The 264997-nt window shown below is 40.7% G+C and overlaps 2 protein-coding genes across 3 annotated transcripts; one reads left to right on the forward strand and one right to left on the reverse strand.

Annotated features, from left to right (window-relative positions):
• Positions 1-105160: 105160 nt before the first annotated feature.
• LOC140200718 (protein POLR1D) lies at positions 105161-122767 on the reverse strand. Its single transcript, XM_072264298.1, has 3 exons — positions 122482-122767; positions 119372-119446; positions 105161-106415 (listed from the first exon to the last, which is right to left on the reverse strand). Exons 1-3 carry the CDS (start codon positions 122505-122507, stop codon positions 106130-106132), a joined length of 387 nt encoding a protein of 128 aa, XP_072120399.1. The 5' UTR covers positions 122508-122767; the 3' UTR covers positions 105161-106129.
• Positions 122768-123057: 290 nt separating this feature from the next.
• On the forward strand, positions 123058-228206 carry lnx2a (ligand of numb-protein X 2a). Of its 2 annotated transcripts, XM_072262978.1 has the most exons (10): positions 123058-123175; positions 145749-146262; positions 181152-181402; positions 202738-202937; positions 207787-208155; positions 208246-208398; positions 209796-209973; positions 212315-212546; positions 217157-217315; positions 226443-228206. In XM_072262978.1, the coding sequence occupies exons 2-10, from the start codon at positions 145862-145864 to the stop codon at positions 226576-226578; spliced, it is 2079 nt and encodes a 692-aa protein (XP_072119079.1). In that variant the 5' UTR covers positions 123058-123175; positions 145749-145861; the 3' UTR covers positions 226579-228206. The 2 variants fall into 2 exon arrangements, with proteins under 2 accessions (XP_072119079.1, XP_072119080.1); XM_072262979.1 differs by lacking the exon at positions 212315-212546 and having other exon boundaries at positions 226443-226526.
• The last annotated feature ends 36791 nt before the right edge of the window (positions 228207-264997 follow it).

Raw genomic sequence — 264997 nt, forward strand, 5'->3', positions numbered from 1 at the left:
ACAAAAGAGATCCACTAATTTCACAAAGCCACTGTGACATACTGTGACATTCAGGTGGACTGAAGAATGTGCTGTATTACTCTATAACTGAAATTTTCTGTAATGTTGATTCTGTGTTTGTCTTCATGGATTTAGAAGCTTCTTAACCAAACTCAGTTTCAAAATTGATGGACATTCAAAGTTTTCCCTGATGCAATATCATACTTTGAAGATCTTGGAACAACATCAGCCTAAAAGACTACAACTAGCCAGCTATAATTTTCATGGAACAGTGTTTAACAATAATCTGTGCCCATTAACCTTGTCAGAACGTAAGAGTTATTCACACAAAATGCTGGAGGAACTCAGCAGGTCAAGCAGCATCTAGGGCTGAAGAGTCAATTCTTTATTTCATTCCATAGCTGCTTGACCTGCTGAGTTTCTCCAGCGTTTTGTGCGTGTTACCCTAGATTTCCAGCATCTGTTGAATCTCTTGTGTTTGCAAGTTATTCCCACTTTGCTTTCCTCTGCTCTTCCACAAGAAATTTCCAGGTTCAGTTTTACATATAGTAGCTGACTTCACTTTGCTCCAGAACTGTAATCTTACCACCTAGGATGTGATGAATCTGCACAGTTATAACATGATCATCCTCACCATAAAACAGGAAAATAAAACAGTAGTTTTATTAACAACTGTTAATAAAGCAATTGGGTCCTGATGAAGGGTCTCGGCCTGAAACGTTGACTGTTTACTCTTTTCCATAGATGCTGGCTGACCTTTTGTCAGCATTTTGTGTGTGTTGCTTAGATTTCCAGCATCAGCAGATTTTCTCATTAGTAATCGCTTTTTATGTTGCAATGCACTAAAATCCTAACCTTGTCTCATAACCTTTCAGGTGAGAAAATGTTTAAGTAGTGACTTTTGAAAAGGATCAAAATATCAGTCAAGGCAAATTAATCCTGAGGCCACTACAATCTTTTGATGCAACAACCCTCAGCTATGGCCATGGTGTTAACCCTTAAAGGCACCAAGCTTAACTGCTCCACATTTAACCGTTGAACCTGAGATCTGAAGATCATTGATGTAGTTTCATAGTCCATTGTTAAGAGGATATTTACATGCTGCAGATTGCAGTGATAGTGCAAAAGGAGTATATTTAAGAGGAAAATTTATACGATTTCCTGCAGCCCATAGAGAGTCACTGACATACACTGGTGCCATCTTGAATTACAGAGGGATGAGCGAGGAACTGGTCGAAGTTGATTGGAAGGTGACACCAGCAGGGATGACCGCAGAGCAGCAATGGCTGGAGTTTCTGGGAGCAATTCAGAAGGCACAGGATAGATACATCCCAAAGAAGAAGCATTCTAATGGTAGGATGACATAACCATGGCTGACAAGGGAATTCAAGCCAACATAAAAGCAAAAGAAAGGGCATATAATTAAGCAAAAATTAGTGGGAAGATAGAGGATTGGGAAGCTCTTAAAGACCAACAGACAGCAACTAAAAATCTATAAGCAGAGATAAGATGAAATATGAAGGTAAGCTGGTCAATTATATCAAAGAGGATACCAAATGTTTTTCAGATATACAAAGAGTATAAGAGAGCTGAGAGTTGATATTGGACCACTGGAAAATGAAACTGGAGAAGCTAGTAATGAGTGACGAAGAAATTGTAGATGAGCTTAATGAGTATTTTGCATCAGTATTCACTGTGGAAGACACTAGCAGTACGATGGAAATTCCAGAATGTCAAGGGTCAGAAGTGTGTAAAGTTGCCATTACTAGGGAGAAGGGTCTTGAGAAACTGAAAGCTCTGAAGGTAGATAAGTCACCTGGACCAGATGGACTACACCCTAGGGTTCTGAAGAGTTATCTGAAGAGATTGTGGAGGCATTAGTAATGATCTTTCAGGAATCACTAGATACTGGAATGATTCTGGAGGACTAGAAAACTAAAAATGTCACCCCACTATCTAAAAAGGGAGGGCAGCAAAAGAAAGGAAATTATAGGCCAGTTAGCCTGACTTCAGTGTTTGGGAATTTGTTGGAGTACATTATTAAGGGTGAGGTTTTGGGTTTTTGGAGACACAAGATAACGTAGGCCAAAGTCAGCATGGTTTACTTAATGGGAAATTTTGTCTGGTGGTTTGAGGTGTTTCTATTTTAATACAGGGAATATCATAAACAAGGTGGATAAAATTAGAGCATGGATCAATACGTGGGACTATGACGTTGTGGCCATTGCAGAGATGTGGAAGTCTCGGAGACAGGAATGGCTGCTGAGTGTGCCAGGCTTTAGATGTTTCAAAAAGGACAGGGAGGGAGGCAAAAGAGGTGGTGGCATGGCATTGCTAATCAGGGATAGTATCACGGCTGCAGAAAAGGGAAAAGTCATGGAGAGATTATCTACTGAGACCATGTGGGTGGAAGTCAGAAACAAGAAGGGGGCAATAACTCTACTGGGGAATTTTTATAGACCCCCAATAGAAAGAGAGATATTGAGGAGCAGATAGGGAGGCAGATGCTGGAATGGTACAATAATAATAGGGTTGTTGTGCTGGGTGATTTTAACTTTCCTAATATATAGGCGGGAGGAGAAGATGGCAGCGCAATGCAGCGCGCGCAGCTCTCCGGTGAAATGATATTGTATCTGTTAAATAGGGGCCGTGGACAATTCTGATTTGATGGAGACAGACGTGAAAGCACAGAGGAGAAATTTCTGAAATGCTGGTTCGCTGCCGCTGTTACTGGGCGATCGAGCATCTTCCGGAGGGAAGGCACCAAAATCCCTGGCTTTGCCTGCTGCTGGCGACTAAGGCTGAGGTCGAAGCGTTCGGATAGAGATGATGCTCGGTACTCAGTGTCAGAGGGCTGATCGGAGGCTCGAAGTTTTCGGACGACTCAGATTCGGACCGTGGTCAGGCATGGCAGGGAGAGTTTTCTTCCTTCTCCCGTCTGCGTGAGATGTGGGACATTCGAGAGACTTTGAACTTTTTTACTGTGCCATGGCCTGTTCTACACCAAGTTATGGTATTGTTGCACTGTTGTAACTATATGTTATAATTATGTGGTTTTTGTTAGTTTGTTTCCAGTCTTGGTTTGTCCTGTATTTCCGTGATATCACACTGGAGGAATATTGTATCATTTCTTAATGCATTCATTACTAAATGACAATAAAAGAGGACTGCGTGTCCTCATAATCTAATCTAATCTAATCTAATCTAATTTATTTGTATCTCCTTAGACCCAGGGGTTTAGATGGGGTGGGGTTTGTTAGATATGCTCAGGAAGGTTTCCTGACTCAATATGTAGATAAATCAATTAGAGGAGAGGCTGTACTTGATCTGATATTGGGAAATAAACCTGGTTAGGTGTCAGATCTCTCAGTGGGAGAGCATTTTGGAGGTCATGATCACTACTCTATCTTCTTTACCTTAGCACTGGTGAAGGATAGGAGTAGACAATTTGGGAAAACATTTAATTGGAGTAGGGGGAAATATGGTGCTATTAGGCAGAAACTTGGGAGCATTAATTGGGAGCAGATGTTCTCAGGGAAATGCATGGCAAATCAGGAAACATTTGCATGACGTTCTGTTTAGGTATGTTCCATTGAGGCAGGGAAAGGATGGTAAGGTAAAAGAACAATGATATACAAAGGATGTCATTAAGAAGAAAAGCTTATGAAAGGTTTAAGAAACTAGGTACTGTTAGAGCTCTGGAAAATTACAAGGCTGCCAGAAAAGAGCTTAAGAATGAAATTAGGAGAGCTAGAAAGGGCTATGAGAAGGCCTTGGTGAGCAAGTTTAAGGAAAACCCCAAGGCATTCTACAAGTATGTGAAGAGCAAGAGGATGAGCCATGGGAGAAGAGGACCAATCAGGCACGATAGTGGAAACGTGTGCATGGAGTCGGAGGAGAGCGGAGGTACATAATGAGTACATTGCTTCAGTATTCACCAGGGAAAAGGACCTTACAGAAAGTAATGAGCCATGGGATCCTATGAGCCCTTGCTTTGTGGATCCAGAATTGGCTTGCCCACAGAAGGCAAAGGGTGGTTGTACAGGGTTTGCATTCTGCATGGAGGTTGGTGACCAGTGGTGTTCCGCAGGGATCTATTCTGGGGCTCCTCCTCTTTGTGATTTTTATAAATGACCTGGATGAGGAAGTAGAAGGGTGGGTTAGTAAGTCTGCTGATGACACAAAAGTTGGGGGTGTTGTGGATAGTCTGGAGGGTTGTCAGAGGTTACAGCGGGACATCGCTCAGATGCAGAACCATGCTAAGAAGTGGCAGATGGAGTTCAACCCAGATGTGTGAAGCGTTTCATTTTGGTAGGTCCAATTTGAAGACAGGATAGAATATTAATGGTAAGACTCTGGGCAGTGTGGAGGATCAGAGAGATCTTGAGGTCCATGTCCATTGGACACTCAAAGCTGCTGTGCAGGTTGACAGTGTTGTTAAGAAGGCGTATGGTGTGTTGGCCTTCATCAACTATGGGACTGAGTTCAGGAGCCGTGAAGTAGTGTTACAGCTATACAAGACCCTGGTCAGACCCCACTTGGAGTACTGTGCTCAGTTCTGGTCACCTCACTACAGGAAGGACGTGGATACTATAGAGAGAGTGCAGAGGAGATCTACAAGGATGTTGCCTGGATTGAAGAGCATACCTTATGAGAATAGGTTGAATGAACTTGGCCTTTTCTCCTTGGAGTGACGGAGGATGGGAGGTGACCTGATAGAGTTGTATAAGATGATGAGAGGCATTGTCCCTGTGATTGCCAAAGGCTTTTTCCCAGGGCTGAAATGGCTGACATGTGGGTCATAGTTTTAAGGTGCTTGGAAGTAGGTACAGGAGACATGTCAGAAGTAAGTTTTTCACACAGAGTGTGGTGAGTGCGTGGAATGCACTGCCGGCGATGGTGGTAGAGGCGGATACAATAGGGTCTTTTAAGAGACTCTTAAATAGGTACATGGAGATTAGAAAAATAGTAGGCTATGCAGTAGGGTAATTCTAGGCAGCTTCTGGAGTAGGTTACATGGTCGGCACAAATTTGTGGGCCAAAGGGCCTGTAATATGCTGTAGATTTCTATGTTCTATGTTGCTCTGTGTAATTGTGTTGGAACTCTTTGAGGAAATATCAGGCAGGGTAAACAAAAAAGAGTCAGTGAATGTTGTTCTCATGGATTTTCAGGAGGCCTCTGACATGGTGGCAAACATGAGGTTGCTTAACAAGATAAGAGCCTATGGTATTACAGGAAAGATACTAACATGGATAGAAGATTGGCTGACTGACAGGAGGCAAAGAATAAAGGGGGTCTTTTCTAGTTGGCTGCTGGTGACTGTGGTGTTCTACAGGGGTCAGTGTCGGGACCGCTTCTTTTCATGTTATATGTCGATGATTTGGATGATGGAATTGATGGCTCTATGGCCAAGTTTGTGGATGATATAAAGATAGGTGGAGGGGCAGCTAACATTGAGAAAGTAGGGAGTCTGGAGAAGGACTCTTAAGGAATCCCCTTCCAGTCAACTTTGGCCAGCTCCTCTCTCATGCCACTGTAATTCCCTTTACTCCACTGTAATACTGATACATCTGACTTTATCTTCTCCCTCTCAAATTGCAGGGTGAATTCTATCATATTATGATCACTTTCTCCTAGGAGTCCTTTACCTTAAGTTCACCAAACAAATCCTGTTCATTACACAACATGCACTCCAGAATAGCTGATCCCCTAATAGTCTCAACCACAAACTCATCTAAAAAGCCATTTTGTAGGCATTCTATCTCTTTGAGATCCAAAGTCAGCATCAACCTGATTTTCCCAATCTACCTACACATTGAAATCCCCCATGACTATCATACCATTGCCCTTTTGACATGCATTTTCTATTTCCCATTGTAATTTGTAGCACACATCCTGGCTACTGTTCAGAGGCTTGTATATAACTCTCATCACCGTCTTTTTACCTTTGCAGTTTCTTATCTCTACCAACAACAATTCTACATCTTCTAATCGTATGCCACCTCTTTCTAAGGATTTGATTTCATTTTTTACCAACAGAGCCATACCATCCCCTCTGCCTACCTGTCTGCCCTTTGATAAAATGTTTATCGTTGGATGTTAAGTTCCCAACTATAATTGTCTTTCAGCCATGACTCAGTGATGGCCACAATGTCATACTTGCCAATCTCTAACTACAAAGTCACCTAGTTTATTTAATTTACTGCATGCGTTCATCTGCCAAGTCATCCTATTCTTACCCTCATCGGCACGTGGAACTGACAGCAATCCAGAGATTACTATCCGCGAGGCCCTGCTTTTCACTTTCCTACCTAGCTCCCTAAATTCTCTCTTCAGGACCTTCTCCTTTTCCTAATCTGCGTCATTTGTGCCAATGAGCACCAAGACCTCTAGCTGCTCACCCTCCTCCTTTAGAATGCTGTTGACCTGATCCAAGACGTCCTGACCCTGGCAAATGGGAGGCAACGTGTCATCCGGTGTCTTTCACGTTCCCAGAATCTCATGTCTACTCCTCTGTCTATGGAATCCCCTGCCACTACTGCACTCCTCTTCTCACTCCTTCCCTCCGGAGCCACAGCACCAGAGACAGTGCCTAATCGCTGTACCTTTCCCCTAGTAGGTCGCTCCCCCAACAGTATCTAAAGTGGGGTACTTATTATTGAGGGGTTCAGCCACAGGAAACTCTGCACTGGCTGCCATCACCCTTCCATCCCCTGGCAGTCACACAAGTACCTGCCTCCTGTAACTTTAGGATGACCACCTCTCTGTAGCTCCTGTCTATCACTTTCTCAGTTTCCCAAATGAGCCAAAGATCATTGAGCTGCAAGCCCAGTTCCTTAACACATTCTCTGAGGAGCTGCAGCTCGGTGTACCTGGTGCGGATGTGAATATCCAGGAGCATGGAGGTCTCCCAGAATTCCCACATCCCACACAAGGCTTGTACCTGCCTTATTTTTATTTGCCCTTGTCAATGAATCGTGATTTGATTGGGCCACCAGAAAACATCAAAAGCCCATGAATGCTTCTTTTGAAATGTCACTCACAGACCTGTGACTAGCCTCCTCTCTCATTCCCAAATTGACTGAGCCACTGGAAAAACACCAAAAGCCTGTGACTGCTTCTTTTTTAATCTCACTCACGGACCGGTGAGTAGCTTGATCTCCTGCTCCCAGTTCGATTGGGCCACCGGAAACACACTGAAACTCCATGAACACTTCCTTTCAAATCTCACTCACTGACCTATGAGTAGCCTCCTCTCTCATTCCTGATTCGACTAGGCCACCAGAAGAACACAGTCAGATTAACAAAATCTCCATGGAATAAAAGTGACAGGTGGACCTTGAAAGGCGAGGTCACAAGTATGTGGATGTAGGGATAATTTATACTTTATACTTTATACTTTATTGTCGCCAAACAATTGATACTAGAACATACAATCATCACAGTGATATTTGATTCTGTGCTTTCTGATCCCTGGATTACAAATATTAAATATCAGAAATAGTAAATATCAGTAAATATTAAAAATTTAAATTATAAATCATAAATAGAAAATAGAAAAATGGAAAGTAAGGTTAGTGCAAAAAACCGAGAGGCAGGTCCGGATATTTGGAGGGTACGGCCCAGATCTGAGTCAGGATCCATTCAGCAGTCTTATCACAGTTGGAAAGAAACTGTTGACAAATCTGGCCGTATGAGTCTTCAAGCTCCTGAGCCTTCTCCCGGAGGGAAGAGGGACGAAAAGTGTGTTGGCTGGGTGGGTCGTGTCCTTGATTATCCTGGCAGCACTGCTCCGACAGCGTGCAGTGTAAAGTGAGTCCAAGGACAGAAGATTGTTTTGTGTGATGTGCTGCACTGCGCTCACGATCTTCTGCAGCTTCTTTCGGTCTTGGACAGGGCAACCTCCATACCAGGTTGTGATGCACCCTAGAAGAATACTTTCTACGGTGCATCTATAAAAATTAGTGAGGGTTTTAGGGGACAGGCCCAATCTCTTTAGTTTTCTCAGGAAGTAAAGGCGCTGGTGGGCCTTCTTGGCAGTGAACTCTACTTGGCTGGACCAAGTCAGGTCGTTTGTGATATTGACCCTGAGGAACTTAAAGCTTTTGACCTGTTCCACTTGCGCACCCTCGATGTAAATTGGGTTGTGCAGTCCGCTACTCCTTCTGAAGTCAACAACCAATTCCTTCGTCTTGCCGACGTTGAGGGATAGGTTATTGTCTTCACACCATGCCACCAGGTTCTTAATTTCCTCTCTGTACACAAACTCGTCATTACCCAAGATACGGCCTACAATTGTTGTGTCATCAGCAAACTTATATATTGAGTTTGATCGAAACTTGGCTACACAGTCACAGCAGAAGGCTGAGTACACAGCCTTGTGGGGCACCAGTGCTCAGAGTGATTGTAGAGGAGAGCTTGTCCCCTATTTTTACAGCCTGGGTCCTGTCTGTGAGGAAGGTGAAGATCCAGCTGCAGATCTGAGTGCTAAGGCCCAGGTTCCAGAGTTTAGGAATCAGTTTATTTGGAATAAATAGTAGATCCACCATCATTACATCCACATCAGCCCCTCCCCTCCACAGACTCTCAGCACCTTTCATTCCTCCACTTTACTTGTACATTGTGTTTTATAGGATCGGTTTTATACCTACAGTGTATTTATTGTGCTTCTGTATGCTGCATCACATCTGGAGTAGCAATCATTTTGCTCTCCTTTACACTCGTGTTCTGGAGAATAAGAAAATAACAATCTTGAATCTTGAACTTTTACCAAAATCTCAGAGCAGCATCTACCTCGAAAAGAATCTGAGACTAAATCTCTCAGCTATGTAGAAATACAGTGATGCATATAGCATGAGACCTACAATATAAAATACCTCTTTATGTGAAAAATATTTAATGTGTTTCTAACCAATGCCCTGCAGCATTGCCTGTAATGCTGTGCAGATAAGTTTTCATTGCACCTGTTCATACATGTACTTGTGCATGTGGCAATAAAAGTTGTCTTTAACTTTAATAGTGTGATTAACAAAGCAAGAGAGTCAAAGTGAAAAACAACAGAAGCTGTTTTGAATTTGAAGCAAAACCAGAAATGTTGGAAGAACTCATCTGGTCAAGTAGTATCTGTGGAAAGAGAAACATTTAACATTCTGATTTAGGGGCATTCGCTGGTTTGGAGAATAGTTCTGGTCCTAGTTTTGAGGGTTCCTGACCCAAAACATTGGCTGGTTTCTTCTTCCACAAATGCTGTTTGATTGGCTGAGTTCTTTCAGAATTTCTGGCTTTACTTTTAGAACAATCATATTGTTACAGCGGGACTAGTATCTAGAGGAAATGTCATGAAATATTTTAGGAGTAACTTTTTAATGGATATTAACAGTAGAATGTCATTTGATCAGATGTGTATATAGAAATTTCCTCATTTTCCTTTCCAATCAAATCACATTTGAAATCCAAGAAATATTGAGCAGCAGATTGAAAATGATCCTTACAACATTTTAATAATGGTGATTTTGTTGCTTTGATGATAAGTTTGAATCATTATTTGTTAAGGAAAAAGAAATGATTTGGCATTGTTACCCATCAATTAGCTTGTGTGTTACGAAGGTTTAAAAGTGAAGATTTTTTCATTAACATACTTAGTTCAGAATCTACTCAGATTCCTTCCTCAGTTTGCATTTCAAATCATCGTCAAAATAAATTGTTGTTTTCAAGGCAATAATTTGATATTTCCATTGAAAAGTAAAAAAATATTTTGCTTAGATTTTGAATGTAGAAAGTGACACGTTGGAAATGTATAATCAGTTATTCTGATATAATTGAAGTTCTATTTCTCTTTTTTATCTTAATTGGTTAAGCACTTACAAATCTATCTTGCGGGAGGGAGGGGAGCTGAGGGGTGGGCTTTGAGGTTCTTACATTTAACTGTCATCCATTATTTGGGGGCACTCCTCTGTTCTTCATGGATGGTTGCAAAGAAAAAGCATATGAATATTGTATACATTTCTCTGACATTAAATGTACCTTTGAAACCTTAAATGAAGACTATCTGATTAAACTTCTACCAAAGTAAAGCCTTCTAGAAATTTTGATTTTTCATCAATTTACTGTAAAATGTGCCCAATTATACTACAGAGCTAAAGGAAAAGGAAGGGGGCGTGAGGCAGATTGGGCAGCTCATCAATGAGCTGGCACAGATACTATGGGCTGAATAGTCTTCTTTGTATTAATTCTGTAATTAAGACTCTTTTTGGGCTTACCAAATTTTAGTTAGACCAAAAAACAGCAATTATTTGAATGGTGGATTTTCTTCACTGGTCATTTAGCATTGATTGTTTTCATAAAACCCAAACAGTTTCTCATTGATTTGCAGACACTCTCTTACTTTTAATCTGTAGCATTCTAGTTTTCCAGTGTTGACAATTCTGTTGACCTTTGAAGAATGTAAGGAAATGTGTAATAGTAAATTTGCAGTATCACAGAAATTGTAAATAGTAACACTGACTGGCACAAATCTATCCTGGCTTCTTTCTAAATACATTACATATCAAGCAGCCAAGGATACTGAAAACCAAACATGTTACACTTAAATGGAATAAAATATATAATTTAAAGCGATTGTGAAGAGATCAATATATAAAGCCAATTTCACTGTAGTTTGATTACTTAGCGATTTTCATTGAGTGTTGAAATTAAAGATAATAAAACAGAACCAATATTTCAGCCATTCAGTGTATTTTGGAAAAAAAATGCAATATGGTTTTCTTGTTAATAGCCTCATTTTTTAGCACATAAAAGAATCTCTACTGACTTGAAAAGCAAGCTGTTATATTTAATCACATTTCCCACTGGCACAAAGGTTCTTTTGTCAGTTTGGGGTATTATTTGTGTAACTACCTTTTCAAAGCCTAATTATTCATGGATTTTATAATGGGGTGTCAGGTCATTTCTTGAAAAACTGAGTTTTTCCCTTTTACAAGTATAAATATGAATATAAACATCTTTATTTCCCTCCATTATAGGAAAAGGGCAAAGTTCATAAATTAAGATTCCCTCCATTAAACAAAGTCAATGGGAATTCTGAGGGAATTCCAGTCTAGACTGTGTTTGTGAACGAAATGTAAGGAAAAGACACATTTCCTGACTAGGCCTCAAAACAAAGGGACCTGCTGATAGTGGATCACGTGATGCAGGAAAATGCAAGCAATAAAGACCAGGTTCCATACATCTGACTTTAAGTAGGCAGTGATGGATGAGCCTGAGTAATGAAGGCCGAGCAATGATAAATGAGGCCAACACGCTGGGCCTGCTTGCTCTGGTCCTATATGAACAGCAGTTTTACAACCCACTGTAAAACATTGGGGCTTTCTTGATGGACAGATTTCATGTTGAGCAGAAAGGAAGTGACAGTTGTCTGTGATGTGGCAAACTCTGGAAAGACACAACTTATTCATTATTCTTCTCCCACTGCCCAAACATTACCAGCTTTTCCCTTGCCACAGTGACTTCATTGGCGCTCCAAATCCTTGCTGCTTTCTAATTACGTTCAGCATTATACAAGGGAGTTTTAGTTCCCCAACTATAAAACTTAACAACAAAGTAACTTATGAAGCATTTTACAACAGAAGCCCTAACAGCTAAAAGGGAAGAGAATCTGCTTATATCTCAAGACATCAAAAAATTGGATAGTGTGGATGGGTCTTTTCCTGATAGCCAATATTTGTACATTCTTAGATGAATTTAACATGCTCGTGTGATAACATTGGAAAAGTAGCCATTAGATTGGTAGAAAATAAGGCAAAATAGATTAACTTATTACCTAAAATCATGAAATAAATAAATGGTAAAGAAACAAGTCATTTGTTACAGCTAGTCAGCATTGGCATTTAAGCTCCATTCCATCAATCCTCATTCTTCCTATCAATCCCCATTTGTTTAGTGGTTTCTTTCGCTGGCTTATTTTAATGCATCCACTCTAATTTCCTACAGTATTCTTCTACATTCACACTGATCTCTGGGTTAAGGGACTTCTTCTGAATTGCAAGAGAAAAGAGATCTATCCAGTTCATCTTCTTCTGACAATAACTATTGTATTTCTACTATCATCCATGTAAATCTCTAATCACCACCACCCCCCAGTATCACAGTTCTACTGTGGCAAACAGAGTTGGATTTCCATTCAACACACACAAAATGCAGGTGGAATGCAGCAGGCCAGACAGTATCCATAGGAAAAAGCACAGTCGACGTTTCAGGCCAAGATTTCTATTTGCAGTCCAACCAGATGATAATACAATTATCAATATTCTCTATATAACCCACTTATTTCATTGACTATAGTAAATAAATAAATGTCCTAACACAAATTATGTGGTCATTAATTAGTCTAACAAAATGCTAACAATACATATCTTGCAAGCAGAAGGCGTTTTTTAAAATTTGCTTTAAAAAAGCAAAAGAATATAATCAGGTTAAGGAATAATTGAGCGACAACTATGAGCTGAAATCAAGAGTTTATATGTGAGTCTTATAGACATAAACAAAATTATGATTTTATTAACCAATCAAAAAGTATTGACACACACATGCAAGGACGCTATTACATGTGATAAGCTTTTCTCCCTGAAATATTGCACTGAAAGAGCCCTTAATTTACTGGTTCCTATGTCTAGATGAATAATTACTAGTAATTTTGTTAAATACTCCATCAACAAATTAACTGCACTGAGAAAAAGTAAAGCACATAATTGCTCGACTGATCATTCAGTACAGGTCTATGTTGGTGGGGTCGGGGAAGGATAATCATTTTAATTTGAAGCTTACAGTTACCTTTCCCTTAACAAATGTAATTGAGTGACCAAAGAACTCATCAACAGATTTCCAGTGAACTGTTGTTTTTATTTTGTGAGTAAAAAAACAAAAGAAAACAAACAATTGGGAAATGGTGGCTTTTTCCTGCAAACTCCACAGAGTTTATTTACAATTGCCAATTCCTATATTTTAAAGTAGTACATAAGCAAATGAGTCTTTAATTTGTTTTGGCTATTCTGCATATCTGATTTCTAATTCAAAATCTATATAAAAATCTTACATTACCATGTATTTGCGAAATTGACTTATTACAGCATGGCTTTACATTCATTACCTGTGGTGCAATGACATATACCTCTTACAAAGTATGGTTTTCACTTAGAAATGGGTCCAGATTTTGCAAATGTGTAAGCAGTAGACATATTTTCTCACTGGTTATTTCACTGGTGTATTTGCATTTGTAAGTACGCTCTAAGTTTAATATTCCTTATACCTATTACCATTCTGGGAGAAAATGCAACCCTCAGGCAAAAACAATTCTTGCTTAAACTGTGCCACATGTCATTTCTTCTTCATCTTCCCTCCATTCAAAGAATTGCAGTGGCTTCCCTTGGCTTCTCCTGCAATCTATTACATACAGGAACACAAGTATTGACCTTTAAATTGAGTGAAACCTCACAAGGTGGAAGGTCCCAATGGAGTACCTGGTAAGGCTCTGAAAACCTGTACCAACCAACTAGTGGGAGTATTCAAGGACATTTTCAACCCCTCACTGCTACGGGCAGAAGTTCTCACTTCCTTCAAAAAAGCAACAATTATACCAGTGCCTAAGAAGAAAAATGTGGGCGGCCTAACTGACTATTGCCTGGTAGCACTCACTTCGAAAGTGATTAAATGCTTTGAGAGGTTGGTCATGACTAGACTGAACTCCCGCCTCAGCAAGGACCTGGACCCATTGCAGTTTGCCTATCGCCGCAATAGGTCAATGGCAGACACAATCTCAATAGCTTTGCACATGGCTTTAGACCACCTGGACAACACAAACACCGATGTCAGGATGCTGTTCATCGACTATAGCTCAGCATTTAATACCATCGTTCCCATAATCCTGATTGAGAAGTTGCAGAACCTGGGCCTCTGTACCTCCCTCTGAAATTGGATCCTCGACTTCCTAACCGGAAGACCACAATCTGTGCGGATTGCTGATAACATATCCTCTTCGCTGACGATCAACACTGGCGCACCTCAGGGGTGTGTGCTTAGCCCACTGCTCTACTCTCTATATACATATGACTGTGTGGCTAGGCATAACTCAAATACCATCTATAAATTTGCTGATGATACAACCATTAATGGTAGAATCTCAGGTGGTGATGAGAGGGCGTACAGGAGTGAGATATACCAGCTAGTGGAGTGGTGCCGCAGCAACAACCTGGCACTCAACATCAGTAAGACAAAAGAGCTGATTGTGGACTTCAGGAAGGGTAAGACGAAGGAACACGTACCAATCCTCATAGAAGGATCAGAAGTGGAGAGAGTGAGCAGTTTCAAGTTCCTGGGTGTCCAGATCTCTGAGGATCTAACCTGGTCCCAACATATCGATGTAGTTATAAAGAAGGCAAGACAGCGGCTATACTTCTTTAGGAGTTTGAAGAGATTTGGCATGTCAACAAATATACTCAAAAACTTCTATAGTTGTACCGTGGAGAGCATTCTGACAGGCTGCATCACTGTCTGGTATGGACGGGCTACTGCACAGGATCGAAAGAAGCTGCAAAAGGTTGTAAATCTATTCAGCTCCATCTTGGATACTAGCCTACAAAGTACAAGGGACATCTTTAGCGAGCAGTGTCTCAGAAAGGCAACGTCCGTTATTAAGGACCTCCAGCACCCAGGGCATGCCCTTTTCTCACTGTTATCATCACATAGGAGGTACAGAAGCCTGAAGGCACACACTCAACGATTCAAGTACAGCTTCTTCCCCTCTGCCATCCGATTCCTAAATGGACATTGAAACTTTGGACACTACCTCACTTTTTTTAATATACATTATTTCTGTTTCTGAACATTTTTAAAAATCTATTCAATATATGTAAGTGATTTACTTGTTTATTTACTATTATTTTAATTTTTAATTTTATTTATTATTATTATTTTCTCTGCTAAATTATGTATTGCATTGAACTGCTGATGCTGTTGACAAACTTCACGTCACAAGCAGGTGATAATAAATCTGATTCTGATGAATAAATATAGAGTGTAACGGGAGAGGCAGTAAATGCTGGCTTAGCTGGCAAAGTCCACATCTTGTAAATGAATAATTTGAAAATAAATAAATAAATACCTGTCAGCGAAACTGATACAGTTCTCTTAGAATATGTCAATAGCATCCAAAAGCCCATTATATTGTTTTGGAAATCTGAAGTAACTACAGCAATGCTGAAGGTTCTCAGCAGGCCAGGCAGCATCTATGGGAGAGAATCAGATTTCAGGCCAGGTTGATAGCTTTTCTAAAAGAGTTAGAAAACAAGTCTGTTTAAAATTGCAGAGAAAAGAAAAATATGCAGAGCAAGGAAATATCTATGGAGGGGATTACAAGAAAGCAGGTGACACAAGTACTGATGGTGTCATCTGAGGCAGGGTGGGGAAGGGTTATTGATCATAGTTGATCCATCAGGAGAACATATACTCAGAGGAAAATGAATGAAGACTGAGGAAAGAAGAAAAGCAATACAATTACTGTGCAATTCAGAACTGAGAATGATTTCTTTGCAATGCTGAACAGGGTAGATATTGATCTAAAATCTTCATTCTTTGTTTTTCTTTTTTCGCATATGCGCCTTTACTGGATGAGTTCTTCCAGTATTCCTGTTTTTGCTGGGGGAAGGTACATCTGCTGGTGGAATGCTGTTGATAACGACAATAAATGCATGGCTAAATAATCTATGAAAGGTAAGGATAAAGGTGACTCCATCATTGTTCAGGGTGGGTGGAGAGGAATGAGAGCGGAATTGTGGGAAGTTATGCTAACATGACCGAGAGTCCTGTCAGCTGTGGTAAAGGAGAATATATTGATAAGAGGAAATGATGACATGTAAGAAGCATTGGTGTAGAAAGATTTATCATCAGAAGAGATATAATGGAACTAAAGACACTGACAATAGAATTGAGCCTTTGTTGGAAATGATCTGGAATGAAATACAGTCAACTGAAAGTCATGCTTGTGTATTGATGAACTAATGCCTTTCATCACTTATTAATCCTCAAGTGCCCCATGTGTTATTACGATAATTCAGTTTTTATTTCATTTTGTTAAAATGAGATTATGATCATTTTACTTCAACTGAATTAGCTAGATGATTTAGCAATTCCTCACAAATCGTTGCACAAAATGTAACTCCTGCCTTCAATCTTGCATAAAGTTTTTACAAAACAGATTGAATAAGGAAGTTAAGTTATAAACATCTCTGTTATAGCAGTTAATTTTAAAAGGCTTTTACTTAAATAGCATGATATTTGTACACATGGAGTTTCAGAACTAGTTACAGATAGATTTCCAACTATGCTAGCTCTTGAGCAATCCACTTGATGCAGATATCTAGTAAAGATACAATCAGGGAATATTGTATTAACAAGGATCTGGGAAGAAGATACATGATCTGTTGATTTGTTTTAAGAAAGTGAAAAAAATAAATAGAGACAAAATAGATAAGATGATTGAATATGGACTCCGGCAATTAATGAATGTCAAGGTTTCCTGTTTTATATTCACTTTTTGTCAAACTTTAATTTGACTGATTTTACTCCAATGTTGAGAACAATAACATTTTATAACACTAAATTCAATATTAACTGCTAATTTGCGTTAAGTTACAAGCTTTCATCATTTTTAACATGTAAGCAAAAGAAGAGTTTATGTTCCTATTTTCTATCTATCCTTCAAAATAATATTCCTGATTTTAAAAAAAGTATTTTAAATTTATTTTTTAAAAAGCAGCTGTAGACTTAAAAAAATATTTTTGGCATGTCAAGCTAACATTTGCCCTCTTACTGAAGTACTGAAAAGCATCTGTTCTGGCTGACAGTCTGCTGGTGATATTAAAGCAGATTCTGATTCTGAACCTACGGCACCTGATTCAACATCCCAGAAGTGCTTCCAATGTTGTTAGGTAAGTGAAGCCTAAGGTGGATGATTGCACCCAAAATGTTTCCCTTACTGTTTGGATTTTGAGCTTTATTTCACTTGGCTAAGCTCCAAAATACAGACACATTGCATATTCAACAAGTCAGATAAAAACAAGTTAACGGTGGAGGTCCCGGGGTCACTGATGACGTGTAAGTGACTGCCAGGTAGGATTCAATTTCAAACCTGTTGTTGACTTTCATCAGAGAGCACCTTCTTCTATGACTAATGTCATTATTTGTCCTCATAACTGTTCCTGAATCCCTCATTCCTGTTTGTAAGTTCAAAGTGAAATTTATTATCAGAGTACATACATGTCACCACATGCAACCCTGAGATTATTTATCTGTTGGAATACTTATCAAATCTAAAGAAGTGACTGTAAATTGTAAACAACAGGAACTATAAACTGTAAACAAACTGTGCAAATGCAGATATAATAAACAGCAACAAATAATGAGCACGAAATAATAATATAACAGAGTCCTCAAATGAGTTCAGCTATCCCCTTTTGTTCAAGAGCCTGATGGTTGAGGAGTAGCAACTGTTCTTGAACCTGGTGGTGTGAGTTCTGAGGCACCTGTACCTTCTACATGATGGCAGCAGTGAGAAAAGAGCATGGCCTGGGTGGTGAGGATCTTTGGTAATGGATGCTGCTTTTCTACGGCAACGTTTCATGTAGATATGCTCAATGGCAGGGAGGCTTTTACTGATGATGTGCTGGGCTGAATCCACTACCTTTTGTAGGATTTTCCATTCAAAGGCATTGTTCCCATATCAGGCCATAATGCAGCCAGTCAGCACACTTTCCATCACACATCAATAGAAGTTTGCCAAGGTTTTCGATGAGGACTTTGCAGACTCCTGAGGAAGTAGAGGCGCTGTCAAGTCAAGTTAAGTTGCTTTTTATTGTCATTTCGACCATAAGCTGCTGGTACAGTACACAGTAAAAACGACACAACGTTCCTCCAGGGCCTTGGTGCTACACGAAACAACACAAAACTACACTAGACTACAGACCTACACAGGACTACATAAAGTGCACAAAACAGTGCAGGGCAGTACAATAATTAATAAACAAGACAATAGGCACAGTAGAGGAAAAATTATAATATAATAATAAATGATGTAGATATCAGTCTAGACTCTGGGTATTAAGGGATGGCTTGGGGAAAGAAACTGTTGCACAGTCTGGTCTTGAGAGTCCAAATGTTTCGGTACCTTTTCCCAGATGGCAGGAGGGAGAAGAGGTTGTATGAGGGGTGTGTGGGGTCCTTCACAATACTGTCGGCTTTACGGGTGCAGCATGTGGTGTAAGTGTCTGTAATGGCGGGAAGAGAGACCCCAGTGATCTTCTCAGCTGACTTCACTATCCACTGCAGGGTCTTGCGATCTGAGACGGTGCAATTCCTGAACCAGGCAGTGATGCAGCTGCATCCTCTGTAGAATGTGTTGAGGATGGGGGCGGGGGCGGAGTGGGAGATGAACTTTTCTCAGCCTTCGCAGAAAGTAGAGATGCTGCTGGGCTTTCTTGGCTATTATATTTATATGATGGGTCCAGGACAAGCCCTCTGAGATAGTGACTCCCAGGAATTTAAAGTTACCGACCCTCTCCACTTCTGATCCTCTGATGATAACTGGCTTTTCGACAACACACACAAAATGCAGTAGGCCAAGCAGCATCTATGGAAAAGAGTACAGTCGACATTTTGGGCCAAGACTAGTCTTGCTGAAGGGTCTCGGCCCGAAATGTCAACTGCACTCTTTTCCATAGATGCTGCCTAGCCTGTTGAGTTCCTCCAACATTTTGTGTGTGTTGCTTGGATTTCCAGCATCTGCAGATTTTCTTTTGTTTGTGATTTGCTTTTGGACCTCTGGTTCACCTCTCCTGATGTCTACAATCAGTTCCTTGGCTTTATTGACATTGAGGGAAAGGTTGTTGTTATTACACCACTCAGCCAATATCTCTCCTGTATGCTGATTCATCACCCCCTTTGATACAGCCCACAACAGTGGTGTCATCAGCAAACTTGAATATGGTGTTGGAGCTGTACTTAGCCACACAGTCACAGGTGTAAAGTGAGTAGAGCAGGGGGCTAAGCGCACATCCCTGTGGTGCTCCTGTGCTGATGGAGATTGTGAAGGAGATGCTTTTGCCAATCCGAACTGACTGGGGTCTACAAGTGAGGAAATCCAGGATCCAATTGCACAAAGGACTATTGAGGCCCAAGTTTGGAGTTTACTGATTAGTTTTGAGGGAATGATGTTGTTAAATGCCAAGCTGTAATTGATGAAGAAAATCCTAATGTATGCATCTTTGCCGTCAAGATGAATTTTTGTAATTCTAGATTTTGTTCCAAAGCAATCCTAGTTACACACTTATATCCTTAACTTCTGCTAGTTTCAGTCAAGGCAACTATCATATCCTTCATGAGGTCCTGGTTATTTCTTACTTATCTCAGGTAACACTTCAAACTTCAAATCTGGAATCTTATATTTAAAAGCCTTCATGACCATTAGCTTCTTCATCCTCCAGAACATACAACACACCAGAAATATCTACTCCTCAGCTTCTGGCGTCTTCTGCATTATTTTTCCCCATTCTCTAGCACTGATGTCTATGCCAAATTCTGGAGTTCCCTTCTTGTTAACCATAGATTTTATTTCCTTGGCTGTATAACCATGCTTTATTTATCTAAAAACATGCTTGCTAATATTAGAATGTGGAGTAGAGTTGTCAAATCTCCTTACTTTCTGGAAATCTCTCACAGTGGGGAATGAGTTTCTTGAGTACTAGCCTTGGAGAAGCTTGTTGTTAAGTTTATGCCTCTGCAATGAACTTCAACTCACTACTGCAGCCTTCAGTCTCTTACAAATGATCATAAAAAGGAGAGAGCCAGGGTGGGAGCTCTGTGCTGCAGGCTAGATGAGTAGAGGTGGAGTAAGTGATTAAGGATGTGGATAGGAGAACGGGTTATGTTGAGAGGTAAGTGAAGAATGGGAGAAGAAACTGGGAACTTGAGGCAAAGATAGAAATAATTATTTACCACCTTCCCTCCGTCTGCCACAAAAGGGATTTCCTGGTGATCACCCATTTCAACTTGACTTCTAATTTCCATTCTGGCATGTCAGTCCATGATCTTCTTTACTGCTATGATGAGGCTACACTCAGGGTGGAAGAGCAACACTTCATATTCCCTCGGGCAGGCTCCAAACTGATAACAAGAACATCGATTTCTCTAACTTCTGGTAATTCCTCCCCCTTTTCACTTCCCTATTTTCCTATTCCCTGTTCTGGTTTTCTTCTTACCCCTTCTCTTCTCCTCACCTGCCCATTACTTCCCTCTAATGCCACTCCTCCTTCCCTTCCTTCCATGGTCCACTGCCGTCTCCTGTTAAGTTCCATCTTTTCAGCCGTTTATCTCCACCACCTATCATCTCCCAGCTTCTTGCTTCATCCCCCCCTCCACCCACCCACCTTCCCCTCCCCCCACTTCTTATTCTGAAGTCTATGCCCACTTCCTTTTCAGTTCTGATGAAGGGTCTCGGCCCAAAACATTGACTGTTCATTCCCCTCCATAGATAATGCCTAATCTGTTGCGCTCCTCCAGCACTTTGTGTGTTTTGCTCAAGATTTCCAGCATCTGCAGAATTCCATGTCTTTATACGTAACCAGTGTTTTGAGTAGTCCTGAGGACAACAGCACAGAGATTGAGCATGCTAAGTGATCCAGTTATTGAAGAGGAGTGAGAGAGATGAGAAGCTTGCAATGTTTAAACAGTGAAAGTCACTTCTGGTGGAAATGAGAATCAAGATCTCTCACTCAAGTAATTGAGGGGAATAAGAAGACAAAGCTTGTTTCAAGTCAAGTCAAGTCACTTTTTATTGTCATTTCAACAATAACTGCTGGTACAGTACACAATAAAAACAAGACAGTGTTTTTCAGGACCATGGTGCTACATGAAGCAATATAAAAAACTATACTGAACTACGTAAAACACATAAACTACACTAGAGTACAAACCTACCCAGGACTGCATAAAGTGCACAAAACAGTACAGGCATTACAATAAATAATAAACAAGACAATAGGCACAGTAGAGGGTACAGTAGTTTCAGTCCAGGCTCTGGGTATTGAGGATTCTGATGGCTTGGGGGAAGAACCTGTTACATAGTCTGGTCGTGAGAGCTCGAATGCTTCGGTGCCTTTTGCCAGATGGCAGGAGGGAGAAGAGTTTGTATGAGGGGTGCCTGGGGTCCTTCGTAATGCTGTTTGCTTTGCGGATACAGCGTGTGGTGTAAATGTCTATAATGGCGGGAAGAGACACCCCGATGATCTTCTCAGCTGACCTCACTATCCACTGCAGGGTCTTGCAATTCGAGATGGTGCAATTTCTGAACCAGGCAGTGAGGCAGCTGCTCAGGATGCTCTCAATACAACCTCTGCAGAATGTGGTGAGGATGGGGGGTGGGAGATGGACTTTTCTCAGCCTTCGCAGAAAGTAGAGACGCTGCTGGGCTTTCTTTGCTATGGAGCTGGTGTTGAGGGACCAGGTGAGATTCTCCGCCAGGTGAACACCAAGAAATTTGGTGCTTTTAACGATTTCTACGGAGGCGTCGTCAATGTTCAGCAGAGAGTGGTTGCTCCATGTCCTCCTGAAGTCATTGAACATCAATAGAACAAATTAGATTGTAGAATATAATTTAAGTCACTGGGTAAAAGAGGAATAGTTGGGGCAGCAGTGTAGCATAGTGGTTAGCATAACACTATTTCAGCACCAGCAACTTGGGTTCAATTCCCGTCTCTCCCTGTGATCACATAGGCTTCCTCCAGGTGCTCAGGTTTCCTCCTACGTCCTGAAGATGTACAGGTAAATAGATTAATTGGTCACATGCCACGAGGGCCGGAAGAGCTTGTTACCCTGCTGTATCTCTAAATTAAAGTAAAACATGGGATAATGGGGTATAGTTGAAAAGGGTCCATTCCATGCACCAGCTGCAGCGTTAGCACCAGCATCCCAGGGTCCTCCTGAAATATAATATTTACACTCTGCCTACAAAAAATCTACTTTATTGAGTTGATACAAGGTGAGCATTTAAAATCTCAGCTTAGATTAGGGTGCCACTCTTGCTTCATATAGAATCCATACTGGCTAAATGTAACTTGGAAGTTATTGTGTTTCAGACTAAGTCTTCAGCTCATGGACATTACCAGCACAGAAAACATGAGTGCACACTCCAAACTGAAAGAGAAAGATCAGAGAGGCACATTTGTAGAGCTTGGTGTGGGGTGGAAAGGCTAACGAACTGTACATCCAGTTCAAAGTTCAAAGTTCCATCACCACCTACAAAGCAAAACCAAGCAACATACATGACAATAAGGTTTCTCTCTCAGATGGACTCAATGACTTTTATGCTCGCAGTGATGGACAATACATGGAGGCACCTTCACAAACTCCCACAGTCCCCGGTGACCCTGTGACTTCAGTCTCTGAGGCCAATGTGAGAGCAAGGAGGGGGATCCCATGGGAAGCATCTGGCTCAGCCAAGTTCTGAAGACCTGCACTGATGAATTGGCTGGAGTGTTCGCTGATATATTTAACCTCTTGCTTCGGCAGTCTGAGCTACCCATTTGCTTCAAGCAGGTTTTATTTATATCAGTGCCCAAGAAAAGCTGCCTCAACGATATCATCCAGTAGCACTAACATCCACTGTGACGAAGTGCTTTGAGAGGGTGGTAAAGAAATATATTAACTCCTGCCTGAGGAGTGACTTGGATCTGCTCCAAATTGCCTCTCGACACAATAGGCCCGCAGCAGATGCCATTTCATTGGCTCTTCATCAACCCTGGAATATCTGGAGAGCAAAGATTCAGACATCATTGACTGCAGCTCAGAATTCAATACTATCAACCCCTTAAAACTAATCGATAAATTTCAAGACCTAGGCCTCAATACATCCTTGTGCAAATGGATCCTTTATTTACTCACCTGCAAATCCCAGTCAATTTGGTTTCACCATCTCCTCCACAATCACATCAGCACACGTGCACCTCAAGGCCGTGTGCTTAGTCCTCCACTCTTCTTGCTTTTCCCTTATGACTGTGTGGCTAAGCACGGCTCCAATGTCATAATTAAGTTGACTGTTGTTGGCTGAGTCAAAGGTGGTGACAAATCAGCATGTAGGAGGGAGTTTGAAAATCTCACTGAGTGGTGCCACTATAAAAATTTTTAATCAATGACGGCAAAACCAAGGAGCTGGCTACAGGGGTAGGGAACTGGAGGTCCATCAGCCAGTCTGCAACAGGGGTTCAGAGGTGAAGAGAGTCAGGAGCTTTAAATTCCTGCATGTTATCACTTCAGAGGATCTGATCTGGGTCCAGCACATAAAGGCTATTACAAAGTAGGCACGGCAGCACCTCTACTTTCTTAGAAGTTTGCAAATATTCGTCTTGTCACCTAAAACTTTGACAAAGTTCTATAGATGCACAGTGGAAAGTATACTGACTGATTGCATTACACCCCGGTATGGAAACACCAATGCCCTTGAACAGAAAAGCTTACAAAAACATCGCACAAACTGCTGGAGGAACTCAGCAGATCAGGAAGCATCTCCTGATGAAGGGTGTCAGTCCAAAACATCAACCGTTTATTCATTTCCATAGATGCTGCTTAACCTGCAGGGTTTCTCCAGCATTTTGTGTGTGTTGCTCTGAATTTCTAGCATCTGCGGAATTTCTTGTGTTTAAAAAGTAGTGCATATACAGCCGAGTCCATCACGTGCAAAGCCTTCCCCACCACGGAGCACACCTAGAAAAAGTAACACTGTAGGAAAGTAGCATCCATCAGCAAGAACTCCCACCAACCATGCCATACTCTTCTCTCACTGCTGCTATCAGGAAGGAGTTACAGGAGCCTTGGGTCATCCTGCACCACCAGGTTCGGGAACAGTTATTACCCCTCAACCGTCAGTGTCTTGAACCAGAGGGGATAACTTCACTCAACTTCACTCACCCCATCACTGAACTGTTCCCACGACCTATGGATGCATTTTAAAGGACCCTTCTGATCATGCTCTCAATATTTATTGCTTATTTATTAATTATTATTTATTTGCTTGGTTTTGTTTTCTTTATTGTCTTTTGCACATTGGTTGTCTGTCTTGTGTGCAGTTTTCACTGATTCCATCCTATTTCTTTGAATGTATTACTTATTATTTAGACAGCACAGAATAGGCCCTTCCAGGCCTTCGCACCACGCCACCCAGAAATCCCCTGATCTAATCTGAGCCTAATCACAGGACAATTTTACAATGACCAATTAAACTACCAACCTACTAACCTACTAATCTTGGGAATCTGCCTGTGTCCACGTGACAGTGAGTATAGGAATAGAGTGAGATGGAGGATAAATGCATGGCTGAGGGATTGGAGCAGAGGGCAGGGATTCAGGTTTCTGGATCATTGGGACCTCTTTTGGGCCAAGAGTGACCTGTACAAAAAGGATGGTTGCATTTAAATCCCAAGAGGACCAGTATCCTGGCTGAAAGGTTTGCTAAGGCTACTGGGGAGAGTTTAAACTAGGATAGCTGGGGGGTAGGAACCAAACTGAAGAGACGGAGGAAGAGGCGGTTGGCTCACAAATAGAGAAAGCTTGGAGACGGTGTGTGAGGGAGGATAGACAGGTGATAGAGAAGGGCCGCGCTCAGACTGATGGTTTGAGATGTGTCTATTTTAATGCAAAGAGTATCATGAACAAAGTGGATGAGCTGAGAGCGTGGATCAGTACTTGGAGCTATGATGTGGCCATTACAGAGACTTGGATGGCTCAGGGGCAGGAATGGTTACTGCAAGTGCCAGGTTTTAGTTCTTTCAGAAAGAATAGGGAGGGAGGCAAAAGAGGTGAGCACGTAGCACTGCTGATCAGAGATAGTGCCACGGCTGAAGAAAAGGAGGAAGACATGAAGGGATTGTCCACTGAGTCTCTGTGGGTGGAAGTTAGAAACAGGAAGGGGTCAATAACTCTACTGGGTGTTTTTTATAGACCACCCAGTAGTAACAGTGATATCGAGGAGCAGATAGGGAGACAGATTCTGAAAAGGTGTAATAATAACAGGGTTGTCATGGTGGGAGATTTTAATTTTCCAAATATTGATCCGCATGTCCCTAGAGCGAGGGGTTTAGATGGGGTGAAGTTTGTTAGGTGTGTTCAGGAAGGTTTCCTGATACAATATGTAGATAAGCCTACAAGAGTAGAGACTGTACTTTGTCTGGTATTGAGAAATGAACCTGGTCAGGTGTCAGGTCTCCCAGTGGGAGAGCATTTTGGAGATAGTGATCACAATTCTATCTCCTTTGCCGTAGCATTGGAGAGAGATAGGAACAGACAAGTAAGGAAAGGTTTAATTGGAGTAAGGGAAAATATGAGGCTATCAGGTAGGAAGTTGGAAGCATAAATTGGGAACAGATGTTCTCAGGGAAATGTATCGAAGAAATGTGGCAAATGTTCAGGGGTTATTTGTCTGGCGTTCTGCATAGGTACATTCCAATGAGACAGGGAAAGGATGGTAGAGTACAGGAACCATGGTGTACAAAGTCTGTTGTAAATCTAGTGAGGAGCTTACGAAAGGTTCAAAAAGCTAGGTAATGATAGAGATCTGGAAGATTATACGGCTAGCAGGAAGGAGCTTAAGAAAGAAATTAGGAGAGCCAGAAGGGGCCATGAGAAGTTCTTGGTGCATACGATTAAGGAAAACCCCAAGGCATTCAACAAGTATGTGAAGAGCAAAAGGATAAGATGTGAGAGAATAGGACCAATCAAGTATGACACTGGAAAAGTGTGTATGGAACCAGAGGAGATAGCAGAGGTACCTAATGAGTACCTTGCTTCAGTATTCACTACGGAAAAGGAACTTGGCAATTATAGGGATGATTTACAGCGCACTGAAAAGCTTGAGCATGTAGATATTAAGAAAGAGGATGTGCTGGAGCTTTTGGAAGCCATCAAGTTGGATAAGTCACCGGGACTGGACGAGATAGTCAGCATGGCTTTGTGAAAGGCAGGTCACACCTTATGAGCCTGATTGCAGTTTTTGGGAATGTGACTAAACACATTGATGAAGGTAGAGCAGTAGATGTAGTGTATATGGATTTCAGCAAGGCATTTGATAAGGTACCCCATGCAAAGCTGATTGAGAAAGTAAGGAGGCATGGGATCCAAGGGGACATTGCTTTGTGGATCCAGAACTTGGCTTGCCCACAGAAGGCAAGGAATGGTTGTGGATGGGTCATATTGTGCATGTAGGTCGGTGACCAGTGCTTTGCCTCAGGGATCTGTTCTGGGACCCCTACTCTTCATGGTTTTTATAAATGACCTGGATGAGGAAGTGGAGGGATGGGTTAGTAAATTTGCTGATGATACAAAGGTTGGGGGTGTTGTGGATAGTGTGGAGGGTTATCAGAGGTTACAGCAGGATTGATAGGATGCAAAATTGGGAAGAAGTGGCAGATGGAGTTCAACCCAGATAATTGTGAGTTGGTTTGTTTTGGTAGGTCAAATATGATGGCAGAATATTTTATTAATGGTAAGACTCTTGACAGTGTGGAGGATCTTGGGGTCCCGGTCCATACGACACTCAAAGCTGCTGCGCAGGTTGACTCTGTGGTTGAGAAAGCGTACCGTGCTTTGGCCTTCATCAATCGTGGGACTGAGTTTAGGACCTGAGAGGTAATGTTGCAGCTATATAGGACCCTGGTCAGACCCCACTTGCAGTACTGTGCTCAATTCTGTTCACCTCACTACAGGAACAATGTGGAAACCATAGAAAGGGTGCGGAGGAGGTTTACAAGAGTGTTGCCTGGATTGGGGAGCATACCTTATGAGTATAGATTGAGCGGACTCGGCCTTTATTCCTTGGAGCAACAGAGTATGAGAGGTGACATGATAGGGGTGTATAAGATGATGAGAGGCATTGATCGTGTGGATAGTCAGAGGCTTTTTCCCAGGGCTATTGGGGTAGTGGAGGTATAATTTGTCCATCTGTGCTGATCACCCCATCCTTGACTAAGCTATTCCACAGTGAACACAATCTGTTATGAGGCAACATGATGCTTTCATATCAGGTCATGCATTGCACATACCTCCGCCGCACCGCTCAGGTGTGTTTCTAGAGTACAGGGACTAGCGACCCTTGTGCCTGTTATTTTTTTGTGTTCTATCACTAAGCAGCAGTGACCCATCTGACTGGCCTATCAGAGTTCTCTTTGAGAACTAGTTGACTTGATCAGCATTTCTGATCTGGCTATTGTTCACAATTGCACTTAATAAAAAAAAATGGCTAGCATGAGAGGACACAGTTTTCAGGTGCTTGGAAGTAGGAACAGAGGAGATATCAGGGGTAATTTTTTTTACGCAGAGAGTGGTGAATGCGTGGAATGGGCTGCCGGCGACGGTGGTGGAGGCGGATATCATAGGGTCTTTTAAGAGACTCCTGGACAGGTGCTTGGAGCTCAGAAAAATAGAAGGGCTATGGGTAACCCTAGGTAATTTCTAAGGTAAGGACATGTTCGGCACAGTTTGGTGAGCCGAAGGGCCTGTATTGTGCTGTAGGTTTTCTATGTTTCTATAACCAGTACATCTTTGAACTGTGGGAGGAAACCAGAGCACCCAGAAGACACCCATGCAGTCACGTGGAGAACGTACAAACTCCTTGTAGGCATGGGTCGATGGTACTGTAAAGCATTGTGCTAACCACTACACTACTGCATTGCCCATTTACGGTGAATGCCTGCAAGAAAATGCATGTCAGGGTAGGATATTGGTGGCATATACGTACTTTGATAATAAAGTTACCTTGAACTTCAAAGATCAAAGTGAATTTATTATCAAAGTACATACACGCTGCCAGACTACCTTGAGGTTCATTTTCTTGCAGGCATTTACGGGGAATAAAAGAAATCTAAAAGAATTTTATGAAAAACTATACATAAACAAGTCTGAAAAACAACCAATGTGCAAAAGAAGACAAATTCTGTAAATAAAATAATTAATACTTAGCGTATGAGCTGTAAAGAGTCCTTGAAAGTGAGCCTGTCGGTTGTAAAATCAGTACAGAGTAGTGATGATCGTGGTGATCATGCCAGTTCAGAAATCTGGTGGTCATAGGGTGTGGGGTAATAACTGTTCCTGAACTTGGTGGTGTGAGACTTGAGGCTTCTGGCTGACAGTAGTAGCAAGAAGGCGTATAATGCATAGTGGGGGTCTTTGATGATGAATGCAACTTCCTTGCGGCAGTGCCCCATGTAAATGTGCTCAGTGATGGGGAGGGCTTTGCCTGTGATGGACTGGGACACAACAGTGTCCTCTGTTACTGTAGACTTTTCCATTCCTGGGCATTGGTGTTTCCATACAAGAACGTGATGCAACCACTTAGAATACTCTCCACTGTGCATCTATAGAATTTTGTCATAGTTTTTGGTGACATGCAGAATCTACTTAAGCTTCTAAGAAATTAGAGGCACTGTCATGTCTTCTTTGTGATGACACTCGCGTGCTTGTCCCAGGAACGATCCTTTGATATGATGACACCAAGGAACTGACCCTCTCCACCTCCGTTGCCCTAATAAGGACTGGCTCATGGGCCTCCAGCTTCTTCCTCCTGTCATCGACAATCACCTCTTTGGTTTTGACGATGTTGAATGAGAGGTTGTCGTCGTGGCACCACTAAACCAGCTTTTCAGTCTCTGTGCGTGTGCCAGCTCATCACCACCTTTAAATAGTGGTGTGATCAGCAAACACTAATTTGGCATTGGTGCTGTATTAATTTGTAACTATGCAATCAAAAAATTCTGCATTCTAATACCTTCAAGCAGAAGTGGAAAAATGATCACGAAATTAAGATGGAATAGTAACACTGTGCTTAATCAGCAAGGAGGAAAGAGCAAAGGTAGCCTCAGTGTTTCTATGTTCTGTGACATAGGCTGTAACTGAGTAGCAGCTTTCCAAGCTATTTATAAAATGGTTTCATGCTTTATGATGTCATCTGAATTCATCTTTGCTCTGCGTTTATTGAGCCACTTTATTTCCTGGTGTCTAGTATTCAAAGACAAACTGCAAAAAATTGTTGGAAATAATGAGCTGTAGACATTTCTGCTATATAATTTTAGAGCATACTGTGTGTGCAGAGGATCCTGAAACACAGTGTTTATAAGAAGCAGCAGGACACACTAACAGTGACAAAAGCTTTACTTTCACGTAGACTTACAGCAAGCAAGGTATCCAAGTAAAATCTGATTGTGAATTTAGCTAGTTTTGGATAAAGACGCCATTCAACGTCAATAAACATCATGAATGTGGCCACGGTGGAGTTACAACTTAATGAGATTGAGGGGAAGTGCACAGGGTCAGGCCTTCGCTCTGAGCTTCTGTTATGGTAATCAGCTCGACACCCTGCAGCTGAAAAACTGCTGGAATTTTTATTTCCATTTGATTTACTTGGAAGGAAATTGACCCAGATGGTCGACAAAGGCAATAGAAGGCTGTCGAGCAGTCTAGTGGCACACACGTTGGAATGGCCTGGCCTTGTTCGCCCATCCCTCTCTGAAACAAAAAAAATAAAGGATTAAAAGAGCGTAAGGGAATTGATTTCATGATTTTTAGATAATTTCCCCAAGATTTCAGAATGAGCTAAAAAAACTAATTTAATAATCCAAGACTTCAATAGTAATTATGATAAAGAAAGGCTGATATAAGGTAAGAGGTGGCGGGTTTTTTTTGCTTGTTGAGCTATCGCTGGTGGGAACCTGCCTTAATTGGAAACAAGTGTAAGAACTAAATGATGTAAATGGAGACAGGCATGAAAATATATTAGGTATGGAACGGCTTCTCAGTTGTTCTAAAATGATTGATTGCAGAAGCACACATTTCATAACTATTAATGATATTATTCCTTCCATCAGGCAGAAGGCTCAACAGTTATTCACAGGGCTTGGGAATCCTGCACACTCAGTACAGAGGTGTGTTTGAAATGCCATAAATCTGCATTATTACTGATTTATGTATTTGATTTAACATAGAATATTCTAAGAAAGGTAATTTTCATAAATCAAAAATTTAATATTCCAGCTACAGAAAATCAATAAGAATATCATTTGTGTTTTTTCACCATTAGCTTAGAACATCAGTTTTTGTTCTTTTTACTTTTATTTATTTATTGAGATACAGCACAGAGTAGGCCTTTCCAGCCTTTGAGCCGCACTGCCCAGCAATCCGAGTCTAATGACGGGACAAGTTACAACAACCAATTAACCAGCCAACCGGTATGTCTTTGGACTCTGGGAGGAAACCGGAGCACCCAGAGGAAACCCACGTGGTCGCACGGAAAATGTGCAACCACATTACAGGCACCAGCAGGAGTTGAACCCAGGTCGCCTGTACTGTAAAGTGTTGTGCTGACCACTACACTACAGTTCTAGTCAGTGATTCGGATAACCACACTTTGTATTACCATTACCTAAGCATTGTGGCTGTTGGTAAACAGGAGAGGTTACACAGAACCAAAATACCATTCTGAAAGATGCCTACTAGCAATTCAGATGGAAGCTGATAGAATTCCTTAAAGCCAAGGCAATTGAACGAGTGATTGACAATTCTGAGATGCTCCATGCACCTTGCTGGTTGGCACTTATCATTTATTCTGAGAATCCGCTGGTGGTGTTATATTTCAAACACGTGTGTAGTACAATGAACATTCCTTTCCTTTCTTTCCAAATCCGAGATTTTTATTTATCTGCCCACTGATAACTACATTTTGACGACTACATGCAATCCAAAACGGCAAAAGCTGAGCCTGTACCATTCTGCTCACATACAGGAGAGGACCCGTTGGAAGCGTGTCAGAGCATTCAATCAAGATGCCATTTGTCACACTGATGCTTTAGAGCTCAATTCATTTTGCACAATATTGTCCTTTGCACCACTGGCAAGGCCAGCACGAATGCCCATCCCTAATTACACTTGAGAAGGTGGTAGTGAATTACTGTGAGTTTCTTAAGAAATTCTTTCCCACAGAACTGTTGGGGGGGGATCCAGGATTTAGACTCAGTGGTGATGAAGAAAGGATCCGTGACTTGCTGAGGGACATGCAGGTGGTCACGTCCTAACACCTGGTTCCCTCGTCTTGGTGGTAACGATCATAGATTAGTGAGTTGATATCACGGCAAAAATATAGTTATTTTCAAGTTGTTCTTTTTAGGTTCAGAGGGATGGCTCTTGGTTCCATGGATGTGAGTCAGGGGCATGGATGTGGAGGAATTAGAGGTCAGGCCGGAGCTTAAGTCTCCGCTCCGTGGTTTAAGACCAGCAATGCGGAGATGGGGCATCCATGGGCCGTTGCAAAATGTTGGCAGACAGTGTTGTGTAGACAAGGGCTGCTTACCCCTTCCCAGAGTCCGCAATTTGTCAGTGGGTTCCATACAGGCAAGAGGAACAAAGTCTGATGACCGCATGGGTTCGCAAATCAGTGAGACTGGAGTTTGAGGTCCCGTAATCATTGAATCTGGTGTTCACGGCCTCGTCTTCGGTGATTGGCATGTCCTGGTGTTGATGCCAAAGACCAAGGTCCCAGGGTCAAATTGGAAGCCTGGAAATCAAGCCCCAATGCTGAAGCCCAGGGGCTTTGAATCTCTGTGAGTCTGCTGGGGAAGTCGAGGCGCAATATCTGCACTGGAGGCTGGAGGCTGGAGGCTGAAGAAGTCACCTTCTCCTGGGGTTAGAGGATTGTGTGTGTGCATGGGTGGGTGGGAGAAACAGTGCTTGCCTTTGTTACTTGTTGTGTTCTGTTTTTTGTGTTTGTTTTGTTCTGCTGAGCATCGTAGGCGTGCTATGTTAGTGCCAGAATGTGTGGAGATACTTGCGAGTCACCCCCAGCACATCCTCAGATGTGTTGATGATTAATGCAAATGACACAGTTCACTGCATGTGTCAATGTACACATGATAAATAAACTTGGAACTTGAATCTTGAATCTTCAGTTCTGTTAAGGTAGCCTAGTTGAGTAATTGCAGTGCATTTTGTAGATGGCTCCCACTACAGCCACACAGCCACTGTGCAGTGTATGTGAGTAGAATATTTAGGCTGGTTCAGCAAAGAGAACAAGAAGACATCAAACTGCAGTCTCCTTCAAGGTCATAACTCAGACTTAATTGTTTTTTAGGTCCATAGGGATGGTTTTGGGGGCAGAGAGGAGAGATAGGTATGTGGTAGTGTTAGTGGCTAGGCTGAAGTCTAGGCCTCCGCTCCACGTTCCACATTCGTAGGCCAACGATGCGGATGTGTGATGAAGGACATCCAATGATGCAGATGTGTGATGAAGGTCGACAGATCAGTGAGGATGAGGGCTAATGGCCCTCTCCCACCCCTTCGGTTAGCAAGTTGACAATGAGTTCTGAGATTGTAGTCCCATCTTTGGCGAGTCTGGAGTTTGTTTCACGGATGCTTTCACTCTGTGCTTTGATAAATGTGTGATAAAAAATATGAACTTTATTTGTTCTGGATGAGTATTGTTGGGGTTGTGTTCATTCAGACAACGGGAGAGTATTCCATTGCACCATTGACTCTTGCCTTGTAGATGATGAAGAGATTTAGCAATGACGTGGTGAGTCACTCGCCATTGGGTGCTTAGTCTCTGATCTCCTCTTGTCAGCTACAGGAGTCAAATGCATAAGTACATGAGATATAGGGCCCACTCCAACATTCAATGGAAACTTCTGGACCTTTTTTTATTTGACCGCCACTTTGCAGCATTTTGTACTCAAATTGTTTTCCAATGAAAGACAACATGCCACCTGCCTTAATAATTGCTTGCAGTACCTGCCCACTAATTTTCAGCAGTTGATGTGTAAGGACACTGAGGTCCCATCGAACTCCAACATTCTTCAACTTTTCATCATTTAAAACTGCAGTACTTTGACTAAATATTTTCCCACATCATATTCTAAATGCTTTACAGAACGTTCTTTTCAGTCCATAATGGTGACCTTGAGTTTTCAGTTTCCTGTTTTATTTTCCATTCCACTCCCCTCTAGGCCTCTTTATCTCAGCTACATGAATCTTTTCACCAAAGCATAGAGTTAATAAAAAGCCCCTCATCCCCAGCCAGGCACACTATAGTCATCCAGACTCAATATCGAATTCAAACTTTTCAAATAACCAAACATTCCAGCCTGACATAGGAGTGGTGATTGATAAGTTTGTGGCCTAAGGTAGAAGGAGTCAATTTTAGAAAACCTAGCACATTTATTTTTCAACATAGTCCCCTCCTACATTTACACACTTAGTCCAGCAGTCGTGGAGCATACGGATCCCTTTGTAGAAGTGGTCCACAGCAGGGGTGATTGATAAGTTTGTGGCCTAAGGTAGAAGGAGATGAGTTATTAACTTCAAACTTTCTGCATTTTCACTTAAAGGGTTGAACTGCATGTGCTTGTAATGAGAGCGTCTTGGACCTCCAGGTGGTCCACAGCAGGGGTGATTGATAAGTTTGTGGCCTAAGGGAGAGGGCGATATGTTAAATAGCTCTCATTACATGCATGTGCAGTTCAATTCTTTGAGTGAAAATGCAGAAAGTTTGAAGTTTCTCCTCATCTCCTTCTACCTTAGGCCATGAACTTATCAATCATCCCTGCTGTGGACCACTTCCTGGAGGTCCAAGATGCTGACTTCTACAAAGAAGGAATCCGTATGCTCCATGACCACTGGAGTAAGTGTGTAAATGTAGGAAAATTAAATGTGCCAAGTTTCCTAAAATTGACTCCTTCTACCTTAGGCCACGAACTTATCAATCACCCCTTGTACTTCATTTCCAGCATTCAGTTTTTTTAATCTTATTCTAATACATTCAGATTTCATTCACATCCTCCTACTCATAGAGCCCCAAGTATTTATTTTGTTATTCAATTTCTTTTACCTCCTTCTTTTTCCTCTTTTAGTGCTCATGTGCCTTAAAGCAATATATTTTTTAAAATATTCTAGAGATTGCCTGTACACTGTCAAATTTTAGAATATAATTTCCCAATTCACAACAGCAAACCAGTTCATTAGACCTTCATAGTTTGTTTAAATTAAAATTCTTGAACTTAATATAGACTTTAATGCATTAAGATTGCTCTTTCTTAATGGCTCCTTTACAAGATTATTAGTTAATTCTTTCTCATTGGACAGTACAATATATAAAACAGTAATTTCTGCAGTTAATTCCTCAAAATACTGCTTTGGAAATCCCTCATGTTTAAGTTCCAGGAATGTTTAAATTCATCATCTATGTTGTTAATCTACATAGATATGAGGGTTAAAGCCCCCAGTTTACCCCAACAACAAACAATGCGACCAAGGACAACATCCTCCAGTTGGTTCATGAAACTACTTCTTTCATTTCTTTTGTCTCTTCTTTTTCTTTCAAATGTGGTTTTGCTACTGTTGGAGCCTGTGATCTACATTTTGGTTTTGTGTTTTCGGGCCGATTGAGCGATCTGGCGATTTGTTGTCTCCAAGACAGTCCCATCAGGCTTCGAGCAGCCTCGAGGCCAAGAAGCCTGGAGATGGGGCGCAAGTCCATGATAATCGACTCCGTTTCTCACTGATCTCACCAATTACAGCACCGAGAAAGAGTGAAATCATCACGAGCGCAGAAGACAATCAGGTGTTCAATGCCATCTAACAGCCTCTTACACACTGCTGCCTGTGGAAGGTGTCTGTGTGTGTGACAGTCTCTCTCTTGTTGCTCCCAAAGGAAGGTCCCCATGTCTGAATGATCTCTTTCTCCCTCAGTGCTGTTGGGTCAGAGGATGGTGCCGGAGTTGTGGGTCTTGGGCAAGGTTTAATTGACACTGTTTGTGGTTTGGACTCTGTAGTTCATGTTATGACATGTTTCTGGTTCCTGGTCTCTACTTTTTTTTTTGTTGCTATTTTGGGTGACTTTGATCAGGGTGGCCTGCAGATAACGAACTGAGGTGAAACTGAGTATGGACTCTTCCGATTTTGTCTTTTTATCCTGTGTTTTTCACTCATATTTTTGTTACCATTTGTGAGGGTTTTTTTGTATGTGGAAGGGTTTTGATCATTTTCTTTAAACAGGTTCCATGGTTTTCTTTGTTTCATGGCTGTCTGTGGGGGAGACAAATCTCAGAGTTGTATACTATATACATGCTTTGATAACAGATGTACTTCGAATGTACTCCTTCTCCCAGCCGCTTCTTAGCTTCGCCTAACCAGTTTCTGCTTTTATTCCACAATGCCTTTCCTAATGGCTGCACTTGTGCCTTCCTTTATTAAAGTTGAACCCTACTTCTTTCTTTTCTTTTTTGCATGTCCATCCTAAAGATTGAATACTCTGGCATATTAGTTTCCCGCTTTGGTCACTGTGCAGCCATGTCTCAGGAATGGCAATTAGATCATGATTATTTTTGTCATTAATTTATCCATCTTGAGGGCAGGGAAAGGGCTAAGGGTAAGGGAGGGATAGATGTGGAGGGATGAGTGGATTAGGGAATCACAGACGCATTGGTCACCACAGAAGGCAGAAAGGGTGGGGTGGGTAAGATGTGGTTGGTGGTGGGATCTCTTTGCAGCTGGTGGAAATGATGAAGGATGGTGTGCTTGATGTGGAGGATCATGCACTGCCTGTAAGTGTGGCCTTTATAACATTTTCAACTCTCTGGCTCCATTTGCTTCTGCCTATTTATTATGATTTCTCCACCTTTAAGTTGTACCTCCAGCCCATCTCCACGACCCCACACTCCACCAACCCTGATTCTCCAGAGTCTAAGTCACTACAAGTGTCCACGATGTCCCACATGAGACAGTAGGGACACAGAAAACTGCAGATACAGGAGTCTGGAGCAACAAACTATCTCCTGGAGGAACTTAGAGGGTTGAGCAGCATTAGCGGGAGGAAATAAAAATTGTCAGTGATTTGGGTTGAAATCCAGCATCTGAACTGAGAGTGGGGAGGTGAGATGACTAGCACAGAGAGGAGAAGGGGAATGGTAAAGTCCTCCACATCAAGCACACCATCCCTCATCATTTCCACCAGCTACAAAGAGATCCCACCACCAACCACATCTTACCCACCCCACACTTTCTGCCTTCTGTGGTGACCAATGCATCTGTGATTCCCTAATCCACTCATCCCTCCAAATCTATCCTTCCCTTACCCTTAGCCCTTTCCCTGCCCTCAAAGTAGATATAACACTTGCTCTTACACCTCCTCCCCCACAGTGTTCCAGGGACCTAAACAGCCCTTCCAGGTGAAAGCAAAGATGCATATGCATCTCCTCCAACCTGTCCACTTCATTTGGTTCTCCTGATGTGGCCTCCTCTACATTAGCAATACCAAGCAAAGACTCAGCGATCATTTTGCAGAACACCTACACTCAGCCCACAATGTCCATCCCAAACTCCCAGATGAAAGCCATTTCAATTCTCCTTCCCATTCCCACACTGTCCAGTTGCTCCTTGGCCTTCTGTACTACCAGAGTGAAGCCCAACACAAACTAAAGGGACAACACCTTATGTTCTGCCAAATGGCATGAATATTCGTTTTCCAATTTTAGAAAAGCCAACAAAAAGTGATGGTACAGCTCTGTCCGTCACAGACAAGGCCTCCTCACTATTGGGTACATTTGTGTGGAGCACTGTCACATGATTTCTAAGATTGGAAAACTCAATATTCATGCCACTCGGGTTGAAAACAGCGTCCAACCCAACCATCCAAGCAATGCCCTCATCTCGCTACTACAGTTGGGGCAAAAGGTATTGAAACCTCATGTTGCACACCACCAGTTTTAGAAACAGTTCTTACCCTACAAAAAAATCAGGCTCCTGAACTGGCGTGCATAACTTCATTCACCACTATGACCTATACACTCACTTTCAAAGACTCTTTTCCACTCCTGTTCTCAGCATTTTTTTTATGTCTTCTTTTGGATATTGGGTTGTTTTCCCATTTTCGTTTATCTATAATTTTTGTGAAAGTCTGTTGCATTTGTATTTTCCTTGTAAATGTCTGCAAGAAAATGGATCTCAAGCTAGCATATGGTAACATATGCATACTTTGATAATAAATTTACTTTGAACTTCGAACTTATTTCCTCCCACGAATGCTACTCGACCTGCTGAATTCATCCAGCAGATTGTTTGTTGTGCCACAGGAAAACAATCACAGGATGCACACGCCCTTGGCTGACTTGAATGGCCAAGTCTACAATAGGTGTTGAGACAGATGTTGAGGACTTCAGGAAAGATAATGTTTCATTGGCAGGGATTCCTTTTGTGGTGGAGCATGACTTGCAGAATGAGCTTGGGGAACAAGGAATAGGCACACACAAGAGATTTCAGATGCTAGAATCAAGAATAGCAAATAGTCTTCTGGATGAATTCATGGGTTGAGAAGCATCTGAGAGAGCAAAAGAATTGTTGCCATTATGGGTTAAAACCTTGCAAGGAATAAGAAAAAGGTGTATAAGATAATGAGGGGCATAAGTTGATCGTGTGGATAGCCAGAGGATTTTTCCCGGGGCTGAAATGGCTAACATGAGGGGGACGTATTTTTAAAGTGCTTAGAAATAGGTACCGAGGGGATGTCAGGGGTAAGTTTTTCACACAGAGAGTGGTGGGTGCATGGAATGCACTGCCGGTGGCGGTGGTGGAAGCTGATACAATAGGGTCTTTTAAGAGCCTCTTGGATAGGTACATGGAGCTTAGAAAAATAGAGCGCCATGTGGTAGGGAAATTCTAGTCAGCTTCTAGAGTAGTTTACACGGTTGACACAACATTGTGGGTGGAAGAGCCTATGATGTGCTGTAGATTTTCTAAGTTTCTATGTTCTATGTTCTAAAAAGAGAAAAGGAAAGGAACTACTTCTCTTTACAGAAATCCATCTCCATTCATGGTGTTCAGGGATTAATTTCCTTTCCAGAACTAAGGTGAAGAACAATGTGGGAGCTACCTACAGTTCACCAAAGGACCCAGGCATGTGGACAAGCACAATACAGGATGAGGATTGCATTGCTAATGAAGTTCTATGAACATTCAAGTACCTAACTTCATTTTGGACCAAGACTCTTCATCAGGACCTGTCAGCTCTTTATTCATCTCTGTAGATGTTATCTGACCTGCTAAGTTCCTCTAGTATTTTATGAATATTGGTCTGGATTCCCAGCATTTGCAGGATCTCTTGTGTTTCCACCTTCATGAACAGTACGCAAGATAACATTTTCACTGTATGCCAGTACATGTGACAACAATAAACCAATTTCATCTCCAATATCTAACACCTTCTTGTCCACTTCATGCAAGAGTGCCCACTTAATTCCTTTAGGAAACCAATAACAATGAATTTTTCTTTGCCTGCAACAACAGCATAGACAGTTCATTTCTAAGACTGCAAGTCTAAGATTGCATGTTTCTCCATAGTGCAGGGTGCTATTGTCTGCATATTTTGCACCTTGCTTGGCTAGTGCCAGGAACGGTCCTCCCTGTAGACTCCTATATGTACAGCCAGTCACAATCTCCCAGATGCTATCCCTGCGACAGCCGGTAAGCAGATAATATCATCTTGCATTTCCTTCTGTACTTTTACAAATGAGGTTCGGAAAAGGATGCCTTTTTTGTCAAGATTTCAAGCTGAACACAGTAAAACAGGACTCCGTTTCCAGAGAAAAATAACTGCTGCTCAAAGATCATCAGTCTGGTGAAAGATACAGCTTAGTCAGCTCGAAACTAGCAGTCCTTCCAGTGTAAGAGGTGTCCACAACTGAATGTCGCCAGTTAGCACACTGCAAAGGACAGAACTGCAGGGACACATTGAAGATCAGTGCAGAGATGCTCCAGGGCAAATGCCACAGTTTAGGGTCCTCCTGCCATTGGGCACTCAGGGGTTGAGTCTTGTGTGACAACTTGTCAAGCTTATTGCTGATGGAATGTTTAGGAAGGAAAAGCTAACGTAACATGGCAATTATGTAAGTGTTGCAAATGGTATGCTTGGAATAGTGAGCAACATTAATATCTTGTATTCAATAATTGTATATTTTATGCACAAAGTATAGTTTTGAAAAACAAACTGTAAAACTTGTGTGTGAGTCATAGGTTTTATAACTGAATCAGTGCCAGAACTGAATTACATCACTGCATTGAATATAGAACAGTACAGTTCAGGAACAATTCTTTCAGCCCATGCTATCTACTCTGATGATGAGGCCAGTCTGAATAATCCCACTTGCCTGCATACGTTCCATATCCCTCTAATCTGAGCCCGTTTTCATGCCTGTCTAATAGCCTCCTAAACATTACAATAAAATCAAGAGATTCTGCAGATGCTGTAAATGAAACTGACGAAGGGTCACAGCCCAAAATGTCAACTGTTTATTCCTCTCCACAGATGCTGAGTGACCTGCTGAGTTTCTCCAGCATTTTACGTTTGTTGCTCTAAACATTACCACTGCATCTGCTTCTTCGACCTCCTCTGGCAGTCTTGTAACTTCAAAACATTAAACTAATTGGAAGAAAAGCAAGGATCCAAGAAATGTGAGTCTAACTTTGTGTTTACTCTAAGCGAGGCATGCACATATCACATGGTGGTGCCATGACGTATGCAATTCACTTATTTTTACACATAACCCATAACATACATAGAAACATACATAGAAAATAGGTGCAGGAGTAGGCCATTCGGCCCTTCGAGCCTGCACCGCCATTTATTATGATCATGGCTGATCATCCAACTCAGAACCCCGCCCCAGCCTTCCCTCCATACCCCCTGACCCCCGTAGCCACAAGGGCCATATCTAACTCCCTCTTAAATATAGCCAATGAACTGGCCTCAACTGTTTCCTGTGGCAGAGAATTCCACAGATTCACCACTCTCTGTGTGAAGAAGTTTTTCCTAATCTCGGTCCTAAAAGGCTTCCCCTCTATCCTCAAACTGTGGCCCCTCGTTCTGGACTTCCCCAACATCGGGAACAATCTTCCTGTATCTAGCCTGTCCAATCCCTTTAGGATCTTATACGTTTCAATCAGATCCCCCCTCAATCTTCTAAATTCCAACGAGTACAAGCCCAGTTCATCCAGTCTTTCTTCATATGAAAGTCCTGCCATCCCAGGAATCAATCTGGTGAACCTTCTTTGTACTCCCTCTATGGCAAGGATGTCTTTCCTCAGATTAGGGGACCAAAACTGCACACAATACTCCAGGTGTGGTCTCACCAAGGCCTTGTACAACAGCAGTAGTACCTCCCTGCTCCTGTACTCGAATCCTCTCGCTATAAATGCCAGCATACCATTTGCCTTTTTCACCGCCTGCTGTACCTGCATGCCCACTTTCAATGAGTGGTGTATAATGACACCCAGGTCTCGTTGCACCTCCCCTTTTCCTAATTGGCCACCATTCAGATAATAATCTGTTTTCCTATTTTTGCCACCAAAGTGGATAACTTCACATTTATCCACATTAAATTGCATCTGCCATGAATTTGACCACTCACCCAACCTATCCAAGTCACCCTGCATCCTCTTAGCATCCTCCTCACAGCTAACACTGCCACCCAGCTTCGTGTCATCCGCAAACTTGGAGATGCTGCATTTAATTCCCTCATCCAAGTTATTAATATATATTGTAAACAACTGAGGTCCCAGCACTGAGCCTTGCGGTACCCCACTAGTCACCGCCTGCCATTCTGAAAAGGTCCCATTTATTCCCACTCTTTGCTTCCTGTCTGCTAACCAACTCTCCACCCACACCAATACCATACCCGCAATACCATGTGCTTTAAGTTTGCACACTAATCTCCTGTGTGGGACCTTGTCAAAAGCCTTCTGAAAATCCAAATATACCACATCCACTGGTTCTCCCCTATCCACTCTACTAGTTACATCCTCAAAAAATTCTATGAGATTCGTCAGACATGATTTTCCTTTCACAAATCCATGCTGACTTTGTCCGATCATTTCACCGCTTTCCAAATGTGCTGTTATCACATCCTTGATAACTGACTCCAGCAGTTTCCCCACCACCGACGTTAGGCTAACTGGTCTATAATTCCCCGGTTTCTCTCTCCTTCCTTTTTTAAAAAGTGGAGTTACATTAGCCACCCTCCAATCCTCAGGAACTAGTCCAGAATCTAACGAGTTTTGAAAAATTATCACTAATGCATCCACTATTTCTTGGGCTACTTCCTTAAGCACCCTGGGATGCAGACCATCTGGCCCTGGGGATTTATCTGCCTTCAATCCCTTCAATTTACCTAACACCACTTCCCTACTAACATGTATTTCGCTCAGTTCCTCCATCTCACTGGACCCTCTGTCCCCTACTATTTCTGGAAGATTATTTATGTCCTCCTTAGTGAAGACAGAACCAAAGTAATTATTCAATTGGTCTGCCATGTCCTTGCTCCCCATAATCAATTCACCTGTTTCTGTCTACAGGGGACCTACATTTGTCTTTACCAGTCTTTTCCTTTTCACATATGTATAAAAGCTTTTACAGTCCGTTTTTATGTTCCCTGCCAGTTTTCTCTCATAATCTTTTTTCCCCTTCCTAATTAAGCCCTTTGTCCTCCTCTGCTGAACTCTGAATTTCTCCCAGTCCTCAGGTGATCCACTTTCTCTGGCTAATTTGTATGCTTCTTCTTTGGAATTGATACTATCCCTAATTTCTCCTGTCAGCCACGGGTGCACTACCTTCCTTGATTTATTCTTTTGCCAAACTGGGATGAACAATTGTTGTAGTTCATCCATGCAACCTTTAAATGCTTGCCATTGCATATCCACCGTCAATCCTTTAAGTGTCATTTGCCAGTCTATCTTAGCTAATTCACGTCTCATACCTTCAAAGTTACCCCTCTTTAAGTTCAGAACCTTTGTTTCTGAATTAACTATGTCACTCTCCATCTTAATGAAGAATTCCACCATATTATGGTCACTCTTACCCAAGGGGCCTCTCACGACAAGATCGCTAATTAACCCTTCCTCATTGCTCAAAACCCAGTCCAGAATAGCCTGCTCTCTAGTCGGTTCCTCGACATGTTGGTTCAAAAAACCATCCCGCATACATTCCAAGAAATCCTCTTCCTCAGCACCTTTACCAATTTGGTTCACCTAATCTACATGTAGATTGAAGTCACCCATTATAACTGCTGTTCCTTTATTGCACACATTTCTAATTTCCTGTTTAATACCATCTCCGACCTCACTACTACTGTTAGGTGGCCTGTACACAACTCCCACCAGCGTCTTCTGCCCCTTAGTGTTACGCAGCTCTACCCATATCGATTCCACATCTTCCCGGCTTATGTCCTTCCTTTCTATTGCGTTAATCTCTTCTTTAACCAGCAACACCACCCCACCTCCCCTTCCTTCATGTCTATCCCTCCTGAATATTGAATATCCCTGAACGTTGAGCTCCCATCCCTGGTCACCCTGGAGCCATGTCTCTGTGATCCCAACTATATCATAATCATTAATAACAATCTGCACTTTCAATTCATCCACCTTATTACGAATGCTCCTTGCATTGACACACAAAGCCTTCAGGCGCTCTTTTACAACTCTCTTAGTCCTTTTACAATTATGCTGAAAAGTGGCCCTCTTTAATGCTTGCCCTGGATTTGTCGGCCTGCCACTTTTACTTTTCTCCATAGTACTTTTTGTTTCTACCCTCACTTTACACCCCTCTGTCTCTCTGCACTGGTTCCCATCCCCCTGTAGTGAACTAACCTCCTCACGCCTAGCCTCTTTAATTTGATTCCCACCCCCCAACCACTCTAGTTTAAAGTCACTTCAGTAGCCCCCGCTAATCTCCCTGCCAGGATATTGGTCCCCCTAGAATTCAGGTGCAACCCGTCCTTTTTGTACAGGTCACGCCTGCGCCAAAAGAGGTCCCAATGATCCAAAAACTTGAATCCCTGCCCCCTGCTCCAATCCCTCAGCCACGCATTTATCCTCCACCTCATCGCATTCCTACTCTCACTGTCGCGTGGCACAGGCAGTAATCCCGAGATTACTACCTTTGCGGTCCTTTTTCTCAACTCCCTTCCTAGCTCCCTATATTCTCCTTTCAGGACCTCATCCTTTTTCCTACCTATGTCATTGGTACCTATATGTACCACGACCTCTGGCTCCTCACCCTCCCACTTCAGGATATCTTGGACACGATCAGAAATATCCCGGACCCTGGCACCAGGGAGGCAAACTACCATCCAGGTCTCTGGACTGCGTCCACAGAATCGCCTATCTGACCCCCTTACTATCGAGTCCCCTATCACAACTGCCCTCTTCTTCCTTGCCCTACCCTTCTGAGCTACAGGGCCGGACTCTGTGCCGGAGGCACGGCCACTGTCGCTTCCCCCGGGTAAGCCGTCCCCCGCAACAGTACTCAAACAGGAGTACCTGTTGTTAAGGGGCACAGCCACATAACGAATTATGGGAGGCAGGGTTTGAGGGTCGGCACAACATTGTGGACCGAAGGGCCTGTACTGTGCTGTACTATTCTATGTAAATAGAGAATACTTAATCAACAACATATTTACAAGATTACTCAAATATTACTGAAATATTAAATATACAACAGCAATGTGTTCCAGGAGCCTCTCTCTGTAAAAAAATCTTCCCCCTTATCTTCTTTGAACTTTTCCACTCCCACGTGAATTCCGTGCTCCCTAGCATTTGACATATCCACCATGAAGAAAAAAAGGCTCCAACCATCTACCCTGTCTTTTCCTCTCATAATTCTATATACATCTATCATCACCATCAGCTTCCTGTGTTCCAGAGAAAACAATCTAAGTTTGTCCAGCCTCTCCTTAAAGCCAATACACCTCTTCTGCACCTTTTCCAAAGCCTCCACATCCTCTCCTTAGTGCGGTGACCAGAACTGAATACAACACTCCAAATGTGGCCAAACCAAAGCTTTATACAGTTGCAACATGACTAAGCAACTTTTATAATCAATGGGCCAACCTTTAAAGGCACTCAGTGAGCTATAGACATGTAGTCCAAGATCCCTCTGCACATCAATGTTCCGAAGGATTCTGCCATTTACTATGTTGTTACCTGTTGCATTTGACTCCCAAAATATATCACCTCACACTTGTCCCAATTAAACTCCATCTGCCAATTTTTCACTTAAATTTCCAATTGATCTCTATGCTGCTGTATCATTTGACAATTGCCTCACTGTCCACAACTCCACCAATTTTCAATGCAAACTTACTAATCAGACATTTATCAAACCTACATTTTCCTCCATATCATTTATATATATTACAAACAGCAGCGGTCCCAGCACTGATCTTTGTGGAACATCACAGATCACAGACTTCATACCAGAAAAACACACCACCTGCATTACCTTACGACTTTTATAACCAAGCCAGCTTTGTATCCAGCATGATCTCGCCATAGATCCTGTGTGCCTTAATCTTCTGGACAGCCAGACAGAAAGAACTTTGTCATCAAGTTTATATACACAGCATTGTCTGCCCTCCCTTTATCATCAGTAATCTTCATCACCTCAACTCAATCAAATTTGAGAGACAGGCCCTCCTTGGCACAGAGCATATTGACTGTCTCTAATGAGTCCACGCTTTTCCAAATGCAAATGTATACTGTCCCTAAGAATCTTCTCCAATAATTTCTCTTCCACTGCTGTAAGGCTCACTGACCTAAAATTTTCTTGGCTATCCCTATTGCCCTTCTGAAACAAAGGAACAACATTGGCTAGTTTGAGGTCTTGTGGAACCTTTCTGTGGCTAAAGAGAATGTAAATATCTCTGTCAAGTCCGGCAATAGCCTCCCTCGCCTCTCTCAGAATTCAAGGACAGATTCCGTCAAGCCCTGGGTACTTATCCATCTTAATATTTTTCAAGACTCTGAAAACCCACCCCATCCTTAATATCAACATGCCCTAGAAAACCAATAAATGTCTTTCTGATCTCATTGATCATCCTTGTCCTTCTTTTTGGTGAATACCAAGGAAAAGTCTCATTAAAGACCTTGCCCACTTCCTCTGCTTTAAGCATGAATTCCTTCCTCTGTCCTTGAACTGACTTAGCCTTTTCCAAACACCTCTCATATCCCTTTTGCCAATCACCTGTCCAGCTCTTGGCTCCATCCCTCCCCCTCCTGTCTTCTCCTATCATTTCAGATCTCCCCCTCCCCGTCCCACTTCCAAATCTCTTACTAGCTCTTCCTTGAGTTAGTCCTGACGAAGGGTCTTGGCCCAAAACGTCGATTGTACCTCTTCTTAGAGATGCTGCCTGGCCTACTGCGTTCACCAGCAACTTTGATCTGTGTTGATAGCCTTTTCCAAGCCATCCTCTTGCTCATTATACAGTAGATTTTGTCTAATTGGGCTATCGGTTAATGAGGGCAGCCACTTATTTGGGACAACTCTTGAAGAACAGAAACGTTGAGAAAATGCCTGGATTCCCTTTGCTTATTTGGGACACCAGGCCAATTAATTGGGGCAAGAGACTGTTGCCAAACAGTTTTTACCTAGCGTCGATCGCATGTGCTTGTGTGGCCATTAGGCATGACACTGGGCTTTAAGTGAACAGATTTTAAATCATGTCAGTAGCGTGTGGCTGTGTTCAAAGAGCAGCAAGTTTTGCCACTGATAGTTTGCGAAAAATAAGCAGTAAGAGAATTCAGAACTGTTTTGCTCACTGTGGTTTCAAGAATTCAGGTTTGGAGATGCCAGTAATGGCCAAGAGTGAAAATGAAACAATTTCACTACTTCAGCAAGTTGGGAACGATGAAGAGTTTGAAGGTTTCAACAATCATCTTAAATGTTACAATGAAAATAAAGACTTGAAGGATGAACCAATGGCTTCTGAGACTTGCCATCCATATCTTCAACCTCACAGTAACATGCTGGACCTAAACTCCCACCAGCTGGTCTGTAAAATATGGCAGATGTGTTTTTATCCCATGTGCATTGCTCATAATCAGCTCTCCTCAGTTCTTGCCTATTACTGTCATCAGCTTTCCTCAAATTTAGAACTTTCGACTGAGGATCAGTCCACTGTAAAATGCATGGAATTCTGATCAATGTCCTTAAAATGCTCTTGCTGGCCAGGCTTATTCCCCAAGGCAGACTATTCTGACCATTCCCTAACTGGACTATCACACATATTGTTTCAGAGAACCTTTGTGGTTGCACAAATTCTGAACCATCTAATTGGGAATCAGTAATTGGTAATTGTCACAAGGACCATGAAAGGATGGACTGACAGATCAAGAGTTCATCTTTATCTTACAAGAGGTTCGAGAGCCTTAAAGGAGCTGTTCTTCAGCCTGGTCATCAGTTAAAATTGCTTACTACAACAATCCCATTGTTTTTACATCAGCTCCTGATCATGTCTCTTCCTCTATCTCATGCTGACCTTGGTGGCCTACAGCATGATGCAATCATTCCTGAAACAATCAAAAGGGCCCGTAGGATCATTGGGGACCCACGCCATCCCAGCCACAATCTATTCCAGCTGCTACCATCCGGGAAGCGGTACTGCAGCATAAAAGCCAGGACCAACAGGCTTCAGGACAGGTTCTTCCACCAGGCCATCAGACTGATTAACTCACGCTGACTTGAGTGTACTCTATGTTACATTGACTGTTCTATTTATTATAAATTATTATAAATTACTATGATTGTACATTGCACATTTAGATGGAGACATAACATAACGATTTTTACTCCTCATGTACAAACGTACGTGAAGGATGTAAGAAATAAAGTCAATTCAAAATTCAAATTCAAATTCAAACTCAGCTTTACTAAAATGGAAATAAATTTGCTCTATACAAGTGATTGAATGTTGCAGAGGATATCAGCCACCATCATTATTGAATAAACAGATCACATTTTATTCCATGTAGCAGCACAAAAGCCTGAGGTCCTGTACCACAAAGATCTATCAGCTTCTCTGTAGCAATAAATAATAGTGCAGTAGTCCCTAAAGGTATAGCAAGAGAAATATTTTCTGAATTTTGTCAATATTTAAACATTGTTATGAATTGTGGTATTCTTTGAGTTCAAGAGATTGTTTTCTATTTGGATATGCTCCTACAGCAAATAAGAACTACAGCCTGGCACATTTGTATTCATTCAACACTTGAGCCTCTGCTAATTAATCACAAAATGGAGCTGACTGCATAAATAGCTGACACTAAAACATTATGTCCACTAACAAAAGATACTATTTTGCATAATTAATTGGTATCTCACATATTTTGTATGTTTAAGTTGGATTTTAAAGGCTTTTATGAAATTTTTAAATTATTGTTCACTTGGGATTTTAATGGTTTCAGAGAGAGCTGCAGTGCAACTGAGTGATTGATTGCAGAATAGTAATCATGCTGAGCGGCTTAAAATAATTGTAGATGTTTTTAACAAAATAATTAAATTTAAAAAATAGTCCAGATATTTATAGCAAAGATTTAGTGAAATCAGGGTACAGAGACGAGACCTATTTTTTATGAGGCGCATCTTTGCCCTGATGCAAATGTCAATGCTGAAAGCTAACCAGGAATTCCAACAAGAATCCTTAGTTCCTAGCACTAGTATTTAGATAAACACTTAAATGGGCAAGCAGAGAAACTATGGGTTTACATGTTGGCATGTCAGCAGTGGCCCTCACCAAATTTTACAGATGTATCATAGGAAGCATCCTATCTAGATGCACCACAACTTGGTAGGCAACTGCTTTGCCCAACGCCACAAGAAATTGCAAAGATTTGTGAAAGCAGCTCAGTCTATCACAATAACCAGTCTCCCACCCCTTGACATGATTTACTCTTCCTGCTGTCTCAGGAAGGCAGTCAGTGTAATCAAGATTACTCACAAGATACAAAGGCTTGAGGACAAGCTTTGTGCCACAAAGTTCTATCAGCTTCTATAAAACTCTGGAACGGACCTCTTGTGTAATAAGGATGTGCTCTTGAACTTTCAGTCTCCTCGACATGGTCCTAGCACCTTGTTGTCTACCTGCATGGCGCTTTTCTCGTTTCTGTAACACTGTTCTGCATTTTGTTATTTTTTTTTCCTTTTGTACTGCCTCAGTGTAACTCTATATGGAATGATCTGTCTGAATGTCACACAAAGTTTTTCATTTATGACAATAATAAATCAATAACCAGTCTCTAATTAGTGTAGATAGCATGGATATTGTGAGCTAAAGGGTCTAACTCTCCAAATCTAACTATGATTAATCCAATAAAGTAGTAGTATCTTCAGGACAACCTCTGCTAGATGTGGTTTCCCCTGCGTCATGGGTTCTTTTTTACAGGATATTTCTGTTTTCAAAAATAGCCTTCACTCATAATATATACAGTAAATACAATTAGTACACATAGTCCCTATATACATTGTACAATCAATTAATCTATTCCCTTACAATGCATAAACGTCATGTTTCCCACTTAAATATTGCAGCCTTAAAACAATTGAGAGGCTGATAATAGGTCCCAGCTCTCCTGTTATCAGTGGTAACAAAATCTAAATCTATGTTCCTTCTCCTCAAAGTTAATGCAAGGGGGTATAACTTTAAGGAGATTAGAGGAGATCTCAAAAGTAGTTTTTTACACAGAGAGGGGCAGGTGCATGGAACAGGCAGCCAGGAGTGGTGTTTAAGAGACTCATGGATGAATGAAAAAATGGAGGCTACGAGGGAGGGAAGGCTTTGATTAATCTTGGAGTAGTTTAAAGGGTCAGCACAACATCATGGGCCGAAGGGCCTGTATTGTCCTATACCATTCTAGGTTCTATCTTCTACAGTAGCTGCACTGAGCTTCAATGCATCAGTTCATAGAACCTGACACACTAGTGCAATCTTCTGAAGGTCTCCGAGTTCTTAGTCTATGAAATCTCCCTGTTGAGCACACAGCAATTTAAGCACAGTGGAAAATGTCAGCTCCCAGAATAATGCTAACCAAACATACAAAATGCTGGAGGAATTCCGCAGGCCAGACAGCATCTATGGAAAAACTACAGCCAACGTTTTGGGCCAAAACCCCAGATTTCCACCATCTGTAGATTTTCTCTCGTTTGTAGAACAATGCTAATTATGTTTTTATTATTTATTTAAGTAACAGTAATTTTTTTTATTGTGTTAAATGCACATCTTTTTTCTAAATGAATTAAGAGGTTTTTACAATTTCTTACAAATATTTTTATTTTTCTTCATGTCTCAAGTACCTATGAGTGCTTTTGGAAGCCAAAGTGGTTCACAAACATCGATTGACCGCAAACAATTTTTACAAACCATGAGATTGATGTGGGGATGGATAAAGATCAAGACCTCTCTGGGGATGATGGTGGGAAACGGGTGATGGTGGGAAATGGGTGGTGGTGGGAAATGAGTGGTGGTGGAAAATGGGTGGTGGTGGGAGCTGGATGAAGGTGGGAAATGGGTGGTGGTGAGAAATGGGCGGTGGTGGGAGCTGGGTGGTGGTGGGAGTTGGGCGATAGTGGGAGATGGGTGATGGTGGGAAATGGATGATGGTGGGAAATGGGTGGTGGTCGGAAATGGATGATGGTGGGAAATGAGTGGTGGTGGGAAATGGGTGATGGTGGGAAATGGATGATGGTGGGAAATGGGTGGTGGTGGGAAATGGGTGATGGTGGGAAATGGATGATGGTGGGAAATGGGTGGTGGTGGGAAATGGATGGTGGTGGGAAATGGATGATGGTGGGCAATGGGTGATGGTGGGAGCTGGGTGATGGTGGGAGATGGGTGCTGGTGGGAGATGGGTGATGGTGGGAAATGGATGATGGTGGGAAATGGGTGGTGGTGAGGAATGGGTGATGGTGGGAGCTGAGTGATGGTGGGAGATGGGTGGTGGTGGGGAATGGGTGATGGTGGGAGATGGGTGGTGGTGGGAAATGGGTGATGGTGGGAGTTGGGTGATGGTGGGAAATGGGTGATGGTGGGAAATGGATGATGGTGGGAAATGGGTGGTGGTGGGGAATGGGTGATGGTGGGAGTTGGGTGATGGTGGGAAATGGGTGATGGTGGGAAATGGATGATGGTGGGAAATGGGTGATGGTGGGAGCTGGGTGATGGTGGGAGATGGGTGATGGTGGGGAATGGGTGATGATGGGAAATGGGTGGTGGTGGGAAATGGATAATGGTGGGAAATGGGTGATGATGGCAACTGGGTGATGATGGGAAATGGGTGATGGTGGGAAATGGGTGATGGTGGGAACTGGGTGGTGGTGGGAAACGGGTCGGTGGAAAATGGGTGGTGGTGGGAAATGGGTGATGGTGGGGAATGGGTGATGGTGGGAGCTGGGTGATGGTGGGAGATGGGTGCTGGTGGGAGATGGGTGATGGTGAGAAATGGGTGATTGTGGGAAATGGGTGATGGTGGGAAATGGGTGATGGTGGGAAATGGATGATGGTGGGAAATGGGTGGTGGTGAGGAATGGGTGATGGTGGGAGATGGGTGGTGGTGGGAAATGGGTGGTGGTGGGAGTTGGGCGATAGTGGGAAATGGGTGGTGTTCGGAAATGGATGATGGTGGGAAATGAGTGGTGGTGGGAAATGGGTGATGGTGGGAAATGGATGATGGTGGGAAATGGGTGGTGGTGGGAAATGGGTGATGGTGGGAAATGGATGATGGTGGGAAATGGGTGGTGGTGAGGAATGGGTGATGGTGGGAGCTGAGTGATGGTGGGAGATGGGTGGTGGTGGGGAATGGGTGATGGTGGGAGATGGGTGGTGGTGGGAAATGGGTGATGGTGGGAGTTGGGTGATGGTGGGAAATGGATGATGGTGGGAAATGGGTGGTGGTGGGGAATGGGTGATGGTGGGAGTTGGGTGATGGTGGGAAATGGGTGATGGTGGGAAATGGATGATGGTGGGAAATGGGTGATGGTGGGAGCTGGGTGATGGTGGGAGATGGGTGGTGGAGGGGAATGGGTGATGATGGGAAATGGGTGGTGGTGGGAAATGGATAATGGTGGGAAATGGGTGATGATGGCAACTGGGTGGTGGTGGGAGTTGGGTGATGGTGGGAAATGGGTGATGGTGGGAAATGGGTGATGGTGGGAAATGGGTGGTGGTGGGAAATGGGTGATGGTGGGGAATGGGTGATGGTGGGAGCTGGGTGATGGTGGGAGATGGGTGCTGGTGGGAGATGGCTGATGGTGAGAAATGGGTGATGGTGGGAAATGGGTGGTGGTGGGAAATGGGTGGTGGTGGGAAATGGATGATGGTGGGAAATGGGTGATGATGGGAAATGGGTGATGGTGGGAAATGGGTGATGGTGGGAACTGGGTGGTGGTGGGAGTTTGGTGATGGTTGGAAATGGGTGGTGGTGGGAAATGGATAATGGTGGGAAATGGGTGATGGTGGGAAATGGGTGGTGGTGGGAAATGGGTGATGGTGGGGAATGGGTGATGGTGGGAGCTGGGTGATGGTGGGAGATGGGTGCTGGTGGGAGATGGCTGATGGTGAGAAATGGGTGATGGTGGGAAATGGGTGGTGGTGGGAAATGGGTGGTGGTGGGAAATGGAAGATGGTGGGAAATGGGTGATGATGGGAAATGGGTGATGGTGGGAAATGGGTGATGGTGGGAACTGGGTGGTGGTGGGAAACGGGTGATGGTGGGGAATGGGTGATGGTGGGAGCTGGGTGATGGTGGGAGATGGGTGATGGTGGGAGATGGGTGCTGGTGGGAGATGGGTGATGGTGAGAAATGGGTGATTGTGGGAAATGGGTGATGGTGGGAAATGGGTGATGGTGGGAAATGGATGATGGTGGGAAATGGGTGGTGGTGAGGAATGGGTGATGGTGGGAGATGGGTGGTGGTGGGAAATGGGTGGTGGTGGGAGTTGGGCGATAGTGGGAAATGGGTGGTGTTCGGAAATGGATGATGGTGGGAAATGGGTGGTGGTGGGGAATGGGTGATGGTGGGAGTTGGGTGATGGTGGGAAATGGGTGATGGTGGGAAATGGATGATGGTGGGAAATGGGTGATGGTGGGAGCTGGGTGATGGTGGGAGATGGGTGGTGGAGGGGAATGGGTGATGATGGGAAATGGGTGGTGGTGGGAAATGGATAATGGTGGGAAATGGGTGATGATGGCAACTGGGTGGTGGTGGGAGTTGGGTGATGGTGGGAAATGGGTGATGGTGGGAAATGGGTGATGGTGGGAAATGGGTGGTGGTGGGAAATGGGTGATGGTGGGGAATGGGTGATGGTGGGAGCTGGGTGATGGTGGGAGATGGGTGCTGGTGGGAGATGGCTGATGGTGAGAAATGGGTGATGGTGGGAAATGGGTGGTGGTGGGAAATGGGTGGTGGTGGGAAATGGATGATGGTGGGAAATGGGTGATGATGGGAAATGGGTGATGGTGGGAAATGGGTGATGGTGGGAACTGGGTGGTGGTGGGAAACGGGTCGGTGGAAAATGGGTGGTGGTGGGAAATGGGTGATGGTGGGGAATGGGTGATGGTGGGAGCTGGGTGATGGTGGGAGATGGGTGCTGGTGGGAGATGGGTGATGGTGAGAAATGGGTGATTGTGGGAAATGGGTGATGGTGGGAAATGGGTGATGGTGGGAAATGGATGATGGTGGGAAATGGGTGGTGGTGAGGAATGGGTGATGGTGGGAGATGGGTGGTGGTGGGAGTTGGGCGATAGTGGGAAATGGGTGGTGTTCGGAAATGGATGATTGTGGGAAATGGGTGGTGGTGGGAAATGGGTGATGGTGGGAAATGGATGATGGTGGGAAATGGGTGGTGGTGAGGAATGGGTGATGGTGGGAGCTGGGTGATGGTGGGAGATGGGTGGTGGTGGGGAATGGGTGATGGTGGGAGATGGGTGGTGGTGGGAAATGGGTGATGGTGGGAGTTGGGTGATGGTGGGAGATGGGTGGTGGAGGGGAATGGGTGATGATGGGAAATGGGTGGTGGTGGGAAATGGATAATGGTGGGAAATGGGTGATGATGGCAACTGGGTGGTGGTGGGAGTTGGGTGATGGTGGGAAATGGGTGATGGTGGGAAATGGGTGATGGTGGGAAATGGGTGGTGGTGGGAAATGGGTGATGGTGGGGAATGGGTGATGGTGGGAGCTGGGTGATGGTGGGAGATGGGTGCTGGTGGGAGATGGGTGCTGGTGGGAGATGGCTGATGGTGAGAAATGGGTGATGGTGGGAAATGGGTGGTGGTGGGAAATGGGTGGTGGTGGGAAATGGGTGATGGTGGGAAATGGGTGATGGTGGGAACTGGGTGATGGTGGGAAATGGGTGATGGTGGGAACTGGGTGGTGGTGGGAGTTTGGTGATGGTGGGAAACGAGTGATGGTGGAAAATGGGTGGTGGTGGGAAACGGGTCGGTGGAAAATGGGTGGTGGTGGGAAATGGGCGATGGTGGGAAATGGATGATGGTGGGAAATGGGTGGTGGTGGGGAATGGGTGATGGTGGGAGTTGGGTGATGGTGGGAAATGGGTGATGGTGGGAAATGGATGATGGTGGGAAATGGGTGATGGTGGGAGCTGGGTGATGGTGGGAGATGGGTGCTGGTGGGAGATGGGTGATGGTGGGAAATGGATGATGGTGGTAAATAGGTGGTGGTAAGGAATGGGTGATGGTGGGAGCTGAGTGATGGTGGGAGATGGGTGGTGGTGGGAACTGGGTGGTGGTGGGAAATGGGTGATGGTGGGAAATGGGTGATGGTGGGAACTGGGTGGTGGTGGGAGTTTGGTGATGGTGGGAAACGAGTGATGGTGGAAAATGGGTGGTGGTGGGAAACGGGTCGGTGGAAAATGGGTGGTGGTGAGAAATGGGTGGTGGTGGGAGCTGGGTGGTGGTGGGAGTTGGGCGATAGTGGGAAATGGGTGGTGGTGGGAAATGGGTGATGATGGGAAATCGGTGGTGGTGGGAAATGGGTGATGGTGGGGAATGGGTGATGGTGGGAGCTGGGTGATGGTGGGAGATGGGTGGTGGTGGGGAATGGGTGATGATGGGAAATGGGTGGTGGTGGGAAATGGATAATGGTGGGAAATGGGTGATGATGGCAACTGGGTGGTGGTGGGAGTTGGGTGATGGTGGGAAATGGGTGATGGTGGGAAATGAGTGATGGTGGGAAATGGGTGGTGGTGGGAAATGGGTGATGGTGGGGAATGGGTGATGGTGGGAGCTGGGTGATGGTGGGAGATGGGTGCTGGTGGGAGATGGCTGATGGTGAGAAATGGGTGATGGTGGGAAATGGGTGATGGTGGGAAATGGGTGGTGGTGGGAAATGGGTGGTGGTGGGAAATGGATGATGGTGGGAAATGGGTGATGATGGGAAATGGGTGATGGTGGGAAATGGGTGATGGTGGGAACTGGGTGGTGGTGGGAAACGGGTCAGTGGAAAATGGGTGGTGGTGGGAAATGGGTGATGGTGGGGAATGGGTGATGGTGGGAGCTGGGTGATGGTGGGAGATGGGTGCTGGTGGGAGATGGGTGATGGTGAGAAATGGGTGATTGTGGGAAATGGGTGATGGTGGGAAATGGGTGATGGTGGGAAATGGATGATGGTGGGAAATGGGTGGTGGTGAGGAATGGGTGATGGTGGGAGATGGGTGGTGGTGGGAAATGGGTGGTGGTGGGAGTTGGGCGATAGTGGGAAATGGGTGGTGTTCGGAAATGGATGATGGTGGGAAATGAGTGGTGGTGGGAAATGGGTGATGGTGGGAAATGGATGATGGTGGGAAATGGGTGGTGGTGGGAAATGGGTGATGGTGGGAAATGGATGATGGTGCGGAATGGGTGATGGTGGGAGCTGGGTGATGGTGGGAGCTGGGTGATGGTGGGAGATGGGTGCTGGTGGGAGATGGGTGATGGTGGGAAATGGATGATTGTGGGAAATGGGTGGTGGTGAGGAATGGGTGATGGTGGGAGCTGAGTGATGGTGGGAGATGGGTGGTGGTGGGAGATGGGTGGTGGTGGGGAATGGGTGATGGTGGGAGTTGGGTGATGGTGGGAAATGGGTGATGGTGGGAAATGGATGATGGTGGGAAATGGGTGATGGTGGGAAATGGGTGGTGGTGGGGAATGGGTGATGGTGGGAGATGGGTGGTGGTGGGGAATGGGTGATGGTGGGAGATGGGTGGTGGTGGGGAATGGGTGATGGTGGGAGATGGGTGGTGGTGGGAAATGGGTGATGGTGGGAGTTGGGTGATCGTGGGAAATGGGTGATGGTGGGAAATGGATGATGGTGGGAAATGGGTGGTGGTGGGGAATGGGTGATGGTGGGAGTTGGGTGATGGTGGGAAATGGGTGATGGTGGGAAATGGATGATGGTGGGAAATGGGTGATGGTGGGAGCTGGGTGATGGTGGGAGATGGGTGGTGGTGGGGAATGGGTGATGATGGGAAATGGGTGGTGGTGGGAAATGGATAATGGTGGGAAATGGGTGATGATGGCAACTGGGTGGTGGTGGGAGTTGGGTGATGGTGGGAAATGGGTGATGGTGAGAAATGGGTGATGGTGGGAAATGGGTGGTGGTGGGAAATGGGTGGTGGTGGGAAATGGGTGGTGGTGGGAAATGGATGATGGTGGGAAATGGGTGATGATGGGAAATGGGTGATGGTGGGAACTGGGTGGTGGTCGGAAATGGGTGATGGTGGGAAATGGGTGATGGTGGGAACTGGGTGGTGGTGGGAGTTTGGTGATGGTGGGAAACGAGTGATGGTGGAAAATGGGTGGTGGTGGGAAACGGGTCGGTGGAAAATGGGTGGTGGTGGGAAATGGGTGGTGGTGGGAGCTGGGTGGTGGTGGGAGTTGGGTGATAGTGGGAAATGGGTGGTGGTGGGAAATGGGTGATGATGGGAAATGGGTGGTGGTGGGAAATGGGTGATGGTGGGGAATGGGTGATGGTGGGAGCTGGGTGATGGTGGGAGATGGGTGATGGTGAGAAATGGGTGATTGTGGGAAATGGGTGATGGTGGGAAATGGGTGATGGTGGGAAATGGATGATGGTGGGAAATGGGTGGTGGTGAGGAATGGGTGATGGTGGGAGATGGGTGGTGGTGGGAAATGGGTGGTGGTGGGAAATGGATGATGGTGGGAAATGGGTGATGATGGGAACTGTGTGGTGGTGGGAGTTGGGTGATGCTGGGAAACGGATGATGATGGGAGCTGGGTGATGGTGGGAGATGGGTGATGGTGGGAGATGGGTGGTGGTGGGGAATGGGTGATGATGGGAAATGGGTGGTGGTGGGAAATGGATAATGGTGGAAAATGGGTGATGATGGCAACTGGGTGATGGTGGGAGTTGGGTGATGGTGGGAAATGGGTGATGGTGGGAAATGGGTGATGGTGGGAAATGGGTGGTGGTGGGAAATGGGTGATGGTGGGGAATGGGTGATGGTGGGAGCTGGGTGATGGTGGGAGATGGGTGCTGGTGGGAGATGGCTGATGGTGGGAGATGGGTGCTGGTGGGAGATGGCTGATGGTGAGAAATGGGTGATGGTGGGAAATGGGTGGTGGTGGGAAATAGGTGGTGGTGGGAAACGGGTGATGGTGGAAAATGGGTGGTGGTGGGAAATGGGTGGTGATGGGAAATGGGTGGTGGTGTGGAATGGGTGATGGTGGGAGATGGGTGGTGGTGGGAAATGGGTGGTGGTGAGAAATGGGTGGTGGTGGGAAATGGGTGATGGTGGGAGATGGGTGATGGTGGGAGATGGGTGATGGTGGGAAATGGGTGATGGTGGGAAATGGGCGGTGGTGGGGAATGGGTGATGGTGGGAGCTGGGAGATGGTAGGAAATGGGTTGTGATGGGGAATGGGTGAGGTGAGAAATGGGTGATGGTGGGAGCTGGGTGATGGTGAGATCTGTATGATGGTGGGAGCTGGATGAGGCAAGACTCATTACCTGTAAAAGTTGATTGATGAGTCCAATTGGAGACAGTTTGCCACATTGGCCATGCTGCAGTACTGAGAACCAGCTTTCATGTGGAAGCCACAACAAATTGTGGCCATGTTGGAACAGCACAAGGAAGGGAGCCCTCAGTTCTGGCCCAAATGTTGATATGCTACAGTAGCCTAGTAGTTAAATTACTGGACTAATATCCAGAGGCCTGGGCTGTTGATCTGGAGAACTGGGTTCAAATCTCACCTTAGTAAATTTTGTATTTCAATTCAAATAATTAAACAAATTTGGAATTTAGATGCTCAGTTGTCAATAAACTACTGAATTGTCATAAAAGTCTCTGATTCACTAATGTCATTTTGGGAAGGAAATTTGCTATCTCCATTTGGATTGTGACTCCAGACACCAGTGATGTATTTGATTTTATCAGCCCTTAGGTTTTCAAGCCACTCCTTTTGGGGTGAGAGGTGGACAATTAGGGTTGGACATTACAACCCTATCCACCACAGGAAAAGCCCTCCCCACCAGTGAGTACATCTACAAAGTGTGCTATCGTCACCAACTACCCCACCTTCCAGGCCACACACTGTCCTCACTGCTGCCATCATGAAGGAGGCAGAGGAGCCTTAGATCCCACAGCATCAACTTCAGGAACATTTATTACCCTTCAGCCATCAGGCTCCAGAATCAAAGGGATAACTTCACTCACCTTAACACTGAACTGCTTCCACAACCTGTACTCTCACTTTCAAGGACCCTACAAATCATGTTCTCGATATTATCTATCTATCTATCCATTCATCCATCCATTTATTTATTTGTTTGTTTGGTTGTTTATTTATCTATCTATCTATCTATTTATTTGTTTATAACATTTACTCTGTTTGTCTTCTATTGCATATTGGTTGTGTGTCCGTCCTTTTTTGTGTGTAATTGTTCATTGGTTCTATTGTGTTTCTTCGTATCTTGATGAATCTCAGGATTGTATATGGTGATACACATGTACCTTGACATTAAATTTATTTTAAACTTTGAAATTAAATTCTGACGCTTGCTGTTAAATGCTGACCCTTGCTGGAAACATCCACTTTCTGCTGATGATCGGCAAAAACAGAGATTGAGGATCCTTCTGTCCTACTTCAGAGAAAAGGTGAACGGTACAGGCAGAGCAAAGCAAAGGTAAACAGTACAGGCAGAGCAGATCAAAGGTGAACGGTACAGGCAGAGCAAAGCAAAGGTAAACAGTACAGGCAGAGCAGATCAAAGGTGAACGGTACAGGCAGAGCAAAGCAAAGGTAAACAGTACAGGCAGAGCAGATCAAAGGTGAACGGTACAGGCAGAGCAAAGCAAAGGTAAACAGTACAGGCAGAGCAGATCAAAGGTGAACGGTACAGGCAGAGCAAAGCAAAGGTAAACAGTACAGGCAGAGCAAATCAAAGGTGAACGGTACAGGCAGAGAAAATCAAAGGGTTGTGGAGCAATAGAAACATGAAACATTGCATAAAGGAAACCAGGAACCTTGCTGACATCTTTGCAGCTTACCAGTGATGTGAATGGTAAATGGAAGTTCAAAGTAAATTGATTATCAAAGTACATTCTGTGTGTGTCACTGTACACCACTCTGACATTCATTTTCTTGTGGGCATTCACTGTAAATTTAAAGAAACACAGTAGAATCAATGAAAATCCACACACAACAAAGATGGACAAACAACCAATGTGCAAAATACAATAAACTGTGCAAATACAATAAATAAATAAATAGTGCGTGGAACTGGCAGCCAGCGACGGTGGTGGAGGAGGATACGATAGGGTCTTTTAAGAGACTCCTGGACAGGTACATGGAGCTCGGAAAAATAGAGGGCTATGGGTAACCTGAGGTAATTTCTAAGGTAAGGACATGTTCTGCACAGCATTGTGGGCCGAAGGGCCTGTGTTGCGCTGTAGGTTTTCTATGTTTCTATGTTTTCTAAATAAGTAAATAGATAGATAGATAGATAGATAAATAGATAAATAAACGATAGGTATTGAGAACATGAGTTGTAGAGTCCTTGAAAGTGAGTCCATAAGTTGTGGAATCAGTTCAGTGTTGGGGTGATTGAAATGATCCCCTCTGGTTCAAGAACCTGATGGCTGGGGGGAAATATCTGTTCCTGAACCTGATGGTGTGGGATCTGAGGCTACAGGACTTTCTTCCTGATGGCAGCGGCAAGAAGAGAGCACATTCTGGGTGATGGGGGGTCCTTGATGATGGATGCTGCTTTCCTGTGACAGTGTTTCATGTAGATGTACTTAATGTTGCAGAGGACCTTACTTGTCATGGACTGGGCCATATCCATTAATTTTTGAGGGCTCTTTTGTTCAAAGGCATTGATGTTTCCATACCAGGCCATGATGCAACCAATCAGTATACTCTCCACTGCACATCTATAGAAGTTTGTCAAAGTTTTAGGTGACATACTGAATTCTCACAAACTCCTAAGTTAGTAGAAGTGGAGCTGTGCTTTCTACACAATTGCACTTATGAGCTGAGCTAAGGACAAGTCCTCTGAAATGATAACACTGAGGAATTTAAAGTTGTTGACCCTCTCCACCTATGATCCCCTGATGAGGACTGGCTCATAGACCTCTGGTTTCCTCCTCCTGTAGTCAATAATCAGCTTTTTGGTCTTGCTGACAATTAGTAAGAGATTGTTCTTGTGGTATCACTCAGCCAGAATTTTAATCTCCCTCTTATATGCTGAAACCTTTGTTTCAGCCAACAACAGTGGTGTCGTCAGCAAACTTAAAATATGGCTTTGGAGCTGTGCTTAGCCTAGAGAATGAGAATATAGAATGAGAAGAGCAAGGGCTAAGCACACAACGTTGTGGTGCACCTGTGCTGATGGCGATTGTGGAGATGTTGCTGCCAATCCAAACTAACTGGGGTCTGCAAGAGAGGAAATCGAGGATCCAGTTGCACAAGGAAGTATTGAGGCCTAGATCTTGGAGCTTATTAATTAGTTTTGAGGGGATGATAGTGTTGTATGCAGAGTTATAGTCAATGTAGAGCATCCTGATGTGTGCATCTTCACTGTCCAGATGTTCCAGGGTTGAGTGAAGAGTCAATGAAATGGCTTCTGCTGTTGACTTGTTGTGACAGGAGGCAAATTGGAGTGGATTCAAGTCACTCCTCAGGGAGGAGTTGATCCATTTCATCACCAGCCTCTCAAAGCACTTCGTCACAGTGGATGTAAATGCTACTGAACGAGAGTCATTGAGGCAGGTTACCACGTCCTTCTAGGACACAGGTATAGTTGAAGCCTGCTTGAAGCAGGTGGGTACCACAAACTGCCAAAGTAAGAAGTTAACAATGAAAACTCCAGCTAGTTGACCAACACAGGTCTTTGTACTTAGTCAGGTACCCCTTCTGGGTCAGGTGATTTCCATGGGTTCACCCTCCTGAAGGATGCTCTCACATCGGCCTCAGAGATTGAAATCACAGGGTCATCCAGGTGCTGTAGCAGTTAGTAAACATGCCTCCATGTTCTGTCAGTCAAAGTGAGCATAAAGGACATTGAGCTGATCCGGGAGTGAGACCTTGTCACTTATATCGCTTGGTGTTACTTTATAGGAGGTGATAGCATTCAAGCCCTGCTACAGATGTTGAGCATCCTTTAGTGATTCAAATTTGGTCCAGATTTACCATTTTGCATGTGAGATGGCTTCCTGAATGTTGTATCTGGACACCTTGTGTTTTACTTGGTCACCTGACCTGAACACCACTGATCTGGTCCTCGGCCAATTTGGGATTTCTTGGTTCATTCAGAGCTTCTAGTTGGGGAAGACGTTGAGTGATTTTCATATTCATCCATGACTGACTTTATTAAGTCCCTGACAACTGTGGCGTATTCATTCTGATACTTTGATGAGTCCTTGAACATGGTTCTGTCCACCGACTGGAAGCAATCCTATAGCTGCTCCCCTGCCTCCTGCGACCAGCTCTTTGAAACCCTTACCTCTGGTGCCATGCCCTTTAGCCTCTGCCTGGAAAAGGACAGCCCAATGATCAGATTTTCCAAAGTGTGGTATAGGGATGGAATGGTAGGCGTTTCTTATGGTAGTGTAGCAGAGGTCAACCGTGTTGTGACCCCTGGTGCTGCAGATGATATGTTAATAATTGGGCAGAGATTTTTTCATGCAATCCTGACTGAAGCCTTCTGCAATGATTTTGTTTTTCATTCAATCAATCCTCTGGATAGATAAAACAAATTATTCTATGCAAAAGAATTTGACTGGTTATTAAAGAGCAAAGTATAATGAACTTGTATATCCCTCTTATCATTAATACATCAGTTTGTACTTTAGTTCCCAAAACCAAAACTGTTTCTTAGGGCAAAATGACAAGTACTTTGAGGCCTGAAATTTTGTATCTTTCAAATTGTTCTGATTTTAGCTTTAATATTAAATAAGTTGGAAAGGACTCTGCTGTAATCAAAACAGCAGAGGATAATGATTGACTTCAGTTCATTAAAATGTATACTTCCTTTGGTTAACTCATTCTCACAACTTAACTCATCATTAAATTGAAACTATGTCAGTGGAATGTAAATTTTGTTATCTAATGAAATGATCAGGGTAATTCCCCATAAACAAGAGTAGTTTAATGCACGGAATGTTTAAATTATGTAGTTATTTCGTTGAAAATAATCTCCTGGTATAATTCTGTACAACCTCAAACCTGGGCCCCATGTATACTGATGTATCAAGGTCCTTGGATATGAAGCACAATAACAAGACTTGAAGACCATTATCATTATGATACCTCCCGCTTGGCGCTTTAAATGGTAGGAGTAAAGGGAACAAATGAAATAAGTGGAAGAATAGCTTCTGTAAAACTAATTGAATTGTGGTAATTATAGTTTCTAAAACGCATCTGCCTAGTTGACTGACACCTTTTATGAATGATTCATGGATTCACATTGAGTGTTTTGATTGGTCAATATGATTCAGACTTGTTTTATGTTATCTTTCATCTAAATTAGGAGAGATTAGAAGATTTGGGACACTTGGAGGATGTTAGAAGCCTTAACAATGTCTTTGAAATTTCCAAGTGAACGTAAAATATCTGTATTCAAATAGTTAAATAATTTCATTTTTAGTTGTTGAAAATGTGCAGCCACCAGGATCAGAATCAGAATCAAGTTTATTATCACTTGCATGTGTTGTAAAATTTATTAACTTAGCAGCAGCAGTACAATGAAATACATGATAATACACAAAGATAAAAAATAAATAAGTAAATCAATTACTGTAAGTATATACGTATATTAAATAGTTAGATTTAAAATAGTGTAAAACTGAAATTATATATATATATATTTTAAAAAGTGAGGTGGTGTACATGGGTTCAATATCCATTTAGAAATCGGATGGCAGAGGGGAAGAAGCTGTTCCCGAGTCGCTGAGTGTGTGCCTTCATGTTCCTGAGGCTTAATGAATAAAAACAAAACCAATTTTAAGAAAAAAGATAGGAGGGAAAAGAAGACAGCAATCTAGGAATCTGGCTTGTAGCAATGGTGTATCCAAAGCCTAATAAAAAGGAAGAAAAATTTACCATGCGCACAACAAATGTGTTCTCTGCTCACACCTTGCTTGAAAAATGTATTCAACAAAACTAAATTAATTCTGAATTCTGACAGTGAGTTAGATGCTGTCATTAAATTATTATCTCAGTTTTTACTGACCACAGATGGTTGTAATTCTGTTGAAGTATAGTTTTTAAAATAAGCAATAGTGGCAATTCAATGTTTGAAGTTCCCAGAAAATAAAAGATGAATTCCACATCACTCAGTGTTATTACTGAGACCCTGATTTGGTCAACAAGCTTGCTTCCCTGCCGAGATTATAAGAAAAGGTACATATGATTTTTGTCCCCTCTGTACTCACATCATTCTACAAATGCACAGTAGGGAACATCTAACAAGCTGCATTACTGTATGGCATGGACCTGCACTGAGGCAGACAGGAATGCTCTACAATGGGTAGTCAAAACTGCCCAACACATCTCTGGCACCTGCCTATCCACCATCAAGGACATATATACAATATGGAAAGGTGCCGGAAAAGGGCCAGTAACCTGAGCAGGGTGGGTGGGAGCCTTGAAGGATTGTTTGTCCCACTCCCTTCAGGGAGGGGTCTATGGAGCATCTGCACCAGGCCAGGATCACCAGACTCAAAAACAGTTACTTCCCCCAAGCAGCAAGTCTGATCAATGCCTCCACGTACTAACCTACCCCTCCACACCCCTAAACACCACTACTTCCTATCATTTTCTGTAAGTCAACTTATGTCCAGACACTCGTCTGCCTAGAGTCACTTTGTGGATATACAATCAATGCATGTATATAAGCTATCTTACGTATTCATATTTATTGTGTTTTTACAATTATTATTTTACTTTATCTTATTGTGATTCTTTTTTGTGCTGCATCAGATCTGGAGTAACAATTATTTTGTTCTCCTTTACACTTGTGTACTGGAAATGACATTAAACATTCTTGGAATGAATTGAATTCACTTTGATTCTATTCTGGAATCCTGAGCGTTTCCCTGAGCATGTACCGTGTGCCAACTAGTGGCTGAAGATAGCATCCAATATCATTTGTATCTGCTCACATGTCTTGGAGCAAAGATTTGTTAGGGAGGAATTATCTGATGAGATGTGACTTGATCCACAAGTATAGCAATGTAACTTTTGACTAAGCACATCTGTTCTGTTCCTGGACAAGTGGTCCCAAGGAGATTGTCCCTAGTTGGGAGTTGAATAATTTCAAAAGTATAAAGAAAAATTTGGAGACGAATAGTAAATATCCTCTTTTACTTAACAGCATGTTAGTTAAAATGGGAGGAAAATTCATGTACAATGTACAGAAGTTAAATGCTCAGGTTACAGTTGTACAAAACATTGGTCAGACATTGAAGTATTGAGTTCATTCTGGTTACTGCACTACGGAGAGGATGTGATAACAATAGAGAGGGAGTGCTGAGATATTCACCTGGATATTAGAGTCATAGAGAAATACAGCACCAAAACAGGCCCTTTGGCCCATCTAGTCCATACCAAAACCATTTAAGCTGCCTACTGCCATTGACCTGCACCAGGACCAGAGTCCACCATATCCCTACTATCCATGAACCTATCCAAATTTCTCTTAAATGTTGAAATCAATCTCGCACGGACCACTTATGCTGACAGTTCATACCACACTCCCATGATGCTCTGAGTGAAGAAGTTTCCCCTCATGTTCCCCTTAAGCTTCTCACCTTTCACCCTTAAGCCAGGACTTCTGGTTGTAGTCCCACCCAACCTCAGTGGAAAAAGCCTGCTTGCATTTACCTTATCTATACTCCTCATAATTTTGTATACCTCTCACAGACCTCTGATCAATCTTCTACATTCTAAAGAATACAGACCTAACCTATTCAATCTTTCCTTATAACTCAGGTCCTCCAGACCCGGCAACATCCCTGTAAATTTTGTCTGCATTCTTTCAACCTTGTTTACATCTTTTCTTCAGGTACACAGTACTCCAAATTAGGCCTCACCAATATCTTGTACAACTTCAACATAACATCCCATCTCCTGTACTCAGTACTTTGAATTATGAAGGCCAATGAGCCAAAAACTTTTATTACATCTCTATCTACCTGTGACATCACTTTCAATGAATTATGAACCTGTATTCCCAGATCTCTTCTACCACACTCCTCTGTTCTCTACCATTCACTGTGTAAGACCTACCCTGGTTACTCCTACCAAAGTGCAAATCCTGCATTTGTCTGCATCAAATTCCATCTGCCATTTTTCAACCCATTTAGCCAGCTGGTACAAATCCCTCTGCAAGCCATGATAGTCCTCCTCACTGTCCATTACATCCCTAATCTTGATGTCATCTGCAAATTTGCTGATCCAGTTGACCATATTATCATCCAGATCATTGATACAGATGACAAACAACAAAGGACCCAACACCGATCCCTGTGGTACACCACTAGTCACAGGCCTCCAGTCAGAGAGTCAACCCTCTACTACCACTCTCTGGTTTCTCCCACAAAGTTAATGTCTAATCCAATTTACTACCTCCTCCTGAGAGCCGAGTTACTGAACCTTGTTGACCAGCCTTCCACGCAGGACCTTGTCAAATGCCTTACTAAAGACCATGTAGACAACATCCACTGCCTTGCCTTCATCCACTTTCCTGCTAATTTCCTCAAAAAGCTCTGTAAGATTGGTTAGATTTGACCTACCTCACATGAAACCATATTGAATATCCTTAATCAGTCCATGTCTATCCAAATACTTATAGATCCAATCCCTTAAAATACCTTCCAATAACTTTCCCACAGCTGATGTCAGACTCACTGGCTTATAATTTCCTGATTTATGTTTAAAGCCTTTTTTAAACAGCTGGACAACATTGGCTATCCTCCAATCCTCCAATCCTCTGGTACCTCTCCCGTTGCTAAGGACGATTTATATTTCTCTGCTAGGGCTCCAGCAATTTCTGCACTTGCTTCCCATACGGTCCAAGGAAACATTTTGTCAGGCCCTGGGGATTTATCCATCCTGATTTGCCCCAGGTCAGCAAACACCTCCTCCTCTGTAATCTGTACAGGGTCCATGAAGTTGATGCTGCTTTGCCTCACTTCTATAGACTCCGTATCTATCTCCCAAGTAAATACAGATGCAAAGAATGCATTTAAGATCTCCCCCTTCTGTTTTGGCTCCACACATGAATTACCATCCTGGTCTTCCAGAGGTCTAAGTTTGTCCCTTGCAATCCTTTTGCTCTTAGCGTACCTGTAGAGGCCTTTAGGATTCTCCTTTACCTTGTTTGCTAGAGCAACTTCATGCCTTCTTTTAGCCTTCCCGATTTTTTCTCAAGTGTTCTGGTTTATTGCTGTTGTGTCGCGATACGAGGGCTGCAAACAGAAAGAGGAATTGGGGAGGCTGGGTTTATATTCACTGCAGTGTAAGAGGCTGAAGTGTACTCTTTTAGAGGTATATAAAATTATGGGGGCAGAGATAGGACAGATAGTCAGACATTTTGTTCCAGCCCAGGGCAGTTCAGGGCCAGAGGGCCAACAGTTTGCTGGAAGAACTCAGCAGGCTGAGCAGCATCTGTGGGAGGAAAGTAATTGTTGAGTCCCGACACAGGGATTTTACTGGAAACATCGGCAATTCCTTTCATCCCACAGACGCTGCTGGGCTTCTCCAGAGGCCAGTGTCTTTAGCCCTGCTGTATCTCCATAGAAGTAGAGGGCACAGGTTTAACTGAGAGGTAAGAATTTTAATGGTGATCGGGGCAAGGGGTAGATTTTTCACAGAGGATGCTAAAGAAGCTGTCAGAGAAGGTGGTGGAGGTAGATATGATTGCAGTGATTAAAAGACAGCTAAATTCAATAGGAGAGGTAGAGGGGCGAGATGCCTAATGGAGGCAAACAGGATCAGTATAGAAAGGCATCACAATTGGACAGGATAAGGTGGGCAAAAATGACTTGTTTCTGTGCTGTACGATTTTATTATTTTATACTGCACACGTTGGAACTTTTCTATGTTACGTACCCCGTAACTGGGTTGCCAAACCAGCAGAAATGGAACGCTCGTTGGAGTCTGGATTACTAGGAATTAATGAAGTTTTATTAAAGAAATAAGTAATACAGTACACTAATCGTAAGGATATAAATGTAACAGGTTAGCAATGATAATACACACATACACACAGACCTAGGGTAATAGGAATCAACCAAGCTCTATCGCAGTTTAGGGGTAAAATGATCAGTCTTAAGTGAAGCAGAGTTCAGTTCAGTTTAGTGCAGTTCGCAGTAATCGTTGTTGTACTGTTGGAGAGAGAGAGAGGGAGAGAGATGCAATTTGGTTTCAGGCAGACCTTTTGATGTCTTCGCAGTTGGTTTTGGGCAAACCTTTTGATGCCTTCTAATCCCACTGTGGTCACTGACTGTGACTCCTCCGTTCCGGATACAATCGTTCTTCCGCGGTGAACCCAGCATCCAGGCAAGGGCGGACACACACACCAGGTTCCCACCGATCGTAACTTTTCACCCTGTGAGCCTCTGGTCGGTTCCCACGAACCAGTCCTCCAAACTCCCACCAACTTGTGGGGGCATACTGCTCTTTCCAGGGTCTCTTGTTGCGTCTCGTGCCTTAGCAAACCTGCTCCTTTTATCCCCCTGCTGGGGTATCACCTGTCCATCAACCTTCAAACAGTCAGGTTCAAAGCAACCGGTCTGTCAATATCTGAATTGTGCTTCTTTCCCGTTAATCCCTCTCTTCTCTCTTATTAGCATTTTGAATGTTTCTCCATTGTCTTTCTTATCTCTCTCATTAGCATCATCTATCCGGTACCTCTGCTTGGCGTCACACATGACATCTCAATTCAGCATTTTATGTAATACACAGTGACCACTTTATTAGCAACAACTGTAAACCTGCTCACTAATGCAAGTTTCTAATCACTCAATCATGTGGCTGCAACTCATTGCATAAAAGCATGCCAATGTGTCCAGTTGTTGTTCAGACCAAACATCAGAATGGGGAAGAAATGTGATCTACGTGACTTTGACCACGGAATGAATGTTGGTGCCAGACAGGGTGGTTTGAGTATGACGGAAGCTGCCGATCTCCTGGGATTTTCAGGCACAACAGTCCCTAGAGTTTACAGAGACTTATTTACTTGCTAACAACAGGAATTCTGCAGATGCTGGAAATTCAAGTAACACACATCAAAGTTGCTGGTGAACGCAGCAGGCCAGGCAGCATCTGTAGGAAGAGGTGCAGTCGACGTTTCAGGCTGAGACCCTTCGTCAGGACTAACTGAAGGAAGAGTCAGTAAGGGATTTGAAAGTTGGAGGGGGAGGGGGAGATCCAAAATGATAGGAGAAGACAGGAGGGGGAGGGATGGAGCCAAGAGCTGGACAGGTGATAGGCAAAAGGGGATACGAGAGGATCATGGGACAGGAGGTCTGGGAAGAAAGACAAGGGGGGGGGGACCCAGAGGATGGGCAAGAGGTATATTCAGAGGGACAGAGGGAGAAAAAGGAGAGTGAGAGAAAGAATGTGTGCATAAAAGTAAGTAACAGATGGGGTACGAGGGGGAGGTGGGGCCTTAGCGGAAGTTAGAGAAGTCGATGCTCATGCCATCAGGTTGGAGGCTACCCAGACGGAATATAAGGTGTTGTTCCTCCAACCTGAGTGTGGCTTCATCTTTACAGTAGAGGAGGCCGTGGATAGACATGTCAGAATGGGAATGGGATGTGGAATTAAAATGTGTGGCCACTGGGAGATCCTGCTTTCTCTGGCGGACAGAGCGTAGATGTTCAGCAAAGCGGTCTCCCAGTCTGCGTCGGGTCTCGCCAATATATAAAAGGCCACATCAGGAGCACCGGACGCAGTATATCACCCCAGTCGACTCACAGGTGAAGTGTTGCCTCACCTGGAAGGACTGTTTGGGGCCCTGAATGGTGGTAAGGGAGGAAGTGTAAGGGCATGTGTAGCACTTGTTCCGCTTACACAGATAAGTGCCAGGAGGAAGATCAGTGGGGAGGGACGGGGGGGACAAATGGACAAGGGAGTTGCGTAGGGAGCAATCCCTGCAGAATGCAGAGAGAGCGGGGGAGGGAAAGATGTGCTTAGTGGTGGGATCCCATTGGAGGTGGCGGAAGTTACGGAGAATAATATGTTGGACCCGGAGGCTGGTGGGGTGGTAGGTGAGGATCAGGGGAACCCTATTCCTAGTGGGGTGGCGGGAGGATGGAGTGAGAGCAGATGTACCTGAACTGGGGGAGATGCGTTTAAGAGCAGAGTTGATAGTGGAGGAAGGGAAGCCCCTTTCTTTAAAAAAGGAAGACACCTCCCTCGTCCTAGAATGAAAAGCCTCATCCTGAGAGCAGATGTGGCGGAGACAGAGGAATTGCAAGAAGGGGATGGCGTTTTTGCAAGAGACAGGGTGAGAAGAGGAATAGTCCAGATAGCTGTGAGAGTCAGTAGGCTTATAGTAGACATCAGTGGATAGGCTGTCTCCAGAGACAGAGACAGAAAGATCTAGAAAGGGGAGGGAGGTGTCGGAAATGGACCAGGTAAACTTGAGGGCAGGGTGAAAGTTGGAGGCAAAGTTAATAAAATCAACGAGTTCCTCCCACTTCCTCCAAACTAAAGGTGTAGCTATGGGCACCCATATGGGTCCTAGCTATGCCTGCCTTTTTGTTGGGTTTGTGGAACAATCTATGTTCCGTGCCTATTCTGGTATCTGTCCCCCACTTTTCCTTCGCTACATCGACGATTGCATTGGCGCTACTTCCTGCACACATGCTGAGCTCGTTGACTTTATTAACTTTGCCTCCAACTTTCACCCTGCCCTCAAGTTTACCTGGTCCATTTCCGACACCTCCCTCTCCTTTCTAGATCTTTCTGTCTCTGTCTCTGGAGACAGCTTATCCACTGATGTCTGCTATAAGCCTACTGACTCTCACAGCTATCTGGACTATTCCTCTTCTCACCCTGTCTCTTGCAAAAACGCCATCTCCTTCTCGCAATTCCTCCGTCTCCGCCACATCTGCTCTCAGGATGAGGCTTTTCATTCTAGGACGAGGGAGATGTCTTCCTTTTTTAAAGAAAGGGGCTTCCCTTCCTCCACTATCAACTCTGCTCTTAAACGCATCTCCCCCATTTCAGGTACATCTGCTCTCACTCTATCCTCCCGCCACCCCACTAGGAATAGGGTTCTCCTGGTCCTCACCTACCACCCCACCAGCCTCCGGGTCCAACATATTATTGTCCGTAACTTCCGCCACCTCCAACGAGATCCCACCACTAAGCACATCTTTCCCTCCCCCCCTCTCTCTGCATTCCTCAGGGATCGCTCCCTACACAACTCCCTTGTCCATTTGTCCCCCCCATCCCTCCCCACTGATCTCCCTCCTGGCACTTATCCGTGTAAGCGGAACAAGTGCTACACATGCCCTTACACTTCCTCCCTCACCACCATTCAGGGCCCCAAACAGTCCTTCCAGGTAACACTTCACCTGTGAGTCGACTGGGGTGATATACTGCGTCCGGTGCTCCCGATGTGGCCTTTTATATATTGGCGAGACCCGACGCAGACTGGGAGACCGTTTTGCTGAACATCTATGCTCTGTCCGCCAGGGAAAGCAGGATCTCCCAGTGGCCACACATTTTAATTCCACATCCCATTCCCATTCTGACATGTCTATCCACGGCCTCCTCTACTGTAAAGATGAAGCCACACTCAGGTTGGAGGAACAACATCTTATATTCCGTCTGGGTAGCCTCCAACCTGATGGCATGAACATCGACTTCTCTAACTTCCGCTAAGGCCCCACCTCCCCCTCGTACCCCATCTGTTACTTATTTTTATGCACACATTCTTTCTCTCACTCTCCTTTTTCTCCCTCTGTCCCTCTGAATATACCTCTTGCCCATCCTCTGGGTCCCCCCCCCCTTGTCTTTCTTCCCAGACCTCCTGTCCCATGATCCTCTCGTATCCCCTTTTGCCTATCACCTGTCCAGCTCTTGGCTCCATCCCTCCCCCTCCTGTCTTCTCCTATCATTTTGGATCTCCCCCTCCCCCTCTAACTTTCAAATCCCTTACTGACTCTTCCTTCAGTTAGTCCTGACGAAGGGTCTCGGCCTGAAACGTCGACTGCACCTCTTCCTACAGATGCTGCCTGGCCTGCTGCGTTCACCAGCAACTTTGATGTGTGTTGCTTATTTACTTGCTGCCCATTACCCTTCTGATGCTTAGAGCAGCAATGAAACTCCTCTATGTCTGCCTGTCCTTGGCCACTCACATGTTGAAGGATTCTTCATTGCTGTTTCCGTAACAATTTTTTTTACCAGTCAGGGTTGTTCACCCTGAGCTGAATCCCTGAACATGGAGGACTAGTGTACCACTCTTGGTCTGTCCTCTACCCTTTGACCTATTTGGCATGGGTGACCTTACCAGGAGTCAAAGCATAAAGCCCTATCTCCAGCCAGCATAGTTCTCTGGGTCACTGAGGCATGGAAGCCTCCAACCATGACAAGGCTGTTGTCCTTCTAGAGGAGCTTACAGAGAATGGTGCAAAAAAAAACACAAAACAATAAAAAGCATCCAGTGAGTGGCAGTTCTGTGGGCAAAAACGGCTTATTAATGGAAGAGGTCAAAGGAAAATGGCCAGAGTGGTTCAAGCTGACAGGAAGGCGACAGTAACTCAAATAGCCATGCATTACAACGGTGGTGTGCAGATCAGCATCTCTGAATGCACAACATGTCAAACTTTGAATTGGATGGGCTACAGAGGTTAAAAGACCATGAACATACACTCAGTGACCATTTTATCAGATACAGGAGGTGTAAGTGGCATTTAGCATTCAAATTCTCCACAGCAGTAAGTAATTCAAAGATTTAATAGAATATAATAGTATCTAAGATCTGTTTCTATAACATACTATACAAAATGGATATATATAATAGTATATACAATGATTTTATTGGCAACTGTGTTCCCAAAAAGTATTAAACACTCAACTTAGTGAAATGTCTCTCACTGCATCAGCAATTCCTTTGCACCCTGTTTATTTATTCTATTCTTGAATGAACGCACAGTAAAGATAAAGCACAGTCACTGGCCTTTCCAGTCCAACGGGCCCGCACCACCTACTGACAGCAATGTGACCAACTAACTACTGGCCCATACATCTTTGGAATGTGGGAGGAAACAGGACCATGGGGAAGAAACCCACATGGTCGTGGGGAGTAGGTGCAAACCCTTACAGCCAACGGTAGAACTGAACCAGGTTGAAAGGCATTGAACTGCTACTGCAACATTCTGTCATTTTTATTAATCAATATATTTTGGTGTATTTATATTTCTCATTTGCCAAATGATACACTTTGCATCTTTACAATTTTACAATATGAGTTGCATAATATTGTTTAGCTTTGCCCCATATTATTAAGGTTATATTGTTTAATCTGTGTGCTATTTAGATAAATAAACAGTGTTGTGTAGTCTCATAGCCATTGTTAAAATCAATAGTACTCACTAGCATATGTACCTCTGCCAAAAATAATAATTTATTTTAGGGTTTGTGATATTACATATGATTTGTGAATTAAGTAGTCATACTGAATTTTCATGCTATTTGTAATGCATTAATAGTTGCATTATACATGAGGGAATTAAAACAACTTGTTTTCATTAAAAAATAACACATTTAATATTTGTGGTCTTCATGTGACCTTTCTGAGTGGGATGATGACAAAATACAGTTTTAATTACAAAGCATTTAATAGGTATGTTTAACTTGGCAACAGAGTGTACATAATAAAATGCTTTCTTAATTATAGTGACTTTAACAAAATTAATTGTGAAGTTTTCAGTATCTCAGTGAAAGGAAAAAAGCCACAGCCTGTTTCTGTGCACGTAAATACTGGCAAACTTACAGATTAATAAATATTTACATACGGTGTTTACTGCTGCTCTCTCAAGGCGTTGTGGAACTTGAAGTTTTCTCTGAAGTATTTCCTGCATCAAATGAAACACAGGATATATTTATACAAAGATTTACCCTGATAAGTACCTAACCTTTAACCTCAGAAGAGCATCCCCTACTGCACGAGCAAGATTTTCCATGTTCCAAAATGATTTTTATGGCCCCCTCTGAGTGAGATTCTGAAATAGACACAAATATTGTTGAATCTAAAGGAAGTTTCAAGCTGTGGACCCGTGTCCAAAGAGACAACCCTAAACACTGCAATCCTGAACAGCCATCAAAGAGAGGAATTCTTCAGTCTGCCTATCCAGGATGGGTTCAAACTCAGGTCCCAGAGGTGAAAGGACAATGTTCTGAGTGAATCAGGTTTAAACTGAACTGATCGAAATTAAATTGATGTGAATTGGTATTGTTGAGCCTGCTGCTATAAACAAGAAAGAGAAAGAAATATATCCTTCATCTCTATTAAACAGAATGTTCACCCCTTGATCTTCTTAAGCTCTTTTTGGTCAGAAGAAGGATTACATATGCTATTATCTGTCTTTGTGCGTCTGTCTTGTGCTACAGTTCCTTTAAGCATTGTGAGTAACCGAATAACATTCTAACAAAATGCAGGTTTCTGAAAAATCCACATTAAAACAATTTGAAACTAACTGTATAGATATAGTGTTTAAATTTATAGTATTTTAGAACTTAATCTATGTTTTACTCTGAAAGATTTTAATGTAATGAAGTAAATTGAACCTCTACAAGTATGCTGGACATACTCTTTACCAGTAATAGATAAGTGGACAATAGGGAATTAGAGAGCAATTTTAATTCTTGCCTAATGTTCTTCTCCATTCACTTCATTAGAAAAGGAAATCAAGAGAGGGCGAAAAAAAACAGCTGTTGATTCGGTGCCACCTACTCTTCAGCAAGCCATAAAAGTTAAGGTAATTGCCATTGATTTTGGATATGCATATACCAATTTCCAACAAGTTGTAATTCCCAGTATCTTTTAATGATTATTCTGATTGCTTGTTATAAGGTGCTTGTTATAAATGAAATTCAGCTGTTCTTTATTTAAGATGTGAGCCTAGGGCAAAAAAAAATCAATTGTAATAAGCCTATTGTTATTTATATCAACCATATATCCACACACAAATCTCAGTTCTGAGTAGAAAATTAAGGAACACCTGCTATAACTTTGAATGACTACATCGAGCAGTGGAAATGATTTGAATGAATGAAATTTATTTCGGTCAGTACAAACATAACAAAAAGCATCACTTTCAACGATAATTTCATCGGACAAAATTACAACAAAAAACATAGATATTCTTTAAAACAGACCGAAAGGGTGTAGGTTGAAGCTACAGCTTATTATGCCTACCCCTCTTACTTATACAACAACATATTTATCGTCAATCATCACATTAAAACAAAAAATTTCATTATCTTTTAACACAAAATCCAATTCCAAGTATCATTTATTTACATTACTCCCATTCATTTTAAATCATGTATTTTATATTTGTTCATTAAATTATTTTTAAATAATTTTTTAAACTTGTTAAGTGTGGTGCATGTTTTTAAATTCTCACTACAACTGTTCCATAGATTCACCCCCTGACTGAAATACAATGATTTTTTACATTTGTTCTTATCCTTCGTTTTTGAAATATACTTGTTCCTCTCAAATCATGTTGACTTTCTCTTATTTTAAACAACCTTTGGATGCTTTGTGGTAGCTGTCCATTTTTTACTTTATACATAATTTGTATTATTTTTAAATCTACGAAATCTCTGAATTTTAAAGTGTTTAGCTCAAAATTCAAAGTTTGTTTAAATATTTGCCGAATAATTAATCGAAACAGAGCAAAATTATGCATTTTATACAATTGTGAAGTAAATATATAGGATTCATATTGACCCAGACTGTTTTCCTCAGTACTGGGATTACACACGTTCTCCCATTAACATGCTCTTTGTGGAAATACATAGTTATTTCCCTTTGGAAATCCAGTTGGTAAAATTATTTCAACAGTTTCAACACTGTTCATATGGAAATGAAGGAAAAAGCTTCATTCTGGCACACTTCTGAACTTACTCAAAGTCTAGCAGAACTTCTGAGCTCATTCAAGGCTTAGCAGAACTGCCATTTTGATTCAGGAAATGTCAGTGAAGGAAATGGAAAATACATTCTCAGCCCTGAAGGGTATAACTAACCATTGTAAATTTTACCGTTGTATCTACTCAATTAGTTTTGGGTACACCAGAAGGAATCATTTATTTTAACTCCTCCCCTAGTTTCCATTTCAAATGGAAAAGAACATCAGCAAGATGTGAACCAGTTGCTAATTCCCTGTTGTCCACTTATTGATTTTTCAAGCACCAATATCTTTACATTTAAAAAGCATAAATATTAAGAATATTTTTTCTTCTTAGCTGAAAGGTAAACATGTTTGGTGATTTGGCTCAGAGGGTGATTTGACTCAGGGGTTTACTGGGCAGCAGGACTCGGAAGGTTGGAAGGGCCCATTCCATGCTGTATCTCAATAAATAAGTAAAAGAAAAGAAAATATTTTAGTGAAAGATGGCTGAAGGATGGAGATGTGTTTCAGGTTTAACAACTTGAAATGATAAACTCCACAACAACCAATTGCACTACTACCAGATGTATCACTTTTCAGAAATTTCTTGTAGAAAGGGATATAAGTTACTACCTAACTACACATAAAGCAATTATATTTCCCAATAAAATACTAGGATTTGCAAATACCATAAGCCAACATCAGCACTGATGTAGTTAGCGCTCTCAGCTCTAAGGTAGGAAGTAAGAGCAAAATTTCAGGTGGTAATCCCAGAAAGTTGACTGAAAGCATTGCGATTTGGATGAAAAGGAAGAAGATACTCATTCCATCACTCTTTCCACTTTAACCTGCCTTCTGTGTCAGTCCATAAGGACATGACATGTTAAAGAGAGCTGAGTGTCCAGTGGGGACCAGAGGTGAGTGAGCTGTCCCAGACTGAACATGACAAGCCCCCTCACCAGAGGTGCTACCCATCCCTGGACACCCAAACAGTAGCTGTTTGCATGCAACAGTAGCCACACCCCGGTACACTGCTTCGACAGGGACTAGATTAGGTGAGGGTAGCTAGTGGTCTTTATACTCTGTGAGATAGGAATATGCTTGTCCTAGCATGTGAAGCCAGCTCCAGGTGAGATCTACAGTGAGATTCAATGATCAGGAAGGCAGTTCTGCAACGCTCTGTGGAGAGAGTAAGGGCATGACGAGGCATAAAAGAAGTTGTGGTCATCCACTGCAACCAAGGAGGACCCCAGTTGTGAGGCTTGTTCGTACCTCTGGACCTGGACTTCCAAGGTCGAGAGTGTGGTGCAAGGGCTTCTCCACTTTAAAAACTCTCCTGCACAGGTCTCCTGTCATCGTCGGATACAATGGACAACCATCAAAATGTTAAAGAAAAGAGAAGAAGGGGTAAGTCATTTCTTTCCAAGAGGTATCTGAGGAGGAACCTAGGAAAATTTTGGAAGTTCTTCGACAGACTATCAGCTCCAGTTTAGCCTTTCGTTCTCTTAATTTCTCCATTACTATTTTTAAATTATTAGTTATTAAATTTATCACTGTTATTAAGCACATTATTATCTATTTCTTATGGTATGTTTATTGAATCATTTTAATTAAGAAAGATACAAATTATTTTCATAATTTCTCAGCCACTTCCTTATGGTCGATTTTAAATTCTGCCTCTAAGGGGCCCACATTTATTTCCGCCATTCTCTTCCTAAACAGGTTCATAGAAATTCTTTTTACTTTATAGTTATGATTCATCTGCCCTGGTATTCTCTCCTTTCAGTCTACATCCTTGTTCGGTCATTTGATGCTAGTTTCCAAAATAGTTCCATTCACAGTTTCCAGCTCATATCAGATTTATTTATCTCATTTTTTAGTTTAAAACTATCAACTTTTAGTTAGCCATACATTGACCAATTTTACTGTAGCGTTTTATTTCTTAAAATGTTTGCCAATGCTTCTTCTCAATCTAAAAGCCAATTTCTTCCTCAAAATCTTTGCGATTGGTTTAATCTGAATTCTATCTCAAAATGAATTGATGATCCTTCTGAATGGGTATAAAGTTGAATAATACTGTAATCATTTTCCTTACAGAAGCTTTATAAAGATGACAATGATTGTACAACCAGTTCTTATTTCTTGATTAGTACTTTTTCTTCCTGTGTTATTGCTCTCAGAGGACCTGTAAACTCTTCCCCCGAGTGTGTTTTGTCCCTTGTCCTTTCTTATCTCCAACCATTCTGGTTGTAATTTCTTCTTTCCCAGGTTAAGATCATACTTCTCTACTAACCTTATTTCAATTTTTATTATTATAACTATCACCAATTAATTTAGTTCACCTCCTAGCCACCTTTTCCAGAACATTTTTCCCAAATGTTTTTGGCCATGCTTACAAGAGCACTTTCTAAAATGTATTGTTATTTTCTTCAAGCATTTTCCCAAAACAAGTAATAATCTGCAATGAGGAATGGGTACACAGAAAAAGACCATGCCAAGTCCCTGCTTATTACGTTTTACCAGTCCTGGGAGATGCGTTTGAATTAGCTGGAGTTCAGTTCTGCTCCTTCATTCTGAAAACAACATTCATTCAAAGATGCATATTCAAAATGAAAATTTAAATCTTCTCATTCATGGGTATACTTTACAAAGTATATTTCTCACATCACTTCTATGGTCATTGAGAGAAGAAGTATTGAAATAAGTTCTACAGCCACCAAGTACAATCTTCTACCTGCATTAATCCTGCATTAATCCCATTTATTCTTATCCTCACCAGCTCCCCAAGATTTTACCCCTAGCCAGTGGCCTAGGTACAATTCACAGTGAACCAATCACCCTACCAACCCTCATATCTTTGGGATGTGGGAGGAAACGGGAACATCTGGAAGAAACTTGCACAGTCACAAGGAAAATATGCAAACTCCTAAAGTTCATTTATTTATTATCAAAGTATAGAACTCTGGAAATTCTTCAATTCTCTGGGTAGCATGCGTAAAGCAGCTGAGGTCATGATTGAATTCTGGTTATGGAGTTACTAGATATAACCTCTGCTAGCTACTCTTTTACTAGATACTCACTTGATGATTTTACAATGAAAGTAATTATCATAGAGAGGTTGCTGCTGGGCATACTTAACTCACGAAGAAGTCATACTTGAAGATATGGTACACAGTATGGCTGCACAGTCGGGCAACTGGAGCAGCTACTGCTCCACAGCTCAGAAAACTGAGCTTAACCTCCAATGCTTTCATTGTGGAGTCTGCACACTTTCCTCTGACCACATGGGTTTTCTCTGGGATGCTTCATTTCCCTCCCACATGTCAAAACACATGTTTGGTAGTCTAATTGACCACTATAAGTTGCCACGACTGTGTGGCTGTGTGTTAGGTCTTGGGGAGAGATGCTGGGAATGTCAGAGGAATAAAAATGGGCTTGAGTAGAATTAACGTAAAAACGGGTGTTTGATGGTTGGTGCGAACTTGGAGAACCAAAGTACTCTCTGTGCCGTGTCACTCTATGTTTTGATATATTGAGAGGATCATAGCTAGAAAAGATTATTTTGTTCCAGAAATAATATCTATACATAACATACCAGTTCAGACTTTGATTGACCAACTATGAGATGCCTGCAATGATATTCAAATCAATATAAGGCTGTGCTAATGAAAATATTAAGCTACACATTTGCACTTAATACAGACTTGCTCTTCCGGATATTTGTGGTTATCATTTCAAAGCTAAATTGTGATGTAAAATACCTTATCCTGCCCAGAACAAAGGAGAACTTTAAGGGATCAGACAACTAAAACTAAAGCTGCATGAACTAATTTCAAAAGTATTATATGTCTTCGGCTAGGTTCACCACACTCCTGTGTCATTTTTTGAAATGAATAGAATGACCTTGTATTCATTTAACTAATCCAAATATTGTCTCAGATTTTCAAACAACCAAGCTTCATTCTCTAAAGATCAGTTGCTTTCTCAGCCAATGTACCCCCGACAGCAGATTTATCTATAGAACATTGATTTCCTTGATCTAAGAAGGATTAGGCCAAAGAGAAAGACCACCCAATGTCTTTGGTTTCATTTAGCTCTGTAGACTGAATATTGGGCCTAACATACAACAAACTGTTCAATATCATTTTCTAAAATGATTCTTTTAAAGCCTGTAAGTAAGTTGTTATGTGCGTACAATTTATGAGATAAATAAGACATAGCTTCAAAGAAACCATTTCTTGATAGCCAATTTATAGTGTCTCACTTGAGTATTCTACAGAGGAATTTAAATTGTACATTACATTCAGATAATAAATTAATTTTAACCAAAACAAGGTTCCAATTCAAAGTTCACAATCAAAGATTTTCTTCAATAAGCTTCAAACAAGATAAAAGAAACAAACAAGTTTTCTGAGTGTTGAAACCTCAGTTTCTGGACTACTGTGTGACCAACATATTAGCTCACAGTAGCTTCATAATGCCTTTTCTTCACATGTTACATAGTTTAATAAGGTGTAAAGCACTTTGTTCAGAGAAGGTTTCTTGCATGGGAACCAATACACTTAAATGAATTGACTTCTAGTCCTCAAAATACAGGTCAAATCAATGAATTTAATGAAGCTAGATTAACACAAAGAATGTGGCGAGCATTCTGACCTCGATAACTAAATGTGTCAGTGCAGGTCACAAGGCTTTAACTGAAGCATAAGTGGTTAGTACACAAATGAGACAAAATGTTTGGAATCTCTCAGTCTTGTCATGCCCATTTACACGCTGTTAAAGGTGTATTTAGCAACTGCACTGCTAAACTTGGATGAAGTATAACTTTCGCATTTCTTTTTGTTTGCCTGCACTCATCCAAAAGCTCTTGAAAGTTTTCAAAGATCTTTTAAGAAAATCCCTATTAGCTTCCTGAATGCTTTGATCTTGGCCAGACTCTTCCCCTAGCTTTTTCCACACTCCTAACATTAGTAAAAGATCAATGGCATTTCCGAATTTAATTGGTATTTGTGTTCTAATTTCGAACAGCATTAATTCTTCTTTATTATAGTTTCAGTCTCTCCTTTTACATTTACTATTAGTGATTGGATTAGTACAAATAATAGTAGTACTGAATATAAGTGAAATTAATAACAACTATATTGTCCTCTTGTACAGATATATTTAGTTAAAAATTAAACCACAATTTATGTACAGTTCTGTAAAGACAGTTTTTGAATGCCTAAATGTGTAAATGAGCAATAGAAAATATTTTCAGATTTTCATTCACCCTTCCCTCAGTTCCTATTATGTAGAATATTCTGTTGTTCATATTTCATATGCTAAGCACTGACGCGGTATGAAGGGTCTCGGCCCGAAACATTGACTGTTTGTTCCCCTCCATAGATGCTGCCTGACCTGCTGAGTTCCTCCAGTGTTTTGTGCATGTTGCTCTGGATTTCCAGCATCCAAAATCTCTTGTGTTTATGCTACAATGAACATTGGGAGAGCATCTGCAAATGGGATTATTTTCATTAGAAAACAACACATACCATTTAAGAGAAGTTTGTACTATAGGTTAATCTTATTTTTAAAATATGAAGTTACGTTGATGACAATGTTCATGCTGTCATTTCCACCATCCAAGACTATTTTAATGATGGTAAACTGAAAAGAAATTAAACTTAAAAATCACTTTCTCTGACATGGTAGTTTCCACAGTTACAGCATGAACTGGAGATGCATTATTCAAAATCTTTAAAAACTGATTACATAATGTTCTGTTCAGAAGTATAAAGCCAAGCCTCAGGTCTGCCAAAGATATTCAGGAAACTACATCCATTGTTTACTGCTGTCATTTTTATCACCCAAGTCAAGAATATACAGTAGGTCAAATTATTTTTAACATAATAGGCAAAATTAAGCCCTTCTACACCAGATTGCACATAGTCACAATTATTTAGTCATGCATTGTCAAATTTTCTTTTCCTACTTCTGAAATAGTTAAATCAATTTTACAGATAATTTATAGAAACTGCTTCAGTAGAAATGTTACAGGGGGATCCAACGTTTGGGAAACAATCAACATTTTTTGTTTCCTTTTTCAGGCTGTTAGTAAATACTAGAAAGGAATTAAAATTCTCCAGGAATAAATCTCAGGGTTTTATATCTGTTTTTATATCACCATCCAAATTTGCATTACAAATAGCAATCACAACATAACTTAGTGTAAAGGAATATGTTTTAGTTTTACCAGGATTTTCTTCTTTTTAACAGTTTCAGGCTGCCAGATTGGAATCATTATTAAATCAAGCAATGTACTTCAAAAAATGACCACTTCTTGGAATCTTACCTTCTCTGACAATTTAGTGCAGCAGTGAAACTTCTGCACTTTTAAAGATATGGTGCTAGATATGAGATGCTAATCCATGTTTATGGTCATCTTGTCTAAAGGACAGAGCTATTCAGAAAATACAGGCTTATTTTCCCAGTGTCTCAGCATCACCTATTTCTTGAGCACCATTTGCATTATGTGACATATATTTCATTGTTACTCTTAGGGCTTTGATGTTTATAAAAGATAGGGGCTTTTAGAACCATAGAACCACAGAACATTACAGCACAGAAACAGGCCTTTTGGCCCTTCTTGGCTGTGCTGAACAATTTTTCTGTCTAGTCCCTCTGACCTGCACCTGGACCATATCCCTCCATTCACCTCTCATCCATGTACCTGTCCAAGTTTTTCTTAAATGTTAAAAGTGAGCCCACATTTACCACTTCATCTGGCAGTTTATTCCACACTCCCACCACTCTCTCTGTGAAGAAGCCCCCTCCCAATGTTCCCTTTAAACTTTTCCCCCTTCACCCTTAACCCATGGCCTCTAGTTTTTTTCTCCCCTAGCCCCAGTGGAAAAAGCCTGCTTGCATTCACGCTATCTATACCCATCATAATTTTATATACTTCTATCAAATCTCCCCTCATTCTTCTACACTCCAGGGAATAAAGTTCTAACCTATTCAACCTTTCTCTGTAACTCACTTTCTCAAGTCCCAGCAACATCCTTGTAAACCTTCTCTGCACTCTTTCAACCTTATTAATATCCTTCCTGTAATTTGGTGACCAAAACTGCACACAATACTCCAAATTCGGCCCCACCAATGTCTTATACAACCTCATCATAACATTCCAACTCTTATACTCAATTCCTTACATTATAAGAATAACTGCAGTTCAAAAATATTTACTGTACTTGGCTCTAAGTAATTTCAGACTTCCTGTGGCTCCGAAAAACAATAACCAATCAGAAGAAAAAAAACTGTTGGGCAAGATGCCATGGGAATCCATTCAAATTGTATATAACCAGAATTGTATTCATCAGTCTTCTTAGCTTGCAAAAAATATGCTATTGTTTTTATGCTTAAAGTATATTTTTTCCAATAGTTCAACATTTCCCTTTGACATTAATTCCCTTTTCCTGGCAATCATTAAGCTTCATTTTATCTGTGTCACCAGCCAAATATAATTTTCCTTCTTAATGTTTCCGTGATACTCCTTCATTTTATATGAAATATTACTAATCATAATAGGAAGTACTTCTCCAGAAACATTGACTTTCTTAATTGACAATAGAATCCTATATCAGAATTATTCAAACAATCCCCAGATAAATGAATTTTGTGTTGATCTTTAATGCTATGATTTTTTCAAAATATTTTCATACTATACCTTATACATAATATTTAACATCAGAAAAATATTTATGCAGAGATTTAGGCCTGCAAATCTGTCTGCAAGATAATGAAAATCATCATTGCATAATGACAACTGCATTAAATAATTTTGGTATGACTTGTTGAGAGTCCATCCTGCAATTAATAGACTAGCGTTTTTGTGCTGGATTTTTATGTATTCTAACACTAATTTATAGGTGTCCAGGTTGCCTAAAAGATGTCATTGTTAGTACAATGTCAAATATTTATTTGACATTCAGGAAGGGGAAGTCAGGAAAACACAGTCCATTTCTTATTGAACAGTCAGTGGTGGAAAGGGACAGCTGCTTCAAGTTCCTAGACAGCAATATCTCAGAGGATCTGTCTTGGGCTCAACACATTGGTACAATCATGAAGAAGGCATGTGCATGGCATCAGGAGTTTGAGGAGATTTTATATGTCACCAAACACTTTTGCAAATTTCTACAGATGTACCATGGAGAGCATTCTGACTGGTTGCATCAGTGCCTGGTCTGGAAGCTCCAATGCACAGGATTGTAAAAAGCCACAGAGGGCTAGCTCCATCATGGGAACTAGCTTCCTCATCATGAAGGAGATCTTCCAAAGGCGGTGCCTCAAGAAACCCCATCATGGGAACTAGCCTCATTAAAGACCCTCAACATCCAAAACATGCCCTCTTCTCATTACTATCATCCAAGTACACACACTCAACATTTTAGGAACAGCGTATTCTCCTCCGCTATCAGATTTCTGAATGGTACATGGAGCCATGATCACTCCCTCGCTATTTTGCTTTCTTTTTGCACTATTGTAACCTATAGTAATTTTTTATGCATTGCACTGTACTGCTGCCACAAAACAACAAATTTCATAACAGTGATAACAAACCTTATTCTGATTTGGATTTTGACAAGATCTTGAACCATTTTAGAAATAATAACAGCCCACTTTGTTCACGCGCAGAAAAGAAAACAAATATTAAAATTCTGGGTCACATTGAATATTATTTAAACATCAGACATGTTTCTCCTGCAGAAGTAAGTGGAATGTTGCACACCACTCTGCGAAACATGCCACAGTAGTTTGACACAAAATGGGATGCCAGTTAACATATCCACATTGGCTTTCAGCAAGCTCTCCCTCAGAACTAAAGGGCCAGAAAAGTCAGAGGAGATACTGCAAAAACAGATGGTTCCACATGCACCACAGGAGAAATAAGTAAAACATCGGAGGTAAATATCTGCCAAAAGAGGTGAGACCAAAAATCTTCTCCATCCATTCTTCTACCTTGGAGGCTTATTCTAAGCAATGTCATCTCAGGCAAAGAGGAACTCTGAAAATCTTATTTACAATGGCCACTCAGTGACTCATAATTGCTTTCCAAGTCAGGTCACCCTCACTCTCAGAGACCTTGCCTCAGGATTCTGACTGCTGATAGATGTCACATTTGCTGCCCACTGCTGCTTTGTAGGTCAAATGAAGTTCCACTAACAAAGTAAGGAACTTTTAATTCTTGTTCAACAAAACTTGTGCATTTACAGCCATTTGGCACATGTAGCTTCATTGGAGGGTTCCCAGAAGTGCAAGGTTTCAGAGGTTATCCATGCCCTTTCAGATACTTAGGTGGTTGGGATCTTATTAATCCTATCGGATGTTGAAAGGCCTAGAAAGAATGGATATGGATGTTTCCTATAGTGGGGAGTCTAGGACCAGAGGGTGCATCCTCAGAATAGAGGGAATTCCATTTAGAACAGAGGTGGTGGAATACCTTTAGCCAGAGGGTGGTGAATCTGTGGAATTCATTGCCACATGCTGTGGAGGCCTGGTCACTGGGTGTACTTAAGGCAGAGGTTGACAGGTCGTTGATTAGTCAGGGCATGAAAGGTTATGGGGAGAACGCAGGAGAATGGGTTGAGGGGAAAAATGGATCAGCCATGATGAAATGGAGGAACGGACTTGATGGGCCAAATGACCTAATCCTGCTCCTGTTGTATTTTATGGTCTTATGATCTAATTCCTTGGGAACATCCTGTCAGGTTTCCTGTAAACATGGAAGCTGCCCCCTGCATGATCTGTGCTTCAGAAGCCTGTGCCAATCTCTCTGCACCCATGGGTAAATTCTGACAATCCCCCTTTCTCCACATCCTTTCTATTAATGCAGTATGCACTTACTCCTTGCCTACAACATGCCTCAGTTGCTGAAAGAGTGAAGCTTTTGTCTTTAAGGGCTGCATCCCAAGCTCAGAACATTGAGGGCAATCAGTTCTAATGCAGGAAAATCATCCCCAACCCCTACAACTCCTAAAACCACAGGTAAATGAGAGAGACCACAAGAACTGTTTTGGAACAGTTCATTCAAATTTTCCTGTTTTTTATATGGCTGTAGATTGATTGCTAATATGTTAAGATTTTACATCCCTGTTTTAATGCCAGCTTGGTGTCTTCCAGTAGAACAAGTTTGAAATTTAAACAATAAATGCTGATGTGAAATATGTTTCCTGAAATTGTTGCCTATTTCTTAAAAGATTCTTGTCGTTTCTTCCTTTCCTTCCACACTGAGCTTTGTAGCAAATGAAGTAGCTCTTATGTAGTGGAATTTAACACAATTGCTAAAGATATACCTGAAATATCATTCCATCATTTTTACTGTGAACACTGACAAAATTTCCAAGTCTTTCTACAATTACTGACTTTATTTCAGAATTACATTTGTATTTTCAGTTGTACGTGAAAAGCCATTGTGCATTAGATAAAGAGAAGTTGTCCATGAAGTCACTGTGTTAAGTGGTTAAACCCGGCGAGTGTGGATGGCCACAATGGGTGGGCTGTACTGTCTAGATGCTTCGTACCAAACCCCTGAAACAGGCAGTCCATTGCAAACTCTATACGGGAAGTGAATGAAGGAAAAGGTTCATAAACGTGCTCAAAGTTTCCTTGAAAAATGCAACATCCCCATTGACTCCTAGGAATCTCTGGCCCTTGACTGCTCAAAGAAGAGAAGGAGTATTTGAAATGATATTGAAAACTTCAAGACCATGTGACAAGAGTACAGGGAAGCCCTACATAAACAGCGGAAAGAGCACACCGGCTCACAATCTGTGGAGAAATCTGCCGTTCTCACTTTGGAAAGTAATAATAGACTCTCTTTCTAACCATGCAGTCCAAGAATAAGTATCAGAATATAGCTTCAGTAAAAAGAATGTACAATTACTGACTTTTTTACAAAACTACAATTATATTTTATATGTGAAAGACCATTGTGTATTGAATAAATATAAAGAGTCATTGTCCATGGAGTCACTTCACATTTCATTACAGTTCGCATTCTACTTTCTCTCTGTTTCCAATCATTCCACTGTAATAATAACAGAATAAAAGATTACATTCAATCATCACTCCAAACCGTATTTGTAAATCCAGCCATGACATAAACCATACCACTATAACTGCGAATGAATCCCCTGAGCATTCTCTCTGGTCCTGCTTCTGTACGTCTGTTCCAGTGCTTGCTCCTTCAGTGCCTGTTACACAGCAACAGAAAGGTGATGACCTTCAGTGTGGTGGACTGCAGGTAGGCTGTAAGATGATCCGAAACAACTTTGAGCCCCAAATACCTGTCTTCGGACTGTATGTGGTTGCAGTCTTGGCTGCCAGCAACAGTAAGTGGCAGCCGAGTGGCAGATTGAGAGGAAGAGCGGACACCAGAATCATGCTGCATTGGACTCCCCCGTTCTCCTTTACTTTTCACACCTGGATTCAGGAGGCCCATCAATCACCAGGCACTTCATGGTGTGTGCACATTATTAGCTTGTCAGAAAGGACTCATTTACAGTGGAACCCTTGCGTTTACATGATTGAAGCTTGTTAATCAGAAGAGATTGTGGATTTAGGGGAATGGAGGAAGTGAGAATTGCTACAAACTTACTGTCAGGTTCACTGTGCTACTGCTTCCAATGGACTTTGTGGCCAATAGTCTACTCTACAAAGGAACTGAAGCTCCATTCATCCCTGTGTGCTTGGTGGTCCTGATGTCACATGTGCAACAAGTATGCTAATAGATATCACTCTAACCAATAAGGCACAAGCTTCCACATCCCATGTTATGCCTTGGTCCTGCAGCAATATTGTTTTGTGCTTAATACCCAATTAAAAGTGCAACTTGAGAGTTTGGGCCAGGACATCAGGAAGCAGGGACTCCATTAACCCCAGGATGGTGGAGATGCTGCCCTGGTCCAATAGAAGGGGTCCAAGGAGATGAAAGTAGAGGGTCAGAAGGGCAGCTGCCTGTTGGAAGATCCATAAGCTGGGCTTTATGCCATGAACCTGTCATGTGGTTTGCTCTAAGTGACACAGGAACAGCTGCCAGTGGTGGTGCACACCAGGAGATGTGGGTGTGAAGCTTAGTGCACTGCTAAATGTATACAGTCCTCATAGAACATTTAATGGTAAGCTCCCTGTCCTAACTAATAAAGCCTTGTGCCTTGGGGATCAGACTACAGATTTTAACCTCCTGCATTACTGCATCCAAGTCCATAAGGCTTGTTTCCTGTCCTTCACCTCACTTGTTGCTTTCTCCCTTTGCAACCTTACCCTGTGCCTCAAAACCTTCCAATTTCTCAGTGAGTGAAGGCTCTCTCCCCTCCATTTGTCTATCAAGGTCTCCAGGAAACATAGGTGGTCATTTTCACCCATGTTTAGTCATGCCCTTTGGCATCTAGCACCTCTGGAAAAGCTTCCGCCACTAGTTCAAGCCAAAATTCATCTCCACTTTCAGGCTATAGGCTGGCTTCAATTAGCCTGAGCTGGCTTGAGCAGGTGTTAGCCTGACATTAAGAACTATTGTCATACACCAACAACAGTAATAGCACAGTTGGTGCTGAGTAGATGCTGAAGTCATGTTAATAAAAGCACAACGCATATTTTGTGTTCAGTATACACTTGGTCAAACTGGCTGCATTAATCGTAATTACTGGAACACTTTTCTGCCACTATCCACTTTAGACTTCACTATGTGTTAAATTGTTACATTTGAATTATAAACTCAAAGGTTTCAAAGGGAACTGAGATGAAGTCTAATCATACTTGGGAGCTTGTGTGTTCGAAATATTTCTTTTCATGATATTAAAAATCACATTAAATCACTTAACCTTTTGGCAAAATGGTGAAGTATGACTATTGCATTAAATGATAGCTGGAAATCTTCCCCCCAGCATATTCCTGCAGTTATATCAAAATAAAATATTCTGAAAATCATTACCAAATCATAGTGAATTGACATCATTTGCTGCCTTTCTAATCAGAAAAGAGAACAGGTTAGATGAGCTTAGTTTTGTTACAAAAGGTCTTCCATTTTAGGAAGAATCTATATATGTATAACAGAAAATAATTCATAATGTTTGATATAATGCAGAATTCACATTTATATTTTGATTTTACAGCTTTTCTCTAGAAAGCGTATTTTTCTGTTGCATCATACACCTATCTAGATTTTATTGCATTTTGATCTTTTGTCTTTGGATTTGCTACATTCATCCATCGGTTACTTTTTGTCAAACATCTTTGACTGTTCTGCTTATATCTGCCTTAAAGCTGTCATTTACTGCTGCTTATTTCCCTCTATATTTGACAGCACTAGCTTTCATCAGCTTTTATCTTTTTTCTTCACATTATGATGTAATCTGTGCAAAGTGGCACAGCTTCCCAGTTCTTATATGTAAAATTTGCAACATTTTTTTGAAACGGGTCAGTGCCCATTTTTGGTTCCTTTCTTTATTGAGTACCGTGCTAAAACTTTTTTTGCAGATGCATACTATTCAGGAGCAGTCTGTGGCTACATGCAGAGATGTGGAAAGAAGAAAAGACCTTTCCTTTTTCTGATTACCATAGTAACTAGAACATTGCCCACTGCTTGTCACTTAAATGGGCAATAGCAAGTTAATATAGTTTCCTGTGCAATCAAGCCCTCTACTGGAGATTGTGGCTTGTGTGACACAGGGTTACTGAAAGGCCAATATGGTTGTTTCAATTAAAATCAAGCATTTTGCTTAAAATAATACCCATTTGTATCCATTTTGTTCACTATAAAACAGCTGCTGTATTCAAGATGACAGCATACTTGTTTAACCAGTGTATCATGTGATAGATTGAAAATGAATTAAAGAATGTTTTCTCTAACAATCTAAATTTAGATTAGGAAATCCTTAAACAATATTATTCACATACACATTCGCATCTAAACACACAAGTGCAAACATGCAAATCCACAAGTGTTTGATATTCATATGAATATCATGCACAACATTTACAACTGAATATGATGTGAAATAGAGGTTTTATTTCAAATACTGAACAATTAAGTACTTCTCATCCAACTGGTATAAAATATTTATGCCAGATTACTTTACACCTCCATCTTGCCATTCTAGAATAATAACATTAGACAGTGGATTCTGGTTAATTGGGCCATTGTTTAATTGAGACAGTCACTTATTTGAGGCAACTGTTAAAAGAACAAAAACGAATCCAGAAAATACTTGGGATTCCCTTCGTTTATTTGGGACACTACGCCACTTAATTGGGACAGGAGACAGTTTCTTACTAGCATCAGCCACATGCACGTGTGTGTGTTCTGTTAAATAGTACACTGTGCTTAAAACGAACAGTTTTAAAATAGCACCAGTTGTGTGTGTTTGTGTTCAAAAAGCAATGATATTTGTCACTGATTATTAGTGAGAAATAAGCAGTGAGACAATTCAGAACCGTTTTTCACACTGCGGTTTCAAGCTTTCAGGCTTGGAGATGCCAGAAATGGCTGGGAGTGAAAATGAAACGATTCCATTACTTCTGCAAGTTAGGAACTATGAAGAATTTGAAGGTATTGTTTTGAATGTTACAATGAAAATGAGAATTTGGAAGATTTGAAGGCAGTCCATTATCTGCACTAGGTGTCTGCACTGACTTTGTTCATTTACAGTCAATGAAAAGAACATGGCAGCATACACAAAGGAGGAACTCCGCCGTCGATGACTATCAGGAGCTATAGAATTATAGCACTGTAGTAGTATTGTTAGCACTCTAATTTGTTCTGTCTTTCATTGAAGTACATATATGATTTGTTACTCAGTTAAATGGTAATTTTCCTTTTATATACGTTTTTAACTATTTCCATGAAGCTTCAGCTAATTGGAGCAGTCGCTTAATTGAGCCAAAATGTATTGGTCTCGATGTGTCCCAATTAATCGTAATCCACTGTACTTCTGCTTGTAGTGGCATAATAAATAAAAGCATTTGCTATTAATATTTTATGAATATTTTAAAGAAGCCAGTAAACCCAGATAATAATGCATGGAACAGAAGTTGCAGGCTCAGCTCCTTTGTTCAAATATCACAATCCATTCATCCACTAAGAGGGGAGTCAGGTTTGAAACCATTTGCCCTTATTATCGAAATAGTTTATTTGAGATCAGTAATCTGCGGCATATCAGGATTAAATAGTTATTTATGAAAAACACATAAATAAACTTTTATGTATCCAGTATTCTCCATCTGCATTAAAATAAAACAATAGTTCATCAATCTATTTCAGTGCTCAGCTATTACCTAGAACTTTTTTGATTGACTCTCTCTGGTACGGTCTCTGCCTTGCAAGAGTACCGCAACAGTTCTTACGGAAAACAATAATATCTTTATTATTGTGATAAGGTGATCTACCCCATTGCATTGCTCTCAAACTGCCTGAAGCCTTTGAGGTACAATTTTCTTCCCATGACTCCCAACTGTTGACCAGCTCAGTGGGATCATAGTCAGCTGGTTCCATTTCCTGTAACAGTCATAGAAAGAAAATCACCAGTATTGTCTTCTCTATCCATAACTATATATGTATTTCTATAGCTCTCCTTAGCCCCTTCCAGCTTCTCATCTATCTACATAACAATCAACCTTACCTCCTCTCTCAGTGCCTTCATCCCCTATGCAACACACACAAAATGCTGGAGGAACTCAGTAGGTCAGGCAGCACCTATGGAAATGAATAAACAACCCTTCTTCAGGATTGGGAAGGAAGGGGAAGACACCAGAATCAGAAGGTGGGGGTGGGGGGATGGGAACAATGATGGAAGGTGAGAGGTGAAGCCAGGTGTCTGGGAAAAGTAAAGGGCTGGATATGAAGGAATCTGTTAGGAGAGGAGAGTGGACCACAGGAGAAAGGGAAAGAGGAAAGGCACCAGGGGGAGGTGAGAGACCACAGTGGGGAATAGAAAAAGAGGGGAGGGGGAGGGAATTTTTTTACCAGAAAGAGAAATCGATATTCATGCCATCATGTTGGAGTCTTCCCAGATAGAATATAAGGTGTTGCTCCTCCACCCTGATGGTGGTCTCTTTGTGGCACACAAGGGGACCCTGGACAAACATGTCGGAACGGGAATGGGAATGGGAATTCAAATAGGCCACTGGAAAGTTCCGCTTTTTGGCAGATGGAGCGGAGGTGCTCAAGAAAGCAGTCCCCAGATTTACGACAGGTCTCACCAGTGTAGACAAGGCTGCATCGGGAGCATAGGATATGATAGACAACCCCAGCAGATTTGCAGGGGAAGTGTTGCCTCACCTAGAATGACTGTTTGCGGCCCTGAATGGAGGTGAGAGAGGAAGTGAACAGGGAGGTGTTGTGCTTTGGTTGGGAGTGAGATTCGTGGGGAAGGATGAATGGACAAGGGAATCACGGAGGGAGCAATCCCTGCGGAAAGCTGAGAGTGGGGGGGGGAGGTAAAGACATGTTTTGTGGTAGGAGCCTTTTGGAGATGGTCCAAGCAGCAGAGAATAATGTACGTTGAACATGGAGGTTCCTGGAGTGGTAGGTAAGGACAAGAGGAACTCTATCACTGTTAATGTGGCAGGAAGATGGGGAGAGCACGAATGTCTAGGATATGGAGGAATGCTGGTGAGGGCAGCATCAATGGTGGAGGAAGGGAAACCCCATTCTTTGAAGAAGGAGGGCATCACTGATGTCCTAGAAAGGAAAGTCTCATCCTGGGAACAGAAGGGACAGCAATAAAGAAACTGAGCAAAGCGAATAGCATTCTGACAGGAGACAGGGTGGGAAGAGCTATAGTCAAGACAGCCATTGGGAATTGGTAGGATTATTAAACGAGTCAGTCCATAATTTGTCTCTAGAGATGTAGACAGAAGGATCGAGAAAGGGAGGGAGTTGTCAGAAACAGAACGAGTGAATTTAAGGGTGGAAGTTGGAGGCAAAGTTCATGAAATTGACGAGCTCAGCATGGGTGCATGAAGCAGCACCAATGCAGCAGTCAGTGTAGCAGAGAAAGCATTGGCGAGCATTACCAGAGAAGACCTAAACATGGACTGTCCTGCACAGCAAGCGAAATGGCAGGCATATCTGGGACCTATGCAGTTGCCCATGGCTACCCCTCGAGTCTCGAGAAAGTAGGAGGAGCCGAAGGAGAAATTGTTGAGGCTGTGCACCAGGAGGAGGGTGGGGGTGGAGGGGAACTGGTTGGATCTTTTGTTGAGAAGGAAGCAGAGAGTTTTAAGGCCTTCATGATGGGTGATAGAAGTGTACAGGTACTGGACATCCATGGTGAAAATGAGGCCGTCAGGGCCAGGGAATTGTAAGATACTGAGAAGATCGAGAGCATGAGAAGTGTCATGGATCTAGGTGGGAAGGGACTGAACCAATGGGGATAGAATGGAATCAAGGTATGAGGACACAAGTTTAGTGGGGCAGGAACAGGCAGAGACAATGGGCCTACCTGGACAGTCAGGTTTGTGAATCTTGGGTAGGAGGTTGAAGCGAGCAATGTGGGGTAAGGGAACCATGAGATTGGTGGTAGTGTATAAGAGTTCTCCAGTATTGATGAGGTCAGTAATAGAATCAAAGACAGTTTTCTGATGCTCAAGAGTGGGGTCCACTTCAAGGGGAAGGTAAGAGGGGGTGTCTGAGGGTTGCTGCCTGCCCTCAGCAAAGTAGAGGTCAGTCTGCCACACTACAACAGCACCCCCTTAGTTTGTGGGTTTGATGGTGAGGTTGGTATTGGTGTGGATGGCAGTGAGTTTAGAAGGGTTAAGGTTCAAGGAGGAGAGAGGAGTGCTGAAGTTGAGCTGGTTGATGTCTTGTCGGCAATTAGAGATGAAGAGATACAGGGCAGGCACAGAACCAGCATTGGCTGTCCAAGAAGAGGAAAGGAGTTGGAGATGGGAAAACAGATTATTGGCGCAGGGTGGGGAATTCTTGCCAAAGAACTGGGCTCATAGACGGAGGTGACGGAAGAAGAGCTCAGCATTGTGGTGGGTGTGTAACTCACTGAGGTGCGGGTGAAGGGGGACAAAAGTAAGGCCCTTGCTAAGAAGAGAATGTTTCACCTCAGAGAGGGGCAGGTCAGTAGGAATGGTGAAGACACGGCAGGGATTAGACCTCGGATTGAAGAGTGGAAGAGATTTGGAGGAGTCAAGAGGCAGGAGGGAGGTCAGGGTGCTCAGGGGAGGTAGGGTGCACAGAAGATGGAGGCTCCAAGAACAAACAGGTGACGGTAGAACCTGAGAGATCTGCATTGGAGGGTTAGTAATGGGTGAAGAGGAGCCCAGGGGCCCAGTAGCAGTGAGGAAGGTATCGGCCTAGAGGTGCTGGTGACATTGGTCCATATTTGAGCTGGAGCTAGAGGCCACACAATTTGTAGGCTGAAGGCCCCTATGCTCTCTGACACTTAATATTTTCCATGTAGACACAGGAAGTATTGAAACCAGCATCTTTGGTCCCCATTCCCAACTTCACTTCATTATTTGAAAAGGTGGAAATATGTTTGCAGGCAACATATCAGTAAATGCTAATTTCCATCTCCATACAGACTCAACTTCTGTCTCAGTCACCAATTATTGAAACCCTCACTTATACCTTTGTTATATATGGTCTTGATTATTCTACTGTTCAAATGGCATAAACACTACAGATGCAGAATACCTGAAATAAAAATGGAAAATTCCAGAAATTGTCAGCATCTGTGCAGGGAAGAACAGCATACATATTACAGGTTGATTAGTTATTAGAATGGTCAGATTTGTCTATCCTGCCATTCTCCCTGATTCGATGTTGCTGCTCATGTGTGATCATCTCCGGCTCTCTTGCCATGTTCTAAAGTTTACCAATTCACATTCACCTACCATTCCTATTGACCGTCACTGGATTCTGGTCATATATGATTCAATTTCAAAGCTTCTCAAATTTTTCTATACACTTTTACTCCCCTATCATCTCTCTCCACCTCCTTACCCCATTATTACCCTCGTCCTTGCCTACCTAAAGCTCAACTAATTTTGGTATCTTGACCATACCTGAATCTAATCATTCAAGCAATGGTGGTCAGACCTCTAGCTGCCAAGGCCCTGATCAATGGAACTATCTCCTAAACTTCTCTCTATCCCTCTTTGCTTCTCTTTGATGAAACAACTGTTGTAAAATATCCTTATGTCGCTTAACACCACTTCTGGTTTGATAATACTCCTGTGAAAAAATTTTAACAGAAAACAACACTTTTTCAAATAAGTGTTTCTTTGTATTTACTGTGTATGCCCACAAAAAATGAATCTCAGGATAATATATGGTGACATTTATGTACTTTGATAATAAATTTACTTTGAACTTTTGACATGTTTTGCCATATTAAAGGGATTATCTCAAAATTATTGTTGAAATCTTATTAAAATTCCACATCTGGTTTACCCTCTGATTATACAAAGCTCATAAAATTATACTGAAAATAGTGATGCAGTTTTAACATTGATTTAATTTTGTCATATCAAATACTTTCAACTAAAAACCTTTAAGTTTTTATGGTTGAAATAAGTTTGCGTTCATTATATTGGGTATGTAGTTAAGAAGTTAATTTATCAGATTAGCAGCCAGAGGCCTGTACTATTGACCCGGAAATGGAAATTCTAATTTAATTTCAAATAATTGCCTGCCAGTAGTGAGAAGGATTGAACACCTTGTGCCTTCCAATACTATCACTCAGTGATTTCACTTTGAAATTCAATCGCACATCACTATTTCCATATAATTGAAAAGTCCCTTTAGCTCTTGAGTGTATTTATGCAGTAACTTAACTCAACCATAAAGCACAGACTTAGGATGTTTTCTGTCTTAAATATAATTAAATTATCCCACTGAATTAATTATATGGTATTTTAAAATGTAAAAGGAATTGATTTTTTTTTCTTACAGATATGCAGTACAAGCCTTTTTGTTTATTCCTTCCATTCCCATTTTCACTCTTCCTCTCCAATGTTGAAATAGTTACTTCCTTGCTGAACCACTATTCTTGCCCAAATGGAAATTTTAATTTGGTGAATATGACCAAGCTATTCCTCCTCAGCATTTTGGGTGAGGATACACCAAACCAGACGCTTGTTTTTACCTTTTTGTCCAGTGAAGAGTAACCACAGGGGAATCTCTTTGTCCTCACCGAGAGACACTGAGACTAATTACTGAAGCTGGATTGGCAACCAGATTTTGATTAGTTAATTCATCATACTTTATAAGGTAAATCATGTGTTTTCTGGATATGTAAGTTGTGGATATGCTACATTGCCATGAGAAGAGCGGCAACACTTGTGGGCTGTGTCCAGCAACTAGGCACAGTTACATGTCCATGTAACTGGATGTGTGACAAATAAAACTCATCTTCAAGTATCTCTAGACCATTGGAGGCCGAGGGGATACCTGATTGAGGTTTTTTAAATTATCCGGGGCTTAGATAGGGTGGATGGTCAGAATCCAGGGTAGAAATGTCACCAGAGGACTTGTTTTTAAGGTTTAAGGGGGGGACTTTAAAGGTGATATACCTGTAAGAGAAACGTTTGTTTTACATAACGTGCTTCGAACAGGTTATCAGGGATAGTAATGGAAGCTGGCAGCTTAGTGGAATTTAAGAGGTGCCTAGATAGGCACATAAATATGAAAATAATGGAGGAATACAGATGACACACAGGAGGAGGATATTTATTATAAATTTGGAATCAAGATCGGCACAACATCATACTATTCTATGTTCTATGGCAGAACTGTTCATAATTTCAAGGCCTACAATATAAAATTTCATGCTGACTTCCATATCCTGACTTTCTCCTTATAAACAGAGCTTCCTATCTGTTGGAGATACCACGCTGCATGCCGCAAAGCAGTGAACTAGGATGGATAGAACAGAGCAAATAGTGGCATGACCGTCATTAAGAGGAAAACAGAATACAACTTAACATAATCATAATAGGTTTCCTTGAAAACTAAGAATTCCGCAAAACTCTACTGAACAACTTGGTCAGATTCCAGTGTTTCAAGCAATGACTTTAATTAGGAGTTAGGTTTACAAAATTGGTTGGAAGTAAGTACAAGGCTGTGGGTCCTTATTTCATACTGGTTGAATCTCCCTAGTTCACTATGTCCTGTGGATCAGCATGCTTTGAATTGGTGGTGCAGATCTGACTGATTAATTAATTACAATTAAGATCCAAATAAAAATTAAGTAAAATTGCTACTACCTACCAGCGCAACTTTCGCAACCTCAGCCAACAGTGATCTTAGCCAATAACGTTTCCAACTTAAGGAAACTTTGGTTTACAGACACTCCTGTACCTAGCATCACTTTAAGTATAAGAGAGTTCTTTGAACCCTCCAGTGTCCATTTCCCGCAACTGTCCCACAGTACGTAACAATAACAATTCTCCCCAGGAAAATGATCAGAGTGCATCTTCTGTGGTCTGACTTTTCCTGTAGTTCCAGTCAATTCCCAAGTGTGCCTGACTAGAGAGGTTCAACTTGTATTTCTATACTCCACCATTACAAGTGCTAGGCTACAACAACATTTTGTATGCTTGCAGTAAGTTTATTTTTTAAGTTATGTTATTAAAGCTTAGCTGTGTGAAAAGTTAAATAGAACAAGAATTATAAATGAAGGTCGCCTTCACGTGGAATTTCTTCAGAGAGCCAGCACTAGTGTAATGGGCTGAATGGCCTATTCATTGCTGTACAGTTTGAAGTGGATAGAATACAACTGTAGCTAGTACAGAACATGGGTCGGCTACCACAGTACCTATTGTTTTCCATTGAATTTAATTGAAAGGATAATTGGGTGTCTCATATAATAAACAGCCCATGTGCTGCCTCCCGCCTTGCCAATGTTGATTTTTTTTAATGCACATAAAGCCATCATGGAAATACTGTACATTAGCAGAAAAAGCATTTTGTTGCGGGTTAAAAATAAAGGTTTAAAAATAACTAAAACAAGAAGGGAAAATTGCATTTTAAAGAATGAGAAGTATATCAAAGGATATCAAAAAAGGAACGTTAGAATTCCATTATCTTGAAAACCTGAAATTGAAGGAAAATAATGATTATTTTATATGTCTTTTCCCATTTTTATGAAGTATTTGAACTCAGATATTATGACATAACAATGTAGTTGCTATTTACTTTGACTATGAGCCCTCTATAATATTTACTAGAAAGATAAGACTTTCATTTATTAGAACTTGAGCATTTTATTCCATTTATTTCATTTGTCCTGGATCCCAGATCCATAAAATTATCATTTTATCTGCATCATTTTATGCCATAACCAAACTATATTAAAAAGTTGATAGTGGAAAAACAAAATTTATTGTAAGTTATGTCAAGTTTTTAAGTTTTACATTTTCAGTATCTTATAGAAGTAACTACATTCTGTTTTAACAAAGAACTCACTTGCATATAAAAACTAAAGGACTAAAGCAGAGATGTTATTAGTTCAGTTCTCAAGTTTGTTGTCCCAAATTATACAGATGATAATGTTATTTTAAAAATGTGCCTGCTCAAAACAATCTGTCTATAAACAATCTTTGTGCAAGCTCTGAACTCAAAATAAACAGCAAATGTAAAGGTAGGATAAAGAGAAGTTTTAGAACGGAATGCAATGACTTTATTATAGAAACTAAAATTCATGGAAAAAAGTGCTAGTTTTATACTACAAAATCAGTTCTTTGGAACTTTGTAAAAGTATGGTTTATTTTAACAAATCAAATATTAATTCTGGAGATTACTTGCCCTTCACCATAATGAGATAGATTCAGCAGACCAAAGCCTTTTGGTTTCAAGTGATTATTTTAAACATATGGTATCCCTATGTACTATTAATCACATTGTCACCTGCACCAGTTCAGGTTGATTTTGTATTCTCTTATATTATCTAGTTATTTTTAATTTATATGTACTAGAAATATATCTTTCTCTGCTATAAATTTCTCATGTAACACTGAGCTGTTTAGTTTGTTTCTAATTCTGTATTGTTGCCATAGATACAAGGTTGTGGAACTCTTGATTTAAATCATTTATATACTGTACTGGACTGAGCTTATTGTTTAAAGTTGTATTCACCCAGTGTTTTGAAGATTTACATTTTTAATGGCTCATTTATGTAATCCCATAAATAAAACACCAGAAAAAAGCACCCCTACACAAATGAACGTGAATTGGGGTTTGAAAAGCTGTCGGAACAGGTCACAGAGGGTCTCAGCTGCTGGGCCTTGATTGGTATCAACTACGAAACCACTGTGGCAAGAGACTTAAGACCACCCAGTCAGCCAAAATGGTGTTTTACCAAGCAATAGTGGGATGGTGCTATAGTTCACTGTCTCTTTTTTAAAAAAAAGAATATGGAGTTCTGCAGCAAAACCATTGCTGTCTAATACCCTTTTACTTATTGCTTTGACAGCTGCACATTTCAATCCTACGTTCAGATGACTAGCTCTTCTATCTGCAGACTTCAATTTTTATTTTTGGTGTTGTAAAATAGTTCAGTGATGGTTATTTCTTATTAAACCGCATAATTATAATTTTTCAGACATCTGCTAAAGTGGGGTTCATTTATCTACAACCAAAATATGATGGAAGTTAAGAACCATTCCAACATGTAGTTTTGCACATTCTTTTCACACTTCATTTTTTATCCTGAAAATCTCAAGTATAAAAATGTTTATTATTTTCTATCCACTTTTTAATCAATTATGATTCTTGAAGTTATGTATGTAAACTTTCAGAGTTTTAATTTGGAATAAAATGTTGCACATACTTCAGAAATAAACAAACCAACAATTCACAACCCCTGTGGTAAGTATTAAAGCAGAGACTAATTTCCTAAAATGTTACTTTAATTCCAACCACTTAAATGGTATATTTATAGGATTGAAGGAAATTTTCTATTATTTAGAACATGGTTTGTTAGTGGATTTTCTAGTCAAATATGTAAATGTAACCTGTAAATGCTCAATGAAAAGATTAAAGTGGAAATGTATTCGCATAAATAAAGCGATATTTCCCACTGTAACTGATTCTTAAAGAGAATTTAAAGACCGATATAATTACTGCTTCAATTTGTTTTCACCCCGTCTTGAATCCACAGTGCAGTCATTTACTCCTGAAGAACTTTAAATTATAATAATACATGAAGTGCTTTCTCTCATCAGCAAAGTTATAGAAGATTTCATCAATATTGATGAAAGAGCTGAATTCCAGAGGTAAGGTGAGATGTATTGCTTCTGACATTAAGGCAGCACTTGACAGAATGTACTATCAAGGTGCCTAGTAAAATTGGCCAATGAACATCAAAGCGAATACAGTCCAGTGATTGCTGTCATAACTCACACATATCTAGGTCTCACTGTTTGCGGGCTTGGGTGTCTTCCTTTGCTGAGGAGCCTTGCATGGAACTGAACACCGTGCACTTATCAACAAACATCTCCTTTTTCCATGCCTGCATGCTGCAAGAACTAGAAGACATTTAAGTATACGCTGACAAGTGGCAAGCAAAGCTTGAACCACAAGTGCTAGGTACTGAGCAACTCCAGCAAGAAAATTTCTAACCATTTAAATGCAATGGCACTACCACCACTGAGATCTCCACCATCTATATCCTGAATCACCATTGACTATAAACTCAGCTGGACCAGCCATATAAATTCTGTGACTAAAAGAGCAGGCCAGAGGCAGGGTCACCATTTGCCTGGATGAGTACCATGCCAACAGCTCTCAACACCATCCAGGACAAAGCAACCTGCTTGACTGGCATCCCATTGACCCCCCTGAACATCCATTTCTCCAGCACTGCCCATGACTTTGTGTTTAGGTACAGCTCAAATACCATCTATAAATTTGCTGATGATACAACCATTGTTGGTAGAAGCCTAGACAGGGATGAGAGGGCGTACAAGAGCGAGATAGACCAGCTATTTGAGTGGTGCCACAGCAACAACCTCGCACTCAGTGTCAGTAAGACCAAAGAGCTGATTGTGGACTTCAGGAAGGGTAAGACAAAGGAACACAGACTCAACCTCATAGAGGGATCAGAAGTGGAGAGAGTTAGCAATTTCAAGTTTCTGGAGGTCAAAATCTCTGAGGATCTAACCTGTTCCCAACATATTGATGTGTCTATAAAGAACACAAGACATTGGTTATATTTCATTAGGAGTTTGAAGAAATTTGGTTTGTCAACTAAAGCACATGAAAACTTCTATAGATGTACCATAGAGAATATTCTGACAGGCTGTATCACTGTCTGTTATTGGGGGTGGGGAGAGGCTTCTGCACAGGACTGAAAGAAGCTACAGAAAGTTGTAAAATTAGTCAGCTCCATCTTGCATACTAGCCTCCATAGTATCCAAGATATCTTGTTAAAACGGTGCCTCAGAAAGGCGAAGTCCATCATTAAGGACCCCCATCACTTAGAGCATGCCCTCTTCTCATTGTTACCGCCAGGAAGGAAGTACAGAAACCTGAAGGCACACACTCAGCAATTCAGGAACAGCTTCTTCCCTTCTGACATATGATTCCTAAATGGACATTGAACCCATAAACACTACCTCACATTTTTTTTTCATTTTTGATATATATTATTTGTTTTTGCATTTTTAAAAATCTATATCATCATCATCAGGTGCCGTGCCCAGTTTTTGCTTTGACTGCCATGGCCCACGTACTCCTGTTTCACGTCAAGTGGATCAATTCATTGATATTCATTTTCAGTTCTCTGGCTGCTGTCTCCATCATCATTTGTCTTTTTCTTCCTCTTGCTTTCTTCCCTTCAATCTTTCCCATAATTACTGTGCATTCTAACTCCTCTTTCCTAATCACATGTCCAATGAAGTTACATAGCCTTTTCATGATCTCATACATTATCTCTCTTTTTGTGCTTGCTCTGTTCATGACATCCTTGTTAGATATTCGTTTCATTCATGATATTCTTTGCATCCTCCTCAAAAACCACATCACTGCTGCTACAATTCGTTTCCTCATGTTACTAGATATTGTCCAACATTCTGAGCCATATAACATAACTGGATAAACGTAACATTTCAGTACTCTGAGGCCGGGTTGTCATTCCTAGTTTAGTATTGGTCAGTATACTCTTCATTCTCGTAAAGGTGTCTTTTGCCATCCCTATTCTTCTTTTGATGTCCATGTCACACCTGCCATCTGATGTCACCCAGCTTCCTAAGTAGCAAAAGTTCTGTACTTGTTTTATGTCTTCCCCGTTTATTCTCAGCGTGCAGATAGGATTCTCCTTCTTTTGGATATCACCATACATTCTGTCTTTTCACAATTGATAAATAGACCCATTTTTGCACTTTCTTCAACAATTATATCAATTAAGTTTTGTAGTTCTTCCTCCGTACTTGCAATTAACACAGTGTCACCTGCATATCTGAAATTATTGATGTTTTCACCGCCAACTTTGATTCCCAAGATGTCTCTTTTTTTTTGTAATATTGTTTCACTGTACACATTAAATAAATCAGAGGAGAAAACACACCCTTGTCTCACGCCTCTCTTGATTTTCGTAAACTGACTCACTTCTCCATCTATTCTTACAGCGGCAGTTTGTTCCCAGCACAGATTTCTGATTAGGCAGAAGTCTTTCGAAACTAGATCTATACAGTATATATGACTTATTTATTTATTCCTATATTATCATGTATTGTATTGAACTGCTGCTGCTAAGTTAACAAATTTCACAACAAAGGCCCAGATAATAAACCTGATTCTGATTCTGATTCTGGTTTCAGTGTGAACTAAAACAAAATACAATGCAGTTACTTGTCCTGGTTACTTGAAATCTTTATCACCAAGAAAAACAAAGGATTCAGCTACTTTGAATCACCCCCATTCCCACCATAATTTGTACAAAATAATAACTTTAAATTTTAAAAATATCCTACCAGTTGTACATTGTTGTCGAGTCTAAATACATGAACAGCACTCTGGGAGGGCCTTTTCCAGAAGAAAGGCTACAGTTCAGCATCATATTTTCATAAATAATTAGGAATGTGCAATAAATGCTGGTTTTGCCAATGAAGGACAGATTCTGAAAATAATTTTAAAGAATGAAATGTATTTTCAGTTGTGAAATATTCCAAGTTGGAAGACCAAATTGAAAACATATCAAGCTTATGTGTAAAAAAATAATTCAGTGCTTTTCAAGAAACAGAAATTAGGCCATGTGTTTCTTTAACACAAATATACATACCTGTCAAATATGTAGATGTAAATACCAGATCATGGAAAGTGCTAAGAAAGTGACAAAGAATTAATCATTTGCATCAATTGCAGGACACGATATCCAAACTCTCCTCTCCTATCAGATTCCTTCATCTCCATCCCATTACCATTTAGCTTCACCTATCACCTTTTAGCTATCTTTCTTCCCCTCCTCTCACTTTCTTTATTTTGGCATCTTTCTCCTTTCTTTGCAGTCCTGAAGAAGGGTCTCAGCCCAAATCATTGACTGTTTGCTTATTTCCATGGATGCTGCCTGACCTGCTGAGTTTCTCCAGCATTATGTGTATATTGATAGAGGATTTGTTGGTTAGGAGAATGGAAAGGAGGTCCTATGGACAAGAACGAAATTCCTGGAAGGTTTGTTGCTTCCTGGATGCCAGAGTCAGGGACATCTCGGATCGAGTTGACAGCACGCTTAAATGGTAAATGGAAAATTAGCTGAAAAATGGCAGGTGGAATTTAATGCAGTCAAGTGTGAGGTGTTGAACTCTGGTGAGCAGTAGAACAGGGGAGTGGGGGAATACAGATCTGCAATTTCTTCCAAGTTGCACCACAGGTAGATAGGGTCGTAATGCAAGCTTTTGGCACACTGGGCTTCATAAATTAACGTTAGAGTTGGGATGTTATGTTGAAATTGTATAAGGTGTTGGTGAAGCCTAATTTGGAGTATTCTGTGCAGTTCTGGTCACCTACCTGCAGGAAAGATGTAAATAAGATTGAAGAATGCAGAGAAAATTTACAAGGATGTAGGCAGGTCTTGAAGACCTGAGTTATAAGGAAAGGTTAAATTGGCTAAGACTTTATTTCATAGAACGTAGAAGACTGAGGGAAGATGATAGAGATGTACAAAGTATAGATTGAGCTAATGCAAGGAGGCTTTTTTCACTGAGGTTGGGTGAGACTAGAGCCAGAGGTCATGGGTTAAGGGTGAAAAGTGAAAAGTTTAAAGGGAACTTCTTCACTCGGTGGGTGAGAGTGTGGAATGAGTTGCCAGTGCAAGTGGTGGATGAAAAGTCAATTTCAGTATTTAAGAGAAATTTGGATAGGTATATTGATGGGAGGGGTATGGAGGGTTACGATGCAGGTGTTGATGAATAGGACTAGACAAATAATTGGTTTGGCACGGACTTGCTAGGCCAAAGGGCCTGTTTCCGTGTTGTAGTTTTCCATGACAAATAATGTGGTAGTGTTCATAGACAGTTCAGAAATCTGACAGTGGTAAGTGGAGTACTACAGGGGTCAGTGCTGGCCTCACAACTGTTCATTATATACATTAACAATTTGGAAGAGAGGACCAAGTGTAGCGAACCTAAATTTGCTGATGACACCAAATTGAGTGGAAAAGCAAATTGTGCTGAGGATGCAGAGAGTCTGCAGAGAGATAGAGATAGGTTAAGTTAATAGATAGGACAAGGGTCTAGCAGATGGAGTGCAACATTGGTTATTGCGAGGTCATCCACTTTGGAATGAAAATAGATCAGATTATTATTTAAATAGTGAAAGATTGCAGCATGTTGTCGTGCAGAGCAAATTGGAAGTGCTTGTGCATGATTGATTTGTAGGTGCAACAGGTTATCAAGAAAGCAAATAGAATGTTGGCCTTCATTGTTAAAGTGATCGAATTTAAGAGCAGGGAGGTTCTGCTGCAAATGTACAAAGTACTGGCGAGTAAGCACCTAGTGTACTGTGTGCAGTTCTGGGCTCCCTAGTAAAGATATCCTTCAGTCGCCTGGGACTAGAATCACTGGAATTTAGAAGAATAAGAGGGGATCTTATCGAAACATATAAAATTCTGAGAGGGATAGATAGGATAAAGGCTGGAAAATTGTTTCTGCTGCTGAGTGAGACTAGAACTAGGAGACATGACCGCAAGATTCAGGAAATAGATTTAATACAAAGATAAGGATCAACAGCTTTTCCCTTAAGAATAGGCGCAGAATTAGATCATTTGGCCCATCAAGTTTTCTCTTTCCTAGGAATTAGTGAACCTGTGGAATTCTCTGCCCACGAAAGCTTAGAGGCACTAAGGTGGAAATGTCAGGGGCAAGTTTTTTTTACACTGAGCGTGGTGAGGACGTGGAATGGGCTGCTGACGACAGTGGTGGAGGCAGATATGGTAGTGTCTTTAAGAGACTCCTGGATAGGTACATGGAGCTTACCTAAGTACTTTCTAAAATAAGTACATGTTCAGCACAGCATTGTGGGCCAAAGGACTGTATTGTGCTGTAGGTTTTCTATGTAAATATATTTAAGAAAGGCTTAAATAGGTTTTTGTATTACAGGAGAATAAAGGGTTTTGGTGGAAAAGGCAGGTTGGTGGAGCTGAGTTCACAGCCATATGGCCTACTCCTGCTCCTATTTCTTATGTTATTATTTCCCATTCACCTCTGCATCGTTGCCTAAAGCAAGTTAATGAGATTGAGGCTCAAAACATCTCAACTCTTTTGGCAACAAGATGAAATAGACTCTATCAACATGTAGCTAAAACATCCATCCTATATTTCCTAAACAAGAGAAAATCTGCAAATACGAGGAAATCTACAGATGCTGGAAATTCAAGCAACACACACAAAAAATGCTGGTGAATGCAGCAGGCCAGGCAGCATCTCCAGGAAGAAGTACAGTCCACATTTCGGTCCGAGACGTCAACTGTACCTCTTACTATGGATGCTGCCTGGCCTGCTGCGTTCACCAGCAAAATCTGCAGATGCTGGAAATCCAAGCATGCTGGAAGAACTCAGCATGCCAGGCAGCATCTATGGAAAAGAGAATAGTTGAAGCTGGGGGGTGGGGTGCTGGAGAGAGTAAAGAGCTTGGAAGTTGATTGGTGAAAGAGATACAAGGCTAGGGAAGGGGAAATCTGATAGGTGAGGACAGAAGACCATGGAAGAAAGAAGAGGGAGGAGCACCAGAAGGAGGTGAAGGGCAGGTAAGGTGAGAGAGGGGAATTGAAATGAGGAATGGAGAAGAGGAGGGGATGGCGTTACCAGAAGTTCAAGAAATCGATGTTCATGCCATCAGCTTGGAGGCTACCCAGATAGAATACGTGTTGCTCCTCCAACCTGAGTGTGACTTCATCATGACAGTAGAGGAGGCCATGGACTGACAGGTCCGAATGGGGATGGGAATGGGAAGTGGAATTAAAATGGGTGGCCTACTATTTTTTGTGCAACTTATAGTGCAGATCTTATACTCCCTCTATAATATGCTGAATTGTGAAAAGTCTGCATACCCTTTGGCTATTACGTCTGTAAGGTTTTTCATACAACAGAGTAATAAAAAGTCTGCTTTATTAAAGTTGCACATATGCTTCACAACATTACTTTGGGTAATATTACCACTCAGCAGGAAGTTCTGGTGTAACCATTCATTAACATTCTGATAAAAATTTATGCTGTTAAATGTTTCCACAATGCATACTGCTAGTGGTTAATTTGGAGTGGGGAAGAAATAGAGGACATTTTTTTTCTGAAGTTCTGTATACCCTAACTGCTGACACTTAATATAGATCATATATTTGAGACATCACATCTCTAAGAACAGATTTTCAGTTCGAAAAAATAGCTTGTCCACATGAATAAATATTGATTTTTGTAAATATTTAATTAAGTTTTAGTATAATCAGGATCTATACATTAAACAAACCAATCTAACAAAGGTTATGCTTATCCATTTTTGCAACAAAATATAAACCATAACAAACCATCAAAAGCCATTCAATGACTTCAATGTTTTACTTCAACACTAATCAGGTCACACCATGTTCCTTTCTTTGAAAATAAGTAGTAAGAAAATTGCATATAATTTCTGAAACTATCTGGTGTGGATTGACAGAATGATTTTCTCCAAGTTAAGTCATTTAATAGAGAACACAAAAGCCAAAACATATCCACAATTGTCAAAAAAATAACTAGTTATCTTTATATTCAGTAAGCACTGCACCATATTTCTGGATGGCAATGAGTTCTTTATGTTTCTGTATTTTATTGCATCATCTTCTATATTCAACTATTACTTATGAAAGAGCAATTGAGCACTCTGGTATTTGTCAATTACTATACTACCAGCACTTTGAGTGACATTGTTTACCATTGACACAATTATGTAGAACATGGAATAGTCACATGGTATTATATGGATGTTACAGTGTGTATGCTAAAAGCTCCCCATAAAGACAATTCCAGTTGTTCTTGTTCTAGGATAAAGTCCAATTATTTTTAAGCAAGTGCTTCTAATAATTTGAGTGCACTTTTCTGTTCTAATGTTTTTGTCACTCATCTGATGTACACAATTTTCAATAATCCTTTGTACTCTTGTATTTCTTGGCATTTCTTTTTGAGTCATTTTCCCTTGGAGATGGAGTCCTGTTGGATTTCATTCTTGTTTTTGATCCATGTTTATAGGGCTGGAAACTGTTTTTATGAGGCTTATCTTTTCTTCTTCGTGCATTCTCATTTAGATTGGGATCTTTAACCTCCTCTCCCTGTCTGGGATCATATGTTGACTTTCGAGATGGCATGGTATTCTTAAGAGTGTTGATCAGAAAACGTTTGTTAGCTCCCGGAAGAGGACACTTCATCCTGTTAAAACAAAATATAATGTATGCTCTATATTTCACTAGTTATAATGAAAGAAATAATAAAATCCCTTTAGAATTAAACAAGCAATTTAATGGTGGCCCATTTGGGTTTCTACTTCAGAAAATTTAAAGTAAAGTATTGCATAAATTTAGTTGGAGGGTTTCAATTCTTACAAATAATTATCTGTGAGCAGGAGGTTACAATCCATATACCAGTTTACACTTGTATATCACCTTTTATATCATCAAAGATTTTAAACAGATTCATAGATATAAACAAAAGGCACTGGTTGAAAGTTGCTTTGGTGGTCCTACTGAACTCTCATGGAGCACAATTTCTTTCTAGCTAAACCAATGCTGTGCTGATCTCTTTGAATTGTATGGAGTTTGCCAATACTGATGATGTCAGCTTTAAATATACAAATAATCACAAAGCCTTTTTTATAAGCAACACACATAAAATGCTGGAGGAACTCCTCAGGTCAGGCAGCATCTACAGAAAGGAATCATCAGTCAACATTTCAGGCCGAGTCCCTTCAGGAGGAGAAAAAATGATCAGCTATGATTGAATGGCGGAGCAGACTCAACGGACCAAATGGTCTATTCCTGCTCCTGTGTCTTATGGTTTTACGGTCTTATTAGGACTGGACAGGAATGGGAGAAGTCACAGTAAGGAAGTGGGGCGGGGGGGGGAAGTAGTACAAGGAGGCAGGTGATAGGTGAAACCGGGAAAGGGGAAGGGGTGAAGTAAAGAGATGGGAAGTAGATTGGTGACAGAGATAAAGGGCTGGAGAAGGGGAATCTGATAGGGGAGGACATAAGACCATGGGAAAAAGAAAAGGGGGAGGAGCACCAGAGGGAGGTGATGATAGATGAGGGAAGGAAGATAAGGTGAGAGAGGGGAAACAGGAATGTGGAATGGTGAAGGAGAGCAGCCAACCCCCTCATCATTCCCCATTCCTGTTTTCCTCTCTCACCTTATCTCCCTACCTGCCCATCACCTCCCCCGGTGCCCCAGGTACTCAACAGCAGGGAATAACAAGACAAGTTTATCCAACCTTCTTCCATAAGGTATCTGTCTCATTCCAAGTATCAGTCAAATAAATTTTCTCTAAATTGCTTCTAATAGACTTACCAATCTTTCATAAATAATATCAATATTGTAAGCAGTATGACAGATGTGTCCTTGCCCCAGATAACAGCATTCTTTAGTATTCAAACCACCAAGCAATAAACAATATTTGTTAGACCTCTTAATTACTCACTGCGCCCACATACTGAATTTTTATGAATCATGCCCGAGGATACCCTCTGCATTTCAAAACTCTGCAAATCGTCAACATTTACTTTTCCTGTCAAAATAGGTATTTTCACATTTTTTCACACCGCACTCCATTTAGTATTCCTTAAGGTACTTGCATCCTTTGTAGTTTTTGTATGCTATCATTACAACTTAATGTCCTGCTGAATGTTGGACCAAATTTCCATCTGAAAAATTATAACTTCAGTGGAATAAATGCTGTCAGAGCCATGTTTATGTACATGTCTAAATGCCACATTATATTGGCTGGTAAGTGGCCCAACTTTCCAGCCCAGCAAGCAGGAAGTGAGAAAAATAAGTTGGAAAACTGCTTGTTAGATGCAAGTTTCAAAAAGAATAATGGTTTAAGAAAGTAATAGATTTTAAAACAGAGGGAAATGAGACACAGATATTTCCAGATTTTTTGAATATAGGCCATGGAACTGAAAGAACTTACTAAACTAAAGTGAAGGGATATGCATGTGTCGAAGATTTCTGAATTCAGTGTTCAAGACATTAGGTAGCCATGTGAACACCAGAAAGGCCAGGAATGGTGGCATTACGACCATCATTTTGCGCAATGTATGACATAGATGGTGAAGTAAAAACTGTAAAGGGCAGCTCATGGAAGGTATGCTTAAAATCTTTTCTATTTCAAGACAGCCATTTCTAGGAGAATTTGTAAGAACCAAAATGAAAAGGCAATACATCCTTATTTACTGTATTTTTATAAATATTTCAGTTTGGTTATAAAGGCTTTTGATTTCTAAATCCATATTAAATATTTAAATACCTATGCTTCCTTCTATTCAATAGAATAGGAAAAGATGCACAATCCTTTTAAACTGTCAAAATATTTTAATCATTTGGTTTTTGTAGTGGTCTATCTATGGTTATTAATACAGCAACCATTTGAAGACCAGCGCTTCAATATGAAACAAAATAAAACTAATCAAGTATAATCCTTCTGAAATGTAAATTTTGGCATTTGGAAATTAGTAAGCTTGAATATTTAGCGGTGAGGTTACAATCCAAATATTAACATGCCAAGTAAAGAAGTCACAAAGTATTAATTAATTACATTTCTGAACCCCAGACAGAATAGCTCTCCACATTAAAGTGACAGACATTATTAACAATTGATTTGTGCAAGAAAAAGACATGAGGACTTTTGAGAGATTTGATTGAATTTTTAATATTATTATGCCGACAATAATTCTTTCATTTAAGAACTTACAATTTAATTGTAATAATGGACTTGTAATTGCACCTTTCCCAAAAGTAGAATGAGAAACAATCTAGAGGATCATGTTGATATTTTTTCCCATCTAATCACATTAAAGATTTATATCCTTTTATTTGGTCAGTTAAATTTTGTGTCATATGTTTTTCATATATCTTAATAGTTTTCAAATAATTTGTTGTTTAATAAACTAATTAACTATTCGTCAAATACAAAAATACCCTCCAGTCTAAAACAGTACACAGGAAGATTCTTGATGTAGTCTTTTAAATTAGCATATTTAAGACTGGACCTTCTCAAATAAAAATGAATTATGCAATCAGATAAATTGTAGGATATCAACTTATCTCCACTTCAAGAGAATAAATAAGGATGAATTAAGTAAGTTTGGAAACTATTGTACATTGAATGCGCCTTCACGGGAACATGGAAATGGATCCAAATATATCCAAGGTGCTCAATTGTGGATAAATTTACTAAATTAATATTTTAGAAATCTGCAGATGATCTGTTGTGTATTTAATATTTCAGTAATATCGTACATAGATTGTTTGATTAAGTATTCTTTGTTTGTTTAAATATTTCATTACATGTTATATTAAAAGTATTCTGCCTCCAACCATTTGTTCACATAAATTAGTACTACAACCAGGGATATTGATCAATTTAACTGAGAACTTTTATTTGTATTCCTCGTTTCATAGCAGAGCCCAAAAAAACAGAAAATTGTAAAGTATGAAAAGCTAAAAATATAAAAACTGAAAAATGTCAGCTGTTCAAAAATATTCACTCCCTTTGCTCAGTACCTAGTTGAACCACCTCTCACATTCTCTACAAGCTTTGCACAATGTGGTGGAGCAAGATGTGCCCTTTCCTCCTTGCAAAATTGCTCAAGCTGTGTCAGGTTAGTTGGGAGCAGCAGTGGAAAGCAATCTTTAGGACTTGCTAGAGACGTTTGATCATGTTAAGGTCAGGACTCTGACTGGATCACTCAAGGACATCAATTTTCTTCATTTGTAGCTACTCCATGGTTGCTCAGGCAGTGTACTTTGGCTCATTGTCCTGCTGAAAGATGAACTTCCTCACCAGTTTAAACTTTTTGGCAGAGGCTAGCAGGTTTTTATCCAGGATTTCTCTGTATTTAGCAGCATTCATCTTTCCATCAATCCAGACCAGATTTCCAGTCCCTGCTGCTGAAAAGCATCCTCATAGCATGAAGGTATCTCCTCCATACTTTACAAAAGGGATGGTGTTACCTGGCTAATGCACGGTATTAAATTTAAGTCGGGCATCAGTGGTGAGGCCAAAATGTTCCATTTTAGTCTCATCCGAGCACAAGACCTTCTTCCACATCTTTACAGTATCTTCTAAGAGACGCTTTGCAAAGTCTTCACAGGCAAGGACTTGTTTTTTTTTAGACATGGCTTCTTTCTTGCCACTCTTCCATAAATATCCGTTTTGTGCAAGGCCTTACGAGATTGTGGAGCCACAAGCTTCTTCTCCAGTTGCAGTCGCTGACTTCTGCAGCTCATTCAGTGACTGTTGGCGTCTCAGTAGACTCTCGGCTCCTACTAAGTTTAGAGAGGCGGCTTAACCTAGGCGGTGTGGCTATGGTTTCACAATGGACTGTACTGAGCTCTGAGGTATATTCAGTGACTTAGAGATGGTCTTGTACCCTTCCCCAGGTAAGTGCTTCTCTATTGTCATTTCCCCGTCTTGTCTTGAATGCCCTTTCGTCCTCATTTTGGTTTGCTCTGTTGAAAATCTACCATACTGTTGCATCTTACAGAGTCAAGGAGTATTTGTTCTGAAGAATTCAATGAAAACAGATGATCCTCCAATTTTCTACATCAACAAATTGAGTAAGGTAATACAGTATATTGCACCTGAGGAAAGTTAGCACAGTAATTACAAAATGATGAATACTTTTTCAGCCTCACAATTTAGGTTTCTACAGGTTTTGAAGTTTTTCTTTTGATTTGACATGATGGACAATATTTTGTAGATTAGCTCAGAAATCCTACTTCAATACGTTTTAAATTTGGAAAATGAAACAGTAAAATGTGAAAAAAGATGTGGGGGCTGAATACTTTATCAAGGCACTGTAATAGTTGGTGAACAGCATACGTTATCACACCGTCACGTCATATGTGTGTGTCTCACTAAAGTAAAAATGAAACTAAGACACATTCTCCCGGGTTCCTGTCTCTTTGCTTTCAATGAATTTTATGATTTGGCGTTACAAAACCTAACAGTAGCGACGAGGAGGTTTTAAACGAACCCAAGACGACTACCTACCTGTTGTAGCACAGCAAGGCGTTCCAGTTAAAAAATAGCAGTGCAGTACGTGTTTCTTCAGAAAGGGACAACAACAGTTGAGTTTAAAACAAGGACAAAAAAATGGATGAACTCATGGGTTCATAAACAGTGAGTACTGAGTGGTAATAATCATAAATTTAAAAAAACGGCTGGCTACAGAAGGATAGATGTGTTTGACTGCACAAGGCACAACAGTAATATGCATACTGAGTGAATTGAGCTGTATTTTGAAGTAAATAAAATAGCCAATGTGAAACAAATACAAGAAAATCTGCAGATGCTGGAATTTCAAGCAACACACATAAAAGTTGCTGGTGAACGCAGCAGGCCAGGCAGCATCTCTAGGAAGAGGTACAGTCGACGTTTCGGGCCGAAACCCTTTGTTAGGGCTAAATGAAAGAAGAGCTAGTAAGAGATTTGAAAGTGGGAGGGGGAGGGGGAGATCCGAAATGATAGGAGAAGACAAGAGGGGGAGGGATGGAGCCAAGAGCTGGACAGTTGATTGGCAAAAGGGATATGAGAGGATCATGGGACAGGAGGGCTAGGGAGAAAGAAAGGGAAAGGGGGGAAGCCCAGAGGATGGGCAAGGAGTATAGTGAAAAAGGAGAGAGAGAAAAAGAATATACATATGTATTATATATAATGTAATAATGAATAAATAAATAACGGATGGGGTACGAGAGGGAGGTGGGGCATTAACAGAAGTTAGAGAAGTCAATGTTCATGCCATCAGGTTGGAGGCTACCCAGACGGAATATAAAGTGTTGTTCCTCCAACCTGAATGTGGCTTCATCTTTACAGTAGAGGAGGCCGTGGATAGACATATCAGAATGGGAATGGTACGTGGAATTAAAATGTGTGGCCACTGGGAGATCCTGCTTTCTCTGGCGGACGGAGCATAGGTGTTCAGTGAAACGGTCTCCCAGTCTGCATCGGGTCTCGCTAATATATAGAAGGCCACATTGGGAGCACCGGACGCAGTATATCACCCCAGCCGACTCACAGGTGAAGTGTCACCTCACCTGGAAGGACTGTCTGGGGCCCTGAATGCTAGTGAAGCAGGAAATGTAAGGGCATGTGTAGCACTTGTTTCACTTACAAGGATAAGTGCCGGGAGGGATGTGGGGGGACAAATGGAGAAGGGAGCTGCATAGGGAGCGATCCCTGCAGAAAGCAGGGGAGGGGCAGGAGGGAAAGATGTGCTTAGTGGTGGGATCCCGTTGGAGGTGGCGGAAGTTACGGAGAATTATATGTTGGACCTGGAGGCTGGTGGGGTGGTAGGTGAGGACATGGGGAACCCTATTCCTAGCGGGGTGGCAGGAGGATGGGGTGAGAGCAGATGTGCGTGAAATGGGAGAGATGCGTTTGAGAGGAGAGTTGATGGTGGAGAAAGGGAAGCCCCTTTCTTTAAAAAAGGAGGACATCTCCTTTGTCTTGGAATGAAAAGCCTCATCCTGAGAGCAGATGCAGCCGAGACAGAGGACTTGCGAGAAAGGGATGGCATTTTTGCAAGAGACAGGGTGAGAAGAGGAATAGTCCAGATAGCTGTGAGAGTCTGTAGGCTTATAGTTGACGTCAGTAGATAAGCTGTCTCCAGAGATAGAGACAGAAAGATCTAGAACAGGGCGGGAGGTGTCGGAAATGGATCAGGTAAACTTGAGGGCAGGGTGAAAGTTGGAGGCAAAGTTAATGAAGTCAATGACCTCAGCATGCGTCCAGGAAGCAGCACCAATGCAGTCGTCGATGTAGCGAAGGAAAAGTGGGGGATAGATACCAGTATATGTTTGGAACATGGATTGTTCCACAAAGCCAACAAAACGGCAGGCATAGCTGGGACCCATACGGGTGCCCATGGCTACATCTTTAGTATGGAGGAAGTGGGAGAAGCCAAAGGAGAAATTAAAGAGAGTAAGGATTAATTCCGCTAGACGGAGCAGAGTGGTGGTAGAGGGGAACTGGTTAGGTCTAGAATCCAAAAAGAAGCGGAGAGCTTCCTGGTGAAACAAATGCCGGTTTTGCTGAATGCATTTGGTGGAAGAGCACACAGTTTGCTTAGAATCTCCAACCAAACCAACTAAAATGAGCTTTGCAAATCTTGTGAAAGTAACACAGGAGCATTTAGAACCAAAACCATTGTTGATTGCAGAACATTTTAGGTTTCATAGGCGGAATTAATGGGAAGGTGATTCAGCACGTGGCTGAATTAAAGAAGTTGTCTGACTGAGCATTGCAGTTTGGTAATGGGCTTAATAATGCACTGAGATTGTTTAATTTATGAAATCTTACAAGAAAGCATTCAAAAATGGCTCCTAACTGAAGCACAACTGACAGTTAAAAGAGCAGTTAAAAAAGCTGTATTAATAGAAACAGGAGACAGAGATGCGATTAAGTTGCAGCCAGGAATGAAAGTGAGCATGAACAAAATTGCAATATCTAAACAGAAGCCTACTTAGCTCAAAAACTGTGTTACTGTTGTGGCAGGGGCTCACATACACTGGACCAATGCAAATCTAAAGGTGAAACATACAGAAAATGCAACAAAGTAGGATACATACAAAGAGCACGTCAGGCAGACAAAAATAAATGGACTGCACAGGGAAGAGGTAACGATAAAAAGTCAAATTGCAGTTTCAAAAAGAGCACTAGTCTGTATGCTGTTGATGAAGTATATGATAATGATGAAAATGACACCGAACTGAGTAGCCTTGAGATTCACAATATGGAAATTAACCAGAAACAAGCATAAACATGAGGAAACCTGCAGATGCTGGAAATTCAAGCAACACACACAAAACGCTGGTGGAACACAGCAGGCCAGGCAGCATCTATAGGAAGATGTACAGTCGACATTTCGGGCCAAGACCCTTCATCAGGACTAACTGAAAGAAGAGATAGTAAGAGATTTGAAAGTGGGAGGGGGAGGGGGAGATCTGAAATGATAGGAGAAGACAGGAGGGGAAGCGATGGAGCTAAGAGCTGGAAAGTAGATTGGCAAAAGGGATACAAGGCTGGAGAAGGGAGAGGATCATGGGATGGGAGGCCTAGGGAGAAAGAAAGGAGGAAGGGAGCACCAGAGGAAGATGGAGAGCAGGCAAGGAGTTATTGTGAGAGGGATTGAGAGAGAAAAAAAGGGAAAAAATAACGAATGAATGAATAAATAAATAAAGAAAGGATGGGGTAAGAAGGGGAGGAGGGGCATTAACAGAAGTTAGAGAAATCAATGTTCATGCCATCAGGTTGAAAGCTACCCAGACGGAATATAAGGTGTTGTTCCTCCAACCTGAGTGTGGCTTCATCTTGACAGTAGAGGAAGCCATGGATAGACATATCAGAATGGGAATGGGACGTGGAATTAAAATGTGTGGCCACTGGGAGATCCTGCTTCCTCTGGCAGACAAAGCATAGGTGTTCAGCGAAACGGTCTCCCAGTCTGCTATCTCTTCTTTCAGTTAGTCCTGACTAAGGGTCTCGGCCCAAAACATCAACTGTACTTCTTCCAAAGGATGCTGCCTGACCTGCTGCGTTCCACCAGCATTTTGTGTGTGTTGCAGAAACAAGCATAATGGCTTACACCAGAAATAAACGGCAAATTAATTAAAATGGTATTGGACATTGGCTTAGCTGTTTCAGTGATTCCAGAAAATGAGTTTGAATGGCAGATATCCATTCAAATTGAAGCCTCATAATTAAGAACTCATAAGACCATAAGATATAGGAGCCGAATTAGGCTATTTGCCCCATAGATTCTGCTGCACCATTTCAACATGGCTGATCCATTTCCATCTCAAACCCACTCTTCTGCCTTCTCCCCATAACCATTCATGCCCCAATTTATCAAGAAACTATCAACCTCTGCCTTAAGTGCACCCAGTGACCAGGCCAACACAGCTACCCGTGGCAATGAATTCCACAGATTCATTACCTTCTGGCTAAAGAAATTCCTCCTTATCCCTGCTCTAAATGGACGTCCCTCTATTTTGAGGCCGTGCCCTCTGGTCCTAGACTTCAAAACCAAAGGAATCCTTTAGTGTGGACCTCTTCACATCCACACTATCTAAGGCTTTCAACATTTGATAGGTTTCAATGAGAACCACTCATTCCTCTAAATTCTAGCGATTACAGGCCCAGAGTGTTCAATCGCTGCTCATATGGTAACTCGTTCATTCCCAAGAATCATTCTTGTGAACCTCCTCTGAACCCTCTCCAATGACAGCACATCCTTTCTTAAGTAAGGGGCCCAAAACTGCTCACAGTACTCCAAGTGAGGTCTCAGCAGTGCCGAATACAGCCTCAACAATACATCTTTGCTTTCATATTTTAGTCCTCTTGAAATGAACGGCAAGATTGCATTCACCTTCCTCACCACTGATTCTACCTCCAAATTAACCTTTAAGAAAGCCTGGACAAGGACTCCCAAATCCCTTTGCATCTCGGCTTATTGAATTTTCTCCTTATTTAAAAAATAAGTCTACGCCTTCATTCCTTCCCCTAAGGAGCGTGACCATACACTTGTTGACACTCTATTTCATCTGCCTGCTTTTTGCCCATTCTCCTAACCTGTCTAAGTTCTTCTGCAGCCTCTCTGCTTCCTCAACACTACCTGCCCTCCACATATCCTTGTATCATCCGAAAAGCTGGCCACAAAGCCATCAATTTCATCATCCAAATCATTGACATACAACGTATAAAGAAGTGGTCCCAACACAGACCTCTGTGAAACACCAGCAGCCAATCTGAAAAGGATCCCTTTATTCCCACTCTTTGCCTCCTGCCAATAGTCCAATGTTCTATCTTTCCTTTAATACCTTGGGCTCTTATCTTGTTTAGCAGCCTCATGTTCAACACCTTGTCAAAGGTCTTATAAAAATCCAAGTACACGATATCCCTCTTTTCTCTTTTATCTATCCTACTTTTTATTTCTTCAAAGAATTCCAACAGATTTGTCTGACAAGATTTCCCCCTATGGAAACCATGCTGACTTTGGCCTGTTTTATCATGTGCCTCCAAGTACCCCAAAACCACATCCTTAACAATCGATTCCAATATCTTCACAACCACTGTAGTCAGATTAAATGTCCTATAATTTCCTTTCTTCTGCCTCCTCGCTTCTTGAAGAGTAGAGTGACATTTGCAATTTTCCATGGCAGAATCTTTTGATTCTTGAAAGATTCTTGAAAACTTATACTGTAGAAAAGATAATTCCAATGGGAATGACATCCTTAACAGTGAAATACAACAAACAACAAACTGCATTGCGCTTGAATGTGAAAAGAGCAGAATTAGGCCATTTGGCCCATCGAGTCTGCTCTGCCATTTCACCATGCCTAATCCAATTTTCCTCTCAGCCCCAATCTCCTGCCTTCCCCCCATATCCCTTTATCTCCTGATCAATCAACAATCGATCAACCTATGCCTTAAATATTCATAAAGACTTGACCTCCACAGCTGCCTGTGGCAAAGAATTCCACAGATTCACCACTCTGGCTAAAGAAATTCCTCCTCATCTCTGTTCTAAAAGAACGCCCCTCTATTCTGAGGCTGTGCCCTCTGGTATTAGACTCTCCCAACATAGGAAACATCCTTTTCACATCCACTCTATCAAGGCCTTTCACCATTCGATAGGTTTCAATTAGGTTACCCCTCATTCTTCTGAATTCTAGTGAATACAGGCTAAAGCCTCTTCATATGACAAGCCACTCAATCCTGGAATCATTTTTGTGAACCTTCTCCAGTTTCAGCAGATCCTTTCTAAGATAAGGGGCCCAAACCTGCTCATAATACTCCAAGTGAGGCCTCACCAGTGCTTTGTAAAGTTTCAACATTACATCCTTGCTTTTGTATTCTAGTCCTCTTGAACTGAATGCTAATATCGCATTTGCCTTCCTCACCACAACTCAATCTGCAAATTAACCATTAGGGAATCCTGCACAAGGTCTCCAAAGTCCTCTTGTGTCTCAGTATTTTGTATTTTCTCTCCATTTAAAAATTAGTCAAGCCTTTCATTTCCTCTACCAAAGTGCATGACCATACACTTCCCAACACTGTATTCCATCTACTATTTCTTTGTCCACACTCCTAATCCATTGAAGTCCTTCTGTAGCCTCTCTAATTCCTCAAAACTATCTGCCCCTCCACCTATCTTCGTATCCTCTGCAAACTTTGCAATAAAGCCATAAAATCATTGACATATAACTTACAAAGAATCAGTCCTAAAACAGACCCCCAAGAAACAACACCACTAGTCACTGGCAGCCAGTCAGAAAAGGTTCCCTTTATTCCCACCCTTTGCTTCCTGCCAATCCACCACTGCTTTATCCATGCTAGAATCTTTCCTGTAATACCATGGGCTTGTAGCTTGTTAAGCAGTCTCATGTGTGGCACCTTATCAAAGGCCTTCTGAAAATCCAAGAACCACAACATCAACCGATTCCCCTTTGTCTATCCTGCTTGTTACTTCTTCAAAGAATTCCAACAGATTTGACAGGCAAGATTTTCCCTTGAGGAAACCATGTTGACTATGGCCTATTTTATCATGTATCTCCAAGTACCCTGAGACCTCATCCTAACAATCGACTCCAACATCTTCCCAACCACTGAGGTTAGACTAACTGGCCTATAATTTCCTTTCTTCTGCCTCTGTACTTTCTTTAAGACTGGAGTGACATTTGCAATTTGCAATTTTCTAGTGTCTGGAACTATTCCAGAATCTAGTGATTCTTGAAAGATCATTACTAATGCCACCACAATCTCTTCAGCCACCTCGTTCAGAACTCTGGGGTGTACACCATCTAGTGAGGGTGACATCTACCTTCAGACCTTTCAGTTTCTCAAGAACCGTCTCTCTAGTTATGATAACTTCACACACTTCACGCCCAAGACACCTGGAACCTACCATACTGCTAGATTGACTCCTCTTATCAGGAAAGGTGTTAACACACAAGAGTAAGAAATCCTCCACAGCAATTAAATCTTTACTCCTGACTGGGACTAAAATTTACTCTAGATATCTATATAGCATTTGTATTACAAAGTATTATATGTATGTATATATGTACATACACATAGAATGTATCCATATATATCTGGATACATTCAATTTTGAGTTGGAATTTATAGCTAAGCAAGGAGGTGTGTTGTGTATTTACTATTTCAGTAATATTTCAGCAATATTGTAAATATATTGTTTGATTAAGCACTCTTTACTTGCTGAAATAATTCATTATGGGTTATATGTGACAGTACGTGAGTGGTACATGTCATCATATCACCACGTCACTTGCGCACGTCTTGCTAAAAAGTAAAAACAAAGTAAGCATTTATCCATGTCTCCCTGTGTTTTCCTTTTGATTAATTTATGGAGTTCCCAAAATATAACAACATGTGAATAAAAGCAATGGAATGACTATCAGCATGACAGCATGGTAGGCAAAGAAACACTTCAAATTTGCAGAGAAGGCAAAAGACTTTACTTCAGCAGATGTTTTAATAGCAGGGTCGCTTCAGTAGCAGTGGCACTAATAGGAGATGTAAATTCTTGATCAAAGTGTTGAATAGTTATTTGTGTGTTGTGCTTTATACCTCTTTCACCACCTTGACTTTACCACAGTCTAGTAAAGGTCTCCATACAATACTGCACTAGCCCTCCTGCAAATTTGTATTTGCTTCTAGCATTCCTTTTCTTTCATCTTGGGCTTAATCAAGGTCCTTCAATGTCACAGATCACTGATGAGTTTACGGTGACCATACAAGACTCTCCAGAAATGTTGATTGCTTGCCCTACCTTTTGTGACATACCAATTATTAGTGTAACAAACACATTTATCATCCTTTACCAACGGTGTCATCATTGGAACATCTTGCACCTAGAAATGGGAATAATGATGCCACTGATTTTTCACTATAAAATCAAGTAATATTATAATTTAGAGTCTATGCAAATCTTAAAAGTTATATCAATGATATTAGAATTGGCACATACCAACATGTCAAATTAGTATTAATGTCTTTTGCATATTTCACTGGCATAGTTCATTCTGAAAGTATTGTACAATAACATTTGAATAATGTTAATGTTTAATTTTAAATATATCCTTACCAGCCCATGGGTCCCATTGTTTCAGCCCTGGCTTTTCCACGTTTTGCTTCTGTAAGAAGTTCTTCCACAGCTTTCCTATTTTAAACCAAAAATTGTTTTACTGATAGAAGATGGAAGTTCAGCATACAATTTGTTAATTATAACTCCATCCAGCAAGCCCAATGCAGCTGAATGCGGGATTTTCACGGTACCTTTATTACTTTGCAAATGCAATGCTATAATCTGAACATAGAACTCCTCAGCTATCAATTTGAAAATTAATAGTCTCCATTATCAAGTATGGCTGGGCAATAGATAATAAAGGTAGTTATCATATTTAATTTTTTGAATATTTCAAGGGTGCTTTTTCATTAAAATAGCTAATAGATAACAGCCAAGTCAACATTTTCAGAACACATCATGTCATTCCTGTTTCTTAACATTGGCAACATTAACATCATACTCTTCCAATCTCAAATGAAATAGATCATAGAGTTTTACTATATATATGTTAGCTAAATGATGTGCATTAGCCTTTCTTCATACAGTCCTTGCAGCGACTACATGCAACTTCAACTTGAGTAATTCTCTCGCACAGACCTACACTTTTGAGCATGACAGTTTGCAACACTTGCTTGTGAACAACCTACTCTGGAATGCCAATGAGTTTCGGGCATACCAGAGAACAGCTTTCACTGTATTAACCATTTCCCAACAGCAGCTGATATCTGTCTTCATCTCTAGGAATTACCCATACAGCTCAGAGTTCTGAATTTTGAAGCATTCAGGACAGACATCCACCAGACCTCACAGCCTTAATTCCCTGAAAGACACTGATGACATTTCAAACAGACCTCAGACTAATTGATTGTGGTCAAGAATATTTTTGATAATGTATTCTACAAGAGACATGCTGCAGAATGGTCTAACTAAAAAGAATGTTCGAAGACCAAACTCATCCTTTGCAGCATTGGGGGGAGATAAAACATATTTTATATGTGATTAATTTCCAAGGACTGGTTAAAATTAAAATACCTTATGCAGATTTGCTCTATGTCAGGGCCTTGTAAAATGGGGCACTTTTTGTGGGAGTAGGGTACAAGGGAAATATGAATTATAGTGGATGTTGCTTTAGATGTTTAAAGAGTCCAACAGTGGAACATTAGGGTTTATGAAAATTTAACTCCTCTGAAGATTACCTTAGCTTATTTGGAACTTTGTCTATAATAATGTCCCTAATTTATGCAACAATAATTAGGATAGTTATTAATTATGGTAAAAAAAATTATCAAAGAATCAAACATACAGAAATCACCTTAGACAAAATTGAATTCCACCTACACTGACAAGAGAAAGTCTGCAGATGCTGGTAATTCCACCTACACAGATTTTGCATGAGAGAAAATTATTTTCAGAATCACCATAACATGCTGTCTTTCTCACAGATAAGACAGGATTTGAAAACTTGCAGTACCAATTGAAGAGAACATTTGTAGATCAAATTTGAGATCTGAAGTGATTCATTTGCTTTAGCTATCACCACCAACCTTGCAATGTGTTTGCTCTACATAAGCACCTAAGGCAACTGTTACCGTAAGCAGATATTTTGCCAAAATAAAACAAGACTTTATTTAATGAAGCATTCAGTTGCCTTTGAGTAACTACTAGGACTAACAGCTATCAAGCAGAAAGTATCCCTGGAACCTGCACCAAAAGATTTCTCACAGGCTGTAATTGAAAACTTGTGGGACATTAATGCTTACATTGTATGGATCCATTGACTTTTTTCAGTACCAGATAAATTAAAACATAAGGAATGGAAGTAGGATGAGGCATCTGGTTCTTAGGGTCTGCTCTGTCATTTAATAATATTATAGCCAATTTGATTTCATTTTTGATTTGACTTTTGAGCTTCACCTTTCTCCACTTTGTCTGCTCTCTGCCTGGAACCAGCTCTACCTCATGAGAAACTTCTCAGGTTCAGTGGGTCAGGCATATTTGGCTCCTTGTATTCAGAAACGCCAAGGGTATGGAGATCAGAATCAGTATACTTCAACCCCATAACTTTCTGAACACCAGCAAAGGAATTGAGCGAGCAATATCATAATTTGAAAACGAAACCAAACTCAAGGGTATTGTAATTATGGAAAAATAAAATATGACATAGTTAGTTGGAGGAATCTTCTACAAATGTACCCGATGTTAGACAAATATGTTGACAGTTTAGGGACAATGAGACGACACTTGAAATCACGGATGCTTTTTCCAGCTTTGACTGAACAGCACCCATATCAGCATAAGACCCAAAAAGATTAACACTGAAGAAGAATGATTGATCCAAAATTTAAAAAGTAGACAGAGCAAATACATTTGTCGCAATCACACTGATGTAAGAGTGGGGGAGGGGAGAAAAAGAGACAGAAAAGATACTTTGGCCAGAGCTATTGCAATATTGATAGATACTACTACATTGAAGGTTTTCAAAGTATATTGGATGAAATGGGCACAAACTTTCACGTATTTAGGCTACAAATAATGGCATTATTATCAAACAGCATGGGTTGCAATTAAAACATCATGTACACATGGCATATTCTACTGTGATGATACATCGTGGTGTAACATGTCATCATAGCATAAGTTTCTGAAGTATTTAATTTTCCTTAATTCAACTGGCATTTAATTTGAACAAAAACAAATGATCGCAAATGCTAGGTAGATCACTCTACTGAAAGATCATCGATTGAATCATTAACTCCTCCTCTCCCCACAGATGCTGTGGGTCTGCCGGATATTTCTAGCCTTAAGGTTAAGGGCAGTGGACAGTTCATCGCTGAGGCCATGATCTCTTTGTGAGTGGGAAAATCGCCATAAAAGGGAACACTTCACACCACCCTGGACTGGTAGTGAGGCATACATACAAGCAGACACAAATCGGAACAAGCCGAGCGTGAGGCGGCCTGTAACCAGGGGAAATACAAAGCATGTAATCTTTTAATCACTTTGGAAAATAATGGTTGACAAAGTAAACAGGGGAGGAACGGGCCTTGCGCCGACGAGGACGCCGCTGCCCGCACTAACATGGTTCCCAATGGAAGGGCTGAAGGCGCTTCGTAGTCACTCATGTTTACCTCTCCAGCTCGCCATCTTTCTCCATGACAAACCCGCGTCAGGTCTAACCCCCTTGACTGATTCGGGCCCAGGGCGCCCGACACTTTCGGCACTGGGCGAGCGCAAGGACCGCTGAAGCCCGGCGTTTCCCCGCCTCTCTCCACAATACACCAGGGCGGCACGCCTCGCTTGCCTGACCTCAAATGAAGCGCTCCGCTCGCGCCGACATTCAAATGCTGCTCGTTCTCAAGTACAACATTTTCAGTGGGAATGTTCTGAAGTGAACTACAGTTTATTCGGGAAATAACCCCCCCTCCCTCCCATCCTCGGCCCTCAATCGCCCTCTCCCATTCATTCAGGCGACGTGTGAAGACGGAAATATTCCGCGGGCCAAGTTCACCCTAACTTGCTGCAGGAGGCGGGCAGACCCTGTACCCGCCCACTCTATGATTTAATGTTTTCATCCCCAGCCAGTGGGCAGGACGACGAGATTCCCCGGGCTTCAATTGGACAACTCTCCTGTCAATTTACAGCGGGGGGGGGCGCCTCAGCCAAGCAAGTTAGCCTGACTGGTAATTTTGTGCAAATCTTAAGGGTCGAATCGAAGTTCTCGACTGTAACTGTTCAATCTTATTGAAATATTTAGCTCCTTGCATGATTTTGTGCAATAATTTGAAGTATATCGTCCGCTGACGCAATTTACATTAACAGAAGGTAAATCGTTTATTTTTAAAAAGGTTCCCTGATGTTTATTTTGCTGTTGGTTGGCTCTTGACAGCAGAACCCGGGAGAGGGGATCGGTGCGAGAGGGGAAGCGAAGAGTCCTGTATTTCATGCGCACCCCCTCCTCCTAGCACACTTTTTTGTTGTTTTATTGTGGATGTATTCCGGTGGGTGAAATGTTTCTTTTCCGCAGACAGTGGATTTGACTAAGAAGCGGGTACAGATTTAAAGTACCACGCAATGTATGCTTCCTAGTCAGGGTTGATTTAATGGCATGTGAAGAAAGCCCCTTAGCTCCAATCTTCTGGAATGGGTGTAGCAACTGTTTTAATGTTAGCCTTTATTACGTCTGCATATATCGGCGTGGATTCGGAAGCATCTAGTCTAGAAAACCCGTTAGCCCCGTTCTCAGTCTCAAACCAAGCATAAAACGTAGACAGTGCAAGCAATCCTTTTTAGATGAAATCACTCCCATCATGACATTGGCCAGGGTCTTATGATGTGTACTTCACGTTAGCATGGTTGACATTTTCCTACTGCCAGTCGCGTACCTTAGGACAGAAGGAGTAGTACCTTGTTTTCTGCGGGGGTGCAACTTACAACCTTAGCTGAACCCAAACAAAAAAAAAGTAGGAAAGTACCATTCTGAGATTAGTACGAAATGTCTATTAAACCATCTCCATGCTGACATTAATGTCGTGCAGTTTTGTTAGCCTCCGATTTCAGAGTTCAGTATCACTATTTACAGTTTTTCTATTCAACAACAAGGCTGGTGATTTCCGGGCCCTCAGTCATCTTGCCTTCGTGGTTGCGTGAGGTCAGTTTTAGTGTGAGATGTGATCAAGATCCGCACACGAATGTTTAGACACATGGGAGATCACTGTGATCACCTCTGCATCTTTCCCCTCACCTTTTATGTAACAGCCACGGGGAGAATTCATCCGCTTTGCAGCAAGGATGAGGCAGGTTTGACTTTTTGCTGAGGATATAATTGATTATGAGCGCAACAAAAAAAGAATGAAATCTAATTTCCACGCAATTATTTCTGCCGATCACCATATTGCTTTGTATACTGAACACACAGATCAAATATATTTTCTGTGCATTATTAACAATTAATTTATACCTGGAACAATAATAAATATGTAACATTTTGCCTTTGAGTAACATTTGTATTATGTCCCCATTTTTATTAATGCTATTTTAATATAATTAATGTAAATTTATATATTTTTCCCAGAAGTGTTAATTTGCCCATTTGCTCCTGGTATTTTGATTTTCTGTATGACGAGCTTAGACTCAACTTTTTTGGACTTTGACTTTCTATTTTTATGATTTGCACACTTTCTAGCAGTGGACATCTGTTTGACATTTGGAAGTAAGTTTTGAAGTAAACTACTGGGCTGGCTCACATTGATATAAAAATATCTTATTCTGTGATTAGGAGCCATAATAAATTATGTAAGCACGCAGACATATTTGAAATGCGTTTGTATTTTGTTAGTTTGTCTTCTCCCAAATTGAAGGAATAATGTTTTAAATTTTAAATACAGTGGGAATTATTTTGGATTTTTGAACAAATGTAATATCTATTTTATTCCATGGTTCAACCATTTATTTATTTTGTTTTAAGTTTATGTGGCAGCGTGGTCAATAAAATAGTGAAGAAGGCATGCTTGCCTTCACAGGTCGGGCAGTATAATATATAGGAAAGATATGATTGTGCTGGAGAGAGTGCAGTTGGGGGAAGAAACTGGATAAAGCTGGACTTGTTTTCTCTCGGCGAAGGATGGTGAGAGGTGACCTGATAGAAAGTACATATTATTGAAGTCATATAAATAGCAGAGAATTAAACTTTCTTTCCTTTGGTAGGTTTAAGGTGAGAGCAAGAGGAGTTTAAATGGAAATGGAGGGGGAGCTAGTTTTGTTTTACAGAGTGGAGTGTACTGCCAGAGGAGGTGGTGAAATCAGATACAATTACCACGTTTAAGAGGAATTTCGACGGATATTTAAAGGGCAATTCAGAGAAGGATATATAAAAGTCGCTGGTGAACGCAGCAGGCCAGGCAGCATCTTTAGGAAGAGGTACAGTCGACGTTTCGGCCGAGACCCTTCGTCAGGATGTCCTTCAATTATTAGATGACCTGACAAAAATATTTCTACCTTTGTGGATAATAAAACTGATTGTTTTTAGTGAGGAAGGTTGATTGCCAATCGTGAAAAGTTATTACAATGTTAAAAGGGTAACCATTTTACATCATGAGAAGTTATTATGTTAAAAGGGTCACCATTTTATAAATAACTAGAGTTGACTTCCTAAGGCAAATTTAATGAAATTATTTTGTAAATACAAGGACTTTCTGGGAATCGCATGAAGGTTAAGCATGTGATGATGTTATCACAAAGTAGTGGAAAACATTCAGGATTTTCTGGTAAATTTAACTTAAAGCGAGAAAGCACTTTATTTTGGTGAGGAGGAAGGGTGTAGAAAACAGTGAATGTCTGTGATAGGAATCAGATCATTAAGTTTTTTCTCTCTCACAGCTATATTTAAGTAATCATTTTTTGAGTAATTGTTAACCAGACAATGTTGTCCTTTATTTTATTATATTGCTTCTGTTCTCTTCGCCCTCACCACCCACCTGAACTTAAAACATTTATTTTCTCACTTTGCTAGGTCTGATGAAGGGACCTTGTCATATCAACTCGGGTTTTCTCCCCGCGGACGCTGCTCGATATACTGAGCGCTTCCAGCACCTTCTGCTTCTGTTAGTGATTTATGTTGATTCAATATTTATAAGGCATCTGTTATTTTGCACAAGTTGTCCAGTCTGTGCGTTATCAATCACATTCAGTGATTCAGTGTTATTTTTGCTATTTTTATAGAAAAGTTTGGCCTAAGATGTCAGACCTAATAGTGATCAAGGTTTTATCCATTTCTGCTTGTAATCTGCCTCAATGGATATGACATGATGTACAATTGACAACCTGATTTCTATTTTACATTCAAAATACTACTGTCCAAATTATGTCCTGTACCAAATTCCATACGTAAGGCATAGGAATAGAATTCCATTTGCCCCATCGAGTCTGCTCCACCATTCCATTATGGCAGATTTACTTTTTCTCTCCATTTTCCTGATTTCTCCCTGTAACCCTTGACACCCATACTAATCAAGAACCTATCAACCTCTGCTTTAAATATATCCATAGGTCGAGCTTAAAGTTAAAGCACACTTATTATCACAGTATGTTTGCAGTATACAACCCTGAGATTCATCTTCCCTCAGGCAGACATGAAAAAGAGAACAAATGTGTTCAAACAGCACTCCATAGGAACCCAAATACGAGGAAATCTGCAGATGCTGGAAATTCAAGCAACACGCACAAAAAATGCTGGTGAACGCAGCAGGCCAGGTAGTATCTATAGGAAGAGGGTACAGTCGACGTTTCAGGCCGAGACCCTTCGTCAGGAGTAACTGAAATCTCTTCTTTTGTGATTAACCAGGACTGAATGTCAAATTTACATCTAGAACAGAGATGAGAAGGGCATTTCTTCAGCTCGTGGGTGGTGAATCTGTGGAATTCATTGCGACAGGCAGCTGTTGTGGCAAAATCTATATATCTATAATATATGATCTGTCAATATCTGAATTTTCTTGCATGTAACATCAGTCAGATTTTAAGTTAGTTGTTTATCAGTAGAAAAAGCCATCTCATCCTCCCTTCACAAAAAGTCTCCATCAGGAATTCCACTAGCAGACCTCAGCAAGTTCACCTTGCCACCTAAACAGCTAATCTTCTGTCCTGGTCTCACCTCTAACATAGATATTCCCTTCAGCCTATCAATCTCTACCTGCCACCTTCTCTGCAAATGAAACCATTTTCAAGTCTCTGTGCCCATTCTGGCAAAGGTTCTTTGACCTGAAACATTAATTCTTTTTCTTTTGCCACGGATGCTGCCAGACTTACTGATTGTTTCAAGCACCTGTTTGTTTTTACCTTGACCTATGCTCACCTTTCTTTGCCAGCACCTCTCTCATTTCTTTCTAAAGTGCCTGTTATTTAGGATCTCTTCTTCAGTTCACCCACTAGGTCTACATTTTCAGAAACAGCAGAGAGAAGGCCTTTCTGTTCGTATGGCTATCCATGGTAGACGCTGTTGCATCAGGTGATGTGCAATAGAAAACTACAGTGGAGAGCCACACACGCAACACTTACATTGCTTGACTATCCATTCCCAATTTAGCTGGTGCTAAGCAGTTCCAAGGCCCGTAAGTTATGGAAGCAACCATCATGTGCTGTTCTGAATAACAAGGTATGAGTATGAACAGGAGAAATTCTGCAGATGCTAGAAATCCAAAGCAGCACACATAAAATGTTGGAAGAACTCAGCAGGACTGGCAGAATCTGTGGAAATGAATAGACAGTCGATGTTTCGGGCCGAGACCCTTCCTCAGGACATGAAGAAGGTACTCAAGATGTGAGTTCTCTTTTAGTCATTTAGGTAATAATTATTTATATTTGTTGTATAGAGTGTAACTGTCCTGAATTAGGTCAACCTTTTTTTCTGAAACTAGAGAACCAAGCCAAAGGAAGCAACACCCTTTCCTAGATAGGAACTTCAGTCTTCAGGTGCCAGTAGAAATGTTTTTTTTTTTCCCTTTTAAGATGGGATAGAGTATCCAATCCAAAAATGCCTTGATGGGTGATCAACTGGCTCCTGAATCTTTAGGTCATTTTCATCAAACCATTCGTAGTACTTTTGATGCTGAATGCACGAGTCTCTTTACAGATGTTAGTTATGTAGACTTTGGGCCAGGCTGAACCAATAGGCACTATGTAGCTTGTTTTGGGGTCATTAGGTTGTCTATGAGGAGCTGTTTGAAGCTAGTTACTTTCATAGGGTCCTTGAGCTTTGTCCAACCGGTCAATCTATCTATAATTCTATAGCAGAATCACAATGTCATAATCACAACCTGCTCTTCCATCTATTTTTATCTCATTGACAAACTTAAAAACCTTACATTTCATTCCCACAGGTTATTAATGTAAATAGTAGGCAGTTGAGGGTCTAAAGCAATGCTTCTCAGTCCTTTTTAGGTACTAGCCCCTTGGTTCTTTGTCTACATCCCTAGCACCCCTCTCTCCCTTCTGGCCATTGCATAAAAAACTATAAAGAATTTTAAACACAAAATAATCTGCAGATGCTGGGGTCAAAGCAACACTCACAACACGCTGGAGGAACTCAGCAGGTCGGGCAGCATCCATGGAAAAGATCGGTTGACATTTCGAGCCAGTCCTGACGAAGGGTTCCGGCTCGAAACGTCGACCGATCTTTTCCACGGATGCTGCCCGACCTGCTGAGTTCCTCCAGTGTGTTGTGAGTGTTATAAAGAATTTTAATTTGTGATGTACAGTGAAAGAAAATGGAAACAGCTAATTCAAAGTAATGACAAATAATTGCAAAAAATATTCAATCTATTTAAAGCTATAAATAAAATTATTACTTTAATTACAGCAAAAACAATTTCCACCAACAATTTTAGAGCATACATTAGTAGTCCAACTATTCACTACCTCATTGCTTTTTCCCCTTTCAATGAGATGGATGGGCTTTGTGCAGTGATATCAGCTTCTCAACATCAGGCTGAATGTAACTCAGAAGACTCAGTTACTCACGTTTAGTGATTTACAGTCTGTTTCATTGATTTTAATGAAGTTGGGCAACTGCACTGAAACCACGCTCCACGACATATGATGTTGGAAAGGAATAAAGAACATCTTGACCTTTTTCCGCAGAGCATTGAATTGAATTGACTTTATTTCTTACATCCTTCACATTCATGAGGAGTAAAAACGTTTACGTTATGTCTCCATCTAAATGTGCAATGTGCATCCATAGTAATTTATAATAAATAGAACAGTCAATGTAATATAGAGTACACTCAAGTCAGAGAGTTCATCAGTCTGGCCTGGTGGAAGAAGCTGTCCCAGAGCCTGTTGGTCCTGGCTTTTATGCTGCAGTACCACTTCCCAGATGGTAGCAGCTGGAATAGATCATGGTTGGGATGGTTTGGGTCCCCAGTGATCCTACGGGCCCTTGTAAATGTCCTGGATCATGGGAAGTTCACAACTACAGATGCGCTGAGCTGTCTGCACCACCTTCTGCAGAGTCCTGCGAATAAGGGAGCTATAGTTCCCATACCAGCCAATGATGCAGCCAGTCAGCATGCTCTCAATTGTGCCCCTGTAGAAAGTTCGAGATTTATTTCTACAACCAAAAGTCTTGATATGAGTTTTTAGAACCTTGGCTTCAGCTTAGTCATTTTGTAGCGAGATCAGATCTTCCTCCATCCTTACTGTTAATTCCTCATTACAAGTGTTCAGAAATGGATTTATTACCCAATCCGGAATTTGGATCCAGAGAAGATCCTGAAATCTCTATGACTTGTCTTTATGCAGCTCACCCAGGTAGGCAAAGTATACTTGAAAATCAACATCTGGTATTCTTTCTTTCTCTTCCTACTCAAAAAGGTTCGGAAATTCGAAAAGGTCGTGACAGGCAGTGTTGCACCTAATAGGGTTAACTTGGACAGAAATGTGGTAATGACTAATTTGACCTTAATAAGATTTATATTACCTCCTTTCAATTGAAGATCAATTTCATTAAACTGTGAATAATTCTGACTAATAACCAATGCTATGCCGAATGACTGAATGAAACATTCAAGTCTTCAAAGAAGTATATCAGTTTCTAAAAGCACATAAAAGTATCTCAGGCAGTTTTGTTTTGAGAACCATCTGCTTTCTGTGTGTAATAGGAAGTATTCAAGCTGTCCATTGTTCTCAATACAAAGCTCTTGAAATAGCTGAGAACTAAGAGCATGGGACGATTTTATTTACTGCTGTAATAACAATATTTAATGATTTGTGCAGCTGATCACAAGTTTTTTTGTGACAAGATGCTGCCTGTGAAGTACACAGTGAATGACAAATATGTTAGGTACAGCTTTTTTCAAATAATTAAAAAACCCACGGTGGTGCACTGTCATTGATGGTACCTCATTTGTTACACAAGCAAGAATGTTGATGAGTGGAATGTCCTTCTTGAAAAATAACCTGAAGTATTGACTTCCCCTTTCTATTTGTTTCTAGTCCTCTTGCAGATAACAGCTCTTAAACCATGCTTTCAAATTTTATGAAGCAAACACAACCAAGAAGCAAAGATTTGTTGCCCGGCAAAGTTGACTTATCCAATTGCAGAGCAAATTCTGTTGTCCTGAGTGCATTGCACAACATGTCATCCACATCCTCGGACATTTCATCTATCCACCTTTGAACAGAGTTGTCACTGAGTAGAATCACTTTAATTATTGGGTCTAGTGACATGCAAAACCATATTCAGAATCTTCCTTGCTGCTTGTAGAATCTGTTCTTCTCCAATTATACGGGGTTTTCCAGATTTAGCAATGAAATTTTGTATGAAGAACTCAAACTGACAGTGTTTTGTTGTGAAGTGCTGGCAAGCATGTTTTCAAGTGATTTCTGTTTCTGAAAGTTTTCACGAAGTGACTGAAATCAAGTCAAGTTCTTGCTTGTTTTACAAGATTGAATTCTCTTCAAGTGTTCAAGGAGCCTGGATTGGTTCATTGCTCATTTGGAAAAAAAACCTTTTCACACAACAGACACATTGGCTGGTTGCTTGGTGCCTGAATAAATCCATATTCAGATACTCCATGATTATACTGTCTGTACTTTTTCATATGGTCTGCTTCTGCCATTTTCATTAGGGATTTATGACCATGGTCAATCACCTATTGTTTAAGTTCAGCCTCAATAAAGGGGAAATTTATGACTTCATCATAGCTCAGGCAAAACTTGACTCTCTGCCTGAAAGTACATAAAATGGTGCAGTGATATCTCAGTTGGACCATGGGCTAGAGAAATGCAGTCAGGACCAATATAATAGGCAGATTCTGAACTTTACTCCATTGAATGATATACCCTAATTCACAGGAATTGCGTCATTGCGTGATTAGAGTACGGGAATCATACTAACTAACATTACCACAGTAATGAAAGGGAATAATATGTGAATCAGGCCTGGAAATAACACAATTTCTTCAGTCCAGATTTCTCATGATATACCAAATATAGAAGTGTCACATATCTTTTCAACAACTGTAGTATGCTTCGAGCAAAGTCTAAGCAAACGGTGGGTTAGCAAGAGAAGCGATGATTATGTGATCATTGTAATCAATTATGAGGCATTGAGGATCAAATGCTTATAATAAGTAATTAATTTCTTAAATTAAGCTTGTAATCCCTCAGCTTCCCCCCTTGCCCCCCTTTGAAACCCCCTCTGCCCCCAGGGGTGGGGGTGCACGATATCACTCACTTTGGGAACCACTGGTCTAAAGCCAATCCCCAAAATATTTCACCATATAGATCCTCCAACATAGAGAGGACCCACTTATTCCAATCCTTTTTTTTATCTGTAAGACAGCTAGTTTAAAATCTATGCTAAAACACTCCTTTCAATATATTAGGCTGTTAATTTATGCATCAGTTTTTTTATGTGGCACCTTGTCAAACGTCTTTTGAAAATGTAAATACACTTTATCTGTAGGTTCCCCTCTATCACTTCTCCCTTTCACAGCCTCAAAGAATTTGAGAAAATTTGTCAAACACGATTTACCTTTCCTAAAACTGTGTTGACCTGGTTTGATTATATTTAGCTTTCCTAAATGATTAATTGATTTCCTCTTTGATTGCTGACTCTATAGATGTCATTTTGTTAACAATAGATGTTAAACTAACTAGCCTATAATTCCCTGTCTGCTTTTTTGAACAGGAAATCACTTTGGATGTTTTCTAATCTGTTGTCAACCTCCTGGAATTCAGTGAGGTTTGCAATTTTTCAACCAATGGGTCAAGTATCTCTTACAACCTTTTGATAAAACCTTAGATATAGACCATCAGGTTCCAGCAGTTTGTAAACCTTGCCTTCTGTGACGTCCTCCCATGTGATTGAAATGTTTTACAAGTTCTTCCCTGTTATTTAAAAGTAGTTCATATATTATCTTGGATGTATTTGCAGTGTCCTCCACAGTGATGAAAAAATAGATTTAATTTATGTGACATTTCTTTGTTTCCTCCCATTAATTCATTAGTCTCAATCTCTGGAGGTCTCACTTTTGGCCACCTTCCTCTTGGTGATAATTTCAAATATTTTGTTATTACATGCAAAATATCCCTCAAAAACAGTTTTCACTGTTATTGTAAGCTTTTTTAGTGCTGCTGGATGTGCTGGCCTATGATAAAGGGTCTTGGCCCAAACTGTTGACTGTTCATTCCTCTGCATAGCTGGTGACTGATCTGCTGAGTTCCTCCAGCCACTTTGCACTCCAATCCCTACTTTTCAATTTAACGTTATCCGTTACCTCCTCCATTAAACACTGATATGCTGGTTGAAGTTCGTGAGATGTTTAATGGCAATGCTCATTCCATGAAAAACAGCACAACTCCTCCCAGATGACCATATCTCCACCAGGTGCACCAAGCTGCAGCTCCTCAGAGAACATGCTAAGGAACTGGAGCTGCAACTCGATGACCTTTGGTTCATACGGGAAACTGGGGAGGTGATAGATAGGAGCTATAGGGAGGTAGTTGCCCTTAGGTTGCAGGAGGCAGGTGAATAGGTGGCTGTCAGGAGAGGGAAGGGAAATAGGCAGCCGGTACAAGGTACCCCTGTGGCCATTCCCCACAATAACAAGTATACCATTTTGGAGACTGTTGGAAGGGATGACATACCAATGGGGAGCTGCAGTGACCAGGTCTCTGGCACTGAGTCTAGCACTGTCACTCAGAAGGGAAGGGGGCAGAGGAGGAATGCAGTGGTGATAGGAGTTAACATTCTTAGAGGAGGAGAGCCTTTGGACACGATAGAGTGATCCAGGTGGTATGTTGCCTCCCAGGGTCAGGGATGTCTGAGTTCGTACCAGTGCCACTTTAAAGGGGGAGGGTGTGCAGCCAGATGTCTTGGTGCATATTGGCACCAATTTAGAGAGCTAGGTAGAAAGCTAAAAAACAGAACCTCCAGGGTAAAAATCTCGATTGCTGCCTGTGCCATGTGCTGGTGAAGGATAATTTGGCAGATGAATGCATCCCACCTTCTTTAAAAGGGTAACACTCATAGCTGTGCCCAAGAAGAGAAGGGTGAGCTGCCTTAATGACCATTTTCCAGTACTACTCACATCTATGGTGATTAAGTGTTTTGAGAAGGTGGTTATGGCTAGAATCAAATTCTGCCTTAGTAAGGACCTGGACCGACTGCAGTTTGCCTATCACCACAATAGGACTACAATGCATGCAATCTCATTGGCTCTTCAGTCAGCCTTGGATCACCTGGACAATACTAATACTTACTGTATGTCAGGCTGCTGTTTATTGACTACAGCTCAGTGTTTAATACAATCATTGCTACAGGTCTGATCAAAACCTGGTCCTCTGTAACTGGATCCTCGACTTCCTCACTGGAAGACCGCAGGCTGTGTGGATCAAAAATAATGTATCCTTCTCACAGATATTTAACACTGGCACACCTCAGCACCTCAAGGATGTGTGCTTAGCACACTGCTCTACTTTTTCTACACTCATGACTGCATGACTAGGTACAGCTCAACTGCCATCTGTAAATTTGCTGATGACACAACTATTATTGGCAGAATTTTAGATGGCGACAAGAAGGTGTACAGGAGCGAGATTTATCAGCTAGTTGAGTGGTGTCACATCAATAACCTTGCGTTCAAGATCGGTAAGACCAAAGAATTGATTGTGGACTTCAGAGAGAGTAATTATGAGGGAACACACAGTAGTCCTCATAGAGGGATCAGAAGAACAATTTCAAGTTCCTGCATGACAACTTCTCAGAGGATCTATCCTAGGCCCAACATACCAATGCAGTTACAAAGAAGGCACAACCCCAGCTATATTTCATTAGGAGTTTGAGGAGATTTGGTATGTGACCAAAGACACTCACAAATTTCTGTAGATGTACCGTAGAGAGCTTCTAACTGGCTGCATCACCGCCTGGTGTGGGGGTGGGTGGTGGGGTGAGGGGGAACTGCACAGTATCAAAATAAGCTGCAGAAAGTTCTAAACTCAATCGGCTCCATCATGGGCACTAGCCTCCCCAGCATCCATGACATCTCCAAGGAGCGATGCCTCAAAAAGGCGGCATCCATCATTGAGGACCCCCATCACCCTGGATATGCCCTCTAATCATTGATACCATCAGGGTGGAGGTGCAAAAGCATGAAAGCACACACTCGTACACACATACAGGAACATCAGCTTCCCCTCTGCCATCAGGTTTCTGAATGGACATTGAACCTATGAACACAACCTTACTTTTTTTTTGCACTACTAGTTCTGAGAAACTGGTGCAGGGAGCAGGATTTCAGATTTATGGATCATTGGGATCTCTTCTGGAAAAGATATGGCCTGGAAAACAGGGACAGGCCACACTTGAACCCAAGGGGGACCAATATCCTTGCGGGTAGGTTTGCTAGAGGTGCTAGGAAAGATTAAACCAATTTGGCAGGAGGAGTGGGAACTGGAGTGATAGGGCTGAGGATAAGAATGTTGGTTTAAAGCAGAGGTAGTGTATGGTGAGATTGTCAGGAAAGAAGGGCAGATATTAAGGCAAAATTGCAGTTAGTGAGATGGTTTCTAGTATAAAAGGGGGCAAAATTGAAATGGGTGACAAATACTGGACTGAAGGTTTTGGACCGAAACATCAATTGTACTCTTTTCCATAGATGCGACCTGGGCTGCTGAGTTCCTCCAGCATTTTGTGTGCATTGCTTGGATTTCCAGCATCTGCAGATTTTCTCTTGTTTGTGACAGTACTGAAGGTGTTATATTTGAATGCACGCAGTATATGAAATAAGGCAGATAATTTCTTAGCGCAGTTAGAGAATGGCATGTATGCCATTGTGTGTATAACGGAGTCATGGCTAGAAGACTATTGTAGTTGGGATTTAATATCCAAAGGTACACAATCTATTGAAAGAACAGTCAGCAAGGTAGCTCTGCTAGTGAAAAATGAAATCAAATCTTTAGAAAGAGCTGACATGGAATTGGAAGATGTAGAATCCTCGCGGGTAAAGTTAAGAAATTGCAAGAGTAAGGTGCTGATGGGAGTTATTTATAAGCCTCTAAACAGTAGCCAAGATGTAGTCTACAGATAGAAAAAACATGTCCAAAAGGCAATATTATGTTCCTCATGATGATTTCAATATGCAGATAGATTGGGAAAATCAAGTTGATGTTGGATCCCAAGAGAGAGAGTTTGTGAAAAGCCCCCAGGTTGGCTTTTTGGAGCAGCTTGTGGTTGAGCCCACTAGGGAATCAACAGCTCTGGACTGAGTGTTGTGTAATGAACCAGGTATAATTAGGGAGCTTAAGGTAAAGGAACCCTTAGGAAACAGTGATCATGATGTGAGAGAATTAGCCTTGCAATTTGAGATGGAGAATTAAAAGTCAGATGTATCAGTATTATGGTGGAGTAAAAGGAATTACAGAGGCCTGGGAGAGGAGCTGGCCAAAGTTGATTGGAAGGGAACACTAGCAGGGATGATGGCAGAGCAGCAATGGCTGGATTTTTCTGGGAGCAGTTCAGAAGTGTGCAGGATAGATAGATCCCAAAGTAGAGGAAGTATTCTAAAGGCAGGATGACACGACCATGTCTGATAAGGGAAGTCAAAGCCAACATAAAAGCAAAAGAGAGGGCATATAATAGAGCACAAATTAGTGGGAAGGTTAACGATTGGGAAACTTTTCAATGCCAACAGAAGGCAACTGAAAAAAAACCATGGGGGGGGTGAAAGAAGATGAAATATGCCAATAACATCAAAAATGATACAGAAAGTTTTTTCAGATATATAAAGATAAAAGAGAAGTGAGAGTAGATATTGGACTGTTGGAGAGATAATAATGGGAACAAGGCAATAGTGGGTGAACTGAGTAAGTACTGTGCACCAGTCTTTACTGTAGAAGGTACCAGTGGTATGCTGGAAGTTCAAGAATCTCAAGGGACAGAAGTGAGTGCAGTTGCTGTTACTAGGGAGATGGTGCTTGGGAAACTGAAAGGTATGAAGTAGATAAGTCACCTGACTTGATAGACTACACCCCAAGGTTCTGAAAGAGGCAGCTGAAGAGACTGTGGAGGCATTAGTAAAGATCTTTCAAGAATCACTAGATTCTAGCATGGTTCTGGAGGACTAGAAAGTTACATATGTCATTCCACTCTTCAAGAAGGGAGGGAGGCAGAAGAAAGGAAATTAGCATGACCTCAGTGGTTGGGAAGATGTTGGAATTTATTGTTAAGGCTGTGGTTTTGGGGTATTTGGAGGCACATGACAAAATAGGCCAATGTGAGCATGGTTTCCTTAAGGGAAAATCTTGCCTGACAAATTTGTTAGAATTCTTTGAAGAAATAACAAGCAAGATAAACAAAGAAAAATCCGTGGATGATGTGTTCTTGGATTTTCAGAAGGTGTTTGATAAGGTGCAGCACATGAGGCAGCCAAGCAAGATATGAGCCCAGTGTATTACAGGAAAGATATTACATAGATAAATGTTGGCTGATTGGTAGGAGGCAAAGAGTGGGAATAAAGGGATCCTTTTCGGATTAGATGCCAGTGTCTAGTGGTGTTTCACTGGGGTCGGCTATGGAATCATTTCTTTTTACATTTTGTCAATCTGATGATGAAGTTGTTGGCTTTGTGGCCAAGTTTGCAGATGATATGAAGATAGGTGGGGGGGGGGCAGGTAGTGTTGAGGAAGCAGAGAGGCTGCAGAAGGACTTAGATTAGGAGAATGGCCAAAGAGATGGCAGATAGAATACAGTGTTGGGAATTGTATGGTCATGCATTGTGGCAGAAGGAATAAAAGCATAGACTATCTTTTTAAACAGAGAAAATTCAAAAATCTGAGTTCAAAGAGATTTGGGAGTTCTCATGCAGGATTCCTGAAAAGTTTATTTCCAGGTTGAATCGGTAATGAGGAAGGCGAATGCAATGATAGCACTCTTTTCAACAGGACCAGAATATAAAAACAAGGATGTAATTCTGAGGTTGTATAAGGTACTGACGAAGCCTCAGTTTGAGTATCATGAGCAGTTTTAGGCCCCTTATTTGCTGACGTTGGAGAGGGTTCAGAGGAGATTCACGAGAATGATTGCGGGAATGAAAGGGTTATCATATGAGCAGTGCTTAAAGGTTTTCTTTAGCCAGATAGTGGTGAGTCTGTGGAATTCATTGTGACAGTTGGCTGTGGAGACCAGGTCACTGTGTGCATGTAAGGGGGAGGTTGATAGGTTCTTGATTAGTCAGGACGTGAAAGGTTATGGGGAGAAGGGAGGAGAATGGTGCTGAGAGGGGAAATAGATCAGCCACAATGAAATGGTGGAACAGACTCGATGGGCCAAATGGCCTAATTCTGCTCCTATGTCTTGTGGTCTTACATCCTTCAATACTGTATGAAGTATGATAGATCTGGCCCCTCCAGTATTATTAATATAATCTCCCTATCATTATATTCAAATTTGTACAAACTCCCTGGTAATAAGCAATACTGTTCTGTTAGCTTTGCTAATTGCGGTAAGTCTCTGATTATCCATCATCAGATTGTTCAACTGTCATTTTGCACACCAGGCTCAGATATGATGCGTCCTTTAACACATTAGGATCACGTTCCTATGCTTCCTTTTACACCCCCGGACCTTGTTTGTTGCATTCTCTTTAACCACTCCAGGGACAGTGTACAACTAATTGTCTGGAGTGTTGAAGTTATTGTAAGATTCTGGATCACAGGTCTTGAATACCACAGATCAAGCACTCAGCAGACAGCGAATCTTCTGGTCCTTCCAGGGCTTTAGGTTTGCGACAATCTGGTATTTGTTGTGTTCATTGGAACTCAGAAGAATGAAGGTTGACCTCATTGAAACCTATCGAATGGTGAAAGGCCTTGATAGAGTGAATGTGGAGAGGATATTTCTTATGGTGGGAGAGAACACAGGTTCAGAATAGAGTGTTGTCCTTTTAGAATGGAGATGAGGAGGAATTTCTTTTAGCCAGAGAGTGGCAAATTGGTGGAAGCTGTGCAGGCCAAGTCTGTATGTATATTTAAGGCAGAGGTTGACAGATTCTTGATTGGCCAGGGCATGAAGGGATATGGAGAGAAGGCAGAAGATTGGAGCTGAGAGGAAAATTGGATCGGCCTTGATGAAAGGTGGAGCAGACTCGATGGACCACAGGGCCTGATTCTGTTCCTATATCTTGTGGCCTTTATGTTCTGAAAGGCACACACTCATTCACGCAACTGTAGATGAAATTGGTGATGGCTGTGGCATATTCATTCAGATCCAAATTTGAATACCAGTATGTGGTCCAGTCTACCACTACAATGCAGTCTTATAAACTGGTGCTGCCTAGATGCCGGGAGTAGAAGTACAGCCAGGTGTGCTGAAAATAGAGGGATGTCCATTTGGAATAGAGATGAAAGGAATTTCTTTTGCCAGAAGGTGGTGAATATGTGAAATTCGTGACAGTGTGGAATGGCATGGTAAGTGTTCTTGATAGTGGTGTTAAAATGATCGAATGTGTTGGCTCCTCTGGTTCCACAGTTGGCATGTGGTAATTTGACAAAGACTTTTTCAAGCTAGCCTAGTTGAAGTCCCCTGCAATATTCGGTAAATCTTCAGGTGTCCCAGATTTCCATCTCTTGTTGGCTTTACATTGGGTCAGGGTATTATCATCTGAGTGAACTTGGTTCTCGAGGCATGTTCATATTACCCCGGAATGCACTTTACTGAAAAGTTTGTGTTTGCCAACAAGCAGCTGTTCTGTAACCAAAGAAGAAAAAAAAAATCTTTGTATGCTTGCAAGAGATTCCCAGTCAATTGTCTTGACGCCTTTATGCTGTGTCAGTCTCCCCTTCCTGATTTCTTCATACAAACTTGCTGGTTGCTTGGACAAGGGATACCTCCTTAAATCATGGCTGATGACACCCTACCACCGCTCCCACAGTGGAATCCATTAAGGCAGCAATGCATCCCTTCTCTAAACCCTTCTCTCAGTGCCAATCCATGTCTCATTATTCTACACGTGATGAGGAATCCTGGCAGCTAATTAACCAAAAAAAAAAATGATTTTGACCAGAAAGAGGCAGCAATAAATAAATTTTATTGGAGTTCAAGGAACTGAAAGTTTAGAATTCAGTATCAGATTTATTATCACTAATTTAAATAACATGAAATTTGTTCTTCTGCAGCAGCAATATAGTTGCATTCTGACAGTGAATAAAACATCACATGCATACTCCTATACAGTAGCAAATTAACTCTTTCTTGGAAGTACTGTGTAGTATAACTTGTGTAATTTCAAATAATGTAGAGGCAAGCTATGTAGATTTCCACTCTGAACAATAAGTACATGGTGGATTATGGCTTAGAGGGATCTGGGACCAACATATACAAAATGCTGGAGCAACTCAGCAGGTCAGGCAGCATCTATGGAAATGAATAAACAGTCAATGTTTTGGACTGTAACCCTTCATCAGGTTCTTCATTTCCATTGATGCTGCCTGACCTACTGAGTTCCTCCAGCATTTTGTGTGTGTTACTCTGGATTTCCAGTAACTGCAGGATCTCTAGAAGTATGGGCACTGTGGTTGGCAGGTACTCATTGGGCCAAAGGGCCAGCATCAGTACTGTATGTTATATGACTCTGTATTGCATCTATGCTGGGTGTGGAGCATGTAAGGGTTCAACCATAGACTGCTCCATCTAAAATCATAGATTCATAAAGTCCTTCGGGGAAGAAACAGATCCTTTGGCTCACCGTGTCCATGCCAATCATCCGGTGACTATATATCTATACAAATCCCATTTATCAGGACTTAGTTTGTAGTCTTTTATGTGTTGGTAATTCAAGTCCTTTTGTTATGTTACTCAAATATTTTGAGCATATATAACTTTGCTGTTCTCTCTGTCAGTTATTTCCAGATTCTAACCACCCTCTGGGTGGAAAGGTTCTTCCTCAGATTCCCTCTAAATCTCTTGCTGTTTTACTCTTGACCTATGCCCTATAGCTTTAAACACTTCTGCTATGGAGAAATATTTCCCACCATCTATCCTACTTCTCATAATTTTCTATACTTTAATCAGGTCCCTCATCAGCCTTATCCGAACTGCAGAAAGAAAACCTCGCTTATCTATTCTCTCCTCATAACTGATGACGAAGAACTGTATCTCCAGAAAACAAATAGATTTTTCTATTCGGGAATTTTTAACCTATTTGCATTTTCCTTGTCTTCATCTATTTCCTCATAGACCCTGTTCAATTTTCTACAAGCAAGGAGCTACTGAGCTGGAAGTCAGTGAGCCACTGAACACTTGTATATACGAGATCATGTACCCTATTCTATATAGCATTTGCTTAGAGTCTTCATGCATTGTTGGGATTGCTATGAGTTAGAAGTGTTCTTAAAATGCCACATCTGTGTCCAGCTGAGCAGGAGATTGGACAGACCTGAGCCTTTTGTTGTGGATTTTCTACTGCTGTCTTATTTCCAGTAGCAATTGCTCAGTTATGATGTATGCATCACTGGGAGAAATTTCTTTTCTAATCATGTCTTGCTGAACTTCAGTAACCTGAATCACTGAATGCATGGCCACCTTCTGCACCAATGGGTTATCATTCTGTTAGATCTTCCATAGGATGGGGAAGGCTTGAGTCAGAAGTATCAAGGCAAGAGTGTTTTAAGATGATCATTTGTACGTAATTTTTCACCCACTACTAAATTCAAAGCATATGCAAGTGAATTATGTAAAATTCACTATGTAACTGTGATTTTCCCAGAGTCTTTGCTTCTGATAGGCATGTATTTGATTGTGGAAGTTGTCTCTGTGCTTGTTTCCTTGGCAGAAGTGAGTTGCATATTAGGTTTAACACTACAGCATTTATATAAATTGAATCATTCAGACGCGGGAAGCCATTCACTTCATGAAGTTCATGATAACTCTTTGTGTAGCAACTCTATTTCTCCCCTCTCTTAGCTCTGTAAATTCTTGTGCCTATCCAGTTCTTTTGATTTGATAACCAGATTGCAGTGCTCCAAAGTAAAAACATTCCCTACATGGATAAAGTTTTGTTCTACAGCCACATCAATGTATTTTGGTGATCACTTTGAGATAGTGACCTGATATTAAAACAGCTTCTCGTTTTTACCCTATCTATAGTTCTCACTTCACCCGTTCCCGCTCTACCGATTCTTGTGGACTGACTGAAAAGTAGGCAAGTGGTCTTGTTTTGTGCATGTTGTTTGGATGACCTTCCAAGTGCAACTGTATAGCAAAGATTGCCAGCACTTCCTGTGATGATCTTGAGGCAAGAAAGCCAAGAGAAACTATGGCTTTGTCCTCCATAGGTAAAGCTGTCTGAGTACATATGTGAGGTTATTTTTGAGGTGGTTGGTAATCGATTTCAAAGAGTACAAGTACAATTGAGTGTAGGCCCTTTAGTAGGATGGTTTGAGGGAGAGCAGGATTAGTTTTTTAAAAAGCTACCTCTTTTATGGGGAAATAAGAATGATCATCTTTCAGTGTTCTAATGCTGCAAACCTAATTACATCCTAATTTAATCTTTGCCATGCCGCAGTTTGCTGCTGACAGCTTGCATTAGGAAGGTCATCCAAACAAGATGCCCAAAGCAAGACGTACCATTATTGCCAAAATGTGGAGGAGATTTACACTCGAAAAAAGGTGTGTGGCAAATAACATCTTGTTGAAAGTTTTAAGAGTTGAATTTATCAGTGAATACGACTCCAAGAAATTTGCACAAAATTGATGCACTCTAGTTTAAACCAATAGTAATTTATATCTTTTGAATTGTACCAACAAATTCTCAGGCTTTTGACTCTTAGTGTGCTTTCCATCAATATATAATTTCATACTTTCCTACAATATATTCTTCCTATCTCTCATGTTCGTGTTTGTGTAGTTCTCCATCTCTTCCTGGTATGTCGTGCTGCCTTCTCCCTGCAGGGAAGGAAATAAGAGAGCTAATGAGCGAGAGAAATAGCATATGCTGTTCAGTTGAAAACTTCTGAAAACTTTTATTATTGCTGAAAAATATGGAGAGGGTGACAGTGCAAATGATGTTTGATTTCTTTTTGGCACTCTCAACTCTCAATTTCTTCCCTTCTTGCATTTATTGCAATCATTTCCAGAATCCATGAAAGTTCATGCCTGCAATTTGTTTTTACCTAATGGAACTCAAGTTAAATTGTATGATCTTCACTTCTTCAGTACAGCCAATCACTTTTGTTGCTCAGAAAATGCAGGAAAATGGGGCAGATCTTTGACATAGAGATGCCTAGTCATCTGGTTCCTAGGCCATCCTCCTGTTCCAGAGCTCAGTTTTTTTCCATCTAGCACACTGCAATATGAAGTTGTCTGTTTCTTAGACACTAGTGATCATATTTTAACCTGAATGTACTCACTGTCCTGTAAATATTGAATGTTTGTACTTTGTGTATTTGTTGTGTAAATAAATTTTTACAGTTCTGTAAAAAAAAGGGCAATACAGTGTTCTTCCTGACTCAAGATCGGTATTTATAATCAAGAACCGTATTAATGACAGCGAATTCCACCACACCCCAATTCTTTCCCAGAAGGCCAACTATCAAACCCTGTATTCAAACTGAACCTAAATACCTAGGGCATTTACAAACATTTTTAATCCCTAAAGTTAACAAAATTAAACTTTAAATTGATTTAAAAACATGAATAAACCCACACATTTGCTTAAAACAGTATGCAACACACACAGATTGCATCTGCGGATTTTCTCTTGTTTGTGATTGGAAAACAGTTAGCCAAATTAAAGTTAAATAAAATCCTTTATTTACTTCTCACTGACAGCCTCTTCTGACATTAATTGGACTCACTGTACACTGTACTTGTGGCAGGTTAACCTGGTATGGATTCACTAACTGGATTTTCTAAAAATTGTTGGAATTAAACTCTGCCTTTATTGAATTCCATGAGGAATTCACCTGTATAGCACAGAACTTTCATGCCCAGCACTCTGCTATGTAGCAGATTTGGAGATTCACTCGTGCATTGTCCAATTGTGGACAAATCTGCTGTCTTATTTGTTCCATATCTTGGTAGAATATTTGCCCAAATGCATTCAAAAAATTGCTGCTTTAAAATAGCTCCAATAAAGTGGGTACAGAGAATTCTGAATCTGTCCTCTATTGGTACCCCTCCTCCCCCCCACCATCACCCCTGCTGAAGTTAATGTTCAGCCCATTTTCCTCTTCTACCTTCTTGGTGTGATTTTATTATATGACAGAACCGTGTCTGCCAATAGCACATTATAGCCTGTCCTTTGCAGTTGTTTTAAAGCAATTAAGGCAAAAGTGTCGCACCATTTTATTTTTCTCCCCATTGTTAGGTACCTCCCAGTAGAGCAATAACAGATACTGGAAGCTTAGCATTTGACAATTATTGGAGAGAACCTATATCCTTTAACTCTACAGTACATTAAAATATCGCATTATCCATCATTAAGCGTGACATTTTAATGTTTATAAATATTTAATTTTATGCTGAAATGTAATTCTATTCATTGCAATGTTAAGAGGGAGTAAAAATATGAAACCAGGAAGTTAAATGGGGTTTATGTTATAAATTAGTGTTCTGAACTGTAATATTTGCTACAGGAATGGAATTACAAGTGGGTAATGAAAATAGGGGAACATAACATCCAAAAATGGGAAACATAATGTAATTATACATGCAACCAAAGAATTAAACCAGTGATGAAGTTCTTGACTGAAAATCCAGTGCTTATGATATTAAAAATATAACTGGCCTGGCTAAATAAAAATAGGTTGGTAAACAAGGTATTCCGTTGTACAGCTATGAAAATCATTTTGGATGAAAGAAAGTATCTAAGAAGAAGAGGCAATTTAATTAGTGATAATTTTGTTGAAATCCAGCAGAGAACAGCAATGCACCAAGTGGATCCCTACTCTACACAATCAAGCCCAATTACAGTAATGTTTTTCTATCCTTAAAGCTGATTTTGCTGTATTAAAATAATGGCAATAAAAGGAATATTTAGAATTGGTAAAGATTTCAGTGTGTCAGATTATACAGTATTAGCTCCTACAAAGATAGCCAGACACTGCTAGTGCTGAAAATTGAGCTTAAAAATTAATGTGCAATTATCTTCTTTTGGTTTTAGACTAACTTGTACACAAATCACTTCTATGATATATTGACGCAGAACAACAGTATGACTCACTCAGTGTGGGAGGCATAAGTCATGATTTGTTATTTGAAGACTAATGCATTACTGTGGGTAGTACATAATTTTGATGTATATCAAACAACAATGTAATTTCAAGATAGATATTGCACTCTTGATAATACTGAAATAGCAGTTATAGCTGAAGGAATTGTAAGTCAAGAGAGTAGATGATTAAGAGTAACAAATATCCTTGGTTCAAGTAAAGCTTCTAGGTCATCACTCCATCCTTTATCAATATTACAGCTATTAACATTTCTTCTCTAATAGAAAAAAATCAAGTGAATTACACCTACAGTAAGATTTAAAATGCTCAGATGGAGATGAGAATTTAAAGGCATTTCTCAGCCTTAGCATTGAAAATGGATCAACTGTAGCAGTTGATTGAGACTGGTGAATATTGGAATATGTTCAGCAGCAGTACATGAGACCAATGTACTGTAATGGAGAAATCTGTGTGCTAGAAATTTATTTGCTCCAAATCTGGGTTAAAGCTGTTGTGTCCTAGTACCAGTTTTGAAAATGAGGAGACATGTTTTTTACTTACAATCTTGTGTGGAACAATGGAGGCACTATGTTTTAACATGCTTCCTTATTTGTAAAGTGCTGTATTCTACAAGAAAATAGTTGCTTACTGAAATGCTTGTTGAAGTGATCAACAGAAAGGAAGTATTTTGTGTCACTTTGTGCCATAGAGGTCCAGGTGTTAATCTTGGACAATAGCCAGGCAAGCACTCATGGCAAGATGTTGTGTAAATGACCTCCTAGAGTAACATCCGAAGAAATCTGCAGCATACAGGTAAAATATCATGATTTCATCATATATGTGGTAGCATCTTTTTCATGCATACTTATGATATGATGCTATGAGTATTTGACACCAGTTCTCACTTTGTCACACTCGCTGACAGCTGGACAGTGGTAATAACTTCCATGAAGCAAAATGGATTTTGCTTTTGTCTAAATACAATTCTATCATTATTACCTTTGTAGAGAATTGTAAGATACCTGGATATCAGTAAAGGGAATACTGTGCATCGATTGAGAGATCACTCTTAAATGCTTCCATTGAAAGCATTCATGTCCCTGAAGTTATGTCTTCCCAGTAAATGAATATTGACATAAGGCAGCTATATATTGATGGACATTTAACTTTATGATTCTTTTCTCCACAGAACGATGATGCTCTGGGATTGCTGTGACCAGGGTAGCTTTAATGAATATCTGACCATGAACTGATGACTGAATGAATAGCTGATCTATAACAGCTGTGCCAAATTGAGTTACCATGAGTACTACCAATGCTGATATTGATGGAGAGGAACAGGAGTTCCCTATGAACCCACTATGCTTTGTATGTGGTCAGCAGCATTGGACACGAGAGAACCATCTGTACAATTACCAACATGAAATGGATGATGACCTTGTCTGCCATATTTGTCTCCAGCCATTACTGCAGCCAATGGATACACCCTGTGGACATACATTTTGCTACAAGTGCCTCCAAGACTTTTTGAGACAGAAGGACTTTTGCCCATTAGATCGCAAACGACTTCACTTCAAATTGTGCAAAAAATCCAGCATTCTTGTTCACAAACTTCTAGATAAACAGCTGGTATCCTGTCCCTTTGAAAGTGATTGTCAAGAAGTAATGCAGCGCGGTGACTTGGAAGCACATCTTAAATACAGGTAAGATAATATCTGAAAAATAGAAAACAAATTAATTTCATATTTCCCATATTAGTTGAGCCTGCAATTTTTTTTCTGTGGCAGCAAAACAGTCAGTGATACATGCAGTGGCTAATGTACAGTATGTTTTATATGTACGTCCACACAATTCAGTTGCACATGATGAACTTCAACAAGCTGAACTTCAACAAGTTCAGGTTTTCTGAATTATGCACCAATTAATGTTAAAGATCTTGCAAATTCTACCACAAGTTTTGTGCAGAAAACTTCTGCAATGGCCTTTCCACCATGTTTGGATGGTGATGGAGAAGGGCTTCACCTCGCTGACAGTCGACACTGGCGCACCTCAGGGATGTGTGCTTAGCCCCCTGCTCTACTCACTCTATACCATGACTGTGTGGCTAGGCACAGCTCAAATAATATCCATAAATTTGCTGATGATGCAACCATTGTTGGCAAAACCTTAGATGGTGGCAAGAGCGCGTACAGGAGCGAGATATACCAGCTAGTTGAGTGGTGTCGCAGCAACAACCTTGCACTCAATGTCAGAAAGATGAAAGATCTGATTGTGGACTTCAGAAAGGGTAAGACAAGGGAACACATACCAATCCTTATAGAGGAATCAGAAGTGGAGAGAGTGAACAATTTCAAGTTCCTGAATGTCAATATCTCTAAGGATCTAACCTGCTCCCAACATATCAATGCAACTATATAGAAGGCAAGACAGTGGCTATATTTCATCGGGAGTTTGAGGAGATTTAGCTTGTCACCTAAAACACTTGAAAATTTCTATGGATATAGTGTGGAGAGCATCCTGACTAGCTGCAACACCATCTGGCATAGGGGTGGCTTCTGCAGAGGATCAAAGTAAGTTGCGGAGAGTTGTAAAATTATTTATCTCCATCATGGGTACTAGCCTCTGTAGTATCCAAAATGGCTTCAAGGAGTGGTGCCTCAAAAAAGCAACGTCCATCATTAAGGACCCCCACCACCCAGGACATACCTTCTTCTCATTGTTGCCATCAGGAAGGGGGCACAAAAACCTGAAGACACACATTCAGCAACTCAGGAATAGCTTCTTTCCCTCTGCCTTCTGATTTCTGAATAGACATTGAAACTATGAATACTACCGCACTACTATTTTTAATTTCTGTTTTCGCACAACTTACTTAATTTAACTATTTGATATACTTGTACTTACTGTATTTCACAGTTTTTTCCTATATTATCATGTATTGCATGCAAAGTTAACAAATTTCACAACATATGCTAGTGATATGAATTCTGATTCTGATCATAGGGCGAGGGAATTGTGTAATGGGAATTGGTTGCTGGGCAAGGTGGGATCAGGATAACAGTTCCGTAATACTTAAAGATTGAAATCACAGTTGACTGGTGGATGGAGGGCCATAGTTGCAGTGGCCCAGGAATACAGTGGAGGGGAGTTGAAATGAGGGCCATGGATATAAGTTGTTGAAGGTCTGAAGTATGGTTCTGACCCTAGTCAGTCGGATCCCTTTAAGTCTTAGTGAAGCAGGTCACAAACTTGCTATGAAGACTTGTTTCTGCATGGTTGGCGATACTGCTCTGGGATGTTCATGACACTGTGCAGTTCCAAGTGCTTTTATGTTTAAATGCTCCATGTGTGTGGAGACCCTGGAAACAAATTGTTAATCCTTCAGGAATATGCAGTAAGAACTCAATTGTTGTAAGCAGTGACTTTTCTGATCAAATCCTATTGAGTGGTGCACAAAAACATTACACTTAGTAATGGAATTTCCATGCTTTGATACTTTTGCAGAACAAACAATCTATTAGAAATAATTTCAGCATTAATTCAAGCAATCCACAATTTAGAAAATCTATCTGGAAATATTAATAATATGGGATGGGAAATACTGATCAGTTTTGTGTATCATATTTCTGATAATACCAACAAACATGTTCTTCGTGAGAAAATTTCAGCTGGCTAACTGGTAAGAATTCAAAAGGTTATTAAGTGGAAAATGTTTTACATTGCAGATCTTAAGCTATGTACAGTGGATTCTGGTTATTGCAACACATTGGGACCAGTACATTTTGGCCTAATTAAGTGGCATGTCCAAGTAAATGAAGTTTCATGAAAATGGATAAAAGGAAAAATAAACTATAAAACTGTGTATTGGTTCTGAATAGTTATTGATGGAGATATTCATCTGCCGTGTTCTTTTGATTGACAGTAAATGAACAAAATCAACCCAGATTCCTAGTACAACTAATGAACTGTCTTCATACGATGTTTTAGATGGTTGCATCCTCAAAATCTTCATTTTCGTTGTAACATTCAAGATGATTGTCAATAATTTCCCAATTCCTAACTTTTTGAAGTAATGAAATCATTTGATTTCCTCTCCTGGCCATTTCTGGCATCTCAGTGTCTGAATGCTTGAAACAGTGGTGAGCGAAACAGTTCAGAATTCTCTTACTGCTTATTTCCTGCGATCTATCAGTGACAAAAATCAGTGCTTTTTGAATGCAAGTACACACAATTGCCATTATTTACAAACTGATTGCTCTAAATATCGAGTAGCGTTTAATGGCAACGTAAATACACGTGACTTAAGCTAGTTAGAAACTGTTGAGCAACAGTCTCCTGTCCCAATTAAGCAGCACAGTGTCCCAAATAAACAAAGGGAATCCAGGCTATTTACACAATTTAGATTGCGTACTTCAAGAGTTGTCCTAAATAAACAGCTGCCCCAATTAACGGATGGCCCGATTAACCAGAATACATTGTATATAATAAAGCAATATTTAAAGCATGCTTTGATCAGTTATACATTTGAGTTAATTAATTAATTGATTGGTCAGGGCATGAAGGGATACGGGGAGAAGGCAGGAGATTGGGTCTGAGAGGAAAGTTGAATCAGCCATGATGAAATGATGGAGCAGACTCGATGGACCAAATGGCCCCATTCTACTCCTATATCTTATGGTCTAATCAATAAGATTATTAGTTGCTGAGAAATTGGATTGGTATCATTCACTATGTTTAAGAGTGTTTTGCTACAATGTTATTTATACTCAGTATTTTTCAGGTTAGTAATGTTCATTGTGTCATATTATTACACATAAAATTAGTCAGGGTGTCTTAATTAGCCAAGGTGTCAGGTTACAGGGAGAACACAGGCGAATGGTGTTGGGAAAGATAATAAATCAACCATGATGAAATGGTGGAAGTGGTGTTGAATGGCCTAATTCTGCTCCTGTGCCTTATCGTCTTGTGATACAATATGTTTTGCTAACTACTCTCTCAGTATTTCATCTGCTTTAGGGATCATATGGGCCCCTGAGATCCCTCTGTACTTGCATGTGGCTACTGATGACGTATCTTAATATTAGAAGGGAGGAGATTGTGTGAGAAATTACATTCACAAGAGGACATGCCTGCTACACTCTTGTACAGAGAGTCGCTGTATTTTCTTAAAGATATGAATATAACCCTAGCGCATTTTGCATTTCTCCTCTACATATCTGTGAAATGAAACTTTACTTCCTCCTGTCTTGCTCCTGAACGTGTTCACACTCTCCTTCAAGACCCACAGGTCATGGTCTCCATGTTTCTCTCCCTTTTCAACCTGCTCTGCCCTGAAATATATTCCAATCAGTGGTCTATATGATTGGATTATATTTCAGGGCATTCCTGGAGCACCAGGATCTCATATTTGGGAGAACAATTGCACTTTTCACTACATTCTGTTAAGTTGGTGGCTCTTGTATCGGTATTGATACTGCTTATCTCTTGACAACACCTCTTCTCTGTAACTGACTTGGTGGATTTGATGGCATCAACCAGAGAGTAGTTGTCTGTGACACAATTTATTCATGGACTGTTCTTCTTTGGATCACCATGGAAAAGCTCAGAATAGAGGGTGGCCAGGAAAACAGCATTATCAGTACCTTCAGACATTGCAAAGTTTCTCCTGCCAGTGTACTCTGTGCAACTCTTTGGATCCTTTTTGATTGCTGAGATGAAAATCTTCCGTCTAGTAATGGGAGAGAAAGAAATGGTGGACAAGCTAAATAAGTATTTTGCATCAGTCTTCACTGTGAAAGCCACTAACAGAATGGTGGAAGTTCCAGGTGTCAGGGGTCATGATGTGTGTGAAGTTACCATAACTAGAGAGAAGCTTCTTGGGAAGTTATAGGTGTGAAGTAGATAAGTCACCTGGATCTGATGGACTGCACCCCAGGGTTCTGAAAGAGGTGGTTAAAGAGATTGCAAAGGCATTAATAATGACCTTTCAAGAATCATTAGATTATGGAATGGTTCCGGAAGAGTGAAAAAATTGCAAATTGCAGATGTCACTCCACTCTTCAAGAAGGGAGAGAGGCAGAAGAAAGGAAACTATAGGCCAATTAGTCTGACCTTAGTGTTTGGGAAGATGTTGGAGTCAATTATTAAGGATGGAGGCACATGATAAAAGAGGCCATAGTCAGCATGGTTTCCTCAAGGAAAAATCTTGCCTGACAGATCTGTTGGAAACCTTTGAAGTAATAACAACCAAGATAGATAAAGGAGCATCGGTTGATGTTGTGGTACTTGGATTTTTGGAAGGCCTTTGGCAAGATGCTACACATGGCTGCTTAACAAGCTATGAGTCCATGGTATTACAGGAAAGGTTTTTGCATGGATAAAGCAATGGCTGAAGGCAAAGATGGTAATAAAGGGAGCTTTTTCTGACTGGCTGCCAGTACTAGTGGTGTTCCACATGGATCTGTGTTGGGACCAATTCTTTTTACGTTATATATGCCAATGATTTTCATGATGGAATTGATGGCTTTTTTGCAAAGTTTGCAGACAGTACGAAGATAAGTGGAGGGGCAGGTAGTTTTGAGGAAGTAGAGAGGTTACAGAAGGACTTAAACAGATCAGTAGATTGGGCAAAGAAATAGCAGGTGGAATACAAAGCCAGGAAGTGTATGGTCATTCACTTTGGTAGCAAAAGTGAAAGGGTTGACTGTTTTCTAAGTGGAGAGAATATACAAAAAAACTGAGGCGTGAAGGGACTTGGGCGTCCTTGTACAGGATTGTTGTCATGGTGGCCTTTTCTCCAAAAATCCTCTTCAGTGTCGATTTCATAGGTGCAAATGTAAGTTTTGTACATGCAGTTAACGCTAGCTGTCTGTCCTCTATGGCTAGACACGCAGTATCCAACTATTGGAAAGCTAATATTGCGTCAGGAAGTGCCATTCTGTATTTACACATGTGTAATACCCTGGTTCATTTTTTTTACTGTTAAGCTGTATGTATTTCATTTTGGCAGCTCTGTAAGAGCAGTCTGTTCTGTTTTCATGTTTATTTGGGTTACTGTTGAAGATAAGAGAGAGGAGGAATGTGTGCCATCCAACTAGGATGGTTGGATTAAGAGGAGGTTTCTTTGGTGAGGGACACTAAGGCTGGGCTTGGAGCTTTTGTTCGAGAGGAGATGAAAAAAGAAGATGCTGGGGAGAACCAGTCGTAGCATACGATCCGGTGGGAGACCTGTTTGTTCAAGATGGATTGCGAGCGACATTCGAAAGGTGGTGTATGCTTTCACGTTGACCAAGGGCCCAGCGCATGAGTAACAGAGAAGTTCAAGATGAGCTCCAACTTGTGCATATTTGACTGTTTAATTAGAATGGGCCCTTTTCCTTTTGTTATTCTTTACTAACCCTTCAGTTAAGATTCATAAATATAATTCCTTTAATCGTATGCAGTGTACTGTCTGTTATTCCGTGGCATTAATTTGTAACAGGGTAGCAAATGACTCAGCATCCACACAAACTGGGGTTTGGGGTGGGATCGAGCGCGCCTGAATCTCACGAGTTTGGTGAGTCTGGAGGTTGTCTTCCCTAGACTTATGCAGCCAAGGAATCCAGGGTGTTTCACATGCAACTGTACTTTTGTTCAAAATCAGTAATATAATCAGCCATATTTTTAGAAATGTTTTTGTAAATTTTGTCCAAGTCTGAATATGCCTCATAAGTCCAATCCTTTTCTTCCTCCAAAAAAACAATCTTATTTATTAGCAAGGGCCAGCTTCTTCTCAAACTTCATAACACGAGTCCATATTCCAATTTCATTCTTCCAGCTTTCATAAAGCTTGCTGTCACCAAATGCTAGCGGGGTCCCATAATTGGTCCTCTGTTACCGCTGTTCACGCTCAAACAATAAAGGCAAGTTTTGCTTTAATTCAAACAACCTTTACTTTCAACATCTCCATTAAATACATGAGGGCCACCACCTTTCATCCCCACAATCCCCCCCCCCTGCCCGGGTCCTTTGGCATGCATACACATAACAGAAATAGTGTGCATGCTTATTAAATACTTACATAGCCCAAATGAACAGGACTCAATATGAGTGAGAGTCATTATCACCTCTGTCTCTACTGCAGTGAACACTGAGGTGTTCTGATGAGGAGAAAGACAGGAGAAATTCAATGATATAAGTGATGGTGGCAGCTGGAAGAGTGTGGTAGAGCAAAAGGGAATATCTGCATCGTATTGTGCTTGAAGGTAATCCAATGGGCATGCTCTTGTTAAAGATATTTTTGTGCATGATGGTTTTCACATTTAGAAAGACCTGAGAGGTTGAACCCAGTGCACTGGTCAATTTAAAAGCACTGCTGTTACGTACACAAGATACTCTGAAGATACTTGCATTTTCATGCTCTCTTGTAAAAATGCAAGCAGTGTAAATTAAGTTAGTTTATTATTGTCACATGTGCCAAGGTACAGTGGAAAAACTTGCCTTGCATATTGTCTGCAAATCAATTCATTACAACAGTACATGTCTTTGATGTTCTTGGCACTTTGATTATCATGTGAATTTGTGGTGAGCAACGATCAGTCTCTTTAATAACTGAAAAGTAAAGCTGTAACAACAGGCCAGAGTTCAAATAGGTAGTCAGAATGATTAATTAACACTGGATGAGTTCATGGCTGATCATGGACTCAATAGGCCGAAGGAGCAGAATTAGGCCATATGTCTTTTGGTCATGGAAAATAGTCATTATGGGTTATTGTTCTTCTACAGGCTGTCCAAATGGAAGCTCTTAATTTGTTATTTTACCAAGGATTCTTATTCTTTTATCAAATCACAAGTATCATTTGTTTAGCAGCCAACTGAAACCTTAGATAAGCCTCTTGCTATTGTACCTCCGTTTCCTGTCACTTTTTTAGCTGCCTGATTTCAAGGAAGAGAACTAACTTTAACTGCCAGTTGGCTGCTTGGCTGCTAGCCTTGAATAATTACGGTGAAGAGGATTTCTGTAACTACAGCACTCAGTCTGAAGATATATTTTATTGTTGAGATCCAATTAGCATGTGTGAATAAGGGTGCTGTTGGCATTGGAATGATTACTTAGTACCCCTGCCAGAGATTTCCACTGAAATTGAAGGGAGCTGACTGGTATTCTGAAGAGTGGGTAACCAAGAGAAGGATCAAGTGTATGCCGTGTTTTACAATTGCATGCCTTTTTCAAACGTGGCATTGCTAGTTCTTGACCTTCCAGCATAAGGTCTTGACCAAATACCTATTTGCAAGATAATTATCCCAGTTATAAATGTATGTACAAAAACATTGGATTCCTGTTTTCCACTCATTTACTTCTGAATCTGACGGGAACACATACACACAAGCTTCCAGTAATATTCTGGGGGGGGGGGGCGGGGGGAAGCTAGAATATTTCCTTGCCATTCCTGGAGTCTTCGCTTTTCTGCATTCAGCGATACTTATGCACCGTCAGCTGTTTCAGCAGCTTCATGTGTATGACTTTTGAGATTATGCCAATAGTTTCATCACTGGAATCAAAGGAGATTCAGCTTTTTCTGAGTAGTTAAATTTCCATAAGGATTGCTCAGTCTGTCCATTGTAGCTTTGCCAGGAGAACCAGAGAAGCTGGTGTAAATGGAGAGAGCACTTGCAGTAGTCCGTTTCCTAAGTTTAAGAACGAAACGATCTTTGTAACGGAGTTCACTAATAGCAAAATATAGTAAAGGCTCTTTGAGAAGTTGCCCTGATGCCCCAAGCCCAAAGACCAATCAGATCCCTGAAATTCTAAGTTGCCTAAATGGAAATTCCAATCCTTGCATAAGTTACTTATCCCCTATTTCTTTTAGATCAGTGATTCCCAATGGGGGTGGTTCTGCCCACCCCAAAGGGCCAGTTACGTGCCCTGAGGTTAGGGAAATAGAAGTCGTTGGGGGTGAGTTCAGGATTCTTGGGGGTTGATCCTAACTTGAGGCATGTGACCTGACTGACTGTTAGTAGAGCGGGTATTTGCAAAAGAAAAAGGATGAGGTATTGGAATACAGGACCAACCGTAACTCTGCAACTGGTGAGCACTCATTCGTCACAATGCATCTGAAACTGGGTAATCTCATCCAACCTTACCAACCAAATAGACATTATTGGTGATGTATGAATTAACCAGGATGCCCAACAGTTCCCCTTGACTCATGGCTTGGAACGAGCTCATGCAATTTAAAAGTTGGTAAGTCAAGTATACCTGCGCAACTTTCTCTACAGATCTACGGAAAACAGGTCGTGCAGTGATACAGCACGGGCCGGAAGCAAAAAGCGAAATAGAGCCAATCAGTGAACCTGCCCACCCACCCCAAGGATTCCTCTTGAGGTGCTCAAAGTGTTGTGTGGTCAAGAACCATCTTTGGGGATTATGAGACCTTATGTGATTGGTCAATCGTGCTAACTGGAATTGTATAAAGGTAGCTTGCAGAACACCGGCTCTATCCAACTAACACTCAGATTCCAATCTGAATCCTTGTCAACATAATTTTCACTGTTGTGGTCTTCATTTTCACCTTGCCATTCCTTTGCACGCTGCTGCCATCATTCCATACATTTCAACTCCTGTTGTCAACATCTGATTGGCATTCCCAGTTTGCCCCATTAATGATGGATAAATACATACGGCACGATCTCTGAGTCTGAAGGTGAAGTCTTGAATTCTAATCCTGCAAAAAAACAGAAACTACAGAAAGTGCTTCAATACAACGTTACATACCTGGAGTACGGTTTTATTCTGTTCCCATCAGATCAGCGATGACCCATGTATCTTATTTGTAATACTGTACTGTCTAATGAAGTCATGAAACCATCAAAATTGCGGGAACACTTCCGTAAAAGACACCCTGAAAAGGCTACTTAGTTATTACTCAGTTCTAGAAGATGAAAGAAGCATTTGAAAAACATTGCACACTTGAATCATTTGCCAGGAAACTAAAAATGATCTTGATAGTGGTCTCATTGCTTCTGATATTTTCAAAATGATAGCAAGGTGTAGAAAATTGGTGAAATATTAATAATAGCTGCTGTATCAGAAGTGCTCACCAGTGTTCTCAAAATGGATACCACTATTTTAAAATCAATTCCTCTGAGAAATAAATCTATAACTCGTCGTATTGATGAAATGAGTGAAGACATTGAGTATCAACTATGCAGAGAGCTACAAAAAACAGAATTTGGGATACAACTGGATGAGTTTACTGTGCAAGACAATGAGGCATTGCTAGTGGCATATGTATGATTTATCAAAAATGGAAACATTTATGAAGAGATTCTCTTCTTTATGTAGTGCCCTGGTTCACATCTTTACTGTTAAGCTGTAGGTATTTCATTTAGCAGCTCTGTAAGAGCTGTTTATTCTGCTTTCAGCCTGTTTGAGTTATTGTTGAAGATAAGGGATGATGTGAAAGGTGTGCCATCCAATTAGCGGGAGGTTTTCTTGGTGAGTGACAGTAGGGTTGGTCTTGGGCTTGTGTTCGAGAGCGGATGAAGAAAGAAGATGCTGGGGAGAACCAGTTGTAGCGTACAATCCGGTGGGAGACTCGTTTGTTCGAGATGGATTGTGAGCGACGTTCGGAAGGTGGTGTGGGCTTCCACATTGACGGAGGGCTCAGTGAGTGAGTGACAGAAAAGTTCAAGATGAACTCCAACTTGAACACATTTGACTGTTTAATTAGAATGGACCTTTTCTTTTTGTTATTCTTTACTATCCCTTTAGTTAAGATACATAAATATAATTCCTGTAATCGTATGCAGTGTACTGGGTGTTATCTTGTGGCATTAATTTGTAATAGGGATCCACAGCATCCACACAAACAGGGTTGGGGGGGAGCTTGCGCTTCATTATCACACGTTTGGTGGGGCCAGAGATGGTCTTCCCTAGACTTGAGCAGCCAAGGAAACCAGAGTGTTTCATGTAAAAAGTTTTACAACAAATATCAACGGAGAATCAATCTACAATGAGCTCAAAATATATATTGAGTATAAAAGTATTCCAATTAGGAACATAATTTCTTGTGCAACAGATTGGAGCACCATATATGACAAGTTGCCATGCTGGTTTAGTGACATTTATGAAAAAAGAAATTCCAAGTCTGTTTACATTCATCATCAACATCTTGCAGCCAAAAACCTCAGCCAGTGACTTTTTCAGGTATGACTCTCGTAATATTTGCTATCACCAAAATTAAAGCTTATCCATTAAGTAGCAGAATATTTTGCTTGGGAAACAAGATTGAACCTCAACGTGGAGATATGGCATTTCCAGCTGATCTGAATGACAAAATGAACATTGTAAATATGAAACTGCAGGATAAGAATTTCAGTTTAGTCCAGGCAAAAAGTGCGGTGTCCACTTTTATTGGAAAATTGGAAATGTATAAGGAAAACATTGGGAGAAGAACAGTCTCCCTCCTTGGAAAGTATGGCACTCCCTTGCACAGATGGTGATTTGCAAGAGTACTGCTTACACCTGCAGTTACTGAAGAAGGATTTTCTGAATTGAATCAAGGATTTGAACGATCTAGAAATTCCAGACTGGGTAATTAACCCATTTCTTTGCAAGGTGGAAGAACAGGAAGAGAGCTTGCGAGAAGAAATTATCGAAATTCAGAATGATGAAGAAACAAAAATGCTTTTCAAAAATGTTGGCTTTTGTGGTATGTGGCTACACTGTCATATGAAGATTCCTGGTCTTTGCAAATGCCCTTCATTGCATTTCCATCCTCCTACCTTGTTGAAAGAGGCTTCAGTGCAGTTAAGCACATACTCACAAAAAACAGAAACCACTTGGACATTGTAACACGTGGGTACTTGGGCTGAACTACAGAGGTCAGGGAGGAGGTCTGCCCCTGCACATTTAGCACACAGACCCACCGGTGTGTGGACGTGCCCTGGTGCTTGTGAACCAGATCCCCAGCTGTGGGTAAATAGCCCCACTGCCTTGTGGGCAGCTGTGGGAGTAAACCCAGACAGCAGATCCATAGTGGAGCCCCTAAGGCGGCTGGACGTTATTGAACATCCTTCCAGCAGCTCCTGCAGCCAAGCTGGTGCCGAACGTATTGCTTCATAAGCTTTCCTTTGGACTACACTGATAAGACTGAAAGGGGATCTTGACAACTGGGCATCTCAGGATCTCCATATCGTCCACCCAGGCTTGTAACGATGATGGTCATCGCCCATTATCCTTTGAGACAGACGGATGCCAACCATGAGGCAAGAGCCAGGATCTGGGTCTTGAACAATGAGGTGTTCAGGAATGTGGGTTGGGTGCGCATCTAGAGGTGGTGTTGGGATCAGACTGGGGTACACTGGGGTTCTCTATATCCCTATACCTCTTAAGTACAATCAGGTTATGGTTACCTGTTGCTTGTGTTGTGATTTTCTATAATGTGAAGCCCTATCACCTGTGCATGTGTCGAGTGTGCAAGTTGTATAAAAAAGAAATTTTATGTAGTTGCTTTTTTTTCTTACATGCATTCCATGTTAATGAATTTTATTCTGCATCTCAAACTTTTGGGCAGTGATTTGTGAATTCCCTGAAGGCAAATTTCCGATACCCAAACCACTAATGCTGGGGTCACCTATAATGGCAACTTTGTGTAATTAGGTAATTGCACAGTCAATTTCCACACAGCGATTTCCTACAAGCAGCAATGCAGAAATGATTAGATAATCTATTTCTATTATTGTTGTTTGAGGAATAAATGTTCACTGGAACACCAGCAGAACTTTGCCTATCTGAATTTAAATTATATTGGAGGAAAGCTGAGTAGTGTTACTGGAGTGCACAGTCGACACTCCAAATTCTAAGCATGCAGTTTAAACAGACACATCAATGGAATCCCTTCAAGAATGTTTAATTTCCCTTTTAACTGCGGTCCCCTTACAAAATTAATAATATAATACCAAGGTATTTAAAATGGTCAAAATATTTTAATTGTAGGGTTATAGATGGTAAAATCTTAGAAGTTATATTTTGTCTATTTTTGAAATTCAAGCAAAAATAACTTTTGAGGATTACTAGCAATTCTTAATGAAACGCTGGTGAATGAAAGCATGTTCACTATTTATACGCAATGTGCTAATACTTAATAAAAGCTGAACAAGCAAGCCCGAGTCATAAATACATTCCTTATCCTAGAAACAATGGTATTTATTACCTTTTATTAGCCCCAAGATAGTATCTCAGATATGCCTGCTGGAAACAGGTTGTGAAAGACAACAAAATGTATTTATTTCCTCAGTATGAAGAGCTTCCATGAACAAGACACATTGACATCTATAAGTTTGAAATTTACAATTATGGTGCTTGGTGAAAGTAACTCACATAGCCAGTTATTTAAGAACGTGCAAGGCATAAAATGAATGCATTGCCCTTGGAAGTTAATTTAAAATGACCATTTTACACTTTTGTATTCAAAATCATTGGCCTTCTAAATTCATACCCACTTCAAATACGGAATTCAAATATGCCAAACTACTTACTATTCACATATTTCTAAGGATTTCTAACCCATGCATAATCTGTTAACCCACTTTTCATTTATAGGCCGTTATGATTAACTCATCTTATTTTTCTATTTGAATAAATCACCATGGCATAAAACAGTCTTGTTTTACTCAGTTGAAAGAATTCTAAATGTTTGCTTGGGTTGAGTGGGTAAATAAATGTGTACATAAATATCTTTGATTTTAGGCTGTTAAAAATTAGTAACAGCAGCTTTTAAGTGAACAATGGCTCAAAATATCAGTTCATTGAGAAAATTAGGGGAGCCACTGTAGCGTAACGGTTAGTGCGACACATTTACAGCTTGGGGCGTCAGAGCTCGGAGTTCAATTCAGACACCGTCTGTAAGGAGTTTGTACATTCTCCCTGTGAGTGCGTGGCATCTTCTAGGTGCTCTGGTTTCCTCCCAGTTTGCAAAGATGTAGCAGATAGTAGGTTAATTGATCATTGTAAATTGTCCTGTGATTAGGCTAGGGTTAAATAGGTGGTATGCTGGGTGGTACAACTCATTGGGCCAGAAAGCCCTGTTCCGGGCCGTATCCCTATAAATAAATAATAAATTAAATAAAAGATTCTAATAAGCTACTTTTGTTTGAAATATTATGAAAAAGCAATTCCAGTTTTATTTGGGACAATATCAGTATTTCTGCCACTTTTTCAATGGGGAAAGAAATTAAATCCATTATAAAGATTCTACTAAAATGACATCTCCTTACGCAGGTGATCCCTGTGTTACAGGGTGTTATATTCCTAGAAATTGCAAGTTCTTTTTGAGGTGGGGGTGGCCATGCTCTTGAAATGATGGGTTAATGGTGTATTTTCAAATCAGTGTGCAGTATTATGTGGAGGGGAACCTACTGAGGATGGTGTGAGTTTAGACAGAGGGAAGAGGGAAGTATAGCAATTTTCTTGAAACTGGATACCCAAGACATTATTGTGCTTCTGAAACACAAACTTGTCATGAATAATTGAGACTCTTGTGGATATATTCTATACCATCAACAATAAAGAGTGGTTAGACTGATTCAGCTTACTTGCCGTTGTAGGAGAATGGGTTCAGATGTACTTCAGTGTCTGGCAATGAAAATATCGTCCAGACCTTTCTGGATAGTACTTTTGATCAAGGTCCCCAGCTGATTATACTTTCTCTAGATGCACATTTTTCTGACAATCGTATAAAACCTATTGAAATAGTAAAGTGATTTAGGGAAAAATAAACTTTTAAAAATTATAAAAAGACACTAAAACACCAATAACTAACTAAAAGTATAAAAAGTGTTTCACTGCTTTATTTTTGACCACAGAGATGGTGGCCACAGTCAAAAGTTTGGGATCACTGTTCACATCAGCTTTCTCAGGTGTGAAGCTGAGGATTGTGTCAGTGATGATAAACTTGATTATGATTGTATGTCTGAGATTTACTGAGCTGAGAGCTGGGACTGGTTTATTTTATCAACTGCACTGAAAACCATCCATATAGATTATTTCAAAACATAAGTACACTGAGGTAGTACAAAGGAAAGGCAATAACAGAATGCAGAATTTAGTGTTACATTTACAGAGAAAGTGCAGTGCAGGTAGACAATAAGGTGCAAGAATGAGGTAGATTGTGAGGTCAAGAGTTCATTAGTATACAAGAAATCCATTCAAGAATCTTATAATTGTAGGATAGAAGCTGTCCTTGAACTTGGTGGTTCATTTTTTTCAAGCTCTTGTATCTTCTGCCTGATGGATTATGCTCATCTTCCTTTAGAACTGCCAGCTATCAGTCAACTTGATTTAGGTCTTTGGTTCTACTTGTAAATGTATAGAAGCTCTACAATGTTTAAGTAATGAAACAAAATTCCAGAAATTGAAAAAACAGCATTGTTTTACAGTTTTGAAAATAAAATCAAATGAGAGATTGCTTCATTAGCCCAAAAGAATATTCATTCAAAAGCTGCTAAAAATATAAGGAGAATGATTAGATGGGGGGTGGGGGGTGGAGGGGGGGCGGTGAGCAAGACTGGCAATCCAGAATCCTACTCAAAGACCAGGTACAACCTGTGAGAACTAAGAGGCAATTCCATGTGATATTGGAGATGCGGTCGCATGCACGGCAGTTGTGGCAGGGTTTGCCTGCCATTACTTCCTACTATGCAAAACCAAAAATCATAAATGGCAATGATGCTTCATTCCCAGCAGAACACAATGCCTTTTCTGCATGCTTGGACAGACAGAATAAAAGTACATCTGTGCAAATCCCCACATCATGAGGTGATCCTGTCATTTCTATTTTGGAGGCCAGTGTTAAAACATCCCTTGCAAGGCGCCAATCCCTAATGCTGTACCTGGCAGTTGTACTAAAGGTAGTGCTGATGAACTGGATGGAGTGATCAAACTGTCACTAAATCAGTTGGAGTTTCTGCCTGCTTCAAAAGGGAATTAATCATACCTATGCCCAAGAAGAACAAGGTGAGCTGCCTCAATGACTAGCACCCAGTTGCAGTCACATCTACTGTGGTGAATTGCTTGAGAGGTTGGTCATGGCTAGAATCAGCTCCTGCCTGAGCAAGGACCTGGGCCTTTGCAGTTTATTACCCAACAGTTCTGTAGCCAATACAATCTTACTGGCTGTTCAATTAGCTTTGGAGAACCCCAGATAATAGCAATACATACGACAGGCTATTGTTTATCGATTACAGCTCATTGTGCAAAACCATCATCCCCTCAGTATGACTTATCAAGCTTCTAAACCTGGGTCTCCGTACCTCATTCTACAGATGGATCCTTGAATTCTTCATTGGGAGACCACAGTCAGTTCAGATCGGTAATAACATCTCACTGACAATCAACTCAGACACACCTGAAGAAAGCATGCTTAGCCTACTACTGTACCTTCTTCACACTCATGAGTGTGTGATGAAACAGAGCAACAACATCTGTAAATTTGCTGATGACACCACTATCGTTGGCAGAATCTCAAATGGTGATGAGGAGTCGTACAGGTCTAAGATAGATAGGGTGTCGCAACAGCAATCTTGCACTCTATAAGCAAGATGAAAAAATTGATTGTGGTCTTTAGGCATGGAAAATTGAGAGAATACACACCAGTCCTTGTGGGGTGGGGGGGGGGGGTAGAGTTCAACGGTGTAAAGGTAAACAGCTTCAAATTCCTGGGCATCAACATCACAAAGATGTATCTTTTGCCCAACTTATTGATGCAGTCATAAAGAAGGCATGCAGCAACTAACCTCATTAGGGGTTTGAGGAGATTTAATGTGTCACCAAAGACCCGATCAAATTTCTACTGATTTATGGTGGAGAGCATTCAGGTTGGTTGCAGTACAGCCTGGTATTTAGACTGTGACACTCAGGGCTGCAAGAAGCTGAAGAGTGTTGTAGACTCAGCCAACTCCATCAGGGCCACAAGTTTTCCCACCGTCAAGGACATCTTCAAAAGGCAGTGCCTCAAGAAGTTGGCATCCATCATTAGGAGCCTTGACCATCTGGGACATGCTCTCTTCTCAGTGCTACCAACTGGGAGGAGATACATGAACCTGCAGAACCACACTTAATGTTTTAGGAACAGCTTCTTCCCCTCCACCATCAGATTTCTGAATGAACAATGAACCAACTCTATCTGTCTGTCTATCTCTGCTACAAAGCATCAAATTATACTACATATGTCAGTAATAATGAACCTGATCCTGATTTTGATGGACTACAGCTCCATTATGTTCTTAAAGATGTGGTAATCATGTTAAAATCATGTAAAATTAGGTGCATGCTAATCTTGGTGGTAATGTCACCAACACTTGAATGAGTAATTTTAAAAAATGCACCTTGTGTACTTTTTGATATTTGGTTTGAGAACTAACTTTTACATCATTGATGTTAAACCATAAGACATAGGAGCAGAATTAGGCCATTCAGCCTATCGAGTCTGCTTCACTGTTTCATCATGGCTGATCCCGGATCCCACTCAGCTCCATACATCTGTCTTTGATGCCCTGACCAATCAGGAAACTATCAACTTCTGCTTTAAGTATACACACGGACTTGGCCTCCACCACAGTCTGTGACAGAGCATTCCACAGCTTTACTACTCTCTGGCTAAAAATAATATCCAACTCACCTCTGTTCTAAAAGTTCACCCTTCAGTTTTGAGGCTGTGCCTTCTAGTTCTGGATACCCCCCACCACCGGAAACATCCTCTCCACATGCACCTTATCTAGTCTTTTCAACAAAAGATATCTGAAAAATCAGTGCTAATATAGACTTGTTGATATCTATTGGTTTCTGCTGCAGAATAATACAATACAATGTTAACAGATATCCATGAAACATTCACTGTAAACTGGTCATTGATTTGGATCAGTGTCACATGCCGACTCCGGAGAGATCAGCCTGGCCGATAGTTCATCTACTGTATCGTAGAGTAATGCTCAGTTTTTCGAGGGAGTAAATGCCTTTGCTTTCTGTAGAGTTTTTGTTCTGGTAAGGCTGCTTTCAATTTAACATGATGCGATAGCAGGTTATATGAAGGATTAGATTTGTTAATATCATAACACCATGATGCCTTAAGCTAAGTCCAGAACTGGATATTATTCCAAGTAAGATCATTTCCAATGAAAGCAATATAAAGCTAATTAGAGTAATGCTTGTTTTTGGTTATGTCCAGTAAATGTTGCTATGGGACCAGAAGTCTGTCACAAGGATACCAAGATCATTTTGTGAATTGCAAGGCCTCCCACTGGTTGGGGTCTACCATGGAAATTGCGGTGTAGCTGTCTATGATACGCAAGCTAGGGTAGTACAATACGGAGAACAAGCTGTTCCCACAGCGGGCTCCCCATCTCCATGCAACTGATGAATCCAAAAGAATGGCTGAGACCGATACGGTTTGGCACGAGTGGTGTCACAGGAGGTTACCAGTCAGCAGTGAATTCAACGTAGAACTCTCTTAGCAATTCCAGCTTCGGGATTTACTCCCAAAGCCTTCCCCATGAGTGGGTATAGCCACAAGACAATGGAGGTTTGAGTTCAGAGTTTTCTTTTTCCCAAATGAGCTGCCAACCACGGCTGACGAGCCCCATCTGCACAAAGCAACTGGCTTTATTGAGCCAGTAACCCACCTTTGCCCCTTCTCCTATCAGTAGAAACAGTTCCGCCGGGCTTCATAGCTAAGCCACACGTGAAAGCCAGGAGCTGGACTTGGTTGTCAAAATCTATTTGATAATTTGGGAGCATTTACTGTGTAGTGTGAGCTTAACCCCACTTTTTCCCCTAGCTATGACAACTTGAGAGAACCTGAATTGCTATAATATAAAGTAGAGGTGCTGGTGAGCTTTGTTGACTGTGTAGGGTGTGTTCTGGGACCATGAGAAATTGTGTGTGAATTGCTGTTATATAAATTAGGACCATATGTGTCCTTTGTTTCACAGAATCCTGGTTAACCCCTTCCGTACCGGATGCAGCGATTCAGATCGACGGGTTTACTATACACTGTCAGGATAAATCTACAGATTCTCTCAAAAGCAGAGGTGGAGGAGTATTCTTCATGATCAACTCTTCTTGGTGCACCAAGAAATCAGTGCTGCCCCAATTATGCTCACCAGACCTGGAATATCTAGCAGTTAAGTGCTGTCCTTTTTACCTACCACGGGAGTTCTCTGGGGTCATTTTGGTAGCAGTACACATTCCACCTCTGGCCAATGTCAAACAGGCTTTAGAGGATCTGAGCAATGGGATCAACATGCACGAAAGAGCGCACCCTAATGCCTTCACCATCATTTTGGGAGATACTAACCAGGCCAGTCTGAAAAAATTCACTAAGCAATTACCATCAACAGATCACTTGCAATACCAGAGGAAATAACACACTGGACCATTGTTACGCCACCATCAAGAATGCCTACCGTGCTATTCCATGTCCTCACTTCAGGAAGTCTGATCACCTGGCTGTACTTCTACTCCATGAGTATAGGCAGTGACTGACGACCGCAGCACTGGTAGTGAGGACCAAGAAGGTATGGACAAGGGAAGCACAGGAGCGCCTATAAGACTGCTTTGAATTGGTGGACTGGACTGGATTCAGGGATTCATCTTCGAACCTGGATGAGTATACTGCAGTTGTTACCGACTTCATTGAAACCTGTGTGGATGAGTGTGTGCCTACAAAGACTTACTGTACATTCCCAAATCAAAAGCCATGGATGAACCAGGAGGTACATCATCTGCTGAAGGCTAGATCTGTGGCATTCAAGTCAGGTGACCCAGGCCTGTACCAGAAAACCAGGTATGATTTGCAGAGAGCTATTTCAAGGGCAAAGAGACAATTTTAAACGAGGTTGGAGCTGACATCGGATGCATGGCAACTCTGCCAGAGTTTACAAGACATTACTTCCTACAAAGCGAAACCCAATAGCATGAATGGCAGTGATGCTTCACTACCAGATGAACTCAACGCCTTCTGTACATGCTTTGAAAGGGAGAACACAACTTTCCGAGAGAACTGTTCATAGGATTGCTAGAAAGGCAAATCAAAACCCCCGTTTGACTGCAAAAGACCTTCAGGAAGACTTACCGGACTCTGGAGTGGTGGTGCGCTGTTCTACTGTACAGCGACACCTGCACAAATATGTCCTTCATGGAAGAGTCATCAGAAGAAAACCTTTCCTGCATCCTCACCTCAAAGTTCAGTGTCAGAAGTTTGCAAAGGAATATCTAAACAAGCCTGATGCATTTTGGAAACAAGTCCTGTGGACTAATGAAGTTAAAATAGAACTTTTTGGCCGCAATGAGCAAAGGTATGTTTGGAGAAAAAAGGGTGCAGAATTTCATGAAAAGAACCCCTCTCCAACTGTTAAGCACGAGGGTGGATCGATCATGCTTTGGGCTTGTGTTGCAGCCAGTGGCACGGGGAACATTTCAATGGTAGAGGGAAGAATGAATTCAATTAAATACCAGCAAATTCTGGAAGGAAACATCACACCGTCTCTAGAAAAGCTGAAGATGAAAAGAGGATGGGTTCTACAACAGGTTAATGATCCTAAACACACCTCAAAATCCACAATGGACTACCTCAAGAGGCGCAAGCTGAAAGTTTTGCCATGGCCCTCACAGTCCCCCAACCTAAACATCATTGAAAATCTGTGGATAGACCTCAAAAGAGCAGTGCATGCAAGACGGCCCAAGAATCTCACAGAACTAGAAGCCTTTTTCAAGGAAGAATGGGCAAACATCTCCCAAACAAGAATTGAAAGACTCTTTGCTGGCTACAGAAAGCGTTTACAAGCTGTGATACTTGCCAAAGGGGGTGTTACTAAGTACTGACCATGCAGGGTGCCCAAACTTTTACTTTGGGCCTTTTTCCATTTTTGTTATTTTGAAACTGTAAAAGATGGAAATAAAAAAGTAATCTTGCTTAAAATATTAAAGAAATGTGTCATCTTTAACTTTATGCCTTTTGGAAATCGGATCATCTTTTACTCGCTTAGCTATTCACAGTAACAGAAATTTTGACCGGGGTGCCCAAACTTTTGCATGCCACTGTATGTTAGGATGCTGCTCATCGACTATAGCTCAGCATTTAATACCATCATTCCCACAATCCTGATTGAGAAGTTGCAGAACCTGGACCTCTGTACCTCTCTCTGCAATTGGATCCTTGACTTCCTAACCGGAAGACCACAATCTGTGTGGATTGCTGATAACATATCCTCCTCGCTGATGATTAACACTGGCGCACCTCAGGTGTGTGTGCTTAGCCCACTGCTCTACTCTCTATATACACATGACCGTGTAGCTAGGCATAACTCAAATACCATCTATAAATTTGCTGATGATACAACCATTGTTGGTAGAATCTCAGGTGGTTATGAGAGGGCGTACAGGAGTGAGATATGTCAACTAGTGGAGTGGTGTCGCAGCAACAACCTGGTACTCAACATCAGTAAGACAAAAGAGCTGATTGTGGACTTCAGGAAGGGTAAGACGAAGGAACACATACCAATCCTCATAGAGGGATCAGAAGTGGAGAGAGTGAGCAGCTTCAAGTTCCTGGGTGTCAAGATCTCTGAGGATCTAACCTGGTCCCAACATATGGATGTATTTATAAAGAAGGCAAGACAGCGACTGTACTTTACTAGAGTTTGAAGAGATTTGGCATGTCAACAAATATACTCAAAAAATTCTATAGATGTACCATGGAGAGCATTATGACCATAAGACCATAAGACAAAGGAGCAGAAGTAGGCCATTTGGCCCATCGAGTCTGCTCCGCCATTTTATCATGAGCTGATCCATTTTATCCTATTTAGTCCCACTGCCCCGCCTTCTCACCATAACCTTTGATGCCCTGGCTACTCAGATACCTATCAATCTCTGCCTTAAATACACCCAATGACTTGGCCTCCACTGCTGCCGTGGCAACAAATTCCATAGATTCACCACCCTCTGACTAAAAAAATTTCTTCGCATTTCTGTTCTGAAAGGGCGCCCTTCAATCCTGAAGTCATGCCCTCTCGTACTAGACTCCCCCATCATGGGAAACAACTTTGCCACATCCACTCTGTCCATGCCTTTTAACATTCGAAATGTTTCTATGAGGTCTCCCCTCATTCTTCTAAACTCCAAGGAATACAGTCCAAGAGCAGACAAACGTTCCTCATATGTTAACCCTCTCATTCCTGGAGTCATTCTAGTGAATCTTCTCTATACCCTCTCCAACGTCAGCACATCCTTTCTTAAATAAGGAGACCAAAACTGCCCACAGTACTCCAAGTGAGGTCTCACCAGCGCCTTATAGAGCCTCAACATCACATCCCTGCTCCTATACTCTATTCCTCTAGAAATGAATGCCAACATTGCATTCGCCTTCTTCACTACCGACTCAACCCGGAGGTTAACTTTAAGGGAATCCTGTACAAGGACTCCCAAGTCCCGTTGCATCTCAGAACTTTGAATTCTTTCCCCATTTAAATAATAGTCTGCCCATTTATTTTTTCTGCCAAAGTGCATAACCATACCAACATTGTACTTCATTTGCCACTTCTCTGCCCATTCTTCCAATCTATCCAAGTCTCTCTGCAGACTCTCCGTTTCCTCAGCACTACTGGCCCCTCCACCTATCTTCGTATCGTCAGCAAACTTAGCCACAAAGCCATCTATTCCATAATCCAAATCGTTGATGTACAATGTAAAAAGAAGCGGCCCCAACACTGATCCCTGCGGAACACCACTGGTAACCGGCAGCCAACCAGAATAGGATCCCTTTATTCCCACTCTCTGTTTCCTGCCAATCAGCCAATGCTCTATCCACGTATGTAACTTTCCTGTAATTCCATGGGCTCTTATCTTGTTAAGTAGCCTCATGTGTGGCACCTTGTCAAAGGCCTTCTGAAAATCCAAATATACAACATCCACTGCATCTCCCTTGACTAGCCTACTGGTAATTTCCTCAAAAAATTGTAATAGGTTTGTCAGGCAGGATTTTCCTTTAAGGAATCCATGCTGAGTTCTGCCTATCTTGTCATATGCCTCCAGGTACTCTGTAACCTCATCCTTGACAATCAACTCCAACAACTTCCCACTGTCTGGTATGGGGGGGGGGGGGGGGGTTGCTAGAGCATAGGACCGAAAGAAGCTGCAGAGGGTTGTAAATCTAATCAGCTCCATCTTAGGTACTAGCCTACAAAGTACCCAAGACATCGTCAGAGAGCGGTGCCTCAGGAAGGCAGCGTCCATTATGAAGGACCTCCAGCACCCAGGATATGCCCTTTTCTCACTGTTACCATCAGGTAGGAGGTACAGAAGCCTGAAGGCACACACTCAGAGATTCAGGAACAGACTCTGCCATACGATTCCTAAATGGAAATTGAACCCTTGGACAGTACCTCACTTTTTTTAATACACAGTATTTCTGTTTTTAGCATGTTTTTAATCTATTTGATATACATATACTGTAATTGATTTACCTATTATTATTATTATCTTTATTTTATTTTTTGTCTCTGCTAGATTATGTACAGGTTTCCCCTGCCATCCGAAGGTAGAGCGTTCCTATGAAATGGTTCGTAAGCCGAAATGTCGTAAAGTGAAGAAGCAATTACCATTTATTTATATGGGAAAATTTTGTGAGCGTTCGCAGACCCAAAAATAACCTACCAAATCATGCCAAATAACATATAAAACCAAAAATAACAGTAACATATAGTAAAAGCAGGAATGATATGATAAATACACAGCCTATATAGAGTAGAAATGCTTTTCCACAATCATTGCCGGCACAGATCTCCGTAGCGAAAATCTCACGCAAGCGCTGTCGGCAGAAATTCTCACACAAGCGCTGTTGGCAAAAACACGGAGCAAGGGCTCTCCAGTAATCTTTAAACTATGAAGCTGCCAAATCATACCAAATAACACGTAAAAATACACAGCCGATATAATGTAGAAATAATGTGTGTACAGTGTAGTATCACTTACCGGAATTAGAAAAACAGCACCAAGCACACTGATGATGGTGTATTAGACTGAGTCATCGGAGGTTGGGTGGTGTAGTGGCCCCCACCCTCTGGGCCACCAACCGATACATTGCCATGAAGCACACAGGAGTCCAGCAGTAGCCGGGATGCACCCAGGACATCTTTAAGCAAAAAGCCGAAATAAACATGCTAATTAATTACATGCTGTCCGACACGTAATTTTCGGCCCGGATCAGTGCTGATTGCCAATTGCATCACTTCTGATCTGGGCCGACAATTACGTGTGGGGCGGCACCTAATTAATTAGCATGTTTATTTCGGCTTTTTTCTTAAAGATGTGCTGTGTGCCTCCCGGCTACTGCTGCATTCTCCGTGAATCGGTACAGTATTTGTCCGCAGCCTGGGTGGTGGGACACTGGGGTGTCATCTTGTTGTCTATTTCCATTAGAGCAGGCAGCTCATCTTCTCCTATGACTGCCCGCCTCGATGTCGAAGGTCGAGGTTCGTCGTCTGCTGTGGCTGATGTGGAAGGATTGCTTGACTGCTGAGCCTCGCGCATTTTTCTATCATACAGTTCTTTGTAAGGACTCAAAGAATCTTGCAAATATCCCCTAAACCTACGTACCCTTTCAAAATTAAAGTTGTACTTTATCATTACTCATTCGGTTTCGATTGTTATCCTTTCCCCTTCCAATTGCATCAGCTCTTCATCTATCAGTTCTTGGTCATGGGATGCCAAAACCTCTTCAACATCATCTTCGTCAGCTTCCACAAGCCAAACTCACTTTGACCTTGCTTGGTTCACCACGATCGAAACGCTTAATTATGTCTAGTTTTACGCTAAGCGTAACACCCTTACGAGTTCTTACAGGCTTTTCGGACACCATAGAACTCATCTTGCAAACGACTGCTCACAGGCTCGTGTTAAAGCAATGCTGGCGAGAATGCCATTCTGAATCCGGGGAGAGCGGCTGCTCGGGGCGTACGCTGCTTTTTATCGCGCGCTGATTTTTTTCGCGGGCTGAATTTTTTTCATAACAGTGAAAACACCTTCTGAAAGCGAAAACAGGGTGCTAATGTAGGTCTTTTGTAACAGTGAGGTTTCGTAAAGTAAACATTCGAAAAGCGGGGGACACCTGTACTGCATTGAACTGCTGCTGCTAAATTAACAAATTTCACGTCACGTGCCAGTGATAATAAACCTGATTCTGATTCTGAATTATAAATTAACTTTGAAAACCTCACACTTTCCAAAGATTCAAGGGTGTTTAGTTTCATTTCCAGAACACATGTGTCAAGGAGAATGAAGTCATTCTTACTCCAGATCTGATGCAGCACAAAAAAACACAACAGATGAAGAACATAATAGTAATAAAAAAAAACACAATAAATATAAATATATAAGATCGCATGTATACGTTGATTGTATGTCCATAAAGTGACATAGGTTAGACATAACATGACTGACAGGAAACAATAAAGTAGTGGTGCAGTGAGCTGATGTGCACACTCCCTGAGTAGTCAACCTGGGATGTTTTTTTGGCCAGGCCACCTTATGGGGGTTGACTCTTTGCAGCAATGCTGTTACAAACAGTGGCTTCTCAGCAGTGCTCTTGTATAACTTTGATCTTGGACTTGAATACAATGGATTCCAATTAATTGGAACACAATTAACATTGAGACCAGTATATTTTGGCCCAATTATATAGCGTCCCCAAATAGCTGAAGTTTCATGGAAATAGTTAAAAGGCATAAAAAAAGACAAATTGAGTAATAAATTATTTATTTAAGTAAAATACAGAACAAATTAGAACACTACCAATACTACTGCAGTACTATAAAACTCTGTATTGGTTCCTAATAGTTATCGACAGAGGAATTCATCCAGTGTATGCAATGAACAAAATCAGCGCAGGCACCTAGTGCAGGGGTGGCATGGTAGCACAGTGCTTTACAGTATAGGGTTCAATTCCCACTGCTGTTTGTGAGGAGTTTATACGTTCTACCCGTGACCACATGGGTTTCCTCCAGGTGCTCCGGTTTCCTCCCACAGTCCAAATAAGTATTAGTTGGTCGGTTAATCGGTCATTGTAGATTGTGCTGTGATTAGGCTAGCATTAAGTTGACGGATTGTTGGTGGCTTGGCTCAAAGGTGCTGGAAGAGCCTAAACTCGAAAATAAATAATGGACTACCTTCATACAATTCTATCAACAATTGCATCTTCCAAATCTTCATTTTCAGTGCAACATTCAAGATGATTGTTGATACCTTCAAATTCTTTGTAGTCCTTAACTTCTTGAAGTGATGACATCATTTCATTTTCACTGCTGGTTGTTTCTAGCATCTCCAAGCCTGAAGGCTTGAAACCACAGTGAACAAAACTGTTCGGAATTGTTCTTACTGCTTATTTCTAGCAAACTGTCAGTGACAAAAATCACTGCTTTTGGAACACAAACACACTCAATTGACACTATTTAAAAACTGTGCACTCTAAACATGGTGTAGCATCTAACAGACAACTGATGTTAGCACACATGATTGATGTTAGAACAGTCCCCTGCCACAATTAAGCGGCACAGTGTCACTGTATTCTTCTGTTTCAAGTAGCCATGCTTAGTAAACTGGTATTTTAAATCCACATTAAGGATTTTGATCATGGAAATATTTGTAAGATTGGATTATAATACTAGTTAGTAATTTGTACGTAGAACAGTACAGCAAAGTACAAGCCCTTTAGCCCATGATGTACCAACCTTTTAACCTACATCAAGATCAATCTAATGCTTCCCTTCTGCAGAGCTCATCCGTTTTTTTTTCCATCAAGACCACCGACCCCATAACATAGTAATAAGGATTTTTTTTTAAATCTCTACATTAAGTAATGATGCTATTTAAGTGCTTTAGAGCAGTGAAATGCTTTGGGATATTCTGCGGATGTAAAATTTGTTTCATAAATATAGATTTTATTTCTTTCATTGTTTCTGTTTGCCTATATTGCTTTGTGAATTTTCTGGTGCTTTCTCTGTTTTGTGCCATTCAACACCTTGGTGGTTGATTGTACATTCAAGCTGAGAAAATGGATTGATTACTTCCCATTTTCTGTGTGCTAAGTGCACAAAAAAATTGATTTAATCCAGAATAGATTGTATTTGAATCATGTGATATGTGGAAACTGAGTTTAAATTTTCATAGGATAGGCTGAGTGCTCCTCTAAAACTCCAAAATCTGTAAACCTCAAAAATCCATATTTTTTTAGCACTGCTATTATGTCACAAATGGAAAATTCCACAAGACACTGGGAATGTTCCCAGGCGATGTGCAGGTCTCTGTGCATCACAGAGAGTTCTGAGAAGTGACTTCCAATGTATAATGAACAACAGTTAATGAAAAACAGAAAAACACTGCATAAAACAAAAAATCTCAATTGCGTATTGTAAGAGTGGATTTGTCAGCATCAGAGTGAACATATGCTGCCTAACAGAATGCTGATCATGAAACAAGCAAATATCTATCATGACGAACTGAAAATTGAAGTAATTGTGAATATTCAGCAGGCTGGCTCAGTAAAAGAGTTCACTTTTGGGGAATGAGGAGAGTGCTGGCTCCTGGAAAATGGTGTTTGTGGACATTTATGATTATGAAGTACAATGTGAATTCCATACAATGTCCTCTGGCACAGAATAAACACATTTGTGCTGAATGTGCTATTGCAGCCTGCCATCTGATCTTTAAAGCCCACACCTTCATAAGGGCATGCAACCCTCAACAGGACCCAGGTTGTGACAATGAGTTTGCCAAGATTGTCACTGATGAAAATCTAACACGCTGAGAGACTGCATCAGATCGTATGTGTGATGAACAAGTGTAAGACAAATACAGCTTACCAGTACCTCATAAATTCTGAGTCAGATATTATGATGATCCCATGCTATCTCATTATATATTCCAGAATCTGAAATCCAAAACACTTCGGGCCCCAAGCATTTCGGATTAGGGGTACTCAACGTGTACAGATTTCCTCTGCCATCCGAAGGTAGAGCGTTCCTATGAAACGGTTCGTGAGCCGGAATGTCGTAAAGTGAAGAAGCGATTACCATTTATTTATATGGGAAAATTTTGTGAGCATTCGCAGACCCAAAAATAACCTACCAAATCATGCCAAATAACACATAAAACCTAAAATAACAGTAACATATAGTAAAAGCAGGAATGATATGATAAATATACAGCCTATATAAAGTAGAAATACTTTTCCACAATCATTGCCGGCACTGTTCTCCGTAGTGAAAATCTCATGCAAGCGCCGTTGGCAAAAACACGCGCAAGTGCTCTCCAGTGACCTTTAAACTATGAAGCTGCCAAATCATACCAAATAACACGTAAAAATACACAGCCGATATAAAGTAGAAATAATGTTTGTACAGTGTAGTATCACTTATGGGAATTGGGAAAGCATGGAGCACACTGATGGTGGTGTGTTCGACTGATCTGGGCCAACAATTACGTGTCGGGCGGCACCTAATTAATTAGCATGTATATTTTGGCTTTTTTCTTAAAGATGTGCTGTGTGTCTCCCAGCTACCGCTGCATTCTCCGCGAATCAGTATCTGTCTGCGGCCTGGGTTTTGGGGTGGTGGGACACTGGGGTGTCATCTTGTCGTCTGTTTCCATTAGAGCAGGCAGCTCATCTTCTCCTATGACTGCCCGCCTCGATGTCGAAGGTCGAGGTTCGTTGTCTGCTGTGGCTGATGTGGAAGGCTTGCTTGACTGCTGAGCCTCGCGCATTTTTCTATCACACAGTTCTTTGTAAGCACTCAAACCATCCTGCAAATATCCCCTAAACCTACGTACCCTTTCAAAATTAAAGTCGTACTTTATCATTTCTCATTCGGTTTCAATTGTTATCTTTTCCTCTTCCAATTGCATCAGCTCTTCATCTATCGGTTCTTGGTCATGGGATGCCAAAACCTCTTCAACATCATCTTCGTCAGCTTCCACAAGCCAAACTCACTTTGTCCTTACTTCGTTCACCACAATCAAAATGCTTAATTATGTCTAGTTTCACGCTAAGTATAACACCCTTACGAGCTCTTTTAGGCTTTTCCAGTACCTTAGAACTCATCTTGCAAATGGCTGCTCACAGGCACGTGTTTGAGCAATGCCGGCAAGAATGCCGTTCCGAATCCGGGGGAGAGCGGCTACTCGGGGCGCACGCTGCTTTTCTCATAACAGTGAAAACACCTTCTGTTAGCGAAAACAAGGTACTAATGTTGGTCATTCGTAACACTGAGGTTTCGTAAAGCAAACGTTCGAAAAGTGGGGGACACCTGTATACACAAACATACTTCATGTCCTTGTATGTTAGTTGATAAATAGTTATAGTAAAAGTAACATTTGATTACATTTAATTGTTTTGAGTGTATTACACTTCCTTGGCCACTGAATATGGTAAACATTTGTTGATTAAATATGCATTATTCAAAAAAAGTGTAACAAAAATTGTATCAGCACACACAAGATGCTGAAGGAACTCTCTGAATCAGGCAGCACCTATAGAGAGAAAGTATGTTTCAGACTAAGACTCCTCATCAGGATAGTCCTGATGATATGGTCAGTGCTGATTAAATTGTGTGGTCTATTTTGCTGCTTGCTTCGCAGCTACTTCATTTCTGTATTATTTCCCAAACAGTTTGTTTACAGTTTATAGCTCCTGATGTTTACAGTTACTATTCTGTAGATTTGCTAAGTATGCCCGCAGATAAAGAATCTCAGGGCTGTAGGTGGTGACACGTATGTACTCTGATAATAAATTTTACTTTGAATTTTATCTTGTTGCCTTAATTGATAAGAAAAATAAATCTGCAGATGGTTATGACCTCCTTAAGAATCTATTTGTTTTCCTTGGTATTATTCTTTCTTAATAAAAAGGAACAATAAAATGTGTGCATGATGATTGATGAGGCCTGGCATTACAACACAACAAAGTTGCCTTGATAATTGATGAGCATCAGACTTACTTGAAGTGCTTGCATTTAAAAGCACCTTACTCCGTCACTGTAAATCCATCTCTGCAACAGAGAATCACTTGCATCCAGCGTAATTGAGGATCCCTGAAAAGTACCAATGACTATTGCAAACTTCTTTTGATAAATAAGTCCTCTATTTCAATTACCAAGAAAGGTTTGAATTCATTGGCAGGGTTGATAAAGATATCCAGGATTCTAGATTGCTGACTTGCATGGAGATTGTTAACATCGCACAGTAAAAGGAAGCTGGTAGTAAATGGATCCAACAAACATATGAAATGGTGTAATATTAGGGTGTCAAATTGTGTGGGTGTCAACTAAGTCAGATATCCTGATAAAACTTTTTTTTTATCCTGCATTAAATAGAATTGACAGTTTGTGTACAAATGTGTCGTTAGCTGGGGGCAAGTGGCAGTCACAGAGTATTTTACAAAATGGCTATATTTCATGCTTCACAAATTGCATGATACTTAGGACATATGGTAATTATGTGAAATTCAAGTTGTTTCATGTGCTGTGGCATTTACAATGCTCTGTGGTGTTTTGATATACTCTTATTAATTTATTTTTATCTGCAATATTGTGCCGTTAAAATTTTGGAGTGCTCCTCTCAGCCTCATGGGGAGGGTTAAGGCCCTTGGGCTTTCCATTTCTTCCTACAAGACTCATGTAAAGTCATCTTCATGCAGCTTTATTCAGTTAGGGTTGCTTCCGCAGACACTTCCTTCTCATTGTTGATAGCAGATGTGAACTATGATCTTGCTGGCCTTAAAAAAAAAATGACTGTAGTAGCAAATATTTCCATTCTGTTTCTCATTTCATTGAATGCATGGTTATATGATATGCTGTTTGGTCAAGTGGTTTCTCTCCATTCAAAAGAGTGGAACATGTTCGTGAGAATGACTTCAACATATTCTGCTCTTGACAAATGTATGAAACAGCAACTGAATGATCCTTGGGGAGGGCGGACACATCCAACAGAACAGAGTAAACAAGTGCAGGAGAGGAAAGACAGGCGATAGACGTCTGTCCTGAAGCAAACAGGAAGACTGAATTACCTAACATGCCTAGACAAAAAAAATGAGGCATTGTTTCTCAAGCTTACATTGAACTTCTTTGCACCAGTGAACAGACTACATACAGAGGTCAGGGTCAGAATGTGTTGTCACTTTAATTGCCCAACCCACTCTCACTTGAACTTTTCTGTCTGTAGTTTTCTGTGCTGTTGTATCGAGACCCAATACAAGCTCAAGAAATGACACTTCGTCTCTTTACTGGACATATTACTGCCCTCAAAATGCAGTGCTAGGACCTGGCAATTTGTCTGATTTTTGGTCTACTAGTTTTTCTAATTCTTTGTCCTTCATGATGGTGATTCCTACAAGATACTCCATTATTTGAGACTAGTCTGTCAGAAATTCTGTAGGGTATTTGCAAAGTATAGATTTAACTTGTATGCCTTTTTCCTTGCTTCCATTATTAAGTTCCCATTCTCACTCTATACGGGGCTCGTGTTTACCCTTAATACTCTTTTTTAATAAATCTATAAAGCCCTTGTTGTCCATTATGATATGTGTCAGTTTTTTTCTTAGAACCATAAAAACCGGAGATTTTACAGATGTTGGACTTCTTGAGCAACACGCAAAAAGTACTGGACAAACCCGGCAAGTCAGGTAGCATCTTTGCAGGGCCAAAAACAGTCGATATTTTGGGCTGAGACCTTTCACCATGACCAGAAAGGAAGGGGACAGAGGTCAGAATATGAAGGTGGAGTGAAGGGAAGGAGTACAAGAGTAAGAAGCTGGGAGGGGATATGTGGAAAAGGTATAAGGCTAAAGAAGAAGGAAACTAATAGAAGAGGACAGTGGACCATGGAAGAAAGGGAAGAAAGGGCAGATGAGGAGAAAAGAAGGGAAGAGGAGGGTAACCAGAATGAGGACTGGGAAAAGAGAGAAGGGGAAAGGGGGAGTGATTACCAAAAGTTAGAGAAATTGATAATCATGTCATCGGGTTGGAGGCTACTCTGACAGAATATGAGGTGTTACTCCTCCTCTCTGAGTTTGACCTCATCATGGTGGTAGAGACCATGGACAGATATGTCATAATATGAATGGGCATTCGAATTCAAATGGGCAGCCACTGGGATATCCTACCTTTTGCATCAGACAGCAGTTACTCTTTGGAAGAAAGAGTGAAAAGCAAATTATTATTTAAGTGGATTTTGTCCTGAATCATCAGAAGTTTATTCCCCTCCATAGATGTTGCCTGACTTGCTGATTTCGTCCAGCATTTTGTGCGATTTTCTCAAAATCAATTTTCCTGTGTTTATAAATTCCAGAAACTATCAGTCTCATGTTTGCTTATGAGAGCCAATTGAACATCTTCTGAGTGGGGGGAATAATTCTCTTTATCTTAGCCAAAACGACTTACCTCAATTCCTGAGCCCTTTCTTTCAAGTTCTTGACTCTCTTGCCAGAAAATGCAGTTTCTCAATAACTACCTTCTCAACATCCACTTTCTCAAACCCTCCTTACAGGAAATGTACACCCCATCCTAAACAATTTGTACTCATGGTACATTGCACTTTGGCTAATATACCTTTTACAATCACAGCACGTACCTTGCACTCCCATCTCCTGCTACAAAGACCAGTACACTATTTGTTCCACGATTAGGTGAGGATTAAATCAAAGGTTGCTGGACGGCATGGCTCAAAGGGCCAGAAGGGCCTGGTCCATGCTGTATCTCAATAAATAAACAAACAAACAAGGGTGGAATGACTTTTGCAATTTTCCAGTCCTCAGGAACCATTCCAGCTGTGTACATACATCTATTGATGCTTCTGGACACATCTTCAGTGATGTTCCTGGAATCATCGGGTGTTTCGGGTCTTTAAACATCATACAACCTCCTCCAGGTGACCCAGCCGAGGCTGATCAGACTCCAGCTTGAGTCCAGATGGCTAGCTACTTATGACTCCATGGCTCCCCTCTTTTGAACCACAGCCATCTTGAGGCCCAGAATCTAGTGATTCTTGAAATATCATTACTAATGCCTCTCTAATCTCTTCGGCTACCTTTTTCAGAACCCTGGAGTGTAGTCCATCTGGTCCAGGTGACTTATCCACTTTCAGACATTTCAGCTACCCAAGCACCTTCTCCTTAGAAATAGCTACTGCACTCAATTCTGCCCCCGACTTGCTCGAATTTCTGATATACTGCTGGCATCTTCCTCATTGAAGAGAGACAAAAAAATTCTTATTACATTCATCTGCCATTTCTTTGTCTGCCATTACTACCTCTCCAGTTTCATTTTCCAGCTGTCCAATGTCCATTCTCACCTCTGTTTTACTCTTCATAGATCTGAAAATACATTCAGCCACTTACCTTCATATGTCATCTTTTCTCTCCTTATTGTTTTTTTTAGTTACCTTCTGTTGCTTCTTAAAAGCTTCCCAATCCTCTAACCTCCCACTAGTTTTTGTTATGCTGTCTTTGACTTACCTTGTCAGCCATGGTTATCTCATTTTCCATTTGGAATACTACTGCTTCTTTTGGATGTATCTGTCCTACACCTTCCAAATTGCTTCCGGAAACTCCAGTCATTGCTGTTCAGCCATCATCCCTGTTAGTGTCCCCTTCCCACCAACTCTGGCCAGCTCCTCTCTTGTGCCTCTGAAATTCACTTTACTCCGTTAGCTTCTCCCTTTCAAACTGCAAGGTGAATTCTATCATATAATGATAAAACGTTTTGAACCATGGGAGTTGCTGGGCCACAAACTGCTAGATTACAACATTTCAATCTGTTCTATAACCATTGGTTTCCCTTATCCACCCTGTTCATTTTCTCAAAAAAAACTCTCAGGTTTGTTGTGTGATTTCTCTTTCATGATTCTAACAAGTTATGTTATGATTTTTTTTAATGTTCTGTAACCATTTTCTTGTTAATTGATTTGTGCAAGCTGGTCTGTAGTTCCTCGTTTTTCCTTCTCTCTTCATGAAGGGTGGTATTGTATTTGTCATCTTTTGCAATCTTGTCGAAGATTACTACCATAATATTTCCTGCTATTACAACCATCTATTTTTGAATCTTTTAGATGCAGGCCTTTCTGACAAGGAGATTTATCAACTTTTATTCCATTTAATTTCTTCTGTCATTCTTGTTGACTAATCTTAATTGATATAATGATCTCTCCCTAATGATCAACTATAGTGTGTTCTTATTTTCCTTTTTGTAATTACAGACACGCAGGAATCTAAATGTACTTTTATGCTGTACTTTTAATGAAGAGTAAATCACCTTCAAGCCACATGAGGAGATGTTAGGGCAGTGGAACAAAGATTTGGTCAAAGTGGTAGCTTCAGAGAGGAGACAAACAAAGCAGGAAGCAGAAGACAGAAAAGCAGCAAACGACACAAATCAAGTAGCAAAGGGGAACTATGTATTTTCTTAATATTTAAAATTACAGATTTAATGTAGCTGCATGCTTGAGGCTTCATTCAGATGATATTATCTGCCTTAAAATCCAGCATATTACTTGATGCAAGCCAACTTATGGATTCTAAATAGCACTGAACTAAGAAATGCATGCTGTCAATGCACGGGATTCTGCACTTCTAGCTGCGACACACAGGATCAGAAATTTGCTAAATAGTGAAATCTAAGAAAATGTCTTTCATTTTGCTTGCTCAAAGTTGGAGTGGATTTATAAATAAGTTGGCAGTAGTTAAAAGTTCTGAAGTTATTCAACAGACAGTTGATTTTATAATAGAGGGATTAATGTTTCCTGCTGACAGGGATTTAAAATGGATGAAATGGTATTAAATCTGATGAACTTTAGTTATTTAAATACAGTATATTACATAGCATAGTTTCATAAAAAAACAATGTAAATACAGAACACAATAAAGTCTGCAGTTGCTGGAAATCCAAAGCAAAACACACAAAATGCTGGAGGAATTAAGCAGGTCAGGCAGCATTTATGGAAATGAATAAACAGTCGATGTTTTGGGCCAAGACCCTTCTTCAGGACTGAGAATGAAAGGTGAGAACACAAGATCAAAAAGGTGGGGGGGGGGGAGGAAGGAGGCTAGCTGGAAGGTGATAGTTGAAGTCAGATGGGTGGGAAAGGTCAAGGGCTGGAGAAGGAATCTGATAAGAGAGGAGAGTGGACCATAGGGGAAAGGGAAGTTGAGGGAGGGGGGATCCAGGTGAAGTGATAGGCAGGTGAGAAGAGGTCAGGGTGAGGAATAGAGGAAGGGGGGAGGGATTTTTTTTTTGCCAGAAGAAGAAATCGATATTCATGCCATTAGGTTGGAGGCTACCCAGATGGAATGTAAGGTGTTGCTCCTCCACCCAAAGGCCTCACCTTGGCACAAGTACTGTACATCTTAATTTTTAAAAACTACAAATAAATTATCTACTGATTGTTATGAGAATTATTGCTTATGTTTCCTAAATCACTGAAATTTCAAGAATTCTACAGCATGTCGGCATTTCCTATCATATCCATCTTTCAAAATTGGCTAAAATATTTGTATCTCTGCTTTTCTTTTAGGTGTTCGGGAGCTTCCAACCACAGGGCTGCTGTAGAGATTCGCAAGTCTTGCAAGCCAAGTGGAACAGAGAGTGAAAGTGGCAGCAAATCCTCTGTGGGAGGCCAAGAGGATCATCCCCCTTCAGATGCAGACCAATTACAGGTTCAAGTGGCAACTCTGGGTTGCAGCAGCTTTGCTTCACCAGCATCAACTTGTCCAGATGAATCTGACCAAGATAACCTTGCTTCTGAAGAGAACACTGAGGAAAACAGTGAGTAGTTGAGGTTGACAATTAAATGCATAGTAATCCTGGAAATGCCGGTAGATCTGCAGACATAGTTTACCACTCCTTTTGGAAATGTTATAACTACTTAGTAAAATCAAAGAGCTAATAGATTTTCAATTGGACATCTTCTTTCTTCTTGCAAGGAGGAATTGAGAAATTCTTTTCATATTTCATTATCAGGAATCACTTTCTAATACTTAAACAGAAAACAATAAAGTAAATATATCTCGAGGAAGTTTTGACTACTTTCTAGTTCCTTTCACTATACTTCTGAAAATATGGAGGCCAGTTTTTCTTAGAGTTTTAATAATAAGGAAGTAGATATTGTGAGTTGTAGCTTAGTGAAAGGAGATATTTCTTCTAATTGTATCAACTTCCAAATATTGTTTCTAAGTTAGGCAGCTCTTCAAAATTCTATTGGTGTAAATGAGAACACTTTTTTTTAGAATTTATATATGCAATGTAAAACATATTTTATTCCATAGGAAGGAATTTCTTAAGGAATTCCCAAATTGTCTACAGTGTAACTTGATTAAGTATAAAGAATTTTGTTAAGAGTCCTGGCGTCAATCTGGAGAATTCCCAAAGAAATTCCCGGCACAGATGTTTACTAACAGCTGTAATTTTTAAATAAAAAATATATTTCAAAGTTACTGCAATACTAGTAATAAAGACCTCCATTATTGTTATGTTTAAGGAAAACTAATATGATATTGGATATCAGGAGGTGCAGAAAAACTAACATTTGAAATCATGGGTTTCAAAGAGAAAACAGCCTCACAGTGAGTTTCTGTTGTATAATTAAATATTGATGGTTCTTCATGTGTAGAGCTGTATAATTTGTGTTTATACAAATAACATGTTTTCGTGCTTGAACTGTTATTCATGAGGGTTGTACTAATCTGAGGTCATGAAAAAATTATTGGTGGTTACCTTCCGATGCACAATATGAAAGTGATATGGTGATATTGGCAGAAAAGGGAATGAGGCCTTACAGCCAGCTTATATAGTATTAGTAAAGGCATCCATTAGTCTTGCGAGACCATGGATCCGCATCTGGAAAGTCTTCACTCTCCAGGGCACAGGCCTGGGCAAGGTTGTATGGAAGACCAGCAGTTGCCCATGCTGCAAGTCTCCCCTCTCCACGACACTAATGTTGTCCAAGAGAAGGGAGTATAGTATTAGGAAAGATATTAAACGGTACCTCAAAGGTTGTAACCTCTAGATTACCACTTCACAGTTATCACCATTCCCGTGGATAGTGAAGACAAAAGTAGCAAGATGGTATATGAAAGTATGTGGCAGAAAAGATTTGGTAGAGGCGTAGGCTTTAGATTCTTGGGTCATTGGGTCTGGTTCTAGATCAGTTTACACCAATACAAGCTAAAGGCCAGACAATCGGAAGTTATTTAAGAAAGAAAGAAAGAAACCAAATTTAGATGTGGTAATCTTGAAATTAGAGACTATTGGCAAATAGTAGACACATTTCTGGAACCACAGAAATGATAGTACAGAAATAGAAGAAAATATCAATAACCTCAGTGTTAATTGTGACCAAATCAACAAACATTTGAGTACAGAATTTTCATTCTTTTATTTTGATGAAGCAGGCCAAATAAAAAAATTGACCAGTTGTGGAATTATTGTCAGGATGAAGAGCGTTTTTATAGAACCAATTATATTTTTAAAATTATGTTTCACGATGTGGATATAGCTGATTATTGCCCATCCCTAAAGGCTGGTGAGGAGCCACCTACAGCTAAAGTGGCTTGCTACACCATTTCAGAGGGCATATTAAGGGTCAACCATTATGGGGTAGTCTAGAGTCACTTACAGACTAGACCAGGTAAGAATAGCATATTTTCCATGAAAGGTGGGTGGCTTTTTACAATAATCTAGTAATTTTCATGGTGATCATAAATGATTATTTTCCAAATTCCAGATTATTAATTTGAATTTAAATTCGGCAGCTGTCATGGTGGATTTTGAGCACAGGTCTCTGGATTGTTAGTTCAGGCCTCTGTATAACCAGTCTAGTAAATTAACTATTGTGCTATCGTCATACTAATAATGCAGACAGATTTAGTATGTAGCATTAGGTAAATGTAGTTTTCAGTGAGAATTGAGTGAGAAGTACCAGAATTACTCAACTCTATTATTATTTAGCAAAAGTCTATTCGAGGAGATAAGGGTTCAGAGCAAATGAGTTTCTAGTTAGAACAGGTGTGGGAACTCTAGGCCCTTAAATATAAAGAATACAGCAAACAAAGGATATTTTTTAAAATCAGATAGCTAACAGTACTGCATATATCCTGAACTAGTACAGAAAATGTAGGGATGCAACTATAAAGAAAAAGAAGAGAGCGGATAAATCAAAGAATTGCCAAGGAGAAAGGAAAAGATTAAGGATAATTACAGAAGAAAAAGGTAATGTTTGCTTGTGTGTGTGTGTGTGTGTGTGTGTGTGTAGGTGGAAGACATGGGAATATTGTAAATGAATATATTTACTTTCACAGAACCACAAAATGATTACAACATTGCTTTTCACTGAACTGTGAATATCATAAAAGTGGTGAGAGAGGGGAAATATTTTGAGGTTTACATCTTTAAAACTGGATAATATGTATCCCAGATTACTGAAACTAACATGAGAGTATAACGCAGAGGCTCTGACTATCTTTTTCCAAAGTGTGATGTATTGAATATCATAACGTGGAGGCTTTGACTATCTTTTTCCAATCCCGTCTGATGACCAGAAACTGCTGATGTGACATCATTAAGTAACTTTGGAACATCCAGTCTAACATTGGTAAATTATTGAAAAAAATTACAAGAGGCATCAGAGACAAAGCACAAACAAATCCAAAAACAGCAGGCTAGCATACATTAAGGTAGAAGATTGAAAGTCCAGAATGTCCTCTGGAAGTTCAATCTAAAGTTAGCTCAGTGGCAGGGCACAAAGGTAACAGCCATTCACTTTTACGAGATTGGAATGGGTGCTAGAATTTTGTTTTTCTGCATTCGTGTCAGAGAGTTAGACTTAAATCTAGGGAGTATGTATCAGAGCACCATTTGCATTAAGGAGGCCTGGTAAAACTGAAGGCAAAGGAAACAGCTGAGAAAACGCCCCACCAACAGAAGTATTACCTCATAAAAGGGAAGGCAGCTGCTGTTGTTTGGAAGTACATTACCTCAGTCCAAGAACATCATTGATGTACTTTCTCATAGCATTCTTCAGTTACTTTATCAATGACCTCCCTTCCAATGACAAGTGAAGCTTATGAATGCACAGGGCTCTATTCAGCTTGCAACTCCCAAGAAAATGAAACTGCTTGTGCCAGCATAATGTTGCCAACACTTGGGCATTTTGATGAACAGGTAAACTTGTGTCACTTAAGTGCCAAGCAATGACTATCTCAAATGGGACCCTGGGCATTCAAAGCCCTCCTCCGTCAGCTTCCAGGGAATGACAATTGACAGGAAGCTGAACTGAATAAGCTACAAGACAAGAGCTTATCAGTGACTGGGTATCCCTCATGAGGGATGCATTTCCTAACGCTCCAAAGCATTTCAAGCGTTTTCAAGGCAAAAGGCAGGAATGTGATGGAACGCTCTGCATTTGCGTAGATGACTGTAGCTCCAGCAACAATAAAGTTGAATACCATTCAGGATGATGAAGTCAGTATGATCATTTCTTCATCCATCATCTTGAGGGTTAATTCCCTGCACTACTGGCACAAATCTTCTATACTTACTGCCTGCAAAATGAACCATTGATACCAGGAATGGTGTCAGATGCCAGTGTCTGCAGGTGCCCTCCTGAGAGCACACCATCCTGAGTTGGAAATATAATTGTTTCTGGGTTTAAATCCTGAAACACTTTATTCCATATTACAAATGAGCATCTCATCTCCACATCACCAGCTTCAGAAAGGCATTTCAGGCTAGTCTTACTAGTGACAACGCATTCCCTAAAATGTCAGTGTAGGAACAGAATTAGGCAATTCGGCCCATCTAATAATCCATTCAATCATGACTGATTTTTTTTCAACTCCATTTTCCTACTTTCTTCTCACAATCCTTAATCCCTTATTTATCAAGGACCTATCAATCTCTCCCTTAAATACGCCCAATGGCTCGGCCTCCATGGCCCTCTGCAGCAACAAATTCACTACCCTCTGGCCGAAGAAGTTCCTCTTCATCTCAGTTCTAAAGGGACATCCCTTCATTCCAAGGCTGTACCTCAGTTCTTGACTCTCCTACTAATGGAAAGATCCTCTCCAGGTCTACTCTGTCCAGGCTTTCCAGCATCCATAAGTTTCAAAGGCATCTTCCCTCATCTGAACTCCATCAAGCACAAACTCAGTGACATCATACGCTCCTTATAACAACGGTTCTTAAACTAGGGTCCATAGATACCTTGCTTAATGGTATTGATCCTTGGTGTAAAAAGGGTTGGGAATCCCTATCTTATAGTTTAAGCCCCTCATTCCTGGGGTCATTCTTGTGTATCTCCTCTGGACCCTCTCCAGCTCCATCACATATTTCCTTAGATTCAGGACCTAAAATTGCTCACAGAATTCCAAATGCAGCTTATAAAGCCACATCAGTACATCCTTGCTTTTATGTTTTCATAGAATGGAGAAAAAAATTGAAGTTATTTGAAATATTAAATTTGGAAATGATCAGCAGGATTAGCGAATACATATATATAATACACTGAGAAATTTAGAGAATCCACAGATCTTTGGTGGGGGCAGAGCCATGTACATAATATGGTATGCTTACATGTATTGCCAAAATGTACCATACACTAATCTTCAGCTCAAACTGCATAAAACACTGGTTTGGTCCACAGATGTGTACAGATCTAGTAGGGAGTTCCAGCATTTAGACCTGACGGCAACATTGGAAGAATATGAGATGGGGTAGAGGAGATTTACAAGGATTTTGTCAGGCCTGGAGAAGATTGGCTCAGCTATTATTGTTTCCTCAAGGAGGTTGAAGGGAAATTTGAAGGTTGAAGGGAAACATCTTTTGTTTCTACAGATGCATCATGATCCACTGGGTCCTTCCTGCTTTCTAGTTTTTTTTAATTAAAATGGAAAGGCAAGTGAATAGTTAAGGAGAAATGGTTCATACAATGTGTAATATTGGTCTGTAACTGACTGCTTGAAAAGCTGGTCATTGTTGGTTAGGTAAATTGATTTAGAAGGACACCTGGTTTAAAAATAAATGATAGATTTTTTTAGAATTGGAGCTCTACCTAGCTTAAATGTTGTGTGCTGTCAAATAAGCCCTCAGTAGGTTCCGAAGTTAAAACAGAAAGTGCTTGAAGCATTCAGCAAGTCAGGCAGCATGTTTCAGTTCCAAGACCCTTCATCAGAAAGTTCTAACCAAGGGCCTCTGACTTGAAATGTTAATTCTTTTTTTCTTTCTATAGATGTTGTTTGACCCGCTGATTGTTTATAGCATTTTCTGTTTTTATTTCAGATTTCCACCATCTGCATTTGTTGCTTATTTTCATCCCTGTTGCATTCTGCCTGATTGGACATTCATACTCAGCTCTTGAGAAGGAGGAGAGCTTTTGTCAGCCAGTTTACACTGATCATTTGAGTTAGTTGGGTGATGTTGTCAAAGACTTGCAGTGTTCCTCTGTCTGCTTGACCAAGGAATTAATGTCAGCAGCATCTGCTTCAATGTCAGTGCAGCTGAGTACCAGAGTTATAATACCTAAGGAAGCAAGAAATTAATAATAGATGCAAAAGGGAATATAAACAGAACCTTGCATGAACCAGCTAACAGCAAACACTCTTGAGTAATATATTAGGAGCAGAGGGGTAAAGGGAAATGACTGCTCATTATAAGCAGATGAGGTGGGGTGCAAAGAAAGGAAATGTTAAAGTTCTAAAATAAGTACTCTGTATCCATTTTCACAGAGGAAGAATGGGAGAAAATCTCAGTTACAATACAAGGAGAAGAACTAGTGGATTTAATATGTAAAGTAATGATGGCGGATAAAACAGTGAGACAGTATAAAGTTTCAGAATCTGACACCTTTCATCCCAGGGTAGATAAAGCATCTGTAAGCAATAAGCAATTTTAAGTATCTAGATTCATGAATAGTGTCTTTAGCTTGGAAACTGAAAATGTTCTCACAGTATCTGATGGAGGGAGGGAGAAAGTCCACAACAGTACAACATGAACGTGCGTCAGTTTGAGTTAACTATTGGACATGGATTGGTAATTGGTTGGAAGATTATAATTAAGAGTGAAGGCCATTTTCTGATTGATGAAATATAAGTGATGGTTCCTGTAGGATCTAAACTGGGGCTTCAGAATTTTATTTTATGCATTGACTTGGATGATGGAATGGAGATTTTACATATATGTAGCAGATGATAAAAAGTAAACCTATTTTATCTCGTTCTCAACAATGTGCCTATTGTATATGGATCTCTCCATTACAGTATTGGTAGAAGTGACTGGACCATAGCTCTTTCAGGCACAGGGTTCTATCTTCATACACTTTCCATTGTGTCCTGATACATTGTGATTGTGCTGCAGTAGAATTGTATTCTAATAGAACATCTTGCATTTCTCACACTCAAACAAAGCTGTCAAGCAAGTGTACCAACAATTACTCATGTACAAACATGTAATGCTATCCGGGTACACCTAATCTGAAATAGCAATCCGATGAAGCTAAACATTAGACGGCATGTTCGCTAAGCATTAGAATAAGATTGTAATAAATGATGCTTCCAGTAGTGAAAACACTGCAGCCCTGTTATATCCTGTCATGAATGACGGTGAACCTGAGGAGCCTCCTAGAACATTGCCATCCTCACTGAAAGCAGTGAGTAGTATGTGAGTGTAGCCAGTAGCACAGAGTGGTTGCTCCCTTTTGACATCCACTTGTGGTCCTAGTGTCAAAACTAACTTTTATCTAGACTGATGTAGATGTGATCTCGGCTAAATGCTGATCATGTAACCAGACAATAGATAGTGCAGAACATTTCTACACTTGAATCACTCTGTTTTCAACGAAGTTGGTCAAGTGGAGGTATAACACTGAGATCTCAAGATTCAAGATTGTTTAATGTCATTTCCTGTATACAAGTATAAAGGAGAAGGGAATAATTGCTATTCCAGATCCAATGCAGCACAAGAACAACAAAAGTTAAAGAATACAATCATAATAAAAAAGAATAAATATAAATACATGAGATAGCCTATTTACTTAGATTAATTGTATGTCCATAAAGTAATGCCTGGCTGTTAGTGGGTGGAGGTGTTGATCAGCCTTGCTGCTTGGGGTAAGTAGTTGTTTTTGTGGCATGGATGCTATGTTGCCTTCTTCCTGACGGATAGTGGCTATACTTCATTAGGAGTTTGAGGAGATTTGGTTTGTCAACTAAAACACTCAAAAACTTCTACAAAGGTACGGTGTAGAACATTTTGACTGGCTGCATCGCTGTCTGGTATGAGGGAGCTACTGCACAGGATTGAAGCAAGTTGCAGAGAGTTGTAAAATTAGTTATCTCCATCATGGGTGCTAGCCTCCGTAGAATCCAAGACATCTTCAAGGAGCGGTGCCCCAGGAAGGCAGCATCCATCATTAAGGATCCCCATGACCCACACTGTTACCATTGGGAAGGAGATACAGATACCTGAAGACACACACTCAGCAATTCATGAACAGCTTCTTCCCCTCTGCCATCCAATTTCTAAATGGACATTGAACCCATGAACACTACCTCACTACTTTTTTATTTGTTTCCTGCACAACTTATTTTAACTTAACTATTTAATAGACAAACATATAAACTTAAAGAAATTCATTTTTGCTCTTTTTCTTTGTGATGTATTTCATTGTAATGCTGCTGTTAAGTTAACAAATTTCACAACGTTTGCTCACGATATTAAACCTGATTCTGATTCTGAAGTGGGACAGACAGGATCTATGAGCACGGCAGGTGGGATCCTTCATGATGTTACTGGCCCTTTTCTGGCACCTTTTTGTATATATTCCCTTGATGGCGGGTCAGCTGGTTCTGCATGGGCAGTTTTGACTACCCATTGTAGAGCCTTCCTGTCTGCCACAGCATAGTTTCCATACCAAGCAGTGATGCAGCTTGTCAGGATGCTCTTTACTCTGCATCTCTAGAATTATCTACTTAATAATGTAGATAATTGCCTAGGTATGTCCTTTCCACAAAAAATGAATTCAGCAGATTTATAACTCGATGACCTATTTGTCATCCACAAAGTGATGGACTGCATTATTTGCAAGACTTGCTTACCAACAACCTACTCAGTACTGTTCCATGCTCCAGTTCACACAGTGATCAGACTTCATTAGTCCAAATGTGGAACTTCACAGCTTAGGTGAACATGGCTCCCCTTGAACTCAAGGTGGTTTTTAACTAAAGTGGCAAGGACAGCTTTAAAACTGAACACACTCTTGAGATCCAAGAGTTTGCTCTCCAGTGAATGGCATTGTAGCATGAAAGAAAATTGTGGCTGTTGGAAGTCAGTTGAGTCAAGCCCAAGATACCAAGATATTTCTCTTGGGGATTCCTCATAATATGTCAAGAGTAAATATATACAACTCCTTCATTATAACCTTTTCCCTCTGAGTGAGGTTCAACAGTACAGTGGTTACCGATGATTGCACATTTCCAATTTGCATTCTCAGCTCCTGTTCTTTGCATCCACCAAAACCTTCAGCGTATTCTCGCATTGAATTGCCGGTGTCCATCCCCAACAAGAGATATTTCTATTAACTGCAAATAAGAGAAGATCTGCAGATGCTAGAAATCCAAGCAACACACACAAAATGCTGGAGGAACTCAGCAGGCCAGCCACCATCTGTGGAAAAGAGTACAGTCAACGTTTTGGGCTGAGACCCTTCAGCAGCACTATTTCTATTAACTGTCCTTGGCATTCCATGGCATTGCCCATCTATCAATAAACCAGGTGTAATTGTAGACCAGGTGAACCAGCCATACAAATACTGTGATTGATCAGAATGCAGGTTAGAGACTGGATACCCCTTGATGAGTGACTTGCCATCAAAAGCCTTTTAATCAATACCAAAGTATAAAATATTGTAAGGGAATATTTCCCACTCGGCTGGGCATGGGCAGCTCCCACAGCACTGGAGGACAATGAATGCTTCCTTCAAGAGTGGCACTCATTTCTCTATTCTTTGCACTCACTGCTTCCAGCGGTGTATCTTGGCTGTAATCTACAAAATGAACTGCAGCAACTCACCAAATTTTCTACAACATCATCTCCCAAGCCTGCACACTAATGCATCTATGACAGATAAAGTCTGCAGGCAAATTGGAATACTAGCACCTGCATGTCATACTGGAACTTTAGTTCCATGCTATGTAGTAACTGGGTCTGAATACACGAACTCCATGCTCAATGGCACAATGAAGGAACATACACCAGATAAATTTCAAAAATGGGGCTGAATACCACTCATTCAAGGACAATTAGAGATAGGATTTAAATGTCAGTGAAATCGACATACCATAAATAATTCAAGAGTGAGAAGGTACATTACAAAAGGGAGCAGGAAATTAGACAAAATACATACTAAAAGTAATTAATAAAATTAAATGGGAAAACAAATAGAGGGACTTAATTACTGACTTGTGTTCACATTGGAGAATTTAACTTGACTGCCTTAAAAACCAACACAGGTGACATGCATGCAACAGTAATCTTTTGTTAGGAAGTATTTTTGTCTGATCTGTTGAAGGAATGGTTTCAGTGGTATCAACATTATATGCTTTTTCTTGTGAAGCTTTTAAACAAATTTTTCAAAAAGTTCTATTCAAAAGGTTCCAAGGAACATCTAAACAAGCCTGATGCATTTTGGAAACAAGTCCTGTGGACTGATGAAATTAAAATAGAAATTTTTGGCCACAATGAGCAAAGGTATGTTTGGAGAAAAAAGGGTGCAGAATTTCATGAAAAGAACACCTCTCCAACTGTTAAGCACAGGGGTGGATTGATCATGCTTTGGGCTTGTGTTGCAGCCAGTGGCACGGGGAACATTCACTGGTAGAGGGAAGAATGAATTCACCTAGGAACCAGCAAATTCTGGAAGCCAACATCACATCGTCTGTAAAAAAAAACCGAAGTTGAAAAGAGGATGGGTTCTACAATAGGATAATGAACCTAAACACACCTTAAAATCCACGATGGACTACCTCAAGAGGCACAAGCTGAAGGGTTTGCCATGGCCCTCACAGTCCCCTGACCTAAACATCATCCAGAATCTGTGGATAGACCTCAAAAGATCAGTGCATGCAAGACGGCCCAAGAATCTCACAGAACTAGAAGCCTTTTGCAAGGAAGAATGGGCGAAAATCCCCCAAACAAGAATTGAAGGACTCTTAGCTGGCTACAGAAAGCGTTTACAAGCTGTGATACTTGCCAAAGGGGGTGTTACTAAGTACTGCCATGCAGGGTGCCCAAACTTTTGCTTCGAGCCCTTTTCCTCTTTTTGTTATTTTGAAACTATAAAAGATGGAAATAAAAAAGTAATTTTGCTTAGAATATTAAAGAAATGTGTCATCTTTAACTTTATGCCTTTTGGAAATCAGTTCACCTTTTACTCGCTTAGCTATTCACAGTAACAGACATTTTGACCGGGGTGCCCAAACTTTTGCCTGCCACTGTATTTCACTACAAGGAGTATTGTAGGAAAGGGCATGGATCAGCACATGGAATTTTGACATTGTAGCCATGAGTGAGATTTTGTTGCAGGAGGGGCAGTCCATAGTTCTGGGGTTCCATTGTTTTAGACATAATAGAGCGGGAGGGATTGAAGGGGGCGGGATAGCATTAGTAGTCCGGAAAAATATGCAGCAGTGCTCAGACAGGAAATACTGGAGAGTTCGTCTAGTGAGGCATATGGGCAGGACTGAGGAACGAAAGATATTGCTGTGTAATTAATATTTCAGTAATATTTGAACGATGTTGTAAGTATCTTGTTTGATTAAGCATTTGTTGTCATTATATAATGCATTGCAGGTTATATGCAAAAGTAAATGAATAGTATACATCGTGACGCACCACATCATATCTGCACACCTTGCCTAAAGTAAAAACAAAACTAAGACATGCATTCTGGACTCTCCGCATTTTTCTTTCCAATAGTTTAATGTGTTGAACTTACAAAACATAAAAGAGGTGACAAGTAAGTTATGGGACAAACCCAAGACTGCTTCCTACCTGTTGAAGCACAGCAAGACATTTGAGTTTTTTTTTTAAAAAACAGCGTAGCACATATCTCTTCAGCAGGGAGAGAGAGGACATGGTCGAGTTTTTAAAAAAGGCAGGAAAGGGACAAATTCACAGGTTCATGTGCAGTGAGTACCAGGTGATGATAAGCATAAATAAAAATAAAGCAGAAATGGCTGGCTACATTGGAAAGATAGACACATTCAATTGCACAACGGATAATTGGATATTGTATACTGACTGAATTGAGCAGTATTTTGAAGCAAATGAATTAGCCAATGAGAAGCAAGTAACAGTTTTGCTGAGTGTATTGGCTTGAAAAGCTTAGTTTGCTTAGAAGTTTGACTGCTCCAACCAAACCAGCTAAAATGGGCTTTGGTGATATCATGGAAGTAATGCAGGGACATTCAGAACCAAAAACCATTGTTGACTGCAGAATGCTTTAGGTTTCATTAGCGAAATCAAAAGAAAGGAGAGTCCATTTCAGCATACATGGCTGAACTAAAGAAGTTGTCTGAGCATTGTCAGTTCAATGATGGGCTTAGTGATGCACTGACATCATTTAGTTTGCAGAATCTTACAAGAAAGCATTCAAAAACAGTCCTAACCAAAGCACAACTTACATTTAAAAGAACAGTTGGAATAGTTGTATCAACGAAAACAGCAAACACAGACTGAACTGAGTTGCAGTCAGGATTGAAAGTGAACGTGAGCAAAATAGCAACATCTAAACAGAAACCGACCCGGCTGAACAAATTGTGTTGATAAAAAAGTAACTCCTGAGGGAATGATATTCAAAACAGCGAAATACAACAACCAACCAACCACATTAGGCTTCTATGTGGTAAATACAAGAGAGCCAGTGTTGTGGAGACATGAGTGGCTTCGACAACTACAACTTGATTGGAGAACTATCCACAATTTGCGTTCCACCCCTTGCAAAAGAGTCAATTGAAAGCGAATAATACCACAGCAGTGTTCAAGAAGGGCATTAGAAAACTCAAACATATCAAGGTTGTGTTGATATAAAATTGTGTTAAATGAAAATGCCACACCCAAGTTCTACAAAATGCGTCTGGTTCCTTATACCATCCGTGATGAAGCAGCCGGTGAGCTAGATTGCATGGAGGCTGAAGGAATTCCTTCGTAGGTTGAGTGGAGCCCATGGGTGCCAAGAAGACTGGGTCTGTCAGCACCTGTGGATATCTTAAGCTCACCATTAACCCAGTTCTGAAAGTAGATCAATACTCTCTGCCCAGGATAGACGATATAGAAACATAGAAAACCTACAGTACAATATAGGCCCTTTGGCCCACAAAGCTGTGTGGAACATGTCGTTACCTTAGAAATTACCTAGGGTTTTCACGAAGAGTAGGGTTCCCAGAACAGATCCCTGAGGGACACCACTGGTGACCGACCTCCATGCAGAATATGACCCGTCTACAACCCCTCTTTGTCTTCTGTGGGCAAGCCAGTTCTGGATCCACAAAGCAATATCCCCTTGGATCCTATGTCTCCTTACTTTCTCAATAAGCCTTGCATGGGGTACCTTGTTAAATGCCTTGCTGAAATCCATATACACTATATCTACTGCTCAACCTTCAAAGTGTTTAGTCATGTCCTCAAAAAATTCAATCAAGCTTGTAAGGCAGGATCTGCCTTTGACAAAGCTATGCTGACTATTCCTAATCAAATGCCTCTCCAAATGTTCATAAATCCTGCCTCTCAGGATCTCCTCCATCAACTTACCACCCACTGAAGTAAGACTCACTGGTCTATAATTTCCTGGGCTATCTCTACTCCCTTTCTTGAATAAAGGAACAACATCCGCAACCCTCCAATCCTCCAGAACCTCTCCCGTCCCCATTGATGATGCAAGGATCATCGCCAGAGGCTCAGCAATCTCCTCCCTCACCTCCCACAGTAGCCTGGGGTACATCTCGTCTGGTCCTGGTCACTTATCCAACTTGATGCTTTCCAAAAGCTCCAGCACATCCCTTTCTTAATATCTACATGTTCAAGCTTTTCAGTATGCTGTAAGTCATCCCTACAATCGCCAAGATCCTTTTCCGTAGTGAATATTGAAGCAAAGTATTCATTAAGTACCTCTGCTATCTCCTCCGGTTCCATACACACTTTTCCACTGTCTCACTTGATTGGTCCTATTCTCTTACGTCTTATCCTCTTGCTCTTCACATACTTGTAGAATGCCTTGGGGTTTTCTTTAATCCTGCTCGCCAAGGCCTTCTCATGGCCCCTTCTGGCTCTCCTAATTTCTTTCTTAAGCTCCTTCCTGCTTGCCTTATAATCTTCTAGATCTCTATCATTACTTAGTTTTTTGAATCTTTCGTAAGCTGTTCTTCTTGGGAGGGAGGGAACGTCGACTCAAACCATGAGAGGCCTGCGTTGGGCATTTTCATGCCTTACAAGGCGCAGATTGGAAGTCTGGGGCGCCACTTCTCACACAGACACTAGAGCAATGTGAGGTTAAGTGCCTTGCTCAAGGACACAAACTTACTGCCGCAGCTGAGGCTCGAACTAGTGACCGTCAGATCACTAGACGAATGCCTTAACCACTTGGCCACGTGTTCTTCTTGACTAGATTCATTCCCATTGCAACCCCAACTCGGGATCTGACTGCATCTCTTTGCTGGGTTCATGCTCCCAGATTCCATGGATGAACCTCTTGGACATCATTACGAAGATCTCTCTCCATTAGGTGGATCCAATTCCAGACCCCTTCCATGGGGATCCCATTTCCGGTCCTTTCCACCAGAATTCCAATCCTGGGATTTCCTGGAATGAAATGCCTCCCAGTACCTGTAACCCTGGAAGCAGTCCGGATGCTCGAATCTGTCGGGGACGCCCGGGTGCACTCAGTAACACGGGCTGGTCCATGGCGGGACAGGAGGCTCGGGTTTCAGCACCAGCTCCATCTTTGCAAATCTTCCTGGAGGAAAACATTTCAGCAAAGTGGACTTTGTGAGGCCTACCTACAGATGGTGATGGAAGAGGAGTCCAAAGTGTTTCTCATCAAAGGGCTATATTGCTGTAATAGATTTACTTTCGGAGTAGCACCTACACTCTGGTAGAAAGCTGTGGACCAGATGTTTACTGCAAGGCTGCCCAGACACTCGGTGTTACCTGGATGACATCACAGTTGCAAGGAATATACAGTTGGTGATAGTAGCTGATTTTAACTTGCCCCATATTGACTGGGACTCCCATACTGTAAAAGGGAAAGTGTCAAATATGGAGTGTGCTAGAACAGAGGGATCTGTAAATACAGATCCAGAATTCCTTCAAAGTGGCATCACAGGTCGATAAGATCGTAAAGAAATATTTTGGCACATTGGCCTTCATAAATAAATGTATTGAGCACTGGAGTTGGGATGTTATGTTGAAATTGTACAAGACATTGGTGGGGCTTAAAATGGAGTATTGTGTCGAGATTTGGTCACCTACCTACAGGAAAATGCAAGATTGAAAGGACACAGAGAAAATTTACAAGGATGTTGCTGGGACCTGAGGACATGAATTATCGGGCAAGATTGAATGGGATTTAGAAGATTAAGGGTAGATTTAAAAGAGGTATACAAAACTATGAGGGGTATAGATTGGGTAAATACAAGCATGCTTTTTCCACTGAGGTTGGGCAAGACTTCAACTAAAGATCATGGGTTAAGGGTGAAAAGTGGAATGTTTAGGGGGAACTTCACTCAATGTGGTGAGAGTATGAAACGAACTGCCTGTGCAATTTCTGAATGCGGGTTTGGTTTCAACCTTGAACTGAAATTTGGATAGGTACATAGATGCAGTGTATGGCGTGCTGTGTTACGAGGGTCAGTCAATGGTTTGGCATGGCCTAGATGGGCCAAAGAGCCTGTTTTTTGAGCTGTAGTGTTTTATGACTATGACTCCAAGTGTCACTGCCAGAAAGTGCTCTAAGGAAAATGAAAAATCTCACAATTGTATCTGACTGAACAACATGAATCCTTTCTAGGGAATTACAGTATGTAAACTGCATTCACTGAAGCAGTTTTTGTCAATTATATCAGAATCAGGTATATTATCATTGACGTATGCTGTGAAATTTGTTTTGCAGCAACAGTATAGTGATAAATAAAAATGACTATCAATGATAATAAGAATGTATAAAAATAAATAATGCAAGAGAACAAATAGTTAGGTAATGTTTATCTGTTCGTGGACCATTCAGATGTCTGATGGCAGAGGGGAACAAGCTCAATCCCGGGAGTATGGGAGATTACAGATGTTTTCATCTAAAAATTTGAGTTAAACAATTAAAGGATACAAGCGACACTTCATTAGATAAATTTGATCTGTAAGATATGTATTTTGGATATATATTTGGGTATATTAGACTAGATTATGAGAATACTCAGTCTTCTTTTTATTGTCACTTAGAAATGCATGCATGCATTAAGAAATGATACAATGTTTCTCCGGAGTGATATCACAGAAAACAGGACAAACCAAAGACTAACACTGACAGAACCACATAAGTATAACATATAGTTACAGCAGTGCAAAGCAATACCATAATTTGATGAAGAACAGACCATGGGCACAGTAAAAAAAAAAAGTCTCAAAGTCCCGAGTCGAGTCCCCGATAGCAGGCAGCAAAAGGGAGAAACTCCCTGCCATAAACATCAACTTGCCGATGCCTTGGAAGCAGCTGACCACAGCCGACACTGAGTCCATCCGTCTGAGAACTTTGAGCTTCCGATCAGCCTCTCCGAAACAGCCTCCCGAGCGCCATCCTCTGCCGAGCGCCTTCAATCTCACCCCGGCCGCTGAAACACGCAAAGCCGAGGATTTCGGGGCCTTCTGCTCCGGAGATTCCGGTTACCACACAGTAGCAGCGGCAGCGAAGCGGGCGTTTAAGCATATAGTAGATATCAGAAATGTCAGCTATTGAGGAAAATGGCAAAGAAAATTCCGATTGGAGGAATTTGTGGAAAACTTATTGACAGTTAATATGAGTCACAAAATGTGACATTTTGTGTCACTGTATCTATGACATTATAACAATGGGAATTATAAATACTTACCACAAGAAATCCCATTGACTTTCTAATAATTCATTCCACATGATATCAAATTTATTCTAAAGTTTATTTGGTAATTTGAAAAGGTGTTGTTTTGGGTTTATTCAGCTTTATGAAAAATGTGGAGTGCACATTTCATTCAAATATAATTTGGGTAACAATTATCCTTTTAAATATTGGGTTACATATTTTGACCAGCTTTATAAGCCTTTTAGCATGCCCTGAGTAAACAAGATTTTACATGATGGTGCAATACATAAAAATCAGCAAGCTTCCATTTCAACTCCCTTTTGGATTTTGTCGAGTTAGTAAATCTCAACCAAAGCAATGGCGGCCATCAGAATTGGCCTTTATATTCTTCGATTAGGAAAAGAGGAAACTTTACTTGCTGATTCTACTTTTCTGGATATCAAGGATAAGTCAAAGGGTGGTCTTGATTTTTTTCTTCCATTCTCTCACAAACACTTCTAAAACTATTTAGTACTTGTTTATACAGAGTGGCCATTTATCTAAAATGCCAGAAGTTTATCATTCTACAAGCAGCTTTTTGAAAGGGTGTAGGGAGTAAGATTAGAAAATTATAAAAGAGGTGTTACCATTAGCATTTGGTGTATGGTAGCACAGGTAAATTACTAATCCAATCCAGAGAAATGAATTCAAACTCCACCTATGACAGCTAAGGAATTTAAATTCAATTAGTTAAGTCAATTCTGGAATAAAAAATTTTGCTCACCTTGAGGTTGCCAGAGAGTGGTAAAACCCTGCTGGCTTACAAATGTTATAGTCTTTGACAGCTACAACACAGAAACAGACTCTTCTGCCAGCCAAATTTTGGTGACTGCCAAGCACTCATGTTATTCTCCCCTAGGAAACCCACACAACCACAGGGCGTATATGCAAACTCCACAGACACACCAGAAGTCATGATTAAACTTGGGTCCCTGGAGCTGTAAAGTACCAGCTTCACTAGCTGAGTTACTGTCCTTTAGGAAGGAAATTTGTTATCCTTACCCAGGTTGCAATTTACGTAATTCCAAATAATTCTGTAAGGAGTCTTAGTACATCCTCCCCGAGGAATGCGTGGGGTTTTCCCAGGGTGCTCCAGTTTCCTTCCTCAATTCAAAGACACACCCGGTAGGTTAATTGGTCATTGTAAATTGTCCCATGATTAGGTTAGTGTTAATCAGGATTGTGGGCTTACTGGAATGGCGTGGCTCAAAGGGCCAGAAGGATTTACTCCACACTGTATCACTAAATAAATACATAGCAATGTGATTTACCTTTTAGGTTCTCTCTCCACAAGTGCTGCCTTACCTGCTCAGTATTTCCCGCGCCTGTATTTTTTTTGTTTGCTGGTTATTTCTGCAAACACGACGAATTCTGCAGATGCTGGAAATTCAAGCAACACACACCAAAGTTACTGGTGAATGCAGCAGGCCAGGCAGCATCTCTAGGAAGAGGTACAGACGACGTTTCAGGCCGAGACCCTTCGTCAGGACTAACTGAAGAAAGAGCTAGTTGCCAATCCCTTTTGCCAATCACCTGTCCAGCTCTTGGCTCCATTCCCTCCCCCTCCTGTCTTCTCCTATCATTTTGGATCTCCCCCTCCCCTTCCCACTTTTAAATCTGGTACTAGCTCTTTCTTCAGTTAGTCCTGACGAAGGGTCTCGGCCTGAAACGTCGACTGTACCTCTTCTTAGAGATGCTGCCTGGCCTGCTGCGTTCACCAGCAACTTTGATGTGTGTTGCTGGTTATTTCTTACTTGTTGTTACTTTTTCAAATTGCCTAACAAGGCAAATAGGGATGGAAACTGTGCTGAGTGGACAGGAAAGCTCTAAAATAGGTAGCTAGAAATGCCCAACGCATCACTGGCACCAGCCTACTGGCATCAAGACATACATACAGAAAAGTGTGGAAAAGGACCAGTAACATCAGGACGGATCCCACCCACCCTACTCATGGACTGTTTGGCCCAATCCCATCAGGGAGGAGGCTACGCAGCATCCAAGCTACCACCAGACTCAAAAACAGTTACTTCCCTAAGCAGTAAGGCTGATCGACACCTCCACACACTAACCCAACCGCCACTGCTTTATCATTTCCTGTCATTCACTCCTGTGTCTAGCATCACTTTATGGACATGCAGTCAATCTATGTATGTAAGTTATGTATTTATAAGAGTTTGTTGTGTTTTAAAATTATTATTGTTTTCTATATCTTAAATGTTTTTTTTCACTGCATTGGACCTGGAGTAACAAATACTTCTCCTTTACTCTCATGTACTGGAAATTATATTAAACAGTCTTGAATCTGGGAAACAAAAGACCAAGAAACCTCCAGAAAGTGCATAAATTGTCTTAGTTACATCCTCATTATCTTTCTTATTTAATATTCTTTTACAGATAAAATAGGCTTTTATTTTGAATCTGCCTGTGTCCTTTGCACATTTTGTTCTTACATCCCTGCTTTTCTTTGGATATTTCTGTGCAATTATGAATTTAAAATGTTAACCGGGCTCACTTAATATTTATATATATTTGCTTCTAAATTTTGCTTTTAATTTAAATATTGACCTACATTGAAGATTTCTGAATATAGATTATATTTAGCCTGCATTTACTGCTGAATGTCTTTGCATTTTATTTTTGACTAAAATCAGCCTTCAGTTTATATTGTTACATTTGTCATTCAGTGCTGCCATGAAGTAAATTAAATTGCTCTCTGAGTATGTCACATTAGTCTACGGAGTCACTGATGTCTTTCAGGTCATTACTTGAAATCTACATTAGATATATAACATTTTTAATAAAACATTTTGCTGAATGCTTCCTTAGTATTTAAAGTATCCAGCTGGATATAGTCCAGAGGCTCTTACAGCACCACTGGCAAATTTCCAAGAAGCCTGTTCGAGCGATAGCGTGAATTTTGCAGTACCTGCTGGCATTTCACTGTGCAAAAGCCAGCAAATTTAGAATGCTCACACGTATGCATGGATTTCCAGCATGCTGACTGCAGTTTATGGTCTTTCTTTGTTTCAGAAACTGTCATGGCTCCTCATGGAGTATAGCATAGATTCCCACTAATTATAGAAGAACATAAAAAACTATAAAACAGCAGTCGGAGGGAGCCAAGTTACATTTCCTTTGGCATAAAGCAATGAATGAAATCACCATTTTCTTCTGTAAATTGTCCTCAATCACAATATAAAATCAATACATTTACATAAATATTATTCAATATTAGTTTAATGGCCATATTGTTTGTTGCATTATTCAATCCAATTAATTAAAATCAAATTAAACAATTGACATTGCCCAACACCTTTCTTTTGCAGTGGCATTTATATATTCTTGTCATTTTTGGTCCTCACATTGGTCTGTGGTCTTGTAAATATTTCTTATTTTCTCTAATTTCATTTCAATTGTTGCCAAGAGTTTATCTCATTAGTTATTCAAGCCATAGAATTATGCGTCATGGAAGTAAGTCCTTTGGCTCACAATGCCCATGCTAATCATCATGCAGCCATGTACACTGATTGCATTTTTTCAACCCACAAGGTTTACTTGCGCACTAGGGACACTTTACAGAGTGGCATTTAACCAAAGTGTGGTGTGAAAAAAAGCAGAACTCAATGAGAAACACATGCGCTCGTAAGGAAAAGGTGCAAAGTGACAAAGTTCACCACCAGATTACCTGAACTGTGAGGCAGCAGTCCCAATAGCTATGTGTTCTACATTTTCCCCAGGATTAAATCAAACAATGCTCCTTTTCTTCTTGTATTTAAACCAGAGCTATTTTAAGTATCTTCTGTATATTTCTTGCCTAAAATTTGGGACGGACAGAAATAGCAGAAACATTGAGCCTCTCATTGCATAACCATCAATTTTTAAGACAGCATTTTAGTAACAGTTCGGAACTCCTGGCAAAATAAGCAACAGGATTGCAGGAGCAAGGGATGCCTTCTTCTTCCAGAAATGTTAGTTTATGAAACCAGTCCAAATTTAAGCCATATCTCCACAGTCATAATGCTTCTTGATTACCAATATTGATCATTTCCATTTTTATTCATATATTTGTGCACTTGTATTATGTACAACTGAATATAGATAGAATTTTTAGTATTTTTGATCTCCATGCCCATTTAAAACAGTGTTTACATCTCCCACCATATCCTCGCTTTGCTTCCTGGCTCCTCTTATATTTTTGCAATGTACATTTCAGTGTAACTTTCTATTCCAGTAGTTTCAATGCTCTTCCTTTCTGGGATCAATCAACACATTTTGCCATTCTCTCATCTATATTAACTAGATTGAGTATCACTACTCTGTGTTCTTGCTCTGTAAGTGCTGTAATGCCATTTGATCCAAGATAAATGCTTTGCTTTCAATATGCTTTTCTTCTTTCAGCCATCACTCATGTGCCCAAGTGTGTCAATTAGTATCTCTCATATCAATCATTTAATTCCTAACTGTACAATGCATGGAATACTATGCAATTTAGAGATTACCATGCTTAAGGCTTTCTTTGTTAATCTATTGCTTACTCTCTTAAACACTTTCACCAATGTTTCAAATGTACTCCATCCACATCATGACTGTCTTATGAATCATGACATTTTTTTTTCTGCTTTCCCTCTCTTCCCAAAGGTTTTTCTATTTACTTGACTGCTTCACTGACTGATCAAAGGTAAGACATGACCTCTTCCTAGGATTTGGTTAATACATCCTTTGATCATTTACATTCTAATCTTCCTTCCCTCCCCTTGGACAGGTACCATACTTACAGTTGATACATCTCCTGGATATCCAATACAAAAGAGGCAAAGTGTGAAAAATCACAACCTGCAATCCTCAACCTTTCACATGCAACTGAACTGTAAAACAAACAAATATTGCAACCTAACTTTTAAAATACTTAAATTGCTAAGAAATTTTCTCAATGTATTATTAAATACAATTGTTTTTGTATTTTAAATGCAGCTCTATCAAAGCAACCTGGTTTGGCTGAAGGAGAGATTACTGGTATTGAACTTCACAGGGCTGATCCCAATATGGAACTAGGCCTGAGCATCGTAGGTGGGAATGAAACTCCATTGATTAATATTGTAATTCAGGAAGTTTATCGAGATGGCATTGTTGCAAAAGATGGAAGGCTTCTTTCTGGTGACCAAATATTACAGGTAATAACCAAAGCATTTTCTTATGCCTATTTAAGATTATTTAAGATGAATCTGTAGTCAGCATAAAGCAGGCTGTACACGCATTCTTTTTGTGTAAGCTATACTTATCCTGTCCACATTGTTCTCACCCTTTCCTGTCCCAGTGGAAAACATTGTTATTTCCTAAACACTGCTGTGAAATTCTTATAATGTATTTATCATTCTGTGATTGTTAAGCTGCCTCTTTGAACTCCTGGCATGCCACGGACACCTTATGAGAAACTAATATTTGAAGAAATAATTCAGATTATATACAGTACCTTATGATAATTGGTGCTGAGAAACCTCTCAGTTATTAAACCAGACAAACATGAGATAAGCCTCTCCCTTGCGCCCACAACCATAAACATAGACACAGACACAGAAACAGAATTAAGTCATACCATCATGGCTGATTTATTACCTTTCTCAGCCCCATTTCCCTGCTTTCTCCCCATAACCTTTGACACTCTGACTAATCAAGAAACCATCAACCTCCACCTTAAATATGCCCAATGACTTGGCTACAACAGCCGTCTGTGGCAATGAATTCCACAAGTTCACTACCCTCTAGGTAAAGAAATTCCTCTTCATCTCTCTACAAAATGGATGTTTCTCTAATCTGAGGCTGTGGCTTCTGGACCTGGAGTCCCCGACTGTAGGAAACGTCCTCTCCACATCCAATCCATCTAGGCCTTTCAATATGCAATAGGCTTCAATGAAATTTCCCCTCATTCTTCTAACCTTCAGTAAGTACAGGCCCAGAGCTCCTCATACATTAATCCTTTCATTCCTGGTATCATTCTCGTGAACCTTTGCTGTACCCTCTTCAATGCCAGTGAATCTTTTCTTAGGTAGGGGCCAAAACTGCTCATAATACTCCAGGTGCAGACTGAAGTACAAGGCTTCAGAATAACACATTTGCTTTTATATTCTACTAATCATGAAATAAATACTAACATTTCCTATACCTTCCTTAGCACTGACTCCACCATCAAGTTAACTTTTAGGGAATCCTACATGTGAACCCTTTGCACCTCTGATTTTTGAATTTTCTCCCCTTTTAGAAAGTAGTCTGTGCCTTTATTCCTTCCACCAAAGGGCATGGCCATACAATTCTGTACACTATATTCCATTTGCCACTTCTTTGCCCATTCTCCTAATCTGTCTAAGGCCTTCTGCAGACTCCTGCTTTCTCAATACTACAGTGCCTATAAAAGGTATTCACCCACCTTGGAAGTTTTCATATTTATTGTTTCACAACAATGAATCACAGTGGATTTAATTTGGCTTTTTTTGACACTGATCAACAGAAAAAGACTCTTTCATGTGAAAGTGAAAACAGATCTCCACAAAGTGATCCAAATTAATTACACACATAAAACAGAAAATGATTGATTGCATAAGTATTCACCCCTTCAAGTCAGTATTTGGAAGATGCACCTTTGACAGCAATTACAGTCTTGAGCCTGTGTGGATAGGGCTCTAAGCAACACTCACAACACGCTGGAGGAACTCAGCAGGTCGGGCAGCATCCATGGAAAAGATCGGTTGACGTTTCCACGGATGCTGCCTGACCTGCTGAGTTCCTCCAGCGTGTTGTGAGTGTTGCTTTGACCCCAGCATCTGCAGATTATTTTGTGTTTTGGATAGGGCTGTATCAGCTTTGCACATCTAGACACTACAATTTTCCCCCATTCTTCTTTTCAAAACTGCTTAAGCTCTGTCAGATTGCTTGGAGATCCAGAGTGAACAGTCCTTTACAATTTCAGCCACAAATTCTCCATTGAATTGAGGTCTGGACTCTGACTTGGCCACTCCAGGACATTAACTTTGTTGTTTTTAAGCCATTCCTGTGTAGCTTTAGCTTTATGCTTGGGGCCATTGTCTTACTGGGAAAGAAATCTTCTCCCAAGCTGCAGTTCTCTTGCAGACTGCATCAGGAGTTCCCTGTACTTTGCTGCATTCATTTTACCCTCTTCCTTCAAAGCCTTCTAGCACCTGCTGCAGTGAAACATCCCCACAGCATGATGCAGCCACCATCATGCTTCATGCTAAGGTTGGTATGTTTTTGATGATGTGTGTATTTGTCTTATGCCAAACATAGCATTTAGTCTGATGGCCAAAAATCTCAATTTTGGTTTCATCAGATCATAGAACCTTCTTCCACCTGACTTTAGTCTCCCACATGCCTTCTGGCAAACTCTAGCCAGGATTTCATGTGAGTTTTTTTTCCCCCAACAGTGGCTTTCTCTTTGCTACTCTCCCATGAAGCTGTGACTGGTGAAGCACCCGGGCAACAGTTGTTGTATGTGCAGTCTCTCCCTTCTCAACCACTGTATTTGTAACTCCTCCAGAGTTGTCATAGGTCTCTTGGTGGCCTCCCTCACTAGTTCCCTTCTTGGATGGTTACTCAGTTTTTGAGGACAGCCTGCTCTAGGCAGATTTACAGCTAGGCCATATTCTTGATGATTGACTTAACTGTACTCCAAGGGATATTCAGTGACTTGGACGTTTTCTTGTATCCATCTCCTGCCTTGTGTTTTTCAATAACCTTTTTCCAGAGTTGCTTGGAGTGTTCTATAGTCTTCATGGTGTAGTTTTTCCAGGATACTGACTCACCAGCAATTGGACCTTCCAGATACCTGTGTATTTTTACTACAATCAATTGAAACACCTTCGCTGCACACAGATGATCTCCATTTAACTAATTATGTGACTTCTAAAGCCAATTGGCTGCACCAGTATCGATTTGGTGTGTCGTATTAAAGGGGGTGAATACTTATGCAATCAATTATTTTGTGTTTTATATTTGTAATTAATTAAGATTACTTTAGAGATCTGTTTTCATTTTAACACAAAAGAGTCTTTTTCTGTTGATCAGTGTCAAAAAAGCCAAGTTAAATCCACTGTGATTCAGTGTTGTAAAACAGGGGTCCCCAACCTTTTTTGCACCTCGGACTGGTTTAATATTGACAATATTCTTGCGGACCGGCCGACAGGGGGTGGGGTGGGGGGTGTTCAAGTTCAACAGTGCGTGACAAAGAATGAGGAAAGGTGCAGCTGACTCATGTTGTTTCATATCGCCAAATCATATTGTTTCCTCGCGGCCGGGTAACACATGCTTTGCAGCCCAATGGTTGGGGACCACTGTAAAACAACACATGAAAACTTCCAAGGGGGGAGTGAATACTTTTTATAGGTACTGTACCTGCCCCTCCACCTATCTTCGTATCATCTGCAAACTTGGCACAAGGTCATCGATTCTGTCATCCAAATCATTGACATATAACATGAAGAGAAGCAGTCCTAATACTGACTCTTGTGGAACACCACTAGTCACCCAGTATGCAGATGGGTTTTCCCAATGCACCTGCACATTGAAATCTCCCATTACTATTGTAGCATTGCCCTTTTTACATGCCTTTTCTATCTCCCATCGTAATTTCTACCTCACATCCTGGCTACTGTTTGGAGGCCTGTATCTAACTCCCGTCAGGATCTTTTTAGCCTTGCAGCTTTTTAACTCTACCTTTTCTGATCCTATGTCACCTCATTCTAAGGATTTGATGTCTTTTTTATTATCATTTGCCCCACCCTGCCTGTCCTTTTGATACAATGTGTTATCTACACTTAAATCAATTTCAAATCACCATTTAAATCAACATCATAATTAACTTTTCAGAAAATATCTCTTTAGAAATCATTTCACGTAGTGCAATATTTATTGTAGAAGCAATTACTTAAAGTGCAGTTCCTGATCAAATTGCTTCTATCTCCCTCTTACACATGGTAATTGGGTATGCACAATTGCTTGACTAAGCACCTTTTCCAGAAACACACACAAGAAGCTGGAGGAACTCAGCAGGCCAGGCAGCATCTATGGAAAAACAGTCCAGTCAATGTTTTGGGCCGAAACCCTTCGGCAGGACTTAAGAAAGAAAAGCTGAGGAGTAGATTTGAAAGGTGGGGGAGGGGAGAGAGAAACGCCCAACAATAGGTGAAACTTGGATGGGGAGGGATGAAGCAAAGAGCTAGGAAGTTGATTAGTGAAAGAGACAGAAGGCCATGGAAGAAAGAAGAAAGGGGTGGAGAGAGGAGCACCAGAGGGAGGCAATGGGCGGGCAAGGAGATGACGTGAGAGAAGGAAAAGGGGATGGGAAATGGTGAAGGTGGGAGGTGGAGGTTACTGGAAGTTTGAGAAATCTATGTTCATGCCATCAGGTTGGACGCTACCCAAACAGAATATAAGGTGTTGTTCTTCCAACCTAGGTTGTTTCTCTTGCTTGTGATTTTCTACCTTTTGTAGAAAGCTCAGTTGCATTTGCAAGGATACTCATGCAGAAACAGGCCTCACAACAAGTGTTCAGCTTGCCTCAGAAAGACAAAGGAACCCTTTCTGACCATGACTGTATGAGCTTGGTACTTGGAAACCTCTACACATGCGGCCTTCTTTAAGTTCTGGACATACTTTTCACTGCTCCTGAGTAAAACTAAACTAAAACCATCTGACCTCTAGCCACTTGATTGTGACCCTGATCCTCCATCAATATTGATTAGATTTTTAGGTGTTGTGCTGCAGTGGATTGATTGTTTATGGCATAGATCCGAAAATGTATGACACTGAGTCACTTGGAAGATCTGAGGTACAAGAGGGGAAGTTTCCAGAAGACAAGTCTAAGCAGTTGTTGGAGTTCCGCTGCTGTGCCTAGCTATTGTGCTAATCAATGTCAGTTAGAATATCTAGCCAACTGTCTCTGTGTCGTTTTAGCTGTCTGTATATGTTATATGCCCTGAACTCAATGCTGTACTGCTGCCTGTTTCGTTCCAGGTTAATGGTGTCGATATCAGCAATGTACCTCACAACTATGCCAGGGCTGTATTTACACAACCCTGCTCCACTCTACATCTCATAGTTCTCCGGGAAAGACGATTTAGTGGATTAAAACACTTTAATCCTGATGGCAGCTCTATTCGAGAAGATGGCTTTCATGTGACTCTGCTTAAAAGAGAATCTAGTGAGCAACTTGGTATTAAGTTGGTTCGTAGACTGGATGAGACAGGCATCTTCATCCTAGACCTTCTGGAAGGTGGATTGGCTGCTCAGGATGGGAGATTGTGCAGCAATGATCGGGTGCTTGCAATAAATGGCCATGATCTGAAGCATGGAACACCTGAACATGCTGCTCAAATTATCCAAGTAAAGTTATTTCAGTGCATTCAATACATTGCTAGATTTTCAATTTTAATTGCTATCAATAATTAAACATTTTATGTTTATACTTTTCAGAACAGTGGTGAGAGAGTTCATTTCATAATCTCTAGAACAACAAAACAGCAGTTCTCAAATGTTATTCGAGAAAAGGGATCACATACAAGTGGTCATCAACATTCTACCCAGTTAACACAGCTCATGCCCCATAACAAATCTAATCTGCACAAGGTAAGTGGTGACAATAAATGAGCACGTATTTCGTTGAAGTACATGGTTTACATTGATTGAGCCCAGTCGGAATCTATTCATTAGTTCTGAATCAGTGAAGTTCTCAGTTGACGAGCAAGTGATATTCAAAATTCAGTTATAACTATATTGCTGTTTTTTTTTTACACCTGTAATCATTTTGTGTGATATTTTTCATTATTGGCATCTTCATGAAAATACTGTGAAATGGGTCTGGAGAGTATTGATCCTGAGCCTGGAGAGTGGCAGCCCATTCTTAGGGCCAGATTAGTGGCTTTCAGGGATGATCAGAGGGTTTGGTCTGGGGGGAAGTGCTGCTGAACAATCAAGAGAAGGTGATACGTGGATGTTTGAGAAACTGCAAAATATTATTTCATCCTTGAATATTATTCTTGGATACAATGTATGTGTCTTAATCTCACTAGGATTTATAAGGAATTGATGTGTATCTGTGATTCTGCAGCAGTGCGCCCACACTTTCCAGGTAAAGGAACAAACGAACCTGATATTTCACTTCCCCCACCCTCCCAGTGGAAAGGATGATGAGTAACAACAGGTTTCCTTTCAAAGTTATGAAAACACTTCCAAGCAAAATTTGATGCTGAACTACTGAAATAAATATGAGGGAAAACGAGGAAAATCGGGGATAAAGTTACAAAATGCATCCTTTTCTTAAAGGACCAGAAAGGTAGATAGAGATGAGGGGATTACTAAACTCTAGGCCTAAGCAGCAGAAGAATACCTTCCCATGGCACTGCAATTAAATCCAATAATTTCAAAGAACAGACATCTCAGGCAACAATATGGCTGGAGTGAGATTATTAGGTCAGGCCAAGATTAAGTTCTCTAAAGAAGCAAAGAATTTTAACGTCATGTATTTTTGGATCAGGGAAAGATACCTGGTTAACTGCAGAGTTAAATTAAATGCTGAGGTTGTGAATGACTTAGTTAAATTTTAGCAGTCACAACACAGGATGAAATCAATGTTTGGGGATTGGAAGGATAAGCCCTTTGAGGTTTCCAGAGTTAGGGGTAGACATTAGGGAAGAGAAGACATTCCAGATCCAGCCACAACTAGAACCAGACAGGAATGGAACTAGGAAGGACACTTTGAGCTACAGAGGTTAGTTACTGGAGAAGTATGATGTGTGGTTAATGTGTCAAAGGCTGTGGAGTTTAAAAATGACAAGGAGGGCTAATATGCCACAGTCACCACCACATTGCTAATTACCTTTGAGTGATCAGGTTTGAAGTTAAATGAATAAAAAAAAGAAATTAACTGTAGTAAAAATACTTTCCAGTCCCTATAAATGGCAGCATCATTTCACAAAATTCACAATTTAATATCTTGAATGTTTTTTTTTGCTCTCTTTCCTCAGGTCCTGTCACAATGTGTTACTTGTCAAGAAAAAGAAATCACTATAAAGAAAGGTTCTCATGAATCTTTAGGAATGACCGTAGCTGGTGGACGGGGCAGCAAAAATGGTGAACTGCCAATCTTTGTCACCAGTGTCCAGCCACATGGCTGCCTCTGCCGAGAAGGTCGGATCAAACGTGGTAAGACTACATAATGACCAGAGCCTCTTATAGATTCTTTGCTTTTCATTTGTGTCTAAAGGTTAAAACACATTTTGCATTCACCATGCAGGGTTAGCTCTGGTTCACCTTTGACTTGAGACCCACCTGATATAGTTGTTTCTTGAATGCTAGAAATTCACTCAATTATACTGTTATTGTTACTTTCAAACAGAGAAGGAATAAAATTAGACGGACCACAAGGCAGCAAATTCAGAGACATATCCAAGTCAGAAAACTGCAAAATCTCTCCAACAAACATATGGAAACTTGTGTTTAAATTAGGAGAGCTGACCCATGGGTCACTCAAGTCACCTAATCACCGCTTTAAAAAGAAGGGTGATCTACGTCCCAGAGTTTTGAAGGATGCCATCTTCGAGTGTTTTATTGATCATAGTGGGTTGGAGGGAAAGAATGAATATAGAACTACTGAACTTACCATAATGTCAGTGAAGGGAAAATATTAGAATCTTTAAAAGAATGCTATACCCTTACTTTAAATGATACTTACCATATGTATCTCTCTGAAATGTCTCTTTTTGAACAATGACTGCTCCCCTACTATTGTTAACAAAGCCCATGACTGCATCTCATCCATTTCCTCTACCTCTGATCTCCTGCAGGACAAAATTCCAGGCCTTCACCTTCACCAGCCTCCACATTCAACAGATTATTTTCCCAAGAGACTCCCACCACCAGACAGGTTTTTCCCTCTCCTTCCCTTTCAGCATTTTGCAGGGACCGTTCCCTTCTTGACTCTCTAGTCTACTCTTTCGTTCCCACCAACGCCCCTTTCCCACCTTCACAAACCCTTCCCCCTTTCTTTCAACATCTTCCCATTCAACTGTGGGAGATGCAACACCCGTCCTTCACCTTTCCTTTTCACCATCCCGGAGCAGAAAGTCTTTCCGGCCTTTCACTTGCACTCCTTCCAGTCGAGTGTACTGCATTCTATATTTACAGTATAGCGCACCCTCCTCCATACCAGTGAAAACCAAACATAGATTGAATGACCAACTGCACTCCACTCAGTCCACAGAGGTGACGCTTATCTTCCAGCTGCTTGCTACTTTAGTTGCCATCCCGCTCCCACACCAACCTATCAGTGACAGGCCTACTGTAAGCTTAAGGAACAACACCTCATTTTCTGACCAGGCACAAAGTAGACTTCTGGATAACAGCAGGTAACTTGATTTCTCTACAACAGCATGCAATTTGATTTCTCAGTCTTTATTAATCATCTGTCTGTAATATTTGCTCAGCTTGTTTTTCTCTCTCTCTCTCTGAAGGTGGAGAACATACCCAGCCTATTCTGCTGGAGCTGACTTCTTACTCTGCATTTCACAACTCCTCATTCCTTCGTTTATTTTCTCACTCTTTAAGTGCTCCCATTCACCTATGGACCAAGTCACCTTGTTTACAGCTTATGCACATGGTCTCCACAGTTTTACCTTATCAGAGCCATCCCTCACCCTCCCTGAGCTTTACAAGTTTCGCTGATCTCCTTTTCACTTTTGACTAAGGGTCTCTGACATGAAACATCGACTCCATTTCTCTTCTCACAGATGCTGCCTGACCTGCTGAGTACTTCCAGCATTTTTGTTTTAAACTTAATTGTTGCTATTATCATTCTGTCTCAAGTTCTGTTCAACCAAATTGTAATAAATTTGTGTAGAAAGTTTCAAAAATAGGATTTTTCAAATACAGGACATAACCTTATGAGTCAACTGTGAGAATGTAACAAAGTTATACACTCACATAAGTTTTATTTTTGATTATTGTAATGCAACTAAAGGTATTTGATGGTAGGTAGATAAATTAAAGCTATTTCATATATTTATATTTTGTAACAGATTGCCTGAATATGGCCTTGAGAATTGAAAAGTTAGAGCATTTTAATAACATTATTCTTTATTATTCCCTTTATCAGCGTTCTGAATGTCTGTGGTATTCTTATTCAATTAATTTATGCAAGCTTTTCTGAATTGCTTTACTTAGGGACTGAGGGCTGAGAAAATGAAATCAAACTTCCTGTTTCAAAAATTTTTAATGTTGGCATTTTAATCAATAAATAAGCCCATTATTTCTTCTAAGAGACTCCTACAGCAAATCTAAAAATTAAAAATAAGAACTGTATATTACATTTTTCTTCATCAAAAAAGAAAATTATTTGGGAGTTTCAAAATGCATGCTCAAGTTCCATGTTAATCTGTGATCTTGGAGAGGATATCTGTTTTTCAGTTTGTTTAGGGAATGCAAGTCCCTGAAGAGTAACATACATTGAATTACAGGAAGTTGAATATAAGTATGATTATTTAAACAGGGGATGTACTACTGAGTATCAATGGTTCAGATCTGACCTGCCTAAGTCACAGTGAAGCAGTGGCCACATTGAAAGCTAGTGCTAACTCCCAAGTTGTAGTACTGAAGGCACTGGAAGTACAGACAATAGACGAGCAGAGTCAAGCTGCAGAAGAGCATCAGAACTCAAACAACGAGAATGATTTGGATGCCAGCTGGTCACCATCATGGGTCATGTGGCTAGGATTGCCAAGGTGTGTATCTTCAGCACTTCATTTTATAAATAGGTGAAACAAAAACATCTTTGAGCATTAAACAAATAGTAACCATATTAGCTTAATAAATCAATGGCTATTAATCAACCTAATCCCTCCTAAAGTGAAGCAAATGTGAAAATAAAGACTACATAGTAGATTTTCTGCTCAGTTTCAAGTAGCAGGAGCCATTACTTGTTGTGAGAAGCAGACTTAAAAAGCAATACCTTTTGAGGCTTTCTGTTCGGTTTTAAATTGATTGGGTAATCAGGTGATTGTCAAGGGCCAATTAAAGGAAACTAGGTTTAAGCCGAGAAGCCACAGTGTGAGTGGACAGGATCAGAGTGGGAAACTCTGGCAAGTGGCAGAAACTAGGGTGAGATTTCTGTCAGGTTTCTCTTTCTTTATTTATTATTGCACAAGTAGTGCAGTGAGAATGGAGCACAGGGCAGTACTGTGTTCCTCTGCATGATGTGGGAAGTCAAGAAGACTTACTGTGTCCCTGATGACTACACCTGCAAGAGTGCATCTGGCTGCAACTTCTTACAGACTGCATTAGGGAGGTGATGGACTCCCGATCCTTCAGGAGGCTGAGGGCTTGATAGATAGGAGCTACAGGGAGGTAGTCACACTTGGATTGCAGGAAGCAGGTAGCTAGGTGACTGTCAGGAGATGGAAAAGGAATAGGGGCAGACAATACAGAGTACCCCTGTGGCTATTCCCCTCAATAACAAGAATAGCGCTTTGGATAATATTTGGGGTGGGAAGAAACAACCTTCCAATGGAAAGCTGCAGTGACCAGATCTCTGGCACTGAGTCTGACTCTGTGGCTCAGAAGGGAAGAGGGGTGAAGATGAGAGCAGTGGTGATGGTGGTTTTAATAGTTAGGGGAAAAAAATCAGGAGACTCCCAGATGGCATGTTGCTGTGGAACTGATCTGAGTCATCCTTGATGCCAGGGTCAGGGATAACTCTTGAGTCCACAGCAAGGGGGAGGGTGAACAACCAGAAGTTGCAACACTGATTGGTGCCAATGACATAGCTAGGAAAAAGATTGAGGTCCCAAAGAGTGAATATAGGGAGCTAGGAAGAAAGCTAAAAAGCAGTACCTCAAGGGTAGTAATCTCAGGATTACTGCCAGGATTAAATTTGCTGATGATACCACAGTGGTGGGGCTCATCAGCAAAAATGATGAAACAATATACAGGGAAGAGGTCAAACACCTAGAGAGCTGGTGCAGTGATAACAACTTGATGCTTAATGTCACCAGAACCAAGGAGATGATCGTTGATTTCAGACGGTCTCAGCCTGAGCACACACCCCTCAGCATCAGTGGCTCCACAGTGGAGAGAGTGGAAAACATCAAGTTCCTTGGGGTGCAGATCTCGGACAATCTCACCTGGTCCAGGAACACCACTGGGATTGTGAAACGGGCCCAGCAGAGATTGCACTTTCTGAGAAAGCTTAATCAAGTGTCACTCCCCACTAACATCTTAACTACATTCTACATAGGCGTGGTTGAGAGTGTGCTGACCTTTTGCATCACAACCTGGTACTCCAGCTGCAGTGCTGTCGACAAAAAAGCCTTGCAGAGGGGGTTAGGGGAGCAGAGAAGGTTATCGGGGTCTCCCTACCTTCTGTCCAAGACCTCTTTCAGAGTCGATGCCTCCAGAAGACACGGTACATCATTAAAGACCCCTCACACCATGAACTGTTTGTTCTTCTGCCATCAGGCAAACATTATAGGAGCATCAAAACTAAAACCACAAGGCTACTAAACAGCTTCCTCCCACAGGCAGTCAGACTGCTAAATAGCTGCTCTACCTGACTCTGCTTTGGACACTTTTAACTTGCACTGGACACTTATAACTTGATTTTAACTGACATGTAGCTGTTGTGTTTTACTATTTATTGTTATGTTTATTATTTAGTGTTGCATTTGTTATGTTATGATTGCACTGCTCCTGGGAAACACTGTCTCATTCTGCCCTGCAGAGCTGATGTATGGTTAGAATGACAAAGTTTTTTGAATCTTTGGAAAGAGCTTAAGAAGGGTCTTACATGAGAAGGCCTTGGTAAGTAAGATTAATGAAAGCCCAAGGTGTTTCTACACATAAGTAAGAACAGGCAGATGAAGAGAGTGAAGGTAGAATCGACCAGCGATAAAGGAGGAAATATGTGCCTGGAGTCAAAGAAGGTAGGGGAGGTTGTTAATGTATACTTTGGTTCAGTATTTACCAGTGAGAGGGACCTTGTTGAATGTGAAGTCAGCATAGAACAGGCTACTGTGCTAAATGTGTCGAAGTTAAGAACGAGGATGTGTTGGAGCTTCTGAAAAATATTAAGATATGTAAGTCACAATAACTGGACTGGATGCTAGATGAGATGAGACAAGAGATTGCTGCACTGTTTGCAATGATCTTCGAATCCTCACTGGACTTTTTTGAGGAACTGATGAAGGTAAAGTGGTGGATGTGGCGTATATGGATTTTAATAAGGTGTTCAAGAAGGTTCTCCATGGTAGACTTTCAGAAAGTCAGGAGGCATGGGCTCCAGGAGACATGTCTGCATGGATACAGAATTGGCTTACCCACAGAAGGCAGAGGGTGGCAGTAGATGGAGCGTACTCTGCCTGGGTATCAGTGACCAGTGGTGTTCTGCAGGGATCTGTTCTGGGACCCCTGCTTATTGTGATTTTTATAAATGACTTGGATGAGGAAGTGGAAGGGTAAGTTTGCATATGACACGAATAAATGTTGGTGGTGTTGTTGATAGTGCAGAAAGGTGTCATAGGTTCCAACAGGATGTTGATAGGATGCAGAGCTGGGCTGAGAAGTGGCACATAGTGTTCAATCCAGAAAAGTGTGAAGTGTTACACTTTGGAAGGTCAAACTTGAAGGCAAGAGTACAAGGTTAAGATTCTTTGCAATGTGGAGAAACAACAAGATCTTGGGATCCATGTCTATCAATCCCTCAAAGTTGTTGCGTAGGTTGATAGTGTGGTCAAGAAGCTTAATTATGTGCTGACCTAAAGCAATTCAGTTCAAGAGCCACAAGGTAATGTTGCAGTTCTATAAAGTTCTTGTTTGACCACACTTGGAGCATTGTGTTCAGTTCTGGTTGCCTCATTATTGGAAGGATGTGGAAGCTTTAGAGAGGGTGCAGAGGAGATTTACTGAGATGCTGCCTGGTTTTGAGCAGCAGTTCCCAACCACCGGGCTGCAAAGCATGTGCTACCGGGCCACGAGGAAACGATATGATTTGGCGATATGAGTCAGCTGCACCTTTCCTCATTCCCGTCATGCCCACTGTTGAGCTTGAGCACACGCGAGGTCATTACGCACGCGTCATCCATGTCAGCGCGGGAGGAAGATCAACTCCTCGAGCTTGCAAATGACGACGGGCTGAAAAGTATGTTTGACGTAACATCTCTGCTGGCATTCTGGATCAAAATCAAGGCTAAATATCCTGAGATAGCCACAAAAGCACTGAAAACGTTGCTTCCATTTCCAACGTATCTCTGCAATGAATGCAACGCAAACTAAGTTCCGGAATAGACTGGACATAAGGAACCCCCTTCGAGAATCGCTGTCTCCCATCACCCCTCGATGGCGCTGTCTTGTTGCAGGGAAACAAGCCCAGGGCTCCCACTGATTCAGCAATATTGGTGTGTTGCAATGATTTTATATATTCATACGGGGAAAATATGCGCTGTGTGTTTAATATCCGAACATTACTTAAAATGTTATGATGCTATTGACTTTTAAGTGACTTATAATTGACTTATCACTATATTCATGTGAGGAAAATATGCACTGTGTGTTTAATATTAAATTCGTTAGATAAACCCTTTTAGTAACGAAATTGAGTGTATTAGCCACTTATAAGTGACATAGTTGACTTATCACTTATATTCCGGTTGTGATTAACACCTCCACCCCTGCCCCGAACAGAATCGCCAAAAGGCTTCATGGTCATGGTAGTCTTTCTCGAGGTAAACACAACATATTTGACTGTTACTCTTGTCCGTTGGCAACCCAACCCCCAACCGCCCTCACAGGGTCGGCTGGTCTGCAAGAATATTGTCAATAATAAACTGGTCCATGGTGCAAAAAAGATTGAGGACCCCTGGTTTAGAGAATGTGTCTTGTGAGGAAAGGTTGAGTGAGATTGGCTTTTTCTCCTTGTAGTGAAGGAAGATTAGAGGTGTACAAGATAAGAGGCATTGATAGAGTGGCTCACCAGCATCTTTTTTCCCAGGGCATCATTTTAAGGTGATTGGAGAAAAATATAGGAGGGATGTCATAGTTACAGAAGGTTCTTTTTTTTTATACAGAATAGTTAGTGCATGAAATGCCCTACAGGGTTGGTGGTAACGGTAGATATATGAGAGATATCAAGAGAATCTTAGATAGGCACATAGATGAAAGAAAAATGGAGGACTATGTGGGAAGAAAGGGTTAGACAGATCTTGAAATAGATAAAATGTTGGTACAATATTATGGGCCAAAGGACTTGTACTATGCTGTACTATGTTATTTTCTATGTCATAGGCAAGTGTCAATGCAGAGGTTTAGTAACCATTTACCGCAATGTTCCATTTCTTTTCAGCTCCCTTCATATCAGCCATGATATTGTTCTACAGAGGAGTAATTCAGGAAACTGGGGCTTTAGTATTGTTGGAGGTTATGAAGAAAATCACTGTAATCAGCCCTTTTTTATCAAAACAATCGTGTTTGGTACACCAGCTTATTATGATGGAAGACTGAAGTAAGTAATCATTTTTTTAAAACTAACCTCTCTTGGAGAAATGCACACAAAATGCTGGAGGGAACTCAGCAAGTTAGGGAAATAAACATTTAAAATGTGGTGCCAAGACCTTTCATCAGAACTGGGAAGGAAGGGGCAGAAGCAGAAATAAGGATTTTTTTTGGGGGGGGGGGAGATATTACCAGAAGTTAGAGAAATTGACATTTATGCCTTCAGATTGGAAGCTACTCAGACAGAAACTCTTGGAGAGGATGGCTTTTTGAAAGGAAACTACTTATAAATTATCCGGCAACACACACAAAAGTTGCTGGTGAACACAGCAGGCCAGGCAGAATCTCTAGGAAGAGGTACAGTCGACGTTTCAGGCCGAGACCCTTCGTCAGGACTAACTGAAGGAAGAGTTAGTAAGAGATTTGGAAGTGGGAGGGGGAGGGGGAGATCCGCAATGATAGGAGAAGACAGGAGGGGGAGGGATGGAGCCAAGAGCTGGACAGGTGATTGGCAAAAAGGATACAAGAGGATCATGGGACAGGAGGCCCAGGGAGAAAGAAAGGGGGAGGGGGGAAGCCCAGAGGATGGGCAAGGAGTATAGTGAGAGGGACAGAGGGAGAAAAAGAAAAAAGAAATATGTATATGAAGTGTCGCCTCACCTGGAAGGACTGTCTGGGGCCCTGAATGGTGGTGAGGGAGGAAGTGTAAGGGCATGTGTAGCACTTGTTCCGCTTACAAGGATAAGTGCCAGGAGGGAGATCAGTGGGGAGGGATGGGGGGGACGAATGGACAAGGGAGTTGCGTAGGGAACGATCCCTGCGGAAAGCGGGGGGGGGGGAGCGAAAGATGTGCTTAGTGGTGGGATCCCGTTGGAGGTGGCGGAAGTTACGGAGAATTATATGTTGGACCCGGAGGCTGGTGGGGTGGTAGGTGAGGACAAGGGGAACCCTATTCCTAGTGGGGTGGCGGGAGGATGGAGTGAGAGCAGATGTGCATGAAATTATCCATTCCTTTGTTGCTCAGGGAGAATTTAATCACAAGTAGATGCTGAGAAAACCTTACAACTGTTGTAATAATTGAGTAATATTGTGTATAGACATAGTTAGGTACCAACTTGGATGTAAATGCTGAAGTGTTGAGAATCCAGTGAATGAGGATGACTGTAAATCATTTATATGTTTTAGAATTTGACACCATTCACCTACATATTCAACTGACATGTAACAGTTACTTCAAAATAAGTGAATGTGAGCATTGTATTTGTGTCAGTCATTATTTAGAGTTGATTCTACAATACTGTAAGCAGCTAATGTAATGTAATTGAGTTTTCAGAGTACAAGTCTGCAAATGCAGATTTTTTCATGATGTTAAGTGGAGACAAGGTAAAGCAGGATGCATTAGATTTAGAAAATGGTTCACCATTTTAAGATAATTAAAAAATAAGTAATAAATACATAACCAATAAATATCGAGAACGTGAGATGAAGAGTCATTGAAAGTGAGTCCATAGATTGTGGGAACAGTTTAGTGAGGGGACAAGTAAAGTTATCCCTTTTGGTTCAAGTGCCTGATGGTTCAGAGGTAGTAACTGATCCTGAACCTGGTGGTGTGAGTGCAGAGGCTCCTGTACCTTCTTTCTGATGGCAACAGTGAGAAGAAAAAATGGCGTGGGTGATGGGGTCCCTGATGCAGCTTTCCTGTGACAGTGCTCCATGTAGATGTGCTCAATGGTGGGAAGAGCTTTACCCATGATAGACTAAGCCATATCCATGCAGGATTTTCAAAGGCATTGGTGCTTCCATACCAGGTTGTAATGCAACCAATCAATCTACTCTCCACCACACATCTGTAGAAGTTTTTGCTCTCATCACAATGGTTATAATTACAGTGGTAGGAGAATATAATTACACTATAGTACTTTACATTAGCCAATTCTATAATAAATGTAGTTACAGGAACTTAGGACCTTTAGGAGAAGGAAATCTGATGCCCTAACACAAGTTCACCTAAGTGTGACTCCAGACCCACAACAATATGGTTGTACCTTCAGAAGCCACTCATTTGTATGGAAACAGTTACATTAATGTAGAATGACAATAGAACTGCCACCATGAAAATCAGACGGAGTAAAGTCACTCCCAATCCAGTCTTCATTGAAAAGTTCAGTTCATAAACATTTAGGTGCTGGTGTCTAAACTGGGGGAGCTGCCCCACTGACCAGTAAATGGTTATTTCCTGCTCAAACTGCAGTTTACTTCACTGTAAGCATACCAGCAGAGAAGTGTTACAAAAACAGCGATGCTACAGCCTGAAGTTTAGTGAAGATCACACTGGTGCTGCTGAAGATGAGATTTTGCAGTGTGCAACACTCCACAGTTTTCAGAGCCAGACCTCCTCATAGTCATTGACTTACTGTTGATAACCAATGGGCTGAACAACTGGAGAGGGGTGAGGACCTATACAAAGGCCACATGAAGAGACTCAGTCCAGCCCCCATCAGCAGAAGTCTCGTGTCAAAGAGAGCAGCTTTCTGGGTGTGAAAGTGTGCGTTTGGCTCCATGAGAATCCCATTTTAGAGTCAGAGAATCATAGAGCACTACAGCACAGAAACAGGGCTTTTGGCCCAACTAATCCATTCCTAATTATTAAACTGGCTTGCCCCATCGACCAGCGCACTTTTCACATTTTCTCCTCTTCCAATTATTCACACATCCTTACGATGTTTTAAGTCAATATAGGATCATAAAGCACTAAGTCTATGATTCAATAACTAATACCTTTATACTATAGCCTTGAACTATTATTACTAATGATTTTACTTAAGCTTGATATAGACTGTTACTTGATATAGGCTCCAGTTTCAGTTCTTGGTTTCATAGGGGTAACTCAGACCAAAAGACATTCTTTATAATAAAGTAGTATCACAGTAAAGCTGGGTACAAATTTTAGTATTATTCTTTATTACCCATAACTGCATTCATCTTTCCTTTGTTACACCTGCTGCATTCTCAATTAATCTGAGGTTGAATACCTTCAAGGCATGCTCATCTCTTTTGCAAACCTTAAAGTTACTCACCAAATGGCAGCCTTAAGAGGTCTTGCATTCAATTGATAGTTAGGAACAGAACAATTAAGAAGCAGCTGAGTTTCTCAATGAGGTCAGAAGTGCGCTTATGAATATCCTCTTGATTCAATGGACTATTTAGGCATCAGCAACAAATGGCCATTGTTCACTTGGAATGTATACAGTAGTCTCATACAGATCTCACAAAACTACAGCCAAATTTTTAACACTGCAGCCCATTTTGTTATTCCCATCGATATAACTACAGACAACAGACAGGCTGCTAATGCCCCACAAAGCCTTTCATAAAGGCATTGGAACTGTGCGAAGATAGACTTCAAGCAGATGTATCCATCTCTACTCTTCTGTAAATATTTTTCCAACAAATTTTGTATGACAGACATTTCTCTTTCCCTTCCAAGGTTTAGAGTCTCGCAGTGTGATTGCAAAATCAAGATCGTTTTAATATTTCCAAAAGCAATTAAATTCTTCGAGTCAGACTTTGAGATCGGATCCATGATATCGCTCTGTACAACTATTGGATTTTGCTGAATAAACACCACTTGTAAAGCAAGTTATTGTGGTTATACAGCACAGAAATGGGTCCTGCAGCCCAAACTATCCATTCCAACCAAGGTGTCTTCCTGACCTAGTCCCATTTGCCTGCCTTTGGTCCATATCCCTTTAAACCTTTCCTACGCACATACTTATCGAGTTGTCTTCTACACGTTGTAATTGTACCTTCCTGTACTACTTCCTCTGGTGGCTTGTTCCACATACCCAGCACCTTCTGTGTGGGAAAAATCTGCCCGTCAGGTCCCCATTAAATCTTTTCCTTCTCCTGGGTTTTTTCACTCTAAAGCTATGCAATACAGTGAGGCTTCAGCAACATGTAGGCCTTGAGTGGTGAACCATTGAGATCTTGCCCCAGGAAGCCCTAATAAAGATGAGGGCTAATCTTTCCCTCCCTTGTTGGAAGCACTGAATAAGCCATCTAATGTTTAGGACTTTTCCAGGAGCACATGGAGGCCAAGCACTACCACAGAAGGAGCATGATAGAAAGCGAACAAGATGCACTTGCCCTGTAATGCTTCAATTATCCCTTCTGTGGTAGGGTTTGCAAATCCGACATGGAAAGAAAGAAAGAAAAAGATCAGGTTTATTTGTCACATGTCCACCAAAACATACAGTGAAATGCATCATTTGCAACAAATCAAATTGATGATTCAAATAAGAAAAATCTGCAGGTGTTGAAAATCAAAGTAATACACACAAAATGCTGGAGGAACTCAGCAGGCCAGGCCGCATCTGTGGAAAAGAGCAAACCGTCAATGTTTTGGGCTGAGACCCTTCATCAGAACCGGACTCAGCCTGAAATTATAATGATGATTCAAATAGCATGGTGCAACTAATGTCCTGAGCTGCGTATATTTCAATGCAAGAAGTATCATAGGAAAGGCGGTTGAGCTCGGCATGGATCAACACGTGGAATTATGATATTGTAGCCATTAGTAAGACTTAGCTGCAGGAGGGGCAGGACTGGCAGCTCAGTATTCCGGGGTTCCATTATTTTAGATGTGACAGAGCGGGAGGGATTAAAGGAGGAGGGATGGTGTTACTAGTTAGGGAAAATGACATGACAGTGCTCAGTCAGAACAGACTAGAGAACTCGTCTGGGAAGGCATTATGGAACTGAGGAATAAGAAAGGTATGACCAGGTTAATGGAGCTATATTACAGACCAGTCCATGGGATTTAGAGGAACAAATTTGTAGAGAGTTTGCAGACTGTTGCAAGAAACATAAGGTTCTTGTTATAGTAAGGATTTTCACTTTCCACATATTGACTGGTACTCCCATACTGTAAAAGGGCTAGGTGGGATAACAGTTTGTCAGATGTATTCAGGAAAATTTCCTTAATCAGTACGGGGAAGTCCCAAGGAGAGAGTGTGCAATACTTGATCTGCTATTAGGGAATGAGACAAGGCAGGTGACAGAAGTTTGTGTAGGGGATCACTTTGCATCTAGTGATCATAATGCCGTTAGTTTCAAATTAGGTTTGGAAAAAGTTAGGTCTCATTCACAGGTTGAAATTCTAAATTGGTGAAAGGCCAATTTTGATGGTATCAGAAGGGATCTGGCAAGTTTGGATTGGGACAGGCTGTTTTCTGACGAAGATGTACTTAGTAAGTGGAAGATCTGCAAAAGTGAAATTTTGAGAGTTTAAAAGCTTGTATGTGCCTGTCATAATAAAAGGTCAAGATAACAGGTTTAGGGAAACTTGGTTTTCAAGAGATATTCAGAATCAGGTTTATTATCACCAGCATGTGGCGTGAAATCTATTAACAGCAGCAGCAGTTCAATGCAATACATAATCTAGCAGAGAGAGAAAAATAATAATTGTAATAAATAAAACAAAACATAATAAAAACAAGTAAATCAATTACGTGTATTGAATAGATTTTTAAAAATGTGCAAAAACAGAAATATTGTATATTTTTAAAAAAGCAAGGTAGTGTCCAAAGCTTCAATGTCCATTCAGGAATTGGATGGCAGAGGGGAAGAAGCTGTTCCTGAATCGCTGAGTGTGTGCCTTTAGGCTTCTGTATCTCCTACCTGATGGTAACAGTGAGAAAAGGGCATGCCCTGAGTGCTGGAGGTCCTTAATAATAGACGCTGCCTTTCTGAGACACCACTCCCTAAAGATGTCTTGGGTACTTTGTAGGCTAGTGCCCAAGATGGAGCTGACTAGATTTACAACCTTCTGCAGCTTCTTTTGGTCCTGTGCAGTAGCCACTCCATACCAGACACTGATGCAGCCTGTCAGAATGCTCTTGATATTGATGCCCTGGGTAAGGAAAAAGAGGTGCATAGTAGGTATAGGCAGGGTAACAATAGATGAGTTGCTTATGGGTATAAGAAATGAAAGAGAACACTTGAGAAATCAGGAGGGCTAAAAGAAGGGTCTTGGCCCGAAACATCAATTATACCCTTTCCCATAGATGCTGCCTGTCCTGCTGAGTTCCTCCAGCACTTTGTGTTGCTTGGATTTCCAGTATCTGCAGATTTTCTCTTGGTTAAATTGGATTACACATTGGCTTTGTGGGAAAAGCCAGAGTGGTAGTAGATGGTTGCCTCTCTGAATGGAAGCCTGTGACTAATGGAGTGCGTCAGGGATCAGTGCTGGGTCCATTGTTGTTTGTCACCTATATCAATGATCTGGATGGTAATGTGGTTAATAGGATCAGTAAATTTGATCTAGGGGAACAGCGAGGAAGACTATCAGAGCTTGCAGTGGGATCTGGACCAGCTGGAAAAATGGGCTGAAAAATGGCAAATGGAATTTAATGCAGACAAGTGTGAGGTATTGCCTTTGGGAGGACCAGTCAGAGTAGGTCTTACATAGTGAACGGGAGGGCACTGAGGACTGTGATAGAACAAATGAATCTGGGAATACAGGTCGATAATTCATTGAAAGTGGTGGCACAGATAGATAGGGCCATAAAGAAAGCTTTTGGCACATTGGCCTTCATATAGCAAGGTATTGAGTACAGGAGATGGAACGTTATGTTGAAGTTGTAAATGACATTGAGACCTAATCTGGAGTATTGTGTGCCGTTTTGCTCACCTATATACAGAAAAGATATAAATAAAGTTGAAAGAGTACAGAGAAAATTTACAAGGATGTTGCTGGGACTGGAGGACTGAACTCTAAAGGAAGATTGAATAAGTTAGGACTTTATTCCTTGGAATGTAGAAGATTGAGAGGAGATTTGACAGAGGTATACAAAATTGAGGGGTATAGATAGGGTAAATGTAAGCTGGCTTTTTCCACCAAGGTTGGGTGGGACTACAACTAGAGGTCATACGTTAAGGGTGAAAGATGAAAGGTTTGAGGGGAACATGAGGGAAAACTTATTCACTCAGAGGGTTGTGAGAGTGTGGAATGAGCTGCCAGCATAAGATGTGCATGCAAGCTCAATTTCAATGTTTAAGAGAAGTTTGGATAGGTACATTACATGGATGATAAGGGTATGGAGGTCTATGGTCCCAGTGCTGGTCATAGAAACATAGAAAATAGGTGCAGGAGAAGGCCATTTGGCCCTTTGAGCCTGCACCACCATTCAGTATGATCATGGCTAATCATCCAACTCAGAACCCTGTACCAGCCTTCCCTCCATACCCCCTGATCCCTTTAGCCACCAGGGCCATATCTAACTCCCTCTTAAATATAGCCAATGAACTGGCCTCAACTGTTTCCTGTGGCAGAGAATTCCGCAGATTCACCACTCTCTGTGTGAAGAAGTTTTTCCTAATCTCGGTCCTCGGTCGATGGGAGTAGACACTTTAAATGGTTTGGCATGGAATAGATGGGCTGAAGGGCCTGTCTGCTGTACTTTTCTATGACTGAGGATTATGCTGGGCAGCCTGCAATTGTCACCATGCTTCTTCCACCGATGCAGGATGCCTAAACTCACTAACCCTAACCATATGCCTTTGGAATGTGGGAGGAAGCCCTTGGGTAACAGGGAGAATGTACTCACTCTTTCTAGACTGTGGCAGGAATTGAACCCCACTGATGATCACTGGCACTGTAAAGCAATGTGCTAAACTCTACGCTACTGTGCCATCACTGGTTGCCTTTTAATGAATAGAAAAGCTATTCCAGACCCCAAGCTTCTGACAAAGAAGAAAAGTCTGTTTTCTATCAGCAGACACATCATATTCAATAATGGAGCTCCTAATTTGTACATTTACATTGCAGTGTCTGGGCTCCTTACTCCAGGAAGAGCAAGAGGTGACTATGAAAGGGAAACCAATAAGTTCATTGGGAAAATTCAGGACAAACTTTTCACAGATTAGCTAGAATTTGGAACAAATTCTCACATGGAGTAGCTGAGACAAATAGCATGGATGTGTTTGAGGATAAACAGGGAAGAGCATAGAGATTAGCATTAGGTGAAGGAGAAGGACAGGAAGAAGCTAGCAAGAGCATAAATCCAGAATGTCTGTGAAATTTCATGTAACTCTGAGTTTAATTAAGTAATCCAAAGACGATTTAATTACTGCAACACAACAGTATTCACTAACTGCCAGTTCTATTGTTCTCAATAACTGTCTAAAATTGAATCAGGCAAACTAATTGCACCACCACTAATAATGTTTATCACCCTCGCCCTGCCCATCTGGCACTGAAAACCTTACCCGTTGTCTCTGAATAATTGATAATTGAATAATTAGTGCTCTCCTAACCAGAAAATGATGGTTGTAAAATCCATCATTTGGTCATCTGAAACTCTGCTGTCCACACCTTAAACCAGCACTGTTCTTCTTTCCCTTAAGCTCCCTGTTTTTAAAAAACAATCTTAATTATAAGATTATTTTCATCTCAAATCCATCCATGGTATCACTCCCCTTTCTAATTCTGTAATCTCCTCCAGCCACCCAACTTTCTAATATCTCTGTATTAGTCCATTTCTGGCCTCTCAAACAATTCTAATTGTAATCACTCTATCGTCTACCATCACGTCACCAGTTCTGGTGCCAATCCCCCCCTCCCCCCCCCAATATATTTCCATTCCCTTTTGGCCATGGACCTTAACATACCCCTTAGAATGTCAAATATTGCTTGCAAGCACAGCTGTTGCAGCACCTTGGGATGTTTTACTATGATTCATGGTGCTATACAAATTATTATTGCTGAGGGAGGTGGAAAAGCTAGCTACGTTAGTGTTAGGTACTGCCAGGAACTCAGTAATTTTTTGTCATTGTACAGTGTCTCAGTCAGTCTTCATTTACTGTCCTGTCTGGTAGTTGAATATAATACTTAATAACTGAAAGTTTGACAGGATTTTGCTCTGAAAAGTAATAATCGTAAATAGTGAGTCAGTAAATCAAACTTCATTCCACTTTAGTCATATGATTGTCAAATTATGCTTTCTGATTTTTCTGCAATTGAATGCTACTGATTATATTTGAACGATATTGTGAACTGTCATTCTTGGTAAATGATTAAAGAGAGAAAAAGTAAAACCTGTGAACACTAAAGGGCAGAATGTGTCTTCTCTTCACAGGTGTGGTGATATGATTGTCGCAGTGAATGGACTCTCAACAGCAGGCATGAGCCATTCTGCACTTGTCCCAATGTTGAAAGAACAACGAAACAAAGTAACGTTAACAGTCATATCATGGCCTGGAAGCCTTATTTAAATCAAACCAAGTAATTGCAAATCATGCCTTCTACCAGACCTTTAGATTCAACTACTAAAGAAATTCACTGAGTATTTTAATCAATCAGCAACCAGAAAGATATAAATCTCAAATGTTCTGTTCTGTAAATGTTTTGAATACAGTGGATTCCGGTTAATTGCAACACATCAGGACCAGTACATTTTGGCCTAATTAAGCAGCTGCCCCAATTAGCCAAAGTTTCATGGATTAAAAAGGTAGAAAAAGATAAACTATCCTTTAACTGAGTAACAAATAATGTATTTAAATAAAATAACAGAACAAATTAGAATACTACCAATACTACTACAGTACTATAAAACTGTACATTCGTTCCTAATTGTTATCAATGGAGGAATTCATCCATTGTATCTGTAGATAATGGACAATATGATTGCCAATTGCATCCTCCAAATCTTCATTTTCATTGGAACATTCAAGATGATTGTCGATACCTTTAAATTCTTCATAGTTACTAAATTGTTGAAGTAGCGAAAGCATTTCATTTTCACTCCCAGTCGCTTCTGGCATCTCCAAGCCTAAATGTTTGAAATCACAGTGAGCAACACAGTTCTGAATTATCTTGCTGTTATTTCTCACCAACTATCAGTGTCGAAGGTCACTGCTTTTTGAACATAAGTGCACACAACTGATGCTATTTAAAAACTTTGTTCTAAGCATGGCATTGTGTCGAACAGCCACACAAGTGCACACATCTGATGCTAGTTGGAAACTGTTCAGCAACAGTCTCTTGCCCTAATAAATGGCAGAGTGTCCCAAATAAATGAAGGGAATCCTGCCTATTTTCTGGATTAATATTTGTCCTTTAAAACTTGTCTCAAAATAAGCAGCTGCTCCAATTATCCGATGGCCCAACTGGCCAGAATCAATTGTACTAACATTATAAATTCAACTATATCAGAATATCTCATTGTGATTTTAAGTCAGTATTCTTATTTCATGGAATTTAAAAGTACACCAGTTCAAGATGATCAAAAATTACATAATTAGATACGTAACATATCGTAAGAGCCTTAACAGTCAGATAAATTTCTGACAGTTACAATAGTGCAAGCCTTAGTGACTTTTGAACCTCATGCTACCATGAATGTAGCTTCAATGTGAAATAAATACTAGAAACAGAATATAGCTAGTGTTTTGATCCATTTTGCTGAATCATTGCACAAGCTCATAATATGGGTATACTTAATTTTTACTTTGATGTATTTTGTTGAAGGGTAGTAGTTAGTAATACTTGCATCACAGGGGAATATTAACTTCCAAAACTTTGCAATATTAGATAGCAGTAAAACATAATAAATTAAAATATTCAAATATATATGTCCAATTTAACAGTTAACATAATCATTTTTGAGCTTCAAGCCATGAATTTTCTGTCAAATTAAGACCGCCTGTTTTAACCTTTATTTAAGAGTTAATGTTTTCTATTTTAACTGAGTTTTTAAGTGTTTCCTGATTTTTTTTAATCTCCTTATAGCAGTTGTATTAATGATTTACTGATTTATTGAAAGATTTTACAAAAATTACAATCAAATAAAAATTTCTGAGACTATCAGTAATATAAAATAGGCTTTTGTTACATATGCACTTTCATATGATTACATGAACTTTGTATATAAAAACATTTTAAAAGCATCCTGTCCTTTGCAAAATGAAACAATAAAATTTTGGAAATGCATGTGGGCAGTCAGCATTTTAAAAAAAAAACTGATGTTTCTCACCCTTTTACTGAAGTCTTTAAAAAAAATTACACCCTAAACTAGTCACCCACTCCTGTCCCTTATTTCCATAATGAAGATTTGTTTGACTAATTACAGAGCTTCATTTTTATTTTCAATTTCCTTCATTCATGTTTTTATATCCTTCATATCTAAGATAAGACGGTCATTGTATTTCTTTCTGTAGCTCAAGAGAAGTTAATGATTGAAAGCAGTACAGTCTCTCATTATTTCTCATATTCAGGGCATAAAGTTAATTGAGAGCCACTTATAAACAATACCTCTGGATATGTTAAGATTTTAATATACTTCAAATATTCACTGATGTAATGCTGGTACAAACAAGATTTGTCACCTCTAATTCACACTTTTTACCGAGTTCATCATTTAAGCAGTAAATTGCAAGACAGGAGAGCCCTTTAATAGTACTGAAGGAATCTAAGAGTTATTGATACACATTGGGTGTTAGGAAAACCAATTCCCATCATTAGTGCTTGGATTAAGTGCTATAATAAGCTTTTTGAAAAATAAAATAACTGTCAGACACAGCTGCGACTACACTTTGGGGGAAAAAATGAACCAGGAAAGAGGATTTAAATTGCGAGCTAAATTTACAAGTTGGATTTCAATTGCAGATAATGTGAGAAGAAATGGATAGTCAAAAGGAAATATCTTTAAGTGGTTGAGGCTAGGTATTTTGTGAAGACCTCAAACAGATAAGTTAATACTTTGTGTACTTATTTATTTATTTTTTAATGCTATAGCACAGAGTAGGCCCTTCCAACCCTTTGAGCCACCCTGCCCCAGTAACACCCCCCCCCCCGGACAATCCCAATCAAACCTATCCTGATCGCAGGACTATCAACATATGATCAATTATATGTTGATAGTCCTGCGATTAGGATAGGTCTCTATGCCCTCTATGTCTTTGGACTTTGGGAGGGACTGGAGTATGGAGGGAAAACACACGCATTCCATGGGAAGGACACACAAGGACTCCTTACATACATTTGGAATTGAATGAGCTCCAATGCCCCAAACTGTAATAGCATCCTAGTAACCACTATGCTACCATGGGGCAGGGTAAAGAGAGAAAAAATTAACAAAAACTGTGAAATGGGAGTGGTTAGTGAGTGCGAAAACAAAAAGCATTCTATCTTCTAATTAATCCAAAACAATTGAAGATTATTTAATAGCCCAAGAACATATCTCAGCCTAACTCATTAGTTCTATGGCAAGAGCAGGCTGTCAGAATTTTGAATTTGAATTTTTCCAAGAACCTAAGTGCTTAAGCAGTGATGGTGTGATGTTGTACACCACCTAAATATTTTGTAAGCTTATGTTTGAATTAATTCAATGCAGCAGGAAATGGAGGTGCCTATCTACTCCCGATATGCAGAGGAGCCAGAACAGATGGCAATGCATGCTTACAAATATACACGGTGGTGCTGGGATTATTTAAAAAGTACAGATAACAGTATAACCTAGACCTGCCAAATAGACAAGTGATCTGAAAGTGGTACCTAAAGAAGGATTTTCTAATTGAGATCTCAAACAAACGCACCACGTTTATGGTAACATTGGTTTGCAGCTATGACTAATTCTAGTTGAAAATTCTCATAGAAAACCTACAAATAACATTACAAATGTACTTCATTGTCATATTTGATTAGCAAAAATTTTGAAATTTAAATGTATGAATCTCTTTATACAGCTTCCAAATGTGATGTTGTAGGTATAAGTTGGTATCTGATGAAATTTTAATGAATTCTAAGAATTTTAACTCACACAATAAACCTCCATCTAGAATAGAAGCTTTTAACATTTTTTTTCCTGATGTGCCACATTGGGGGGTGGGCTCAACCTTAATTGTTTCAATACTTGCTACCGAGAGCAGTAGTTGGTTCATAAAGTCCAACATTTTTAATTGTGGTATTGTGGGTAACTGGGCTGTGCACGGAGCGAGGTGCAGAGTGCAAGGGCTAAAGTGAGAAGTATAGGCATATGTTCCTGCAGCCCTAAATCCAGAATGGTGCCAGAGTCAAGGATGTCACAAAACAATAGAATTTTCTAAAGGAAGACTCAAATAGCAAGAGCTCTAGGTTTGAATCTATATAGATAAAATGGGAGAAGTCCTGCTATATGAATTTAGGGAGCTGGGTAGCAGTTTAAAGAACAAGATATTCAAGGTCATAATATCTGGGTTATTTCCGGTGTCACATGCTAAGGAGCATTGGAATAAGATGAATCCCTGGCAGAAGGGACAGTGCAAGTGGGAAAGCTTTAGACTTCTGGGTCATTAGAACCACTTCTGGAGAAGGTGAGGCCTGTAAAGGACCAGCAGACTGCATTGGAACCATAGTGAGCCACAACCTTTTAGGGAGGTTTTCTGGTATATTCGCTGTCGTTAGATCGCACCTGGAATTTCCAGTTGGCGGACGATTTCCCTCCACGCCGCTCTGTCCCGGCACTTGTCCACAACATCCCTAGTCTTGTCCAGCTTGGTCCAATCCTTGATGCTATCCAGCCACGTTGTTCTTTGCCTTCCTCTTCCTTTCTTTCCCTCCACTTTTCCATATAGCAAGTCCGACAAGATGTTATCTCTCCGCATAACGTGTCCACAATAAGCAACTTCTAACTTCATAATCTTCTCCAGCAATATCCGTGGTCTGTCGACTTCGGACAAAACCCTCTCATTTGAAACTTTCTCTACACAGCTGACCTTCAACATTTGTGGACAGCACCATATTTCAAAAGCATTAATTTGTTTCATGTCATCCTTCTTCAGGGTCCATGTTTCTGATCCATACATCAGCACTGACCATACATAACACTCGAGGAAGAGGATTCTACTTTGGATGCCTACCTTCCGATTGCATAGTAGATCTTTTAGCTTCATGAACTGGATCTTAGCCATACCTATTCTCCTTGTGATCTTAGCTTCACATCTCCCGTCATCTGTCAGACAACTGCCAAGATAATGAAACTTTCGCACCTGTTCAATGTCTTGTCCATTCACTTGTAATGATCCCATCATGAATGAGTCTTTAGTGTTTGTTTTGCTTACCAGCATCAATTTTGTTTTCTTAGGGTTGACTTTTAGTCCGTATTCAAAGCTTTTCTCATTCACTTTATTCAGCATAGTTTGCAGTTCGCATTCGCTGTCAGCTAACGACCCGGTGTCGTCCGCATACCTGATGTTATCCACCTTCCGGCCTCCGATTGGAATACCTGTCTCTTGATGGTCGCATTCCCAAAAAATCCATTCTCCGTAGAGGTTGAACAAATCTGGCGAGCCAGCACAGCCTTGCCTTACGCCTCATTTAATACATGCCCATGGTGATAGCTCATTTTCTACCCTGACCACTGCTTTCTGTTTCCAATGCAAATTCCTTATTATTTACACATTCTCCCATCCCAGATCATACTTGTTCAGCACCTCTATTACTTTCTCGTGTCTTACTTTATCAAAAGCCTTATATTAGAGAGGATTTAAACCAATTTGGGGGTGGGGGGTGGCTGGGGCATGGAAAGATGCAGTCAAATATAGAAGGAAAATTATGTCACCACATTAGGCTGGTTGTAGTAAGGCATGATGAAGCAGAATGGAGGAGAGCAAGTTTAAATTCCATCTATAGAGAATGAACTGAAGTTGATCAGCATGTGGGAATATGGCATTGTTGCTTTCACAGAAGCATGTTTACAAGAAAGGCAATGGCTAGCGACTCAACATTGCTGAGGCATAGGATCTTGAGGTTGGACTGAGAGTATGTATAAAAAGGTAACATTGCATTATTAATCAGTGTCTCATTACTGAAGTAATGAGGGAAGATACCTTTGAAGTCCCTCAAACAGGGCCATACAAATAGAGCTTAGAAACAAAAAGGGGGTGATCACTCTACAACATGCTACAAGCCTCCCAAATTTTTTTGGGGGTGAGGCACAGGGGCAGAGTTAAAGGAACAGATATAATAATAGGGTTATAGTAGTAAGAGATTTCAACTTCCTCAATGTTAACTAGGGTTGCCTCAGTGTAAAAGACTTAGAGGGGTGGAGTTTTTACAATGCATCCAGGAGACCTGTTTGAGTCAGGTACGTAGATAGTCCAGCTAGAGAAGAGGTAAAACTGGACCTAATCTTAGGAAATGTAACTGGGAAAATGTTTGGATATCATTTTGGAGGTTGTGAGCATATCCTAAGTGTCATGGTAGTTATGAAAAAGAATAAGAAAGGACCAGAAATTAATGTCCTGGATTGGAAGGAAATGTAGGTAAATTAGTATTTCTCATGTATATTCACCAAGTTCATTGCAGTTGGAGAAATCAGAGAAATGGCCTGAACAATGGCAAGTGGAATAAATTCTGATCAATCAGAGGTGATGCACTTTGTGAGGACTAGGAAAAACAGCAAGTGACAAAGCCTCATCACCACGGAGGATTGGAAGGACTGTGGGTACAAGTCTAAGATTCTTTGAAGGTTGCAGAGTACCTAGTGGTTAAGAGGCATATGGGATACTAGCCCTCATCAGGCAGGCCACGGAATATCATAGGGAGGTTATGAATCAACATTATTAAGTATTGGTCGGGTCACAGCTGGAAGGACACGATTGCACTGGAGAGGATGCAGTGGAAATACACCAGGATGTTGTCTGGGATAGAGAGAGCAGTTATGAGAGAGACTAGTTAGGCTGGATTTGTTTTCCTTGGAGCAGAGGAGGCTGGGGGGGAGCTCTGATTGAGGCTTATAAAATTATGCAGGTATAGGTAAGTTAATTGCGAAGAAACCTTTCCCTTTAGCGAAGGTGTCTAAAACTAGAGCACATAGCTTTTAGCAGGATCACAGAAGATCTAAGCAAGAGATTTTCTCCCCTAAGTGATTGGAATCTGGATTATGCCGCCTGAGCCAGACACTCTCACAACATTTAAGTATGTAGACAAGCACTCGAATTGCCAAGACACTAAGGGCTAAGTGGGAGAAAACCAGATTACTATAGCTGAGCACTCTGTGGCCAGTCCAGACACATTCGGCTGAATAGCCTATTTCTGATAGTATTTTTGCAATACTTTCTCATTGTATCACTTATACTACATACCACTTTAGTAGGTACCGATTATCAGTAACCAAGGAAATGTGGCTCATACAATTAAAACACCATTTCAAGCTCTGTCATATTATTCGATCAACTGATACAGATATTGTTTGACAGAAATGATCATTGATATCCCAGGTTCATTGCCGATGTGTGTCTGTTACTTATTCTTATTTAGTGTCAACAGTTCCCAAATAGCTACGAGTAGACAGTGCTGATTTACAGAATAGCATTGATCTATATTGATAAAAATCTTAATTGCTTATTGAAAACTTTCAATCATGTACAGTGACACATTGATCATTAGATCTGGGGAAATACCTAATAAATATACTTCGCATCAACATAACCATGAAGCTAACTACAATTACATTACTGACAGATATATTCAATGTTGTACAGATTAATGTGTGATTTGATTTGAAAATCATTGTATCTTGTACAACTAGTTGAATAATATATAATTACATTTTACAGCATGATTTATCTCGGAATGCATCTGTTGTTTTTACATCATAATTTTTTTTACAGAGTTTGATTAATGGACACAGAATTTGTGAAATTCAGCTGGCTGTTATATAATGAGCTGGTGGTGTACATTTTAAGCTGGACTTTAAAAATACATTTTGAAAACATCAATATGTATCAATTATGTACACAAATACTACGTTATAGAACAGTCCAATTCAATTTAAAATGCCCAATATATTTAATTGGAATTATTGTGTTCTAATGCGGTGCTAAGCCACTCAACTTGCAGCTACATGTTTGTGTGCCAATAAAACATTTATAAACTATGTAAAGAGTTCTAATTTTATGTATTAGTAATAGTTCAAACTGTAGTTTGTAGAAATCTTAATATAGCACTGGAATATGTATAGCACTTGAAATACATTTGTTATTATAGATATGTTGCAAATGATTCCCTAAAATAATGCAGTAGAACATTAACACTTCAAAATTCAGTTCTATAGTATGCAATAAAGCTAGGTAAAAGTTGAAATAAAAATGTTTGAAAAGAATTCTTTCAATAACTGCCCTAGTAAAGAGGAAATACCTTTCATGACTATTTGAGTCTTGTCAAGCTTTGAGCTTATAGTTAAAACTAGGTCAGACTAGCCCCTATCAGTATAGTGGAGCAAAATATGAATTTAACTATCCCAAATTTCTCTTTCACCTAGTATTTTCCCTTTACCATAAACCACAGTTGTTTTTCGTGAATACTACAGATGTACATGGCATTAGATGCACTCCAGCTTCAGAACTTAGGCAGTACAATTCTATTTCTATTCCTTATTACTGGGCATTACCAATATGTTCCTTTTCTAGAATAGTGCAGTTTCTTGTGGGATGCTGCAGGGATCATGGATCTCCAGTGCTCCATATTCTATATCAACTATTTGAATACAGGAACCAAGTGTTTCCTGTGATATTAATCTAGGCGATAGTATGAGCTCTTAGGAATGAATACAGGGAATGAATGAATGAGTACAGATTATGTGAATGGTCAAGAATATGACACATTGAATATAATATGGTAAAATACTGAGGTTAAAAATTGAACAGCAGAACAGAATCAAAGGACTCAATGGCTTAATCTTTCTTCTGTTTCTTAAATGCTTACATTTCCATTAACCTCGATGGACTTTGCATCATAGGTGCACACCTAGCACTGCCCCTCTATGACCTGCACACCTTTTGTTTGACAAGTACTGTTCGTATCAATGACTGGATTGTTTCACAATAAAACAATGGTTTGAAAAATTCCTTGTGAATGGGGGAGATTTATTTTCACCCAGTTAACAAAAAACTGAGAAAGGTATGAAGGAATGTGTCTAAACCTTAAAGCATACTGCCTTCACTGATGCTTACAGCATCACATTTGAAATTTTCACTGCAGTGTGATGAACAGCCATACATCCCCCAGTAAGCCAAAGGTGGCCCTTCAGACCACACATCCCTAATTCTGTCTCATTGAAGTTTCCCTTCTCCCAACCTTCCATTTGTGAACAACGCAATGATCCAAACTTATACTTGCTGGAAGAATGAAATAAAGCTGAAAATTGAGCAAATATTCAGAGGGTCAGATAACATCAGCAGCAAGAAAAACAGAGTTAATTTTTCATGTCGTCATCATAAAACCTCACTCCTAAAGATGCTGCCTGACCTGCTGAGTATTTATAAAATATACTGTTGCATTTCAAGCACAGCAACATTACTTAATTCCCATTCCCCAGCCTCTTTCCAGTGGTAGGCCAACAACTAATAGTTCATTGTTCTAGTCGAATTCTAATTAGAGTGCTTTGCGACCCCCCCCCCCCGCCACCTTCCGCGGTTGAAATTGCAAATAAGGTGAGGGATCCCTGGAGCAAGAGCAGACACACATTGAATGTTAAGCCGCCAAATGCAGTAGTAATCAAATGCTGATGACTAGAGTACAACTCTTCTGTGTATATTATAATGACATCAACCATGAATAAATCATGAATAAAATGCAAGAAGTACGCTACTGTGCTATGGTTCCAAAGAGCATTAATTGAAATGTAGCTTGTCTAAAACTAATAATACTGAAACATTTTACATGTATACAGATGTATGGTATGATTACAGTTCTGCTATCAGTATAAACCAATTCCCTTTGCAACCTCTTACTCCATTTAACATGGATGTAAAATGAAATTTTAGCCACCCTCAGGAAAAGAATTAAAATATTCTAATCTAACCATCATTTTAAGTATTTCCTTAAGTTGGTCAATCAAAATTTATTTTAATTTTGTGAAGAGTAATGCTAACTTTCTCTGCCAATTGCGAAGTAAACAGTTCAATTTTTTAAAAATCTTCTTCATAAATCTCTCATCTATGATGGCTTTTTATTCTGCTGTGATAGTTGCCTTTTAAAAAAAGGCAAAGAAAAGTTAAGTTACATTCTAAATAATAAGCTGGAAGCATTTCGCAGCTACTGTACTGTCTCCTAACACAAAAGGCACCAGCAGTCCTCATTGAAACACCGTGGCCAGTCCTCCCACTGCCTACTCACTATGTACAGAATGTTAATAACTAGCAGTGGATGAATAGGCTTTGTGGTCTACTTGAAACATATAAAAATGGCCTAAGCATTAAAAAAGATAAAAGGGAAAAGGGCAGTAATGAATTTTGTGGAAAATGAACATTAATGGTACTAGCATTACTCATGTTCCATATAACAAATTATTGGAAATTTGACAAGCACACCAAATTATCTACTCATCTACTGCTGTAAGCCCTTTGGAGCCATCCAAAGCCAGCCGAAGCAAGACAATTTAAGCTAATTTTACTATTTATAACAATAGAGTAGACCATTAAGACAAATTAATGTCATTATCAAGTTTCTATGAAAATGACAAATACCACCATTTCAAGCAGCTTTAGAGGCTGTTGACTATAATGAAATTGCCTGTACAGGTACTGAAAAGAAACACTCCAAATAATTATTTTCTAGTAGCTTGTTTGTCTCCTGTCCATTCATTTGCCTACACTACAATTAGTTCTACACACAATATGTGGACACTAACAGTCAACATTATGCAGCATTAGTCCTAATTGGGCAATTACAGTGCAGTTTTCCTCCTTTATAGCCACTGAAGAGAGATCCATATACACATTCTGAAGGGCATGAACAGGCTAGCTGCGTTAACTTGAAAATGATCAATTTCTGTTCTGCTATTTTATCTGTGCTCCCCAGCCCTGTAACAAAGCTCTTATTATGAGTCCATATGTACCAATTCATTCATGATTATTAATATTCAGTCTATTTTTCTCATGCTTGTCATAATATTAAAGGTATAGTTTTTATGTAAGTATTCAACTAATAACAACAGTGGGATATGATGTGAAACTTTGTGCATTTAATGGGCTAAAATGAAGAGATGTCACATTTGAAGTGACTACTTGATATTAAAACCTGCACAAAAGTCTTTTTTAAGACAACCTCTTGAATTCATATTCTACTGATGTAGTTAGAAATATGGAATATATCATCTGATTTTCACACAAAGACAAAATATATCTGTAATGCGCTTGAATAACTTATTATCACCTCTGTGATTCATTCTGATACAGATCTGTCAGCTTCAGTTTATGGGGCCCATCAATAGACCTTTAGTTAAACTAGACAAAAACAAAAAAAAACGTGTCATGGTGAATATTACACCCAGTCCTAATAAATACACAGTTCTCAACTACACTGACAAGATTTATATGAATCTGCCTAACAGACAGAATGCATAAAATTGATCAATTTTGGATGAAACAATTGACTTTACCCATCCAGACCATCTATTTTGATTACTGTACAGTCCTCGACTGATACATCACAAAGGACAGAAGGGATTGTGATAATAATTAAAATTACTTTGTTGCTTAACTGCAGCTGAAGATTACTAAATAATTAATTTACTTTGTATCAAAAGATACATGCTTTATTTCACCAGAAACCAGTCAGCATGATTTATAAAATAGTTTTTATATAGAGTTAAAATCTTACTGGGTAAACTTGTCAGCTGTCATCCAAAATAGTATTACCACAATTACTGTCATTCCATCCAGTCTGTTAATGAAGACAAGCTCTAAGGCTTCGGCAGAGCTGTCGCCTGTTTCTTTTACTTAATTAATGGACAGGAAACACATTGTTAACACCAGTATGCGCCTCATGTTTAGAAGCTGATATCTTTTCTTGCCTTTACAGCTATTTAGCTTTACTTCTCCCCCGCGCCCCCACCCAGTCAATGCAGTGCAAGTGTTATATAAAAGAGTGATACATTGAAATTCTGAGTGGAATCGAGCCGGAGATGTAGCGTTTGCATCACTGACAGCTTCATTTATTTGCAAGTAAACATCAGCATCAGCTCATCTCTCATGATCAGCATCATTGTGCATCAACTAATTAAACTCTCTTTCACAGCATTTACTCTATTAAGTGCTTCTGAGTGTATCACGCATTAGTGTAAACCATGGTATCTGCATTTAAGATAATGGATATATTTTTATTGAAGTAAAATACAGGCTATTAATCACTGCTATCAATATTGTTGTTGAGCAGCCTTATTAGCACACAGAACAGTCTGCAAGCAGCACTCAGTGCCAATATTCTCCATATAATGTTTTAGTTGAATGGAAGCTTTATTGTCTCACCAATATGTTTCTGCATATTATAATAATTATCTCATGGCACAAAATTATATTCAAAATGACATTTTAAAATGAATATGAATGTTGTAGAAGATAATGTATACATATTCTATTAAGTAATTATGTATCATTATGTATCATTGAAACAAAAGGACAAAGAAGTAAAAACAACCTGTTTCATAATACAATTCTCAAAATTGTAAAGAAGCTAATAAAAATATTTAGGCAAATGGATGAAAACTTCAAAAGTATAGTTTTAAAATATAGAAAAATCTATCAAATTAGCATTTTGTTTAAAAATAAATTAAAGTTGTAAAGAATTTATTTTTTTCTTTAATATATTCATCCATTACTGTTGTATCACTGTTTAATGCAAGTCTCATAACAAACCAGTGCATTAAATGCATAATTATAAAGCAACTTGCTAAGCATCAGGAAACCTCCTTTTTAAAATGACAGGCTTTCTTTCTGTCCTGTAGCCAAACTTTTAAAATCCACTGAACCATGCTTGCAGCTCCACCTATTTGAAAGAAACCCACAGATTTAATGAAAGCTGTCTTTTCTAATTGGTTGTATAAACATTCAGTGTGTTAACTGCAACTTCCATCTTTTGTCAGCTTTCTTGCTCTCTTTCCAACATTCCCCATCACCGCAAGTTCAGCTATTGCACAGCTTCTTTGAAGGCACCAGTGTGTCTTTCAGTCGTATGAACTACTTGCTATGGCCTGTTTTATGGAACAGCTGCATTGAAACCCACAGCTTATTAGTCTTTGATTTCAGTTCAAGTATAACATAATTATGCAATTTTTAAAAATTAATATTAACTTCATAGTTCCACCCAATGCACAAGAAGTCTACTCAGTGAGTAACTAAACCATATTGATAAGCCTCAGTCTTGATTCCTGATTTGTGCTAGTTAGTTCGGTCCAGCAATAATAACAACAACTTAGTTATAGAGCACTTTTCATACAAATGATGTAGTTCAAAGTGCTTTACAATACGATAAAGTGCAAACATAAAAATAAAAGACAAAAAGATGTTAGTTAAAAGCAAGATTAAATAAATAGGTTTAGAGCTGGTGTTTAAAAGTGTCAACTGTGTCTGCATCCCTTATACTTCTAAGTATTGAAGTCCACAGTTTAGGAGCATAGTTTAAAAAAAAGCTGACCTTCCAATTTTCTTTTGAGGAGATCATTTATATTTAAGAGACTGGCGGAAGAAGACCAGACAGCTCAAGCAGGATTACAAAATGAAAGCGATTCTGTGATATACTCCAATCCTAGACCACTGAGAGCTTTAAATACAAGTAAGGAAACCTTAAAATCAGTTCTAAAAGATATAGGAAGCCAATGCAGAGTAGCTAGGATGGGGTTAATATGCTCCCTCATCCTGGTTCTACTTAAAAATCTAGCAATGGTGTTCTGAATGAAGTGAATTTTGTCAATAGATTGTTTTGGAAGTCAAGTAAAAAGTGATGGGGAATGTTGGAAAGAGAGCAGTAATCCAATCTGTTCGATATAAAGGTATGAATTAGTTTTTCTGCATCATTACAAGACAGAAACAAGGCTTATTGCTTCTGATTTTACAAGAAGAGCCAAGTTCCCAAGTTTATCAATAAGTTATCTCTTTCGGCTTTGGGACCAACCAGAAGTATTTTAGTTTTATCTTCATTTAGTTTTAGGAAATTATTGCTCATCCATTTATTTACTGCAGCCATACAGGAAGTCAGAAAAGATCATCATCAGGCTCAGCCCAGATATACAATTGTGTTCCTTCTGCATAAATGTGGAAATCAAACTTCAAAGTAAATTTATTATCAAAGTTCATGTATGTCACCATACACAACCCCGAGATTATTTTTCTTGCTGACAAACACACAAAATCCAAGAAGCATAATAGAATCAATGAAAGCATGGAAAATAAAATGTACAAAAGACAACAAATTTAAAAAAGAATAAATAAATAAGCAAGCAAGCAAGCAATAAATATCAAGAACATGAGATGGAGAGTCCTTGAAATCGAGTTGATAGGCTGTGGGATCAATTCAGTGATGGGGCAAGTGAAGTTGAGTGATGCTATCCCCACTGATTCAAGAGGCTGATGTTTGAGGGGTAATGACTGCCCTGAACCAGGTGGTGTGCATCTTGAGACTCCTGTACTTCTTCCTAAAGACAGCAGCACGAAGAAAGCATGGCCAGGTTGGTGGAGGTCCTCGATGAGGGATGCTACTTTCCTGCAAGAGTGTTCCGTGTAGATGTGCTCAATGGTGGGAAGGGCTTTACTCATGATGAACTAAGCTGTATCCACTACTTTTTATAGGATTATCCACTTAAGGGCATTGCAGATTCCATACCACGCTGTGATGCAACCAGTTAATATACTCTCCACCACACACCTGTAAACATCTGTCAAAATTTTAGCTGACATGCCAAATCTTTGCAAACTTCTAAGAAAGAAGAAGAGCAGCATGCTTTCTTATAATTCCTATGAAATAATAACACCAAGGAAATTAAAGTTGCTGACCCTCTTCACCTCAGGTCCCCCCCATGAGGACTGGCTCATGCACCTACAGTTTCCTCCTCCTGAAGTCAATAATCACCTCCTTGGTCTTGCTGACATTGAGTGAAAGGTTGATGTGTTCAAGTTTAAGCTCTTTAATAAAGTGCCTTAAAGGGAGCACGTAAACAGAGAGGAGTAGGGGACCAAGACAGTTTCACTAAGCGACACCATATCTCTTAGAAAATTGGTCTCCAAAACAGACAAAAAAATTCTAAGATATATGAGAAAAAACAATTAAGGGCACTGCCAGAGTGGCCAACCCAGTTTTCAAGGCAATCTAGGAATTTGGTAATGCAGCACAGTAACAATTGAATAAAGCATCCCTCAGTTAAAATGAGAAAAATTAGCATGAATTCCTGGCCCTCACTGCTGCCAAGTGAACTTATCTGGATGTCAATACTTTGGCTAAAGACACAATTAATCAAATAGTATCCCAACAATTCGAGCCTAGGTTCACAAAGGTCATTTGGGTCTTATATTGGAAGAATTTTCACCGTATATTTGTCCTCTTCCATTTAACATTTCTGAGTTTAGATTTTCACAAACAGGAGACAAATGGTGAGAACATTTTTACTGAGGAATTTTGTTCTAATTTATTTTAATGGATTCTCTCTGCATTCAGTAACTTATCACAGCTCTCTTTTTATAAATTTAACACCCACAAATTGTAGCCGAACAAAGAATATTGAATAGTTCTGTGTAACTTCAAACGGAACCAGAGAGTGAAATATCAAATGTTTTAAGTACATATTTAAGGACATTTTTAAATCTGAAATTAAAAAATTCTATTAGAAGTAATGAGAATGGGTAAATACAATTCATTCAAACATAATGTTTGCATTTTATTACTTTTGAAAGATGGTTAATAAGCAGTGAAACAAAATCATTTTATCTTTTTATGTGTAACATAAATAAGTTATTGTGCCAAAGTATTAAGTCCGTGTGACTGTTGAAACCCATTCTCTGCTTCGTCCTGTACATTCTCAGAGAAAGTTTTAACTGTATAAATATTCCTTATGTGAAAACTTTTTCAACGTATCACATGCCATAGCCCTTACCAATGCATGTTGCAGATACGCAAGTGAAGTATGCCAAGGAGAAGAGTTAAAGATACAACATTTCCTCATTTTCTAGCTGCATGGAAACCATTGCCCTGAGCAGGAAATATTTACATGGCCTAAACACTGACAATGTAAATGCATAGAAGCTCTAAAAGGATTTAAAGTAAAGATTGCAGTATATTTATTATTTAGAAAAATTATGGATTATATTTTTTAACAACTACAGGATATTTCACAACTGTATTAACACAGCTTTCAATATTATATTATCATAATTTAAAAATTATATTAACATTATATAAAAGAAAACTCCAGCTACGTGGCATCAAAGGCTATGTGCGCAGGAAAATAATCAGTTACTGTGCAGCCTCACACCCACACATGTTAGACGGAACAGTGTACCGATATCACCACATTTGCAAATGGTGTTATGATGATTTGCCTTTATTCTTTTCACAATGTTTGAGATTGATATTCTGTTATATATATTCACCCACCTTTCTCCAGTCAATTATGAACCAATATTATCCATTCTGAATGCCTTCAATCAAATATCTACCACAGTGTGACTAGTGACCAGGAATTATTACTTTTCCTTGGTTTTTTCCCCCCCAGCTATGATTTCAGACCTCCTTCAGGCCTTTGCTCTCACTAGGTTATGATGACCTGGAGCTATGACTTCTCCTTCTAGCTATGAATCACGATTGCTGGAGTTCCCCAGGGCAAGCGCCACTGCTTTCTCACCCTTCTTAATATTGCTTGATTCCAATGCTTTCTCAAATAATTTGTCACCAAAACCTATATTCATACCCATTTTTAGTTCCGGGTTTGATTATTATTAAATCTCACCAAGTTGGCATCCTATTTTCCATCCGACTTGTCCTGCTGAAGGATCTCGGCCCGAAACATTGACTGGACTGTTTTTCCATAAATGCTGCCTGACCTGCTGAGTTCCTCCAGCATTTTGTGTGTGTTGCTTGAATTTCAGTTTATTCAAAATTTTCCCTACATTCTATCCCATTATTATCGTGTTCACATGATCTACTCTTTGCTAGATTAGCATTTAACACCAACATCTCAGCTGTAAAACCGTACATCATATTCATATCCCCCTGGCCTTACCAGCCACTAATTGCCTCGACACTACTACCATCACATACTTATTTTCCTCATGGAGTACTTGGAGTATTGTGAGCAGTATAATCTTAGAAAGGATGTGCTGAAACTGGGGAGGGTTCAAAGGAGGTTCATGAAAATGATTCCAGAATTGAATGGCTTGTCATATGAAGAGTGTTTGATGGCTCTGGGCCTGTATTCACTGGAATTCAGAAGAATCAGGGGTGACCTCATTAAAACCATTCAAATGGTGAAAGGCCTTGATAGAATAGATGTGGAGAGGATGTTTCCTGTGGTGAGAGAGTCTAAGACCAGAGGACACAGCCTCAGAATAGAGGTACGCCCTTTTAGAACAGAGATGAGGAGGAATTTCTTTAGCCAGAGTGGTGAATCTGTGGAATTCTTTGCCACAGACAGCTTTGGAGGTCAAGTCTTTATGTATATTGAAGACAGAGGTTGATAGATTCTTGATTGGTTAGAGCATGAAGGGATACAGGGAGAAGGCAGGAGATTGGGGCTGAGAAAAAAATTGGATCAGTCATGAAGAAGTGGTGGAGCATACTCAATGAGCCAAATGGCCTAATTCTGCCCCTATACCTAATGGTCTTATGTTGGATTTTTTTCTGTTTTAACTATTAGCTTTTTATATGACTCACCTAGTTGCCATCTGTGTGAGACACCCTAGTTTCCTTTGCTGCGTAAGTCTAAGGAAGACAACCTCCGGGCCCGCCAAACTCGTGAGATTCAGGCATGCTCGATCCCACCCCAAACCCCGGTTTGTGTGGATGCTGTGTCATTTGCTACCCTGTTACAAATTAATGCCATTGAGTAACAGACAGTGCACTGCATACGATTAAAGGAATTATATTTATGAACCTTAACTGAAGGGTTAGTAAAGAATAACAAAAGGAAAAGGGCCCATTCTAATTAAACAGTCAAATGTGCACAAGTTGGAGCTCATCTTGAACTTCTCTGTTACTCATGCGCTGGGCCCTCGGTCAACTTGAGAGCATACACCACCTTCCGAATGTCGCTCGCAATCCATCTCGAACAAATGGGTCTCCTATCGGATCGTATCCTACGACCGGTTCTCCCCAGCATCTTCTCTTTTCACCTCCTCTTGAACAAAAGGCCCAAGCCCAACCTTCGTGTCCCTCACCAGAGAAACCTCCCTTTAATCCGACCATCCTAATTGGATGGCACACATTTCTCCTCTCTCATATCTTCAACGATAACCCAAACAAGCATGAAAACAGGACAGACTGCTCTTACAGAGCTGCCAGAATGAAATACATACAGCTTAACAGTTAAAATATGAAGCAGAGTATTACATGTGGTTTAGCCTAGCAAAATCTTTTAAATTAGTAAGTTCCTCAGTTTTAATTCCAACTCTTTTTAAGGATCTACTTAGCCTTTTGATTTGATCACAAATCACTAGTTCCTTTTTTTGTGAAAATAACATCTTGTGTAAGCCCTCATTAAGAACACAAGAATGTTAAGGGTCCCAGAATAATTTACTAGAATGGTTACAAGGATAAACACCTCAAAGATTGTATCACGAACACGAGAAGTACCTTGTATTTCTTTCTCTCCTTCCCCCATCACCTTACTCTGATTTCTCCTCTTCCTTTCCATCTCGGCCTGAAACATCAACTGCTTACTCTTTTCCTTAGATGCTGCCTAGCCTGGTGAGTTCTTCCTGCATTCTGTGTGTCTTGCTCTAAGATTGCATCTACAAATTTAGACTGGAGTAGGTAGAGTTTGGATCAAAAATTGAATGAAGATTTAATAGAACTGTACAAAACCATGACAGGTAAAGATCAGGCAAGTAGGGAAAATTGATTTCATTAGCAGATGCTCAACGACTGGCAACACAGACTCAAAATGATAAGTAAAAAGGAGGGGTGAGCTGGAAAACAATTTCATGCAGTCCTCAAATAAGATCTGCAACACCATCTGCTGGGGTGTTGTCAACAGCATCGAACAGGCTTTTAACAGGAAATTGGGTTCATGTTTTGTAACTTTAGTACATACAACTAACTGAAAGAAAAACACGGAGCCGGGAATAATGTGTGTACTCTAGTTTCATTTTTACTTTTAGTAGCTGTGCACTTATAGTGTGGTGGCATAATGATTACGTATAACCTGTAATGAATTATGTAAACAACAAAGAATGCTTGATCAAACAATATATTTACAATATTACTCAAATATTACTGAAATATTAAATACACAACAATACTCCCTTTAAGTATAAACTCCAACTCAATATACAATGCACCGCAACTTTATATATAGATGTATAAAGTCAAGAGGCAGGTGAGACTTGTGGCTGTGAAACAATCTCAGGTTCTGGGTCCTCCTGCATTGAGGTTGTAGGAGTTGACTCTGGAACTGCAGGAAGTGGTTCCGACAGCTCTGGGCACCTTTCTTCTCTAACAATTGACCCTGCTCTCCTCAACAGATCGATGTGTCATCTCCAGATGATATCAGGTGCAATCTCCACTGTGTAGGAGAGTGGTCCAGTTCTGTCCTTAACCTTTCCAAGTACCCTCTTTTGATCATCTCAGTAGTCCCTCGCCAGGGCTGCTTGTCCAGAAGTGAAACATCAGATCTTCTTGTTTGAGGAGACCTGAACTTGTTTCCACTTTTTGGCCTGCATACTCCTCCAGAGGTAGGGTTTGACATGCAATTGTGAGCACAAGGGACCTCCAGGGAACTGCATAGCTGGTGAGTGGTTGGTTGCGGAGTGTGCTGCATCGCAATATGCAAGGAGGAAATTGGTGAGCTTCTGATTCATCGTCAGTGTAGTGTGCTCTACCAATATTGCTTGCAGTGCATTCTTTAAACCCTGGACAAACCTATTTGCCAAGCCATTTGTAGCTGTGTGGTACAGTACAGATGTAATATGTCTTATTCCATTCATTTTCAGGAATAACTGAAACTGTTCCACCACAAACCGTGGCCCATTGTCATTGACTAAGTGTTCTGGAACAGCAGTCCTTGAGAAGAGGCATCTCAACACATCAATAATGTGTGAGGCTGTAGTAGAGGCTATTGGGAACTTTGTAGCTGCATCCATTACTACCAAGAAATTTTGGCCATGAATGGTCAGGCAAAATCCACACGAACCCACTGCCAGGACAGTGCAGGCCATTCCCAGGGATGGAGAGGCGCTGCTCTTGGCATCTTCTGGATTTATTAGCATCTCAAACAGTGCCTCGCATGCTGCTTGATCTGCTGATGCAAAGCTTTGAGCCAACACTTTCATTTTGACCATGCTTAGATGACCGGCATGTACCTCCTCCAACACTTCAGCTCTCAGCTTGGGTGGTACAACAACTCTCAATCCCCACATGAGGCAAGTTCATCCCGGTGCATGTAAAAATGGAGGAAATTGGAATTTCTGCTGCACACTCCAGCCATTTTGGGTTGCCATATAGACCTGAGACACTGTGAGATCTTTTCTGGTTTCCTTTTGGATCATTTCTGCTGTATTAGGGAAACTTTCAATTTGCATTAGGGAGAGTATGTCAAGAGGAGTGTCCTCAGCTGTAAATTTCTCAGATATTTCCTTTTCCAATGTTAAATAAGATAACCCATCACCATTTCCATGATTAGTTGTCTTCTTTAATTCGATCTTGTAATTGTGTCTTGCCAGAAACTGAGCCCATCTCTGCACTTGTGCTGCTGCAGTTGGTGGAACACCATTCTGGGGATTGAAAATGAACACTAGTGGTTGATGATCAGTAAACTCTCTCCCATACTGGTTAAAACATTTTATACCCCAAACCAGAACCAAGGCATCCTGGGCAATTTGTGTGTAATTTGTATTTTCAGCGGCCAGGGAACATGATGCAAAGACTATGGGGTGTTCACTACTATCACTCATAACATGTGACATGACTGCACCTACACCATATGCTGAGGCATCGCAGGCAAGCTTCACCGGACAATGTGGATTATAATGTGTGAGCACAGTGTCTATCATCACCATTTCCTTTGCTTTTTTTGAAAGCCGCCTCACACTGTTTCATCCATTATCACTTCTCCTCAATCTGTAGTAATGAGTTCAAGAGGTAGAGCACGGTGGCTAACTTTGCCAGGAACCTGTTATAGTCATTGAAAAATCCTAAAAAGGGTCGCAACAGTGACATGTCCTTTGACAATAAAAACCTTTGTGAGTGTTGATGGTGAAAAACACATTGGACTCTTCTTCCATCTCCATCTGTAGGTTGGCCTCAACTAAGTCCACTTTGCTGAAGTGTTTCCTTCCAGAAAGGTTTGCAAAGATATCCTCTATCCTGGGCAGAGGGCATTGATCTACTTTCAGCACTGGGTTGATGGTGACCTTAAAATCACCAGAAATCCTGACAGACTCAATTTTCTTGGCTACTGGGACCACTGGTGTTGCCTATAAACTTCTCTCAACCTCGGAAAGAACTCCTTCAGCTTCCATGCTATGTAGGGAAGGAACTACATGTGATGTAGCTCACTGGCTACTTTATCACGGGTGGTATAAGGAACCAGATGGGCTTTGGGTGTGGCATTTTTATTTACTATCACAATATCAGCCAAGCCCATTTCAGCTGGTTTGGTGGAGGAGTCAACTTCTAAGCAAACTATATGCTCTTCCACCCAATGCACTCAAAAGATAACTGGGAAAACTGGCACTCATTTCACATTGGCTATTTCATTTGCCTCTAAGTACTGCTCAATTCACTCAGTATACAACAGCCAGTTATCTTTTGTGCAATCAAACACATCTATACTTCCAATGTAGCCAGCCATTCTGCATTTTTAATGTATTTTTTAAGATTACCATCATCTGGTACTCACTGTTTATGAACCCATGAATTTTGTCTTTTTTCTGCTTTATTTTTCTTAACTCAATTGTTTCTGTCCCTTCCCAAAGAAGCACACGCTGTGTTTTTGTTTAAACTCAAATGTCTTGCTGCGCTCCAACAGGAAGGTAGTCATCTCGGGTTCATTTAAAACTTCCTTGTCACCACTGTCATGTTTTGTAACTTCATAAATTAATCAAAAGAAAACACGGGAGAATCAGGGACAAACATGTGTACTCTACATTAGTTTTTACTTTTAAAAGGTGCACAATTATGACATGGTGGCATAATGATGTATGGCATTCACGTACTTTTACATGTAACCCATAATGGATTATGCAAGCAACAAAGAGTGCTTAATTAGACAATATATTTACAATATTATTCAGATATTTCTGAAATGTAAATACACGACAGGGTGGGTAGATTTCCCTATAATTTGCAGGACTAAGGAGAATGATTGGGTAAGAAATGTTTAGATTGCCCTACAGAGACTCAGAATTTACTTGAAGGGCTGAATAGTTCCTTCTGTGCTATTGCCGTTCAGTCACTTCATGATACTAAAGAATGGTTTAACAATGCAATTTGTTAATAAATCCCTCCATTCATTTCCCTCATGTTCACATTTCTTCACATGCTCAATGTATCCAGGTTTATGGCTTTAACGTGCTCAGGTTAATAAACTGAAAAGTTTTCTTTGGCTGTTTGAATTATTCCACCTTTAAATAATCGTTTTCACTTCACCAAATAGCATAATTTAGATCATGTGTGAACAATTTTCATGTGCAACGTGTCGAACTTTATCAAAAGAGTGAGCAAAGGAGAAAGAAGCAATAAATTAAAAAGATAAATTTTCTGGATTAATAGAACAAGCAAATTGGAGGGCATTTATTATGAAATGTGAAGCAGATTATGGGGTGCAAGAACCAGTTATGTGCCTATGTTGATTAAAATGTCATATACAGGCTGAGAAAGTGATCAATAGAATTGTTAAAGGAAGTTGACCGTTTATGTAACGGGCAGAGGGTTTACTAAGGAAGAATACCCTAAGGATTCAAGCCAGAGTGCCGTCTGCTTTTCCCCGCTTCACAATAGAAAATTAATTTATTTTGAAGAGAAAAGGAGATTGAAAACTCAAATCCAGTCAAGATTCACCTCTGCATCCCTAATGCAATTCCTGTTACACATGGGATGATGTCGCTCCCTGGACAGAAATTAGACCCAGAGTTACTGCTGGGACAACTGGATCTTTCTGCGGTGCAATTAGCTTGGAGCCAGCAAAGGTATTTACCAGATTTAACTTGGATCCTTTGCGATACTGTCACCAACACGTCCTCAGAAGACAGAGTGTGATAGAAGATGGAACATATCCTCCCTGGAGGTGGGTGACTGGTGGTGTTCTAGACGGATCCTTGCTCTTTGTGATTTTGATGAGGACGTAGTGCGGTGGGTTTGTAAGTCTGCAGATGGCAAAAAGACTGGAGGTGTTGTGGATAGTATAGAAATTGTCATAGGTTACAGCAGGATATAGACAAGATGCAGTATTGGGTGCAGAAGTGATAGATGGTGTTCAATCCAAAAAGTATGAAGTGATACACTTTGGAAGGTTGAACTTGAAGGCAGAGTACAGGGTTAATGGCTGGATTCTTAACATCAAGGTCCCTCTGTTCCTCCAAAATGCTAAGAATCCAGCCATTAACCTGTACTCTGCCTTCAAGTTCAATCTTCCAAAGTGTACCAAGATCAAGTATATAGATTCCTCAAAATGGACACACAATTTGATAGGGTGGTTATGAAGGCGTATAGTGTGCTGGCCTTCATTAGTTGGGGACTGAGTTCAAGAGCCCCAAGGTAATGTTGCAGCTCTATAAGACTCTGGTTAAACCACACAGAGTATTCTGTTCACGTCTGGTTGCACCATAATAGGGTGTGGAGTGTGGAAGCTTTAGAGAGGGTACAGAGGAGATTTAGCAGAATGCTGCCTGAATTTGAGAACATGCTGTGTGAGGAAAGGCCGAGTGAGTGAGGATATCTCTATTTGGGGTGAGATGGAGGATGAAAGACAACTTGATAGAGTGGTGGATGCCTGGAACACACTGACTGGGGTAGTGGTAGACAATGATACAATAGCGACATTTTAAAAGCACTCCTGGGTAGATACATGGACGTAAGAATAAAGGATGGTTATGGGCAATATAGGAGGGTAGGGTTAGATTGATCAGCATTGAAAGACCTAAAGGTACATAAGTCATCCGGACCAGATGAACTGCACCCTAGGGTTCTGAACAAGGTAGCATTAGAGATTGTGGTGGCATTAGAAATGATCTTTCAAAAATCACTGGACTCTGGCATGGTGCCAGAGGACTGGAAAATTGCAAATGTTACTCCACTCTTTAAGGAGGAAGGCAGCAGAAAGGAAATTATAGACCAGTTAGCCTGACCTCAGTGGTTGGGAAGATGTTAGAGTCAATTGTTAAGGACGAGGTGATGGAGTACTTGGTGACACAGGACAAGATAGTACAAAGTCAGCATGGTTTCCTTCAGGGAAGATCCTGCCTGATGAACCTGTTGGAATTCTTTGAGGAGATTACAAGTAGGATAGATAAAGGGGATGCAGTGGATGGTGTATATTTGGACTTTCAGAAGGCCTTTGGCAAGGTGCCACACATGAGGCTGCTTACCAAGTTAAGAGCCCATGGTATTACAGGAAAGTTACTAACATGGTAAGAACATCGGCTGATTGGTAGGAGGCAGCGAATGGGAATAAAAGGATCCTTTTCTGGTTGGCTGCCAGTGACTAGTGGTGTTCTGCAGGGGTCAGTGTTGGGGTCACTTCTTTTTATATTGTATGTAGATGATTTAGATCAGCGGTCCCCAACCACCGGGCCACGGACTGGTACCGGGCCGCAAAGCATGCGCTTCTGAGCCGCGAGGAAAAATATGATTTGGCGATACGAGTCAGCTGCACCTTTCCTCATTCCCTGTCACGGCCACTGTTGAGCTTGAACGCACGCAAGGTCATTACCCGCACGTCATCCCTGTCAGCGCAGGAAGGAGATCAACCCCTCGAGCTTGCAAATGACGGCGGGCTGAAAAGTATGTTTGACATAACATCTCTGCCAGCATTCTGGATCAAAGTCAAGGCTAAATATCCTGAGATAGCCACCAAAGCACTGAAAACGTTGCTTCCATTTCCAACATACCTCTGCAATGAATGCAACGAAAACCAAACTGTGTAATAGACTGGACATAAAGAACCCCCTTCGAGTATCGCTGTCTTCCATCAGCCCTCGATAGGACCATGTTGTTGCAGGGAAACAAGCTGAGGGCTCCCACTGATTCAGCGATATTGGTGTGTTGCAATGATTTTATATGTTCATACGGGGAAAATATGTGCTGTGTGTTTAATATCCAAACGTTACTTAAAATGTTATGATGCTATTGACTTACTTATATAACATGACAATTACTTATATAACATGACAATTACTCACATGACAATTACAATATATAACATGACAATTACTCACAATATATAACATATATATATATAACATGACAATTACAGCACGGAAACAGGCCATCTCGGCCCTTCTAGTCCGTGCCAAACGCTATTCTCACCTAGTCCCACCGACCTGCACTCAGCCCATAATCCTCCATTCCTTTCCTGTCCATATACCTATCCAATTTTTCTTTAAATGATAATATTGTACCTGCCTCTACCACTTCTACTGGAAGTTCGTTCAACACTTACTTCAAGCTCCCCTGTCCTCCCCTGATAATTGACTTATCGCTATATTCATGCGAGGAAAATATGCGCTGTGTGTTTAATATTAAATTCGTTAGATAAACCCTTTTAGAAATGAAATTGAGTGTATTAGCCACTTATCACCTATATTCCGTTCATGATTATCAACCCCCCACCCCCCAACAGAGTCGCCAAAAACGATTTGTAGAAAAAATCGGCAGGTACACGTATGCGCACTGGTGCCCACGCAAGGCTTCATGGTCATTGTAGTCTCTCGGGGTAAACAACGTATTTGACTGCTACTCTTGGCCGTTGGCAACCCTACCCCCACCCCCTCCCCGGGTCAGCCCGTCCGCAAGAATATTGTCAATATGAAACCAGTCCGCAGTGCAAAAAAGGTTGGGGACCCCTGATTTAGATGATGGAATAAGTGGCTTTGTTGCCAAATTTCCAGATGATACAAAGATTGGAGGAGGGGCAGATAGTTTTGAGGAAACAGGTAGGATGCAGAAGAACTTGGACAGATTAGGAGAATGGGCAAGAAAATGGCAAATGAAATACAATGTGGAAAATGCATAGTCATGCACTTTGATAGTAGAAATAAATGTGTGGACTATCTTTTAAATGGGGAGAAAATCTAGAAATCTGAGATGCAGAGGGGCTTGGGAGTCCTTGTGTAGAACACCCTGAAGGTTAACTTGCAGGTTGAGTCGGTGGTGAGGAAGGCAAATGCCATGTTAGCTTTCATTTCAAGAGTTCTAAAATACAATAGTGGGGATGTGATACTGAGGCTTCATACAGACATCCCACCCTGCAAAAACTCATTTCAGGGAGGTAGCACCATCAATTTGCGGGAGACTTCCGGGAGAGGTGGGATGTCTGCAATAGAATAGCTCCTTAGCAGCTGGCCAGCTAGTTTAAATAATGTTAGCTATGCTAATGAACGACACCTGAATGACACCTATTAAACTCACCTCAACATGTCTTTTACAGTCGTACCCCACCATGGGCAATAGAAAAGTCATTGTTGCAAACAGTGCAGCGAGCAACACTGTTATTATTTTGACCCCTATTAGGCAGGGGTACACTTTAGTGTAGTCTGGGGTGACGTACGTTTTATTTTTTTTGGAACACTCTGCCATGGCATGCTCTCACTCGTGCTCTCTCTCTCTCTCTCTCGTCGTTGCTCGCTCACGCACGCGCGCGCTCTCTCTTGCTTTTCTCTCACTCGCTCTCAAAAAAATTGATTTCCGTGATATTGTATATGATTTGCGGGCATCAGGGAGCCACTATTAATATGTGGGAGACTCCCGTAAGTTCCGGGAGAGGTGGGATGTCTACTTTATAAGGCACTGGTGAGGCCTCACCTTGAACATTGTGAACAGTTTTGCGCCCCTCATCTTAGAAAAGATGTGCTGGCATTGGAGAGGGTCCAGAGGAGTTTCACAAGGATGATTCCAGGAATGAAAGGGTTATCATACAAGGAATGTTTGATGGCTCTGGGTCTGTACTCACTAGAATTCAGAAGGATGAGGGGGGATCTCATTGAAACCTTTCGAATGTTGAAAGGCCTAGACAGAGTAGATATGGAAAGGATGTTTCCCATGATGGGAGAGTCCAGAACAAGAGGGCACAGCCTCAGGATAGAGGGGCGCCCTTTCAAAACAGAGATGGGGAGAAATTTCTTTAGCCAAAGGATGGTGAATTTGTGAACTTTGTTGCCACATGCAGCTGTGGAGGCCAGGCCATTGGATGTATGTAAGGCAGAGATAGATATGTTCTTGATTGGACATGGCATCAAAGGTTATGGGGAGAAGGTCGGGAACTGAGGTTGAGGAGGAGATAGAAAAAGTGGATCAGCCATGACTGAATGACAGAGCAGACTTGATGGGCCGATGGCCTAATTCTGCTCCTATGTCATATGGTCTTATGGAATTTGATTTATATAGGTCAGCATAATATTGTGGACTGAAGAACCCGTATTGTGCTGAACCTCACACCAACTTCCACCCACCAATCTCCCACCTATCCTCTAAACTTGGAAAATCGCATAGATATTAGAACCTTGCAGCACAAGCCCATAACGTTGTACCAAACTAACTAAGCTAATAACACCTCATCACTTCCATCTACCTATGGTCTATATTCCTCCATTCTCTATGCACATCCATATGCCTAATAACCTCTTAAAGACCTCCTCTTCAACCCCAATATTCCTCTGTACATCAAATATGTTACTTAAGGGTCTTGCCATTAACAGGATACTTTCCTTTTATATATGATCTCTCAAAGTGTAACACCTCACACTTTTCTGAGTGAAAACTTTACTTCTCTACCTGATCTGCTGATTACACAGCTGAATCTTTTGGCAACCTTCTGCATTATCCACAAGACCACCAAACTTTTATGTCATCAGCAGACTTACTATCCCGCTCTTCTATGTTTTCATTCAGGTGATTTATATATAATCACAAAAAAAAAGAGATCTCTATAAGGTCCCCTGTGGAACACCACTAGTCACAGCTAGAACAGGCCCCTTTGACCACCTCACTCTTCTACTGGCAAGCCAATTCTGTATCCAAGTGGCCATGTCGCCATGAATCTTGTACATCTTTATCTTCTGGTTGAACCTATCATGAGGGACCTCATGGAATACCTTTCTAAACCCACATACACAGTACCCAGTACTCTAACTTAGTTGACCACCTTGATAACCTCCTTGAAAAGCTCAATCAAGTTAGTAAGACATGACCTGCCATGCTGATTGTCCCTAATTAAAACATGGTTTTCCAAATGTTCATAAATCCTACCCATAGGAATCATCTCTAATTTGTTCCCTATCACTCATGTGACACTCATTCCTCCAGAATTTCCAGGATCATCCCTATTTCCCTTCTTAAGCAAAGGAACAACATTCACTCCACACCATTTCTCTGGGATCTCACCTGTGGCTAGAGAGAAGACAAAGATCTTGGTCAAGGACCCAGCAATCTCTTATCTTGCCTCTTTCAATAACCGCGGGTATGTTCCACCAGGCCCTGGGGTTTTATCAGCCTTAATATTCTTCAAAAGATCCAGCATGACCACTTTCTTTATCTCAGACTATGCTAACATACTAGCATATTCCACACTAATCTCACTATTTTCTTTATCCTTCTTCTTGATCAATATCCTTGCTCTTGATGTATGTATAGAATGCCTGAGGATAATCTTTAATCTTATTTGCCATGAACATTTCATGGCTCCTCCTGGTTCTAATTCCCAATTTGATTTATTTTCTTATTGATATCCTCCAAGAGCTCTGCTTGATTTTAGCTTCCTAAACTTTATTTGTGTTTCCTTTTTCTCACTGACTAAATCCATCACCTCTCTCAACATCGAAGGGTTCCTTACCTTGCCATCCTTGTCCTTCCTTCTTACAGGAATGTATATGTATATATCCTGTACTCAGTGCAGCTGCTCTTTAAACACCTTCCACGTCAGGTGGGGAATTACCCAAAAACACTTATTTCCCATTAACTCACCAGTGCAGTCCTGCCGAAAGGTTTTGGCCCAAATGTTGACTGTACTTTTTTCCATAGCTGCTGCCTGGCTTGCTGAGTTCCTCCAGCATTTTGCATGTGTTGCTTAGATTTCCAGCATTTGCAGACTTTCTCTTGTTTGTGACTCTTGTAATTTGTCCTGTTCCAATTTAATACTCTCTTGCAAGCTTCATATTTATCCTTAACTATAGCTATCTTTAAACTTAAGGAGATGTGGCCCTAACTGTTCTCCCACTGAGAGGCTTGCTACCCAACATAAGGGGGACATTAAAAACGTCTCTGTTCATATGCAAGGGACAAAGGGACATTTTAGGACTAATCTAATTATAGTACAGCAACTGCCAAAGAGCGAGCAAGATTGCCAAGTAACAGATGACTTCACTTTTCTTTTTACTATTCAGTATACCTTCATAAATTGTTGAATAATAATGTGTCCTGTTAACACTTTCCTCATATTGCATGCCCATTGTATAAATGACTGTTGTGAATATACAGAGAGACAAAATGATTTTATTGTCAGCGTTAACATTAATGCACTTGCAAACTAATCTGGTGGCCAGACATATCAGAATTTTAGTAGCAATCAAAATCAACCATGGCATTACGCTAGGAAGGGCTATAGCTGTACTCTGGTAATAGGAAAATTACTTGTTCAAAGATATCACTGTTTGTATAATAATTCTCAATCAGCATGAAAACATGGCCTAAATGGTGCTTCCTGTGAGATGAAGGCCAACATGTCATATTATCTGTAGCTTCTAAGAACAGCCACAATATACTAATCATAAAGTGTTTTCCACAGTGCAAAGCATTTTTAATCATAATGTATGAAGGTTTTGAAGCTATGGTGGTAATGATAGGGGAAAAGGGAATGATATTATAATCTTTATGGCTCTCTTGAAGAATGTGCTCTGAAAACTAATTGAAATATTGGAAAAGGATTTGCATACCCTCCTTTAATATACTATTAGGAAAGGAAAACAGATGTCATTTTAGGGCCATTGTAATAATTAAGTTACCATTACTGTCAAGTACTTCAGGAAAGTAATAAACACTTTTGAAGATAAAAAGGAAAAATTGCAACAGATAATCTCTTGAGAACGATAAACAAATCGGCCAAACAAGTTGGACCATAAAATTTCTTAATGTAATTTTGTTATATTTAGTCACATTAGAATAAATCTAATTAGATATTAGAACTCATATCATGACTTCAATGACAATGTGGATGTAGCTGACCAGAGTAGATGTAGCTGCACAAGTCGTAATATCCTTCATTGTCAAAAGTTTATCAACATCAATTTATAAATTAACTATTGACCCAGCACTAACTGTTGTTTGATTTAGAGATTTCCAAATTCTTAGCATCTTCTTCATGAAGAACTATTGCCGAACTTCATTCCTGGAAGGACTGCAAGGCTTAATCCAATATAAGGACTTCTGTATATCTGCTCTCCATTCCTCAAAATATCCTGAAAGTTGGATCATCCTTAATCTTTCTAAATTTCACCCTTCCAACATTCAGTATCCTCCTCATTCTTCTCCTTCTGTGAGTTGCCCCAAAAATTATGATCCTCCTGTGCATCCAGCTGTGCAATTACATAATGTTATCCAGAGGAACAATGCACATTGTCAACTCAGGGACTTCACTGAAAATTATCTCTGGATCTGACCACTTCTACAACCTTCAAATACGCCAATGTCTTGTCCGGTAACACATTACAGATTGACAATGCATTTGGGTCTATTTCTGCAGGTTTCCAAGAGCTGTCATCAATCCATTTTCAAATGATTTATGAAGTACAATAAAATAAAGTAGCTGTTAAGTTACAGGACTAACAGCCAGAGTCCTGGGCTGCTAATTCACAGATACAATTTGGAATCTCATGTTGGCTGCTGGAGAATTTAAATTCAAGTAATTGAAAGAAAAACTGGAATTTAAAAAAAACAGTAGTATATGCCTTGAAATTACAGGCCATCCCTGGGTTACAGACACTCAGTTATGGACACTCATACATAGAAGCAAGCTCCCACATTAAATTCAAAAATTGGAATTAGAATTGGTTTATTAATGTCACATGTACTGAGGTACACAGCTTGTCTTGCATACTATTCTTACAGATCCAATCGCTACATAGTGCCTTGAGGTAGTACGAGGTAAAACAATAAAATAAAATAATGCAAAATATCATGCAACAGCTACTGAAAAAGTGCAGTGCAGGTAGAGAGTCAGGTGTAAGATCATAATAAGGAAAACTGCAAGGTTTGGAGTCCACCTTATCATACTAGGGAACTATTCAATAGGCTTAAATAGCAGGATAGAAGCTTTCCTTGTGCCTGATGGTACACGTTTTCAGGATCTTGTATCCTCTGACTCGTGGGGGAGGAGAGAATGTCCATGGTTGGTGTGGTCCAGGATTATGCTGGCTGCTTCACGAAGGGACCAGGACGTATAAGCAGAGTCCATGGAGCGGAGGTGGGTTTCAGTGATGTGTTGAGCTATGTTCACATTTCTCTGCAGTTTCTTCTGGTCACAGGCACAACGGTTGTCATATTAAGCAGGTATACATCCAAATAGGAGGCTTTCTAAGGTGTGTCGATATATATTGGTATGGGTCAATGGGAGCATGCTAAATTTCTTTAGTCTTCTGAGGAAAGAGGCTTTGGTGAGCTTTCTTAGCTAAGGCATCTCTTGGCTGGACCAAGACAGACGATTGGTAATGTTCACTCCTAGCCACTGGAAACTTTTAACTCTCTCAACCTCAGCAGGTTCTGTACACCAGCATTCTTCCTGAAGTCAGTGAGCAGCTCTTTTAGTTTGCTGATACCGAGAAAAAGGTTGTTGTCATGACACCATGTCACTAAGCTCTCTATTTCCTTCCTGTGCTCCAATTCACTGTATTTGTGATACAGCCCACTAGAGTGGTATCATCTAACTTGTAGATGGAGTTAGAGCAGTCTCTGGCCACATAGTCATGAGAGTACAGGTAGTGAGTAGTGCGGCAGCTGAGGACACAACCCCGTAGAGCACTAATGTTGAAAATAATTGAGGTGGAGGTATGCTGTCTATTCTTACTGATTGTGGTCTGTTGGTCAGGAAATCAAGATCCAGGTTGCAGAGGAAGGTGTTGGAGTTTGGTGATGAGTTTGCTTGGAGTTATATTACTGAAGGCTGAGCTGTAGTTAATAAACAATAGTTTAACATAGGTGTCTTTACTGTCCAGACTCTCCAAAAATGAGTGTATGGCTAGGGGGTGGCATCTACTGTGGAACTATTTCAACAGAAGGCAAATTGCAGTGGCTCAAGGTTGTCTGGGAGGCTGGAGTTAATGTGTGCCATGCTCAACCTCTCATTTTATGATGGTAGATGTCAGAACCACTGGGCAGTAGTCATCAAGGCATGTTTTCTTGTTTTTCTTAGCTACCAGGATGATAGTGGTCTCCTTAAAACCAGTAGGAGTGTCAGAGTGAAGCAAGGAGAGGTTATAAATGTCTACAAATACACCTGCCAATTGACCTGCATAGGTTCTGAGGACATGGCCAATGATGCCATCCGTGCCACTTGCTTCCATGGGTACACCCTCTGGAAGACTGATCTTACATCTGCAATGGTGACTGCGGGTTCAGTTCCATTGGAAGATGGCAGAATGACATGCCAATCCCCTTCTGTTTAAAACATGCTTAAAATGCATCAAGGTCATTGGAAAGGGATGCACTGTTGTCAGCAATGCTGTCCGACATTTTCATATGTAAGCTCTGTCACAACTGATGGCTGGTCTGGGAGTCGATTGTTTCTTGTCATCTCTGATAGTTTTAGAGGTTGTATCTCAATTTCTTTTACAAAGTCAGTATCACCTGATTTGAACATTGCAATCCTAGAGTTCAGAAGGGAGTAGATCTCCTGGATCAGTCTGGGAACAGCCATACAGTCCTCTTGGTAGACAATAATCCACACATTTGCTGATAAATCCACAATAGTACATCTACACTGGCTGCTGAGACGAGTATGTCCAACACACTAAAATATGCTTATTTCTATGAGTGGCAGAACTAGTTTCCTTTCTCTCCACTTTCAGTAATTATTTCTTGCCTAATCAGTCTTGTATGCTTTTTATTCATTAATTATAACAGCGGTCCCCAACCACCGGGCCGCAGACCGGTACCGGGATGCAAAGCATGTGCTACCGGGCCGTGAGGAAACGATATGAGTCAGCTGCACCTTTCCTCATTCCCTGTCACACACTGTTGAACTTGAACATAGGGTTGCCAACTGTCCCGTATTAGCCGGGACATCCCACATATTGGGCTAAATTGGTTTGTCCCATACGGGACCGCCCTTGTCCCATATTTCCCCCGCTAAGATAGAGCGTTCCTATGAAACCTTTCGTGCCAAAATGGCGCAAAGCGAAGAAGCAATTACCATTAATTTATATGGGAAAAATTTCTGAGCGTTCCCAGACCCAAAAAATAACCTACCAAATCATACCAAATAACACATAAAACCGAAAATAACACTAACATATAGTAAAAGCAGGAATGATATGATAAATACACAGCCTATATAAAGTAGAAATAATGTATGTACAGTGCAGTCGGGAAGATTAAGCCAAAACCGATTTGTGGGGGAAAAAATCCGCACATACGCACACGCACACGTCACATATGCGCATGTCACGCATGCGCACACAGGTGCCCGCGCAAGGTTTCATGGTCATGGTAGTCTTTCTTGGGGTAAACACTGTCCCGTATTTGACTGTTACTTTGGTCCCTTATTTGAGAGTGAGAAAGCTGGCAACCCTAACTGTAAGAGACATGTTGAGGTGAGTTTAACCCTACTTGAACACCCACTCCGCCCACCGGTCGGCCGGTCCGCAAGAATATTGTCAATATTAAACCGGTCCACGGTGCAAAAAAGATTGGGGACCCCTGAATTACAATACTGTGGAGATATGATTCCATACTGAGTGTTTTTGTGTATTTTTTGGACTTGAGGACAAAATTGCCTTAAAGACATCTGTAAAATCATAACCTATTCATTATCTGGCATGGCTTCTATTGAATTTTTACTAAAGTTCACCTGATTCACTAATATCTGCCACCCTCATCCAGTCTGATCTATATGTAACTCCAGGTCCACCAGTACCATTTGCTCTCATCAGTTGGAAGGCTTTTAAGAATGAACAATAAATGTCATCATTGCCAAAAAATATTCACATCCCATGACCAAATAAGGTAATATACGTGGTCTTCAGGCACTCAGTTGATATCTTTATTTCAGCATACAATTAAAATAAGGAGGGCAGACTGGTGCAAGTTGTGGCATCATCTCAAGGCTCGAGGTATAGAGTTCTACTAATGACAACAAAGAGCTCATTTCCATTTCTGACTGTTCAGATACTTAAAGTAGTTTATATCTGCTTGCAATAAGATCTGAACAAAAGTCAGACCTAGGAAGTAAGAGTGACTTAATATTTGTGACACGCAGGTACCCTGTGTAATGCCCTGCTTCATATTTTTTTTACTGTTATGCTGTACGTATTTCATTTTGTGCAGCTCTGTAAGAGCTGTTTGTTCTGCTTTCAGCCTGTTTGGGTTACTTTTGAAGGTAAGGGATGATATGGAATGTGTGCCATCCAATTAGCGGGAGGTTTTTCTTGGTGAGGGACAATAAGGTTGGTTTTGGGCTTTCTTTCGAGAGGAGATGAAGAGAGCTGATGCTGGGGAGAACCGGTCGTAGCATACAATCCGGTGGGAAACCCATTAGTTTGAGTTGGATTGTGAGCCATGTTCGGAAGGTGGTGTGTGGTTTTACGCCGATCGAGGGCCCAGCGTGTAAGTGACAGAGAAGTTCAAGATGAGCTCCAATTTGTGCACATTTGACTATTTAATTAGAATAGGCCCTTTTCTTTTCGTTATTCTTTACAAACCCTTTAGTTAAGATTCATAAATATAATTCCTTTAATCGTATGCAGTGTACTGTCTGTTATTCCGTGGCATTAATTTGTAACGGGGTAGCAAATGATACAGCATCCACACAAACCGAGGTTTGGGGTGGGGTCCAGTGCCCCTCAGTCTCTAAAGTTTGGCGGGGTCAGAGGTTGTCTTCCCTAGACTTCCCTAGTCCCTAGACTAGTCTTCCCCAGGACTGACGAAGGGTCTCGACCCAAAACGTCAACTGTACCTCTTGCTATAGATGCTGCCCAGCGTGCTGCGTTCACCAGCAACTTTTATGTGTGTGGCTTGAAATTTAAGCATCTGCAGATTTCCTCGTGTTTGCGTTCCCTCAAAACTCAACGACATTAACATCAGCAAAGCCAATATCAAGATCTCAGGGGGCTGGCAACCACTGACCTGAAATTTAAATGGAGAAGCCATATCACCCTGGTTAGCACTGAGAATTCTATATTCTGCAAAGTGATTCACCTCCTTAATGATGTCAACTGGATCAGCAAATTTGCAGATGACAAAAAGATTAGGGGTGTAGTGAACAGAGAGGAAGGCTATCATGGCTTGCAGAGAGATCTACATCAGTTGGAAATATGGGCTAAAAAATGGCAGATGGGATTTAATGCAGACAAGTGCGAGGCTTTGCACTTCGGTAGGACCAACCAGGGTAGGACTTACACAGTGAACGATAGGGCACTGAGGAGTGTGGTAGAACATAGCAATCCTGGGAATATAGGTCCCTAATTTGTTGAAAGTGGCGTCACAGCTAGATAGGATTTTAAAGAAAGTTTTTGGCACCTTGCCCTTCATATATCAATATATTGAGTACCGAGGATGGGATGTTATGTTGAAGTTGTATAAGTTTAGGTCAGCTGGTGGCGCAGTGACATCAGCGCCAGACTCCGGAACGGAGCTTCCTGGGTTTGAATTGAGTCGGGCCATTCCCGAGTACGCTTTCCATCTGTGCCAGCTTGAGAGTTGACCTCGCAACTCAACCTCATAAAATAAAAGAAAAATACTGTATTGCGAAATGTCTGTGTGAGGAGTAGCACGCCACACAGTCTCTCGTTCCGTGCCTTGTAAGGCTTGAAAATGCCCAACGCTGGCCTCTCAGGCCTAAGTCGACGTCACCATCATCATGTATAAGACATTGGTGAGGCCTAATTTGGAGTATTGTGTGCAGTTTTGGTCACCTACCTACAGAAAAGATATAAACAAGGTTGAGAGCAGAGAAAATTTACAAGGGTCTGGAGGAGCTGAATTATAAGGAAAGATTGAATAGGTTAGGACTGTATTATTTAGAACATAGAAGAATGACAGATTTGATAGAGGTATACAAAATTATGAGGGATACAGATAGCGTAAATGCAAGCAGGCTTTTTCCATTGAGTTTGGGTGGGACTACAACACAAAGTCATGGCTTGAGGGTGAAAGGTGAGAATCTTAAGGGGAACATGAGGGGAAACTTCTTCATTCAGAGGATCATGAGAGTGTGGAATGAGCTGCCAGCACAAGAGGTCCATGTGAGCTTGAGTTCAATGTTTAAGAGAAGTTTGGATAGGTACTTGGATGGTGGGGATATAAAGGGCTCTGGTCCCAATGCAGGTTGATGGGAGTAGGCATGGACAATGGTTATGCCGTGGACTAGATAGGCCGATGGGCCTGTTTCTGTGCTGTGCTTCTTTATGATTGTAATGTACAGTATTGTGTGAGTATTCGTAGCGTCAGAGTGCGTATGACGTCAGGACGTAGAGAAATAAAAAATGGAAGTCTGTTGAATAAACATGGTTGTTCAATCTACATCGGTGTCCAAGTCACATCAATATTACATGGTGTCAGAAGTGGGATATCAATATCCGGAGATCACCAAGTTAAGTGACATGTCCAGTCGAGGGGTCATTACCGCAATGAAGTCAACATTCGTAAGACATAGTATTCCAGATATTGTCGTTAGTGACAATGGTCCACAATATGCCAGTGGTGAGTTCAGAGGATTCTCAGAAAGCTGGGAATTTCAACATGTTATTTCCAGTCCAGGACACGCTCAGTCTAATGGACAAGCAGAGAGAACTGTACAAACTGTCAAGAACATGCTCAAGAAGGCACAAAGCAGCAGCGGTGACCCTTACATTGCTCTGCTTGAATGCCACAACACACCGATTGAGGGTGTGGGGTTCTCTCCTGCGCAGCTGTTGATGGGACGTCGTCTGAAGTCCAAACTGCCAACATCCACAACTCTACTGACTCCTGAAGGTAATGTTCGAGTACATGACAAGCAAAAGTACAAGCAAATAAAGCAAAAGAGCTACTATGACAGACATACAAGACAGTTGCCAGATCTGCATACAGGAGAAAATGTCAGAATACGGAGAGGAGACACTTGACAACCAGCTGTGGTTGTGAACAGACATCAGCAACCAAGATCCTTCATAGTTCGCACACCGGATGTAAGAGTCTACAGGAGGAACAGGAAGCATCTGCTGAAGACAGGCGAGAGTGAGTTTCCAGGTACAGATGCACAGGACATGTCCACATATACAGATATGGAAACAAATGACACCAAGAGTGATGCAGACCCCAAAAACACAGAGGTCACTCGAGAGACTGACACTGATGAAGGACAAGCACAGTCACAGTTGTATCGCACACAGTCTGGGCGACAAGACAAACTTCCAGCTAGATACAGAGACCAGACATACATACAGTCTCACACAGTTGGAGGCAAACTCACACGTTATAAGTTCCAGGTGTGAAATAAACGGTTTATTAGTCTATGTTAGTAAAAGAAAATATACTGCTGTTAATATTGTAAAATACAATGCAGAATACAGTTCAAGAAGTTAAGATTTTTTATAGTTTATGTCGTGGTTGTTGCACTGTAAGAAGGGCATACCTAGAGGCATTGTTTTGGTAATTCACAGAGTTGTGAAAAAAAAACTTGAGAAGGGGGATGTAATGTATTGTGTGAGTAGTCGTAGCGTCAGAGTGCATATGATGTCAAGACATAGAGAAGTAAAAAATGGAAGTCTGGTGAATAAATGTGGTGGTTCAATCTACAATGGTGTCTGAGTCACATCAATATTACAATGACTCCTATCCAAAGCTCAATCAAGATCATCAAAGCATGAATCAAAGGAGTGATATAATACTTTCTACCTGTCTGAATGTATGCAGCTCCAAAAAACCTATCAGGGATAAAGTTCTTAGCTATCAAGATGTTAATAATTTTTTGCCAGTCATTAAAAGTACATCTTGAAATTGTTATATTAAAAACAAAGTTTTAATGGTTGCAGGATTTAATCGTACAAATGATTACATCGTCTATGTATGTAAATGTAATGCTATTACAGCAACCCCCATTCAATTCCCACTGCTGTCTGTATGGTCTCCCCATGACCACATGATTTTTTCCAGTTTCTTCCCACATTCCAAAGGCCTATGGTTAGGATTAGCAAGTTGCAGGTAGGGCTATGTTGGTGCCAAAAGCATGGTGACATTTGTGGGCTGCCCCCAGCACATCCCCTGACTGTTGGTCATTGACTTTCGGGGGAAAATCTGAAAGGAGAGAAGGAGGATGAGAGGAGACATGAT

The sequence above is a fragment of the Mobula birostris genome, chromosome 7, assembly GCF_030028105.1.
Source record: "Mobula birostris isolate sMobBir1 chromosome 7, sMobBir1.hap1, whole genome shotgun sequence".
NCBI classification, from domain to species: Eukaryota; Metazoa; Chordata; class Chondrichthyes; order Myliobatiformes; family Myliobatidae; genus Mobula; species Mobula birostris.

What these genes read in the sequence shown, in the direction of transcription:
- lnx2a (XM_072262978.1), top strand. Translation starts at nt 145,862, where the DNA reads ATGAGTACTACCAATGCTGATATTGATGGAGAGGAACAGGAGTTCCCT. An exon ending in ATGCTGCTCAAATTATCCAA is followed by an intron (nt 208,156 to 208,245) that starts GTAAAGTTATTT and finishes TATACTTTTCAG; the next exon opens with AACAGTGGTGAGAGAGTTCA. An exon ending in TATTATGATGGAAGACTGAA is followed by an intron (nt 217,316 to 226,442) that starts GTAAGTAATCAT and finishes TTCTCTTCACAG; the next exon opens with GTGTGGTGATATGATTGTCG.
- LOC140200718 (XM_072264298.1), bottom strand. Translation starts at nt 122,507, where the DNA reads ATGGAGAAAGATGGCGAGCTGGAGAG. An exon ending in AAAGATGGCGAGCTGGAGAG is followed by an intron (nt 119,447 to 122,481) that starts GTAAACATGAGT and finishes GGTTTAAAATAG; the next exon opens with GAAAGCTGTGGAAGAACTTC. An exon ending in ACAATGGGACCCATGGGCTG is followed by an intron (nt 106,416 to 119,371) that starts GTAAGGATATAT and finishes TTGTTTTAACAG; the next exon opens with GATGAAGTGTCCTCTTCCGG.